Raw genomic sequence first — 273491 nt, 5'->3', positions numbered from 1 at the left:
GCAGGAAGAAAGAGCCAGAAAATAGCACATACAGAATTCAGACAAGGAGTTCCAAGTAGCGTTCTCACAGGCTGAATTTGGATTGCTCAGGGAAGCCCATGAGATCTCCTTTTCAGGAGAATTTTTAGAACAGGGGAAAACCATCTAGCACGACTTCTAAGAAGTCAAGGGGTAACTGGAACAGCAAAGCTTTCTCAAGCCTCTTCCATGTGTACGCACAGCAGCTGAGAAATAGAGCATTTCCAGGGCGGAGTCGGTGTAACGTACTAGCCACATGTCAAGCCTTCCAGTAGGCCAGCTCTGTATTGGATTCCTGTTCCTTTTCACTGTGTAGATTTATTACAGGCAGGTTCCCCAGACACAGAAGCTCAGTGTTCCTCTTGCCACCCCCTCAACGTGCACCTGTGTTGGTTTGATGAATCACTTTACTATACACTAAAGGGTTGAAAAATAAAAATCAATGTAGGCCAATCAATAGACCTTTAGAAAGAATCCTGATTTCTCAGCTTCATGTGACTATAAAGGGAAACACCCTTGCAGCCTAAAAATGTACTAAGGAGAAATACTAATAATGTAGAAGTTTTGATTAAACCAAAGTCACTGCCAACTAGTCTTATCTCAAAGCAGAGTGAGTCAGGTGTCTTCCCAGAGTTTTGTGTTTTCTAATTCCACACAATCAAGTGCCACAGAAGGGGCAGCCAGAGAGTGGACCCAGCACACAACAATGCCCACCGCTGGAAGAAATGTTGGAACTCAGATCTGATGGCCTTTGTCCCTTCCATCTACCTTATTCCTATTCTGGGCTATCCCAAGGGGCTTTTGGATCAGAAGGAGCAGCTTGGGAGGGAGTCCCCATGTTGTTCTGATTTGACGGGCATGGCTAATAGATGGCCTGACCAGAAACATCTTCTACTCTGATCACCACAAAAATGGAAGGCCTTATTTTGATCCTTTTATGGAGAGGAGTCCTAGAAGAATTTTTCTGAAAACAAGAAGTGGGTGGAGTATGTTATACATCATTCACAGGTACTGACGATTAGCAAGGTCACATGAATCAGTTACGTGGTCTCTATACCTAAGAACATTCTGCAATGGAAGGATAAAGATTGATCTGGGGAGGGGAACAGGATTGTTAAAACAGTCAAGAGCCTCAAAGCTAAACAGTTCACCTTGGATCATCCCTGCATTCATCTCTTGGGAATGAGAATCCCAAATTAAGCCAGCTTTGAGCTTCCTTGACAGCCATTGCCTCCCTCTAGGCATTTGGCTACACATGGAAGGAAGAAAACTGACAAGTCTTCATTCTGTTAATTATGTTATGAGAAGTTTTTATCAACAGTGCTACACTCCCAGAGGGAAACACTGGTGAAAGTTGAGATCTACAGTGTCTCTATAGGCTGACCATGGCAAGAACCATTTTGCTTAGCAAAGCCAAAGAATTCTGTTCCCATTCTTAAGAGTCAAAATTTTCTAAAGCAAAAAAGATACTCTTAGCACTCATTCCTAAGAACCTAGGTTTCCTCAATTTGCATAGTTACCTGGCCCACTAACGTCTCCTCTCTAAACGTGCAAGTGCCACCTGTCTCACAAAGTTTTGCATCTTCCAAGATTGGTACAAAGGATTTTGACCCACCTGTATGCACCCGAAACTCTCACTCGCTCTGCTACTCTCTCCTTCCTCCTCCTCCATGAGTCCGCTCCTTCCCCTCTCCAACTCTCTAAAACATTTATTTTTCATTCCATCCAGCAGTTTTCTAAAAATACTTCTCTACCTAGAAAATGGATCATTGGTACACATGAATGTCTCCCACAAACAAAATGCCATCACCTTTCCTGAATCCAGTTATACTCTTGCCATCCCATCTGGACTTCATGAAGCCTGCAACCCTGTCACCCCAGACACTCTCACCATCCTAGTCTGCTCTCACTTTCTCATGATGACGGGAGAGTTCCAGACCTCAGGCAGGCATTGCCTATCCTTGTCCTCCTTGGTCTCGACAGCACTGCCCAAAAGAAACATGACATGAACCACATCAGTAAATTTAAATTTTCTGATAGTCACATTCCAAACGTAGAAAGAAATGGGTAAGATTAACATAAGTAACACATCTCATTTAGCTCAAGGTATCCCAATTTAGGGGTCAACATGAATCAACAGAAGGAAATTGGGGCGCCTGTGGCTCAGTCAGTTAAGCATCAAACTCTGGTTTCTTCTCAGATCATGATCTCACAGTTTTGTGAGTTGGAGCCCCATGTAGGGCTCTGCACTTGAAGTACAGATCTTGCTTGGGATTCTTTCTTTCTGCCTCAACCCCCCCCACCCCCCCCCAACTTGCACTGTCTCTTTCACAAATAAATAAACTTAAAAAAATTTTTTAAAAGGAGAGAGAGAAGAAAATCATTAGTGAGACGTTTTACGTTCTTTCCCCACTTACTCCTCAGAGTCTGGTGTGTATTTTACCTTTACAGCATATTTGTTTGGATGTTTATGTTTTCGTAGGAATGCCTTGGCCTTTAGCTAGGTTTCATATAATCTACAATGGAAAAGTAGATTCACACATCCAAGGTGTTCGAAACAGACAAAAGGTTTGCCAGTGACTGAATCAGTGTCAATTGTAAAATTTCAATTATTCAAAATTGAAAATTTAGACCTACCTTCAAGCATCCTCATTGCAGAGAACTTCAGGATCAAACGGTAGTGTGGCATTTTTCCTTGTTCACTGACGACACTTCCAAATATCAAATGCCCTCTTCTTGGAACTCATACCACCTTCTCCCCTCATGTTGCTTAGCACACCCTAGACGTCCCCCCACATCTGTCAGATGCTGAGAGCTGGCTCCCACTCTCTCTCTCCACCTCCATCCCTTCCACACAGGATCATCTCAGGGGTGTGTGATGTCCCAGCCAACACCTGCCCTCAGACTGTGCTGACCTCTGAATTCCAGTGACCTTCAGTTCTTTCCCATTTCTGCCGCTCACATCCAGGGCTACCTTTGAGACTTTGTCATAACCCCAAACTAGTCCACATCTCAAGTCAAACACCCCACTCCATGTCTCCACTCTAATTTTCTCGTCTACTCATTCCTCTGACTTTATAAAAACCCTCAGTCCCCAGAGGCTTCCCTTCCCTCCCAGTCCACCGCTGTTATTTACTCCTGTCCTCAAAGGACATGGTGGGGGGTAAGAAACAGAATTCTGGAAAGCAGACTCCCTGAGGTTACTCCTAACCTCTGCCCCTTAAACGCTATGTGCCCTTGGGCAAATTATTCAACCTCTGCACCTCCACCCTGCCCCTGCCTAAACTGAGGGCAACAACTCTGTCAAACTGGTTGTGTGACAACCAGTTTGATAACTGCTTTATCAACTATAAAGCACTTAGCACCGTGTGGTCATTATATACATTTGTTAAATAAATGTTTTCTTCCAAAAACAGTACCTTCCCCAGCACGCCCTTTGTCCTTCTGCCCCAGCTGCTGGGCTAAACCACACCCAGATCAACATGCTGTCTGCCTTCTTACTATCTATACTGTGGCAACTAAGTCCTACTGGGGAAACCGATAGTCTACTGCAAACTGGCGCCCCTACAAACGCTCTCTCAGACACCAACATTACTGCTAGAGCAATTTACTTGTCTTAGGTCAGCCCCTGCTACCATCCCACAAGCCTAACAGGCTTTTCTCCACTAAGAACTAGAGGCTATGAAGGCCAGGGTAAGCACCAGCAAATCTCTAATGAGAAGCTTCTGGAAAACTGAACACTAGCCAGAAACTAATGGGTTTTTCTATTACTATGTTGCTTGACTTCAAACTGTAGTAGTAGTTATGTTATAGAAAGATGTAAATGGCCTCTGCCCAGCCTAACTCCTATCTAGAGGGTCAAATTTGTCCCCTAGACTCAAGGAACTGGGATTTTAAAATCAAAAGGGAGAAGTGGGGGAGCAAAACCAACTTGAAGAAGACTTGGAAATGAAGATGAAGGAAGAAAGGAATGTTCTTACAAAGAAAGAGAGGCACTTAGAGGCCAGACTGGGAAAATCCACTTTTAAACCAGCAGTGGGTAGGCTGAGTAACGGCCCTCAAGGATATCCGCGTGCAGAGCCCAAAAACCTGAAAGTATTCCTTAAAAAAATCTGCAGGGAGATTGAGGATTAAGGATATTGAAATGGGGAGAATATCCTGCATCATCTGGTGGGCCCCAAACATAATCAAAAGTGTCCGAAGAAGAGGGAGGTAAGATGGAGATTTGATGTTGAAGGAGTTGTCACAATAGAAACCAGAGATGAGAATTATGGGGAAAAGGGTATGCCAGCCAGGGAATGTCAAGGCAGCTTCCAGAAGCTAGAAAAGACAAGGAAATAGACCTTCCCTAGGGCCCGTAGAAGGAACCAGCCCTGCCACACCTTGACTTTAGCTCAGGGACACTGATTTTGGGCTTCCAAACTACAGAACTCCAGCAGGAAAAAAATTCTGTTGTTTTAAGCCATCAACTTTGTAGTAACCTGTTATAGCAGCAGTAAGAACCTAACACACACGAGGCAGTGAAGAAAACCTCATATGCTCTAGGAGCATTTCGAGGGGACAGGCATGGCATGTTCCATGAAGGGAACACACTCAGACTTGGTCAGGAGGGCCTGTGCCCTGCTGCTCAGACCAGCGTACATAGGAGACTCCTCAGGACAGCCCTTGCTCAGTGCGGCCCTGGGTTCATCAGTGCTTTGGAAGGAATCAGCCTGCTCAGAGGGGTGGTGAGTAGGATTTGTTTGAAAAAAAGATGCTCTGGGTTTTCCCAGAATTCGTGGACTTTTCACAAATCTCTAAGTATTGGAGACCCCACAGAACCAAAATGGATGGGGTATGTTAGGAAAAAAAATCTCTGTATAGATCTGTTATGGGTTGAATTATGTTCCCCCAAAATTCACATGCAGTCCTAACACCAATACTTCAGAATGTGACCTTATTTGGAAACAGGGTTGCTCCAGTTGTCATCGGTTCAGGTGTCACTGGAGTAGAATAAACCCCTACTCCCGTATGACTGGTGTCCTCATAAAAAAGGGAAAATCGGACACAGCAACTCACAAGAGAACACCATGTGAAGACTGGCATTCTGTCACGAGCCCAGGAACTACCAGAAACAAAGCGAGTGGCCTGGAACAGATCCTTTCCCCATCGCCCGCAGAGGGAGCATGGCCCTGCCCACACCCTGATCTTGGCTTTCTGACCTCCAGACTCATGAGACAATACATGTCTGTTACTTAAGCCACTCAGTTTGAGGTACTTTGTTATGGCAGCCATGATGCGCTCATACAGAATCCTGAAGGGACGAAAGCATACTAAAGCTGCCTGCCAACGCTGGCCTGATGCAGAGCAAAGAAAAAACAGGCCGAAAGGAAGGAACTGGATGCAAATGGTAAAGCTCAGCTGGGTCGGCTTCCAAGGGAGGAGCAACAAATTTATTTTTATGCCTGTCTTCTAAAACCGGAAGGTTACTTGTTTTCCACATAGAATAGTGCTATAAAGTTTCCTGTTAAAATAAATGTCTCTAAGTCAAAAGGTTCAGTGATGTAAACAAAAATATTAAGTATAACCATACAGGCAATACTTCGAATGTTTCTTTCTTTACTGCCTGTCTCTTTCAACAAGAATGTAAGCTTTTTAGAGGCAGGACTCTTGTCTTAGTTACTACTGTATTCCCAGTTCCCAGAGCAATGCTTGGCATGCGGTAGTTGCTCAATAAACATTGTTGAATTAAGTCTAAAAACAAAAATAAAAACAAAAACAAAAAACAGGGGCACCTGGGTGGCTCAGTCAGTGAAGCATCTGACTTTGGCTCAGGTCATAATCTCACGGTTTGTGGGTCTGAGCCCCGCATCAGGCTTTGTGTTGACAGCTCAGAGCCTGGAACCTGCTTCAGATTCTGTGTCTCCGTCTTCTCTCTGCCCTTCTCTGCTCTCGCTCAGTCTCTCTTTCAAAAAAATAAATGGTTAAAAAAAAAATTTAAAAAAAAAAAAAAGAATGCCTGGGATCTCCTGAGCATGAAGACATTCAGTAAGGCTGGGACAGAGGACACCATGAGTAAATCATTCACATCTGTGCTTTATTGAAACGTTCCTGGCAAAATACCTCACTTCCTATCATAGCACTTCTGTGTTCTTTGCCCACCTCCACTGAGAAAATGCTCTTACAAATTGCAGCATATCTGCTTCCACAAATTACTTATAGGTTTATAACCATTGCTCTAAGAATGAGAAAAAGAACAGTTTATACTAATAATCAGAAAAGAATTTTAACTGAATGAGACAAAAGTGACTTCCTAACCAGATGAGAGGCTTCTTGAAGAAGGAAGAGACTTTGAACATGTAGAACCCCACTCAGTTTTCACCCCAGATTCGTTCAAGTGGTTGTGGGTGCAAGCCTGGTGGACCGTTGAATCACGGATCAGCCCCAGGCCATCTGTGCTTACCGCCAGGCCTTCCCTTAGCTTGTGGGCTCACAGGGCAGGAGTCATCTTCTCTTGTATCTAGAACGGTCTCCACATCTTCCTTATCACTTATTTACAAAAACAGAAGCACTAAGTCATACCAACTCATCATCATTAGCCCAGAGGTACCATCCTTTAAAGGATCAGAGACAAGGAAAAACTCTTCATTACTGTCACCTTGATTTCTTAACAAAAGTATCATCAGACCAATCTTTGATGGGACAAAGCTGAGGAAACTCAGGGAAACGGAAGTTTGATCGAGAGAAAATTTTAATATTGTCTTTGTTCCCTTCACTGTCTAACTCACTAGAAAATACTGTCTTGTCCTTTGGTATTTAAAACACGTTAATTCAGGTCCCTTTTCCCACACAGCCCACCCTCCAGGGGCTATATTCCCAAGGTCACCACCAGCCCTCAAGTTCTTTTCCTTAGAGACCCTCCACCTCTTGCAGACATCCCTGTGATGGCTGTTTTCTTGGAAATTACTCATTTCCCCTTCAATTCCCCTGCAACTTTGACATTGCTACCACCAATACAAAACAAATACGAAACACCCACTCACCCAAGTCATTAGCACATACAGCGCAAGGCTCCAAGAATTCCAAGGGGTTTGCAATGTGACAAAACAAACAAAAAATAACGTTAAAGTGAATATAAAAAATCCCTGCTCTTAAAAGGGCTACTCCTCTGGTGGGAAGACCTCTTGGTCCACCCCTTCCAAGGCTCCAAGCTCCTACACTGTGGCCTCACCATCCACCCCAACACAAGGTATGTGTCCTACAATGATCGATGATCCTACTTCTCCCAGCTCACAATTCCAGGGAATCACCTTCCTCCCCTAATGGCTCACAAAGGTTTTCCCAGATTGAGACAATGCCCTCCCTAAGATGCCTTCTGGTGCCAATTACTAAGATGGTAAGTTTTCCACCCCAATACTATTCAGATCTGGCTAAAACTGGCTCCTTATTTTTTTGTTTAATTCTGCCTGGTTTTCCTTATTTTTAAGAACCAATTAATGTGATTTGTTCCATTTTTTTTTAGTTTACTGCTGCATTTGGCTCGAGTTCCTGCTTATAAATAAACCTACTCTGGTTCACCTACTCCATGCATTTTTGCTTTATATCATGTTTTGACAAATTCTGACAAAGTTAAAAAGGAATACAAAGCAACCAACTGCCTTTACTTCAAGCTTAAGAAGTTCAATTTTATTCTTGCTAATAACAACCCAGGAAATGGATGCTTACATGAATTTGAAAATCTTGTTTTTCTAAATACAATAAAAAATTTTCATTCCTATTCAGAAGTAATTGTAGTGACAGAGTATATGAAGAATTTATATTGAGTTATTAAATGAGTAACAAAGGTATTTTCTTCCAATCCAGGAATAACCTATAAAGGATTTTACACATACTTAGACCCCCACAGCACCTTTAAATTCATTTTGCCTCATGGAAAATTTTAAAAAGCAGGAAAGAGAGAAGAAATATATATTTGCTAATATGTTTCGCTAATTTAACTCTTCCCTGATCTGTCCCACACCCCTCCAAGACCAGGAGCTCCTTGTATAAACTCTAGTCATCTAGAGTCATCTACTCATCTAGCCATGTGTGGGCATTTGAATTCTGGCTCTTCCATCTCTAGCCATACAACTCTGCTCAAGTTATTTAGCTCCCGTGAGACTCAGTTTCCCTATTCATACCTTGAAGTTCTTGGAAAATTTATCCAAAATCTCAAAATAGGCAAAGGGATTACTAGATGTTCTTTCAGTGTGGTACTGGATTGGCCTTTGTATTGTCTGGAATATTTTTCAACTCTGTAGGAGCAGAGTTTAACCTGCAAATTTTTATCTATTTATTTTTATTTTTTAATGTTTATTTATTTTTGAAAGAGAGAGAGTGAGTGAGGTAGGGGCAGAGAGATAGGTAGACACAGAATCCAAAGCAGCTGTCAGCACAGAGCCTGACATGGGACGGGAATTCAGGAGCTATGAGATCATGACCTAAGCTGAAGTAGGACACTTAACTGACTGAGCTACCCAGGCTCCCCCAAGTGATTACTTCTGTTAAGGCATAATTTCACATACATAATCTCATGAGTTTCATGCAAATGTAAAATGAACACATATCAAAGATTGTAGTTAGCTCATTAATTAATGAAAGGACCATTAAGATGTTAACACTAGTTCAGAGAACAGTTGAGAAGCTGGGTATTCTGTAGCTGGGTATTTTGTATGGGTTAAAACCCATAATATTGGTCGTTTTATCTTCCACTATATAGAAATTATTCGTGTCTTGTTGGGAAAGAAAGTTTTCCTTGACCCTCTTAAAGTCCTGGCTGGGTCTGAAAATTAAACTGACAAAGGAGATTGATTAACAGGAGAAAAGTAGACAAATTTTATCAAAATATAAAAAAAAAAACATGTATTTATTTAGAGAGAGCGTGCAAGCAAGGAGGGAGAGAGAGAGAAGAAAGAATGCCAAGAAGACTCTGGGCCGCCAGGGCACAGCCTGACGTGGGGCTCGAATTCATGAAATGAACTGTGAAATCATGATTTGAGCCAAAACCAAGAGTCAAACACTTAACTGAGTGAGCCATCCATGCATGTCTTACTAAATGTTTACTAAAGGAAGCATCGGACTTTGGCTCAGGTCATGATTTCACAGTATGTGGGTTCGAGCCCCACATTGGGCTCTGTGCTGACAGCTTAGAGCCTGGAGCCTGCTTCAGATTCTGTGTCTCCCTCTCTCTCTGCCCTCCCCCTACTCATGTGCTCTCTTGTGCCCTCTCTCTCGCGCTCTCTTTCCCTCTCAAAAATCAATAAACACTAAAAATATATATATATATAGAAAGTAATCACTTCTATCTATTTTGGTTACAAGAGGATTCAATGAAATGAAATTAATAACAGTTTACATTTTATTGATCACTTATTCTGGCCAGTACTGTTCCTAAACATGCACTTTACATGTACTAACCCATTTAATCCTCACCCTCCTGTACGGTAAGCATAATTTCAATTTATACACGAAAATGTAACATAAAATAGTAGAGAAAGTCACCCAAGGTCAGGGGGCTAGTAAATGTTAGAACTGATGTACAAAGCCTTTACAGAAGGTAAGGGACCTGAGTACCTTCTACATGGTGATAGACTTCCTCTTCCTTTTCTAGGACCTAAGAAGCACCAGGACCTTAACATATAGCCTGTAAAGAGACTATGGTAGTCTGCAATCCCTTGCCAGCCAAGCATTTGCTGAGGACTCAGTAGATTATTTGAGTGGGACCATTTTCCCCCCAGTCTCACAGCCAGACTATTCCCACCAATCGTCCTTCCTTCATATTCAGAACCACATCACCACCTCCAGGTGTCCCCCTAGTGTTCAGGAATACTCCTTCCTCTTGAACTCTGACACAGGTCTTTCAGATACTAAACAGACTGATGCTCATGGTTAAATTATTTTGGCCAGTGCCAGGATCCCTCTTGAAACAGTCTGGTCCTTTGAGGCTTGCAAGTAACTTATAAGAAGAAATGAGAAGTCTGGAGATTGATCTTTAGGTCACGGTTCTTGTATAAGAAGATTCCCTCACAGCTCAAAAACCAGGTTATTTTGAACCAAGCTAACATGAAGGAAAGGGAGATAGAAAGACAAGACAAAAATCTCTTTCCCAAGTGCAGGACACCATCATAAGCACCCACACCAGGGGAAAGAAGAAATACAACATTACCCAAAGATACAGAGGAAAAGGCTGGTTCTAGTAACCTTCACTTAGAATGTTCTAGAGATCCTTTGCATTTTCTCATTGGTACCACATAGCATCTGTGCCTTGTCCCTAAGCACTGAAAGATCCTGACTTTTCTAGATATCTTGGTATCTGGTTCCTCAACTGTGCTCAGCATCAAAAGGCCTGAAGGAAAACCATGATTCCACGACTTTTGCACATCATCTGAGGCAATTAAAATACTCCAAGTCTCAGTTCTCAGAGTCTAGCGCACAAAGCACCCAGGGTCCCTGAGACCCTGAGGTGGTCAGGGTCAGGTGGTCCATGAGGCTGAAATTTCTTAATTATATTAAGACATCATTTGCTTTCTTCATGGTTTCTGACATTTACAAATGCAGTGATGATTAAAACTGCTGGCATTTTAACACAAACCGAGGCAGGCAGCAGCCCCAACGTGCACTAAAGTTCACTGTATTCTTCAGGAGCATATATTTGCAGTTAATCCAAACCAAAACAAAACAAAACAAAAGTCTGTTGGGGACGACTGGTGGCTCAGTCGGTTGAGCATCCGATTTTGGCTCAGATCATGATCCCACAGTTCATGAGTTGGAGCCCGACATCGGGCTCTGTGCTGACAGCTCAGAGCCTGGAGCCTGCTTTAGATTCTGTACCTCCCTCTCTCTTTGCCCCTCCCCTGCTCACATTCTGTCTCTCTCTCTCTCTTAAAAATAAATAAAACATTAAAAAAAATTTGTTAAAGTCTGTTTCACTTAAAAATCTCGATGAATCAGTTAAAGAAATACAAATTTTATTCATCTCAACCTTGAGTACACATCTTTTTAATAAGCTCGTGTCAAAATAGGAAGTGCACATACAGCACTTCAGCTATCTTGGAGTGGTCTCTAGGAGAAGCAATGGTAGGATTGTTCGAGTTTAGAACTGAACTGCTTGGTTCAAGGAACATCTTACTTGAAGGAATGACTGACAAACTGGTTGGTGGACATTTTTCCAACAACAAATCAAGTATGCCTGTCATTTCAAGAAAAAGTAACAGTATTTGTTAGCAACAATACAGATACGAGCTCTCAAGCAAGAATTAGAATTTTAGGGGGTGCCTGCTGGCTCAGTTGGTTGAGTGTCTGACTCTTGATTCCGGCTCAGGTCAGGAACTCATGAAATCAAGCTTAGTTCTGTGCTGAGCATGGAACTTGCTTAAGGTTCTCTCTCCCCCACCCCTGCTCACTACATGCTCTCTAAAAAAAATAATAATAGAATTTTGAAAAATTTCTATCTACAACTATGATATGAACAGTTTCCAAATGCTTAAAAACTTCTGTGATAAGATGGATGGTGACATAAACATCTGTGATTTTCTGATACCATATAACAAAATGTGTCAGCATTGGGAAGACCTGCATAACTTAGTGACCTAATATTTTCCAAATGACCAATGCATCATGCTATAAAATCATGTATGGAAAAATGATCCATCCAAAGTGCAAGATACAAATAACAATAATAAAAAATAAAAAGGTAAAATAAGAAAAAACAAAGTGCAATCTAGACCGATGGATTTTAATGTACGGTGGAAAAAAAAATCATTGATGTGTTCTCAGATTCTCCACTGCAACTCAATGTGAAGACACTACCTCTTACTATGGTTGAGTTGTGAGTGAACATCAAAGAAGAATATTCACAATTATCTGAAAAGACTAACAAAATAGTTGTCCTTTTTCCAACCAGATATTCAGGTAAGTTCAAATTTTCTTCATACGCTTCAACCAACACAACAGATTGCAACAAAGTGCCATTCAGTTATCTCTCTTCAAGCCAGACATTATAGAGATTTGTAAAAATATAGAACAATGTCACTCTTCTCACTCAATTTTTTGTTTTGGATAAAAGAGTTACTTTTCATAAAACACCTGTTATTTATGTTAACATGCAATGGATTTATTATTGTCATTCTTAAATAAATATGGCAAGTATTTTAATTTCTATTATGATAAAGATGGATAGATAAAATGAAAGTTCTTTAAAATCCTCAGTAATATTTAATAGTGTAAAGGGACTGAGATGCAAATGTGGGAGAACTGCTCTCTAAGCAGGGGGTTTAGGTTAGCCATAGATGGCTCTGTTTGTTATGTAAGAGAGGACCTTCGCAGATGGAAGCCTGACATGGTCATATCCTGGAGCCTGCCTGTCGGCAGGGTCCTGTCCTTAAGTGAGGGAGTAAGAATACTTCCCATTCATATCATATCATATCATATCATAACACAATGTCCTTATGTATCTACACCACGTGCTTCTCTACCAGGAAGTGTATGCATCCTAGTGAATAAGAGCCATAACTTCAGAGGAGCCAAGCATGGAAGCTTTTTGTGGGTCTCGCATCCATGAAATATAGCCTGACCAACACTCAACCATCCTACACACCTAGAAAACCGATTGGAAGATTAACACAACAATCTGCACAACCTGAACCACAGAATTCAGCAGGTACATGACATGAAGAACTGAACTTGGGGAGCAAGAAGCCCCAAAAGGTAGGGAACCCCACAAAAGGGTGGAGAGAGGACAGAGACTGGGGAGGGGGGGAGCATACGGGAAAAGCACCCCTCCCCAAAAGCAGCTGGAGAGAAAGTGAAAAATTGGAAGCAGCCGCAGGGACTAAACTAAAAAGGGAGAAAGGAGAAAGGAGAGGGTTTAAATCCCATTAAGACTGTAAACAAGGGGGAGCTCAAAGGCTGCAAATCCGCAGCTCGATACCTGGCGGTGCTCTGGTGGGAAAGGCGAATCCCCAGGAACAGAGTGGGGTCCAGGAGGTTCTCGGGCCACACAGGGAAAAGCGGTTCCACTTCTGGAAGGACATTTGGTAGAGACTGTTGAAGCCACCTGGTCCCAGCAGACCCCGGAAGGCAGCCACATTCGCTGGTGCTGGGGCAAGGTTGTTGAGGGTGAAGCCTGGTGCCAGATGTGGGTTGCGATTTTCCATGGTCCCTAAAACGCTGAGGCTACACTGTCTCGCGATCTTTTTTGGGGGCAGGCTGGCACCTGGCCGCAGTCTCAGGGCACGGGCAACAGCAGGGTCCAGCGGGCGTTCCTGGGTGCAGCTGACATCAGGCCGTTGTTCATTCGGCCATCGCTTGGTGAGACCCTCCCGCAGAGGGGCGGACCGGGTCAAAGCCGAAGTCCTTCGGAAGTAAGGGGCCGGGGAAAACAGCCGCATCTGAGACAAAACTTGGGAGAGAGGTACTGCCTGGGGCCTGGTCAGGGAGAGTGAAAAGCGGGGAGTGGATGAGAGCTGAAGACGGAGGACCGGTGTGCAACTGCTGATCTGGGAGAAAAGACTGGGTGGCTGAGTGACGCCATTTTTCACTGCTCCCGCGCATGCACACCAACAAGCACGGCAACAATCCACCTCAGTAGGCTAGCAGCGCCCTCTAGGGGAGAGCGGAGCTGTTACACCGAGCCCCACCCAACTGGGCCAACTTCGCTCTTCAAGAACACAAACCTCACCACCGGCTTAATCTATGCACTATAAAGAGCTACATGGACTGACCTCTAGGGGAAACAAAGCAATTTCAGTCCTACTTCAATCTGTTAGCAGGCTCATCACTTCAATTTTTTTTTCCTCTCTTCCTCCTTTTTCTCTTTTACAATTCTTTTATTTTCTTGAATACAGAAAGAGAAAAAACTCATTTTTATTTTCAATTTTTATTAAAAATATTTGTCTTTAATTTTTATTACTATATTTTTTACTTTTGTGTATTTTTTTTCAAATTCTACTTTACTGCCATCATTTTATTTTAGTCTACTTCAATGTACTCACCTTTTCAAATTTTCAAACAATTTCCTGTTTTTTTTCTGTTTCTTTTTTCTCTTTTTCATTTCTTTTCATGTTCTTGAATGCAGAAAGAGAAAAACTTCATTTTTACTCTCAATTTCTTTTAAAAATATTTTTATTTAATTTTTATTACTATATTTTTTGCTTTCATGTAAATTTTTTCAAATTCTATCTTAGTCCCATCATTTTATTTCAGTCTACTACAGTGTATTCACTTTTTCAAACTCTCAAACGATTTCTTTTTTTGTCTTTGCCTTTTTTTTCTTTTTTTATCTTTTTTCTCTTTTTCGTTTCATTTCTTTTTTCTTAAATACAGAAAATGAAAAAATTCATATTTCTTTTTAATTTTTATTAAAATATTTTTCTATAATTTTTTTCTACTATATTCTCTACTTTTGTGTATTTTAGTTTACTTTAGTGTATTCATTTTTTCAAATTCTCAAACGATTTCCTTTTTTTTTCTCTCCCCCCCCCGCTTTTTTCGTTTGTTTGTTTCTCTAATCTGTCAAACCACTTTCTACACCCAGACCAAAACACACCTGGGATCTAGCATCATCTATTCGATTTCTGTGTGGGTGTGTTTTTAATTTTTAAATTTAATATTTTTTTATTTTTTTAATTTCAATTTTTCTACCTCATTAATTCCTTTTCTCCCTTCAAAATGACAAAATGAAGGAATTCACCCCAAAAGAAAGAGCACGAAGAAACGACAGCCAGGGATTTAACCAACACAGACACAAGCAAGATGTCTGAACCAGAATTTAGAATCACGACAATAAGAATACCAGCTACAGTCGAAAATAGATTAGAATCCCTTTCTGCAGAGATAAAAGTAAAAAATAGCCAGAATGAAATTAAAAATGCTATAACTGAGCTGCATTCACGGATGGATGCAGCGGTGGCAAGGATGGACGAGGCAGAACAGAGAATCAGCCATATAGAGGACAAACTTATAGAGAGTAACAAAGCAGAAAAAAAGAGGGAGATTAAGGCAAAAGAGCACGAGTTAAGAATTAGAGAAATCAGTGACTCATTAAAAAGGAACAACATGAAAATCATAGGGGTCCCAGAGGAGGAAGAGAGAGAAATAGGGGTAGAAGGTTTATGTGAGCAAATCATAGCAGAAAACTTTCCTAACCTGGGGAAAAACACAGACATCAAAATCCAGGAAGCACAGAGGACCCCCATTAGATTCAACAAAAACCAACCATCAACAAGGCATATCATAGTCAAATTCACAAAATACTCAGGCAAGGAGAGAATCATGAAAGCAGCAAGGAAAAAAGCCCCTAATCTGCAAGGGTAGACAGATCAGGTTTGCAGCAGACCTATTCACAGAAACCTGGCAGGCCAGAAAGGAATGGCGGGATATATTGAGTGTGCTGAATCAGAAAAATATGCAGCCAACAATCCTTTATCCAGCAAGGCTGTCATTCAAAATAGAAGGAGAGATAAAAAGTTTCCCAGACAAACAAAACTTAAAGGAGTTTGTGACCACTAAACCAGCCCTGCAAGAAATATTAAGGGGGACTCTCTGAGGGGAAAAAGATGAAATTATATACATATATAAATAAATAAATACCAAAAGCAACAAAAGATTAGAAAGGACCAGAGAACACCACCAGAAACTCCAACTCTACAAGCATCATAATGGCAATAAATTCATATCTTTCAGTACTCACTCTAAACATCAATGGACTCCATGCTCCAATCAAAATACATAGGGTAACAGAATGGATAAGAAAACAAGACCCATCTATATGCTGTTTACAAGAGACCCACTTTAGACCTAAAGACACCTACAGATTGAAAATAAGGGGATGGAGAAACATCAATCATGCTAATGGTCAACAAAAGAAAGCCAGAGTAGCCATACTGATATCAGACAATCTAGACTTTAAAATAAAGACCGTATCGGGGCGCCTGGGTGGCTCAGTCGGTTAAGTGTCCGACTTCGGCTCAGGTCACGATCTCGTGGTCCGTGAGTTCGAGCCCCGCGTCAGGCTCTGGGCTGGTGGCTCAGAGCCTGGAGCCTGCTTCCGATTCTGTGTCTCACTCTCTCTCTGCCCCTCCCCCATTCATGCTCTGTCTCTCTCTGTCTCAAAAATAAAAATAAAGGTTAAAAAAAATTTTTTTAAATAAAATAAAATAAAATAAAGACTGTATCAATTGATGCAGAAGGGCATTATATCATAATCAAGGGTTCTATAGACCAAGAAGACCTAACAATTGTAAACATTTATGCACCAAATGTTGAACACCCAAATATTAATCAATTAATCACAAACATCAAGAAACTCATCGATAGTAATACCATAATAGTAGGAGACTTCAACATACCACTCACAGCAATGGACAGATCATCTAATCAAAAAATCAACAAGGAAACAATGGCTTTGAATGACACATTGGACCAGATGGACTTAACAGATACATTTAGAACATTTCATCCTAAAGCAGCAGAATATACATTCTTCTCCAGTGCACATGGAACGTTCTCCAGAATAGACCATATACTAGGACACAAATCAGCCCTAAGTAAGTACAAAAAGATTGAGATCATACCATGCACATTTTCAGACCACAATGCTATGAAACTTGAAATCAGCCACAAGAAAAAATTTGGAAAGGTAATAAATACTTGGAGACTGAAGAACATCCTATTAAAGAATGAATGTGCTAACCAAGCAGTTAAAGAAGAAATTAAAAAGTATATGGAAGTCAATGAAAATGATAGCACCACAACCCAAAACCTCTGGGACACAGCAAAGGCGGTCATAAAAGGAAAGTATATAGCAATCCAGGCCTTCCTAAAGAAGGAAGAAAGATCTCAGATATGCAACTTAACCTTATGCCTTAATGAGCTGGAAAAAGAACAGCAAAACCCAAAACCAGCAGAAGACAGGAAATAATAAAGATTAGGGCAGAAATTAATGCTATCAAAACCAAAAAAACAGTAGAACAGATCAATGAAACCGGAAGTTGGTTCTTTGAAAGAAGTGACAAAATTTATAAACCACTAGCCAGTTTGATCCAGAAGAAAAAGGAAAGGACCCAAATAAGTAAAATCAAGAATGAAAGAGGAGAGATCACAACCAACACAACAGAAATAAAAACAATAATAAGAAAATATTATGAGCAATTATATGCTAACAACATGGGCAATCTGGAAGAAATGGACAAATTCCTAGAAACATATATATTACCAAAACTGAAACAGGAAGAAATAGAAAATTTGAACAGACCCATAACCAGTGAGGAAATCAAATTAGTAATCAAAAATCTTCCAAAAAACAAGAGTCCAGGGCCAGATGGCTTTCCAGAGGAATTCTACCAAACATTTAAGGAAGAGTTAACACCTATTCTCTTGAAACTGTTCCAAAAAATAGAAATGGAAGGAAAACCTCCAAACTCTTTCTATGAAGCCAGCATTACCCTGATTCCAAAACCAGACAGAGACCCCACTAAAAAGGAGAACTATAGACCACTTTCCCTGATGAACATGGATGTAAAAATCCTCAACAAGATATTAGCCAACCAGCTAATTATTCACAATTTAAAAAATTATTAAATACATTAAAAAAATTATTCACCACGACCAAGCGGGATTTATACCTGGGATGCAGGGCTGGTTCAATATCCGCAAAACAATTAACGTGATTCATCACATCAATAAGAGAAAGGACAAGAACCATATAATCCTCTCAATAGTTGCAGAGAAAGCATTTGACAAAACACAGCATCCTTTCTTGATAAAAACCCTCAAGAAAGTAGGGATAGAATGAGCATACCTTGAGATCATAAAAGCCATATACGAGTGACCCAATGCTAATATCATCCTCAATGGGGAAAAACTGAGAGCTTTCCCCCTAACATCAGGAACAAGACAGGGATGTCCACTCTCACCACTGTTATTCAACATAGTATTGGAAGTCTTAGCCTCAGCAATGAGACAACACAAAGAAATAAAAGGCATCCAAATTGGCCAGGAAGAGGTCAAACTTTCACTCTTTGCAGATGACATGATACTCTATATGGAAAACCCAAAAGATTCCACCAAAAAACCCGCTAGAACTGATTCATGAATTCAGCAAAGTCACAAGATATAAAATCAATGCACAGAAATCAGTTGCATTCCTATACACCAACAATGAAGCAACAGAAGGAGAAATCAAGGAATCGATCCCATTTACAATTGCACAAAAAACCATAAAATACCTAGGAATAAATCTAACTGGGGGCGCCTGGGTGGCGCAGTCGGTTAAGCGTCCGACTTCAGCCAGGTCACGATCTCACGGTCCGTGAGTTCGAGCCCCGCGTCAGGCTCTGGGCTGATGGCTCAGAGCCTGGAGCCTGTTTCCGATTCTGTGTCTCCCTCTCTCTCTGCCCCTCCCCCATTCATGCTCTGTCTCTCTCTGTCCCACAAATAAATAAACGTTGAAAAAAAAAAGGAATAAATCTAACTGAAGAGGTGAATAATCTATACATTGAAAACTATAGAAAGTTGATGAAAGAAATAGAAGAAGACACAAAGAAATGGAAAAAGATTCCATGCTCCTGGAGAGGAAGAAGAAATATTGTTAAAAGGTCGATACTACCCAAAGCAATCTACATATTCAATGCAATCCCTATCAAAGTAACACCAGAATTCTTCACAGAGCTAGAACAAATAATCCTAAAATCTGTATGGAACCAGCAAAGACCCCGAATAGCCAAAGCAATCTTGAAAAAGAAAACGAAAGCTGGAGGCATCACAATCCCAGACTTTAAGCTATACTACAAAGCTGTAATCATCAAGACAGTATGGTACTGGCACACAAACAGACGCTCAGATCAATGGAACAGAATAGATAACCCAGAAATGGACCCACAAACATATGGCCAATTAATCTTTGACAAAACAGGAAAGAATATCCAATGGAATGAAGACAGTCTCTTCAGCAAGTGGTGCTAGGAAAACTGGACAGCGACATGCAGAAGAAAGAACCTGGACCACTTTCTTACACCATACACAAAAATAAACTCAAAGTGGATGAAAGACCTCAATGTAAGACAGGAAGCCATCAAAGTCCTCGAGGAGAAAGCAGGCAAAAACCTCTTTGATCTTGCCTGCAGCAACTTCTTACTCAACACGTCTCTGGAGGCAAGTGAATCAAAAGCAAAACTGAACTACTGGGACCTCATCAAAATAAAAAGTGTCTGCACAGCGAAGGAAACAATCAGCAAAACTAAAAGGCAACTGACAGAATGGGAGAAGATATTTGCAAATGATATATCAGATAAAGGGTTAGTATCCAAAATCTACAAGGAACTTATCAAACTTAACACCCAAAAAACAAATACTCTAGTGAAGAAATGGGCAAAAGACATGAATAGACACTTCTCCAAAGAAGACATCCAGATGGACAACTGACACATGAAACAATGCTCAACGTCACTCATCATCAGGGAAATACAAATCAAAACCACAATGAGATACCACCTTACACCTGTCAGAATTTCTAACATTAACAACTCAGACCACAACAGATGTTGGCAAGGATGCGGAGAAAGAGGATCTCTTTTTCATTGTTGGTGGCAATGCAAGCTGGTGCAGCCACTCTGGAAAACAGTATGGAGGTTTCTCAAAAAACTAAAAATAGAACTACCCTACAACCCATCAATTGCACTACTAGGCATTTATCCAAGGGATACAGGTGTGCTGTTTTGAAGGGACACATGCACCCCTATGTTTATACCAGCACTATCAACAATAGCCAAAGTATGGAAAGAGCCCAAATGTCCATTCATGGATGAATGGATAAAGAAGATGTGGTATATATACAATGGAGTATTACTCAGCAATCAAAAAGAATGAAATCTTGCCATTTGCAACTATGTGGATGGAACTGGAGGGTATTATGCTAAGTGAAATTAGTCAGTCAGAGAAAGACAAAAAGCATATGACTTCACTCATATGAAGACCTTAAGAGACAAAACAGATGAACATAAGGGAAGGGAAACAAAAATAATATAAGAACAGGAAGGGGGGAAAACAAAAGATACTCATAAATATGGAGAACAAACTGAGGGTTGCTGGAGGGGTTGTGGGAGGGGGGATGGGCCAAATGGGTAAGGGGCATTAAGGAATCTACTGAAATCATTGCTTCACTATATACTAACTAATTTGGATGTAAATGTTAACAAATAAAAAATAAAGTTAAAAAAAAAAAAGAACTTGTTCCGCAACCTCACTGATCCCATGGTGATACATTGTCAAGACATTATAACAAATGAGTGGACTGTACTGAACAGCCTTTTCATTTAGGACCCATTCAAGTACCCATTATGGAGCTGCCATAGGCATCACCACGCGTGTTTGATTTCCTAGGTTTATCAGGAGCTATGAGAATAAAATCTGAGTTTCTGCTTTGATTTTACCACAGCTGGATATCATATCCTCATTTGTCTTTTATCTGGACAAATAAAATCAGTTCCATTCCTTAGTGCCAAACTCTCTCCCATAACATAATGGCCCTCATTTTTCTGACAGGACATAGAATCCCTGGCTACTAGTCTAAGGGAAACTTCCCCTAGAAGCATTCTCTTTCCTACCTGAAAGCCTGTAAATACTTCATTAAAAAATCCGATCTGGGGGCGCCTGGGTGGCGCAGTCGGTTAAGCGTCCGACTTCAGCCAGGTCACGATCTCGCGGTCCATGAGTTCGAGCCCCGCGTCAGGCTCTGGGCTGATGGCTCAGAGCCTGGAGCCTGTTTCCGATTCTGTGTCTCCCTCTCTCTCTGCCCCTTGCCCGTTCATGCTCTGTCTCTCTCTGTCCCAAAAAAAATAAATAAATAAACGTTGAAAAAAAAATTAAAAAAAAAAATCCGATCTGTTGGACTAAATGGGTAAGGGACGTTAAGGAATCTACTCCTGAAATCATTGTTGCACTGTATGCTAACTAATTTCGATGTAAACTAAAAAAAATAAATTAATTAAGAAAAAAAAAAGACCCATAACTTCTACCCTTTAGTAGAGGGTGCCAAGGGGGACAGTCTGATATCCAAGCTAAGGGGATGGGGAGAAGGGGGAGGGCACCAAGGGGGATGTGGGAAGAAACAGCTGAAAGAATAAGAGCCCACTAGGGAAGATTTTTCCAGACAGCCACAGCATAGTTTATGCTGCTAGAGCCCTGGCTGGAACACCATCACCTGGTCAAGAAGTGAGGGAGCTCCAGGTGGGAGAATGTCCTGACTTTTCCTCCACTTTCCTCAAGGTATCCTAGTTATAGGAAAATAGCTGGTGGCTGACTTCTAGTGTGTGCTGCCACCTTCTGGAAAAGGCATGAATTTCACCTCCACATTACCCCTTAGTGGAGCATAGATCACAACCCAACTTAGACGTGAGTAAACTGAGCTTCTGAGAGGCAGGTCACTTAATCGGAACCAAGATCAACCTCTAATCTGTGTCTTCCAAGTCCAGTGTCACTTCCAGGCCCCTCACACATGATTAATATATTTTTTTTTTCTTGAAAGCACAAATCTCATTCACAGTAGAATCACAGTAAAAGTAAATTAATATACCCGCTCTGAAATCACAGTCGGAGGCTGGCCCAGCATCCTTGGCTGGATTTCAGGGTCTGGCTGAGTTCTCTGAGTGGCTGACAGCTTTAGCTAATCCAACTAGCTTTCATGGACTTGTTTCCTACCTCAGTGAAAAATATTCATTATTTGGATTCAGACACAGTCATGTGTCTGACTTGCCATGTGGGCCTCTTTTCCCTTCAGGCCCACCTTAAATCTCTTACTCTCAGACTCAAACCCCCTTCCATCTCGATCTGGAAGCATCTAGGCCCCTGTTCACAATTTATCCTTTTTTTCTGGATTTTCCCTTCTCTGGCCTGAGATAGCACCCTTCTTCTCAAGATAGGAGGGCAATGCTGCCTCATCCTGGCAGACGTGGGAAGTGCACCCACTGCTCCACATCTGAGGAAGATGAGAAGGCCCCTGGAGAGCCACCCAGGTCCAACGAGCCTTCAGGGAAGTCACAGCACCAAGTCATGAGTACTGAGTTCACCGACATTGATGAAGAGAGTCAAGGAAAGAGAAGGCTCCATCACACCACCACCAAAGCCTCCGCCTCCGGGACTTTATAATCTAACAGGGTAGGAGAGAGGATCAAGACTGGTAGTTTTGGGCCCTCACCATGCATCAGAATCACTAGGCCCCACTGCCAGAGATGCTCATTCCATTACTGTGGATGGGACTCAGCCATCAGTACCTGTTTAAAGATGCTGGGTGTTTGTTTCTTTTTTTTTTTTTCCAATATATGAAGTTTATTGTCAAATTGGTTTCCATACAACACCCAGTGCTCATCCCAAAAGGTGCCCTCCTCAATACCCATCACCCACCCTCCCCTCCCTTCCACCCCCCATCAGCCCTCAGTTTGTTCTCAGTTTTTAAGAGTCTCTTATGCTTTGGCTCTCTCCCACTCTAACCTCTTTTTTTTTTTTCTTTCCCCTCCCCCATGGGTTTCTGTTAAGTTTCTCAGGATCCACATAAGAGTGAAACCATATGGTATCTGTCTTTCTCTGTATGGCTTATTTCACTTAGCATCACACTCTCCAGTTCCATCCACATTGCTACAAAGGGCCATATTTCCTTCTTTCTCATTGCCACGTAGTACTCCACTGTGTATATAAACCACAATTTCTTTATCCATTCATCAGTTGATGGACATTTAGGCTCTTTCCATAATTTGGCTATTGTTGAGAGTGCTGCTATAAACATTGGCGTACAAGTGCCCCTATGATGCTGGGTGTTTCTAATGCAAAGCCAGGCCTCAGATCCATTGAACCAGACAAATGCAACCAGAATAAGAGAACATGATACTCACACCTAAGAAGGCGTCACTGCATGGCTGCCACAAGAAGATGCTAGACTGGTCAGGGAGGCTGGAACAGCTGGGGTTTACATTCCAGGAGAGCTTTTGTGAGGCCAGGGGGCAAAACCTTCTTCGAGGAGCTCTGAGGGTGTCCAGAGGGGGAAATAAGTCATGTGCCGGGGAAAGAAGAGACACAGCCAGGAGTCAGCGGGGTGCTGGTGGTCTCCCTGAGACCTCTTATTTGCAGTTGTTACAAGCTGACTGAAAAGATGACTGTGACAGAGGAAGACAAATACCATATGATTTTGCTCATATGTGGAATTTAACAAACACAACAGATTAACATAGGGGAAGGGAAGGAAAAATAAGGTAAAAACAGAGAGGGACCTAAGAGACTCTTAAGACCCTAAGAGACTCTTAAATACAGAGAACAAACTGTGGGTGGCTGGAGAGGGGAGTGGGTAGGGGGATGGGATAAATGGGTGATGGGCAGTAAGGAGGGCAATGTCGGGATGAGCACTGGTTTAAGTGATGAATCACTAAATTCTACTCCTGAAACCATGACTACACTATATGTTAAGTAACTTGGACCTAAATACAATTTTAAATATAATAAAATAAATAAATTAATTAATTAAAAGACGACTATGAGCTATTTATCCCAGGGGAGCTCTTCTTTACCCTTCCTTTATTGATCTAAGGCTTTTCTAGAGTTCCAACTATAGCAACCCTCCCTAACTTGTTCACATCACAGTAGGTGGGGGAAGCCATTTTTCCACCTTCTGTCTTACCATTTTGTTCAAACTTGTTAGGTGTGGCGACTCAGTTGTTTGGAAATCAGTATCCCTGAGCCCTTAAGTGGGCTTCTCTTGTGGCTTTTGCTCCAAAGCTCAATAGAGCCTCCCTGTACGTAAGGTAGACTGAACGGGGTAGAGTTGGACCGCTACAAGTGGAAGCAGACCTAAGACCCACACCAGCTTTCAAATCAGCCTATGGCTATCCAAAGCCTTCCAACCTCTTGTTTCTCTGTCTGTCTTCCCTGCTGGGCTGCAAACACCTTGGGAAGTAGAACAGCCTTCCATTTCTTTCTTCTTTTGTGTCCCTGCTGCTTAGTGTCTAGACCTCCCAACTTCCAGTTCCCTGACTGGCCCAGGTCTTCAGCCTGTGGACCCCTGAAGGAAGGTGAGGCTTTCTCCAGCCTCCTTCATGCCAACCTCTGCATACTTCATCCTCAGACCCACCTCCTAAGTCTTTCATGGTGCTGAGTCTGATCCTGGCCTCATGGGGTAACCCCCAGAGATTAATGAAGTCCTCCAGGGAAAACTGTTCCTGGTCCTAAACATTAAATTATAGAAAATGTTGGTCCCTGATCCATTTTCAAGAGAATTACAAATTTAAAATATGCAAATAAAATCATGTCCTTGCTACATACATAAAGCTTGGTACTGTGAGTTTGTCAAAGAAGAGATTCTATAAAAATTTAACAGTCTCCTTCAAAGAAGTGAGAAATGCCTTTCCATGACAGGTGACTCTGAGAGATACTAAAGCAATTCTCTGAATTTTTTCTGAGATTTCCCCCTGAGCCTCAAAATCGGTAGAACCTGGTTTTCTCTTTGTATGAAACAGCAAGCTGAACATCTAACGGGCTGGAGTTATTTCAGACACGGAAATAAATAACCATCTCTCATCAGTTGTCTTTCCATTTCACATGGGTCTCAGTGGGCCAGTCTTTATTGAGCACCTACTGTGTACACATGATACGTCTCTTTACCCACAATTCAGCACTTACTCAGCTCCTATTATCTCCAGACAGAATTGAATTCTTTGAGAAGACCTGAGTTGTTCTCATAGTTCTTTTTGACTTTCCAAAGCTCAAAGCTAGCCTTGAGTAGTCCCCCAACACATGTTGATGAAGTCTAAGGCCTCCCTAAGACAGAATAAAAAAACACCCATTTCCCATTTGGTAATTTACATGCAAAATAACAAAATGAGAGGATATTAATCATATGTGCTCGCAGGTATCATTAAAGCATCTCTGTGAGGCCAGATCTACCACAAGCAGTCATATGAGACAAAACCTTTATAACAGAAGTCAGGAAAAGCAGAACGATGCCAGCCCACTCTTGGTTATGCTTCAAATCAGTAACCTCTCACTGGAACATACTGATGCCAGGTACACAGCTCCAGGTCTGGAGTGGGAGACATAAAAAAAAATCATTTTTAAAACAACATGGAAAGGACTGTCGAAGAGGCGTGTGCAAGGGCTGTAGAAGCCGAAAGGGAGACTCATGGATCCTGAAAGAGCCAAGGAAGTCTTCACGGTGAGTTGACATCCGAGCTGTGGTGTGGAATGCATCAGGACTTACTAGGCAAGAAGCAGGGGAGAAGGCAACATATGTCAACAGAAGAACGTGGGGGCTCTCTCAAGAACAGGATGCATTCAGAGCAGCTGGAGTAGGGTACATGGTGAGAAGTGAGGCATCCTCTAGCAAGCAGGGGAGGAAGCCAGCCCATGGAGGCTTTCAGACAAGATATCCTAGAACGAGCTTTGGTGCCCAGAAAGACCTCCCTGGCAGGAGTGTGGGGGATGAGCTGAAGAGAGAAGAATGTGGAGAAAAGGAGCAGGTACAGCTCTGTTCCTTCCTTCCTCTAGAAGACATGCGAACAGTGTCGTGAGGTGTCATGTTGTCATGGGGAAGCAGTGTGGACACAGCCTGGGGAAGTCAGACCTTCCTCATAAAGTCTGCACTTCAGCAGCCACCACATAGAACTCGATTCAAGACAAGGGACACTGCAGAGGCATTTGTCTCATTTCCATCTTGGCCATTCCTTGCGCACCAAATACGGTAAGACAAAATGTGATGGATCTATTGGCAAATATCCTGTAGAGAAGACTCTAGTTTCTCAACACCCCGAAGTGCCAATACCTCCCTTGATGGTTTTGAAGTACAAGTGTCTGTAGCAGCTATTGTCACATTGTCTGACAAGGTGAGAATTTAACTCCTTCCAACGACAGAAAGATATCTAAAGGCATTTGTCTCTGATCCTATAACCTGTGGCTACACAGTTGGGGCTCAAGTTTTGCAGCTCTGGTGATCAAGCCTGCATTGGAGGGAGATGAAAAACAGGGAGCAGAGCTGTTTCCTTGAAAGGAATTTCGGAAGAAGCAGCACTCTGCTCCCTATTCCCTTGCAGGTCTATGGAATTCCTTCCTTATCTTGTTTCTTTTTCTCCAGGGAAGAATGATCAAATTGGTCTGCAGTTTCTCCTTACTCCCTAAGGAACAACCCATTGTTGGGGCACCTGGGTGGATCATTCAGTTGATTGTGTCAGACTTCAGCTCAGGTCATGATCTCGCGGTTCACGACTTCAAGGCCCACAATGGGCTCACTGCTGTCAGCCTGTCAATGCAGAGCCCACTTCAGATCCTCTTTTCCCTTCTCTCTGCCCCTCCCCCAGCTACACTGTCCCCAAAGTAAATATTAAAAAAGAGAAAAAAGAAAAACCAATTGCTCTGAAAGCAATTTTGAACCCTTCCCTATTTTAAATGATATTTCCTGTGAAACCCAAATAGACTTACCTGGTCTTTCAGCTTAATACCTTAGGGGTACAAAACTGAGTCAAGCCACCTCTTTTTGGAGAAAGGACTGCTGTTTTCTACTCATAGAGGCTGGAAAAAAAAGAGGCATCTGCTGTCAGACAATGAGAACACACACAAGAAATCAGGGAGTCCCCTTGTCTCCTGGCAGTGGGGATCCCCTGTGCTGGGGGCTGGTTCCTCATGGACCCATCAGGCCTGCTGTCATTCCTGGTTTCTTGTCTGTCTTCCCCTCCGCATCTCAGGCAGTCTGAGTCTTACTCATCTCCCCACCAGCACTGCCTATCACCGTGAACGGCATGCCATCATAGGGATAACTTCAATCAAATGAGGGCTCACTCCATCCTGGAAATTGTGCCAATTGCTTCAGATACATACAAAGTTGTTTAATTTACTCAATATCCCATTTTACATATGTAAAACTAAAGTTCACAAGGTTTATTCAACTCACTCAAAGTCACATGTCCAAGAAGGGTCAGCAGAAATTTGAGCTCGGTCCCTATGCCTCTTCCATTCACCATGCTACCTTGAAAGGGGAGAAATGCGTCATGCGACAGCTTCAGCTCTTCCATGAATTCTCCAAAGTCCAATTTGTGTGTATGGACTGATGGACTTGCCAAATTACATTTTAAAGCAAACCCAAATGTCCATTTGACCTGCACTATAAATCAAAAATATATATATTTCCATTGGAAAAAGTTCCTCCATAAGACCAAAGTGGACAGTTTTTAGTACAACTGTAATAGACTATTAGAACATGTTACTATTCAGAAGGAATAGAACAGAACTACCTTGACTGTTGAGTAATGGCCCCAGTACTTGGTCCCTCAGGTAAAGAGAGATGTGAAGATGTGAAATAGTTACAGCTGGAGCACCAGAACTAAAAATGCCACATTCAAAAGTGGGTGGGAGACTATCATCATGTAGGATTTACATTAGTGGGTGATCAAAGTCTGTTTTTCTGCCTTTTAACCATGAACCCCTCTTCTGTCTCACATCCAGCCTTCTCAAACAAAAGACTAATGTTAGATTTAGGGGAAACATTTATGAGACAGTTATTGCTACTCTGAGTCCAGACATCCTGTCAGGGGTCTCTCACTTCAAGCCTAAGGAAAGAGATCACAATAAGACCACTTGGAGAGCCTGATATGTGTCTTCTAGTTTAGCGGACATTGTGACTCCCACATGGAAAATCTGGCTGACTGCTTCAATGGCAGAGCAAAGGATGAGGGTGTTAGGCCACTGCACATTTGCCTGAACACATTCTTTTGGACTAGATGCAGGTGACTCACGTGAGGGAACCAATGGAAGGCTTCTTAGATTCTCTCCAAGATGGCTGCCTACAGAGGCAAGTTGTCCTGCGCAGAAAGATGCCAGGGGTCCCACCAAATGCCTCGGGCTGAGCAAGAGGAAGCAACCAACCACAGTGAGAACATCATCCTCACTAAAAGAAACTGCAGGTGAGAGATCACCAGCAGAAGCGGGAGAGGAAGTGGAGGTCTCTAAAGAGCCTAAAAAGTATAGCTAAGGAAAGCGTCCACCTTAAACACCCACCAGACCCGAGAACAAAATGCCAGTTCCTGACTGTTAGTCAAGTGTGAATTTCCCTGGCCTTTTCTTTTCACCCACCCCCTGCTACTGCCCTTGAGGGTCAGAAATGGAGGTGAGCAATTTGGAGGAGAGGCAAAACTATGAGGCTGGGGAGAAGTGAAAGGGCAGCCATAGCAAGCAACCCAGCTTCAGTGGGTCTTCGCAGGAGGAGAAAACCAAAATTTATTCTCTCACCATTGTGGAGGCCAGAAGTCCAAAACCAGTTTCACTGGACTGACATCAAGGTATGAAGAAGGCCACGGTCCCACTGGAGGATTTGGAGAGATTCTGTTCCTGCCTCTTCCAGCTCCTGGTGGCTCTCAGTCTTCCTTGCCCCATGGCCACATCACCACTGTCTCTGTCTTCACGGTCACACTCCCTCTTCTCTTCTGTATAATAAAATCTCCCTCTGATTCTTTCTTACAAGGATACATGTGACTGCATTTTTGGCCCACCCTGATTATCCACGATAATTTCTCCATCTCAGAATCCTTACTTTAATCACATCTTTTGCCATATAAGGTGATATTCAACCTTTTGTCATACAAGGTAGTGTTCACAGGTTCAGGGGATTAAAAAATCTCTTGAGGGAACATTATTCAGTCTACCATAGAGGGTCAAGGAAATTAATGTGTTTAGGGGTTAACACCTAATGAATAATGAAACAGAGTGTTTAAGTAACTTTCTTAGAATCACACAGCTGAATAGTGGGTGAGTTAGGTCTTAAAGAAGCAAAGTCTCCTGACTTCTGGTCAAAAGCTTTACCTTCTACAATACACAGTGACAAATGCCATTGGAATCCTTTATATGCTATAGCTATTTTAAAGTTTTATTCAAGCATCTGATAACAGTTTTTTTTGATGGAATTAATTTTTTTTATTTTATTTGTATTTTTACTTTTTTAATTTTATTTCAATCCAAGTTAGTTAACATACAGTGTAGTATTGGTTTCAGGAATAGAACTGAGTGATTCATCACTTCCATATAACACCCAGTACTCATCCCAACAAGGGTCCTCCTTAATGCCCATCACCCATTTAGCCCATCCCCCCACCCTCCTCTCCTCCAGCAACCTTCTTCAGTTTGTTCTCTGTATTTAAGAGTCTCTTATGGTTTGCCTCCCTCTCTGTTTTTACCTTATTTTTCCTCCCCTTCCCCTATGTTTATCTGTTAGGTTTCTTAAATTCCACATATGAGAGAAATCATATGATATCTGTCTTTCTCTGACTGACTTATTTTGCTTAGCATTACACATTCGAGTTCCATCCATGTTGTTCCAAATGGCAAGACTTCATTCTTTTTGATCACTGAGTAATATTCCATTGTATAACAGTTTCCTTAAAGAAAATCTCCATTTGGAGGCTTCTAAGTAAAGATGAAAGAAAAAAGATGGCATCAGTCAGCTTACTCTCACCCATTCTCACTCCGGGATTGTTTAGGGACCTCACAGAGCAAACATGAGGTTTCTTTTCTGGGAGGAGAAGTGTTGGAGCCATGATAGATCACCACCTGACAGTGGTCATGAAGTCTAACTGTGCAGAAAGTGCTCAATGAGCACCTATTTTGAGCAGAAACACGTCTAATTACTTACCATGAAATTACAGAGTAGAAGGGCCAGCATGCGATTGCTTCCAACCTTTTTCATCATTTCAGTGTAGCCAAGGCACTACAGGCACACCTCTGGGTGTGGCACTTGACTTTATTGCGCTTCACAGATAACTGCATTTTTTACAAAGTGAAGGTTTGCAGCAACCCTGCATCAAGCAAATCTACCGGCGCCATTTTTCCTAGCGAATTTGCTCTCTCTGTGTCACACGTTGTAAATTCTCACAACATTTCAAACTTTTTCATTATTATTATTATATTTGTTATCCGTGATCAATGATTATGACTCACTGAAAACTCAGATGATGGTTAGCTTTTTATTAGCAGTAAAGTATTTTTAAATTAAGGAATGTGCATTTTTGTAGACAAAACGGTATTACACACTTAATGGACTACATAAGATAGTGTAAACATAAATTTTATATGCTCTGGGAAGCCAACAAATTCATTTGACTTGCTTGATGGCAATATTCGCTTTGTTGCAGTGGCCTGGGACAAAATCCGCAATATCTCCAGAGTATTCCTGTACTTGTTACGAGTCCTTGTGCCTTAAATGTGTGAGCTATAGTCTGGACTGAAAGAAGGGAGGACTAGCCCAGTTTGGTGAAGGATGAGGGCAATCACCAACATTTGGAGAAGTCCCCAAAATAACAGCTCGCTAAAACCTCTACCGGGCAGAATCTGTCCACCTCCATGTGTCCACAAGCCCAGGGTTGACATGGAGCCATGCTCTAGAGGTGGAACACAGCAAGCCATCAGTGGTGTCACAGAAATCCAAGAACCCAAGAAAATGGAGCATAGGCATCAGGTAGGTGGTGACAATAGAGGGGCTGGAGAGAGAACACATGGGAAAGAAAAGAGGTAGGACCACAGAGGAACCATGAGGTGAGAGCGGGTTACTGGTGATAATGGGAGAAAACAGATGACCTGGAATAGAACAAGATTCATAGAATGTTGCAGGGCTTGGCACATCATAAACGAGTAGGAAGCTTCACTTCCCTTACAGTTTTTCATAGAGAAGCGCTGAGGAAAAGCCAAAGGCTGTTTAGATAACTTGAAAAGCTCTTGTCTTAGACATCAAGAGACCAGTGGGACTCGCAATCTGTACTTATTTTAAAATCAGTAGCTGTCAACATGCTAAGTGCTAAAAATATGTTCATTCCCCCTTCGCCATATTACAGACCTGAAAATATTGAAGCTATAAGGGTGTTTCCACCTCTGCCACCCACTTAGTGTCAATTCAAAGGTGAAGCTGTTATAATTAGTCCTTTTCAAACGATCTTGACTTTCTTCTGCCATCTTCTAAAATCAGGAATACAAAATCTGTTGAAGGGGAACTTGCCTCTCTCAAGAAAACTTGTCAGCTAATTATATCCTTGATTTGAGCAAATCTTCGTTGCTTTCCTCTTTGTGAAATCAGCAAACTCACGCCTTCCCTTCCTGAGGGGCACATGGGGTGGTTACACTTCCTGGATTTCCTGCTCAACCCTGACCTCTGAGGTCTCCAGGCTGACTGTCTAACAAAAAAAAGAGAAAACTTTGCTTTTACCGATTTTGCACAGCTTCAGCCCAACATGAAAGCTGGCACAAGGGACTTGACCCTCACACACAACCCAAAGTGTTTGACAATGGCAATAGAAAATGTCTGAGCTCACTTGAACCAGTGGGGGTAACTCCCACTTCAATCCTGACCTCACTCATTTTATAGGAGCTACAAAGTCCTGCTTAATCTGGTTCCCCTGGCAATCTGCCCCATATCATTCTATTTTCCATGACAGTTTCCAGCAAGGTTTCAGGTCAGAATGATGTTACCTTTCAAGAGCCACGCGGGGATTGTGATGCAGAGCCACTTCAGGCAAAAGACAATACCTGCTAACATTTTAGCCCAACCTCTGGATCATACATGGCAATCCTATCTGCTGCAAACACTGATGGAATTCATGGCTTGGCCGGCACTGCTGGGGAAGATTCTGAGGCTACAAAGTGCCTTAATGTGAAAGAACACCATGACAGATCAGCAGAGGCACAGCAGCACCCGGAGCCATATATTTGCCAACCTCATTCAAGGTGGAGACATCAGCGACAAAGTGTTTATTGGCCTGGTACGCAGACTTCTGGAAGCTCATCCCGGAACTGTGGTTGACCTCCTGTGATTTCAGACAATATCTCTTTGTTTCACTTCCTCCTGCAGGAAAACATTCTGTTGACAGTAATCCCTCTCAGGGGTGTTTGAAGGTGAACAGGTCTACTTAAAAGCACTTAGGGCTTTTTGAAAGAAAAGCACTACATAAATCTCAAGCAATAGTACCATCATTGTCTGGATTACTTATAAAAGAAATAAGTCTCTTAGGTCATTGAATTTCTTTGACTAGATTTCAGGCTGTGTGAGGTGGAAAAAATTGCTATCATATGTGGCTAAAACTAACTGAGCAAAAAGAATACTATATATAGGTTGCATTTATAGTTGAAGAGTTTGACGTGCTCTGCCAATAGCATTTGGTCCAATCTCTGGCGTGCTGACAAACAGAAGACAGTAATACTGGACATGACTGCCTCAAGCACAAACAAGACATGGCTTTTTACTTTCATGCTGTGAGGCTAGTGGAACCTGGTGCTCCATCATACGCCTCACTGGACCATCACTGTGGTCATCATCACTATTTCCAGCCACCCGGGTTAGCCCTGCACCCAAGGGATGGAGTCATGGGATTCACCAAAAAGGTAATCCCATGGCTTAGCATTAGCCTCAAAGCCACAGATTTAGTAACTTCTGTCGCGGGCACCCGGGGCAGAAAACAAGTATATCTGTAATGGCCTACAACGTGTGTCCCACAGGCTTTGGGCAGAATAAGAAGTAGGAACAATCTGCCTAAAAAATTCTATGTTATTAACACAGTGACAACAATGGAAAGTGAACACAAATAATGCAGCATTGATGGCACAGTGAGCGGGAACCCCAGAATTAGACCGATGAAACCCGGATTCCTGTCCTTGCTCTGCTCTCTGCTGCTAGGCACCCCCGACCCATCACTTTACCTCTCTGTCTCCTCACTGGTATGAGAGGAAATTGGACTAGATGACCTCCAAGGCTCTTCCAATTCTAGGTTTCCAGTGAATCCATGATTCTAGTTGTAGGTACCCCACTAGCACAACAGTTAGCCTTCTGAAATCCACGTGATGCCTTTTCACCTTGACCGTATTCAGACATAACAGGTGCACATTTCTGAGTGTCAAGGCCACCTGGGGGAAGAAAGTATCAACACAACCTCCAGGGCCTTCAGCCTTCATGGGGCAGGAGGTCACCCTGTCCTCTCTCCAGACACTGGAGCCAGTAAGACAGGAGCATTGTTCAGACATGTCAAGGATGCCGATGAACAGGTGGGTCCACCTCTGCACCTTCCAGTGACATCCCAAACCAAAGAGACCCATGATACCAAGAGTTTCATGAACAAAAATAAGAAATTCAGAGACTCAGTACACCAGAGCCCCTTGGAAGTGAGAGGGCCCCTCTGTATACACTTTCTGTTCTTAAAAGGAATTCAATAGCAGGAGATCCCCCTGACCATTCCCCCAATGGACTTCCACTCTCAAGGCTTAGAACTTCCGTTAGGAAGAGAGCAGCCTCCATAAGTGGGCAGAGGCTCTCTGGCCTTCTGCTGAGGGAACAGCACAGGCACAGACACAGACATCATATCATGAATCTTGGAGATACCAGGGAAGACTTCTTTTGAAGCAAGGATCCACTTTGGCCACATTTAGTGTCAGGACACTGGGCCCAGAAGACAGCACCAGCCTTGGCATTGCACAGGTTAGGCTTCCTAAATAATAGCAGTGTAAATAAATTGAGATATCACTTAATTAAGCCTTTGTGCAGTGCTTCAGCAGGAGGGGTCTCCAAAAAGTGAAACAACTATTTTGTAAACACCTTGTAACAAATGCCCCAAGTCAGCTGATCTACTTCCAACGTTAGAGAAGTTCGGTGGCTTTTCACCATTCTTTCTCATTCTGAAGAGCTCTCCTGAACTTTTATTTTCAATCAAGAACCAAAGCTCTTTTCAACTGCTCCACCTTTGATATGTTTTTTAATTTTGTTTTATGGGTTTTCACATTTGATTCTGAAAAAATATTTTCCTGTGATCTTCCAAAGAACTTTCATCCAATAACATGACTGCAGGTAGATGTGGATACAGGGCCATATAGTTAAAAATTTTTTTTTAATCTTTATTTATTTTTGAGAGAGAGACAGAGTGTGAGCTGGGGAGGAGCAGAGAGGGAGACACAGAATCCAAAGCAGACTCTAGGCCCTGAGCCATCAGCACAGAGGCCGACATGGAGCTCGAACTCACGAACTATGAGATCATGACCTGAGCCAAAGTCGGACGCTCAACTGACAGAGCCACTCAGGCGCCCCATAGGGCCAAATGGTTTAAAGGGCACTCCCCAATGACTAGCTCATACCCACACTCCAAAGTAGCAGACTCTGCTACAAATGCAGAATGACCCTCTGTGAGGCTTGGTGGCCTCACCCAGCCAAGCTGGATGCTTACTTTGCTCTAAGGTTACCTTCTGAGAACTTCAACTCTCTTCCTGTCCCCTAAGGAAATCCTGGAATGGCTTTGCCAAAAAAGTCCCATACCAGCATTTATTTATACTTATTTCTGGAAGCTACAGGCTGAGAAGGAAGAGCTGTGCTCACGACCAATTTCCCTTTTGAAATAAGCGCATGATAATAACATAGACCTGGGGGGTCTGGCTGGCTCAGTGGGTACAGCCTGCGATTCTTAATCTCTGGGTTGTAAATTCAAGCCCAGGTTAGGTGTAGAGATTACTTAAAAAAAAAATCTTGAAAAAAATAACATAGACTTGACTGGCCATAGATATCACTATAACTGTTTTTTGAAGAAGGATGGGAAAAAAATGTGAGTCAGCAAAACTACCTGAAACTTCTGTGTTATGGATTGGGTGGGCCAACTCTCAACCAAACTGCCGGGTGTTGTTGATGCCTCCATTCAGTTTTCTTGTGTCTTTCAACTCTCATATCTCCAGATAATGGGGGCCCTTCCTGCCCACTGAGGCCTCCACAGAGCTACCCATATTTTATCAAAATCTGAAAAAGAACCCAAATAATCCAAGCCCAGTGGGATGGCTTTTCTGATGTGTCAACTTGGCTGTCAAACTTTAATCTAGGTGTTGCTGGGAAAGCATTTTTTGGATATAACTGAAGTCTCTAATCAATTGATCTTCCTATAAGGAAGATTATCCTCAAGAATCCAGGTGGACCTGACCAATCAGTTGAAAGGCCTTCAAAGCAGGACTAAGTCTTTCCCAAAAAGAGAAGAAAGCTTCCTGTGTATAGTAGCCTCAGCTCATGCTGTGGGTTCCAGCTTGTCCAGGATCTTCCAGGCCCTGGGGTCCCACCCGATGGATTTCAGACTTGTTCTGCCAGTTCCAATTACACTGGTTCATTTCTTGTAATAAGAAGATGAATAGATAGATAATTAGGTAATTGATAGATGATAGATACATAGATACATAGATAGATAGATAGATAATAGAGATGAATGAATGATAGATGAATAGATATACAGATATGAAGAATATAGATACAAATATAGGGATAAACAGATATACAGGTGCATAAACAAATATAGGGATAAACAGATATACAGATGCATAAATATATAGTTGTAAATCTCCTACATGTGGTTCTGCTTCCCTGGCTGAACTCTGACTAATACAGATTTTGGTACCAGGAGTGAGGTTTGTACACAGGAAGTCACGGTTCAACCCTGCCTTATATACTCAGGGCTCCCTGAGGTCCACAAATCTAAAACTTGCAACAAAATGAAACAAAAACAAAAGTGAGAATAAAGGAGAGGAGAACAGCCTCACATCATCATTTCTGGGGCTTTGAAGCAAGATTGCAGTGATTTATATCAAGGCTAAATGATACTGTAAAGAGAAAGCAATTACAAATCCAGTAGCTATTTTTCTCTAAGCCTCTAAATCCTAGAAATGTAGCACGCTCTCCTCCCAGGGGAGGAAAAAAATAGGCTACTTTCATTACAATGCCAGTGAATCCCGTAATAATCGGCTGAATCCTGACAATTGAATCATTCCTCAGTTGAAGGAAAAGACACAGTCACAATCTGGAAGTTTCTATCGTCCAGCAAAGAAAAAGATCCGATGACTGAGTTTCCCTGGCTTCTGCTCATGCCTTTCTCCCAAACCTCCATCCCCAGAGCCCTCCTGCCTTTAGGTCTCAGGGCAGGAGTTTGGTTTATGTGTTCATGGTTCTGCCTCTCCATTCCCATAAAGGTAGCCAAATCCACTGTCCTGGAAGTGTTTCAGCTAACAGACATTTATTGACTCTTACTCAGTCCAGGTACTTCTCTGGGGGCTGAAGATAAGCTATTGCCATTAAGAGCTTGCTTTGTGGTTGGAGAAACGTTATTTTTTGTTTACTTTTAAATATATTTTTGGGTGCCTGGGTGGCACAGTCAGTCAGTTAAGCATCCAACTTCAGCTCAGGTCATGATCTCACAGTTCGGGAGTTCGAGCCCCACGCTGGGCTGTGTGCTCACAGCTCAGAGTTGAGAGCCCAGAGCCTGCTTCGGATTCTGTGTCTCCTTCTCTCTGTGCCCCTCCCCGACTTGTGCTCTGTCTCTCTCTCTCTCAAAAATAAATAAACACTAAAAACTTTAAACGTATTTTTACCTTATTTCCTCATCTTACTTTAGTATATGCCTGCTTTGGCCATAAGACCTGATTTTCTTAATGGGGTGTTAGCAAACATCATACAGAGACTTGAAAAGCATGGGCCTGTCAGGACTCACTCTCTTGCTACTCCTGAGGACCTGGGACTTCCAGCATGTGAAGACACCCAGACCCACCTACTGGATGACACAAGACACTTAGCTAGTTGCCCCCGTGGTCCTGTCCAACAGTCTAACAACCACCGCTTCCACCAGCTGAGGCCAGCTGAGCCAGCTGAGTCAGGCCCAGAAGAACCACTCAGTCAATCCACAGACTCCTGAGCTAAATACGTGGTTGTTTTAAAGCACTAAGCTGTTGGGGCATTTGTTAGATAGAAATGTTCACTGATACGTGGGGGCAGTGGGTACTCACTTGTTACACTGGAGATGGGTCCTAGAAAATGTCATAAAGCCCGTGGTCTCCCTCAGCGTTCAGCTTTATCCACACCTCCAGGACAAATCCCTGTTATTACTGACGTACTCCGGGGGTTCTGGCAATATCTTACAGGTGGCTCACCTGTCTTCCAATCAGCAGTACTGGAATCACCTGACTTCCAATCAGTCTTTGTTCTGGAATATCTTTTCAAGGACTTTTATTTAGTGCACAGCCTTGGGAGAGGCCCTTCAGAGCACAGTGTAAAAGATCCCTAAGCTCAGAGGTCCTCTCCTGTGACACATCCCACTGCATGGGCAGGCATCACCGGGTCCTGTTTGTGTCACCCGTGAAGGCTGGGGCTTGGGGGTGCAAAAACTTGCCCACATGGCCACGTGTAATAAAGGCCTTTGTCTCCCCCTCGGGAGTCTCTGGTCTTTGCCAGCATCCACGACGCTGTGGCAGACTAACTTGTTAAATTACAAGAGGCCCAAATCTCAGACCTTTCTCAGTTCCTGAGAACCAACTAACCAAAATTCCCGTATATAAAACTATCAGCCAAACTCATATAGGGGATGCTGCTTAGTGCCTATAAAAGTCCATTTCTCTGCAAATGACCCGGGAAAAGCACATGATGTCCCTGTTCACAGAAACTCCAGGGTAGGGACATCTGTACACATCCTTCTTGTTCTTTTAAGGGACATGGGATAGAAGTATGGGGCCAAATCCATTTTTCGAATCATTGGAGAAACAGGAAATGGTGGGCTAGATACAAATATAGTAAGAACATAGAGCTTTCAAGGCACAAGAAAATATAGCTGGTCTGCCCTCTTTCTGCTTTTGCTACCCACAGCACCCAGCCCAGCCCAAGCACCCATCAGAAAGGAAGTTAACCTGAGCAGCCCTGTGCACACACTCCATCACTGGGGCACAGGGATTGAGAAATCAATGAAGTCAGGGGTGCCTGGGTGGCTCAGTCAGTTGAATGACTTCGGCTCAGGTCATGATCTTGCGATTGGTGAGTTTGATCTCCAAACTGGACTCTAGCTCAGAGCCTAGAGCCTGCTTCGAATTCTGTCTCCCTCTCTCTGCCCCTCCCCCGCTCGCTCACGCACACTCTCACGCACTCTCTCTCTCAAAAATAAACACTAAAAAAAAAAAAATCTAACAACAACAAAAATAAATCAATGAAGCCAAAATACTTTTTAAAGCCTTTGACATGACAGCCCGAGAAAAACAATTACAATTCTTGCTCCATTGGCTACCTACACAGAACTTTCCAGACATCCTAGCATTTTAACACCATTCAAAATTCCATTTTCGAGGCAAGAAAGATTATATTTGTTTCTAATCCCTCTGTCTTCAATGCAGCACTTCCACCAGGAAGCTGCATCTGCACATTTAACTCATTCTCAGGTTTATCAGATAAGCCACTGACCTTACTAGAATATGGGAAGGAGAAAGCTGATGTAGGAAAGATGCTGAAGCTCCTGCATAAGGAGCATAAGCTCCTGCATAACTTACACTTCCAGCATAAGTTAAGTGCCCACTGAGACGTCCTACAGATGAGCAGTTACCTAACCAGAGCACCTTAGCAGAGCTGAGCCCCTGAGATGAGCTTCCAGAGAATGTCCTCGTCTTTTGTTTCTGGGTAAATGGTTTGGGGAGCCATTATCTTTTCCCCCACAAGTCTCAGATTCTGCCGGACATGAGCCATCCACGTGCTCCAGCAGCTGTAGGGTACTACTCCTCCAGGTACGTGGAATGGTGGTTTTCTACCCTGACTGTTCAAGAGAAGCACCTGAGGACTTTTAAAAATAATACTAGTTTCTGTAGGCCCACCCCAGGCCAATTAAGTTAGAATCACAGGGAGAGCCAGGAATTAAAACCTTATTAGAACATAACACGAAGGTACAGTTCTAGGCATTTAAATATCAACTCCAATGACCTTACTCCCAGATTTGTTCCACTCTCGAAGGGAAGATAAAGTTTAGTTTTGAGATATTTATTTATTTACTTATTTAGCCTGAATTGGAGATCAGAACCCTCATTCATTCATTCATTCATTCAGTATTTGTTGAGTACCTGGTAAATGGCAGGTACCATTTACCTCACAAGGGGTCACAATCCACAGGGGAAGACAAGAGAACCAGCAACTTTAATGCCTCAGAAGGGGAAATGCAGAATACTACAAGAATACAGCAGAGGGTCTCCCACTCTTCATTTGGGGGGCACATGTCTTTCTTTCTTCTGCCCACCTCAGTCCTTGTCCTCCTCACTTTCACGTCTGTAACTCCCAGTCATCACTCACTTGTGGCTAATGGGTCTGGGTCCTAAGGGAACCTTTAACCTTCATTTGCAATCCTTTTCCAAAGCTAGATGGCGCTTTTAATGAATCTTGTGAACACCTGGATGGCATTTTCCTCTCTGATTTGGAACAGAGGCTTCCAGAAAGAACAGGAAAAAACAAGTGACATTCCTAAACCCCAAGGTTACATGGAAATTCAGAAATGACACATTCCAAGTGGGTTTGAAGATAGTGAATGAGCTGACATAATGGGTGCCTGGTACCATCTACGTGGAGGAAGCAAATGCCACGGCAGAAACTTCTTTGGAAAAGTATCTTCCCAGAGCAGAGATGGATGCCAAGGAGCACACTGCAAAATCAGAGGTGGAGAAAACAAGACCATGCTCAGATCTTGAACTACAAAATATTACTTATTCTTAGGAAATGGGTAGTAATGGAAAGTAACTATCTTCTTTCAGATTATCAGCGAGTATAATTTGCCTTTTTTTTTTTTTTTTCCATGCACTACCAAGCATCCTCCACAAAATGAGCCATACAGACCAACCTCTTTTCTGGGAAGGCCGAATCCTGTAGTGCACCTTTTTCGGTTTTCTAGAATAAACACTACTGTGTGGGTCGTTCACGCTGTGCTGTGACTAAGACAGGAAAACTGAAACTTGAATATCAGTTCCGTAGCTTGAAAGCTGGATGATTTCAGGAAAGTCATTCAACAGCTCTGGAAATGTACATCCCTGGTCTGTAGACTAAGGATGACGAGCACAGGATTGCGGCAGAGAATGAAGGAAATGATATGAGCAGAACCTTTAGTTCACCATCTGGCACACAGTAGGTATTCAGGAAGAGGAGCTACCGGTCCCTCCACGATCCAAACCCACCCTGGGAAGGGGACATAACATAGCAACTTGGAATTTCTGGCTTCCTGCAAGCATGCCCTGTTGTTTCTCCTTATCTAACAAGTGAGAAAGCAAAAATCCTGCATTTAATAAACAGTATCTCACAGATCAGCACCGTGTGACTGGTTCTGAGCAGATACGGGACACTATCAGGAAGCTGACACGCCAAAGCCCAGCTCTCTCACACATTGTCGAATTGAAAGTGTCTGTAATATCCTGTTGCTACGCATCTATCTGGACTCTTCAACGTTAGCACTTTTAAGCCAAGTTTTCAGAAAACTCTGGTAGGCAAACGAAGAAAAATGCGACTTCCTCTCAAGTTCCACAAGGTTCTTCTAGTTCAAAGCCCTTTTCCAGAGTCAGGCGGGCCACTGTGAGCTGATAGAGAAGAGCAGGGAGGTGAGATGATGAGGCTAAGAACCCTTTAAGAAGCATCCAAGTCAAAGAGAAGAAGGGTCTGATGTGGACACCCAAACGAGGGTGCATCTGGGGCCCGGGTCTGCTGGGCTTGGGGACGAGCAGGGACAGCTGCGTCAGACTGCAGGAGTTTTAAATGGCAAACACTCACCTCCAGGGCCAGCATCCACTTCCTCAGTTCATCAGAATGGCTCTTCCTGATGCAGAAGGACCAACTAGGACCATTTGCTGAGAGCCACTCTGACAGGGACTTCCAGTGGCTCACCGGGTTGCCAGAATTCTAGCTCCTTTGTGCTGAGTCTCCAGGTAAAATGGAGTCATCTGGACTTGTGTAGCAGGCATTGTGTGGAAGCAAAACTGGCCCTGGGAAGCACCTTCTCATCATCTTTAATCTTAGCCTTTTCTTCTTTTGGCACCGGATAGGGAGTAGGTAAATGTAGATATTACTGTCTTCCTGACTTACCTCAATCAGTTGGCCACATCTGAAGCACTGAGCTAACTCTACATTTTCTTTTAAATTGGGACAGTACCTCAGAAATACATATGTAACGTCAAAATGATTTGCGGGCACTCAAATAGTCTGCCATATTCTTGAGTCCCAAAAGTGAATATAAAAGGAAAATGAGGGATATTGAAGAACCTAGAAAAGGAAAGAATGCAAAGTCCTCATGTCTAATTGGTCAATTAATTTTAAGGAATGAAGGCTATAAGTCATGAAAACAGATACATCATACCATAAACATGTTATTTTAACTTAAAATACAGACATGCACAACACCTCACTAAGGCCTTCCCACTGGATATAGGTCTATTAATTAAAGCTTCCCATTGTCCTTTCTGCAAAAAAAATAAATAAAATAAAATAAAATAAAATAAAATAAAATAAAATAAAATAAAATAAAAAAGACATATCACTCTGGTGGAGATTGCTGGCTCTTTACCCAAATTTATTTTCTCTCACTCCATAAGAAAGGGATTGGAGTTCACTGTGTTTCTGGCCCCAAACCATACATTTCCTGTTCTCTCTTGCAGTTAGGCATGACCACGTGACTGAGTTTGTATCAATAGAGTGTCTGCAGAGACATCGAGGCTTTTCTCCATGCTCTCTTGCCTCTTCCAATTCCAGAACCTGTAACACGTTTGCAACCACTTAGATAACAACAGACCTTAAGGGCACACAGGTCAAAATGATGAAAAAACTGGACTCCTGAATGCCTTCACAGACTTCCGTAGAATGCTAGGAAATGATTTAGAATGCTCGCCATGGATTACTAGGTAAAAAAGCAAACAAGCACATAAAACTTGATCTTCTGTGAACCATGGAATTATTATGAAGCATCTTTGTTCACCAGCCTTAGTGTTGCCTCCACAGTTCAATCATCTGTGGTGTCCATTTTCAATTTGTTAAGTTGGACTAAAAACGCAAAAAATATATATATACAGGAAACACTCTGAGGGTAGAAACCATCATATTTTAATGGCTCTCCCTCCATTTTTTACAAATGTCTCACCACATCTTACTTGGCCTTTTTTAAAGTACTTGTTTTTACCAAGTTTAGTTTTCAATTTAGTTTTCACAGGAACAGTTTGCTTCATTTTCATGCTTATATTTCAGCCTTTTAAAGTAATATTGGACTAAATTCTTTTTTTAAGTTTATTTGTTTCTGAGAGAGAGAGGGCAAGCAGGGGAGGGAGGGAGAGAGAGAGAGAGAGAGAGAGAGAGAGAGAGAGAGAGAGAGAGAATCCCAAGCAGGCTCCATGCTGTCAGCACAGAGCCCAATGTGAAGCTCGAACTCACCAACTGTGAGATCATGACCTGAGCCAAAATCAAGAGTCTGATGCTTCACTGACTGAGCCACCCAGGTGCCCCTTGACTAAATTCTTAATCACAAAACAACACAGCCGGCAGACACATGTTGTGACCCATGCTGACCTTTGGTGTATCTGCCACTGCTTGAGTGCAAACCATCCTCCAACTCACATGTCTTGCCACCAGCCTTTCAGGCTGGGTTCTGCTCAGTGCCTTCCAGGCTCAGCTATAAGTCAGCCAAGCAGCTCTGTTTCTGGGAACAGTACAGTGTTGCCTGAGGCGAAAGGCGTCACTGGGCCATCATCCAGCAGACTACCTGGGCTTGTTCTAAGATCCCCAGTGTACAAACCCTCTTGAGGGCACGTGTCACATCGTTTGCATCCTGTGGTCCAAAGCAAGTCCCAAGGCCAGCCAAACTTCAAGGGCAGGGGAATGGAGGTCACCTCTGGATGGAAGAAACTGCAGAGTCACGTTGCAAAGAGGCACAGATCCAAGAAGGGAGTTTATCGTGAACATGTTTTCTCAACAGTCTTTCACACTCAGTAAATGTACACAGAGGGGTGGGAACAGAAGTGAACAAGAATACCTCCAGAGGACCCCACTAGCCAAGACTGTGCCAGTGGGTGCCAAGCATGTCAGTCAACATGATCTGCAGTCGGAATGAAGATCACTTGCTGTTCTAGGAAAACCACGACGGGGACACCATTAAAGAGACCTCCTGCTATTCTCAAAACTTGAGAAGCTTTCCGAGCAAGATGAACAGCTTTTGCCTTGCAAGTTACAAACATTCTAGGATAAGAATGATGTGGCAGAGAAAGCTGGTCGGTGCTCATTAAATGTCCCATGTGCATACTACATTTCCACACCTCCCTGCAGTTATAGTGGGGCCATGGGATTAGTTCCGGCTATGGACTATATCACTTCTGGGCTGAAACACTAAAAGCCAGTATGCCTCCTCAATTCCTCTTTTGCCTTTTAGCAGTGACCTTGAAATACACATAGACCAGATGGTAGAGCTGTAAGATTAAGGAGGGCCATCCAGTCTAGACTAAACTTTACCTGAGTAACAGCACTGTGCTGAGTCACACCACTGAGACTTCAGGATTTATCTTTAACATATGCAGGTCCATCCCGATTTATTCAAAGGGTAATGCTTGCTTGAAAATGCACAAGAACTCTTGGGAGGCCAAAATCATCAGTGGAGTGCATCCATGCTCCAGAATCAGAATTCAATGATTAGATCATGGAGTTCTTAAAAGAGTGCCCCGGGAACATGGAATTACTATAGTGTTAGGTTAGTTATATTCCCAGAAAGGAACTCATTGTTTTTAAGAGAGAGTTCTTTGACAAGATCCACATTTTCCAAGCGTCAGGAAAAAAACCCTCAAAGACCATTGTATGAATGCCCAATGTCACCCCCAACTCTGGAGCCTTGGTGGGAGGAAAGGAGGTCAAATCCCATGGTAGGTGTAAGATATTCAGTGTGCCTATTTTTATTTTACTTGGAATAAAACTCATTACTCAGGACCACTGGACACTGACCCAATCTGTAGACCACCCACCATTCCCCCAAACAGAAAAGCAGGGAGGAGCCTCCTTTCACATGAAGAGACTGAGAGTAGGAAATACTCTAATTGTACCACAGACCCTCTGACTAGGAACCTGACTCCACTCCAACCATCCCCTGAAGGGCATGCTATTCTCACATCCAGAGCTCTCTATAAGTGGGAAACACCTTGATCAAACCCTGGAAACCAAAGTTCCAGATGCCACGTTCTGTGGAGAGTCTCAGGGAGGCAGACACTTCATTTGAGTCTAAGTGGGCTCTACTCCCTGGGATGCCTTTTGTCTCCTTGTAGGTGGAGAGAGATGGGGAGTGTCAGCCTCAATATCACGATAATTAGAATTGTAAAGAGCAGCAGATAAATGTGTTTGTTCATACTGTATCATAACAGTACGACAGTTACAAGTGTTCTGAACACTGAAACTAAACACACATTTAGAAACATGTGTAAGTCCTCAGGGGTTTGAGCTTCTTCCTCTGACACGACATCACTTGGGGTAACATCCCTCTAAATCTGTAATACCCTCTCAGCCTGACAAATCTGATGAAAATGGGGAAAAGGTCAACCATAACGTACACAGGTGAGGTGCATGGGTGGCTCAAGCATCCGACTTTGGCTCAGGTCATGAGCTCACGGTTCATGGGTTCGAGCCCCACATCAGGCTCTCTGCTGGCATCTCAGAGCCTGGAGCCTGCTTCGGGTTCTGTGTCTCCCTCTCTCTCTCTGCCTCTCCCCCACTCATGCTCTCTCTCTCTCTCTCTCTCTCTCTCTCTCTCTCTCTCTCCCTCTCTCTCTCTCAAAAATAAATGAACATTAAAAAATTTTTTTTATAATGTACATAGGTTGACAGAGCTGTGCAATGAAAAAAAAGGGAACTAGTTGAGGAGGCTTGGCTTGGCTTGGAGGACGATTAAGCAGAGAAGATAATAACAAGCAAGTGAGGAGGCAAATGATCCAATTTTCATATGCTGAGAATCCACAGCCTAGACTCTTCTCTGACATGAGGCTCCATGATTGGCTCTAGAGCCCAACATCACAAATTGCACCTCAATTCTCCTTAGATTATAAGAAATGCCAGTGTCCCTTCTCCCAGGGATCCATGACTGAAAATCCTAACTGGTCAAGCACAGGCAGTGGTGAATAAAACACAATCGAAGACCAGTAAGGCGCAGGCATGGATCAGTCCAGAGCCCTGCCAGCCTCAACCTCCAGGCGGCCCCCAATCAGCTGTCTTCCTTCACATATCTGGGCTCCACACTGGTGGCCCTTGACCTGCTTCATCCAGCTCAAGCACATTCACTTTTTAAAAAATTTGTCTCATGCCCCTAGAAAAGGAAGTATCAAAACCATCTTTCAAATTGGAAGGGAAATAGGCCAGGTATGTTTTACCCTTTGGCATCCCCCTTGGTATGTCCAGCTCTCTGAGTATGTGGATTAGTGACTGGAGCCCTAAGGATCTGGAGGAAACAGAGGACCCTGAGAAGCCGGGGGACATTATCAGATTCCCCTGTCCAAATCCTTTCCACTCCTGAGAATCCAGTCTCAGTACGAATTCTGTAAAGTTGCCTCAAACACCTTGCCTCAAACAAAGGACCAAGGGACCAAAGGACCTCATCGGAAGCTTTCTTTGGGCATTCATGATGTCTTGCCTCTTAAAAACGGTTTCTCGCGGGGCGCCTGGGTGGCTCAGTCGGTTAAGCGTCCGACTTCGGCTCAGGTCATGATCTCGCGGTCCATGAGTTCAAGCCCCACGTTGGGCTCTGTGCTGACCACTCAGAACCTGGAAACTGTGTCATATTCTGTGTCTCCCTCTCTCTCTGCTCCTCCTCTCTCTGGATCTGTGCTCTATCTCTCTCTGTCTCTCAAAAAAAATTTTTAAATGGTTTCTCTCTCTTCTCAGACTTCAAACTCTGGGAAGGCAGGGCTCACACCTGTGTACTCTTTGGGTTCCTGGAAAAGCTGAGGATGGTGCCCTACACCTCACCAAGTAGGTCAGTGCAGGTAGCACAGGCCAGCCTGGAGGACAAGGGATGGAAGGGAAGGTGACACAGGAGAGATGCTGGGAGGAGGAAAGGGAAGGAGATCCACATTTAGAGCCCAGGAGTACACATGGCCAGACTCTATAATGCCAAGTGCACTACTGGGCAGGATTCTGACCCTGCCTCTGGGGACGTGCTGCTCTCCTGGGAAATTTGATAACATCTCCTCCACATTTTCTCACTTAACCACCCCGTTTACTTTCCTTTTTCCTACTGTAGGGTACTATGGCCTCTGTATAGGACGAATAGTACTACTGCTACAGGTCACAAAATTAAATGAGTAAGTTACTGGATACCCACTCTGGGAGGCATTCTATGAAACTACAGGTCATGGTGCTTCTAGGTTTTACCAACTGAGTGTGAAATAAAACAGGGAAATTCTGCAACCCAGGAAATGATCAAGTTCATTCACATTATACTCAGAGATGATTTGTCATCACTCAAGTGAACATTGTCCTGGGACAAGCGCTCTTGTTTGTGAGTAAAAGCCATCAGATACTCAATGTTGACAGGGGTACAGGGAAGACAGTAGATCTGAACACCGATGGGGGCACTGCCACTAGAAAAAAACATTCATTTGATCATGTAATTCCAATCCTGAGGCTACATTCTTCGGCAAGAAATCAAAGAAGAAAAAATACATACATATTGTCGAACCATGTTCAATATCCTAAAACGGAAGCAACCTAAATGTCAATAACAGAAAAATTATTTCAGAGCTTTGTGATGAGTTTGATTACAATGTATTATACATCCATAAAAAATTGTAGATATACAAAATATTTGTACATAATATTAGCTGAGAAAAGCAGACCTCAAAGTTTTAGGAGTAGTAGGGATAGGACTATGCAAAAATCTATGTGCATCTGAACAGGAACAGAAAGATAATACTCAAAGACAAAAGCAGATGTGTTAGGGCAATAGATTATTTTTAACTTAATACCATTGAAAACAGGGGTGCTACTTGGCGGCATTCCATAACCAAGAGGAGAGGAGGAGTGAGAAGACTAAAGGCAGAAGAAAGACTGACTAGCCCAAGACAAGATTCACCAACAACATAGTTCGTATTCTCAGAGCTGCACTTCATATTTGCCATCAAGTACTTTCACTAAGGGTAACAATTATATCAGCTGTAATTTGAAAGCATGCTCATGAATAGAAACTATTTATTCAGAAAGATGCTCGTTCATGAATTCTTTCCTCTAACTCAATCCCATGCATGCTTGGCTGCATTAGATCTTTATGGAGGGGGGGAAAGGAATTTCAACTTAATGTAAAAATGTGTCTGGAGTGGGCCATCGGGCTGTGGCCCTGCCAGTTGACCAGCTGGGTGGAGCTGAGGGATGATTAAGGTTCCCCCGGGGCCCAGATTCTCAACACACAACATGAAGGGGCTGAACCACAGCTCCGAGGACCACTGGGCTGTGACATCCCATGAAACTGGGAACTCTTATCCCATCTTGGGGAACTTGATGCAGTGTATGGGTGCAGCTCTACGCTCGATTTAGCAAGGGCCACATGCTCCCCAAAGGAGAATTAGGCAGAGGATCTGCCTTTGGAGATCCATACCTCACTAGGGTAGCAGTTATCACCACCTATAGTCATTTGCTTTTGACTCATTTAATCTTCACCCTAGGATGTAGAAAATACAGTAAAACCTTGGTTTGCGAGCATAACTCATTCCAGAAACATGCATGCAATCCAAAGCACTTGTATATCAAAGCAAATTTCAAGAACCACCGGCGCAGTTGTGATCATGTGATATTCAGCACCACGTACTACTCATATTGCAAGACATCGCTTGCTTATCAAGTTAAAATTTATTAGAAATGTTTGCTCGTCGTATGGAACACTCACAGAACAAGTTACTCACAATCCACGGTTTTACTGTGTTATATATTCATTTTACAGATTATGAAGCTGAGGCAGTGAGAGGTTAATAATTCCACAAGGCCACTCAGCTGACAAATGGCAGAGTCGGGACCCAATATCAGACAGTGTAGCTCCAAGTTGATTGCGATGGTCTAGACTATTCATCTGACACTCCCTTCACCAACTCTTCAACCAAGAGCTGAGAATTTTATAGGAGGGAAAAAAGTCTCAGACGTAGAATTTTCAAAGTATCCTGCCTAAGAATGGCTCAGAATCCTTCAGCCATTATCATCAGCCCACGTGTTACATAAGCCCTGATGGATCCTTGTGGATTAAGCAGATTTACAACTGTCTTCTGTGAGTCCAGCATTGAGAACATACCCCAGGAGATTTGGAATGAGACGAAAGGGCAGGTGGACAAGGTCAAATACCATCCAGGGTGGGCCATCTCAGAACACACGCTTAAACAATTCGGTCCTCCTTAGCATCCAAGGGCCAGGCCTGGTCTTGCCAGGGTCCCAAATTTTCCCCTACCATTCCTAGTTCTTAAGAATCCTTCCTTCCTCTGAACCCAGAGGGAGGGATTCTGCAAATACTTGTATGTATAAACAATATGATCTGTGAAATAATAGATTCTATGAAGGGAGAATTTGGTAAAGTACCTATTTGCTGGGTTTTGCTCATTTAAGCAACAGATCTTTTTGAAATATAATCTTTCCTTCCCTGATTATAGTGGTAATACATGTTCTTTATAGATATTTTAAATGATATGGTAAAATATAGAGAGAAGAAAATAGGTAGCCACAATAGAACCACCCACAGTTAAGCTTATTGTGAATATCTGCTCATCTTTTTTTCAATGTATCTTTGTAAATTTTTAATACAAAATTAACAGATTATTCAATAGCCTGCTTTTATTCACTTAATAACACAGTGTCATATATAATGGCTATCTGAAATCGTAAAGGAGTAGCATGATAAAAAATAAATATACAAAAAACCACAACTGACAGGGGATGCTTCTGCCTTTTAAGTAGGGGAGATTACATAATTTTTGGAGAAAATTATACCTTTTGCAGACACTGGTTGGAGAACTAGAAGGTCATGTCAAACCCTCCCAATCCCTTCTGCATTACGAAAGAGCTTGAACCCAGAGGAGACAGATCCTTTGTGAGTCTTTGGATCTACAAGCAGAGGACTAGAGTCACAGAAGGGGAAAGAGGTAGAACAATAATGTGGGGGTCTGGAGTGAGTTAAAGAAATTTTCAGGAGTCTACAGTGCTGCTAACATAACAGGAATACCCATCCCCAACCTTGAGTGCAGGCTGTTATATATCCAGCTGCCTTACCAGCATGGTTTGAGGACACTCCAAGAAAATGGTGCCTGGGCTGCCACGCAGCCTGAGTTTTGATAGAGCCAGAACTCACCACTGAGAACGTCCATAAGAATTGAACCATGGAAATTCATGAATCCCAGAGAGGATGTTGACATCTCCACTGCCTGTCAGAAAGCTTAAGCCAAATTCACCTCCATCCCAATGGATCAGGAAGCCTCAGATGCCATGTAGGTTATATTGATATCTCATAATTTATTTATCCAATCTCCAAGTACTGTTCATTTAGACTACTTATGTTTTTTCACTTTTACCAATGAAATAATGATAAGCACTGTAGCAGAGACTGCTAGCTAGTCACTAAAATCCACATCCTCCTCCTCTTCCTGGGCACACAACTTGACTACGCTTCCTAGCTCCATGACAATTAATTGTGGTCATGTGACAGAGTTATAGCAAATGGAACATGAGTGGAGGTGATATGGCATCTGTAGGCCAAGGCTTTTCAGTAATGGTGTCTTCATGCTTTCCCTTTCTCCTTCTTCCCACTAGTTGTAAAACATGACAAGGTCCTAGGGAACAAAGGAGCCACAAGATGAAAGGATGTTGGATCCCCAAAATACTTCATGGAGGGGAGCCTTCTGACAGCTTGGAATCCCACTCCAAACTGTTTCATGAGCAGGAAGGAGCCATTCTACATTTTGTGGCTTATCTGACACTAGATTATTAGCCTATCCTAACTATACAAACATCTATAAATAGAAATGCTTGTACATCTATCTGATATTAGTTAAGATAGTCGCTAACTCATGTTCAAGTTTAGAACATGTGAAGGTATTTGATAAAACATTGCTAAATTGAACCTAGAATTCTGACTCTGATAAAATCATTTAAAGTCTGTCCAATTCCTATAACAATGTATCAAATGATTCTTCAACTCACCCCTTTATAAGGAAATTAAAATGTTGAGAATGACTGGACTTTCCCCCTGTATTAAGCACACTGCCTATTTACTTTACTACACACATTTAACTACAAAGAATAACATTTCATATTAGTTTCAATTCCTCCTCATTAGGAAACCACTTGGCACTCTTACTCTACATGGCACATCTCCATCCTCTTGTGCCCGTACATTGCTGTGATCCAGCACCATCGTGTCTGACCTGGAATGCATGCCTCTGACTTGAGAGCCTTTGATATCCAGCCATAATTTTTTATGCATGTTTGTTCCAAGTAATTTTTTAAGTGCTTTTATGTATTGTCTGTATAGGAACTCCTTTAGAGAAAAATAATTTTTAGTGGCTTAACTCATATGGGTAATTAGGTTCTAAAATCAGCCCTTAAAAGAAAAATCTTCAGGGGTGCCTGCGTGGCTCAGTTGCTTAGACGTCTGACTTCGGCTCAAGTAATGATCTCACGGCTCATGGGTTCGAGCCCCGCGTTGGGCTCTGTGCTGACAGCTTGGAACCTGAAGCCTGCTTTGGATTCTATGCCTCCCTCTCTCTCTGCTCCTGCCCCACTCGCTCTCTCTCTCTCTCTCTCTTTCAAAAATGAATAAACATTAAAATATATTTTTTAAAAAAAGAAAAGAGGAGAAAAGAAGAAAAAAGAGAAAAGAAGAAAAGAAAAGAAAAGAAAAACCTGCATGTCCTAATCCTTGCAAATCTCACTGAATCACCTACAAATAAAAATGTAAGATTTGACATACTCAACCCTGTACAGAATGAGTATGTAAAACAAAGGGTATATTGTATATAAGAATACATGGCATACAATATGGACTACCTGAGTCACATCTTTCTCAATTTTTGTTATTTTATTTTCCTTCTATACTTAAAGTATTGACAGTTAAGGGTTTATTTTTTTCACGACTGCTTCTGAAGGCTGACCTCCCAGAAAAAGAGCTGCTGTTCTGCAGAGCCTCGAGAAAACTGGCTCAGGCCCACTGCTGACCAGTATATCCTGGTCAAGCACAAGGTTTGGACTTCGGTTCACCATCTTGCCAGGATGGAGCTGAGGTGCCTCATCCTGCTGTTAGCTGGCCACAAACATTCCAAGAGGTTTGGCCCATGGCCCCTCTCCCTACAACATCAGTGAAGAGCTAGTGATTCCCTGATTATGGAACTTAAAAGCCCACAGCTTTTTTTCCTCTCTGGAGCCTAATCCTGCCAGATCACCAGGCCCAACCTAGATGGTCAAGAGTAGACAGACACATTTTCTACTACTCCTGTCTGCGTGTGTTTTCCCCTATGAACACAGCTCCAGAAAATCTAGCATGTGTTGCTTGACCATTTGCTTTTGTTGGCATGAAAAGCATATACTTGAATTTGTAGAAGTTAAGATATGACTCTACTGTACTAGATTTCCTCTCTCACCTTGTCTTCATTTTTGTTAATGTGACGAATGACATTTCTAAAATTTTTTTTAACATTTATTTACTTTTGAGAGAGAGAGACAGAGAGTGAGTCGGGGAGGGGCAGAGAGAGAGGGAGACATAAAATCCGAAGCAGGCTCCAGGCTCCGAGCTGTCAGCATAGAGCCCGACACGGGGCTTGAACTCGTGAACCGTGAGATCACGACCTGAGCCTAAGTTGGACACTCAACAAACTGAGCCACCTGCGTGCCCTATTATGATGAATGAACAACATTAATAGCTGTTCTAGTATTCAACCATCTTTGCATTTTTACGTTAAATGAAATCAGGTCATTAAAGCTCTAGCTACATATATAGGTATACATACATCATAAACTGTTGGATTTTCATTCATATCTGACTTCTTTAGTTTGGATCCCAAGAGTATACTAATTTTATAAGGTGAATTGAGGAACATTTACATTTTTGCGCTCTTAAAGAATTGGTTCAAGCTTAGAATTATGTTCCACAAATATTTGGCAGAATTCACCTATAACAAAGGTGGTTTATGAGGACTGTAGAACTTTTGCTACTGATTCCATTTCTGTAAGACTGTAGTCACTGCCACGGCATTCCCAGAAGCCTTAGGTGACAAGTTCTGTTCTCATCATTACCTGTCTTTGTAGATTTCCCTATCAGACTGTAAGCTCATAAAGGAAGCAACCGTGTCAGTCACATTACCCACTGTGTTTCCACTTCCTAGTACCAACTTGAAATATATTTGGTGAATGAATACACTGTTAAATAAAACACCAAGAGGATCTACCAAAAAGCTATTAGAAATACTAAAAATATTTAATAATATTAAGTTAGCCCACTACAAAACAATTATGTAAAGCCTTCTTAAGTATCAGTATTTACTAGTTTAAAAATATTTTGGCATCCAAATTTCCACTTGCATTCGCAACAACTACAAAGGGCCTAGGAACAAAATTAGGGAGAAGTATGAAGAAATTATAATAAAACTAAAAACATGTCTGAAGGACACAGAATATTTAAATAAATGAGCAGACATACACATTCTGAAAGCGGAGGGCCGTATCTTGTAAAGAGATCAGTGCTCTCCAAATTAATCCACATGTTTAAGTTAACTTCAAGCGAAACATCCTAAAGAAGAAGAGACAAATTATAGAGGCTTACGAGCTTTAAAAAAGTATGATAAAGGCTGAGAATAGAAAAACGGATAAACGGGACAAAAAGAGAAAGCTCAGTGGAGGCAACAACGATAGCAGATATGTACACAGCGCTTACTAGGTGCCAGATACTGTTCAACATGTTTTATGTATTTTATCCTTAAAACAACACTGGACGGTAAAGTACTATTATTACCTTAACCCCAGTAAGATGGAAAATCTGAAGCCAAGAAGTGGAACGGTGGAAGGGGCCAGGGGCCATATGTAGACCTTCATGTAATCTCTGTGTTTATATATCATGCTCGTGTCCTCCGCCCAGGCCAATATCCCCACGTCGCCATCCGCTGTGAGATTAAAGCTCCCATCTCCTGGATCATAGTGGTCACCTGGGATGGTGGCGGTCAGACTTCTTACACAGACTTCCAAGCAATCCTGCTCTCAGCCCCCACACTCCTCTAAGACACGGGACACCTCCAATCCCTAAAGTTTGCAGGGCTTCCATGGTTTACCGGCCTCCTCCTCTGCAGACAACTTAGGTTTCGATGTTCTTCCCTTTGATTGATCTGTTAACATTTACCTTAATATTTTTCCATCTTCTAAAATGTCCATGAAAGTCTCATTCATTGTTGCCTCTAGGATTAAGTTTGTAGCTTTTGACTTTGTTGGTCTCTGCATTTTTTACTGAGGTGAAAAACTTGTATTTGCAATGTACCATGTGCATCCAGAAGTCTGCATATTAATTAATTGCAAGGAAGTTATCATGAAGAACACAAAGACTTATGTCGAATAACGTTTATTGTTTCATAATGTATAACGGCAACAAATGAGAATGGTCAAAATAGCTAACAATAAAGGGTTAATTCAAGAATTTTTGCTACCTCTGCAGTGACAGTGAACTGTTCCATTCAGATCTTCTTCAACACAATCTCCTGTGGGGGTAGCATAATTGACCAGAAGCCTCCAGCTGACATCCCTTTGGATCCACATCAGCATTCATGTGGACGCCATGCTTCCTGCCCATTGCCCCCAGCCACTGAGTGAACATGGTGGGTGTGCTAGATCCAAACCATGCTGGCCCAATACAAGAATGGCCCAACGGGCAACCTTTGCCCAGGTACGACTCCCCACCAGTCCGGGCAAGACCTTCTCAGAACTATGCTGTTCTTCCTACGCAAACCTTCCTTCCACTCTCCGTTCACACCCAGCCTTTCCTGCTCCTTCTCCCTTTGTCCTTCACAGGGACTGCTCTTGATACGCTCCCATACAGTGAGTCCTCCCTTGGCATCTGCTTCTTGGAGGGCCTGAACTGACAACATTCATCCGACAAATATTAGGGCAACTGTCAAATACTGTATTTGTAAGAAATACATAAGGATAGGAAAAAATAGGATATGATGCTGTCAAAAAATCCCAGTATCCCAAATGTATATACAACATAATCCTAGTTTTTTTAAGTTTATTTATTTATTTATTTAGAGAGAGACAGAGACAGCACAAGTGGGGGAGAGGCAGGGAGAGAGGGAGAGAGAGAGAATCCCAAGCAGGCTCCACTCTGCCAGCACAGAGCCCGATGCGAGGCTTGAACTCATGAAAGCATGAGATCATGACCTGAACTGAAACCAAGAGTTGGAAGCTTAACCGAGTGAGCCACCCAGGTGCCCCAATCCTAGTTTGGCTTTCATTAAAAAAAAGAAAAAAAAAGGATATACAGATATAGAGCAATAGGGGTGTGTGTGTGTGTGTGTGTGTGTGTGTGTAAAAATAAAATCTTTTACACATACACAACACTGAGAACGGTTACTTCCAGTTGAATGGATTATACATGTTTGTTGCTGCTTCTACACCCTTTTCCTTTTATTTTCCAATGGTTCAATAATAATCATTATTACCTTTATAACCAGAAACAAAAATAAAGTGTGCACGTGCGCGCGCGCACACACACACACACACACACACACACACACACAGAAAGTGCCCATACGCATTGTCAAGTCCCCCCGAAGTTGGACACCATCTGAACGGAGTGCAGTGGCTGGTGTCCTCTCTGGAGGTTGATGCACGGTAGCCAGGCACAGCTGAGTAGCAAGAAATACAGATTATAATGTCACTGCTAAACAGCTTCAAAACTGTGCTTGGCTGATTACAGATGTTTTGAAAATCCAGACTGCATTTAGGAGTCTTGATGGAGCATCAGAAGAGAACAAAGCAGATGGAGTGCCAATCCTACCGGGCATTGCTTGCTTTAGCTTCATTATGTTTTAAAAGAATTTTCTACCAAGGCTGTATTTAACCAAGCTCCTTTATTTTTTATTTTATTGCTTATTCTGTGAGCAAGAGTGGTGTCTTACCGTCTTTGAAGGACAGATAACTTTCCTCCCCAGTCTGCAAAAAGTACATCACGGAACAATAAGCTGACATGGCACACACACGCTATGCCTCCACCTGGCCACCATCCAACTTGCCCTCTGTCCCTCCACCATGGAGCCACCTCTGCATTTGCCGTTCTTGAGGAACTCCAGGGAATCAAAATGTGAGAACAATGTGACGGCCACCAACACAACAGCATGAACTGACACTTATCAGACGACTCTTGGGCTCTAGTCAATGTTCTAAACACCTTCCATATATTAAATAGCTCATTTCAATCTTCATAGGAATCTTACAAAGAAGTATGGATAACATCCTTGTCTAACAGAAGAGGACGCACGGGGGTAGAGAGGTAAAGCAACTCTGCCAGAGCCACAGTGTCAGTATTTAGTGGAGCTGAAGTTTGAACACAGGAAGTCACAAAGGAGAAATAAAAGACCAAAATCCAAGTATGCAGCTCAGGTACACAGTGGCTGTCCTTGACGGAAATGAAAGTTGGACAATGCTAGATAAGCAGCACGGAAAGTGCGATTTCACTGGGGAGCAAATCAGTCAAAACAGACAAGAGGATATAAAAAAAAAAAAAAGAAGAACAAAAAAACAAGTGAGGATGTCACGCAAAGGCCACTAAATGTGCACTGAAAGACAAACAGATAAAGTGATGCAGATGTGCACGAAGTGAATGGGCTGGGGGACAGCGGAACAAGTCAAAGCAGCCTTTCCATGACGGAAAGGGCCACTGCAGAGGAAGGGAGTGAGCATGTGAAGACTGGGTAAAAGGGATACGAAATAAACAGAAATCAGTGACAGAGAGAGGGAATGTCAGCCAAGAGGAAGGAATGCAAATGCAGGGGTTCAGATATCTCCACTCTGGACAAGCAAGAGGCAAGTAAGGGGGAAGGAAGGGATTTGAGAGGGTTTTGCATCATTTCCTGTTATTTTAACCCTTGCATGATGTCTTCCTCAGCTGCCCTGCCAAACAGGGAACGATGAACTCCTCCCTCAAGGCTGCTTCCATTAATGAAAGGACACCACGCCAGCCGCTCATGTCCCACGGTGCACTGAGTTAGGTTGGATGGTTGGTTTTCTGTATGTCCTTTATGTTTTTAGGGATTCCTGCCAGGAATAAGGTGTGCTTTCAGGTGAGGAGGTGCCATTTGAGAAGGGGATTCTCCTCTCACAGAATTATTGCAGCCATAAAATAGAATCACATATGTAAAGGAGATATGTATGGGCTGGACACTTAGAATGTGTTCAATGCACGGTGGTCATGAGGAGGGGGTGTCTCCCTCCTATTCAGAAATAGTCGGGGTGCCTGGCGGGCTCAATTGGTGGAGCATGCAACTCTTGATCTCAGGACTGTAAGTTTGAGCCGTATGTTGGATGTAGAGATTACTTAAAAATAAAATCTGAAAAAAGAAAGTCAAGGGCTCCCCAGTGGGACCCAAGTCCAGGCACGCTGGCCTGGCTGTGACAGCTCTCCATTGGCTAGCCCTTCACTTATCTGTTTGTATACCATTTTGTAACATTTATAACAGAATTAATTCACAGCACTTACATCGTGGCAGTTTTAGTCCTCCTTAGAAATGCCCAAACGCCTCTGCAAGATTTACGAATTAAATGACACAGGTCCCCTTCATCACAGAGCTTATTCATAGATCACGGAAGTTTATCTACCAGTTCAGCCTTCCAGCTCCAGGTAGGCCAAATGAGGAAATATCTTAAAGCTGTATCCTCAAACATCAGTCAAGTTGGGATAAGACGAGATGACAGGCCTGGGTCATTGGAGAACAGCTTTCTGTTCAGCCAGTAGCACAATAGGAGGGAGACACTGGAGAATGCAAGGTCAAAGGAACAAGAAAGGAGAGTAAATGCCACATAATTTCAATTAGAAAAATGAAGCGGGCATACCGTGTTTTAAGATTGAGGGCCATAAGTGGTCGGGCTTAAAAATACGCTAACTGCAGCGTGAGCAGGGCCCGCTTGGCAAAGTCTCAGGAATGCTAGAGCAAGTAAGAAGAAAGCTGTTCCCATATAACTAAGACTAAACATCACTTGGGTCTGTATTCCAGACACACAAATCTCATTTTTACCAATCACTTTGTTGGCTCAGTACAAAGAAGCTACTTTCATTTGTTTTTTGTTGTTTTTGCCCTTCTTCTGGCAATTTCCTCCCCTGCATTCAGTCCACATCCTCATGATTTTAGCCCCAGTTCTAAACGGAGGCTTGAAGACTCAGAACACAACGTTCATTGGCCCCAGTGGCTGGTTCGGGGTTGAGTCTGTGACCTAATAAGAATCAATGAGATATGACAAGACCTCTGCTGGGCAGCAAGGAAAAAGGATCTTGTGTCTTTTCTACTGGAATTGCCATAAGTAAGATAACACATACATGGGGCTGCCCTGGAAGCCAACACTACAGAAAACAGTCAAGAAGTGGCAAGAAAGCAGATCCTCACAACACTGTCTGAGCCCTTGGATCAGACTATACCTGAAGCCAACATCTCCTAACAAAGTTAAACTAATCAATGAACTCCCATTTTCTTAAGCCAGGTTGAATTGCGTTGAATCTTCAAAACCAAGAGAGTCTCAACCAATGGAGAAACTGAGGCTGGTCTGGGCACAAAGAAACTTATCTCAGCCAGGGAGGTGGGATGGCCCCCAGACGGGGAGGGACTCTCGGATTCTCTGTACCTGTCCAGCATGCAAGAGCCTTAATTCAAAGGCTGTGCATCACCAAAGGGAGAGCTGGCATGGACTCCCAAAGCCCCAGGCAGCCCTTTGCTCACCTTCTGGGAAAATATCCAAACATTTTTGGATATAGAGAGGCATCAGGCAGCCAGGAGGGAAAGCTAGTTGTAGGAGGCCCTCTCTGTGGTTTCTGTCCCATAATCCTCACCATAGGATGCCCTCTTGCCCACTGTCCTCCAGCTCAATCCACCATCTCCAGTGGAACTGGTCTCACGGCTGTGCCCAGACCACATCAAGCAACCTCCTGACTCCACGGACGGACTCTTCCCCGCCTGGCTTCCTTTAGCTCCTCCTGTTCAGCCATCTACCTTGGCCCATATTCCATGACCCGGCTCAGATCTTTTCCATTTTCTCTGGCCACAACAACCCACGCTTGCACTCAGACTCCCTATCCCTGACGGAGGACAATAATGTTAGAGATTTAGCTCTTAAAACATGTTATTAACATGTTTTTAACATGTTATTAACATGTTAGTAATTGTAAGAGCCAATATTTGTGGAGCATTTTTAAAATTTATTTTCAGAGAGAGAGAGAGCACAAGTAGGGGAGGGGCAGAGACAGGGGGAGAAAGGGAGAATCCCAAGCGGGATCTGCATTGTCAGTACGGAGTCCAATGCAGGGCTCGAACTCAACGAACTGTGAAACATGACCTGAGCCGAAATCAAGTCAGATGCTTAACCAACTGAGCCACCCAGGAACCCCTGGAGTTCAATATATGTCAGGCGCTGCATAAGTCCTGTCCATGGATGGCTTCATTTAACTTTTGTGCACCCTTACGAGGAAGATAGTGTTCTAAAATATGTTTAGGCAACAAAGGCACAGGAAGTTCAGTAACTTGCCCAATGTCATACAACTAGAAGGTGACAGAGCCGTGTTTCCAACCTGAGCAGTTTGGTGGCCGAGCTGTCATTCTTTTTTTTTTTTTAATTTTTTTTTAATGTTTATTTTTGAGACAGAGAGAGACAGAGTGCGAGTGGGGGAGGGGCAGAGATAGAGGGAGACAAAGAATCCAAAGCAGGCTCCAGGCTCTCAGCTGTCAGCACAGAGCCCGATGCGGAGCTCGAACCCACGGACTGTGAAATCATGACCTGAGCCGAAGTCAGACGCTTAACCGACTGAGCCACCCAGGTGCCCCTGAGCTGTCATTCTTTTTCTTTTTTTTAACATTTATTTATTTTTGAGACAGAGAGAGAGCATGAACAGGGGAGGTTCAGAGAAAGAGGGAGACATAGAATCTGAAGCAGGCTCCAGGCTGTGAGCTGTCAGCACAGAGCCCGACGCGGGGCTCGAACCCACGGACTGCGAGATCATGACCTGAGCCAAAGTCGGACGCTTAACCGACTGAGCCACCCAGGCGCCCCTGAGCTGTCATTCTTAACAGCTACACTCCAGTGCTCTGAATGGTATCAAGATGAAGTAAAAGCATGGGTTGTGGGAATGTGAGGACCCTGCCCCAAAACTCTTCCACCCTGAACTGTAAATCCCCTCAGAGAAGTACATCTACAAGTAACAAAGGCAAAATACCTTTTGTTCCAAATTATCATTTTATCACTTGACTTCTAGGAATGAGGCCTAAGAAAGACTGTGCTTTCCCCTAAACCTAAATACAGGCCTTACCTATCGCCAGCCTGCCGCCCAAGTCTGAAGCAATGGTAACTTTGCCCCTGGGGAACTCGTGACAGAAGAGCCAGGGCTGGATTAGGACCATCTTTCATGGAACCAGGAACTATAAACTAGCATAGCCAGAATTCCAATTTTCCCCAACAGTCCTGGCTCCTAGCTGTCCCCCTGGCATAGATATGAATAATTTCATAATCTCCGTAATCTTCGTAATTTGCTTTGGCCTATAGTGAGTTGGTCGCTGCAGATGGTCAGTGGCCTACCTATATGCCAAGTAAGGGAGGGAGGGCATCGTATACTTCGTACCTTTCCCCATATGACTGCCTCTCTGACTCATGTCCCGGCTACCATCTATCTTCCTGGAGCTAGGGAGATGGCCTTCCAGACCTGTAGGGATAATTTCTCGAGCTTATCTCCAACAAGTTCTGAAATGAGTAAGAGCAGACATTAACTCAACAAGACAAAAGTCAAACTATATTAGTGAGCTTGGGTTGCTGTAACAAAATACTACAGACTGGGTGGCTTGAACAACACATATTTCTCACTGTCTGGAGGCTGGGAAGTCCCAGATCAAAATGCCAGCAGATTCAGTTCCAGTGAGAGACCTCATCCTGGCCTGTAGACAACTGCCTCCTTGTCTCCTCACAAGAGAGAGCAAGAAAGAGCTCTGGGTCTCTTCTTATAAAGGCACGACTTCCCTCCTGAGGTTCTCCCGCATTCAACCTCATCTAAACCTAATTATGTCCCAAAGGCTCCACCTCCAAATACCCTGCATTGTGGGGGGCGGGGCTCCAACACCCAGATTGGGGGAGAACACAAGCATTCAGTCCATAACACAAAAAATTCACCCCAATTTCATTACCCATTTCAAACAGTATTTAGCCGTGCCTCCCTTCACTCAGATATTTGCTTAAATATCACCAGCTGTCCCTGACCAACCTTTCTAAAACACAAGCCACCAGCTTCAGCCTTTTTAATCCTCATACACAGCTTAGTCTTTCTTTTTAGCAATCCTGCGTGTGTGTGTGTGTGTGTAAAAACTATTTCTGATGGTCTCCCCTTGTGAATATGTTCCGTAACAAGTGGTCCCCAGAGAAACCTACCTGAAATTTCAAGAGGTAAGCTACCCCACCTACTCTTGTCTCCCACCACATGGCCCTCCCTCCCTGGGCCGTGGAGACAAATGTGTTAAAGCACGTGTGGTGCATATAAACTGACATTGTCAAATCTTCCATGGGCCAACATGAAACTTCTTTTATTTAACTGTGCGGTCTTTCTTTAAAAAGGGAGCCCTGCGCCCACTCAGCAAGGGGAAAATGAAATTTGTCCCAATCCAGGAAATTCAAACACAATGCTATTTTTTTTAGTGACTGTTTGAAAATGTAGTCCTTCTTGGGTAAATATTCAAATTGGGGTACTTTTGCTATGGCTGCATTTCCAGCCGAAAGTGCTCCCTTGGGTCAAACTCTACATTACCACCTCCCTCCTCTGTCCACCTCAAATCACCAGAAGGTCCTGCCTCTGCCCATCACTGGGCAGCAATGGCTGCTGGGGGAAGGTGAGAGTCACTTATTTGACCAGTGGTTCAAGTGTGCTCCTGGCCTCACCCGACCTCCAACAGAAGACAGTTAGCCCCCTTGCTTCCAGAATCACCCGAGCCTCAGGAGAGAATTCCCCAGGCTCTGCTCTTGGTGGGGGGTGGGAAAGAGCCCCTCCCACACACTCGACCTCTGTCCTCCAGGAAGCTCACTTCTCTTTCTAGGAGAGGCTGCGACAGGAGGGGACCCACGGGCCACCCACAAACTCGGGCACCTTCTCCAGGCTGCTCCCTGGTTTGATCCACTGTTGTCCTCACCTAATCATCTGTGGGGTCTTTGATCTCAGAGATTTGAAGGAGCCGGTCATGAAGGAAGGAGGGCACACTTCATACTCTGTCTCAAGTACAGCCACAAAAAAATACCTTGTATGCAACACCATTTTCCTTACGTAACACGCAAAGCCCCACCACCTGTGAGGGAGTGTCGGTGCCTGGTTCCAATCATTCCTGATTTCCTCCCGCCTTGCTTCGATAATATTTTATCGTGTGGTGTTTGCTGTCTGCAGCGATGAGAAGACAGGAAGCATACGGATCCTGATTTATCCTTCTCTGCGTGGATGCTGGAGTTGGAAGCCTGGCTTCAGAGCTTTGCTTTGGCACTTGCAGTGTGACCTTGAGCAAATCACTTAACTAGTTGTATGTCTTCTCTACAGAGGGGGTAGTCTCATGAAAAGTAAGTTAATACATACAAAGCACTTCAGGATTGTCTCTGGCACAGAGGCACACATTAAGTGCCGGGCCATAATTACTCATTGAACAAGGCTAGTCTCTGGACGTGAGGGCTGCTGCTGTGTCTGCAGAGGGTCCAACTGATTCAACCAATGTGCCACTCATCATCACTGCACCTCACCTGCAGGCTGTCCCCGCGTGGTCCAGGGGGATGACATTAGCGGCCTTTAGCAGGACAGGAGGCCCAGCGATCTCAGAAGAGACTACCTGACTTGGGTCCCGAGATGATTGCTTTTCAGAAATTTGGCTTGACTGTTTTTAATTGCTCAGTCTTATTTTTTTCCCGTCAAAGAACAGACCTTCCTGGCTCGACAAGGAAGGTCACTGCTCACGAGGGGTTTTTCTGCATATGCGAACATCTGCTTCCAACAAACTCAGATCAGGCCATCTGCATAAATCACACAGACCTGGCAAGTGCAAAGGGAATGTGGGGCGACCTGAGCAGGATCCTTTACCTGTTGGAAAGAAGCACAGTTCTGGCATCGTGCCCTGCTGGGCATGGGCCTGGACAGTGGTGAAATGCAGACAGTCTCGGCCGGCAGAGACAAGCCGGGCAGCCGGAGCTGGCGGCCCTCCAGAGCCCAGGCCTGGCGGGCCACGTGTACCCCCGCACACCGTGGTGTGAACGCCGGCAAGGGTGGGCTCAGCAGCTGGAGAAAGAAGCGCCTCTCCGTTGCTGGGAGTTTCTAACTTACAGACCCATGAAGCAGCCAGGGCGGGCTCTGGTGGGCCAGACTTTGTTTCAGACAACCCGTGATCACGCACAACCTTATAGAGAGACTGCACATGTGCATCCTGGGAGAGGATGTGTGGGAAGGCCGGGGGAAGGACAGCTCAGGGCAGAGTTTGAGAAGGCTGCGTGGCGGAGGAAGGAAGGCAGGGATGGTGGCCTGGTGGGTCTGGGGAGGCAGGGGAAAGAGACCGTGGATGGAGAGCAAAGGGGGTGTGCGACATGGTGAAGGGCACGTCAGATGTCGGGCAGCCTGGTTAACACCACGGACAACAGTGACCATGTGACCCGGGGCAGACTGCTTGGCCTTTGTAAGTCTATCTTCTCACCCAGAAAATGGAGGAAACTGCACTCTTCAGGGTATTATGAGAATCAAATTAAATAGTGCCACCATCATAATTATTTTTGTTGTTGTTCATTGCTGGGTTATAATCATGGATCTAGAGTGAAGAAAGGTATTCTTTAAGAGGACCACCTAGGCAGTGGCTCTCAAACTTAAGAGTCTAACTTTTATATAGTTTGTGCTCCAACAAGGGACAGGCTCCGAAAATGGGTTCTAGGGTAATGAGAGCCCTGTTGTGTTGGCCCAAGGTTCTCTCCCCTGGACCCCATTGCACTGACAACCCCCACCTCTGGGGCGCCTGGTGTTCTGGTAGCACCTGTTGGAATTGTACAGGAAGTTACACAGGGGGTGGTGTGTAATTTGATATGATTTACAGGTATTAGACAAGAGTGACTTTGGACTCGGCATGTAAGACTGAAGAGACAGGGGAAGGGGCAGTAGAAATGAGAGACAAGGGAAAGGAAAGAGAGGAATAGCAGAAATATCCCAAACCTGCGTCATGAGGAGACTTTGAGTTGACTAGCCATGAGCCACAGCCAGCCAGTAGCACAGAATAAAACTCAGTCAAGTGTCCAGTCAGCCCCTGCAGCCTGTGGTAAAACCAGATTATATCTTCATTTTCATACCACATGGGGTTTCTTACAGGTCATTGTAAGTGGCTTATTGAGGGAAACGGCAACCCTAATGAAAGAATAGGTATCATATACATACGTCAGGACTCTGAAAGAAGTGTGGAAGGAGGTATGTCTTGTTACTTTTCTTCTAACAAAAATGGAAAATTGTCATTTCTGATCATAAAAAGGCTGTCACAGGGTTTTATGTTCACGGAGGAGGCCACCCCAGAAAGGCTCGCCCAGGCCTGCATTACCAGACTCTCCCACAGATGCTTGCCCGGGGGCACAGCTGTTACGCTCCTGGTGAGCTGGGCCTGGGGGGACCCCACAGGACCACTTCCAGAGCAGGGACATCCTCGAGGGAGCGTGGTTGTCAGAAGCTCTTGTAGCCAGCGCGCTGGGTTGCGGAGCCCTCGCTGGCTACGGTGGTGAGTTTTCTCTTGAGGCCCCCATTGGCTGGACGTAGGTCCCAGTTCATTCTGCTTCTCATGGTGGAAGCTCGAATTCCCCAGAGCTATTTGTGGCAATTGTGTGGGCAGCTTGTCACTGTCTTCCTACCCCACAGCCCTTGTGTCCTGGTTTGTGCTCAGCTCCTCATTCTCGATTTTGACCCTTGTCTATAGCCCTCATCCAGATGTTTGGATTGGGAGCTCGCGGGTAAGAGTCTGAATCTGAACGCTGTCTCTGGTTCTTCTGCCCTGGGTGTGCTGGAGAGAAGCCATGCTGGTTTTGGTTCTTGGAAAGCAACTCTGTGCTCGGGGTCATGGCCACCTGCAAGTGTGGCTGGGCTGCTCTAATGGAACTGCTTCCTCCTTATGCTTTTGTCTATGGAGGAAGGGGTGCATGTGCTCCTACGATGAAGAAAGCTCGCCAAATACATTTGCTTGTCTTCTGATAATAGTAAGAAGTCTTTAGATCTCTCTTGCTAAAGAGAAAACAGCCAAGAGTTTTTAAATGCCAAAGTTGCACAGTCATAGAGTTATCTAAGAAATACTCCCTCTAAGTGAAGCAAAGTTGGATGAGTCTTACGGAAGAAGTCTAATTAAGTGCACACGATAAAGTTAGAATAGGCATCAGGACAGTGAGAAAGTGTCTCTGCTGTTCTGTGATGTTTTCTCTTTTACATATCTTTTTAAAATGTAGCACTCAGCAATACTTACATAGCGTGGCTGTTTGCCTCAGAGAAAAAGGTATTAATTCAAAATTTTACAGTTCCGATTTGAATCTCACATATTAAAGTGCATTTCGAAGTAAGTATTCCAGTAGTCATAACCTTCCGTGCATTAGAAATAACTGGAAAGCATATTAAAAATACAGACAGTGAAGCACCACCCCCATAAATTCTGGGCCCAGGCATGTGTTCTGTTGGCATCTAGGACGTTTGAGAACCACCAGTCTGGTATCCCTCAAACTTTAAAGTGCATATGAATCACCTGGGGATCTTGTTAAAAAATACAGATTCTGGGGCGCCTGGGTGGCACAGTCGGTTAAGCGTCCGACTTCAGCCAGGTCATGATCTCGCGGCCCGTGGGTTCGAGCCCTGCGTCAGGCTCTCGGAGCCTGGAGCCTGTTTCCGATTCTGTGTCTCCCTCTCTCTCTGCTCCTCCCCCATTCATGCTCTGTCTCTCTCTGTCCCAAAAATAAATAAACGTTGAAAAAAAAATTTTTTTAAAAATACAGATTCTGACCCCATGGATCTGGTGTGAGGCCTGAAGTTCAGTAATTCTAACAAGCTCCCAGATGACGCTGATGCTCCTGAACCACACATCACCTTGTGGTGATGTGCACAGACCATGGAATATGATACAGCCACTCACGTGATGGCAGCTGGGCCCAAACTGGAGTTAAGTAGAAAAAGAGAAAATTGTCAGACTCCTCAGGACTGGACTCCTAAGTCATGAAGTGATTAACAATGGATTTGATCATATATCACCTCAGCAGATCTACAAATAAACCACACAGGATTAGTATTATTATATTATCGTTTATGGATGAGAAAACCAAGACTCAGAAAGTCATACAGTAAGTGGGTGTATTGATTTCCTATGGCTGCTTTACAAAACACCACATGATCTTTAGGTTCTAGAAGTCAGAAGTACTGAAATCAAGGCATTGGCCCTAGGGGACTCAAGGACAGAATCTGTTCCTTCTAAGGGGCTCTAGGACAGAATGGATTTTCTTTCATGTGCAGCTTCCAGAGGCCACCTGCATTCCTCAGTACACGATCCCATTTTCCAACTTTATTTATTTTTTTTTAATTTTTTTTAACGTTTTTATTTATTTTTGCGACAGAGAGAGACAGAGCATGAATGGGGGAGGGGCAGAGAGAGAGGGAGACACAGAATCGGAAGCAGGGTCCAGGCTCTGAGCCATCAGCCCAGAGCCCGACGCGGGGCTCGAACTCAAGGACCGCGAGATCATGACCTGAGCTGAAGTCGGACGCTTAACCGACTGAGCCACCCAGGCACCCCCCTTTTCCAACTTCAAAGCCAACATCTCTGACTCTTTTTCCTTCATTACATCTCCAACCACAGCTGGGAAAGCACCTCTGCTTTTAAGGACTCACTAACTATTGTGGGCCTATCTGAATACTACATGGCACTCTCAGGTCTCAAGGTGTGAAACTTCCATCACATCTGCAAAATCTCTCTTACTATGTAAATTAACACATGCGCAGTTTCCAGGGATTAGGGGACAGACATGTTTTGGGGGCCACTATTCTCCCTGTCATGGTAGGAAAACCAACATTTGGAACCTGGAATCCAATTCAGATCTGATTCCAAAGTCCACGTTTCTTCCAGTACACGACTCAAAAAGCAGCCAAATTGAATGTTGTTGTTGTGTTTCCTGGAGACCAGATGAAGAATGGAGCACAGCCTGAATTCCATTATCATCTTAAAGTGAACTAAAATAGGGCTGAAGTGGATTTTGTTTATTGCACTTCATTTTGCATTCTCCTTAGACTCACTGAAGCCCAGTCCTTCTGTGCAACAGCAGTACCCTGGGAAAAGGCACAAATATCTATCGTTCCTACTCGTTATTTAACCTAACTAAAAAATAAGATGGAAACCAAGGGATATCTTTAAGATTTGGCAGTGAATTACGTATACTTCCAAGCAAGCACTTTGAAGCAAGATTAGTAAATGAGCCTCGAACACTCAACTCCCTGGCACAAAGCTTGATGACTACCGAGGGGCTCTGATCACCTCATCACTTAGACTCCCCACTGCCACAGCAGCCAGGCACTCCTGCCTACAGAGATTTAGCTCTGAAAACGAGCCAGAACTCACTCTACGCTTCGTGAGAGCATTCAGAACTTGGCTTTATTTTGCGAGTAGCAATTCCACGCACTGAAGTAGGGCTTATAGTTTCTAGACACATCATCAGGACAGTATGAACACGGGAATATTTAAAGTGAGTTCTTTTCCACTCATCCGTTACAGGTTGAATTATGTCTCCCCGCCGAAAAAGGAACTGAAGTTCTAACCCCAAGTACCTCAGAATATAGTCTTATTTGAAAACGGGGTCATTGCAGATGACTGGTTTCCTCCTCAGAGGAAAGAGGCACAGGGGGAGGAGGCACCCAGGTGATGACAGAGGCAGAGATTGGAGTGACCCATGTATAAGACAAGGAACACCAAGCATGCAGCAAACAGAAGGTAGAGGAGGCAGGGAAGGACTCCTCCCTACAGGCTTCAGAAGGAAACCTACCGCACCAACTCTTCAGTTTTGGACCTCTAGCTTCCAGAACTGTGAGAGAATCACCTGCTATCGACTGAAGTCCCCCAGTTCTGGGGTTTTGCTCTGGCAGCGCTGACAAAGTGATATATACCATCTCTTGGGATGTTACAACTTCTTCGTCTCACTTGACAGAATGGCTGTATTTCAGAACAGGTGGATGGATATAGACCAAACAGTGATCAGGATAGGACTTAAACACAAGAGATGGGGTCCCAGAGAAGGACTTTAATTACAGCATGTTATCTAAACCACACCACAGAAATCTTGCCAGAACACTATACATCATGAAGTTCACAGGCGTTTCTAAGCTTGGTTTCAGGAAGCTCGAAAGTAACTTGAGAGCACGGGCCCAGGAGACAGTTCAGCGATGGGAGCCCACAGTCCGAAGAGGACCCGCTTGCGTGTAGAGCACCCACCATGCACCAAGCACAAACTTTTCCAGAATACTACTCCTCCCTTTTGTGAAGTGAAAACAAGCAAACAAACAAACAAACGTTTTTCTCTGACCTCCTGCAGAGGGTAGGAGGAGAGGAATGCCTAACACAAGCAGGTACAACTGTCCTCCCTGGTCCCACAAAGATGCTTGTCATCCCTAACATGCTCCTCCTTCTGAAGCAGGAATCTCAGTGCCTCTCTCACTGCCTCCACCTGCCCGTCCTTCCGAGTTGCTTATTGACCTCTCCAGCCGCCACTGTTTTCACTGCAGTCCGTCGAATCCCCTCTTCACTTCTCCCTGGCCTTCCCCTATCTTCACTTCCTTCTTATCCATCTTAGGATCCACTGTGCATCACGTGGCCCGAAATCAGGGCATCCTTGTGCCAAACTCGCCTCAGTGGCTGCAGGGAAGCCGCGCGACATCGCTGGGGAGAGCCGCGCACCAGAGAGCTTAGTCTCCATCTGAGTTCATCAATTCCTACTCATATCAGCCCTTACATATTTATCTAATTACTCACTTCCCTCTCCTTTGACCATTACCATTGTGAAAAATGATTAAAGAAGACAATTTAGGTGACAGAGAAAAACTTTATTTAATATGAAGCATTCAAGTTCCAGAAGGGGGCACTCTCCCTTTCCAGGTACAGAGAACTGCAAAATGGGGTGGAAGGCAGGAAGCGTTTACAGGATAATAAATAAGGAACATGGAAGAGAAAAAAACAGAAATTGAAGAAGGAACAAGGAAGTAGGCACAGAGCCCCGAGTTGGCTTGGTGTCTGGGCACTGGCTGAGTTAATACACTGTGTCTGGTCAAGCAGAGCATGTACAGGAACATTCATGAAAGCTTGCTGATTAAGCACCGCAGGCAGAAGCGCCTCCATCTTGGGGCTAGAAACTTATTTCAGTACCACTTTCATTCAAGCCACCATCATCTCTCCCCTAGACTAGCCATAATTTCTGCAGTCACTTGTCAACTCCCTCCGACCCCACCGCCCCCCATGTGTTGCACTCTGGCAACGTTCAGGATTCTGGACTTGAAAATTGCAAATCTGTTCTTGTTACCCTTCCACTCTCCCTGGAATTCCTATTGTTCTTAGAATAATGACAGAATCTGAACTTGACCAACAAGACCAAAAGGGAGACAGATCCACTCCTGCCACGTGGGCCTTTCCATGCACTCCCTCCTTCATGCTGCCAAGGAACCTTTTCCTATGTTGCTCCTCTGACAAGAACACTCACTGTCATCCTACATGCCATGCCACACAACCTCCACATTCTTCACGCCGCCCCTTCATCATCACCTTCACAGAGTGGCCCAGCCTTCCGTAACTCCTGAGGTCGGATCCACCTATCGGATGCTCTTAGAGTTCAAGGCCACAGTTCCACTATTACATTTATTTGCGGGCTTATGTGATAGATGTCTTCCCAGTAGACTGATAATTCAAAACAAGACCAGGCTTATGTGTTTTTATCATTGTATCCTTAGCACCCAGCATACGTCATATGCAGGCACTCAATTATTTGTTCAATGAAAGCTGGATGCATATTTAATTTTCACGACCACCTGGAAAGGAAGCAATTATTCCCATTTTACAAATGAGAGAAACTAAGAAGCTCAGGGGAGTTAAATTACTTAAGTTGTAGATAATCAGAGACTCACCCAGGCTGTCTGATTTTTGGAAAGCTCATCTTCTTCCCTGTGTACTCTATTTCTCGTAATATCATACTTAAATGTCAGAAGATATTCTGTGCTGACACCGTCAGAGGAGCGATCAAAGGTAGCATCCCAGTGGTGCTAACTGCAGGTGAGAAAACCTTTACCACCCAAGAGCAATCGGCCTATATCAAAAGTGCAAGAATATTAGTATTTCCTCCATGTCAATAGTTCTTCCTCTAGTAATTCTGTTTTTTCATAATTGTAAGGAAATTTTAAGACATGTACACAAGAATTTGTGAATGATACTCACCACAGTACTATGTTCAGATAATCAAATTGTGATACATCCTTATAGCGAATTTTTTATGCAGACACTAAATATGTATTTTTAAAGAATATTTAAATGAGGAGAAAATGGTTAAATAGAGCACTTCCTAATTAAAAGGGCAGCAGATTAACAAAAGGACACTGATATGATCCCAATTTGGGGGGCATGTGTTTCTATCCACACATAGCGAAGAAAAAATACAGCAAAATGACAACTGCTTATCTCTAGGGAGTAAGATGATAGGCAATTGCTATTTCCTTCCATATACCTCAGTGTATTTTCAACTGTTTACCATGAGCACACATTGCTTTTATGACGAGGAAGAAAGTTGCTTTATTAAAAAGCAACGGACATGTAATTTGCTCAAAGCTTTCTCTGGTGTTTTACCAGCTTTTCAACTGCTATTTCTGAATTATTTCAGGGACAAAGTTGCTAGTCTTCTGGGGAATTTTGCTTGTCCTAACGTTCGTCCTTTATATTTATATAACAGAAGGGTGTATGGTGAGTACACTGGACCAAGTGCTCCAGCCCCACCACATAAAGGGCTCAGAAGTCATCACTCAGGTCCTTACAGTGAGACACTAGACAAACTGAAAAGCAGTGACTTTTCTTGGACTCAGCAGAGTCTACTCCTGCAGGGGGGTGAGGGGGTGGGGGAGAGACTTTACAACAAGGCTTCGCCCTGAGGTCCTGAGAGAATGGCATTCCTCTCACTCCAGCACCTTCTCACCTTCCTGTCTGTCACCTCAGAGGGATGGGGAAGCTATAGAAGAAGAAACACAAGCACAGGTCGCAGGCCAGAGACTCAAGCTCACTAAGAGACTTGAGGTTTAATCCTAAGATTAGAGAAACTCTCTCCACACACCTGAGAACCACACACACCAAGAGGGCTCCAGTATAATGGCGGATTGCTGCAAGACACAGGCTCTCTGTACGGAGGAGTACTTAGGGAAGTCCGAATGAAGGAAATAAGAACCCCAGAATGTGAAGCCTTGGACATCAAGAGCTACAGCACACAGCAATCATAGCCTAACTCCTAGATGAACACAGATGGTCACACTAGACAAATGTTTATCTTAGTTCCTATTACCTAATACAGTATGTCCAGCTTTCAGTAAAAAATCACAAAGCGTGCTAAAAAGCAAACAAAACCCACAGATCAAGTTCTGTGATCCAGTAAAAAATTAGAGAACATCTCAAGCAAGCATCAAAATGAGACTCATATGTGACACAGAATTCTCAGACAAGAAACTTAAAATGACAATCATTAACATGTTGAAGGCTCCAAAGGAAAAAGCAGCCAAAAACTATATGGGTAATTTAAGCAGACAGATGGAAATTCTAAGAAAGAATAAAAAATGGGGCACCTGGGTGGCTGGCTCAGTTGGTTAAGTATCCAACTCTTGATTTCAGCTCAGGTCACGATCTCATGGTTCGTGGATTTGAGCCTCGCTCTGGGATCTGCCCTGTCAGCATGGAGCCTACCTGGGATTCTCTCTCTCTCCCTCTCTCTGTCCCTCCCCCACTCTCTTTCTCTCAAAAATAAACAAACTTTCTTAAAAAAAGAGAAAGAATCAAAAGTAAATGCTAGAAACTAAAAAGACATCCAGGAGTATCATATTCAACCTACAGAAAACTAAAGACAAAAATATCTTGAAGTCAGAGGGAAGGAGGGAGGGGAAACCATTTCACTTATAGAAGAATCCCCATAAAAAGAATAAGGAGAACAGTGGGATTCTCTTCAGAAACCATGGAAGCAAGGTGGCAATGAAGTGAAATATTTAAAAAATTGAAAGAAAAACCCCCACCAACTTAGAATCCTACATGCAGCAGAATATCCTTCAAAATTTAAAGATGCTAAGACAAGCAAAAACTTGTCTGAGGGACAAACTGAGGGAATTCATCGCCTAAAGACCTATACCCTGCAAAAAAAAAAAATGTTAAAAGAAAAATCACATACGTCAGAAATTTGGGTCTACATGAAGAAAGGATGGGGGCTGGAGAAGAAACAAAGATAAAATCAAATCTCTGATTTTTAAAATTCTTAATTGACCTATAAGGTAACTAATAATATCAGTGTATGGGTGATTAAAGCATCTGGATTGAGTTAAACAAGTAATAGCAACATCGGAAGGGATGGGGGAGGGGTTGGGAATACTTTGCTCCAAGGCATCTATACATGAAGAATAGTGTTATATGAAGGTAGGCTTAGGTTACAAATGTACAGCGTAAACCTGGGCAACCACTTATTATTATTTAAATATATAATTGAAAGTACATTGGAAGAGACACCAGGGACCCAAGGCTGTATGCCTCAACTTCTGGGCCCATTTCTTCATCTGTGAAATAGTAAGGTTAAGATAGGTCATGTCTTCCTGATTCCCTTCCAGCTCTAAATTCTGTGACTAAAGGAAAAAAAAATTAAAAAAAAATAATAAATAGCCCACCTGCTTCCTATAAATCTATCTATGAGGAGTGGTATCTGCAAAGAGGAGCTTTTGTAAGTATAAAAGCCTGTTAAAATAATCAGTTCCCTAATCTATTCAGTAAGTTTGGGTTTCCCTATTTCCATACTGTGAGTTGCCTTCAGCAGGCTTATCTCGTAAGTATTATAAAATATGTCACAGATGTTAGAAACTACTAGAATTAGCAGACAGGAAACTTACTATTGCTCACCTGGTTCAGCATTTCTCAATGCGTTGTGCCAGAAGTAAAGAACCCACCAGGCTGAAAGGAAAAGGCCATTTCACGGTATTGATTTCACTGCCTGAGATGGCACGAGGTATGTGCCTTTCAATCCAAAAAAGAAATAAACCAAGCTGCCTGCCTTGCCTAAACAGAGCTCATGCTTCATTTGTGATTATGTCTAGATCTGTCAATAGACTTTCTTGCTCTGGCTGGCTGTCAATACACTTCTGCGCTCGGTGTATGTGGTTATGAGCTACAACTTCCTGTCCATCAAAAAGTGTTGCTCTTCTGGATTACTGCTTAAATTGCAGAGTTCACTAAAAAGGAGGGGTGGGGAGGGGAGTCACTCTGGGCCAGCCTGGAGAGCCCTGGGAAAATGGCCTGCCCCTTCTGAAATGAGACAGTGATCTTGCTTCCGGTTCAAGCTACTGAGAAAAATGAAGAGCTCACTTCAAGGTCTACTCACAGTCTCATCTCCAGCCTTTTCTTCTCTAACCCCTGGCAATAAAAATCCCCAACTGGCAGACTTCTCGTCCTAAAGCCAATTTCCAAATTTAAAACCATGTGCCCGGTGCCAGACAGATATAAAGGTGCCAAGCCTCACTGGACTCATACCTGTTCCGGCAGTTTACTTCCATTCCTTTTCTGCCCTACTGGGAAATTAAAGTGGCATGAAAATCAATACTTCATTTTGAAGGGAAAGAGGGCCGGATGACCAGACATCGATACATTCCTCCCTGGATTAGACAGTTCTTCAAAGCACACTGGACTGAATCAATTCCAGCGGCCCAAATGAGTTGGCTGCAAGCATTAGCTAGAACCAGGAGCAAATCTTGCTTGTTAAGATCTTTGGCTAATTGGGGACTCTACTTGTTACGGTAAGAAAGAATTCAAGAGAAAATGTAGCCAATGCGTCTCAGTTTTGAATTTTATCCAAGTGCTTCAGACCATAAGGAGTCCCTCAGGCCAGGAATTCAACTGCCCCAAAGTAAAGATGGAGAAATTCAGACTAGTAGCTACAGCCCTGGGTATTAGGGTATTCACCCAAGGCCTCTAACACTCAACTCAGAAAACAGCACTGGCTGTGGATTAAGTTCAAACTTCCAGGGCTAGATGGATCAGTTTGTACACCCCTTCACGGGACGTCAGGATCTGTACAATTTGGATGTGATCAGGACAGAGTGCATTTCTTAAGGAGAAAAAGGTGACCTTAAACTGCTCTTTCAGATGTCAGTGTCTTATAGAGGTACCAAGATCAAAGCCTCACATTTCCAGAAATGATTGTTACATTTCCTTTCCCCATTTTGCCAGCTGATAATGTACAAGTGCTTCTCATCCTAAACCAAACTAAAAGAAAACTCCCTAAAGTCTGGAATGGTTCTGCCTTTTAGGCCTAGAGCAAACATGATAAAGCATTTGTAAAGTAAAAAAAAAAAATTTTTTTTTTTTTTTTTTTTTGTCTCTTGGCAAACAGCTTACAAACTCAAATGAGAAATAGGAAGGCAGTGCTTGTCTTGGTTTCTTCCTGTTCAGTGGTGTGTGAGTTCAGGTTATACTGGCATTCACTAAGATCTACATACCTCTCAAAAACAGGAGGAAGTGGAGGGGAAGAAAGAGAGAAAAAAAAAAAAGGAAAGAGAAATAGAAAAGGCAAGCTGGTAGTGGGTTAAGGACTCCAGGGTAAAAACAAAAACCAACAAAAGAAGCAAAACCACCACTGGAAATTTCTAGGACTGTACAGTTCTCTTTGAAAACTTATCCTTATAATGGGGAAGCCTGGCTATGACCACCTTAACTGTTATAATACGAACGGAGAGACAACCTGACGTTACATACCTCAGAATGTGATGTCAGGGCAGGTATACAACATTAATGATGGAGTTTCATTGCCAACAAATGTTAATCTGAATTGAACTATGAGGAAACAATTAGAACATTAGACCATAATGGACATTCTACTAGACAACTGTTTGGGATTCTTCAAAAAAGTCAATGGTATGTTAAAAGGAGTATTCTAGATTTAAAAATTGAACAGCCAAATGCAATGAATAAACATTCAATGGATCCTGGATCATAAAATGAATGGGCAGCATATAAAAGACATCTTTGGGGCATTAGGGAAAACTGGAATATGAACTGCTTAATATTATTCCATGACCCTTCTAATGTATTGGTGGATATGTAGAGAAATGCCCTTCTTAGAGGTACACTGGAGTATGGGGGAATGGAGTGTCTTTGACTTACTTTCAGAAGGTTCAGCATAAGTATATATATGCTATACATATGTGGGGGTGTGTATGGAGAGAATACATGTGTTAAAATTAAACAATTTAGTGAATCCAGATAAAGGATATACTACTGGTCATTATACTAGTCTCTCAATGCTTCTGTATATTAAAACGTTTTTCCTAAAGTTGAGGGAAGAAAGTATTTTTGTTTTTCATGAGAGACAACTCTGGTCTTTCTTTTATCAGTTCTCCAAAAGCTTATAAATTTCTCTTTGTGTGGGATTTATAAGGTTTGTAGAACAGAAGACCACTACCCCCAATACGTGAGCCTTACGTTTCAATTCATGGAATGAGGGATCAGTTGTGAGGCTGTCGAGCTCCAACATTTCCAAAATTTCAGGGATGATAGCACGTCAGAGTCATTTCAAGTGCTTCTGAGTTTGACATCACAGGGTCCCGAGTCCAGCCTAGTGGCAGTGACTTCTCCATAACCTCACCAACTACACTGTTTAAGAGTTTTTAAATAACTATCAAATTATACAGTGCCAGAATAATTCTTCTGTATCTGATCTCCCTGCCGGGCACTCCTGCTGCTCTAGGACATATGTTTCCATTAGATCCACTATTTTTTTTTTATGTCATGTTGGCAGGTATGTGTTCCCACTGATTTATAAAATTTTAGTAAGGTAAATACCCTGTTCTAACTCCAGAATTCAATGTAGCACCATGGCACAAAACAGGAACTCAACAAATACTAGTTGAATAAAGGAATCGGTAAATAAGGATCTACGGTGAAGCTTTTTCCAGGGAAACAATGTGTGTTTAACATGTAATGATGTGGTTTCTCTAAAATGACTGGTAGGAGACAGATGGACAAGGGACCACTTATCATGAAAACTTGAAAATGTCCTTGTTGGCCACACGGGCCTTTGTGAGAGGAATGGGAGAAGTGTCTGGAACATAAAATAAATAGAAAAGAAGCTATGTTTATGGATGAGAGATGATCAGGAGCCACAGTTCAACCAGAGGCCTAGCTGAGAGGACTCATTTTGTCCAAATGTGTGCCATAGGCTGCATTAATGAATATACTTCTGTAAATTAACACGTGTATTTTATGTCTAATCGAACACCTAAAATTTCAAGATACATGATTTTTTTCTGACCTATTTTAAACATTTCCTACTTAATATTCCTTAAGTAATGTTACTTAGTGTTCCTACTTAAAGCCTATTTTAAACATTCCAGTTTTTTAAAAAAAATGAACCAAACTCTTTCCCTGAGGTTAAGTTTTTTACTGTTTCTGCAAGGTAGCTATTTTAGTAAAATTTGCTGTAACGCTATAATGAAATCTGTCAGGAATTGGAAAGAGAAGTTATTTTACTATAAGTGAAAAGCTGGGGCACGTTTACAATTTCTGGTAACGATGGGAATAATGCCTTAAATGAAAATAATTATGTCAACAAAAAGAAATTCTTCTTCTTAGATCAGTCCTGAGAACTGACTAATAATGGTTAAGAATGATGACATTAAAGAAGCTTTCGGTCTTTAAATGAAAAGAGAAAGTGAAACAGTAGCTAGGATTTACTACACACAGCACCACCACCTACTAGGACAGGACCAACACCAGGGTCTGGAAGAAAACATCCCTTTCAAATCCACGGGGCAATTTTTACCAACTCATTTTTCATGGAGCAGGAAAAATAGTCAGACAAATCAAAGGTAGGTATCTTTGGAAAATTTAATTTGGACCATATTTTGTTTCTCTTGCTCAAAACACCAAGTAGTTCCGTACATTTTGGGTTCCACAGCTTACAAAGGGGCAGTGGGCTTCCTGCAGTTACATATACTGTACCCAACTTTCTATAGAAAGATCAGACATTTCCCAACCTTGCTTTGAGTATTTCCTAAAAAATGCTTTAAAGGTTTCTTACAATAAATGGCAAGTGAAACGGTAAGGCTTTATTTTCTCCTTTTTCCCCTTTTTTGGTACTGCGTGTTGGAGGAATAAGGAAGGAAGACTTGTCCTAACAGTGTGGTGCCCCGGGGGATCCTGACTGTGTGGAGGCGCGCGGGACACACTGCGGCCCTGACGGGAGCCCTGCGGTGGGTAAGGACCTTGGGACCCGGTAGGGCAGGTAGGGCTGGGGGGGGGGGGGGGCAGCACAGAACGGCGTGTGTGGTGGCCGGCTGCTGTCGGTGCTCCCGGCCTCCGGGAGGAACAGAGGGGCAAGAGGTCTCCCCCGGGGCCGCAGTACCACAGGTTGCCTTCCGCGGGCCTTACGAGATGCATTTAAACACTAAAGGTAATTTCTGAAAATAAAACGAGGAAAAAAATCCCTTCACTAATTTTTGTATCCAATTACTAAAATGAAAATAAAAGCATTTGATAAAACACATTTTCTACGTCAGATGAAAGCAACTCCCTTGCAAGATAACCTTAGTAATATATATTTGCACTATTTATATATTTTTGCCCGGTGCACACCCTTCTTTAATTGCATCATCTGAACAGCTTTGCCATTTTTCAAACTTGCAGTTTCATTAGCTTAAAAAAGGGATACAGCAGCCAAATTAATACTTCTGGTTGCAGAAAAACAGAGCAGACATTAACCTTCATCTTCTCAAGCGTTAAGAGCACATGATTAAAAGGTAATCAAACGGTGTCTTCTCTTAACAGAAAACTAAGCAGCTAGTGTCATCAAATCTATATCTAGTAAACACGGGGCCCCTCTTAAATATAAAATTAAATTCTTTTGAGGAATAGGTTTGTGATTTTAGTTGTGCGGGATTTACATTTATTCACTCATTTTGGTAGTAAAAATGTATGGTCTTCACTTCTTTACAGGCATACACGAGGGAGTTCTTCATCCTCTCAGCAGGCTGGCACACACCAATGGCAGGCTGGGGTCCTTGGCTTGTTTCAGAAAGGGGAGGCAGCCACACGCCACTTGCTCTCAGAAGCCCTGCAAAAACTCCTGCAGCTGGGTGACAATCTCCGTGTCCACCGTCTCCATGAGGGACTGGAAGCCTTGCTCTCCCAGGAGCTCCTGCTGCGCCTTCAGCTTCTCGTAGATAAACTGCTGCAGCGACACTGTGTGCACCGGGTCCTTCAGAGCCAGCTATGGGACAGAGAGGAGCCACACTGCGTCAACGAGGCAAACACAACTCCCCCTTACACGGGACTACAAATCTCCGTAATCTCTTCCGCAGCCGCACGACTGCTTCTGCCTCCCTTCTCACAAGAGATCCTCAAATAGTAACACTGTGCAAAAGTCTGCCGAAGGAAATTTCACTGTTTGTCTATCCTCGGTTCCCTAGGGCCTCTGAGCCTAAATTGCCCGATTAGCCCAACTCTTCAACAGCTCAGGCTTCATCCATGTAAAGAACTGAAACCTGGTACAAAGTATTCTAGACAGAACATGCCGAAGAGCATTTCAACACAACTGTCCAGGTGCTACTGAGGCAGCTCAGGGAGGCCCTCGGGGCTGACAGAGGAAAGCGCCCTATCCTGGACGGCTCTGCTACTTACGTACGCGCTTCTGGTAACAGAGAGAGAGAGAGAGAGAGAGAGAGAGAGAGAGAGACAGAGACAGAGACAGAGACAGAGACAGAAATAATAAAGAAAAACATTTATAAAACCCAAACAAACACATACCCCTCCTCTCCCACTGGGATATTTGTAAAACAAAAGAAATACAATTAAAAATAACCCATCATTCTACTTCCTAACAATAACAATCACAACAGAAAACACTGTGGCCTCCTTTGCTTTTCTGTGCACGTGATCCACAAATACACAATATCACAATATATACAATTAGTGCTGCTCTTTGCATTTGTATATCACATGAAAATTCTACTCTAACACATTTTAAGAATTCTAAATCTATATATGTTATCATCTTTTTGGTTATAGGTGTGTTGAAATGATCATGGTATAGTTAAAATACAATTTTAACTAATTTTCCTGAATAACCTATCACAAGCACTGTTCCTCTACATATCAGATTACTCCCTTATGCCTTTTTCTATTTTAGAAGAATTACTAAAGGACACAGATGATTTTATGACTCCTGATACACATTATCAAGTTGTTTTTCCGACAGTTAGTACAAATGTAAAAGGTATGAGAGTTTTCAGCTTGTGACATTGTCTTTACCACTGGTATTAATTACCATTATTTAAATGCTTTATAATTTACGAAGTGAAAAATAATACACTCTACTTTAAGCTGTACATTTCTCTCATTATCAATAAAGGTGAACATCTGCAAGGTGTCAGTAAAATACATGAATGTGTGTGCCCACTATGGCTGCACAGAAACTCTTGTCCTTCCTTACGGATATTCAGTTTCAGGTAGATAAAACAGTTGAATCACATGTGCTGTTTGAGCAATTTAAAGAAATTTTAAAATAATGACCACAAATGGAAAATCTAACTGAGAGGCAGAGACATACATGGCATGAATTTGAAATGAGACCCCTTAGGTGACCATTCCAGAGCTACATGATAAATCCAAGGCAAGGATACATTCAGTATTCATTGCAGGTGAACAGGAGAAAAGAACTCTCAACACAAACCCCTGCCTTCACAAGCCTGAAGATATCACTGTACAAAAAGCACAGAAATTGAAGACGAACATTTAAAAGTAAATGTTCTCTTAAGCAAAATGCAGTAATGTTCGATATTATTTTCATTACTATGAAATAGATTTTTTGCTAAAGAGGATGTGCACTTTGTTGAAATATCATGAACTATCTGTAACTAAAACCATCTGCTACAATATGAGGGAAACAGAGCTGAGCTGGAAATTGATGTTCAAATAAGTTACCCCAACTACTGAAATGAGCTTAGAAGAGCCGTTTAAATGCTGTTTCAATCTGCTATAGAAAACTGCAAACAGTTAACGTATCAAATCTCCACCCTTTAACTTTCAACTGACTAATAAAAAGGAAAACTACTGCCATACTAAATCCCACCAAGGCATCACTATAGTATTTTTTAAAGTATATTGACCAGTCATGCAAAGATAAAAAAAAACCATTAGTCTCTTTTGAAAGAAAAGTTGTTGAAGGGAGAAGGAAGGGAAAACAAAACACACAAGATCTCCAAATGCACATCTTTAAAAAATCTTAAAACAACCACCACAACAACTATTTTCTTCAGTTAAAAATATCATGTTAGCAAATAAATGTGTATTTTGGCTTGTGGTAGATAGTCATAAATCACAGCTATTAATACTTTCTTTTTTTGTTTTAATTTGTTTAATGCTTATTTATTTTTGAGAGAGACAGAAGAGAGTATGAGCAGGGAAGGGGCAGAAAGAGAGGGGGACACAAAATCTGAAGCAGGCTCCAGGCTCCAAGCTGTCAGCACACAGCCAAATGAGGGGTTCGAACTCAAGAACCATGAGATCATGACCTGAGCCGAAGTCAGACGCTTAACTGACTGAGTCACCCAGATGCCCCAATACTTTCTTTTGAATAAGTTTTTTGAAATACATTAATAAAATGATTCTCTCGAGAAAAATCACTGCTGCATACCCACTAAAACTCCAGATATCATTTCTTTGAATGTTATAGTGCCATCAATAGAATTAAAAAACACTAAAGTCACTAATATCATTTTCATAACTGTTGCTTTTATACAGTATATACATATATACTATATAAATAATGCCCACATTACATAATAAACTCAATTATATGATTTAACGTGAAAAAATACAGAAAGCTTACATGTTTATCAGGTGGTATGCTCCTGAGAAAATAGTTTTATAATGTAATAAGCAAATTATAATTAGGAAGATAACTCTGCTGTTGGAAAACCACACTGCAAAAGTAGATGTGAAGTAGACTTCTTTTTTTTTTTTTTTTAAACGTTTATTTATTTTTGGGACAGAGAGAGACAGAGCATGAACAGGGGAGGGGCAGAGAGAGGGAGACACAGAATCGGAAACAGGCTCCAGGCTCTGAGCCATCAGCCCAGAGCCTGACGCGGGGCTCGAACTCACAGACCGCGAGATCGTGACCTGGCTGAAGTCGGACGCTTAACCGACTGCGCCACCCAGGCGCCCCAAAGTGAAGTAGACTTCTAATTCCAAAATAATAGAGTAAAATATTCTTCTAATTCTTTCAGCTAAGTACAACTAAAACTCCTGGACATTACGTGTGTGTGTGTGTGTGTGTGTGTGTGTGTGTGTGTGTGTGTGTGTGTGTAGAGACACCCAGAACTGAAGGAATGACACAGTACTGAGTCCCAGGCTTTCTTCTTGCATCATATACCCCAAATTTGGGCCTGAAGAAGCCAGCAACCTGGACATGGTAACAAACGTAGACCAAAAAAAGGCTCCAACAAAAAGCCTGCTCTCTACCCAAGGGACCACAAAGCAAGACAGAAAACTTTAGATGATAACTAGTTTATTTCACTCAGCCCAACACCAAGACTAAACTATGGCCCCACCTCTACTCACACCAGGCTGTTAAAAGGATTCGAACCACCCATCCCCCAATAGCGTGTGTGTGGCGACACTTGGGGAGCTTGAACTATCAGTTCCTCTCACGGGGAGAGGGGCCGAGTGGAGAACTTGGCTTTCTGCACCCACCTGACAGTAACAAAGTGGCACAGCCACTTCTGCCACAGCACTGTCAAAAGAAGGTGGCTAAAACAGAATTTGCAGTAAGATTCAGTCTAATAAAACCAAAAATATCCGGGTTTCAATAAAAAAAAAGTCATTCATAACTAAAGGAGGTATCAGAGGCAGAAGGGAAGTGGGTTTAATTATAAAAGGGCAAAATGAGGAGTCTTTGCAGCCACGGAAATGTTCCATATCCTCACTACTTTGGTTGTGATGTTATAGTTTTGCAAGATGTTATCACTGAGGGGTCATGGACAACAACACATCACAAACCAGAGTGAGCTTAGTATCTGGCAACCTCAGACACCAAGAATATATTGGGAGGCATGGAATTAATTTCCCGGAGGTGAAAGACCCAAACAGTTTGGTAATCCACATTCCCAAATTCAAACAAATTAATCACAGAAGAATCTTACAAATTCAGAAATTATTTATTCTTCTTTGGAACACATCTAACAAGTGTGGTTATCTTTGCTCAGATGTACAAATATGAGAAGGTAAAAACCCTCTACAGAAAAAACAAAGCCAACAGTACTGAGGCCCAGCTGACAATACAGAAATACTGGGAGTAATGGGAAGAGACACAAAACTATTAAAAACGGACCCAGATGAGACGCAATTTTTGGTACTCTGGACCACATCTTGCAACTAAGAGCATTAGTGGAAAACCAGCGATATCTCAATAAAACCTGAAGTTTAGTTAGCAATAATATACCAATGTTGGTTTCCTAACTTTGACAAATGCACTCTGATGTAAGATGCTGTCACTACGGAAAAGGAGTGAGGGGCACATGAGAAGGAAAGGTCTGTACTATCTCTGCTACTTTTCTGAAAACCTAAAACTCTTCCAAAATAAAAAGGGTGTCTGTCTTTATGCCAGTACCATACTGTTTTATTTACTTTGTGATAGATTTTGAAATCAGAAAGTGTGATGCCTCCAGCTTTATTCTTTTTCAAGACTGTTTTGGCCACTCAAGCTCTTTCATGGTTCCTATGAATTTTAGAATTGTGTTTTCTATTCCTGTAAGACATGCCATTGGAATTTTTGACAGAGTGCACAGACTCTGAAAATTGCCTTGCGTAGTATGGAAATCTTAATATCTAGTGTTCCAAACCATGAATATGAGTATCTACTTGTGTCTTTAATGTCTTTCATCAACGTTTTGTAGTTTTCAAGGTATAAGTCTCTCACCTCCTTGAAGTGTATTATGTATGCTCAATTATTGTATTTATGTTAAATTTATGCTCAGCTATTGTATTCTTTCTGATGCAGTTCTAAGTGGGATGTGTTTTCTTAAGTTCCTTTTCAGATCGTTCATTTAGTACAGAAAATACAACTGAAGTTTGCATACTGACTTTGTATCCTGCAACCTTACTTAATTTATTACCTCCAGCAATTTTTTTTAAATAGGTCTTTAGTGGTTTCTATACATAAGATCACATCATCCGCAAAAAGGGACAGTTTTACTTCTACCTTAACATCTGGATTCTTTTTATTTCTTTTCCTTGCCTAATTGCTCTGACTAGGATTTCAGGTACCGTGTTGGGTATACAGAGCAATAGACAGAACAGGAAGTTCAGAAATAATTCCACACATATATAGTCAACTGATCTTCAACAAGGGCACCCAAAAGTAAACAGTGATGAAAGGACAGTCTCTTCAACAAATGGTGTTGAGAAAAGTGGATATCCAAATGAAAAAGAATGAAATCCTTCTCTTTCACCACACAAAAAATCAACTCAAAATGAGTGAGACTTAAACATAAGACCTCGGACTCCTAGGAAAAAAAGCCAAAATTTCAGGAAAAGCTTCATGCCACTGGGCATAACAACGATTTCAAAAATATGACACTAAACGCACAGGCAACAAAAGGAAAACTGACAAGAGAGACTACAATAAACAAATTTTATAATATATTTAAAAAGAGGTACTAAAAGGGGCGCCTGGGTGGCTCAGTCAGTTAAGCGTTTGACTTCAGCTCAGGTCATGATCTCATGGTTCGTGGGTTTGAGCCCCGCATCGGGCTCTGTGCTGACAGCTCAGAGCCTGGAGCCTGCTTCGGATTCTGTGTCTCCCTCTCTCTCTGACCCTCCCCTGCTCACACTCTGTCTCTCTCTCAAAAATAAAAAAATAAAAAAATAAAACATTAAAAAAAAAATTAAAAAATACAAATAAAATTTAAAAAGAGGTACTAAGAAGCTAAAAAAGTACATCCCTCTGTGGCCATCTGGTACGAGGACAACCTGCTCTGGATGCCTCAATTAACTTACCCAAGTGATGAATTATAGAGCATCTAAATAGCAAGGCTGGCAAGTTCATTTCTGATATGAGGAAAAAATGATGTCCCTAGGCCGTGAGTGACATTCAAAGTTGATTTTTCTGAAGTTAATGACAACAGGAGAACTGGCATACAGACTTCCAAATTCCTGGTTTTGTTCTCTTTCCATTACATCCATATGCCTAACCGCTCTCTCACCCTCCAAGGAAGGACATAATATTTAAATATTTCCATTAAAATGGTTAAGATAAAATTAGAACCCTTATAATAGATTTGTGATATTGGAAGATAATTACCCAGAATTCCTGACTCCAAGACAATGCCAAATAAATTAAGTGCTAATATTCTGACTCACTTCAAAAGTCCATACATTGGATTTTAATAAGCAAGTAGTTTGGTATTCCTTGACTTTGAAATTATTACTTTAAGAAAGAATGGTTCTGGATGAACTGTGTATCAGATTCCTCTGTTGGTAATTACAGCTTTCTGACGTTTGCTTCAAACCGTAAGGTGGTTAGTCTTTAGAGTTGGTACAAGATTTCAGCTCCTGTGGTGCCACTTACCAGAATGTCCATTTCTTATTCTTTGAGATTTTGATTCCTTAAAACGAAAAAACATTTCACTGCATTAATCAGCAATTTCAGCCAGCAGGAATTTGACAGCTGAATCCTTTCTTTTTCTTAGGTCATGTGGCCTTTCACATTATTGTTCAGTTTATAAGCCTCCATAGACCCACGATAATTTTTTGCAAATTATTTACTGTAAAGTTATTTCGGTTGGAATTTTGTTGGAGAGAAAAAGTTTCCTACCCTAGAAAATTACAGAAGATTTTTGTAAGAATAGTGATATACTTTCCATGAAACCTGGTAGATTATGTATAACCACCCTAGCAACGCAACAGACCAAAAATCTTAAAGGAAAATTTGCCTATGACAATGTATTTAACCCTGTGGTCTTCAAATGTTCTTAGTTCGACTGAAATATCTTTGGTTTGAAATTCCCTTCTTTGACCTCTGTTTCATATAGGGAATTGTCAATTTCTGAAATACATCTACATGTAAATTTTTAGAATCTGTTGGATATAAACTCTCCTAACCAGTGGCTTACCAAGGAGTTTGAGTGCTGTAGATGCCAACCAGAGCCCATCTCATCAATAAGGCTCAACAATGCAAATTCAGTCACTAATTAAACCCAGTGTGCAATCCAAATTCCAAGGCAGCGAGTGAGATTTTATCATCCCTGCTGTAGCTGTCCATCGAGGAATTTAGACTACAATTTCTATTTGACGAACCTGTAAATAAAGGAGCTATTTTACATTGCTATGTCTAGAATGACTGAAACCCAGACGTCATGAGATAAAAGTAACAATGCATACATACGTGTCTCAGGGACAAAAATGCAATTGCAATTTAGCAATTAGCTTATTACTGAGGTTTTCTGATATAATTATTTTTTCTCTCCATCAGTCCCAGACCATTACTAATTGGGTATTTTTACTCTAGTTTCAGTCTTATTTTGGTTATGGCTTCCAAGGTGCTTTAAATCTACAAAGTAAGCGTGAGCAAAACACACAATTTAATCAATGAGCCAAAGTAAATATGCCAAGCCCAGATATGAGCAACATAACATCTTATTTCTTCACATTTGTTTCCGTAGGGAATGTTCCTCATCAGAGTGATTAAACAGCAATCAAAATATTCTATCTACATTTACTAAACTCCAACCACAAACAGGACATGTACTAGGCACAGACTAAACCTTTTATGTACATTTTTTTGTTAGTTTATGTTGAGAGAAAGAGAAAGTATGTATGCAAGCGGGGGAAGGGCAAAGAGAGAGAGAGGGAGAGAGAGAATCTGAAGTAGGCTCTGCACTTTCATCCCCCAATGCGGGGCTCGACCCCATGAAGCCTGAGATCATGACATCAGCCAAAATCAAGAGTTGGATCCTTAAAAGACTAAGCCAGCCAGGTGCCCCTTTACATAAGATTGTTTCATTTAAAACTCAAAATAAGAAATTCTAAAGAGAAAAGGAAACCCACAGCAATATAACTAAATATGTTTACAGAGTGTTCTTCACCCTTAGCAGCATACTGGGAGCCATTTGTAGAATATTAAAAAATGCTGATGTCTAAGTCCCACTTCTAGAGATTCTGATGTAACTGGTTTCAGGCACTCGAATTTTTAAAAGCTCATAAGAATCTGATACATATTTGAGTGAGGAAGAGTGCTAAAGAAAAATTTGGAAAAAACAGTTTTAAGGAGTAAGATTTCAAGTAAACCCAACAAAAATCTCTATAGATATCTTCATATTCATTAAAATAAATGTAAGTAAGACTCAATAAAATACATGACACTTAAAAACTCTTCGACTGGTACTTCCAAGCCCTACAGACTTGATTCCCATAGACCACCACCTACTTCTACATGCTCTTCAGGGCTTTCTTTCTCCTTTGGTTTCAATGAGACATTTTTGGGTTCCTTTTGCTTTAGCGTATGTAAAACAGAGAATGTCAGGATCCTTTTTTTTTTTTTTTAAACTGTCTGACTCCTTCACCATCCAAAAGTTTAATGCTCTTTTGAGCCTTACTTTTGACTCTAGAATTCCAAAGGATTCCCCAAATCACACGACATATAAAATCCACACTATAAGGATTTGGACTTTGCCTGCTTTTCCTAACTGGTTTGCTAGTAACAGCAACATACATTGACATGTTTATCATTTAATTGGTTACCTTGTTAAACTCTCTTCATAGCTGGTTTGTTGATTTTCCTGGACTTTTCTGGCATAAACATTCATTTAAATGACTAATGACTTGCCTTTTCTTTGCCAGTACTTAATACCTACACTCACTCAAATACTTGCTTGTTCTTCTCACTACATTGGCTAAAAATTCTATGTGACAGACTATCACCAAAAATTTTTATCCTGCTTCCTAGGTACCCAGATAGACCACAACTCCCAGTCAAAAGAATGTGAACAAAAAAGATGTGTCATAACCCATTCTTTTTCTCTCCAACTAGACAGAAGAATCATCAATATATCTGGGTCACCCCTGAATGACTCTATGAATTACACACCCACTCACTCATAATCTTCTTTTTTCACTTTCCCTGAGTAGGAAAAAAAAAAAAAAAAAAACTATTATATTGAGATTCCAGGGGTCTGTTCTAGAAGGTGGCACTCTCATTTAGATCATTCTCAACAGTGGTATGTTTGTGCTTAGCTTCAAACAGTCATTTAAAACATCACGTTAAAGTCTTATTTTTTTTAGGGACCCCTGGGTGGCTCAGTCCATTAAGCATCCAACTCCTGGTTTGGCTCAGGTCATGATCTCACGTTTTGGGAGTTCGGGCCTGCTTGGGATTCTCTCTCTCCCTCTCTCTGCCCTTCCACTTGCTCTCTTTTGCTCTTTCTCAAAATAAATAAACATTAAAAAATTGTTTTTAAAGAGTCCTATTACTCTATTGCTAATTCAGTAAGAGTTTTTACAGGAATAAATGGTGAATTTAATGCTGGGTTAAATTTGCTAATGGTAACTTACTTCTCTGCATCTATCTTCATAAATACAAAAACTTACTATTTTCTTTTTTCTGTTTATTATTTCCTGACAGTTCCCACAGTTTTCTAAGTTCTATCTTTTCCTTAAAATGTGATAGCCCAAAAATAAGAAAAAAAAGGACTGAAGGAAAAATGGGGAGAAAGAAAAAGGAAAAAGGGGAGAGGAGAGAGAGAGAGAAGACAAGCTGCTGATGAAAGGATGTCATTAGCAATATTAAATACATTAAACTACACATTTTTTTCATTAATAGTACATTCCAGTAAAACCATTTAGAAAACGAGCAAATAAGAAACACTGTTAATGGAAAATTTTTTGCTTGTTTTTAGAAAAATGGGGAATCCATTTAAAACTTTTCTTCCATGATTTTTAATCGTAAATTTTTTTGGCAATTACATTTTATGAAAAACTTGTCAATTCTGACAAGATTTTCCACTGACTACCCAGGAAGTGCATGTATAATCCCTGAAGTTATACGTGACTTTTTACCTAATATTTTATATTTATGTTCACCCCCCCCCACATACCTCCTCTTTATTCATATTTCATGAACATTTTAAAAAGGCATATTCTAATTATAGGATAGAATTTTTATTTACAGGAACTAAATTAAGCTTATTGGTAGTATTGTTCAGTTCTGTCATTATATACCCAGTAGGAGACCATCTTAGGTTCAACTAAACCTAGAGATCACAAGACCACCACTGGCTATCCTTAGCACCAGTTTACTCAGAAGGCCAGAGGGATGATAAGATACCACAAAATGGTAATGTGTAGGAGACTGAGTTTTGCACCAATAAAAAAGTTATGACCATAGGTGTGTTTTTAGAATCCTATAAAAATATGCTGCCTTTTGAAATGAACCTTTACCTATTTTATAAAAGCATTTCTCCTATAAACCAATCATAGCAATAAATTAAGGACTATCTTCATGGACTTATCTCTAACATTAAAAAAGATCAATTCTAATATATAACTAAATTAATAATAAATTCTATGGAAACAATAGAAATAAATAATAAATAAATAGAAACATGTCCTCCTTCCGTTCATGTTATCATCAAAGTAAAAATGATTGTATAACAAAGTGTAACAGAATGTTTAGGGGTGTGTGATCAGTATTCCAAAATTAGGAAACAGCAGCCTCCTAGACATATCTAAATGTGTTAGTGCTCAGCACTGCCTTTGATTCTTCTTCCTTTCCAGAAATGTCATCAATACTCATGTTTGCCGGTTCTGTGAGACAACAGACTATAAAACCAAACATATTCCATAATACATTGAGCCAATTATATGTAGTTTCCAGGTGATACAGAAAATGGAAAGAGGACAAAGAGAAATAGAAAAACCAGATGAGATTTCTAGTTAACAATTTAAATGTCACCTTGGATTAAGTTTTTTGAGTATCACTTATTTTTGCCTACACTGTCATTAAAGGTATTGAGAGATGCGAACATCACAAGTGTAAGCCAACCTAACACAGGACACACCTGCTTCCATAAGGAAGGTCTCCTTATTGTTCCAACTGACTATTTGGTTCCAAGAAGTGAGATCACTGAACACATCTTAGGAGAATCTCAAGTCTTTTGATAAAATGCTTCACAAGATCAAGCTATCAAATGAAAGGTTAAAAAGTTAAGTGCTATAAATAAGAAATGCTAAGAGGGAACCTGTAAAGGCAATAAAGTTTAATAACGAGTCAGTGCTCTCAATCTATTTCAAAAACTGGGATGATCACTTCATCAAATTATAAACCATCAATAATTTATAAAAATGACAGAATATGATGGGAATGAATGAGGGAACAAAACTTTCCATCATGACCATCTGCTGATATAGCAAAATCATTCAAGAAATTGCAGTATTTTAAGACCTGCATTAACCCACTAGCTCTGGAAAGGGAAATACTGTTCTCTATGGCTATTTAGCCTAAATTGACTAGAGTGCTTGAAATGATTTCATGCATGATTTAAATAAACTATGTTGTGTATTTATTTGTGGAAGGAGGCCTGGTGCAAAACAAGGAACTCACAGCCGGTGCCTGTACTACTGAGTGATACATAAAAGCCAAATGGAAAACTCAACAAAACACCACCCTTGCACGAACAAAGATGTAACACACTGTTAGCAACACCACAATTCAAGCATTTCAAAATATCTGCCCCACTTTCACCAGTATAGTTTACTTAAATCTCAGAGAACTAAACCTATTAACGTTTAGATCACAAAAAATGAAATTACGACAATCAGAACATCTCCAACACCCATGAGATTTAGAACTATAAATGAACATGTACCAATCTCTGAGGGTTACCTTTGGTTTTTGTTCAAGGAATACATCCATAGTGAATTAAGTACACATAGAGCTTTAGAACCAATTACAAAGCAGTGAGTTAACATGGAGGTAACCAAATGCCAGATCTTTCCTGAACGAAGGTCACCCAAATCTCCAGTAGATAGCTCATGTTAACTGCTGACCTAAGGATTTAAGAAATTTGCTACCACTAACATCTAATTTGACAAAAAGTTAGTGAGAACCCATTCTGTACCATTCTAAGTGCAGGGATTCAAAGATAAAATAAATCATGGTCCTTGTAATGCTAAACGCAATGAAAGGAGGAGGTTAAGGTAAGATGAAAATTAGTGGTGTAACACTATTTTTTATATTAAATGGTAAAAGGGCTGCTGCATCAACTGCTTTTTGGAATGGGGTAGTTAGTGTGTGTGTGTGTGTGTATGTGTGTGTGTGTGAGAGAGAGAGAGACAGACAGACAGACAGAGAGACAGGGGGAGACAAAGGGAGAATGTGTGGAGAGGAAAAGAGGACAGACAAGAAACAGAAGATACTTCTCTCAGTTACTCAGGTTTAAGGAAAGCTAGCTGGACATGTGGACATATCAAATGGCATCAGTAATCACTGAGTAGAAGCAGTTAATTTGTAGTGAAGTGAATGGGGAAGGGGGCTAAGATCCTGGAAATGGAAAATGCTATAAAATTCTCTTAAGTAGCAGCAAGCCCAGCAACACTGAAAGCTTGCCTCTTTCCCACCATATCAGCGTGGCTACGCATGCTCACCAGCACTTGTCATTTCTTGTCTATTCTAGCCACCCTGACAGGTGATGTCTTACTGTGGTTTTGCTTTGGTGACAACTTTCTGATGGCTCCCTATTCCTACCAAACAAAATCCAAATTCCTAGCTTTCTATGGTTGCCCTAACTACCACACATTTATTATTTTATAGTTCTATTCATGAGGAGTCCAGAACAATCTCACAGGGCTAAAATCAAGGTGCGTCAGCAGGGCAGCTTTCCTTCCCGAAGGCTCTAGGGGAGAATCTGTTATTTTGCTTTTTCCAGCTTCTAGGGGCTGTCTTCCTCTGTTTTCAAAGCAACAGCACCACCTAGATAATCTCCTTTACAATCACCTGATGAGCAATCTTAATTCTACTTTGCAAAGTAACCAAACATATCCATAAGGGGATGTAACCTATTCATAGGACCTAGGGATTAGGACGTGGAATTCTTTGGGGGATGAAAGGGATTATAGTTCCCACCACACTTATCTGGCATATCGGGCCCTATACAACTTGGCCGCTATTTGGTACACAGTAGGCAACTACATCAATGTTTCTGAAGAGACACTTCTCCAACTACCCAATGTTCAGTGGAATAAAATGAATTATTACTCAGTTCTGAGTACTGTAGGATGCTTAGCAGCATTCTTGGCTCCCACCCACTAAATTACAGTAGTACTTCTCAGCCTTGTGACAATAAAATATATCTTTAGACAATGCTGTAAGTCCCCTGGGGGGTGGGGGAATAAAATAACAATCACTTGAGAATCACTATTCTACAAGGACCCACTGTTTGCATTAGAAACAAATGTAACTGCATAACTCGCACAAGGACATAAAGTAATTTTCACTGTAATGGGTTAATAAAGAAACTCATTAGTCTCTTCAGTGCAGTTTCTTCCAGGTCAGAAAAAAAGTGGTGGGGAAGAAATTAATTGAGCTTTAAGTTGAAAGAAAGTCTCAACACTTAAATAGTTTCTGTAACAAAAGCCTTCTCCCTTTCTATTTGTTTTACTTTAAAGTGCTTTATTTCAAGGGGACAATCCAAGAAAAATTGGATGACTTATTCATATGATATTCACATAGACTATCACATGTGAGATACAAAATAAGTATCAACTGATTTGTGCAAAAGCACTATTAAGGTCTGTCACAGATCATTTCACCTTGCTTGGGTTCATGTAAAAATGAATGACAGTGGCTAGGAGAGGGGTGCCTAGGTTGCTCAGCTCAGGTCACGATCCCACAGTTCTTGAGATCGAGCCCAGTGTTGGGTTCTGCGCTGACAGTGTGGAGAAGTCTGTTTGGGATTCTCTCGCTCTCCCTCGCTTTCACCCTCCCCCCCTCCCAGGTTGTGCTCTTTCTTTCTCTCTCTCTCAAAATAAATAAAACAAAACAAAACAAAAAATTGGCTAGGATATAGTGACATCCAAACCATTTAATAAGTAAATTCCTTAGTTTAATAAATCCCCTTTCAGCAGAAGTAATGTTTCATTTTTGAACATATCACTGTATACGGGAGAATTAAACTATTTTTAGATAGTTTTAAATTAATGGAACTAGACACATTCTTTGATTTTCTTCATTTGACCCTGAATTACGGTAGTACACCCTAGCTTTTGATACAAGGTATGTCTTTTATTTCAGTTAGGCTGAGACCACAAAGAAGCAATTGTTTTCAATGTATGCTTGAAAGAACAAGATGGAGTATTATGAGATTGATCTACAAAATATCCTAGAAGGAAAATAAACCTGCAATTCTTAGCGTTAAAATAGCCAAAGTCTTAAGTCTCTGACTTTCAAACAATATGGTTTTTGGTGTTTTCTAATTAGCATTAACTCCCATTTTCAATTGACGTTTTTAAACAATTCTTTAATAAAAGTGTTCAGTTTATTTTAAAAATTATATAATGATAAATTTCCAAGTAAAATAACCTCAGAAACATCAGTAATGTGTAAAAAATACACTGTTAAACTGAGGTAATTAAAATAGTAAGGTCAAGGGACTACAAATTTGGATTTCTGAAATAAATCTAGGCAAATCTGGCATTGTACTATCTGACAAAGGTGGTATTTCAAAACAGCAGAAAAAAGATACGCTTTTGATTAGTTTTGTGGCACAGGAGAGCTGTATCGAAGAACAATGGACACTCTCCTCCACTCCTTTATCAAAAACATTTCCACTTGGATTAAAGATTTAAATGAAATCAATAACACGAAATAAAACATGAGAAACGATGTTCTTGAGCGTGGGGTAGCGTTGCCATAAAACCAGATAAAACAAAAGCAAAGTGAGAAAACAAAGTCTAAAGTAAACAAACTGCTGACGATTAAAGAAGATGACAACTACCACCACTGAAAACTCACTCACACAATGAAGCCCTCTCAAAGGGCAGTGCGAATCTACACTGTTTACGCCCAAAAGCTAACAGCTCATCTTTCCAAAAATGAGTCTGATGAAGTAGCTGTGGGGGTACGCGTGGGAGTGAGAAGCCCCCTGATAGCTCTAAGGGAATATCTGTGAAATGCAGGAGAGACCACAATGTGCAGAACTTTACCACGACTCAGAAAACAGAAAAACTTCCCTAAACCATGATACACAAGATAAGCAATGTTTATCTTGCTCAGTCTTTTCAGACCGCTCATTTAGGTTCATGCATTCCAAGCGAAGACAAGTGAGGAACTGACCCGACGGTCAGTTGGGACTTAAGGACTTAAAATTAAGACCACTGACTGTCCCCGTAACACGAATGGTTTGCAAATTCTGACCAATCCCTGACAAGACCATTCTAAGACTAACTCCAGCACTCTCAATCTGATAAAACCCCTCCATGATTTACCCACTGAGACACAACTCGTGGTGCCACCAAGTGTGCACTCACCCCTGCAACAACAAGCTCATCAGTTTAATTCTGCTCCTGGTTTAAAAAACAAAAAGCAAAAACCAAACTGAATGAAACACGGATGAAGAATGAAGGGCTGATTTCTGCATCTCTAAAGAGGTTCTGCAGGTTTCTGATTATACTCCAAACTAGGTGGCATAAAACAACAACTAATTTTTAAATTTTGAGGAATTCTGTGGAGAAGAGTAAGGACAGATGGTCTCTTCTCCACAATCTATGGGCTTCACATGAGAAGACTTGAAGGCTGGAGGGGACTGACACTCTCCTGGGGAATCATCTATAGCGTTACTCATTTGTGTGCCTAGCAGTTAATGTTCACTGTTGTCTGGGACCTCAGCTGCGTAAAACAAGACTCACATTCTCTTTGTGGACACTTGGTACCTGGGTTCCAAGAACAAATGTTTCTTGGGAAAAAGGCAGAAGATAGATCTTATGATTTGACTTGGAGGGCAGAAAGCATCAGCAAGACTGACCAACTTCAAGGAAAGGAAATAGAGACCCAGAGAGCGTGCAAGTCACCCTGCCAAAACAGCATGTGGAATGGGACATACTATTATGGCCATTCTTGGAAAATACAATGTATCACAGAACTCTTACTTTAAAGCAAAAAACGAACAATCAAATAAAATTTCTAATAGAAAAACTGGGGTGAAGAAGGTAAGAAAGGAACATAAACGAACTATAAACATCTGGAAAATGCTCAGCCTTGCTCATAATTAGAAAAAGTACATTAAAAAACAAGTTACTGCTTTCTAGCATATTGTCCAGGGTATTGAATAACTCATACCACCAATGGGCACATACTTTTAAATTCTTAGTTTTTCCTTAAAGTGAGAGCCTGGCTTTTGAGAAAATGTATGTCAAATACCCAAGTCTAAATCACCAAGTTTCCCTGTCAGCCATTCTTCAATGTTCAAATGGTATTGCATGACAAAGACAGATGATTTAACTCACAACTCTATTGCAAAAGTACTTTTCCTCATGACAACCGATGTCACAGAGAACATTCCCCTCGTGACACAGAAAGTATTTAAAAATGCATACTTGAGAGTGGTGATGTAATGAAACTGGTCATTTGTACTACTTCATCAAGAACATTCCTCAATGAAAATGGCTTTAAAAAACAAAATGTGTGGGGCTCCTGGGTGGCTCAGTCGTTAAGCGTCCGACTTCAGCTCAGGTCACGATCTCGCAGTCTGTGAGTTCGAGCCCCGCGTCAGGCTCTGGGCTGATGGCTCAGAGCCTGGAGCCTGCTTCCGATTCTGTGTCTCCCTCTCTCTCTGCCCCTCCCCCGTTCATGCTCTGTCTCTCTCTGTCTCAAAAATAAATAAAAACGTTAAAAAAAAAATTAAAAAAAAAATAAAAAACAAAATGTGAGTATACGGTAGTAAAAAAGAGGCTGATTACTAGCATAGTTTGCTGCCATCGCCTTTACTGATGCTCAAGGGCCAGCTGTTATACCTGCCTTTGGGTGGGGAATGCTGTTTTTGCACGACCAGTGCAAATGCCCACACGATGACAAGAAAAATACTATCTTAGAATGGCAAATACTGTCATCACTCATAGTACTGATACATAATATCACTTATGAAATAAGAATACTCTTGAGCCCCTAGTTGTTTGCAAACTACCTTTGGAAGTGCTGCTCAAGAACTAGGTACTGTATGCAAGCGATGAATCACTTAATTTTACACCTGAAACTAGTATTACACTGTATGGTAACTGGAATTTAAATTAAAAACTTGATAAAGAAAATAAAAAAAAAGTGCTGCTCAAGAAATGCATATGATGGAGATCCATTCAATGGAATGTGATCAAATACAGCTATTCAAAGAAATGATGCAAATCTAAATGTATGCATATGGAAATAGGCTCATGCATTTACCACATTTAAAAATAATCAAGGGGCGCCTGGGTGGCTCAGTCGGTTGAGCGTCCGACCTCGGCTCAGGTCATGATCTCACAGTTTTTGAGTTTGAGCCTCACGTCGGGCTCTATGTCGCCAGCTCGGAGCCTGCTTCTGATTCCATGTCTCCTATCTCTCTGCTCCTCCCCTGTTCACGCTCTGTCTCTCTCTCTCTCTCTCTCAAAAATAAACATTAAAAATATTTTTTTTAAATAATCAAGCAGCATAATCTTTAAAAAAAAAAAAAAAGATTTTATTTTTAAGTAATCTCCACACCCAACATGGGGCTTGAACTCACAACCCCAAGATCAAGAGTTGTGCAATCCACTGACTGAGCCAGCCAGGCACCCCTGTAGTGTTTACTTATGAACTACATACAGATGTTTATATATGCAAATGTTTGAAAGAAATATGTCAGTAAAAGGCTGTCTTGGGGAAAGGTATTTCATATCATATAATTAATTTTGTGGTTTTTAAAAGAGTTTAGGTTATTGTTACAATTAAGAACAAAATCTTCAGGGCGCCTGGGTGGCTTAGTCTGTTGAGTGCTTGACTCTTGATTTTTGGCTCAGGTCATGATCCCATAGTTGTGGGAACGAGACCCGCATGGGGCTCTGCGCTGAGTGTGGAGGCTACTTGAGATATTCTCTCTTCCTCCGCCCCTCTCCACTACTCTCACTCTCTCTAAAATTAAAACAAAACAAAACAAAACAAAACAAAAAAACACAAAACTTCAAAATAGGGACTTGCTACGCAAAAGGATTCTTTGTAAAGGCTCTTTAATTTCCCCTCCCTCAAAAGACAGGCTCCTTCTAAAAACACAATTAGCATTACTGATAATTTATTAATAAAAAGAAGAAGGAAAAAGGGGGAATAAAAGAAAGAAAATAGTCTCATGTTCACTGGAATGTTACCTAAGTTATTGAAAATGCATTCTCCAAAAGGAGGCCATATTCTTCATGGATAAACACGAAGAATTTACTTAGCGTTGAGTCTAATACCACACTGCCAAAATTTCCAAATGCACACTGGCAAAGTTACTTAACTATTTTTGATTAAGGTTTTTAGCAATAATTCAGGTAAATAAATTCAATTCAAGAAGCAATGAGGTTGCCTATTTTCTAAAACTCAAGAACAATATTGAGGTCAGCAAGCAATTAATCTGAAGTCTCATCTAAAAACAAAAACTCAGAAGCCATTACTTTATTTAGTTTCAAGGGCATTTTCAATGGCACTTTCTTTTCCAGCATCTTATGATTGTGATTATGTAGCCTACTGTGAAAGATCTCAACCTCTGTATCTCAAACTATTTTTTGATTAACATTTTAGTTTGATCACAGAAAGAACTGCTTTCTCAGGAGGATGCCTGGTTATCAATTTGTGTCTTTATTACATCTCTGTTGGATTATTTCAATTCATTCTTGCCCATCCTCTTGAACTGTTTTAATGTCATTTTCAAGCATACACTTTGTAAGAGCTGAATTAACTATTAAAACAGTGTATTACTAAGATTTGGGTAAGTTTAACGTTGATTTTGAGCATCTCACTTATCAGGAAAGCTATGTTTTTACTGGATGCCAGGCATTATAAATTCTGCCCTGTTAGATACTCGAAATTTTTCTAGATGACAGTCATGAGTTTTGTTCTAGGATGTGACTACATTGCTTGGTAACAGTTCAATCTTTTCAGATTTTGCTTTTACCTTTGTTTGGCAGGATCAGAACAATACCTAATACGGGGATAATTCTGTACCAACACGGACACACACTTGTGAACCCTCTACCTAATGCCCTATCATTCCTGAGGGTTTGCACTCTGACAACACGATCTAGTCCTGGCTGTGTCAGCTCAGAATACCGTTCCCCTCAAAATCCTTCCTAGAGGCTCTTTCCCTGGCCATGGGTAACTTCTGCACTTCTATGTGCTGATCAGTACTCAGCTAAAGACTCAGAAGGAACCCTCCCAAGATCCCCCAAGTTCTAAGCGGGCTACTCCCTCTTCTTTGGTAATTCAAGCCACTCTGGTGTCTTCCAGCTTCATCTCCTCAAATCAGAGAGACCAGCAGGCTCCCTGTGCCCTCCCCCTACCCCAAGCGGGCTCCCTGTGCCTCTCCTCTCCCTCCAGGTAGCAAACTGTGGCAACCAGAGGGTTTGTTTTCTTTTTCTCAGAGATCATTATGCTTCATATTCTGATTTGCAGTATCTTAAAAAAAAAAGCTGTTTCACGTAATTTTGTCTTGTTTTCAGTGATTTTAGGTAGAAGGATCATTTCAAAGCCTGTATCTCCATCTTTGTAAGAAACAACCCCAATTTGGGGCGCCTGGGTGGCGCAGTCGGTTAGGCGTCCGACTTCAGCCAGGTCACGATCTCGCGGTCCGGGAGTTCGAGCCCCGCGTCAGGCTCTGGGCTGATGGCTCAGAGCCTGGAGCCTGTTTCCGATTCTGTGTCTCCCTCTCTCTCTGGCCCTCCCCCGTTCATGCTCTGTCTCTCTCTCTGTCCCAAAAATAAATAAACGCTGGAAAAAAAAAAAAAAAAACAAAAAAAAGAAACAACCCCAATTTAACAAATTTACAGTCTCAAAAAAACAAAGGAAATTATATCTCTTGTCTAAAGCATCCATGATGCGGGGCAAGGCATCTCTCCTAAATCTGCCCTTCAGACCTCATCTTCGACTCTCTGTCATCTTCCGACACATAACACTCAGTTCACACCAGCACTGTACCTGATGCATGCTCAATGATTTGTTCAAGAAAACAGATAAAATGTGTATTAACCTGAAAGTCATCCTCTTACTTTTAGGACACAGAAAGCAAACTGGAAAGGAATCTTTGGAAACATTGGCTTGTGAAAAACATACTCCTGCTAGGGAAACCATGAGTGATATATAAGAACAATTCTCAAGTGAATTGGAAAAAAAAAAAAAAAAAAAAAGGCAACAAGAATAATCCCAAGGTTCTCTTACTTTTGGGCACTGTCTCCCTGGCCCCCTAAGCCCAACTTTATTTACTATTTCTCTCGGCAGCCTACATTTCATTTGGCTCATGGCATGGAAACACTATGCATAATCAACTAGCCAGACTTAAAAACAATTTGGTTCTAAGTGCTTCAATGTTCGCTCACTATTCAAGACAAAGAAAGCCTGTGGGCCAAGTGAAGGAAAATTAGGATGGGAAGACAACACATACTGTGTATCTGAAAAAAATCAAAGATGTATATCTAAATCCTACAGGGAAAAGTAGTAGAAACAGTCAAGAGGTTATCTTCAATTGATCTTTTATTAGCCCCTAAACAAATCTTATAAAAGGTATACATCACCTCTTCCCCATAATGTACATCCTCACCCAAATCTGTGTACAATCTCAAGGTGTTTCTAAAAGTCCCCAGGAAATCAAAAGACAGGCTGAAATTTAGGTTAAGGTTTTCCGCCTAAATAAATACAACACTGATCCTAAAATTTACCTCGTCATCCAGCTTCTGAATTAATAGTTGTGAAACTAGGGTCTTTGGATGTTCCCAAAGCCAAATGTACGTTTGGCATTTTCCCAAGTCTTTATTTATATGTTGTTATTGGAACATTGTTTTTAGGGACTGATACTCGTATACCCTGAAACGTTCCCCCCACCCCGAGGAAAGGTAGGGTATAAATGCACATAAGGTCTTAAAAATCTCCAGTTTCTATTTATCACATAATTTTTGGCACTAACTACTCATAACAAATAATATTAAATACTGTCATTCCCTCAAAATATTACTTACAGATTACAAAGTAGCTTTTTACAAGATGTCCTGTAGGGCACATTGTTAAAGCAATAAAAAGCTTGAAAAGACTAAAAGCCACATGAGCAACAACTTTGGATGAGGATCAGGTTAACGGCTAATAGTATTCTGGAGTGTTTCCTGGATTTTATGTAAAGACCACCGATATGATGGACCACAACACACAGGATACACAGTTCTTGCCAGGATTAATTAGCTATAAAGTCAGTTAGGAAAATTATGCCTGCATGGTATTGCTGCTACTTTCCCAATGGTGCCAATAAGCTTCAAGAAGAGAAAGGAGACAGTAGGTTATGGATCTAGATTTGTTTTGGGAATGAAAAGAGGAGAGATTTCTGTCATCTTAAGGCAGAGGGAAACAGATCCAATGACACTACCCTCACTAACTTGAATAGTTGTCCAAGGACCCAAAGAAAACAGGGGTATATTTTAGAGTCAACCTCTTCAAATGAAAGGGAAAAAAGGGGGTAAAAAGTTCTAGTAGTATATTATACATAGTATGTTAAGGTGCTTTAAATATTACAGAGAATGCCTTAGTTTAAGAAACTTTAATATGTAATATAAAAAATGCTTACTCAACAAAGCTTTACAGAAATATACAAAGATATAAGCACATACACACACAAACATAAGTGACACATGTTTCCTAATCTCAAGGAGATCACAGATGTGAGTTGCTAGGTTACATGAAGCAGAAGATGGTATAAGCAGTTGACATGTACAGAGAAGATGCTAGGTAAATCCAGGAGAGGGAGAGATTACTTCTATACCTGGGCATGGGTGAGAAGGATGATCAGTGAGTAGAGACAGCGTCTCATGAGGAAAACAGTAAATGAGTAAGCTGAGGGAAGGGAAACAGGATTAAGGGGCTACTCCACACGTAAGGACAAGTCTGAGAGCTCTGTAACAGACGCCAAGAAAACCTCTGATACTCATGGAGACAAGGTGTCTGCTTTAGGAGACAGAGCAGGGTGAAGAAAACAAGGCGCAAAAGGCTGGGTGGAATCACGATGTCTATAAAAGACGGTCAGGGAATTTCATTCCTATTATAATGGTTCTCAACCCTGGCTGGACACCAAAATAACATGTGAAGCTTTTAAGAAATACGTAAGCCTGATTTCTAGGCCCACAAACTTAGTAGGTCTAAAGTGGGGAGGCAAAGATTATGACTATGGCTTGTCCAAAGTTAGCAGCAGCAGAAAAACAAGAACATTTAAGTTAAAAGGAGGGAAAGTTAGTGAAAATAAGAGAAAGTTTATAAAAAGAGTGTGAAAGTGAGAACAAATTACAGGACTCCAGATATAGGTACACCACAGAATTTTCAGGAGACATGGTATGGTGAAGAAGAAGAGGTTGTGATGAGAGAGGAATGTCAGAGTTCAGGATTTTGGATAAGGATCAGTTTCTAATTAGGATGAGGTCAAGAGGTAGCAAGAAAGCAGGGGTGAAAAGTGTAATGGAACTGGCATGGTAAGAAAAAGCAAAAAGAGGGCTCTCTAAAGTCATAACCAGCCTGACAATGCAGGCAAGTTGAATAAGAGTATTTTCAACAATCCTATATTTACCTTGATTACTCAATGTGATAGGGCTAGGAATGTCAAAAGACAGTTCAGAAATACCAGTAAAATGATGCCTTAATTTCATATTACTTGCAAAATAAAGTATTTTGTTTATAAATCATGAACTTCAAGATTACTATTAGTTAACTAAGAAAAAAAAAATCACAGTACCTTATCAGTGACAGCCAAATACAATTCTTTTACTAGGTCTGTTGAGTTTTTCTAGAGGTAAATAAATGAGAGCAGGAAACAATCATCTGACTGATTCTTAGTGGTTAAAATCACACTAGGAGGGTTTACAACCTGCCAACTCAATCACTAGCCTAGGATGCCCTTCCAACATTCTATTTTGACTGAACATTTATGAAACAACATCACAGAGTATTTTCAAATGAAAATAAGGTAACTTTCCTTCTGGCAATGTGCTCCAAATTCTACTAAGTAAAAGTCTAAAGGAAAGCTGATGGATTTAATAGGCAAAGAGAAGTTCTGGGGGAAGAGGTGATGACAGGAGGAGCTGGAGGAAGAGACAGGAGGGCAGGAAGGCAGAGGGGTAGTGCAGGCTGAGGTGGTCTGGTCTATCTACTCTGAGAAAGGGGAAAAACATGTTAGCTACCTATAAGGCTCTGATTTTCAGACAATTTAATTCCCATACTGCAGCACTTCTGTCCCTTTCTGATCCAGTGCTATATTTGACAACAGCAGCACAGGAGACAATACTCACTGGAAGGCAATATACAAGGCCTATTCAGGATTTATGGTATTTGCCAGGAGACTTAGGGTCTGGTTATGAATTTAGCAAATAAAATGCAACCCAACCTAAAATACAATCAACTTGCTTAGATGTGCTACAGTCAAAGCGGAAAACTGTGATGCCAAGTTTGCCAATGTCATTCAGCCCAGACACCTGGTTGTATCCAAAATTTAGTTCGGTGAGACTGCAGATTCTGCTTGATCTATATAAGGTACAAGTTAAAATTTATTTAAAAAAAAATTTTTTTTTAATGTTTATTTATTTTAGAAACAGAAAGACAGAGCACAAGCAAGGGGGAGGGGCAGAGAGAACTGGAGACAGAATCCGAAGCATGCTCCAGGCTCTGAGCTGTCAGCACAGAGCCCAACGCAGGGCTCGAACCCATGAACCATGAGATCATGACCTGAGCCGAAGTCGAACACTTAACCAACTGAGCCACCCAGGTGCCCCAAGATACAAGTTAAAATTTAAAACTCTGATAGTCACATAAAAATTTGAGGCTATCAAAAGCTAAAGACTTGATTACAAACCAGTAAAAAAGTCACGTGCAGAGCTCATTCAGCAAACAGCAATTTAAAAGTACAATGTGTTAAAATGATATTTTCACTGGTTTGTAATATGGCATAAATGTTTTCAATTCTAATATACTTCTTGAGACAAATAATGGAAAAACAATAGTTCATATTTTTGGACTAGAGGGAAGATAGTTCTAAATATTTCTTCTAAAATACATTAAGATATAAGATATATTCCCATATAGGGGGCACCTGGGTAGCTCAGTTGGTTAAGTGTCCAATTCTTGATTTCAGCACAGGTCATGATCTCATGGTTCATGAGACTGAGCCTTGCATCGGCTCTGAGCTGACAGTGTGGAGCTTGCTTGGGATTCTTGATCTCCCTCTCTCTCTGCCCCTCCTCTGCTCTCTCCCTCTCTCAAAATAATATACTTAAAAAAAAAAAAAAGACATATTCCCATAAGTGTACCTAAAAGATGAAAAACAGATCAAACTCACTGCAAGTATAAATGATCTTAAAAAGTGTTGGTCAAGAGAAATGGTATTTCTCTTGAAAAAATTAATCAAATAGGAGGCCTGCAAACATCTATTAACACTAGGAAAAGAGAAAAAAGTTATTGTCAAAGAAGTAAGGGGGACAAAACCCCAGCTACATTCTTTAACTCATTTTTTAAAACAGGGTAAAAAATACTTCTTAGGAACACTATATATACAGAACTTCCAAGTTTCATGAACATACTACAAATTTAGAAAACTGTGATATTTATTACTTAATCTAATAAACCCTCATAAACTTGACATTGTTAATATACATAAATAATTTCTTAAGACTATAAGCTCCATTACCCTTAGGGTTTATATATTTTGTTCACTCCAATATCCTCAATTTCAAGAATAGTGTATTATGTAGTGGGCACTCAACAAGTACATAAAGATTTAATACTTAAATATAATAAATACTCACTGTTACAAAATAATTACCATCTGTGTGAATTATCATTAATGTCCTCCCTGAAATTGGGCATTCCTCACAGTCATTTCTTTAGCTCTTGGTTACAGTTGTGTCAATAACTGCAAACTACATTTAATTGTCAAAGTAAAGCAAATGTACAAATTAATTAACTACCTGTTTCCTAGCCATGCTACCACAAGACATGACAAACTATACTAACTCTACAGATCTAATTCCAATTCCAGTGACTTATGGTAGCTGAGCTGTATTTGAAGCTGGTAAATTTCCCCTCAAACGTGCAGTTCTCATGAATTCTGCAATTTTAGCAAAATGGTATGTGCGATTTCTGAAAACATTTAGAAAACCTACAGAAATTTTAGAAATCAAAATCATAAAGAATGCCTCAGGCTAGGAGTCAAGAAAGCTCAGTTCTAATTTCAGGCTTTACCTAAATTTGTAACTCGTGAGTAAGAGGTTACTTCTCTGTGGCCTGGTTTCCTCATCAGTATCTGGTCATTAAACTATTTTAAGGGTAAGTAAGATGAGATTCTAAAACATTCCTTTGGAAAAAAAGGATAATGTTATGTAGATACGGTATTACTATTATTACTTCAAAGTCACGTGAAACAATGATGTTTGGATAGACTGTTATTTGTGCTACCACACTATCAGCACAGGTAAATGAGAAATTAGTGCAGTTTTAATAACATTCAAACTTATTTATATCAACTAAAGCATTTAGTAAGCATGTATAAAATTAGATTATTACATACAGAAGCAGATCACCAAAGTATTTCTGGGGCTTGACTCAGTAATACTTAACATGAAAGAGTGATCAGAAATACCTCATTAACACAGGCTACTTACTATATATCAAATGCTTCCTTAATGCTTTCTTAGCCAGTTCCATCAAGTTGCCAGAAAACATTAATATGCTCAAAAACTTCAATTTGGGGGGCGCCTGGGTGGCGCAGTCGGTTAAGCGTCCGACTTCAGCCAGGTCACGATCTCACGGTCCGTGAGTTCGAGCCCCGCGTCAGGCTCTGGGCTGATGGCTCAGAGCCTGCAGCCTGTTTCCGATTCTGTGTCTCCCTCTCTCTCTGCCCCTCCCCCGTTCATGCTCTGTGTCTCTCTGTCCCAAAAATAAATAAACGTTGAAAAAAAAAAAATTTAAAAAAAAAAAAACTTCAATTTGGGAAGTACACCTTACAAATGCCTAGTAAGTCACACATCACAGAAAAGAAATTATAAGCAACTTAAATTAAAATGCTAACGAACTAGCTTAATTTTTTTAACTTTTTTTTTTTAATGTTTACTTATTTTTGAGAGAGACAGAGAGAAAGAGCTCAAGCAGGGGAGGGGCAGAGAGAGACAGAGATACAGAATCTGAAGCAGGCTCCAGGCTATAACTGTCAGCACAGAGCCCAGGGCAGGGCTGGAACCCACAAACGGCGAGATCATGACCAGAGCTGAAGTTGGACACTTAACCAACAGAGCCACCCAGGCACCCCTGTACTAGCTTAATTCTTTATGGAAGAGGTCACAAAATTGTCATTCTACTCCTAGAGCACAGCAGATAGGGAGAGACCTTAGAAATTAAATGAAATGCTTTGAGCTGCATTTGATCTTCTGTTAATTCCCCCCAAACAGGTAGTAGAGACAGGAGATGAATGAAAGTGGACAAAATCAAAAAGTCTGGACAGCTTCATAGCTTTCCTGAATGGCAATTCCATCCTTATTTAAAACGAACCATGAGAATGATCATAATTTGATGTAAGCTGATCAACCACTTTCCCGAATTTCCATCACTGCTGGCTATCCTCTGCCAAAGCAGCTACTGAAATGCAGACACCACATTTTAGGGACCACTTGAAGACAACAATGACAGTAAGTAAATCAAACGTTCAATCATGCAGTCTTGGAACCAAGCAGCTGGACTTTTTCTTCCTTTTAAGTAAATATTTTCACTTAATATGAAAATCCTTTGACACTAGACTGGTTTTTCTTTTAAATAATAACTCAGAATCATTTACCAGCAAACACCTCCACTTTTTAAAATTATAACCAAGGGACATCTAGCTAGTTCTTAAAAAATTTCTAATGATAAACATAACACAGTCGAACAATATAATTACTGAAAGAAAATGCATTATTTATACTTGTAACCCTGAAGATACAGTGCGACTAATATTGTTACTGAAAAGTTACTGAAAAATTCTCATGGTATTCACAATTAGACTTATTCAAGGCTAAGATATGTGATCCCAGCATTAACCATCAATGCTGTGGTATCCTCAGCATTAAGATTAAGATATAGCTTAGTCCACCTTAGTAGAGATGACAATATAAATCTACACCGAAAAGCTACTGTGACGACTGATTTCAAACAAAATCAAACATTTGAAAAAATAATGATTTTTGTGTAAATTATTACTGCCTATGATTAGAACAATAATGGTAAAATAATCAGCTCTCAAATAGTATTTAAAATCACAAAACTGAATCAAGGAACTTAAAGTGCTATTTCTGAAACTATGCTCTTACACTGCTCTTTAAGATAATGTTTCACTTGCCTTCAAAATCAAGTTAGGATTACAATTAGTACTATATGATGTTACTGAGGATTCCTACAGGATGAAAAACAGATCTGAGTAGATTAATGTGCTAAGAGTAGATCTACCAGACTACAGGATGTGAATAGAGGGTGCACAAAAGCTGACAAATGAACAGAAGCAGAATACCCATTACTCATTACAAGTTTAGAATCCTACGAAGGAAGACGTTATATTTTTCTGTAACACCAATTATATTTTTAATGCTTAAAATAGCGGAGGTGAGAAAAGAGAAAAGACAAACTGTTAGATGATACTGAAAGGCTATCGTCACCCTAATGAAAACGCCAAGTAAAACGGATTAAACTGTAGCACAGTTTAAAAGCAGGCTGTCAGAGCAGCGCAGCACCAGCTATACACTGAAGATGAAGCCCCTGAGGGTTAGTACGGCGTAAGTAATTCGAGGAGGGAACATCGCAAGCAGCCTGAAATAATGACAGCTAAAATAATGAGACACCCCTAATTACTAGCTGTTCGGCATCATCCCATGTCCATTTCATATATTAATTTAGTTACTCTACTTTCGAGGGATATTAGCGTCGTTCTCAAGTACAAATGAGGGAAGAAGGCACAACAAGATTAATATTGGTGAGGCCAGGAGACTAGAATGGATTCCAAGAGGAAATGGGAAGAAGTTTACTTGTGTAGCAATTTTTATATTCATGGGTCACAGTAAATATTTAGAAGTTCAAGATTATAAATAATTTTAAAGGCAAAATATTTTAGGTGTTTCTGATTTATTTTCCTACCTAGCAGTTAATTTAAGGTAATTTTTATAAAGGCCTGTGATTATCTGAGAAAAAATTCATTGCGAAAATTCATGAAGCAATTTCAGTAATTCTCCTAAAAACAGAAAAACATGCATCACAAATGTGGTGAGGGTCACAGGTTTTCGGTAAGTGAAAGAGTAAATCTTCTGTTCTCTTAAGACAAGAAAAAGTGATTTCAGATTAACAGTTAAACTCTACTTCATGTACGAGGAGCAAAATTCATCTGTGTTAGGAGTACACTCCAAATTTCAAAGCTCAGCTTACATTAATTCTACAGTAAGGGATGGAAAAAGAGATCGAAAGGTGGATGAATGGACCAACAGACAGTTTCTTTCAGACCTAAAGAATGTGATAATATATAGCTCTCCCAAATTTTAAAAGCAGCTTTGGTAACTTACCATTTTTTTTCTCTTATCCTGTTCTGTGGGTGGTTCTTCATCTTCTGTTACTTTTGGTTCTTCAAGATGAGACATTAACATACAGCTACATTAAAAAAAATGTTTTAATTAAATCAAAAATGTCCATAACATGTTAAAACAAACCCTGAAAATCACTCAGAACATTGTTTCTATGTCCGAAATGTGAGGAATAGCTAGATAAGTTAGATTCATAATTTTAAAAAATATTTAACTGCACACAAAGATTTAACTACAAAAATACACCTCACTTTTAAAAAAAAGGGTCACACCAAAATACCGTAGAACATTTTACTTGAGAATTTAAGGTAGCAAGTTGCAAGGAATTTATGTATACATGATTTTTAAATCATACGTCACTTGTCATAATAGCAGTAATTTAAACAAATACCATCATTAAAACAATACTAATTATGCAATAAGCTACTTTGTTCTTCAAGTGACATTACTATGCTATAAGGAACTTGTCCTTGATAGCACTTGTACATGCAGGACAGTTATAAATCATTTCATTTTGATTATCTGCACGACTGCTCTTCACCATTAACAGAGATAATAGAAATATAGCTTCCTATTCAGTCAATAGTTTCTCTCTTCCAGGGAGATAAGAAATAAATATTGTCTAGTGAATCAAACTGATGGAATAAACCTCACTGCTTCCTAATTTAGAAAAGTACAATTCAGTAATTTATCAGTCATAGGTTTCTAACTAATAAACTGGGGCAAAGAAAGCTTGGTTTCTCTTCTTTCTTGTAGTATGTACAGAAGAAACCTAATTCTTAACTCAGTTGTGTAAATAGCTTTTAATTCAAGGTTAAAGACAAGTGCTGACACCAGAAACTTGATCAGGCTCACTCTTGCAGGGGACATGAGTCTCGCTTCCCATTCCTCACCACTAAAGAAAACAATTTTTGCAACAACCACCTATGACCCAGTCAGTGCACACTGGTACAATAAAATGGTAAGAACCTTAAACTGCAATCAGGAACAGCAAGAGCTTAATCTCTAACTCACTGACTGCATGGTCTTAACCTCTCGAAGCTGCAATGCTTTCATCCACCATGATATACTATGATGTAACACAACTAGTTGGCCAAGGAACCCTAGCACAAAGTGAGAAATTATGAATTATCCCAGCCCAAACACGATTCAGTAAAGTGAAATGTGTAGTAAACAATCTCAATCCCAGTTTGTATTTTAGAACTGAATAAAAAGGAGTTCCTATACGAGCTATTTTATGTCTGCTGCAGATCTGAATTCTAACTGCAATGAATGTGGATCTCCTTCCTTCATCATATTCCAAAATCTGTTCATTCACTTGTAGAGTAAAAAAAATCTCAGGATGTCTGGGTGGCTCAGTTGCTTAAGCATCAGACTCTTGAGTTAGGCTCAGGTCATGATCTCACAGTTCTTGAGTTAGAGCCTGCATCAGACTCTGCACGGACAGTGAGACCCTGCTTGGGATTCTCTCTCTCTCTCTCTGCCCCTCTTCCGCTGTCGAAATAAATGAACTTAAAGAAAAAAATCTCTGCTCTCTCTTCTCTAAGTTAAATGATTTATTACATAAATAATGGAGTATATTCTGAATATAAATATACATTTACACATATATGTTCTCTCCACTGACTAAAAATTACTGAGAGGGCAGAATATTTTTCCTTTGCAATTCTGCAAACTGTATTCATTTGCGTCTCTGGAAGGTGTAAAGTGGGGGAAAAAAGTGAATTTGAAAAACCCAAAGATGAAACTCTCTCCTGCAGGAAAATTTCTAATTAAAAGTCAAATCTTATTTTTTTGACAAAGATTAAGGATAAGGAATCATGATTTATATAAAAGGCATGTGGGCCAAGAATGTAATAATAGTAATAAAATAGTAACAGTCTAAAATAGGGAAGACTAATAATGAGAACACAGGCAGCCAGCCACCTCTCAAAGTGCCCACCCGCTCACTGAACAGATTCAGGCACTGTAGACCCCTAAATCAGAAACTCTCCCGGTAAGAAATGCCAACCAATGAAACACAACCAATTATGTTAGCATGCAACATGGAACCCTTTAAATCATTTCTAATTTAAAAGGTACATGCAATAAAACAAACTCACTTAATCTAAACAAACTCACTTCTAAAAAGTCACAATGAAACTCAAACTGACAATATTATTCAAGTGGTCTCTGGAGTAGACACTTTGTTGATTATGTCTCCTTCCTAAAACCCTGAATTTGTCCAGTATCTTCTTCTTCCATGCCACTAAATGCTTCGACATCACCATTTGCTTCAGTAAAAGCTGATCCCAGAGCCAGTGCCTCCAGAAGCAATCACAGCAGTCCTATTCCCCTGGTCTTTCAATAGAAGCATGTTTAAAAAATTCTAGCCAACTCTACATGAAAATGCTGGCTGAATCCTGTCGTTCTTTTTACTTCCTAACTTTGGCAAGGGGTTGTCAATTTCTTTTCCCAATGTGCCTAAAAATGAAATCTTTTTTTCAGGAACAAAAGGGAAAGCACTCTCACCAAAGACAAGTAGAAGGCAAATCTCAAGCCTCAGTAACATATTTTCCTGGTTTAATGAATTATTTCTATTTCTACTAAAATACAAACGTATAAAGAAATGCAAAAGAATGAAACTGAACCACTATCTTATGCCAGACACAAAAATTAACCCAAAATGGATAAAAGACTTGAATGTTAAGACCGGAAGCCAAAACTCCTAGAAGAAAACGTAAGTGGTAAGTAAGCTCCTTGACATCAGTCTTCGGATGATGACTCTTTTTGGATCTAACTCCAAAACAAAGACAACAAAAGCAAAAACACACAATTGGAAGTATACATCAAACTAAAAACAACATTCAGAGAGAGAACAGACTGGTGGTTGCCAGAGTTGGGAAAGCAGTGAGGGGTGGACCAAAACGGGTCACGGGGGTCAAATAACACAAACTTACAGTTACAAAATACCTGTCATCATTTCTTCCCAGTCCTTCCTCTACAATCTACCTCAAATTCATATCAACAGTGCTCACCAGGAGTAGTACAACAGTTACCTGAAGGGCTTCCCCATCTCCCAGGCAGCATATTCACAATTTTTACAGGGCATATGACTCTCCTGGGTTCCTGTTTACCATGCAGGTTCTACTGCCTTAGCCCTAGGAATTTGGATATAATGGGTCTGGACTGGGGAAGGGAAGTGTGCTATCTTAACAAGCATCCCAGGATGTTTCACTGATCTAAGACCACTCACTGTGAGTCTTTCCATCCCTCCCAGTCATCCTCTACACTGCACTCAAGTGACCATTCTGAAGTATACATCTGTTCTCAGCACTGCCAATGAACCTCCACTAACTACACAAGCTACTCTGAAATCCTTTTCAAGTTACTTTATTAGTTGGTTCTAATCCACTACATTTTCTCTGGAGTTATTCGCAGTTTCCCCAGAACCCTTCTTCACCTGTAGCTGGTACTGCTCCACAGGTCCCCATTTCCCCTTCTAGGCAGGGAACGCTCTCAGGACAGAGCCTCAGTGCTTCCTCACACAGTACACTGCCTGCCATAAACAAGTCTGAATAAAGAGATGATGTGTCAACCAGGCTTCTTTACTGTGGACCAAAAGGCACCCAGGTATTTGGTTAAATATTATTCTGGGTGTTTCTAGATGAGATTAACACATGAATGTGGACACTGAGTAAAGCAGATTGCCCTCCCCAGTGTGGGTGGGCCTCAATCCATCACTTGAAGGCTTGAACAAAAAAAAAAGGTCTAATTAAAAGAGAATTCAAACTCTCTTTTAGTTGGAACATCAGTCTTCTCTGGTTTTCTGACTTAGACTAGAACTTACAACACTCTCCTGCTTTTCAGGACTTTGGACTTGGACTGAAACTGTACCATTAGCCCTCCTGGGTCTCTAGTTTGCCAAATGAGGATCTTGGGACTTCTCAGCCTCCAAAATCACATGAACCAATGCTTTATAATATTGATATTTATGTGATTCTAAGCATAGAACAATAAATATAAGTCTCTCAGGCATTCTCTCTCTCCCTTTAATATATATTGGTTCTGTCTATATGGAAAACCCTGACAAACATACTACTTACAGAGGTGAAAAAAACAGGGTTTTCTTTCTTTCTTCTACTTTACTCTATACTCAGACTACAACGGGAATTCAACAGAACTAAAAATATTTAATAAAGTTGAATAAACTGTTCTGATAAACTGTTCCAATAAACAGGAAGGGAAGCTGGAAGCTAAGTTAGCTACAGAAGTAAATATTTCATGTTTCTCACGTGCCATTTTCTGAAAGTCTACTTATACCCTGCAGTTGAATGAACTGTAATTTCTAGAACTCTATTTAATTCACAGAATTACAGAATAGGAAGATTATCAGAGATCTTGTCTAAGCTCTCTTAAAACTTAGAAAAGTTAGGAAAACAGTTTTTACACTGTGCTTCCACATGCCAAATACCAGTCCCAAGGAAAAAGCAACGACCAAACCATTCTGGGGAACAAAACAGGGGTTTTACATCCCAGCTACCCAGGCACCCCAGCCCTCAAGTCTAGGCCTTTCTAGTCTGGATCCCCATAACAGTGTCCTAGTCAGTCTGCTTTCCTTACGTTCACCACTTTCCTCTTCCAAACCAAAACCTTCTCCCTGGCTGAGTGGACATCTTGAGTCAGAACAGCATGATTCTAGTTTTGACGACTCCACTAAACTGCTGGGTCACTGCATTTTCTGAGTCTCTGTAACCTAATCTTTAAAATAATGAAATTACACCAATTTCTAAACTTTATTCCTAACAACTTCCTGACCCTCATCCTTTGCATTTGCACCATTCTATCATAATGTCCACTTCCTATACCCTAAGTCCTATCCTTTCCTGAAGACTCTAACATACAGTGCCTTTTCCTTGTCTTCCTATGAAACCACAACCCAGAATTCTACTATTTTGTGTGCTTTATTCAAAACAGATATAATGGTCTTTACTCATTACCAGTGTTCCATTTTACACCCTCCCCCTAACTAAATTATATATTCCAAAGAGGACAAGGAACATTTGTTTATATCCTGAACACTTCATAAACAGTTGCAAACTTTGTCATGTGTGTATGTTGTGTATATTATGTACATACATGTATGTATGTTATATATATTATGCATAAATATACAATATTTATAGTCATGTGGCAATAAACCCTATGTTAACTTTAAAAAAACCTGCCTACATGCATGGTTTCTTATTTTGGTTGTGATCACAAAAGTTTGAACGCTCCACTTCATCTGAACTCCTACATTCTTGAAAGCAAGTTTACATGCCAAACCCATTATGTCTATGTATGTTGAATAAGATTCAACAATGTATATTTGCTTTCCATGTTTTTCAACAAAATGTTCAATGGCAACTGTTCCCATTTCCTATAGATTGTTTATAAAGAACAAAGAAAACTGACTCAGTATATTACTGACATAAAGTCTAGCGGTCTTAAAGCTCATTAAGTATTGCTTATCATAAAACACATGCCCTTTATTAATAATAACAAGAAAAGGTATAGCAATTCTATTAACTTCAAAGGATACAATGAAATGAAATTTCAAATTTGTAGTTACATGAGAGTGTCAGCATTTCTGATAGAATGATTTTAACTATTCTCATAAAACATTAATTTTAACCGTTCTCTTTTAAAACTGGTCAAGTACCAGATGACTCTAATATTTAAAGATGCCAGGGGCACTTCTACCAGACAAATACAACAAATACAGAATGCTTTTCAATCATCTTTTCCCCATAACTTGCCTAATGGACAGGGGAACTTTGTTAGTTAAAAAAAAGGACATATTGAAAACATCTTAAAAAAAGGAATTTATACACTAACATACACATAGATTATTTTTTAAAAACTTCATGTCATATCATGAACTGATTATTGGACCAAAGAAATCCAATCTATCATTTCACTTTAACAAAGTAAAGCTGATCTCAAGATCAAACTAATTATAAGCAAAAGAAATCTACTTTTTCTTTTTATTTATTTATTTTTTTTAACATTTATTCATTTTTTGACAGACAGAGAGAGACAGAGCATGAGTCGGGGAGGGGCAGAGAGAGAGGGAGACACAGAATCTGAAGCAGGCTCCAGGCTCCGAACTGCAAGCACAGAGCCTGATGCGGAGCTTGAACTCACAGACGTGAGATCATGACCTGAGCCGAAGTCGGACACTTAACTGATGGAGCCACCCAAGTAACCCCCCCACTTTTTCTTTATGAAAGAGAAAATTAAAAAGCCACCACACTGTGCTTATATAGTAGTAGTGAACAAAAATGATTCAGGATATAATTAATTACCACCCTCCCCAAGTTCAAGTACAATTAAATGATCCACCTACTCTTTGTAAGTTCCTGTTTCAGGATCTTCTGTCATGACATCATGTAAGCCTTCCACTGAGATGTTTATAATCCCACAGAATTTATCTTGGATGACACTAAAATAAAAGAAGAGCAAAACAAATTAACTGGAGTATTTTAACCAGTAGTTATTTTTTCTTTTCTTTTCTTTTTCTAATTATCCCTTTAAACATCAAGAGAAATATTAGTAGTAAAATAAAAAAGGAAAGCAAACTTCCAAAATATTTCTTATAACAGAAAGAGATAGGAAAAGATATACTTTAAAAAAGTATATATAAAAGAGATTTTTATTTATAAAAAGTATTTATAAAAGTATTTATAAGAAGTATAAGTTATAAAAAGTATTTACAAAAGTATTATAAGAAGTATTTATAAAAGAGATAGGAAAGATATACTTTAATATTTTCTTATTACAATAGTCCTGTGCTGATTTTATAACTAAAAAGATAAAGATAACAAAAAGGTTTAAGATTAAAAATCTCTTTTCTTCCGAAGACAATGCCAAGAAAAGACAAGCCATCGACTGGGAAAAAAGTATTTGTAAAACATATGTATGACAAAGGATTTGAATCCAGAACATATAAAGGCCTCTAAAAGCTCAAGAAGACAACCACTCAATTTAAAAATTGGCAAAGACTTTCACAGACACTTCACTAGAGATATAAAGATGGCATACGAATACTTGAAAATATGTTCAGTGTTATTAGTCATCAGAGAAACGCAAATTAAAACCTCAAAGACATTTTGATTAAAAGTTAAATTAAGAAGAGCGACAATACCAAGTGCTGACAAAGATGAAAAACAATGTCATATACACACTGCTGCAAAGAATGAAAAAACGGTATCCATTTTAGAAACCACAATGGCAGTTTTTATAAAGTTAGCACACTCCATGCAAATCAGCAATCCATTCTTATGTATTTACCCAAGACCAAAACAAGTACCTTCAGATGTGAATGTAAACATTTATGGTAGGTTTATTCATAATAATTCACAATTACAAATGACCCAAATATCCATCAACTAGTGAATGGATAAACTGTAGGAAGCTTATTCAAAGAAAGTTGTCAGCAATAAAAAATGAACTAAAGATACATGCCACAACTTGGATAAATCTCAAAAACATTATGCTAAGAGAATAAAAGACTCAAAATGCTACATATTGTAGGACTCCATTTATGTGACTTTCTTGAAAGGCAAAATTATTTGTTCAGTGGTTGCTAGAGAAAGAGACACAAGGGAACTTTTTGGGGTGACAGGGGTGTTCTATATACAGCGTGTACATCTGTGAACACTTTAAAGCTTAAAGGAGTTTTACTCTGATACTGTATTTTTTTTTTTTAACATTTTCTTGGTTTTTGTTTGTTTGTTTGTTTGAAAGGGAAAGTGTGAGCGAGCATGGAGAGGTGAAGCAGGCTCTACGCCTAGCAAACAGCCAAGATGGGGCTTGATCTCACAACCCATGAGATCATGACCTGATCCGAAAACAAGAATCAGATGCCCAACAGAATGAGCCACCCAGGTGCACCATATGCAACTATACTTTCTTTAATGATTCTGACTTTTAAATTTTTTTTAATGTTTATTTATTTTGAAGGAGAGAGAGAGCATGAGCAGGGGAGGGGCAAAGAGAGAGAGGGAGACATAGAATCTGAAGCTCCAGGCTCTAAGGTGTTAGCACAGAGCCTGACACAGGGCTCGAACTTGCCGTGAGATTGTGATTTGAGCCAAAGTTAGATGCTTAACCGACTGAGCCACCAGGCGTCCCTAATGAATCCAACTTTTAAAAGGTAGAAGTCCATAACCATCCACTCAAACACTAAATTATACTATTTGAATTTAAAACTAACTGAATAAATTCTAATGTTTATCACCAGGGAACTTCTCGTATCATTTCTATAAGAGATATACCGTGTTTCTAGTATCATTCCTATAAGAGATATACCGTGTTTCTCATTCTGTATTAACACGAATGATTGTTTTAAATGTTCAGTAGATACCAAGTAACCATATTTTGAGTCATATTCCTGCCTTTGTAAAGTCAAATGTTTTATCTGTACATTCAAATGGGATCAGATTTTAGACAAGTCAGCAGTCAAGCAAAAGTAATAACTAGCTGATGTCATTCTAAGAAATTTTTTTTTAATGTTTATTTATTTTTGAGAGAGACAGAGACAGAATGCGAGTGGGTTGGGGCAGAGAGAGAGAGGGAGGCACAGAATATGAAGCAGGCTCCAGGCTCCGAACTGTAAACACAGAGCCCAACGCGGGGCTCGAACTGATGAGCTGTGAGATCATGACCCGAGCCAAAGTCAGACGCTCAACCTACTGTGACACCCAGGCGCCCCCTGATGTCATTCTAATACATTTTAGTGTACATATTAACACCCTATTACAGGAGTATGTATTTTTTTAAGTCACTCTATTTCCTTCATAGAAGAACTAAAAAAAATCTCTCAAGAAAGACACATATAATCTACCTTATTCAGTTCAGGGAACAACCCCTAGGGGAAAAAAAACAAAACAAAACTAGAAAACAAAAATTGTGCCTAAAGTTTCACCCACTAACTGTGTGATCCGACTGCAGTTAATTCATTTCTCTAAGTATTGGTCTCCTTGTTTGCAAATGGAAGGCTGAACTCAAGTATGGCAGATACATGGAGGGAATTTTCACTTCTGACTGCAGAGTAAATCACCCCTGATCCAATACAGAATGCTAATAAGGCAGGCAGGTTCTGAGATTCCTTTTTAACACAGGAGCATTCCAGAAAGCTAGCAACAACTGATTAGTTGAAAAAGACAAAAATCCTCCAGACTACAGCTTTCAAGCTTGTTTACCAGGCCTTTATGTCAGCATTATTGAGGGACAATCCATGCAAGCAGCTGCCTTCTCTACCCATATCACCTACAAGCATCAACCCCAACACGTTCTAGGAAAACTGGTAATTTTGCCAGAAAATGAAATGTAATTCTGAGTACTGTGTACTTTCTCAAAAGACTTAACATGAATTTTCCTAACAGATATCTGGCAATCTGAATGTGAACATGATCTACTGGTGGGTGAAGGTTAAGTAGGAGGGAGGGAATTGTAGAAGGAAAAGAAAAAAATGGTATATATTTGACAACCAGCTCATATCATTATAGGTTTTACTGCAAATTATCATATTGATCAGTGATGATGTTACCAGCACAGGCGCATGTTTCTGAGAAGAAGGCAGGAAGTTCCATATCTGCCATAATTAGAAAAAAAGTAATTAGCAATAGAGTGAATAAACTATATAGTTCTAGAGTACTAAGCCTCTGTGGACATGCACATTCACTACACGAGAGCATTCAAGGCTGAGGACAGAGCCTTCAAGACTGATAATCACACTGCTGCATGAATAGGGTCAACTTCTGACTGTACAATTCTTGCCAAAAGGCATCACTTCACCTCTTTCTCATGAATGTTGAGTTTGTTTAGATGACACTCCTGGACCCAAAATGAAGCTTGAAAAGTTCTGAGAGAAATCTACAGAGTTCAGGAACCTGAGATTTAAGTGAAGCCAGGAGCGAGAAATAATCAATGACTGAGATAAAGAAGAAAATTAGAATAAAGAATGGAAAATGATACCCATAGAAGAAGACTGGACAGAGATCAGAAGTACAGGTCCAAACTCCGCTCAGCTTGCACATGCTTATTCAGGCTTGGAGGAGAAGCCAGTCTGGCAATCAGTGGTGTTCACCCTCCCTATTCCCTCCACTGTCCCCACCTGGATATCCAGCTCTACCAGCAGACTGTCTAGTAGGGGTAAGTGAAGTGAGGCAACCTCAGTCAGGGGGCAGTCACTTTTTTTTTCCACTGGAACGTGACTCGTTCTGCACAAAAAGGACACAAGAGGCAGAGACCTACGAATGGGAGGGGGATTAAATTCCAACACAGCAGGAAAACCATACTTGCACTGGAGTACCCATTAGGTGCCAAGATGGGGTGACCAGAGACTACAAGTTCAGAAAAGAGAAAAATGACTAAAGCCCAGAGTAGAAAGGTACATGGGCTGGCTCTGAATGGGAAGAGAGGACTCTCAAAAAGGTCTCTGCTGACTCTTAAAAACTGAGAACTGAGGGTTGATGGGGGGTGGGAGGGAGGGGCGGGTGGGTGATGGGTATTGAGGAGGGCACCTTTTGGGATGAGCACTGGGTGTTGTATGGAAACAAATTTGACAATAAACTTCATATATTGAAAAAAATAAAAATGAAAAAAGGTCTCTGCTGTCAGTGGAGAGCCCACTTCAGATCCCCTGCTCCCTCTGCAATATCCCCACTCAAAAATAAACATTAAAAAAAAGAGAGAGAGAAGGAAGGACTGAAGAATGGAAATGGAAGTATCCATGCCGTGTCCTGGGGTCAGGAACAGAAATTATTTTACACAAAAATTGTTTTCAAAGCATTCAAGTTAAGAAACAAACAAACACATAAGATGTACTGCAGTTACCACTCATGAGTCAGTTTGGGAAAAGTACCCCCAAATATTAGGGATAACAAAGAGCCAAAAGAGGCTTCCACTTACTGGCACACAGAAGACCTATTTATTTAAAAAAAAAATAAGCATTAAGAAGTTATTTTTTTTCTCCTTTGTAATAAGCTGTTATAAAAACATGACCTCCAAATGCGTAAATGTAACATGTTAAAACAAAGCCTCTAAAATAGATTTCTTGGGATGCCTGGGTGGCTCAGTCGGTTAAGCATCGACTTCAGCTCAGGTTATGATCTGGTGGTTCATGGGTTCAAACCCCGTGTCAGACTCTGTGCTGACAGCTCAGAGCCTGGAGCCTGCTCCAGATTCTGTGTCTCCCTCTTTCTGTACCCCTCCCCCTGCTCGTGCTCTGTCTCTCAAAAATGAATAAACATTAAAAAAGATATTTTTAATTAAAATATTTATTTTACCTACAGTATTTTTAAAAATCTTTGAATATTCATCAAATTGTCACTTTGCTTCGCTTTTTACTCACACAATACTCTCTCAGCCCTTGTCATTTACAAATTAAGAATCAATCTTATTTTTCCATACTAGACAACCTTTCTGAATTAAATGTTTTAAAATGTGATTAGACATTTAAAATGGAAACAAATCAAATGAGAGCTATAAACCAGGAATGAAAGAAAAATAGGTTTGGAGGAGGAAAAGAAGGGAGAAAAAGGCATTGTACTCACTTAATCTTATACATATAACCTCTCTAGCAAAGGACAACAATTAGTTGGGTTTTTTTTCTCCCCCGGTGAAAAACAGCTGAGTTTTTTCTTTCCTCTGAGCTACACATTTAGTTATATTTAGCACTTCATAAGTATTCTTCTCAGTGTGCCATCGTCTAATGTCCTTTTTGAGCACATCATTCAAATGTAGTATCAAACCTAGCATATAATGTGGAAGAAGTGAAGGTAGCTAGAGTGAACCAGGTGCGTTTATTTATTTAAACATTTACTCATATTTGAGGGAGAGAGAGAGAGCAAGTGGGGGAGGGGCAGAGATAGGGAGACAGACAGAGGATCTGCTGTGAGCACAGAGCCTGATACGGGGCTCGAAGTCATGAACCACGAGACTGTGACCAGAGCCAAAATCAAGAGTAGGCCAGTGAGTCACCCAGGAGCCTCACCATGTAATTTTAGATCTCACCCTGTTCTTAATCTCTTAAACCCGTGCTTACCAAGAAGGGACAGTTCACATGAACAACGATGCAACAATCTAGACTCTTAAAAGAATAGCTAAACTCCATGCTAGTCTGTATACAGCTTCCACAGCACAGCAGAAGAGCAGAAAAAACAATACTTAAGAGATTTTAAAAAATTAAAATGCTGACTCCGGACAAAACTTGACATCTTGCTATTATCACTAGGGCAGATATGAGAAGATTGGCTCAGTGAGTATTAATAAATAAAAGGTAGGCTTATACCAAGATACCAATTTATTTTCAAAACAAAATTAAAAAAAAAAAAAAATAAGGACTCGAGTAAGTAATTTTACCTTAGCCGACCTTTCCTGGTGAATGGATCACCACAGTTAAGTAAACATTTTATGAGTCCCTAATTTATTTTATTAAACATTCATTTTAGTAAATGAATTCGTTTTAGTAAACATTTTACAAGTCCCTAATATGTGTTAGACATCATGATAAGCACTGGAGATCAAAAAAATGGCTACCTGCAAGACTACGTAACATGGAAAAAAAACAGTCTCCTCAAAAAGCGGAATTGGAAAATTGGACAACTACATGCAAAAGAATGAAACCGGGCCACTTCCTCACACCATGCACAAAGATAAACTCAAAAGAGATTAAGGACCTAAATTTAAGACCTAAATCCATAAAAATCCTAGAGGAGAGCACAGGCAGTAATATCTCTGACACCAACCAAAGCAACATTTTTCTAGATAAGTCTCCTGAGACAAGGGAAGCAAAAGCAAAAATAAACTAGTGGGACTACATCAAAATAAAAAGCTTCTGCAGAGTGAAGGAAACAATCAACAAAACTAAAAGACAACCTACTCAATGGGAGAAGATATTTGCAAATAACATATCCAATAGAGGGTTAGTATACAAAATATATTAAGAACTTACATAACTCAACACCCAAAAACAATCCAATTAAAAATGGGCAGAAAATGCGAACAGGCATTTCTCCAAAGAAGACATCCAGATGGCTAACAGATACATGAAAAGATGCTCAACATCAGTAATCATCAGGGAAATGCAAATCACAACCATAATGACATCATCACCTCATACCTGTCGGAATGGCTATAAAAAAAACAACAACACATGAAACAACAAGTGTTAGTAAGAATGTGGAGAAAAAGGAACCCCTGTACACTGTTCATGGGAATGCAAACTGGCCCAGCCATGTGGCAAACAGTCTAGAGCTACCTCAAAAAATTAAAAACAGAATTACCTTATGATCTGGTAATTACACTATTTACCCAAAGAATGTGAAACACTAATTCAGAATGATATATGCACCCAAATGTTGACTGTAGCATTATTTACAATAGCCAAATTATGAAGGCAACCCAAGTGTCCATCCATAGATGAATGGATAAAGAAGATGTGGCATATATACACAAAGGATTATTACCGAGCCATGAAAAAGAATGAAATCTTGCCTTTGGAAAAAAAATGGATGGATCTACAGAATATAATACTGAGTGAAATCAGTCCAAGACAGATACCATATGATTTTACTTATGTGAAATTTAAGAAGCAAAACAAAACAAAGGAAAAATGAAAGAAACAACCCCCAAACCGGATTCTTAACTATAGAAAACTGGTGGTTACCAGAGGGGAGGTAGGTGGGTGGATGGGTGATATACGTGAAGGAGATCAGAGTATACTATCAAGATGAGCACTGAGTAATCTCTAAAATTGCTGAATCACTATAATGCACACTGGAGCCTATATGACAGTATATGTTAACTATACTGGAATTAAAATTAAAAAAGAAAAAAAAGCTTTTGATATTGGGGGGGAAAAGATGGCTACTACAAGGGACTCAGAAACTAAAGGAAGCTTTTAACTTTAAAGGAAGCAGATAACTTTGAATGCTCACAGGGTCATGTGTTGCACATCTGAATGTTACCTGTCCTCTAATTCAGAGGAAAAGACTGAGAAAGGCTGTGCTATAAGTGCAAAAGCTCATTATTGACTAACAGTCTACAGGAAGGACAAAGAAATCAAGCAACAAATGAGATTTTTTTTTTTTAATGTTTATTTATTTTGAGAAAAAGTGCATGTGCATGCGGGGGGGGGGGGGGAGGAGAGAGAGAGAGAGAGAGAGAGAGAGAGAGAGAGAGAGAGAGAGAGAGAGAAACCCAAGCAGGCTCCCCTGTGTCAGCTTGGAGCCCAATAGGGGCTCAAACTCACGAACCCATGAGATCATGACCTGAGCAGAAATCAAGTCAGAAGTTTAACTGAGCCCCCAGGTGCCCACCCTTTTTTCTTTTTAATCAAATTATGATATCCTCAGTGTCTTTCTCCATTTTACAGGTATCTCTGATTTATTAAGTCGCATTTATCTGAAGTGAGAGCATCCTGTCACATGGACAGACAGTGCTAAAGAAGCAGTGGCGAATTATTCCTCTCCAATTCTCATCACTGACCCTCAGAATCCTTATCACTCCCATCACTTGAGATCTTAGCATTTTCAAGTTAACTCATTTTGCACTGATATCATTAGGATAGTTGCACCTCGTCAATAGAAAAACCGTAATTTTGATATAAATTTATTATCATTTCACAACGTTAAGTGGGATCCAACTGACGTAACTCATTTATTATGATGACTTCAAGGAGGCAAATGCGCGCCTGCTATCACAGTCTCTTACATTTCATTCTTTCTCCTTAAGAACTTCAAGTTCTAATAAACCCGCCTTTCCCAAGTTATATTGCATTACTCCTTCTTCCATGGCTTTCAGGCAGTTAAGTCATCATCTCCTGAATAGAAAAGCTGCTCAGAGACCTGCTTACTCCCTTCCTGCTCCTCACAAGGCTCTTCCTCCCTTTTCTATTCACCTTAACTTACACTTCCTTCTTCAGGTCTTCCCTGGCCACTCTAACTCACTGTAAGTAAGCGCTTTGTCCTTGGAATTTCCAGTAGCATAAAACGTCTGGACATCTCATTTACACACAACTCCTGTGCCATCTATTACTTTCTCCCAATGTCCTTTAATTTTTCATGCCTACATGTCTGCTCTAAGTTAACTGTAAGCAGAGCCCATGTGTTATATTTTTCTACGTCCCACAGGACATTATGCATAATGTGAACACTCAATAAATAATCATGGGAATTGATGATCCCCCAAAGCTCAAGAACTGCTCTCCCTCATTTTCTTGTGGCAATATTATTTTTACTTATCTTTTTTGGAAATTACAAGTATGGATAGTTGAGTTACAGATAACACATTACAATTAATTACACTAAACATGAAGCAGAAAAGAGAATAGACGGAGCTGTGTTGGAATCTATTTCTGAAACACTCATTTCAGAAAATGCAAAGAAAGGTTAACATCATGGGTGAAAGAGGAGAATGAAAGTAAAACCAAAGGGGATAAAGTATTAGTAACCTGAACGTTTTCTTCCTTTTTATTTGTCACAAATACTCTTCCTTTTCTTCTTTCACATACTTGGTAGATACATTAATTTATTCACACAGACACAAGCTACAAATATACTACAGAAAAGAAAACAGGCTTTTTTAAACATCCACTTGTTTTGTTCTTTAAATGCGTTATAAATGACGTTACACACATATAAACATTAAATAGAGGAGAGCATGAAAAACAGTACTAAATATTATTTGACTGTTTAAAACAATTCCACATAGCTTTCAATAAACTCAACTTTTTCAGTTAAAGACACGAGTAAAACTATAGTTCTTAATCTTGTCTTAGTATTTTCTAAAGCTATGGCATCTTAAGGCATTTTCTGGGTATATAAAAGTACCTGTAGAATATGTGAATTGCAGGAACTTCATGCAGACTGATCTTTCTTTGCCTTTGAAAACTAATTGGTAACAACAAAAAAAAATCAATCCATCTTTTTATGTGTTTACTATGCTGGTTTAAGATTATTTCTATACTTTTGTGTTATTATGAACCCAACTACACGGGTTCAAAACAGTCTTTGAAAAATAAAAGTTTTAATCCCCAAAGGTACAAAAGAAATTTGTAATATTCATTTGATTACCCTAAACAATATTAGACTTAATGAACACTTTCTTTCTAATGAGCCAATTTTTATTAGCATTTTTGTATTGAGTATTTTATAGTTCTATTTTTCATTGAAATGATCTATTCATCATGGGCCATGTGTTTCAAACTCTGTTAAGTGATGGACTCCTGTATCTATATCATATCTTCATCCCCTTGGACCTTGCAAGAAAACAGGCATGCAGAAACACAAAATTATCAGGTACTTTTTCTGAATAGTTTTATAATCAAAATTTGATGATTTAACAGTTTTTCATAGAACACCCAAGAAAAAAATAAACCAGAATCTTAGTCATTCTAGCATTTTCTCTGATCTAACCAGACCACAATTACACTATTTAGCACACACAAATAATTAATATTTGAAGTAAGTCTTGCATTCTTATACCTTAAATACAGGGGGTCAAAGAAGCTATTAGGGTAATTTAAGAAACTCATAAACTTTAAGCTTTCAATAAGCCACAACTAAATAAAAAATTCTCCTAACTATACTTCTCTGGTAATAGTTTAATAGGATTAAGCAAAGAACAGCAGTTTATTGAAAGAAAAAGGCAAAAGAAGAAAGCCCTGACTCATCAGTCTTGTCTCAGAATTTCTACCACACTAGAGGATACAAAACTGGTGACTTTTATACTAAGGTTTTTTTCCTCTCTAGATATTTTCCAGGACCTAGCTGCAAATACTTTTGTCACTTAAATGGAAACATATATCCTTTCTACACAGCAATTCTCTACATGATCATGGAAAACAGTGTTAATAAATCTAGTTCCCTTGACAAATACTGGCAAGGAAATAGGATAAAAATTCTTGGTGGAAATTCACAAAGTTATTTTAAAATGAAAGTTGGATTTTTACATCCAACAATAATCTTTACAAAAGCTTTTTATATTATAAATTATTCCCTCAATTAATTTTTTGAGTGCACATATAGAAGCAAAACAAAGAGGCCCATTATCTTTAAGACAGTAAGAAATAACTATAATGATCTACATATGATGACATGAGAAGAAACTGCCACCTTCTGTGATTTTTCAAGAGAAAGACTATGCTTTGAAAAACAATATGCAATGACAACACTAAGTTTCCATAAAAAGATGATGACTGATGGTACAGAACTGTGTGGGAAAAACATCAGGCTAAAAACTCCCAGCAGTGCTTCTTTTGGATGCTTATATGAGTCACTTGACAGAGCAGTTTTGGATTTTAAAAAAGGGGTATAAAATAATTTAATAGAGATTTCAGAATTATGTGCTTGGGGATATGACCTCCTATTGTAAATGCTAGACACTGTTGATGATAAAGCTATACAATATAATCATGAACACACACACACACACACACCTTCCAGACATATGAAAAAAGCCAATGTGCTGTCATTAAAGTTATAAGAAAAGATATTTGTGGCTTGTAGTTAAATTCCTGCAAAAGTGCTGTATACCACACAGCTCAAACCAAAATGAAGATAAGGTGCACCAGAAAACTGATACATGATCAAAAGATGGCTTTGGTAACAAAAAGCAAGTAAAGGGATCCTTCTAACAAGGAACAAGAAGTCCAACAGGGCATGGTTAAGTGTCTGGGGGACCAATTTGGTAGGAAGGCCTAGCATTAAAGCTGTTTTTCAGAACATTGTAAAAGGTTCCTCAGGGTTTTTTTTCTCCCATTTTTGCACCCCTTAAAAACAAATATAGCGTATTTTATTGTTATTGTTGTGATGCAGGAAAGATAACGGAGTAAAAATGCCCTAAGTACATGTGGGTCCTCCTCCATCTCAAAGCTTAAATACTTTGGTGTTTATGTAATTGAGAAGTTCAAGAAATGTCCACATATACGTCATGTTTCAAGGTTCTATTTCTTGACGTGAGTGGTGGCTACACAAGCGTGTCTACTCCTGTAGGTGCTTTATGTATCAATAAAAGTCTTAAAAAATGGGTGTGGGTAGTTTAAGGGCAAATATTTGTCACGTATTAACATTAGTGTCGGTGAGATATAATTAAGTTCTATGCTACTGAGAGCACCCCTAAAATAAAATATAAGACAATTGGAAAGAGAATAAAAATCTGTCCAACTTTTTCTGACTCAAGACACAGGTATGAGGAAGAATGGATCAATAACATAACCCCAGAACTTCATGTATGAGAAAGTCGAGGACTCTACTGAGAGAAAAAAGGTGATGGAGAACAAAGAGGTATCCAAAAATCCTCTTTCCCAACTACCACTGAATTCTGCCCAATTCCTTCATTCCCTCACAATGTCCACCCTTACCCCGCCCCACCACTTAGTCTCCAGGTATCAACACTGGCCGCCCCTCACCTGCAGAAACCCATGAGATACCTCAGTCTTCCTTGACTCCAGGCTCCCACTCCAACAGTGACCTTGATTTCCTGCCTACTCTTGAAGTGTCTTGTACTTACTGATCAAGTCCTCAAAGACAATCTAACACCAAATCTCTCTACTCTGATGCTAGGAGGGAATTGGGGGTAAGTTCCCAATTAAGTTCCTAGAAATGAGATTCATATTTTTGAACACACTGGAATTTTCAATGTATTCTCAAAGTATAGTACCATAAAAAATTGTAGTTGAGTTCTCTACTTCTCATTTGTTATGGGAGAGGGTTGGGGGGGGGGGGAGCTTTTTTGGTATGCCTTACAACCTTGACCAACTTTTACAAAAGTCAATGGAAAAAATGGATCTGTACCTAAAACTATCCTTCTGAAACACAACAATTTTATTCTTGAGTGCTCTATTCAAAGCACTTTAGTCAATGGTAGAGAAATACAGAAATCTTAAGAAAAGTTCCTTTAGCTATATTAATTTAGAATATTACTTAGCTTTAACTTTGCTGTTTTGCTCCAGGTAGAGCTGCTTAAAATGTGAAATAATCAAATGCACAAATTATAGTGCTAAAAGTTTCTGTGCATGTATCACTTTGAATCAATTTTACATTAAATAAGTTTTTAAACAGTGTAAGAGTGTCATACAAGCTAACATCTTTAAAAGGAAAAGCTGCTGACAGAAAGTAGAACTAGTACTTAATACATACCACTGTGCACAATTACAGTTCTATATATAAATTGATATTAACAATTTCTAGTTAAGCCTACATCAATTAGAAATTACACATAAAAACATAAACAAATTCTTGATAAAATTACTAAATTAGTTTCTTTGATTTCGGGGAAATTTTGTTGTGAGGTCAAGAAAAATACTGTTTACGGATATTTCCTCACTTCAAATAGCTACGTATGCTGCTTCTAACATCTTCAAGAGGATGTGGTTTAGGTGGTGGGGAAGGGGAACATGGAAAGGTTTTTACCTTTAACTTTGAATATTCCATTAAAAGATTTTTTTAATGTTTGAGAGAGAATGACTGAGCACAAGCAGGGGAGGGGCAGCGAGAGAGGGAGACAGAGGATCCGAAGTAGACTCTGCAACTGACAGCACACACCATGGGACCATGACGGGAGCCAGAGTCGGAAGCTCAACCAACTGAGCCACCCAGGCACCCCTAGCTTTACTTATTTCCCTATTGTTTGAATTCTTCTTGTTTCCAAAGAGTATGTACTTTTAGTAATTAGTGAAAACACTTAATCGGAGTTGTGGGAGTTGGGAGGACACAAACGCAACAAAAGTGTATTAAAAACATTTTCAGGATGAAACATACCACACGCTCTTCTATAATGAAACAATTTATGTAAGAATAGATTTATTTAAAATGTATTCAGGTTTTCTGCTAAAATCACAGTCAAGGACAAAACTTTATGCTAGGCAGGGAAAAGCAGAAGAGTGAAAACTCTTGGGGTGGCAGGGCCAGGGGAGGTGTGGCTGTAATTTCTCTGCAATCTCTAGTGCATCTCAAAAACCATTCCTTAGATCCTTTTCTGCTTTTCAAGTATTTTACATCAGCAGCTCTCCAGTCTCGGTCTCCAGACCAGCAGTATCAGCAAACCTGTTCAACTGCACACTCAACAGGCCCCACTCCAGACCTACTGCATCAGAAACTCTGGGAAGGGGGTGGGGGGCAGGGTGGGGGACAACAATCTGTGCTTTAACAGCAGAGTTGATTCTGAGTTTGAGAAGCACCATGTGCAAGTACATTGGACAACCTAACACATTCTTATAGTTACTTCAGTTTCACAACACAAACTCAGTAATTATCACTTGATTTATACACTCCTGGATTGCTTCAAGCTAATTTCATATGCAAAGTATTAAATACTAAAAAATAGAAATCTGAGGGAAGAGGAAGGACAGCACAAACATGAAATACATAATGCTCAAGAGAAAAATTTTAAGATATATTTGTGGTTCAGGTCCCTGTTAAAAGATCAAGCATGGGCACTTAATATATGCCCAACATTCTGCAGAGTTACACAAGTAGAAATTCAGCTAATAAAGAAAAACATGACATAGTTTCCATGGCTTGAATTACCATCTATGCTACACTAAAGGTTCTCAGTCAAGGCTACTAATGTCTCCTGGGAGCTCTTTCATCTTATTCTTCCTCACTTACCTGTCTCCCAAAATCATGGCCCAAATGGTTGATGTTACTGTTAAGAAAGTATCATATACTTCCGGTGTACGAGACAGATGGAAGGTTACAAATTACTGACCTTTACCAGACAGATCTCTCCTAATCTTCTACTTGCTGGATATTTCCACTTGGGAGACCAGATATGAACCTCAAATTCAATGTACCTAAAATTGACCTCATTAATCTGTCCCTGCCCATATCCCCACTCCTTTTCCTTCCTTTGCTCAGTAAATGTAACACAAAGATAGCTAAGCCAAAAACTACCATCTTTGACATACCCATCGCTTACCACCCCATAGCCAATCACCAAGGCAGTTCATCTTACTTCCAAAGTAGCTCCAGAACCCATCCATCCTGTTTGCCACTATCCTGGCCCAGGCCTCTAGTGCCTCTCCTCTGGATTGGTGATTCATATTCCTGCCCCATTAACCCTGCCTCTCGTCTCGTTGCTCCTTCCAGAAAGAACGTATTCTCCAAACAGTAAATCTGGTTATGTCACTCCACTGTTTAAAATCCTTCCATGGCTTCCTGCTGCCTTAAGGAAAAACATGAAATTACAACATCCTTCATCATCTGATCTCTCTCTCCAACTGTAAATCTCACATCACCACTCACAACTCTGGCTATACTGAATACAGTTAGTTGATGAAACGCAGGATTCTTTCTTCACCTCCTATGATATGATGTAACCTTTAGCTATTATTAAACTTTCTTCATTTCTATTTACCCTTCACGATCCAGTCGCAACGTCACTTCTCTCATAAAGCTATCTCTCACCTCCACTTATGTTGTATCCAACAGTACCCTGCAAGTACAATACTTACCATCCTGTACAGAAACCATGTGTCTCCTCTAGATTTCAAGCTTTACCAAGAAGACAAACCATGCCTATGTCATTCACAATTAGCACCAGGCAGCAGTATAGCATGAAATTAAAAGCATGGGCTCTGGAATCAGACAGATCTAAAATGTGTCAAAAGCAGTGAGAGTTTGGACCGTTTCTTAAACTCAATCTCCCTAGGTTTCCTTACCTATAAAATGTACAACTACTTTACAAGGATTATAAGTGATATGTGAAGTATTTGTTAGCATAGTGCTTGGTACACAGAAATATTAGCTATTATTATTATTTCATATGGCAACTATCAAGGGAGATGTATGCTGAATGAATACAATATTCACAAATTATTAAAAACATGTATTTATTAATGCTAAGCTCATATAACTCATTATATTTCCAAGTAAAGTTTATATTCTATAAGGAGGCTTTAGTTTAATTCATGTCCACGGCACCGAAGTTTTCTTACAGCTAATATTAGGTTGAATTATAGAGCAGAATGTTCAAAGAGAATCACCTGTGCCTCACTTTCAGGAACAATTTGTTTGTTAAGTCGAATCTGCTCCAAACCAGGGCTCTCTAAAGAATTTGGGGAAGTGTTACCAATCGGGGCAGTTACATTATACCTTGCTGACTGATAAAAGCTGTAGTATTCAAGTCTGTTCTCCCCTGAGTTTTCTGGTGCCTTTACTTTTTGTTTAACTTGAACAACTTTGTAAATCAAAAAAATGATTAAAACACAAGCTAAGATGAAAAATGCTAGCAAAATGTCAAAAGCCTCATTCAACTTTTCAATTTCTTGTGCACAAATAAGAGATGTTCTCCCTGACACAGAAGCAGCATCAATCGGTAGAGCACTGTTTTTTTCCGAGTTCAAGTTAACAGAAGTAGTAAGCTGTATTTGCACAGGCAGCACTGCAGTAGCCTCTAATGGATTACCAAAGGTATTCTCTTGAAAGAATCTACTGGCAGGAGAAGTACGACTTCGTTCCCAGAGAGTAACACTCTCAGTATTTTCCAAATGTTTCTCATTTGTGGTTATTTTATGCCAGGCCATCATTAACGTTGTAGTCTTGTGATGAATATGAAGAGATTTTACAGCCCAAGCTCTGGATACATTTGTCGAAGATGTAACACAATTTGTAAACTCAGTCCATTTAATGGAGTGCAGTGCTCTGCCGCGCAGGGATAGGGGATTCTGACACGAGATGTTCAGCGTAATGGCTGAAGACGCTAGCCAGTCCCGAAGGCCCAAGAGTTTGCAGTTACATTCCCAAGGATTAGAATTTGCCTGCAGATGAGTCAGTGAAGACAATGGCTTAAGGACCCTTGGATGTAAGTCTGTAAGATTATTAAATGACAGATTAAGGATCTTCAGAGACGCTCCCATGTTTTCAAAAGTATCATTATCAATACTGATTATTCTGTTTCTATCTAACTTCAGGTAAATTAAATTCTTTAACAAGCTAAATGTGTCGGAATTTAAATTTTCTAAATTATTATGACTTAAGATCAAATGTTTAAGATTATTAATTCCACTAAACCCATCCCTAGTAACATTTTTAATTCTTGAATTTTTCAGGAGGAGATACTCCAAGTTGACAAGTCCTTTAAATGCAAAGGGCTGTATGGCTTCAATGTGGTTATGAGACAAAGAAAGTCTTTTAAGGCTTTTAAGTACTTCAAAAGCATTTGATGGTACTCTTGTTAAATTATTACCTCCTAGATACAAACAATCCAGGTTTCCAAGATGCTGAAAGCCTAAGTCTGATATCCTCAAAATTTTATTGTTTGATAAATCAAGTATCCGAAGAGCAATCATACCAACAAAGGTACCACGCCCCAGGACAGTGATGCGATTCCTTTGCAGATTTAAGTACTGAACTGAAACTAAGTCATTAAATACTCCTCTTGGAACAAAAGATATTTGATTAGACTGTAAATATAAATTACGAAGACTGGAAAGTCCCTCAAATATTCCAGGATCCAAGCGTTTCATAAAATTATTATTTAGATATAGAAAATATAGATGCCTCAAATGAACAAAGGCTTTTGGATATACATACACAATGCCAGAGTTATCCAAATACAATGCTACAAGAGAATGAAGTCCTGTTAAATCACTCTCATTTACATGAGATATATTGTTTCCACTCAGGTACAGAAAAACTGTACTTTCAGGAAAATTCTTAGGAATACTTGAAAGGCCTAAGTTACGGCAGTTAATCTGTCTCCCAGTGCAGAGCTGGCAAATGGACGAACATCCAAGAATCTCTTTATGGAATAATAACACAAGATAACAGGTAACAAGTAGAATAAGTCGTAGGCAAGGCAGAGAAAAATGTAATCCACACATAGCCCTGTTCTTGGTTTTTCTGTTCATATCAGAATTGGCTATAAAAAAAGAAGGTAAAACTTTAAATCATCAAAAAGTTCTCCAAATCAAAGTTTTACAATACTAAAAAGTCTGTATCTCGCTTATTTTTATTAACATCAGCCAATAATACTAGGTATCATAAATACTACTATGGTGATAGCATAAAATAATGAGTTTGGAGTGGGTTCTAGAATTAATACCTCCAGGCCATTAACCCACTGCTTGACAAAATGGTAATTCAAACTGAACGAACTGCAAAATGTTTGCTAAGCCAATTTAAAATATTATAATTAACAATAACAAAAATAACAAATGATGACGTAAGGATAATGGTCTTTGAAAAGAATATGCCCCTTTTCAAATTAAGGTAATATCAATTAAATAACATTATAATTTACGAAAATACAAATTCATTACAAAACAACAAAACTACAGCTTTTCACAAAATCAAATTACTTTTCGTTTCAGCTAAAAGTTCATATTTAAATAAATAATCTTACCAAGAACAGGAAATTCATATTATTGACACCCGGCTGATTCAAGTAAAGGTTTGCTTTCTAAATCTGAAGAGCGACATTTCTAAGCTCCATCTCTTTCTGTGGCACTGTTGACCTCCCCCCACTCCACTTTTTTTTTTTTTTTTTTTTTTAGTCACAGTTTGCTCAGGAAACACCACTCTTCACATGGGTTCCTCCAGAGTCAGTGAGTAAAACAAGTTACCATGGATACAGGAAACTGAGAGACAGGAAGTAATTTTATCTATGTTTCAAAGGTATTGTTGAAAGAAAATCTCAGGAACTTATTTTTTTCAGAAACCATTAATTTGAGATTTACTAATGCACATACCTAAACATCTTAGAATTTAAAAAATGTTTTTTAAAAAGATATCTGAAAATTGTAAATATTCAAAATGAACAAACTTCGGGCATCAGCAACAGATAGCTACTGAGTAGGAAAAGTGAGTTAAGATGTAAACAGACTAACATAATTTTGGTGAATTTAGCATAAAATATTTACATTGTTTTGAATACATATTACAGACTTCAACTTTGTTTTATTCCTTTAAAAAAAACAGGTAGCAAAAACAATTAAGCAATTTAGAATGGTGAACACAAATGTCCTTACACTAACCTCTGTGCTCTTCCTTTTTAATTTTTCAAAGAGATTTTTGGGTGTAAAGAATACTGAATACCACCAACTAGCATCTTAATTTATTAAGGTATATGCCTTGCATTGAAAAATGATATAAAGTTGCATACCAAATTACTGGCAAAGATTACCTGTGGCAAGAAAAGTTGGGGAAAGTAAAAGAAGCCATTTAATGACTTTTCAACTACACACACACACACACACACACACACACACACACACACGCCTGAAATAGTGTGAATCTTTTACAGTAAAAATCTATGTATACTGTAATATTTTAAGGTAATGATTTAAAGAGTTAACTATAGGAGCACCTCGGTGGCTCAGTCAGTTCAGTGTACGACTTCAGCTCAGGTCATGATCTTGCTGTTTGTGAGTTGGAGCCCTGGGTCTGGCTCTGTGCTGACAGCTTACAGCCTGAAGCCTGCTTCAGATTTTGTTTCCCTCTCTCTCTGCCCATCCCCGGCTTGCACTCTGTCTCTTTCTTTCTCTCTCTCTCTCAAAAATAAATAAACATTTAAAAAAAATTAAATATAAAGAATTAAGTATAAATTGTTTATATTAATTGTTTAGTCATTAATTTTCCATAAAGCTCGTTGTTTAGATTTTCTAATTCTGTCATTAATATTACCAATGCTCTGACAATAAAGTTCAAAAATCAGTAGTAATAGTTGTCAACTCTAACTCCCTTTTGATACTAGACCATTTTTCAGATCAAGACAATTACTTCATATAATAATATGAATTATTTCCATATTAAATATATACCTAATAGTGTGGATAGATAGTATATACTATAATAGGGAATATAAATATATACTATAATAGGGAAAGATAGGATAAAATAGGCAGAGAGGGAAAGGTTAGGACCTGAGGTCCCTGGGTGGGGAAAAACATATTTTGGAACAATGCTGGGAGCGGTTTACCACAGCAAACCCCTAAGGGTGTAAGGTCCCTCTTAAGAATATAACCTGGTCCCCTCAGGTTCCCCTCAGGAATTTGACAATAAAAATACCTAGCTAAACCATAAAACTTACGTTATACATGGGACAATATGACCAGTCTAACTCCTTACACAATGGAGCCGAGCCAATCAGGAATGGACATCCCAGCGCCTAGAGTTATCCAGCTAGCACGGACAGAATCTGAGAATGAACGAGGTGGAAGAAAACAGGGTGCTGACCAGAACCTTATAAAACAAGGACCCTTGCCTGTAGATGTGGGTTATTCACCTTTGAGTGTCTCCTCCCTGTAGAGAGAACTTTCCAATTATTCTTCCTTTCTGAGCTTATACTCTAATAAACTTTTGCCTGCTGCTCATCTTGTGTCCACCTCTTCATTCTTTGAAGTGACAAAACAATGGACGCCGGGGATTGAGGTAAAAAATCCTGTAACAATACAGGGTAACAGATTTTTTCTCAAAATGATTTACATTTCTCACAAGTATCTTTTGTGGCTGGCTATTGTTATTGCTATTGAGTGGATAAAGCAATTAGAAAACCACCACCAAAAATTCCAAATGACAGAGAGATGACACGAATTAGAGGTAAAGATGGAATAAGAGCTAGATTTCTCAAGTCTGCTTCGTGTTTAGTATTTTCCAAAACACACAAAGTACAATGAGGTACATCTATCTCATGGAGTTTTCAATTGCGTCATACAACTTAAAGAGTTAGGATGGGATTCAGGACACCCTACCCCAAAATACAGCACCCTGACATACTGAATATTCTAAACTGAAGGAGTATGAGAAAAAGGGAGAAGCAAGAAGGACTCTCTGTGACCTTCCCTACACCCAGTCACACCCCATTATCATCTGTCCCTCACTCTTGGATGAGGTCACAAAAACTTCATGTGAGAGGTGCCCTCCACTATGGTGGGAGAAAAGCAGCATCCTTATCTCCAAAGACAAAGAGAACTGTGAGAAGAATCCAAACAAACAGGCCTTGCAAAATTTCCAGTTTGCTACACTTACTTCATACCCGGTGCCCTATCATTATCTTTCCACAACTTTCCACTGTGCATCAAATCTAGCATAAAAACACATAGGTTTAACAAATCCCTCGGGATCTTCATTTCCTTTTGAAGGCTTCCGTGTCATGAAAAACTTAAATTTGTATGCTTTTCTCCTGTTATCTTGTCTTTGTCAGTTTAATTTTCAAATGCAGCCACAGAGTATGAGACAATGGAGGAAAACTTCTTCCTCTCCTACAGTTTGGAAGAAGTCAGAGAAATGGTCCATCGACATCAAAGAAAAATTTAGAGGAAAAATTACAAGGTAATAAGATCAGAACATTAATTAATTTTTGTCCTCCATTCCAGAAATATCCAAAGCAGACAAAACTATTTATTATTACTAAGTCTTAGAAATGCAAATTACACACTAAATAAAAGTGACAAAATAAAATACATTTTGTATTTCTCATATTGTACAAACTGAGGTAAACTTAAAGTGACTACAACCAACAATAACTCTAAACAATACATCATAGGTCTCAGGATGATATCCAGCAAAAATCTAATATCCAGAAAAACAAAGTTTAGCCTTTCTGTTCATAGGGGCTGCAGCTGTTAGAAACAAGTGATCACACCTACAGAAGAACACAGAAATCAAAACCTCACAAAAGGGTGATAGAGTTACAGAATTCAGAGACCTCCTCATCTTACTTGGTATTGAGCACATCACTAAATAATGGCAAAACTGGCCACTAAAGTTTTAGATTAGAACTCAACTTTCCCAGCTTCCCACTGCACTTATTGGAAGGTATATTCCCCCTGCTTTAATTAGTATTATTTCACAGCCCATTCATATTGTTAAGGTAATTTAAAATCTTCTCATTAGCTGTCAATCCTCTGGTGAAATCTTCATATCATCTCCAAGGGATAATAATCCTCCCCAATTTGAACTGCGACATTTGATTTTGCTCTAGAATAATACATCAAAATGGGTCCTCATATTCCTTTTCTGATTCCTAGTGATTTTCATTAGAACTATTGCTGAAGAGGACACTCAGCCTCCTAAAAGGGGTTCCTCCTTTTTCCCCCAGGAAATTGACTCAATGAATGATTTTTCCTCTCACACCTCTTGTAGAACCTTCATTAATACTGCCTTCAAATAACCTCCTACTTCAGGTATCAGTACAAATCTATTTTCTTTTCCCTTTAGAAATTCCATTACAAGTACAAGAAGGCATAAATAAAAGAACAATTATTCTATTACCATCTTTTCAATATATAACCACCTATGTTATGTAGCTACTGATCTTACAGATCTTAAAAGTTCTGGTCTTATAGATCGTATAGATCTTAAAAGTTACTGCTTTGGTGACAGATTAAATGAGGATGCTGAGAGGTAATGTTATCAAAGACAATTTCCAAGTTTCTGACAGGAGTAACTGGGTGTTCAGAAGTATCCAATATTGAGCAGAGCATAGTGAACTGGTTACATTATCCCCATCAAATATATCCAATTCAGTAAATTACTGAGAGCCCACTAATGTGTCAAACATTGTGCTAGATTATAAGGGTACTAAAGATAAACAACATCTGGTCCCTGATCTGAAGGAGCTCAAAGGGGTCCTATAAGACAATGAACGTTCAGTTGACATACTCATTATAATAATACCATGTAGGCTATTCTGTAAGCAAGTACCCTATGTCTGGTGTTAAGCAGAGGAAAAAAAAAAACAATAACAACAAAAACGTGTACACCATTATCATCACCATAGGCAGAATTGATTTACTGAGTATATACCACTTCCTAGGCATTGGTCTAAGTATTTTACATGTATTAGGTCACTTAACACACAAAACAATCCAACAGTTTAGCTCTATTTTATAGATTAGGATAGAAATGTGTTAAATACCTTGTTCAAGGTCACACAGCGAACCCAAAAGCCAGGATTCACATCCACCCAGTGTGGTCCCAGGGCCTGGACCTTAAGTCTTTCACTGTATGTTCTCACTCAACACATGGGCCTAATCTCCAAAAAGCCCAGGAGGTGAGATATGTAAAACGCAAGCATAGAAGCAGAGCAAGCGCTACACAACAATGAATGTATGATTCAGTAAAAACATTTCAAGAAGGCAGAAATCACCTGTAGGCAGAGAAAGTGGAAGGAGTTTCACAAATAAAAAAAATGGAAGACAAATAAAACATGTCAAAGGATGGCAAAGATTTCAGGTAAAGCAACCAAACTGGAGCCCTTTCACCACCTATAATTCTACCCTCTTTCTCTAGTTTCCCTTCAACCTATAGCCTCTACTCTAAACCTTTTTCCATGACTTGTAATAAATATGGGGGTTTAAGGGCTCCATCACCAGTGAGTGCTAACTGAAGTAGCACATGCTGCTGTCTGGCTGCACATTCAACGATTATTGTAAATGTCTGGCAGATACAAACTGAGGATCAACTCTATACAACCACTGCATAAAGATGGGCCAATGAAAGCTTCTTCCTGGGCTGAAAGCCTGCCAATTTCTGAAAGGTGAAATGGAGGCAACAGCAATGACGAATGAACAAGAAAAATGAAGAGTGTCGGCAGGCATCACATGGAAACAATATGAATGGGAGAAAGCCTCACAGTAAATGATGGACAGCTTCAGGAAAGCCTAAATTGCTACCTTCACACACTTGGTCAAAGTGACTGATAGTAATAAAATTAGTATTAGCAGTATTAATAGATAAGATTAGAGCAATGATTGAAAGACTAATATTTCACCACTTACCATTTAACACTCCTATGCCTTCAACATTTTAATGGGAATGGTATATACAATGTCCAATTTAGCCTCCAAATAACCCAGAGCTGCTGGTTAGTACTACTGCCTCACAGGAGACATGAAAAAAATTAAGAACCAGAAAGCAAAAACGGGTCCGACGTCACATCAACAGTAGGTGGAGCAAACACCTAACCCAAATTTAGCTTTCCTCTCCATCACACCATGTCTTTTTCTCTCTGAAACTGCTGTATGGAGTGAAAGCAGTTCAAGGAAAGAATCCGCCAAAGTACGATGCTCCCCAAGCGACAGAGGTATACTGGCTGCACAAGAAACACCAGGAAGTACACAGGACTCGTGACTGTACTCCTTTTGTCCCCTTGCTGGAGCTAGCTGCTCTGGGACAATTATTTTCCTTTACGGCTTCAGCCACTTTGAGGGCGTGCACCCAATAGCTCATTCTCATTCACAAACTTCTCTTAATCTCATTCTAAAACAGTTTGAGATCCTGCACCTTTAGAGTCCTCTTATTTGACTATAGTTTGGTCTCTTGCGCGAGATGTTTAAAATAAGTTAACTGCTATACAATGGTTGCTGATCAGTTAAGAGGATTGAGTGTGAGATGAGGGTCACCTTATGAAACCGGTTTGTCAGAAACCTTTAATTTGTAGACAGGGCACTGGTCCTAGATACAGAAGATATGAAGAGTGTAGTCCCATATTCACAAGCATTCAAGAGCTTTCCCTAGTAGTTAGGACAGGAGACAGAAGACACAAAGAGTCGTTCTAAGGTGCAAGGGTACACTGACCAGTATGCCCACCAGCACCCTCAAGGTGCAGTGGCACCTATCACCACTGCACAGCAGGGTGCTCCAGCACATAATGAGAATTTTAAAAATACTGCTGAATGTTTGTTTTATCAGTACTGCAGGCTTTATATCAGGAAAGGAAGGTGGGGGCATTTTAGTTCTGCTACGTTTTAAGAGTAAAGTGGATTTTTACTGGAAACAAAAACCAAAATGGACTATTTCCATTCAAATTCTAAGGTAAGGTGGGGCGCCTGGGTGGCGCAGTCGGTTAAGCGTCCGACTTCAGCCAGGTCACGATCTCGTGGTCCGTGAGTTTGAGCCCCGCGTCGGGCTCTGGGCTGATGGCTCAGAGCCTGGAGCCTGTTTCCGATTCTGTGTCTCCCTCTCTCTCTGCCCCTCCCCCGTTCATGCTCTGTCTCTCTCTGTCCCAAAAATAAATAAACGTTGGAAAAAAAAAAAATTTAAAAAAAAAAAAAATTCTAAGGTAAGGGGACAAAAACACTTCAAAATACTTTACAAAGGGTTGACATTTTGGGGGTAAGAAGGGAGGGACAAAGGGATTTCGAAGCACTGACAGAAAAACAAATTCACGTTCAGCTTTAAAAAAGAAGTTTTTAAAAGGATTATAACCCTTCAACAATAACAACAAAATCAGCAAGCCCAGGAATAAGTCATTTACCTCAAAACTGCTTTGTATACAGATAAAGGCAGTGAACCTGTGATTATGGCATCCATCGTTCATCTTCCTAAACCACCTTGTCTACATCCTCCAACTTCTGCTAGATTACAGCTAACAAAATTCAGTTTATGAATATTAATCAGCTCAAAAGTAGATATCTTATTCAATTTATGTCTGCAAAGAAGACCAGCCTATAAATTCACAGCAAGACCCCAAAAAATACATATGCACAGCCTAGTCGAATGACAAAATCATTAAAAGCTGCATCACAGAGGGGTTTTCCCAGATGAAATGAAATGATCAAAACCAGTCATTACTACAAACTATACTGGATTGCATACAAAGGAAAACATTCATAAGCCAAAGATTATTTTTTGAAAAGCCAAGGGTATATATCCCATTTGTAAACCATATAGTCAAAGGGAAGACAGGGAGTAGAACCTCACCAGGCAAGGTCCTGAAATTCCCAAGTACTCTTACACATGTTTTATTTTCCTTATCTAACAATGAGAGAGAAGTAAAGAGTCACCATTCAATACATCCTATAACGATTGCTCATTTTATGTTCGACTCTGACAATATAAAATTTCTAAACAACTTTCCCAGTGACACCTTACTGCCCTTTGCACAAACCTCTATATATTGAGATAATACACACTACATTAGAAATCAGTTCAAGCAAATCTTGACGAAAAAATTAGTAATAAGAGCAACCATCACTCGCACACACACACAAAATGAAAGCCCTACACTTTAAGTTCCACAAGGGTAAGGACTGCATCTGTTTTCCTCCTCACGGTAACCTCACCATCTAGCATTGCAGAGATGTTCAGTTAAATTTCATGGAAAGGGAGGGAGAATGATCAACTCTAAGGGGTAGAGTTATCACTAAGGGTGCTTTCAGCCACTCCCACTCTAAACTTAGTAGAATATGCACACCTGAAATACCACGACTTGATCATCTTATCAATTTCACACAAGAAGTAGAGGAAAAGTATGTTTCCCATCAGTCTTCTCAAATTGGCCTCTCTTATCTGGACTGTAGAGTTTGATACAGAAACTTACGCAGCTTTTCTGTCGCAACAGAGACAATGTAACTTTAATTGGTAACTTGACTTCCCATAATAGCTCAACCTACTATCAGGAACCCATTTATAAAATCAGACCTATACAATGTATAGGAATCTGGTGTTTTAATTACCTATCACTCAAAATAAATACATAAATAAATAAGTAAAATTACCCATCACTCTAATCCAGCCCAATAGAATGAGCAATCCACTAGCAACTGAGATTTTGATTAATCAACTTTAGAAACAATCAATCTTGAAGACTCTCATCTTTTTGAAATTGACACAGATAATTAGTATAAACAAACATGTCCACGAATAGCTTTTCATTTCAAAATTAACTAGCGTTACAATGAAAACAATTAACGATGCACAAAGATTTTCAGCATTTATTTAATGTTTGTTAAATGGCTTAGAATTTAATTATACTCTTTGTATATCATATGCATATTTTAATTGTAGCACTACAGAACAGTACAAATTATCTTATTCATTATATAAACTGGTTTTCAGAGAGACTCACTTTTCCCAAGTGTTAAAATGAAACCTTAATTCCAAATCCCACAATCTCACACTACCTCTTTTCTGAATTTATAAAAACATATTTAATGCTCAAATGACTAATTTAAATGTTAAATATACATCCTTTTCAAAGTAAATACATCTAGATTCATTTTATACTCTTGGAAAGGGTATTGACAGGCAGATAACAAAATTTATATATACAATTAATTTAACACATTAAAATATTCCTAAGTAGTTGCATTCAAAGAACCCCTAATTTGCAACAACACAACAAATCTACAAATCTACAAACTTTCCTTTTTAAGTTTGCTAAATTAGGTGTGCTAATACGGCAAAAGTGAAGAATGATCTATCTACCTCAAATAGTACTTTATACAGTGACCAAAAAGTATGCTACACTTCCTACCAGGACTGACAAACTGAGAAATCAAATTGACTCAATTTTTCAGGCACAAACATTCTTTGGAAGTTCAGAAAAATGTATTTAGTTGGGAGAAAAAATGGCCCATGACTGTAGTCTAAGTATTACATTCATTCTTCATTCATTCAATAAACTTACTGTGTACCCCCTAAGGTGTTAAGCGTGGTGTTAAGAACAAAAGTTGATTAATACTCAGTGTATTAATCATGGGTTATTTTCTGTATGCTGATGGTTTGACGGATGCGATCTTGATGACCCTGGAAAGAATGCCCCTCCCAGGGCTAGCCAATTCCTAGAGATAGTAAATGACTGCCTTCCGACATACATTCCATATGCAAACCATCTGATCCAGAGCCCATACTCCACTACTTCTTTCATCAGGCTCTTACACTTAGAGCCACTATCCCCCTGCTCTAATCACCAAAGGGCCAGGTAACACACAAGTGGCAAAAGTGCCTGCACCCTAGAGCCTACTGAAATTATTTAAACTAGCCCAGCCTAAACTTCCCATCCTAAACCTCCTCGCCCTCGCTTTCCCATTCCTTCCCATGGAAACCACAAGAAAGGTTCGTGCCCACATTGTCCCCCGACTCCCTGTGCCTCCAGACCAACCTGGTGCTTCCCTGTGGTTCTCTGTGGTGTGGAGTGCATCCTCCCCTTGGGAACTGCTAAAGACAAACCATCTTTCAATGGCCATTTCCCCTGATCTGATGGCCTCGCCATATCTAAATAAAAATAAAACCTGCACTTTACTTAAAGCACTCAGGACCTACTAACGATGCACTCATATTTAGTAATGTATCCTGAACCAATAAATGACTGAATAAGCAAAGCATGAATGCTGGCAACAAACAGGCAAGCAAACACTAGATCGCAATTTCAAGACCTGAATCCTAGCATTTTCAGCATGTGACAAGTTGGGCAGGAGTGAAATGGATTTTTAAAAAATCCCCACATGACAATTAGTAGCTTATCTTTAACAGTATTGTTTAGCAATACTGTTAGATGGAAACTATTAACTGCATGATACATTGCAGAGAAGAAAAGTGAACGGTATCTTGCAGGCCTGTCTTTCGAGGATGTATGTTCTACTCTCCACACAGCTCTGTCCCTAATACCCTCACCGCCCTTGCTCTAAGGCCTTGAGCTGGGGGGATGACAGAATCAAGACTGCAAAAGAATACAGGCTTCCTTATGAGAGTGATGAAAATGTTCTAAAACCAACTATGGTGATGGTTGCAAGACTCCGTGAAAAATTCTAAAAACGACCGAGTTGTACCCTTTATGTGGGTGAATTGTATGGTCTATGGATTACATGTCAATAAAGTTGTTACACCCCTCCCCCCACACACACACACACACGTTTCTAAGACATTTTTCTTGGGAAAGACAAAAAATTGAGAACTGATTTTCACTATAGAAAAGCTACTGAGATCTTAGGCCAACAATTTGCAAATAAAAGAAAATACTATAAAATATTAAAAAAATATATGACCTGGAAGTAAAAAAGAAAAACACATCCTATTTTAAGGGATGAAAATAAAATTCTATAAAGTTAAATACTCATTTAGAAATGGTCAGTTTAAGCCAAGTATAACTCAGGTGAAGCAACATGTCTACAACTTAAAAACTGTAAATTGCCTTTAATTTAAATATGTTTAAACTATACCAAAATAGTACTCTTTGGAAACTGTTACCTTGATTCAACTAGTCTAACATTTTAAAAGTCGTAAAATGACTTACCTTAGAAACCGTATTAAAGTTTTCTTAAATAATAATTAATGTTCAAGTGTAGATATTATATATACTATTTTTGAGATAAACGAGAATTATGGAGAGGTACCAAGTATCAAATCCAAGCAGATTTAGTAAATCTGATACTCAGAGGAGTATATTATAAAGGCAATTTCTCCCGGAAAGCAAGCTATCATACCTAAAAACCATGCAGCTTTGCCAATCTCTTTAATTATTCAACTAGCTTATGTTAAATATTCCCCATTGGTGACTTCCTTAAATCTAAAAATAAAAGTCAAAATTCTGGCAATACTTGCTCTCAAAGAACACTTACATCTGAAATGCTTAGAATCGCATTATAAAAAATGTGTCTTTGAAGGTGGCAGATGAATTGCTATTTTAGAGAAGACAATCAAAGTGAAGTTTGATTATTCTCATCTCCAAGTAGTAGTTTTGTTTAATCTATGACTTTGGAAGAAAATTTTTTTGGAAAATATTAAAGGAGATATATGTAAATAATGTTATGGTCATATAAAAATGAAATGAAGAAAATACTGCTTCCTCTACATATAAATATGACCCTAAGAAAGGCAGGATATTCAAACCTGGAATTATTCCAGCTAAAGAACGGAAGAGGGAAACAAAAATGACTCAAGACAACTGCACTGCATAAGTTTAAAAAAAAAAAAAAAAGATTGCACTATGTTAAGAAGGTGATCAAGACAATAGAACAAGAATGTACACAGCAGATATCCTTAAGCTGGGGATAAGGCAGAGTACTATAAAACATCATGAAGCAGAAAGTAACATTCCTTAGAACATATGTCACTGATACACATTTTAAAAATGAATTAATGAACAGGAATACAGACACTCAATAGACCTGAAAACGTATTTAATTAAAAATGAGTGCACGTACACAAAGAGACTTAGGCTTCTTGAACTCTTTCCTGCAGTAAATGGATGAATAAGTGAGAAAAGAAGAGAGAAAGAAAGGAAAGAAATAAGAACAGCTAACCTCATCTATCCAAATAGTCTGACCTTACATATATAAACTCATTTAATCTTTACAATACTCTCACTAGGAACGTATCTGCATTTTAAAAACAAGGAAATGTAGGCACAGGTAAGTCAAGTAAGATGGTCATGGTCATCAGCAAGTCACTACTAGCAATGAGATTTCAATGTAGTTCCGAAGTCTATAGTTTTTACCAAATTTCTCAACCAGAACTAGATTAGGGTAAAGGAGAGTTTAACAGTTTCCCAAATGGTCATTCTTGAAAGCAGTGATTCTAAACTGGAGGTTAGAGGTTCACTGGTATCTTTCTGCATTTAACGTGTGTTATCTCTAATTTACCCTCAAGAATTTCAGTACTTGGTTAGAGACAACTCTAACATGCTTTATTAACCTTAATATTTTTTCCATTCATTAATTTATTCAACAAATGTTTACAGTGTTGGCTACTGTCCAAGACGAGGTTCTTTAACACTTCCATGTTAAATGCCTAAATACTCTCAAGTCACTGTTTCTCCAGTAAGAAAGGAAAACAGAAGTAGAAACACAGGTAGCTGGAATTTGGTCTTCAGAAATCAGTAAGATCCCACTCAATTTCAGAGTGAGGAAATATGTTGGTCTTGTGCACGTCCACCTAAGAAAGAGCACCACCCTGTATTTAAAGGAACAAGTCCTGGCATCCAGTGGGGCCAGCTCAAAATATGCCTTATGTTATGCCACATGCCACACACAAGGAAAGTTAGTTTACATCTTCAAGTTATTTCTTTACTCTATAAAAAGAAAATATTCATGCCTATACCTCAGGACTGTATTAAAAATTGAATGAGATGTAAATGTTAAACATGTGGCAGTATATAAAGACATACAGCATTACAGTATGTGTTCAATAATTATCTATTGCTATGGTGTTAGGACAAAACAACTACCTGTGGGCTTATTTCAAACTACCATATCAGAAATAAACAACACCTGCTAAATGGATTTATTTCAGTTATTTATAGGATTTAGTTTACCCTGACTTATCATTAGGATACAAGTGTTCTTAAAGTTCCCTAAGACATAATGATGTAGTTTATTATTCTCACACAAAATCAATTTTAAGGCCTGCTTTACACCTTTAAAATTAAAAGTATAAAAAAAACAGGGGTGCCTGGGCATTTCAGTCAGTTAAGGGTCCAACTCTTGATTTCGGCCCAGGTCATAATCTCCCAGTTTGTGACTTTGAGCCCCGCATTGGGCGCTGCGCTGACAGTGTGGAGCCTGCTTGGGATTCTCTCTCTCCCTCTCTCCCTCTTTCTCTGTCCCTCCCCTGCTGTGCTCTCCCTCCCTCTCTCTCTAAATAAAAAAATTTTCAAATAAATAAGTAAAGAGAGTGAGAGAGAGAGAGAGAGAGAGAACGAAAGAACGAAAGAAAGAGGTAATGCCAAACTCCACAGTGACAAGGGGTAAAAACAAAAAAAACTGATAGTGTTGTTTAACGTCCAAATCAAAGGATTTTAAATTTGCTTTATGGAAATGAAAGTTTTAACAAAGTGTGTAAACTATAACAAAATGACTTTAGCTATGCAAAGAGAAAAAAGAAATTGCAAGCTTCTTTAGAGATAATACACAATAAGTAACAACAAATTATGTAACATTCTTTTGAATTACCAGGAGGATACTTTATAAAGTGCTACTGACATAATTTTACACGTTGACCTTATACAAAAAAGAGGACCTAAAATAAGTAATAAAATCTGATTATAAAAAAATGAAAATTCAGACAAAAGTGACATAAATTATGAAATGAACATGACCAAGTTGAAGTGAAGTGCCCACCGCTCCCATTCACATCTTTTTTAGATCTAGACCAACACTTATCCCATCACGGTCTACTAACAAAATTAGCACACATATATATATAATACAACACTGCCCAGCAACATTCAGCAATACCAACGGCCAAAGATAGTGCTAATATTTTGATGCTTTAAAGAAACAAAAGTATTAAAAAGCATTTCCTCACCTATTATCAGATGGCAGAAGAGAAAGCAAAGCCAAAGCTGAAAGTTTTCTTCTTTCAGGCTGCGTAATGTTGTCCATTCGATCAACCCACATTTCAATCATATTTCCCAAAAGCTGATCCATCTGAAAAAAAGAGCAGGAGGCATCTTAAAATAGATGAAATGCTATTTACTTGCGGAGCACTACTGTTAAAGGCTAAGACCTCACAAGGTGTGGTTAAAGTTCAATTCCAGCAAATGACAGAACTGAAATACAAGAATTTGGGGCAAGCCTGGAGCTGGAAAGGAATAATTTGAGCAAACCGGAAAATGACTCTCATTAATCTTGAGAGCCAACTTATTCCGAGATCTAAATAGATTTAGATTTTAGTAATTTCATTTAATAAATCACCAATCCAATACACTCCTGACGCACTAAAAAAGTACACTCATTTTTCAAAATTGTCAACTTGTACTTAGGTTATAGTTACTCACTTGGGTGATTAGATGTTTAAATATTTAAAGCGTAATTTGCTGGACTGATTTGTTGCTACTTTTAGAGGAAAGGATAGGTTGTAACCTCAACCTGCAGTATTTCAAAGAAAAATCAGTTTCCAGGACATTTATATGCTACATTAAAAATAATCAACATAATACAGAATTGCTAAGTGTGCTGGTTAACTGTACCTTTCAACTCCGCCAGGCTAAGGTGTCCAATTGTCTGGTCAAATACTAGTCTAGATGTTACTGTCAAAGCAGTTTACAGATATGATTAACATGTACCAAGAGTTGACTTTAAAGAAAAGAGAGATTACCCTAGATAATGTGGATTGGGCCTCATTCAATCAGGGGAATTTCCCCTTAAGAGCAAAACTTAAGGTTTCCCAGAAAAGAAGAAATCCTGCCTCAAGACTATAACCCAGAAATCCTATTTCAATTTTCAACCTTTCCTAAAAAATTAGGACTCGCCAGCGCCTACAATCAAGTGAGCCAATTCCTTAGAATCACTCCCTCCCTGCCTCCTCCCCCTCCATTCTCTCATATTCTCTCTCATCCTTGTGTGTGTGATGTGTATACATGCACACACATCTCTCTCCACACAAAAGATTCTCTTTTTTCTGGAGAACGTTGACTCAAAGTGTTAGAACCTATCAAGGAAAACACAACCAACTGTACTGATCATAGTGACTGAAAGTCAATCTCAGGGTTTGCTTATAAACACCTGTCCACTTATAGTACTTCTGAAAAAATGCAATTACTATCAACATCTCTACTTCATGGATTTGGGGAATATAAAGTCAACCTTAAGTTCCCACACTGTTCTTCTTATATGCCTCTACATGTTTTCCTAGAAATACTTCAACTTTGTACAAGTAATAAACAGTCAAGGAAACACATGTTCAAGACAATTACTTATATGAGTTCTGCTAACTGTGTGCTGCATCCTAGGATGCAATGAAGTCACAAAAGGCTTATAATTATTCAGAGACACAGAGAAATATCTGTCAGATACCACAAGAATTCTTCTTTATGATGACTTTCTATCTTTGGGAAGTACTACTCAGAAATCCAGGTAAAACAAAACGAAGTTGCAGGTGTCCAATCTGACTCCAAAGTTTGAGAATCTGAGTGGTGCCCAATAAGCATACATATTCCATTAGTAAGTAATTGTGGCAATTTAAGAATGAAATAAATATATTATCCTTTCTTTAGACTTATATATTGTTTTTCAGTTAACTACTAAATTATTAGGACTAAAGTACATATTAAGCCGCATGGAGCCAACCAGTTAATAAAAGAAACCATGAGATATTTTTATTTCTTCTGGCTTATGAGCACGTGAAAATATTATAGACACGCTAAGGGCACCATGAACCATGACTATTTGGTAACTTCTAATATATATCACTTGTCTTCAAGTCACATTTAATTTGGAAACAAATGGTAGAGAGGCTCTCTAGACTTCCTACAATTAATACCTAGTAAGCAAGACTTAAAAAATAAACCATAACCATTGTAAAAGCAAATATCAAGTTAACATTGAATGTAATGTATACAACTAAAACTACAATAAAGTATCTGGTTGGAATAAGGATGCAATCAGCAAAGACAGATGTCTCCATAGTCTATACATTTATTTCCTTGATTACAAAAATAATAACAGCACAAAACAGTGAATGTGTGGGGACTTAAATAAACAATTCAAACACAGGGGCTCAGCAAGCTTTTTCTGTAAAGGGACAGTTAGTAAATATTTAAGGCTTTGTGGGCCTTATTGTCTCAGTCATAAATATTCAACTCTCAACATTAGTCATAAACAATATGTAAAGAAATGCACATGGATGTATTCCTGTACAAAATTTTGGAAAACTTTCATGTGTCAGTAAACACTACTATTCTTTTTTCAACCATTAAGAAATATAAAGCCCATTCTTTTTCTTTGTTTATTTGTTTATTTTCAGAGAGAAAGAGAGACAGTGTAAGCAGGAGAAAGACAGAAAGGCAGAAAGAATCCCAAGCAGGCTTTGAGCTGTCAGCACAGAGCCTGACATGTGGCTCAATCCCACGAACTGTGAGATCATGACCTGAATCGAATCCAAGAGTTGGATGCTTAACCAACTAAGCCACCCAGTTCATAGACATCCCTATAAAAACCATCCTTAACTCATAGACTTTACAATAACAAGCAGCAGACTGAATCTGGGCCATAGGCCATACACAGTCTGCTGACCCTGTGAACACATGAATAGAGCCAAAACAAGGATGAAGCAAAAAAAGTGTGTGAGGTCAAAATTTAAGGAGGTGCTCACTCTCAGCACCTCACTTGCCTCACCCAAACCTGGCCCTGATGATAAATGCATAGTTCCCAAAACTATAGGAATACCTAAGAAAGACCCAACTAAAGCTTAGGAGACTAAGGCAAAGTTACCTACAGGAGCTTAGTTGTTTGTTTTTTTTTTTTTTTAAGTTTATTTATTTTGAGATAGAGAGAGAGTGTGAGCTGGGAAAGGGCAGAGAGAGAGAGAGAGAGAGAGAGAGAGAGAGAGAGAGAGAAAATCCCAAGCAGGTTCCACAATGTTAACACAGACCTCAGCGTGGAGCTCAAACCCATGAACTGTGAGATCAGAATCTAAGCTCAAACCAAGAGGTGAATGCTGAACCAAATGAACCACCCAGGAACCCCTAGAAGATTTTAGTTTTAAGGCAGAAGGAAACAAGATGAAGAATCAAGCTTAAGGAAGGTGAGAGACTGGGACGGGGTGTTTGAGGGAGAGGGAATGAAGAGCCTGTAGGCAAGTACTCTGGAGCAAGAGGAAGGTAAGTGCTCTCAAGAAAGTGAAAAGTGATCTGCGCAGTGAATAGCTGATCATGAAGTTCCAAAATGAGGCTAAGGGATGAGGCTAAAGGAGTCAAGAACTAGATTATGGTAAGCTTTTGTAGGCAAACCTATCCTGGAAGCATATGGACATTTTGTTTTCATAATGCAGTATTATCAATTAGTACTGAACGTAGGCATTTGTTGGACTCCCTCCTCCCCTAAATCCCACAATGAAAGTAAAGAAATATAAAAAGCAAAGGATTAATCCCATAGAGTCCAAGAGGAGAAACTACACTGGGTAAAGACAGCAACAGTGTTTTGAGGATGGCCGGTGCATGAAACAATCTTAAGTGACTGGGCAGAACAGCAAAGCCTGAAACCAAGCTGCCCGCCAAGGAAATAACAATAATGTAAGCAGATGTGGTCCTCAGAATCCTGCAATCATCATGCCTCAAAGAAGGCAGAGGTGACGCACAGAGCTCAAAACAGGAAAACTGGCTGAGAATCTGTATAAGAAACAATCAGAACCTTGTAGATCCCCTTTCCCACTCCTGAAATAATTCAGAGACACAAAATCTGAACAATTAAAATCAGAGAAGCTCCAACTCAAGAAACCAAGAACAGAGGAAGGCAAGGTGAGGTATAAATTAAAGTCAGAGAATTTAAATGAAAATCTAGATGCTGAATGGTGAAACATTCTCACCTGCAAAGCCCTTCCCCCACCCTGACTTCCTCAACAGTTGTTCATACTAAAAGAGAGGCTATGCCTCAGGAGGGGAAAAGAAAAAAAAAAAAAAAAACCCACCTACAAATACTGTGACTTTCTAGTAAATTTCCCTAGACCACGCAATATCCCCAAAGTTCTAAGCTCTAAATTAGGTGATTAGTCTAAAAAGTTTTCATCATTCATTCAATATAAACAAGTAACCCTGAGAGACTTCGCACAACAAATGCTTACAAGAAAAAGTACTCTAATGGTGGCTTCTGCAATAAACCCAGCTCCTTTCCCAAAGATACGAAATCATTCTTAGTTTAACTTGGCCTACTCTACTATCTCATACTGTTCTCAAGTGTTGAGAAGAGATAACCTATCTCCAAAACCCTTGCTTGCTTCAAAGCTATCTGGATTTACTGGAATTCATTTGCCTAGCCCTAATTAATTCCTGCATGTATTTTTGATGTTCTTCAAAACTGTGCTTAGAGTCAAAAGCAGCCATCTGAACTGGAATACTATTTTATTCACTTCCATTCCCTTCGTCTCTACGCTCAAACATGATGGCTTGACATGTTTTTGTTGAATTCTTTGAGGAAAAACAAATGTCCTCTTCGTCATGAAAAATGAAAAGAGAAAAGTAAGAAGTGTTCCATAAAAGGCTTACGCTCTAAATACCAGGAATGAAAGAAGTCTGAACCAATAATAACAGCTCTTTCCTCAATCTTTCACACTGTCAACGGGCTCCAACAGTCCCAGCAATAGCCACTGTTTGTGATTTCTCTTTAATATGAAATTTAACACCGTGGAGGTGGCCTTTTCTTCTCATCTATTTTTTTTAAATGATGATTATTTAAGATAACATGGAAACATAGATAGGAAATTACAGAAAATTTTCTGTATGACTTTTTAATGCACCACGTTAAAAACAAAACAAAACAAAACAAAAACACAGTAAAAAAGCTTCCCCACGTTGGATTTGACAATGATTTCTCGAATATGGCACAAAGGCATAGGCAATAAAAGGAAAAGAAAGGCAAACTGGACTTCTTGAAAACTAAAAAATTTTGTGTAACAAAAGTATCAGCAAAGTAACAAGGCAACCCACAGAACAGGATAAAATATTTGCAAATCATTTATCTGGAATTATCTAGAACACATAATATCTAGGAATTAATATCTAGAACATATAAATAATTCCTCAAACTCAACAACAAAACACAATCTGATTGAATGAAGGGCAAAGAACTTGACTTGACATTTCTTCAAAGAAGAAAAACACAAATGGGCAATGAGCATATGAAGAGATAGTCTACATCACTATTCATCAGTCTACATCACTATTCATTCACAAACACACGGAGATACCACCTCACACACATTAAGGTGAACACTCTCAAAACAACAACAACAACAAAACAGAAACAACAAGTGTTGGCAAACACTGGAACCCTTGTGCACGGTGGGCAGGAATTTGAAATGGCACAGCTGCTGGGGAAAAGAGTATGGTGGTTCCTCACAAAATTAAAAACAGAATTACCATATGACCCGGGGATTCCACTTCAGGATACCAATCCAAAAGAAGTGAAAACAGTGACTTCGAGAGGTAAGTGTAAAGCCATGTTCATAGTAGCTTTATTCACAGTAGCTAAATTGTGGAAGTAACCCAAGTATGAACAGATAAGCAAAATGTGGCATATACATACATTGGAATATCTTTCAGCCTTAAAAAGAAAGTAAAATCTGACCTATGTTACAACAAGGAAATTATGTCAGTGATGTAAGTTAGTCACAAAAAGGCAAATACTTTATGATTCCATTTACATGAGGTACTTAAGAGTAGTCAAAATCACAGGCATAGAAAGTGTAATGGTGGTTGCCAGCAGCTAGGAGAGTTATGGTTTAACGGGTGTAGAGGTTCAAGTTTTATAAGACTGGAAGAGTTATAAAGATGGATGGTGCTGATGACTGTACAACATTATGAATATATTTAATACCACTGAACGATACACTTAAAAATCACTGAAGGTAAATTTTATATGTGTTTTATCACACACAAAAAAGGAAAAAAATGTAACATAGTAGACAGCTCTCTTCTCACAGCACAATGAACACATCTCTAACATAGTGCTCATACGATTACTGTGAAATTACCCATTTAAGTATTCTCTCCCTTAAGATTACTCTAAGCTTGTCAAAACAAATGTCTCCAGTGTGTAGTGTACAAGTGTCTGATCCAGGATGGATAGGAGGCAGTGTAGAGTGTTCACTGAGAGATGAGGCTCCAAAGATAGGTTAGCTGGAATATACACAGAAACTCCATCACTTACTAGCTGTGTAAAATTAGGCAAGCTTGTAAATTTATGGAAGCCTTGGATTTCTTATATGAGAGATGGAAATAAAAATACTATTATTTCAACAGGTTGTTGTAAGGATTTAATATAATACATGACACTTATATTGTTGTTAAATATACTGTTATTTTAAAAATCACTCAACAAATTTTGCTAAACTGAACTAAATAAACTCCTTTAACTGTTTTAATATTATCCCATCACAGCTAAATTTAATGAAGGTAATGAAAAATCTTACATATCTATTCATCTAAACAAAGGCTAGGAGTTCTAACGATATTTAGATATTATCTAGTGATAATATCTAAATGAAGTTCTAGAAAAGCCATATACATTCTCAAATTTGCACTTCCTTGATCTAGATTTCCTTTAAGTGGAAATAACACATCTGTTATTCTTTGTTTTATTTCACAGAGATTTTACAAATTGCCTCCATTCTAAATACATCGTTCAAGTACTTTTCCACCTTCTGGATCTTACAAATGTGAAAAGATTAAGGACCTAAAACACAAAAACCATATTTTAACATAATGTATATAGTCTCACGTAACCAACTCACTTAAGAACCTTATTCCATACTTGCCCTGGTGGCTGGTTTCAGTTACAGTATTTTTTTAGTAAGCTTTTGCTGATAACCTTATTTCCCACAATAATTACGAAGGAAACTCACTGCATGACATTGCAAGACAGCAAATAATTTTATGTCAAGTATTTCTGCTTCAAGTATGAATAAATAAAAACTGCAACCATAAACAAACCAAAATTCCATCCTATGGCTAAGCAGAATACAAGTGCCTATTATGAAGAGAACAAGGGTAAATTTCAGTTGCCATTCACAGATTCCCTTTTCTTTCTTCAAAATTACAGGTATAATGTAAGTTATTAAAAATTTTAAATATAAAATTTTAAATACTACAAGACTTTTATAGAATTATTTCACCAAATTATTTCCAATCCTTATTTGAATAAAGACTGAATTTCTTTAATTTAACTAAACTGATTCTTACCTCTTGATTAAATTTATGTGCCATCTCATTAAGAAGCGAAGAAAAAAAACTAGTATTTTGTAGCAGGACTCGACCCATAACACCAAGATATGTTGACATCACGACAGGATACCTCTGTAAAAATAAATGACAGCACACGTAAAATTATGTCAGGAGTATAGGTAGGACTCAAAATTAGGTAGGAGTATAAATAAGAACAATTACGGACACAGTAACAGTCAACAGGGATATACGATAACATTCTACATCAAAATCCCTTCTTTAGGATAAAGTGCCAGTATTATCTGAGTTTGAAGTAACTTACTAAATATATGTCATACAAGGTCAAATAAATGTGTTACATATATGTTATATGGACTATAAACAGATACACAGAAAGAATATTTACCGATGGCTTATTTATTCCTACTACTGTGAATACTCCAAAAGTACATAGTTACATGGATCAACTTAAAAGAGTGACTTCAAAAAAAGAAGCATTATTTGCATATATTTAATAAGTGCTACAACTAGCACTGTTCTTTTCCATTCCTCTATTTCAAATCTTTGTGGATGAATACACATGCATATGAATAAGAGACATACGTTTAAAAAAAAAAAGCTATACTTTGTGGAGAAGGAAAATGCAAAGTTGGATAACTACCCTGAAAATTAGTTGATATACTTCAAAACACTCCAATTATAAGAAAAGGTCTCTGTGTATCTGTAATAATAAAGAAAAAGTATTTTTCCAACAAAGAAGGAAAATAAAAGTAGATGGCTCAGGCAGTTAAGCATCCGACTCTTGGTTTTGGCTCAGATCATGATCTTGCAGCTCCGTGGGCTTGAGCCCCACGTCAGGCTCTGTGCTGGCAGTGTGGAGCCTGCTGGAGAGTCTCTTTCTCTCCCTCTGTCTCTGCCCCTCCCCCACTCATGCGCGCGCGCGCGCTCTCTCTCTCTCTCTCTCTCTCTCACACACACACACACATAAATGCATACATACATACATACATAAAACTTAAAGAAAAAAAGTAGAATCCTAGAGTCCAATACTACTACTCTTAGAAGCTTAAGGAAAATCTTACCTCTCCTTCTATAATACCTCTGAAAACACAGGGTAGAATTGGTTGAAACATCTGTGGACCTAATACTGGGTTCACTTTAAGGGCGTTTTCCACAACCTAAAAATCAGAAAGACATACTGGTAATACTTAATAATGCAAGTAACTGCTTCATGCAAATACAGGTAAAGAAAACAATGAATTAAAGAACACACACTAAATCTCAGAATACACAAACACATGACATATTCAATATTCCAACACTAGATGCACTTTTACAATCCATTAAAAATCGATTTGATAAAAAAAGTGATATAAGGTGTATAATATATAGACATAGCTATACATACCACATAGAATAATTAATCACATTCTAATAACAGGTATCATTCTGTTAATGTATCACATTTGCATTATAAAAAACCCTTACAACCAACAGAGGCAGCAAAAGGCATTTCATAAGTGTTTGCTTTTTTGTAGTAATTAAGACAGTATGGCACTGGCACAACAACAGACACATAAATCAGTGGAACAGAACAGAGAGCACAGAAATAAACCCATAATTATATGGTCAATTAATCTTCAACAAAGGAGGCAAGAGTATGCAATGGGAAAAAGACTGTCTCTTCAACAAATGGTACTGGGAAAACTCAACAGCTACATGCAAAAGAATGAAACTGGATCATTTTCTTATACCATATACAGAAACAAACTCAAAATGGATTAAAGACCTAAATGTGAGATCCAAAACGATAAAATTCCTGGAAGAAACATACGCAGTAATGTCTTAGACGTCTGCTGTAGAAACACTTGAGTCTCCTTTGGTGAGGGAAACAAAAGCAAAATGCAAGCACTGGAACTACACCAAAATAAAAAGGTTTTGCACAGCAAAGGAAACCATCAACAACAAAAAGACAATCTACCAAGCGTAAGAAGATAATTGCAAATAATGTATCTGAAACGGGATTAATATCCAAGACATATAAAGAACTTAGACAATGCAATACCACCACCCCCAAAAAACAAATAATCTGATTAAAATGGGATGACAAATAGGTATTTTTCCAAAGAAGATATATACATTGCCAACAGACACATGAAAAGATGTTCAGTATCACTCATCATCAGGGAAATAAAAATTAAAACCAAAATGAGGCATCATGTCACACCCAAAAAATGGCTAAAATAACTGAGGATGTGGGGAAAAAGGAACCCTGTTGCACTGTTGGTGGGATTGCAAACAGGTGCAGCCGTGTGGAAAACAGTATGGAGCGACCTCAAACAATTATAACTAGAAGTACCTTATGATTCAGTAACCCATTACTAGCTATTTACCCAAAGAAAATGAAAACACTAATTCAAAAAGACATACGCTTTATTCTATGTTTATTCTAGCATTATCTCCAGTAGCCAAGATACGGAAGCAACTCAAGTGGCCATCCACAGATGAAAAGATAAAAAGGATGTGGTACAGATATACAACAGAATATTACTCAGCCATAAAAAAGAATGAACTCTTGCCATTTGCAACAACACAGATGGATCTAGAGGGTATTATGCTATATGACATAAGTCAGTGAGAGAAAGACAAATACCATATGATTGCACTCGTGTGGAATTTATGCAACAAAATAGTTTACAAAGAAAAAAAGAGACAAGCCAAAAAAACAGTCTTAAATACAGAGAACTGGTGGTTACCAGAGGTGGTAGGTGGGAAGGTGTGTGATATAGAGTGAAGGGGATTAAGAGTACACTTTTCATGCTGAGAACGGAGTCATGTGCAGAACTACTAGATCATTATATTACATACCTAAATAATGTATGTTAATTATTTTTAAAAGTATTGGCTTTTAAGCGAGAAAAGGGAAGTTAATAAAAACTATACTCACTCTCCAAAGGTGAATCCACCTTCCAAGTTTATCAATAAATTAGACAAAAAAGGCTTGTTGCATACATACTGTACATTTATTAAGTGAGAAATAATCTTATTTCATTTATAATATAATTATGTAAGTTACCAATCATCAACACTGATTGTTACAGGTGAAAATTTTGAAGTGTGAGTGAAATGGGTTCCCTCTATAACAAAGATAGGTAGCATGAAATTCAAAGTAGAGTGAGATTTTTTGTTTATTTTTGTTATATTTTTTAGGGAGCAAGAAGGGCAATAGTCAGGAAGCAGCAATGAGGACCAAGAAGGAATTTCCCATGCTTATAGCACCACTGCTGGAGAGGTAAGAATGAAACCAGACACCATTTAAGAGGTTTGTGGGCAGGTACTAGACTCAAGGCAGAGCCAAGCTGCCCTTAAAACTTGTAGCATTATTTCTCAAGCGTGATGACTGACATTCTGAGTGGGATAAGGATTTACTGTTCAGGACTACTCCATGCATTGAGGGGCTTTTAGCATCTCTGGTTTCTGTTCATTATCTGCCAAGAGCATACTCCAAACACGATCACAATCAAATATATCTCCATGCATTTTGAAACACTGTCAGGATAAGCAAATAATACCCATGGATGCTCTAATTTTGAGCAAGAAGTAAAGGGAATGTCCAAAGAAAAGTTTAAAAATACAAAAACTCTGTGGGCCAAGCAATATTCTATCTACTAAGAGATATAGGATAAAAGATATCACAGCTCCTGATTAAAAGCAACCAGAGATGAAATTCTGAAGATAATTCAATCTAACCACAATAAAGTGTATTTAAAAAAAGAGAGAGAGATTTGGAATAAGATGGGGAAATATGTAGATAAACTAGTAAACTGAGAGAATCTCAGAGGTAGATGCTACCACCAAGTCTCTACTTTAGCTATGAATGGAAAATAAATCATCTGCTGATGTTAGACAAACATTTAACTTCATTCCCTCCTGATACTCTGCTATAATTACAGTACAAGGATTTTAAAGGGAAGGGGCATTATTGTAAAAGGACCACAGGATGAGAGATGAACACTGGAAGACACAAAGAAGAAATTAAAAAAGTAACTGACTTATCAGGTCACAAAGAGCTAAAAACCTAAGGTTGCAATGGACAGAGTGGAGAAGCAACTTAATTTACACCATCTATCTTCTGCTACCTTTCATCAAAACCCACAGAAATTAGCAGAATCTCCTTTGGAAAATAGAGTATAGAAAAAGCTATAACTAAGACTGACTGAAAGTCTATTTATGGAACAGATTGCCCAATATTCCCAAATCTGCACATCTGGGCAACTGACCATCTCTCTCCCCAGGGAAGATAGTGTATTATCTTGAAAGGCTCTAAAAGAGTTTCCAGACTAGGAGACCCCAGTAGTGCCTAGTACAATAAATTAAAATCAACTGACATCAAGGCACATCATTGTAAAATTTCGGGATACCGGGAACAAGAAGCAGCTACAAGCCTGGGGCAGAAGAGGAAGGCCGGGGAGTGAGGATAGCTCTGGAAGAGACTTCATCAAGAAAATTAAAGTAATAAAATACCTGATGGGTCAAAGCATCTGAATGTATTGAGCAGAAACTACTGGCAAAGAAAGTAGTGCATATAAAATATTACACCAAAAAAATTATTAACTCCAAAGATTATAGAAGCGTGTGCAGAAAAGGAGTAATCATCACACATTTAGATCGTTATGATTTTCAAAGTATAAATTCACTTAAATCTATCATTCAGTACAAACCAGCCGTCAGTATGCATTTTCTTTATATATAAAGACAGTTACTATTGTATAAAGGACCCACAAATATTTCAGGACTAAAATGGAATTATTGTATTCAAAAAGGTTAGGAACCATAGCTATGGAAGATGAGGTTGTTTCTGAAAAATTATGTACCAAAATGCTATTATGAGACTTGGAGCAGGGATTGTGAAACAGAATCAAAGAGAAAATTTAAAAAAATAGAACTGATAAGATTTAGAAAACCAATTGAACAGTTAACCAAAGGTGAAAAAGTCTGGAATTAATCCTAGTTTTCATGTTTGACCAATGGTACAACTGTGGTCCTGCTAATAATAATGAGGTTTTATTGTGGACATGATGAACCTCAGAAGTGAAAATCCATGGAACGGTCCTTTTTAACTTCCACGCATGACATTTCACAGTCCACTTTCCAAGTAAGATAAAGCAGTTTTGACTTAAAAGCCACAGAGCTAAAATTATGACTATTTCCACTGAAGAAGGCACCTCTATAAACCTACGATCAAAATCCTTCCGAACATTTTGATCAGCAGCACTGCCTTCCATTCTAAAAAAAATTTGAAAAATCCATCTAATGATTTCAGGGGTAATAAACAATTCTGTATATATCAAGTGAAATGCAGGTACACACGGATGGCCAAAGAGAAGAAAATAACTCTAAAGACAACTAAAGTAATCAAAGATACTTTAAAATAAGGTAATATACAGATATTAATAGAATTTAAATCATAACTTACTCTTCGTAGGAGGGGAATCATTATGTTCTTAGGAGGAGAATCATTATGTTCTCAGGAATTCTAGCTTGTGTGATGTGTTTTAATCAGTGCAGTTTTATTCTGATGCTCAAACTGTCCCATCATTAGCCAAGTAGGAGCTCCTTCAAATTGATTCCTGTATCCTTTTCATAGACTCCCACCTTCTCTTCCTTCTGACACAAAGAGATCTCTCCATTTTATCTTGAGTATCTCTTGTCTCAACTCTGGAGCCAACCAGCAGGAAACAACATTTACAGGCCACAATCTATGTTCTAGGATTCTATGCCACAATCTATGCCACTGGATTAACACTGCTTCTAGGTCTTTCCCTTAGACAGCTTTAAGAAATCTGTTTTCTCTTCCCGAAAAGTATACACCATAAATTCACCAACTCCAGCTAACATTACAGCGTTTGACATAAATTCTTTGATTTTGTATTTCCATCTTTCTCTTACAGTGAAAAATCTCAGATTGTAATAACAGTAACTTGTTTCTTACTAATAAATACAAGATTCTACATATATACTTACAGGTTTCAAAATAACCATACTAATAATTACTAATGACAATAACACTGTTGAACGCAATTTATAATTTCCGAGTGTTTCTTTCTGGTCTAATATTGTATCCCACCAGGGATACACATGTAAAATACTATGTACTAAAGTTACTTGAAATATTCTTCTCAGATGGCTATGGCACCAACATAATAATAGATGCAAATGTTTTACCTGTTTTTGATCTTTAGGAACTACTTCTGCTTTATTATTTTAAATCCTGTAAAGCATCTATTTGACTCCAAAACCTAAAGCAAACAACAGGCATACAACCTGAAAGATCTACCTTTTACCCTCTCTCCCTCTTCCCACTCCATAACCACCTTTATTAATTTATTTGTCCATTGCTCTGTATGCTGTACTCTTGAAACAAGAAAATTACAGACACTAGTCGTCGCCTATAATCTCAAAATCATTCGAACACTATTATACAGAGGTCATCTTCATTCCTTTTTAAGCTGCACAGTACTTTTCCATGTGGTTTAATAAGCTGGGGTACCTCCAATCATCTAATTACCTATTACTAATTATTTTTTATCATTCTGCTATTATAAATTAAACTTCTACACTTTGGTTTTAATCCATCCCTTTTCTGAATATACTTGGAACAGACTATATTTTTTAAATCTGTCAAAAAAAACGCAGGCTTTTAGCTGGTATCTTCCACTCAAACCATTTTCTTGTTTTAGGCTTACACTGCAAACACAGTGGTTAAAGGCATGGATCCTGAAGTCAGAATGCCTATGTTTATATTACAGATCCAATACTTAGTAGGTGTGTGACCTTGGACAAAGTATTTACCTCTTTGTGATTTAATTTCTCATCTGTAAAATGGGGAAAAAAAACAGTACTATCATCATAAGTTTATGTGAGGACTGTTATGTGCTTAGCAATGTGCAGTATTTATGTTAATATTAGATCTATTATTATTATTACAGAATAAATTATACCTTAAAAATATTTGTGCCATCTTAAGTCTTACTACAGTGAATGAAAGCAACATGACTCATTACTGGTTGATAAGACCATGACAAGAGAGTTTCTAAACTCAAAATGATATGTATTCATACAGACAAATTTCAAATTAAAGAGAGGTTAGTAATTCAAATTTGAGTATTTTTAGAATATAATTGTATTCACCTAGATAACTTGTTCTGAGTCACAAATATAATAAAGTCTATTTTGCTCTTAACCATTTGCTTCTAAAGCAGGTATACTTGTCTCTTGATCCATTTTTGTAACATAATTTTCTGCTTCAAAGAATAAAGCAGTTACTTCTAGATAGTGTCAGATATTAGTGTAACAGTGACATTTAGCCAAAAATGTATTAAAAATGTTATATGGCTTACTATATTAAGAAACAGTATGTTAGAGGTATTAAAAATGAAAATAATGAGCTAATATTAAATATTATAGCTTTACTGGAACTCTGAGAATAGGAAAATGACAAAAATTTTGAGAATTCTCTCAGTTTTCAAGTACAGGCATAAAAGCACCATTGTCCTAAAATATTCCTTCATTTAAAAAACACAAATAATTTATTCATAGTTGCCAAACTCCTAGTATTTACCATCAATTAAATGATAAGATCTAGCCTCTGAGATTTCAAATAAAATACACAGGTTTAGTTATAGCAATGTTTACCCAAAAATAGTGTTAAATGTTGTATGAGATGGCCAATTTTTAATTCAAGTACTCATATCCTATCAAGGAACTCATGTCGCCATATGTCCGAAGAAACTGGTTTAATCTTTAACTTTTGTTAAATGGTACAAATATTTTAACGTACACTTGCATGATAACTGATTTGTGCTGAATTACTAAATCAAATATTATTAGGTACAATTAAGAAACAATGATATCAGGGGCACACGGATGGCTCAGTCAATTGCTGAGCGTCCAACTTCAGCTCAGGTCATGATCTCACAGTTCCTGAGTTCCGGCTCCGTGTCGGGCTCTGTGCTGACAGCTCAGAGCCTGGATCCTGCTTCAGATTCTGTGTCTCCCTCTCTCTTTGCTCTTGTCCCACTTGCGCGCTCTCTCTCAAAAATGAACATTAAAAACTTTTTTTTAATAAAAAAAAACCAACAGTGATATCACCTTTCACATGAAAGGAAAAAGGAGAGGCAAAGAAACTTTTTTCTAGTAAATTTGGTAATTTCACAATAAAAATTTTTTAAAAGACTATGCTACTATTTTGGAAAGCCAGAAAGAATTAAATAAATTAATTTCAAAGAGCCAGCTGAGATATATAATTCTTTTTTTTTTTTAAACGTTTATTTATTTTTGAGACAGAGAGAGACAGAGCATGAATGGGGGAGGGTCAGAGAGAGAGGGAGACACAGAATCTGAAACAGGCTCCAGGCTCTGAGCTGTCAGCACAGAGCCCCACGCGGGGCTCGAACGCACGGACCGCGAGATCATGACCTGAGCCAAAGTCGGCTGCTTAACCGACTGAGCCACCCAGGCGCCCCTGAGATATATAATTCTTGATCAAAAAAAAGAAACTTTATCATTGTGTAAATAGCCTTAGTTTTGAAGTTTTAAGTAATGTATTTTTTACTTTAAACACTTATTTAGAAGAAATGTTCAATAGAAGAGGTGGAATAACTTGATTTGTTTTGGTTTTCTTACAGCCAAAAATCTTAACCAAATGAATTATATGGCCTACAAGTTTGGTAGCCTAACTTTCTCCGAAGGGAGATAGCGGACAAGTACTTAATTATATAATTAGGTAAAAATAGCCAACACTTATACTACCTGATTACATGGTAGGCACTGTGGTGAGTACTTCACACATGTAAGCTCATGTGATCCTCCTCTCAACTCTAGGATACAGGTAGTTTTCCTGCCCATTTTCAAGATGGAAAGTGAGGAACACAGTAATCTGCTCACCTTCCACAGCTGTGAAGGAGCAGGACCAATATTCCAACCCTGGCAAGTTTCACTTCAATCTGTAGTCTCACCCACCATGCTAGAGCGCTTTAATTATATTATTTCGTTAAGAATAGAATTAAAAATAGTCAACATTCCCCTTCTGACACATCCTAAAAATCTGCATCATTTTTCAAATGAATTTCACAATGCCCATTCCATATGCCTCAGAAAAATTTGTCCTTCAGAAATTATTAATACCATGACAAAGCAGGAAAAAGCAAAAACATCTCAATTCAAATTTTTTGGGAGATGTTTAAAACTAAGAAACAACCTCTTAATCACTTAAAATATATCCATTAAAATTTAGCACAGAGGACTTCAGATAATGCAGTTACGAATTATTAAAATTTCATGTGGCACAACTCCTTACATTAACAAATGAGAGAAGTTAGGCCCAGAATATACTCCAGATGGATGTGCAAAGCACAGGCCAAGAGGGAATAACACTGCAAATGTACAGTTGGTATGTTTTAGTTGGTATTTCTGCTGGACGTAGGGATAATCACTGTGCAATCCTTAACGTAAGAATTATGGATTCCCTCGCTTCCAAAACATTTACACTGTATGCATTCAGAGAAAAGAAAATACATAATTTATTGAAGTTAGGACCATGGAAAAGCTTAGTCTCCTAGAAGAGAAATATAGATATAGATACACACACACACACACACACACACACACTCCGAGAGAGAAAGAGAAAGAGAGAGAAAGAGAGAGAGAGAGAGAGAGAAATCTATAAAGATACCATCAAAATGAGAAGGCAATTTCCTTTCAAATTTCTTTCACTCCTATATTGCCAGTCATTTTTTCCTCAGGTAGAATTAAGGCCCAGTGTTGACTTTTTTTTTTTTTTTTTTTTTAAATATCTTCTAGTTCTGGGGAAGAAATTATCACCCAGGCAAAAGATGAGGCTAGGATTACCTAAGACAAATGAAGTTTCTCAGTAAAATTATATATTGCTGCTACATCAGTTTGGTAAGGGCATAAATGCATTAAAAATTCGCAAGAACATTTTTGTACACAACATGTCCAGTGTTACTTAAAATCTTTGCAGCTGAGAGAATCCTTTGAAAGTAGTGGGAGTGAGGACTGAGAAAACACATAGCAGCAGACCAGGCCTTAGGCATCCAGGGTCTCTATAAGCCACAGATTCCTATAATTACCCCTTCAGAGCCCAATGCTTCTTTTCCAACTGTGGCTCACATTCTCACCCTGTAACCCTATACTAAGAAAGAAAATAAATATGAAATTAAAACCAGAGTTTTGCCATATTTTGTTGGCCGCGCCAACATCTTGATTTTAGACTTCTGGTACGTAGAACCCTATGAGAAACGTAATTACTATTATACGTTGACTTCTATTATTGTAAGTCACCCACACTGTGGTACTTTGGTATAGTGGCCCTGGGAAATATATATAGTCCTTAATGATATGATCCGGTACCTCCCTTGTCTGATCATCTGATAAGTGAAAACCTCAGTACTACGGCATAGGATACCTTCCAATTTATAGTTACTATATGTTTTAAATACCACCATTATCTTCACCTTCAATAGACAATCATCACAGTATTTTCTCTGCTCTTAGTCTTTCTCACTTCTTTGTGTTATTTAACTTGGTATTTGTCTAATTCATCCTAACCTAGGTTGCCATAATTTGCAAATTAAAAACCTGTGTTTTATCTGGAAACCATAAACCCCTACTAAACCTCTAATGCAAAACCACTATTTAAATAACACTGAATAGGGACTGTTTTGTTTACTTGCCACTCCCCTCCAACAAAATGAGTTAAAAGCAGAAACTGGGGGCACCTGGGTGGCTCAGTCGGTTAAGCCTCCGACTTCAGCTCAGGTCATGACCTCACAGTCTGCGAGTTCGAGCCCCGCGTCCGGCTCCGGGCTGACAGCTCGGAGCCTGGAGCCTGCATCCAGTTCTGTGTCTCCCTCTCTCTCTGCCCCTCCCCTGCTCACACTCTGTTTCTCTCTCTCAAAAATAAATAAACATTAAAAAAAAATTAAAAAAAAAAAAAGCAGAAACTGTTTTCCTATCACCTATGCCTAGTAGAAGAAAGCAATAAATACCAATACCAAGGGTTGGCACACTATGTCCATGAACCATAACCCTATCAATAAAGCATTACTGGAATACAGCCACACTTATTCAATTACATATCATTTATAACTGCTTTCAATTCTATAATGGCAGATACAAATAGCTGAGACAAAGACTCTATGGGCCCACAAACCCTAAAACATTTACTATCTGGTACTTTACAGAAAGTTTGCTGACCCACTTGGTGAATAAATGAATAATCACCAAAGATATCAAATGCAACCAATATGAAAGTAAAATCAATAAGCATATTAACATGGATATCTGGAGTTTTACAAGTGCGTGTATACAATAAATGTCTGAAGAACACTTTAAATATTATGATGCTTCAGTAAGTTCACACTGATAATTACTCTTATTCGAAGCATAGCAGCTATCACAGTGGTTAATACAGAGGATTTTACCATCTGCACATTTACCCGCTTAGTAACCCCCCCCCATTTACACTGTGGATTAGTATGACAATTACTTTCATTAGTTACATACAGCTGACTCTCGAACAACATGGGTTTGAAGTGTGCAATTCCACTTTTATGCAGATTCTTTCAGTATAGTACAGTAAATGCATTTTCTCATTTCTTTTCATTTTATCTCATATGATTCCCATAATAACATTTTTTCTGCCTTACTTTAAGAATACAGTATATAATACAGATAAACTTAAAACACACGTGTTAATGGATTATTTACATAAGCGTTTGGTCAACAGCAGGGTTTATTAGAAGTTTATGGGGATTCAGAAGTTAAACCTGGATTTTCAAATGTGCAGAGCGTCACCAACTTAAGCCTCTGACTTATTCAAGGGTCAATTGTACCTTTCTTAAAATGGACCTCTTTGAGCAAACACTTTTTATTTCACTGGGGGGAAATCATATAGTTTTTCGGACCTAAATAAATGCCATGGTTTCCATACAATAAATCATACTTTGTTATGATAATTAACACTTCACCTAACCATCTTGCATATCTGACCATATCTGATCTAGAACACAGCTAAGAAATGAGGGGGATAAAAAGGGGATGTACATTCTTGTGAAGTACAAACAGAGCACATGTGAACATTATGTATATACACACACATACGTGTACATGTAAAGATATATTTCACTATATATTTATAAACACCTATGTGTTTATAAATATATATATTTCACTATATTTATAAACACCTATGTGTTTATAAATATATATATTTGATACTAGTTATATCTTAAGTACATAAATATATACAACTCGGAGCCTGTTCTTAATTATACACAATTATATGCAACATATAAAGATCTTTAACCTGGAAAGATATAAGGCATAAAGATTAACTCAGTTTATTTTTAAAGTTTTTTTTTTAATTGAGGTATAACTGACATAGAACATACATTACTTTCAGGTATACAACACAATGATTTGATATTCATTCTAAATTATACACAATCTATACAAGTTAGTAGTGTAACTATGATAGCCAACACAAATTAAAAGTTCTAAATTATAATAAAATTTCTTCCTAAAAGTAGGCTAACCAACTGGAGCAGTGAGATGTATCACATGCTACCAATATATGTTTACAATTCATAAACATTTTAAAGCCTTGCTACACAAAGTAAGGTTTCAGAATGGGGGAGGAGGAATGGGCCTTGATTAGGGTCCCATCAGCAGGGACCTTGTCAGAAACGTGGAATCTGCATTTTAATAACATCCTCAAGAGATCTGTATGCACATTCAAGTTTGAGATCCCTGGTTCAGAGGTGTCAGAGAAATTAAATAACTTTAAAAGAAAAAACTGTCTAGTACTTTTCTTGCCAATCATCCAAACCCAAATGAAGGTCCAATTTTGCAAAATACAGATGGAAAAATTACAATATTCATTTAACATAGGACAATACCTTGAGCACTTGAACTTGACCTTCTGTAGTAATTTCCTTTAGCAGCTCACAAAAGGACTGACATAGACCTACTGCATATGTCTGAAATTCAATCAGAAGTCAAAATATACATATGAATACATTTGCAGTATTAAAAAAGGCAAAAATTCAATGTGGAACTATCACCTATTTGTGCATTATATACTTAAGTTCTAAGCATATAAAGTTTCAATTAGAACTCTTAAAAAGGAAAAGCTTAGAAAAGAAAAATACAGTTCACTGCTTTACTGATTTTTACAGAAATATAAGGATACATTTATCTGCATCCTATCTGCCTTACAGTGCTTACAAAGTTTTTTTCTCTCTTTAAAGTAATAGAGCGATCTTTAAAATTTGTAAAAGGTACCTCTTGATTTCAAATGAGCAACAATCAAATAACTACATAAATTTTTACAACGCAGAAACTACTAAACCATACCTGTAGAAATTCTGTTGATGATAAAAAGATATAACCATTGATGATCTTAAAGCAGGTTCTGAGGTTTTCTGAACTTAGTTCTGCCAATAAATTTATTTGAAAAAGAACAAATTAATTCAATGTTCACAATCAGTTTAAATGAAACAATTTATTTAGAACTAAGTTATATACCCTTCTTTACAAATCTTTTCTGAGTGCTATTCAGACTACTAAGATATAGATAGCTATCTAAAAACTGACATCAACCTATACGTGAGTACTTTCCCATACACCTCCACTAGTTAAAACAATTCAGAAAAAAATATTAAGGACCAGGCTTTTTTTTCCCTTCAGAAAAGAATTATGTAACCAAATGAACCAACCTTTTGTTTTAACCTACATTTCTAGTGCTAGTGCCCTACTTATGGAAAGAGTCCCTGTTACACTCCAAAAACTTAAACCATTTAGATAATTCTCAATCCTTGATCATCTTCAAATCTCCTCCCCTGTAAGAACTTACACATAAAAGATGTTCTTAAAATGAAACTACCAGGGGCACCTGGGTGACTTAGTCCATTAAGCGTCTAACTCTTGATTTCAGTTCAGGTCATGATCTCAGTTAATGGGTTCAAGCCCCACATTGGGCTCCACACTGATGGCATGGAGGCTGCTTGGATTCTCTCTCTCCCCTGCTCTCAGTCCCTACCCTGCTCATCCAAGCTCTCTCAAAATAAATAAATTTAAAAAACTGTAACTACCAGAATAGCACAAAGATATTGTGTTTTAGCTATTCGAGTAGAAAGCTATTTTATTAAAACTGTATATCATCAAATGTTCATAGTGTTATTTTACATCTTAACACGTATAATACAATAGACTACAGATCTTATGTATATAATTATACAGATCAAAACATGTCCCCAAAACCTACATTAAACATCTGCCATTCTTTATTGCTAATATTTTCAAAATTCTACTTACAATACGATTAAAAAAGATTTTTTTTCTGACAAAATATTGGCCTAGGCTCTGGCACTCAATTAATTCCCATCCTAGCAAAGTGAGAAGACATTCTATTTGGATGAGAACTTCCCATGTACTTTCAAAAGTATCAGACCATCTTACTTCCAGCTCAAAACGTCTTTTAAAGGCACATTCAGTACATACTTTAGGATTCAACAGACCAGTTTAAAATGAAAAAAGTGGAAGGGACAGAGATGGATGAAATTGTTACCATACTAATGAAAAAACATAGAAATAATAAAAGCTATCATCTAAATATTTTTCATGTAAGATGACAAAAACTCTGGATAAAGGAGCAGACCTTTATATTGGATAAAGCTGTTGTTGTTGTTGTTTTTTTAAAGTTTATTTATTTTGAGAGAGAGAATGTGGGAGCAGAGGAGGGGCATAGAGAGAGGGAGAGAGAGAACCCCAAGCTGTCTCTGAGCTATCAACACAGAGCCCAACATGGGGCTCGAACTCACAAACGGTGAGATTATGAACTGAGCTAAAACCTAGAGTAGGACACTTAAGCGACTGAGCCACTCAAGGCACCCCTGGATAAAATAATTCTTACAAGAAATTGTCTTTTTCTCCTCAAGGAGAAAGCCAAGTCTGGACTTGGGTACACTGTTTAGCAGACCAACAGTGAAAAAGAGATGGGCAATGATTACAAGTAAGGCAGAAAGGTCTTGCTTAAATAAGAGCTTAAAAAGGCCACAATACAGGCACATCAGGGAATGTAATTTCTAAATCACTGACGTCTAAAATCTTATCAATATATACGATGAAGGGAACAATATTTAAGAAGGATTAATTTCCAAAACCACAGTGTCCATCTCTTCTTGCAGACACTTTAAACACTATTCCTGGGTGCATCTAGAGAGGCAAACACTCAAGTGACTAGTTCACTTCATACTGTTTTCCATGCCTCTATCATGCCAAGGTTAGCTTTGACTGAATTTTCTAGGACATGCTATTATCAGCAAGTATTAAATACTGACACTAAAAATACACTTAAAATTAATAAATTTATCTAGTTTAAAGTATAATGAATGTTATTCATTATATCCATGAGTTCCTACGGACACTCTGAAGAAAAATTACTGTCCAGTCTAATATCAAAAGGAGCTATGCTTTAAGGCACCTGGGTGGCTCAGTCGGTTAAGCATCCAACTCTTGCTTTCAGCTCAGGTCACAATCTCATGGTTTGTGAGTTCGAGCCTCGCGTCAGGCTCTGTGCTCACCATGTCAGAGCCGATTCCAGATCCTCCGTCTCCCCCTTTCTAGCCCTCTCCCACTGCTCTTTCCCTCCCTCACTCTCAAAAATAAAGGTTAAAAAAAATTTTTTTAATAAAAAAAAAAGAGCCATACTTCAACCATGCAAGAGATTGTATTTATTTTATTTGTTTTATTTTTATATATATAGAGAGAGAGCACACCCGAGCAGGAAAGAGGAGCAAATGGAGAGAGAGAATCCCAAGCAGGGCTCAATCCCAAAACCTTGGGATTATGACCTGAGCTGAAATCAAGAGTTGGAAACTCAACCGACTGAGTCACCCAGGTGCCCTGTATTTACTTTCAGACCCTGTGAATAACTTAAATCAAATGCTATCAAGCAGGGGCTACTGCCCTCCCAGGAGATACATGGCAAGGGCTGGAAACTCTGGTTGTTACAACTGTCTAGTGGAATGAGGTTAAGGAGGCAATTAAGCTTCCTACAATGCACACGACAGCACCTCAAAGCAAAAAATGACCTGACCCAAAATGTCAACAGTGTCCACAATGAAAACGCCTAACTTAAGTGGTCAAATGTTTCTTTCATAGCTTGTGAATGAAATCAGAGGGCAAATCTCTGACCCATAGTATCTAATTGTACTATCCATGTACGATTTGTATCTATTAGTCTAATTATAATTTATACTCTGCAAATCCTTTTTTTTACCCCCATTCTTTTGCCCCTGTAATCTGCACCTTCATGTATGTTTTATTTTCTTAAAGTCTCTGTAATAGGACAAAGAGAACAAATTATTGAATAATGTTTAAAAAATTGAGTAGAAAACTCTATTTAACCATACTACTTAATGTTTATGTTTGGAAATGTGACTATCACAATTTCTTTTTATTTCAAGTTCTGATAATATATGAGGGCTAAAATGTGTAATAGAGCCTACCTACATTATCATGAAGTTAGAGAGGGAAAAGTCCATTCCAAATTAGAGAGCAAGTTACCAGCAGAAAAATTTGATGGGTCAACGAACATTAGTTTGACATTTATGGTAACATGGACAAAAGCCAGTCAGATATGTATCTTGTAAGTAACGAGAATACTAAGTAAGTTAACACTATAAAATAGATTTAAAGGATTTTAAAAACAAGCCTTTAGAACTACATTATCTGAATTACTTTTAATTATAGCCTCTGGTTCTACTTTAAATTCCTCTGATTCTACATATATTTAGGAAAAAGGATATAAAATGAATTTTAGCCCTGGATTTATTCACACTTAATTAACATATCTTAAAAACCATTAACTTAAACATCTAATAATAGTCAATATTGTTGGTTTTATGGATTTTAAACGAAAATGAGAAAATTCCTGCCAATAGCTTTATTTCTACTTATAAAAATGTAATAGCTATCATATTGACTAAGTAACTTTTTAAAAATCACAGACATTGGAGCGCTTGGGTGGCTCAGTCAGTTGAGCGTCCGACTTTGGCTCAGGTCATGATCTCGCAGTTTGTGAGTTCGAACCCCGCAGTGAGCTCTGTGCTGACAGCTCAGAGACTGGAGCCTGCTTCGGATTCTGTGTCTCCCTCTCTCTGCCCCTTCCCCGCTCATGCTCTGTCTCACTCTGTCTCTCAAAGATGAATAAACGTTAAAAAAAATTTTTTTTTTAAATAAAAATCACAGATATAAAAAGAATGTGTTTTCACTGATAAGATAAGCAAGTTTTCTTTTGATCTGTATTCTTAAATGATTAAAATTAATACTCTGGTTGGACTTCAAAGTAAATTTTAAACCTCATATAAAAGAATGTATACGCAAAATGCTGTATGTGGAAATTAGTTTTACAATACTCAAAAAAAAAGTTAACACTGATGTCAAGGTTACTAAACGTGTAAACATGATTTCTTCATATTACCAAACCAAATATACATACCATAATACATAAAACAAATTACACATAATGTTTGCTTTCAAAGAGAAAAGCAGGGAATAAACTAATTCAAAAGCATCTATATCATCTATATTCACTGCTACTATCTGTAAAATACAGAATTTTTAAAACTTTTGAAAATTAAAAAAGTTTACATCAAATATCAGTATCACAAGGATGAAATCTCACTAGTTCTTTTTTAAACAATGTTTACCTCATTTTCAGAGAGAGGGCATGCGTTTGTGGGGGAGGAACAGAGAGTGCATGTATGAGTACTCGTGGTGGGTGGGGGAGAGCAACAGACAGGGAGAGGGGGAGGGGGAGGGGGAGGGGGAGGGGGAGGGGGAGGGGGAGGGGGAGAGGGTCTTTTACTTTTCTTCTGGGCGAGGTTCTTTTTTTCTCTTTCTCTTTCTCTTTCTCTCTTTCTCTTTCTCTTTCTCTTTCTCTTCTCTCTTTCTCTTTCTCCTTCTCTGTCTCTTTCTCTTTCTCTTTCTCATCTTCTCTCTCTCTCCTTTCCCTCCTTCTCAGTGCTGACAGCACTGAGCTCAAGGCAGGGCTTGATCTCACCAATAGTGAGATCATGATCTGAGCTGAAATCAGGAGTCAGATGCTTAACCGCCTAAGCCACCCAGGTGCTCTACAATTGCACTAGTTTTTGATCCAGTTAAGTAACAAATCCTAAAAAGGTTGGTTAGCTTTTCTTTTAAAATAACAGTAATATTAACAGTAACACATATAATTGCAAAATACTTAACTAATCTTTAGTATGTGCCAGAGAATGTTCTTAACACACAGAAGTCCTTACTGATTTGGAAAGACTATGCATCAACTACAAAGCTTTCTATGGTAAACTGTACCATCGTGTTTACCTAAATCTACACTCAAAATACTGTCATAAAATCACAGTAGGGTTAGTCAATGCTTTTATGTCTCTTTTTCCAGTGTACCAACCCTTCTCCTGCTATACTGTAAAGGTCAGGTATGCTGAATTTGGGGTCAAAGAACACATGTAAAGTGAAATCACTGTGACTATCCACTCTGTCATGAACAGGAGTCAGCCATTTTTACTTAGGAAGATATCCATAAAGGAAAATTGTCTGAATCCTGTTCATGACAACGTTGATAATGGCTCCAGTTGAGGTTTCTATTCCTCGGTCAAATATAAAGAACTGTGGATTACCCAGAATGGCACTGCATGTGGTCTCCAAGTTAGGTAGAATAGAACTAAAAGGCCTCTGCCAGAGTTAAGGGAAATGAAAAGCTATTTCCCACTCTATTTCTCTGTGGTGTCTTAAAGACAGACACAACTTTTCTTACAAGACTAGCAATAAGTGGTCTATTGGCACAGTCTTCATCTTTGGGAATTTTTTTCAACATTTTTATAAGGACACTTTATGATAAATGGCAAGTGGCTCTTTAATGGAAAACAATGGGTATTTTGGTATTATTTGAGATTTATATGAAGAACAGGATAACAGAAGATCTCAGAAAAAACACAAAGGACTAGTTATATCATCTGCCCACTAATACCACCCAGCAAATGAGATGTTTTCTAATCAGTTTTAATAGTGTTTTAATCCACATTTGTTGATACTTTCAAAAAGTTTATCTACTTTTCCAGTGCATCACTGTACCTCAATAATATTTCTGCCTCTAATAAAACTGCTCACTACAAATAAGTTCCCAGAAAAAAGTCTTCAGATATTGCCATAAATGCCCTCTCCTGACAATATTCAGTTAGTGTATACAAAGTTCCAATGAAGGAATTAAAGATGCTTGAAGAATACTATGAATGGAAAAAAATTTTTACATTTTATAAATAAATGATACTATTTTACAGACTGGAAAAGAATCAGAAAGGCGACTAAATAGCACTGTATACAATCCTTGTATTACTCCATGAGTTGATGTGGATGAAACTCGACTGTATTATGCTAACTGAAGTCAGTCAGTCAGAGAAAGACAAATATCCTATGATTTCACTCACATGTGGAATTTAAGAAAAAATACAGATGATATGTGGGGAAGGGAAGGAAAAATAAAATAAGATAAAAACAGAGAGGCAAACCCTAAAAGACTCTTAAATACAGAAAACTGAGGGTTGCTGGAGGGGAGATGGGTGGGCAGATGGTCTAGATGGGTGATGGGCATTAAGGTCGGCAGTTGTGACAAGCACCGAGCGTCATATGTAAGTGATGAATCACTAAATTCTACTCCTGAAACCAATACTACACCGAATGTTAACTAACCTGATTTTAAATGAAATCTTGGAAAGAAAAAAAAATGTGAATCTCCAATGATAAAATCCCTCATGAAGTAAAATCTCCATAAACAATTATTCATTTTTTCAATGTAAAATACTACATACTTGTGAATGGTAGTGATATCTAACAGAAAAGTATTTATTTCCTTGAGAATTATCATCATAATCCATGTTTAGATTGAAAAACAAAACAATTAGATCTCATCCAAGGTGGCTGAAAGAAACTAAGGCCCCATTCCTTGCAGAGTGTCCAGTTCCCCTCTCCCATGTGCCACAAGTGATGCTCCAGGAACATCAAGCTTCGGGATAGGGTGCCTGGGTGCTTAGTTAGTTAAGCATCCAACTCTTGATTTGGACTCAGGTCATGATCTCACTGTTTGTGAGCTAGAGCCCCACGTCTGGCTCTGCACCGACAGCTCAGAGCCTGCTCAGGATTCTCTCTCTCCCTCTCGTTCTGCCCCTCCCCTGCTCACATGCTCTCTCTCTCACAAAATAAACTTTAAAAGACAAAAAGAACACTAAGCTTCATGATGTCACATCTCTATACATAAGTAACACATCAACAAACAATAAATATGATTTGCCAGTAGTTAACAGTCTTCACATTGTTGCTTCCTTAGGCTAAAAGAGAAACACGTATGGGAGCACCTGGGTGGCTCAGTCAGTTAAGCATCCAACTCTTGGTTTCAGCTCAGGTCATGATCTCACAGTTCATGAGTTCAAGCCCCACAGTGGGCTCTGTGCTGGAAGCTGGGAGCCTGCTTGAGATTCTCTTTCTCCCTGTCTCTGCCCTCCCCAACTCACACTGTCTCTCTCTCAAAATAATTTAAAAATTAAAAAAAAGAAAAAAAAAATATGTACAGAGCTCATTTGTGATAGCGTAAATCTGATAGCATAAAATCACTTTGTAAAACAAACTGGATGAAACCACGGTATACAGAAGCAGTTTTATAATATTGTCTTTTAAATACTTTATAGAATCTGCTATGAAACACAGAAATTTTAACAAAGTTAAAACTAAACACAGAATTAGATTTCCAAGAAGACTTTTTTTAGTGATTTAGTAAATTTAGCGTTCACTCTTCACAAAGTAAAAATGGTTTTACAAAGTTATATAGGAAAAAAAATCCACAAACTATTAAAACACTATTAAACTTGTGAGTATCAGGGACTTGTGTAAAATGGAAGGTATAATTTAAAGTCACCCAATAAGGCCCCAAAGGAGGGCTGCATTCAAAAACAGTATTAAGTTTACATTTTAATACATACCAAGAAGGGGGGACATATTCTGAAATATGCGAAGCAACTCCGGTGTAACACATGGGCTGTTTTCCAAAGTCACTAACCTAGGAAGAAAAAACAAATAGCTGAATCTCTTTCTATAGCCATTAAGCTCTTAACAATACAACTTACTAAAAAATTGTCCCATCTAAAGGAAGAAAGAAAAATGAACAATACAGCAAGTTACAAAAGTTATCTTTCTATATCGAATGAAAAAGTACACATCGCACATTATTATTTTCTATATACACAGCAAAAATCGTAAGGGAAGTAACTACATATTAAAATATTTACAACTACAAAACGTCCTTACAATAAAATTTTAATGATACAGCAAAAGCATGATTATTATGGAATGGTCAAGGAAACATAAAATTGTCTTGTTCTTTTTATGTTGTTCTGTCACATGTAACTGATGTGCCCTTTCAACAAGACACTGGGCAATATGAAAGAATAAATCTATAAAAAATAAAATATATATGGGTTGTGGTTTATCACAGAAGTATGCATTTGGTTTACCTCCTCACCCCTCACCCAAAGAAGTTAAAGGAGAAAAAAAAAACCATGATTGTCACAATAGTTGCAAGAAAGGAGTAGGAGGGGATCCTATTCAAAATCTAACATTCATTATAAAAACGCTTATCCTATTACAAACAGAAAGTAAATCCTTAATCTGGTAAGAGAGGACCTATCCAACACTCAAAGAAAACACACCTAATGATATGTTGAAGCCATTCTCTGGAAAAACAGAATCACATCTCAAACAATTTCTTCTATTACCTTGCCTGCCTTCCCATCTACTGAGTGTATATATGGATGGTTCCTCACATGATATGCCAACTAAGTTAATAAGACACAAGGGTGAGAGGAGAAAGTTAAATAGGCTTTATTTACAACAGGTGTGACAGACAGAAAAGAGATGCAGAAAGAATTCATAAAGTATTTTAACCACTAAGAGACTTCAACAAGGCTGCTGTAAATATCAATACACTGCATGCAAAAATGAACTCAGTTTCTACACTCAAAACAAATAAAGATTTAAATAGATGTTGGGGCACCTGGGTGCCTTAGTTGGTTGAGTGTCCGACTCTTGCTTTCAGCTGGGGTCATGATCTCCCAGTTTTGTGAGTTTGAGCCCTCTGTCAGGCTCTGTGCTGGCAGCTCAGAGCCTGCTTGGGATTCTCTCTCTCCCTCTCTCTAACTCTCCCCCACTTGCAAGGTCTCTGTCTCTCTCAAATAAAGTAAAACTTAAAAACAAAATAAAAATATTTAAATAGATGTTATTATAAGAAACACTAATACAAAAATCTAACATCATAATGATGTCAATTCTCTCCCCCATTTACAATGTTTCTCTCTCAAATAAAACTTAGAAACAAAGTATTTAAACAGATGTTATTTTAAGAATCACTGATACAAAAATCTAGCATCATAATGATGTCAATTCTCTCTAAACTGTTATAGAGAATCAATAAAACTTCAACCTTCCATAGACTTTCCCCTAGAAATTAGGAAAGTGGATTCTAAAATGATTTAGAAGGCAAATGACCAAGAATAAACAAGAAATTTATCAAGAAAAAAAACATATGGCGGGGGGGGGACTTGCTTTATGACTCACTCTAAAACTAATGTATTTAATATCATAAAAAGAATACCACAAGAAACAGACCCACTCATTTAGGACAGAGGTGGTTCCTAGGTTAAGAAAGGTTGGAAAACTCAGGCATTGGTGGGAAGCCACTGGGCCTCTACCTCACACGAAATACAGAAATTAATTCCAGTATTTATATGAGAAGTGTTAAGTCTTTATTTTATGTTAGCAGTACATACTTACAGCTTTAGGTTTAAGAAAGACTACAGAAAAGGATGAATAGGACTACATTAAAGTTAACAATTACTCTATGTCAGAAGATGTCTCAAAATTGTCAAAATCTAAGTCACATGCTGGGAGAAGATTGTTTCTAATATATATAACTGAAAAGGGAACAGTATTCAAAGGAATATACAAAAGAGGTTAGGAAGAGAAAAACATATAGAACAAACGAACAAGCAATCCAGAGGATACAAAAATTGGCAATAAACTTGACTATTAAAAGTATAAAAAGATATTGAACCCAACCAGTAATCAAATCACAGCCAAAATTACAAACGCAAATTATAAGCAAAACAAGGTAAAATTTTACCCCTACCATATTACCAGGATTTTCAGTCTGACCTAATAAATACTGGCAAAGCTATAAAAAAGTGAAAACTCTTGCACACTGCTGACAGGAAGAAGTTGGTATCAAGACTTGGAAAGTATTATTATCTGAACTAGTGAAATATGTCTATGTGCACACACCTATGACCTCATGAATAAGGTCTCATACATTTGCACACTTATTCATGTACAAAAATGTTCAAGTTGCATTATCTGAACATCCGACAAAATGGCATATGAGTAAATGAACTGTTACATTCACACCATTAAATTCAGCAATATGGATGAATCTTAGAACAGAGAGCTAAAAAAATAAGTTAGAACACCTATTGTAAAATTTATATGAAGGTAAGATACATTGTGTAGAGTCACATACAAACGTGATTGTAAAAACAGCAAGCCACAAGAAAATAAACTAAGGAATGAAAACAAAAAATACTGGTATACCGGCTCATCCCTGCAATGAAAACAGGAGAATCCAACAAATATCCCACACCATGGGCTTCACAGACATTCTTACTCTCCCACAGCTTCACCAGGGTACAGAAAATGGATTTTCATTTTATGTAAGTTATAAATAATTACAAACAATATGACTTCCCTATTACTTTGTATCTATGAATTATTTCACAAATCTTAAATGTCAAAATTAGGAAGAAGAAGGGGGACATAGAAGAAAGCAGCCACCCACAAAATGAAGTACGGGCCACACACACAAGCAGTGGTACCTTTAGATACTTTGATCAACAAGAAGAGGATTTGATTCCATGATTACATTTCTCAAGAATACAATGAAAGAAAAGATTTTTAAAATCTTTCCTATTCCCCTTTAAAATAAAAATGAAACCGAAAGAAAAACCATAATCCAGTCATGATATTTCAGTGAGAAAACAATTGATGGGCATCTTCTAAATCTCAGAATACATTTGAAGCTCTGTCACTGGGCCCAAATTAAGACTCCATGTGACTCTTTCCCTCCCACTGTCATTATCTTAGTAAAAAGAGCATTCAGGTCATTGTCACTCTCACTACCTACCTATGCTAGCTTCCCAAATACAAGCCATACTATTTTAAAAAGGAAGAAATCTTGGGGCGCCTAGGTGGCTCACTTGGTTGAGCGTACAATTCTTGGTTTTGGCTCAAGTCATGATCTCACGGTTTGTGGGTTACAGCCCCATGTGGAGCGTGCTTGGGATTCTCTCTTTCTCCCTCTCTTTCTGGCTATCCCCCGCTCATACTCTCTCAAAATAAATAAACTTAAAAACAAAAAGGCAAAAAAATCTTGCAGAGTTTAAAGTACTTAAAAGTACTATGACATGGCAACCACTCCAGATTAAACAAGTGAATGCTTAGAAAGGAAAGAAAGAGAAACAAAGTCAAGGCACTAATGGAAAGTTAAGGGACAAGTTATGCTGATGAATAATTAGACAAAGTTGTATATACCAACATCTTTAGAGAAATGTAAATTTTAATGTTACCCCTCTAAATAAAATACAGAAAACAAAGAGCATGAAGTAAAAACACAGGCATAGCAATTCAACAAATAAATATAAGAGCATGAAAATTCTTTTGAGGCAAACCCTCTCTGGTTAAGTGAAATACAAAATATAAAAATTTTCTCTGTATAGGAGATACAATTAAAGTTCTAATAGAAAAGCTAAAATGTAAAAGTTGAACAAAAAAAGTTAAGTCAAATCTAAACAAAATAAACCATATAACAATATTAGCATCAAATAAAATTTAAATGCAAAAGAATTAAAAGGTGAAAAATTAATCAATACATACATATATCAAATGACACTTCATGATAATATTTTAAATTTTAAATACTGTGTTTTATTTGTTAAATTCTTTAAAACAATATAGAAAAATACCAAAACTCTGTGCTGTAAATAATAATTTTATTTCTAGCATTCAAGTATAAAATGAAATAGAAATAAAAAGGGACACTGACACAAAGCAAACTAAATAGATATTTTAATTAATCACTGTCAAGATTAAGAAGTGAACCACTGATTTGAACTATACAACCTATTAGAAAGAATAGATATATATAAAGTCTGCATCTTTAATATCATCACTATTTGAGACTGTTACAAAAAGACAGCCTCGAGTCATTAAAATTCTTATTAACTTTTTAAAAATTGTACAAGTGACAGGTTGTATTTACAATGCAATAAATCCAGACCTGAATCATGTACTTTAATATCAGCAAAAAATAAATGAGGTTGTGTCAAAGAAGACATTAAAAAACTCTAATGCTACTACCAAAATAACAAGACTTAAAGGAAATAGGCCATTACAATGGAAGGCAAATTCATAGCTTTAAATGTTTTAGCACTTAAGAAAAGGTAATGAAGTAACTATTTTTTTATAGCTTTAAAAAAATACACCCAGTTAAGGGTAGGAAGTAGAAAATATGAAGCAGAAGTAAAGTAACAAAGGGCAGAAACAGAGAACTCATAAAATGCAACATGTAGTTCTTTCATATTAATAAAAAGAAAAAATCTCTAATATACTTTTTTTTTTTACATCTCCAATTTTTATTGGCAAAGAGAGTAGCCATTTTCATAACAAAGCCTAACAGAAACATCCACCAGCTTTGCCCGATGTATTTTCATTACATTCAGAGTATGCAATACCTGATGCATACTCTATTCTAGTTGGTAAGGCATGTGTTGAACCTCATTATGGTACTGGGCCCAAAGCACAGAATGTTTCTCTTGGTTACCTTTTAATTATCTTGCCAGTTACCTTTTAATTATGAATCCGTACTAGCATATAAAGTGCTGGTTCTACATATTTGCCTGACTAATAAATGTACTTTAAAAGAGATAATAAATATACTTTAAAAAGAGATAAATCAAAAATAAGACTACAAGTAACAGAGATAAAGCACATGCTTGTATGGTTTTTTTTTATTCGTATCTTAAGGGAGGAAGTACCAAAATTAACAGACATGGAAAATCAAAACTAAAGTATGTACAAACTAACAACTAAGAAACAACCTGAAAATATCACCAAACTGTGAATAACTTCCCAGCCACTGCCATGAGTCCATTTCCAGTTCCCTTTTCTACTCAATTTTCAAATCATCCAAAGAATAGTTACCATATCACAGAGATCATTCCAGTATGGAAAAAAACACATTTTTTAAAATAGTGAATTGGTAAAACACACATGACACTGATATGAAATCAGACAGTATCACAAAATATGGACAAGAGATCTTAAGAGTTCAGGAAAAAATAAAATCTGATAAAATACCATAGAACAATAGAAAAGACTTGTATAACATATCAAAAGTAGAATTCACCCTAGCAAGAAAAGTTTATCTCAGAAGTCAGCTCTTTAAAAAGAGATTTTGAGGTTTTAAGATTCTAATCTCCTGAGTAGATGGCAAAAGGCAGTCACATCAGTTGTTGTTGTTGTTGTTTTTAATGATGAAGACCATATTACATTTAATGGCATATAGCCCATGCTTATTGTGGACCAGTATCCATTACGTGATCCTACTTCCTTTAACAAAGCACAAAACAAAAACAAAAAAAACTATTAATGCAAGGTTTGTTCAAATTCTATTTAAAAATATTTTATAGTAATAGGTTTATATTAGTAAACAAGATCAAAAATTATTGAGCCAAATCTCAGAATATTAAGTCAAATGACAAAAACAAACTTTAAGTAGAAAAAGAGGAAATGATAAATATAAGACCAGAAACTAACAAATAGGTAACAAAAATACAACAAAGAGAAAGCCAAAGGGTGGTTCTTTGAGAAGACTAGTAACACTGGCAAATCTCTAGCAAGCTGCATCAAGGGGGATGGGGGGAGGGGAACATGGGGGGAAAAAACACATAATCACTCTAAAAACTTTTCCTTTGTGTATGGGGCCTCAAATATCTCCTACTACTAATTATCCCCTAGTAAGTTCAAATTCCCATTCTCCAAGGTAACTATTTAAATCTTTTTTCTCCACAAATCCCTCTATCTTCTATGTACTTCCACTTCAGCCAATATTAAAGTGATGACTATGCTTCATATTTGAGAAAACAGAATCTATTAGACCCAACACCTTCCTATCACATCCCACTATAATACAAAAATCCATCTTCCTGCCTCCAGTTAAAATGGATGAAGTATCACTGATGTTACTTAAAACCAAAACCAACAAACAGCTAAATATGCTAAATCGCATCCCTTCTTGCCTCCAATTATGTCGTTCTCTGGAGCCTCATCCATCCCTCTAGACTCTGCATTCCCCACACCAGCCAACTGCTGCCCTATTTCGACATTCCTCTTCATTGTCAAGTGCTCCCAATGTTGCCAAGGCTCACAGTCTGTAATTACTTAATTTCAATTCTAGTCAGTTCTTACTACTTTACTGAAACCCTTGCTATCATCTCCACGTGGCCAAATTCACTTTTTTGTACGATTCTACCTAGAATAATCAGCAACATATGACGTAGCTGACCACCCTTTCAGGAAATATTCTTTCTTGGCTTGGTTTTCCTCCTCTTATCAACAGACAGCTCTACTCTGTCACCCTTGATGGCGCCCCTCATGTGACCTCACGAATGCCGTAAGTTCCTTGGGATTCTGCTAGGAGCAGAATGTTCCACATCTGCCCTTCCTTCTTAGGCAACTTTACAGACTCTCATATGCAAAGAGCTAACCATTTAACACACATTATCTCATCCTCACAACCATGTGGGGTAGGAATTATACTTCCTAATTTTACAGATTAAGAAAGTGAGGCTCACAAATGATGATTACATACCTCATGCAGTGGCATAATTGGGACTGGCACCTATATCTGATTCTAAAAATGAGTTCTAACTCAGTATACTCTAGTTTAATTTAAAGAATCTAAGCTATTAAGCATTTGAGCTAAAAAAAAAAAAAAAAAAAAAAAGAGAGAAAAGAAAGAAAAAAGGTATTCTAACAATTTCATTTTGTTTACATATAACTAAAGGCTAAGAAAACAAGAGATAACAACAGAGCAATGTACATTTATTACTGCCTGTTCATGTAATCCTTAAAAAATTTATATACCTTTAATAAACACATTAATATGCTAAGTCTATAATACTGTTAAGTATCGGAGTCTATCTCTTTACTGTAAGTAATACTTTTAATTTTTCTAATAGTCAACATCATATATTGTCTACATATTTATAGAAAAGTATGTGTCTGACACTAGTCAGAGACTAGTGTCTTAATTTGTAATCTAGAGTAGGCGTTGGACAGCTAGGGTTCATGGGTCAAATTCAACCCACACTCAATTTCTATAAATGATGTTTTACTGCAACACAACCATTTTACATATTGTCTGTGACCACTCTCGTGCTAAAACAGCAGAGGTCAATAGTCAAGAGATCACACAGCCTGGAAAGCCTAAAATATCTACTATCTGCCCCTTTACAGAAAAAATTTACCAACATCTGATCTCGAGTAATCCATCCTGTACAAACAAAAATACATGAATATATATTTTCAACACATGCTAATTTACAATAAAACCACCCAAAGTCATTTAGGTTCCAACAACACAACCTAGAAAATATGAGAAAGTTAACTTGTAAATCGAGTATCTACCTAACATTTTAAAATCATTCACGTAGTATTCTGCTACAGATCATTAATTTGTAATTTGCACCAAAGACAGTTTCTAAAAAATAAAAAAAAATGTTCATTCCTAAACATCTAAGAAAAACTAAGGCAGGAAGGAAAGGAAGGAGAGAAGGAAGAAAAAAGGAAACCAGAAATGTTCATTTTTTCCATGCTTAATTTCTGTGATTTTCTTTTTTAATTCCAATAGTCAGTTTATATATGACAACGTTGGAGCCTTTCCTGTATTATAATTGACCTGCAGAAATTTGCTGTCATCAGTAAGATAAGCTTAGTAAAGCCGAAGGATTTTCTAGCACAGTTCCTTACACAGTGGGCAGTCAATAAAGGTCTGCAGCAGTGAGCTGCCTCAGAAACAGAGTTTTTCGTTTTTAACTTTTAACACGACACACTACTCACTTGGCAAAATAATTAGTCAAGACCAAGAAGCCTCAGCATTTGGGGCTGAGATATATTATCTGAGTATGTAATAGGTGAAGTAGCAAGAGGCTGAAAAATGACTCAACATCCCCCAAAACATCTCATTTAACAGGCTGCAAGTTTTAAGTCATTTTTAGTTTTGAAGTTTTATTGAACTCTCCCCATTTTACATTTCAAATTCCAAAGGTTAAAGGCAGCTGAGTCATTACTGAAATTTCCCCTTTCAACTTTGACTACTATGAGCCTATACTGAGCGACAGCTGCCAAGAATAGATGGAACTATGATGTTACCCAATTCAGGGAAAATGGTTTTATGTTTCTGTTTTTAAATACTGGGTTTTTAAGGCCTGTTACATGACCTTTGCTTTATTGGCATGAGAGTAGGGAAGGCCAGGAAAAAAAAAAAAAATCCAGGGAATCAAATTTTTCCTCTTACCATAATTCTAAACCATCTTCCAGAAGATAAACATGTGGAGGCTGGGAAACATCTGTACTCAGTTGGATAACTGGGAGCAGGAAAGGGTACAGGTTCTTGCTGTCTGCTCCTAATCCCTAAGGGAAGTATAAATAAAACTTAACATAAGACACTCTAAGATCCCACCCCCACCAAAAAATAACCTATCGTATAAAAATGTCCTAAAATGAGCTGATAAAAAATAAATCCATCAGATTTTCTGGGATGGTCCTAACTATAAGCACTACTAAAACAAGGTTAGTTCTGTTTACAATTGAACAGCAAGTAGCAAAAAATTACTATTCAATTGCCCAGGGGTAGTAGAATCATATACACCAATGGTATAAACATCTGTTTTAAGAGGTTCCATATGTATCTTCCCCTCTGACTACTAAAGTGGTACTAACACTGCTATATTAAATTCCATAAATTATCTCACCTAAGTAATCTAAAATGAACCCAATCAAAATGTTCATTAGTAAGATAATTACATCATAGTACATTCATATTCCAGAATAGTGACTAGCCAATGAAAAAGTATTAGGCATGGAATAAAAACAATCTCAAAAATAATTACAAACTGGATTTAAAAGATGAAGAAGTGTGTATATAACAACTGCAAAAACCCAAGAATTTTTAAACATACCTACCACATGCAAAGAGATACACACATAAAAATGTTTCTTTGGAGTATACAGAAAAAATTAACACTAATTAAATACAGGAAGGGGGAAAGGATGCTGAAAGAATGTAAAAATTATTTTTTTCTTAAGCTTTGTTTTAAAAAAATGCACAAAATTTTTTTAATGAACAATTTTTGCTAATATTTTTAATGACCCAAAAAATGGAGGAAGAAGAGGGGGGTTTATCTAAAATTCTAGTTTACCTAATTATTGTTTTATGGAGATTGACTCAGTGTCTCACACTAAGTCCAAGCACTCTGAAAGGAAACATAAAGGATAAGAAGCCAATTTTTAATCCATAATAATCTCTGTAATCTGACAAACACAGAAAGGAAACCAATAAATATCAAACATCTCCTCATTTAGGAAGTAATTCAAATATCAATAGCTAAACAAAATCTGTTAAGCAAAACAAAATCTGTATGTATACATCTTCTGTTAAGCAAAACAAAATCTTTATGTATACATCTTCTGATGCCATATATATACTGAGTTCAACCTTTATTAGTGGGACAGATACCTAAATGGAAATGCATAAATCTTATCCTTAAGTAAGTTTGGTTCTTTCTGAAACTAAAAATCAGTTGAAAGACCTTATTAAAGATCTTTTTAAAGGAAGATAGTTATTAAAATGTCACACTTAATAAAGTAGTACACTGTGTCTTAAAATGAAGTTCAATTTCGCTCTCTGTAGTTCAATCTTTAATACAACAACAAAAGAAAAGGCACATTAAGATAAACTAGTCAAGTTCGTTTTGATTAAGCAGACTTAAAATTTCCTAGAAAAATTAAAATCTATCTACTTACTTAGTGCACATCCCAAGAAGCATGAGATGCTAGCTTTCGCAAAACTAAAGCCTCTGCTAAACATGTAAGACTCTCGGTCAAAGCCTGAAGACATTTACCTTTGTAGTCTAATGGCCTGAAGAATGTGTGCAATCCCAGATATACAACTTTAAATAAATGTGAACATTCTCTCGGCCCATAGTCATAACTACAAGACATTGTCTACAACATTATGAAAAAATCACAATAACACATTTTCTACAACAGTATGAAAGCTCAAAATTAAATTCATTAGTTATTAAAATGATCAGAAATGCTTCAAGAGGCAGAAATCTTATTGTATAACAATTACATAAGACAGAAGGGAAAATGAGGTGAAGGGTACTCTGTACTATCTTTGCAACAGTCGGTGAATTTATAAGGTTATTATTATTTTTTAGGTTAAGGGAAAAAAAGAATAAAACCCCCTAAATATTGGCATTTCACAGGATAATGTATTTGACTGCCTTCTCCTGTGTCATGTGCATGCGGAAAATGTCCCAAAATATTATCTCCAAACACAGATCTCTGAACTGCAGACACTGAATAAGTACAGGACATCATCACCCAGAAGTCATCTCAAACTCTTAAGGTGACCACTGAACCAATTCACTGTCTTCCTAAAAAAAAGCTCCTGTCCGGCCTTTCCAAACTCAAGTGACCTGTACGACTACCTATTTAGTGGTAAACAGTCTCACATCCTCCTCCTAGTTCCTGTTCCTACTCACCCCACATCTCAACAATCCTTTATTCTACTATTTTTCAAATCTTTTCCCTTCTTTCCATGCATTTTACTTCAGATCTGCATCATCTATTTTCATGGTTAACAGAAAACGTACCAACCACTTTCCCTGACCTTAGTTTTACTCCATTCCAAACCCTGTCTCCACTGGCACCCTGATTACCTTACTAAAATAAAAATGTTAACACTTCTTGCTCTGAACTTGAAGAGATGTTCTTGTGGCCTTCCTGACCAGGCCCCTATAACCATGTTCTGTACTATGCTCCGGCCACACCATACAACTCAGTATTATCAATCACAATGTTAAAATCTGGAGGAAGCGGACAGATTTAACGCATGCATTTACTACTCTTCTCTGCCAGGATCCACTTAAAGAATATAGGAGGATGTGTTTAAAAGATCCATAACCATAAGTACAAAGATAACGTAAGAAAAGATAAGGACTGAAAAGACAAGCAGTAACTTAGCAAACTTAGAAAACCAAGCTCAAAGCCAGCTGTAAGAAAAGGTCAAGAAGCAACTTGATTTACATCACAGAAACTCCAAAAGACACAGGAACTGGTAGCACCAGGTACTTTGGGAAGAGTGACGTTCAAGGTCAGGTATTAAAACTAAGAGGGCCTCTAGAGTTTTACAAAGCAGCATGATGCCAAGATCTCATCCAAGTCCACAAACAAGTGGTCCCATTTGATTCTCTGATAACGTAAAACAAATTATCTCAAGACAAGGAGATACCCGGTAATGAAAAGCAGGGATACATTAAAAAAAAGGGAGATGTAACATGCAAGAGACAGGAAAATGAAAGATCGTTTACTAAGAAAAGACATCAAAAACAAGGATGGTTCCCCTACAAAACTACCCAGCTAGATTATATCCAAAAGGAAAAATGCGCAATTTACTACTGTAAATGTAAGTTCCCCATACATTTTCAACTCTCTCCATTAGCGTTTTTGGTTTTTTTGTTTGTTTTTTTAAGTAGGCTTCTGGTCCAGCCTGGAGCCCAGTGCAGGGCATGAACTCATGACCCGGAGATCAAGACCTGAGCTGAGATCGAGAGTCAGACACTTAACCAACTGAGCCACACAGGAACCCCCCAATTAGCTTTTTAGTGCCCTAAATTTATATTGACAAAATGTTGATGATTCTTGAAGTTGGGTGATAGTTACCTAAAGACTGATTATATTGTTCTTCCTTTTGTGTATGCTTCAAATTTTTCACAACTTAAAAAATAATAACAAAAGCAGGCAATCAAGGTTCAAGAGATGATCTCTTCAATCAGAGACTACTAGTCTGGGTTCCCAGAGCTTAAAAAAGGAAAACAAAAACATACAAATAAACTATTATCTCCCTCTCAAATCTGAAAAGCCCAAAGATGGCAGTGTTTTCTATAAAATGAACCTTAACAATAACCCTTAGTATAATTTTCTCAAATGACTGAAAAACACATCTTAAGCTATAGTCTCAACTTTATATTAAACGTTGTATGCTTTCTCCAAGAAGGCGATGAGCACTTGGCTGGAACCCTGCACCTCTGGCCTAAACAAATACAGAGGGCAGAAGGGTCACAAAGGAAGGAAAAGGCCCTATCCTCTCCAAACATTCCGAGCAGGTTACTGTGGCTTCCTCAGACTTCCTGAGGTAATCCTACCTAAGGAGACAGAGAAGCTGGGTTTTTTCACACCTCCCTCACAAAACTCTCAAAAGGAGTCTAATAAGAACACATTTTGGCAAAGATGTAACACAAAAGAGGTGGGATCACAGTTTGTTCTATTATTTCTGAGGGCAATCTCAGGACAGTCAGTAACCTTATCCTAACCTTTGTACCCTTTTCTATAAAAGGGACATAATCTTCGCAAGAGATCACAACAATTAAATAGTAGATAAGAAGAGATGCTACATGAGACACTTATTAAAAAGAAGGTGCTTTTACAGGAATTTTGTATCACTATTCATTTATTTGAAACTGCCTTAGGTAGGATTTTTTAACTATAAAACTCATCCGTAAGGTTTACTGAAAGAAAAAAAATTGCATTTCAAAAAAAGGATGTCTGAGAAAGGTTTTTTAAAAACTTGTGTTCACGTGTTTTTTCCCCCCTATTTTTAACTTATTCAAAAAAATGGAGAGTGGTAACTATCAACTCAGAGCTCTCTCCATTGGACAATCTATCACAATTTGGGGCAAGGCCAGTAAAATTCAGTTGAGCATACCTGGATGCAGATATTAGATTTGGCATTAAAATCTTACCTTTCTGTCCTCTCGCCGTCAGACTGTAAGTCACTGTAATAGTTCAAATGACAACTACAGCCTGTTCATCACTCTCTGAAATCTGAGATTCCTCTCTACCTGCTGCACAACCCTGACACTCAAAGTCACGAGGACGAAAACCATATTCACTCCTTCCCTCAAAAGTAACTCACCTGATTGTCTACCTTCTCAATTTATGAAAGAGTAAAATTTTGATGTTAGATCACAAAAAAAGGGTGAAAATGAAGAGCAAATTTATGCAGAAAAGCTCTGGATACCAAGCAAAGTGCATGGAAAGTATAACAGACTGCACAAATCATGAGTCTATCACCATGAGAGACCACTTCATCTAATGAATGAAATGTCTTTAAAAAGGAGAGAGTATTTCCTACATGTCAAAAAATGTCCAAAGCCAACACACAAAAGTAGTTTTTAAAACTGTTTAAGATAATTCATGAAAAAGACATAACTGGGAGGCCTTTCACTACCATTAAAATAAAGCACATGAAAACAATGAAAAATTTGTAAAAAGAAAAAAAAAAGCAAAAACCCAGAATCTTAAGCACAGAGAACTGGTGATGGCCAGAGGGGAGGTGAGGGAGAGGATCGGTGAAATATAAAAAAGGGATTAACGGGTACAAAACCCCATTTATATAATAAATAGGCCTCAGAGATGAGAAGTACAGCACAGGGAATACAGTCAATAATACTCTAATAACATTGTATGGTGACAAGGGGCATCTACACCCCTTGTGGTGAACACTGAGTAACGTACAGGACGGTGCGATCAAATGTTGTACACATGGAGCTAACAGAACACTGTATATTAATCAGACTTCAATAAAAAAAAGAAATATACTAAATTCAGAAACTGGAAAGTAACTTACCTGAACAAGATGAATAAGTGTTGTCAGAATAGCACATCTCAACATATTGTGTTCTTCGCTCTGCTTCCAAAGAAGGGGCAAATACTGTACCAAACATCCTACATACGGTCGTATCTATCACAACAGAAGGAAGGGAAGCAAAAAGACTGTATTAGGAAAGAAGGCAATTTCCTTCAAGACACAATGACAGAACATTATTAAGTCCCAGGAAGGAAATATTTAATATTTTCTAGATGAAATATATTATGTATCTTTTTAAAAATAAATCAGAGACATAAAGCTCTACGGTTATTATTTTTCAAGAATTTAAAATAAGTACCAAATTTACTGCATGAAATAAAATTTAGGAAAGCAACATAATGTAACCAGTTATCGAGAGCTTAACAGAAAACGTTATTATACCCTAGTTCTTTTTTAATAAAACAGCTTACCTAACTGGAAATTACACTGTTTTAAAAAGTCAGCATTTACTCATACATTCAACAATTATCTGATGGCATCCTCCAGTAACAGGCCCTGAGGACAAGGCACCAGAAAGAAAAGAATGTAAAGGTACACTTACAAACCCTTACAACGAAAAAAGATAAGTATAATGATAAAGGTGTACAGGAGGTATAATGAAAACACAGAAGAAAATCCTTTAAAAAAAATTTTTTTTAATGTTTATTTATTTTTGAGAGAGAGAAAGAGACAAAGATCAGAGTGTGAGTGAGCAGGGCGGGGGCAAAGAGAGAGGGAGACACAGAGTGTGAAGCAGGCTCCAGGCTCTGAGCTGTGAGTACAGAGCCTGATTCGGGGCTCAAACTCACAAACCATGAGATCATGATCTGAGCTGAAGCCAGACGCTTAACTGACTGAGCCACCCAGGCATCCCAAGAAAATCCTTCTTAAAAGATATGATTCTTAAAACCACGTGGATTAAGCTAACCAGTTTTAAAAATTAAAAATAAAAATATTTCTTTAAAAATAAGCCCTGAGAGACAGCACAGCTTGACAGTGAGTTTCTTAAAAAATAAAAGGGATCTACACTGAAGCTGGACCGCACTCCAGTGTCTCGGTTGGTTTATGGTCATCGTATTGGGAATTGCTCTGATGAAGAGTAGGCTTCATAACAAACAGAAATACTAGACCTTCACAACTTCAGCAATAGCTATTTCAATCCCACGTATTAAAACTAAAAATTACTCCCAGAAAAATGAGATTCCCATTTTTGCTTACAAAATGCCACACACTAAACAGGGAGCAAAAAAGGTGTAGAATCTGTTGCCCTTGAGGATGCGAGGAAGGTTACAAAAGACAAGTTAAGTATTTGCCCAAATATTTAAGCGAAATAAAACTGAAAAAACATTACAAGCCTATTTATTATATATCACCTTATCTTCAAATTTTTAATTACACTATTATTTATTGAGCACTTAATCTTGCTAAGTGTTCTTTATCTCAGAGATCACTCCAATTAGCTTATAAAACAGACCAACTAGTACGTAAAAACACAGGTTTTAAAGTACCTAGCTCATTCATACTTAACTGAAAACAATGTATAACAGCATGTTCTACTGACATGGAAAATAAACCAATTTTGGTTTTAATATTCAAGTGAGAACACTTTCCAAGGAGGGGCACAAAGGGAGTACATTCGAAAGTCAGAAAATATTTACATCCCAAACATAGCTGTACACTGGAATTGATGATATTCTAAATTTAAATTATTGCTTCAAAAATGAATTTCAATAATCACCCAGAGTTACTGTTGCAAAAGATAGCCCCCCAAAACAAGGATGCAGAGCGGGGGATCAAAAAACAGTGAGGGGGCGCCTGGGTGGCTCAGTAGGTTAGGCATCCCACTCTTGATTTCAGCTCAGGCATGATCTCACAATTCATCCCATGTTCTGGGCACTGACAGCACAGAACCTGCTTGGGATTCTCTTGCTGTCCCCCCCTCCCCCCCCCCCCCCCGCTCACACTCTCTTTCTCTCTCAAAATAAAAAAAATAAATAAACTTTAAGAAAAGAGAGGGAGAACATGAGAGCCAAATATGTTCCCTGAAGCTGAAAGGGAGGAGGTTAAAAAGTATGCTATTGGGAAAACTGAGAAAATCTTATATGGACTTGATATTAGATAACAATATTACATTAATGTAAGTTTCCTGAGTCTAATCATGGTTATGTTAAGAAGAGAAGTCTAATATTCTGGGACAAAGTGCCATGATGCTTGACACTAAAGTTCAAAGAGTTTAACAACAAGAATTTGTATATGCACACAGATTAAAAAAAGAGAAAATTCAGTAAAAATTAAAACCTGAAAGAACTAGGTGAAGGATATATGGGTATGGATGTCTTGTAACTTTTCTGTACATTCAGAATATTTCAATGAAAAGATTTAAGGAAGAATATTGTTCATATACAATCCTGAAAATGATTACCATCTATGGGCTATTTCGGTAGGCCAATATCAATTATTTGGTCAACACCTAAAAAATCACATGGAATTAGCAATGTTTACTAGACACTGGGCTAAATAACAACCCTATAAAACATTAAACTATCAGCTTAACACAAATGAGATGAAAAAGTACACCAAATACACTCATCTTCTGGCACCTTTACTCAAAAAGAAAAGAAAATAGAATATGAGTTAAGTCATCATATACAGGGAGGTATCCACTTTCCTTCATAACACATTACTGAAAATCAAGTATGTGACAGCCTAAGAAATGTTCTAAGAAGGTTTTCCATACATGGGGACTTTAAAAAGTAAGTACCAATGACACGTCTTTTAGATATAATTTTCATAAAATATTTAATATTTCACACAGGCCCTTTAATTTTGTTCTTTTTCTTCAGAAATGCAGAAGTTCAAAGACTATCTGCCTGACATCCAAACCTGATGATTACCTATTTCTTCTATGTATTTACTGGATTGCCGCAATGGAATAATTAATCAACTACTTTTTCAAAAAGTAGAGAAAACACAATCTTTAAATAATTGTACATTATATTATAAAAATGGTGACACTTCACTGAATCTTCAAAATTAAACCATTATGTGTTATCTTACTGTTTGTTGTAAGATGGCTCAAACTGTCTGTAACCCAAGGGGCAAAAATCAAATTTAGCCTATGAAAGACAGGAGAATGATATATAAGCAGTAGGACTGTTCAAAGGTTAACATAGGAAATTTAAAGAATCAGACGCCTGAAAACACTTTTCATGATGATTTCCTGATTTCTGAAAACACAAAATACTACTGGATTAACTCTATCTTACTATTTATTGGTGACACAGCCTCACCTGAGTTGCTTAGGCTATCTGTGTTCTAAAAAGTGCATATGGATAAAAACACAAAAGCACTTTTAAAATTACTAAGCATGAGGGGACACCTGGGTAGCTCAGTCAGTTTAGTGTCCAACTCTTGGTTTCATCTCAGGTCATAATCTCACGGTTCACAGGTTCAAGCCCCGCGTGAGGCTCAGCAGTAACAGTACAGAGCCTGACAGGGATTCTCTCTCTCTCCTACCCTCTGCCATTCCCCCACACTTGCGCACACACAAGCACACACTCTCTGTCTCAAAAAAAAAAAAATTTTTTTATTTATAAATATAAATAAATATTTATATTTTAATAAATTATAAATATTTATAATTTATTTATAAATAAATTAATTAAATTTAAATAAACTTTAAATTTTACTAAGCATGAGGAATTTCAACCTAGGATTAAAAAGATTTAGAGATTCGGGAGGATGTAGGTAAGAAAATTCATTTCCACAGAAAGAAATCTTTAATACGTTTCCATTAGCCAGATGGTATCTAAATAAGATTACAAAAAATGGTCACATCTTGTTTCTACAATTTTTTAATGAACAATAATTTACTGCATTTGTATAATGATCTAAAGCATACTGCACATGTGTAATAATTTCATACTTAAGACACCTGTGAGTCAAGTGATTTCAGAATTATCTTTATTATTTTAGACACAATGGAGCACCTGGGTGGCTCGACTAGTTAAGCATCTGACTTCAGCTCAGATTATTATCTCACCACTCCATGAGTTATTATCTCACCATTCCGTGAATTCAGGCCCCACATCAGACTCTGCGCTGACAGCTCAGAGCCTGGAGCCTGCTTCAGATTCTGTGTTTCCCTCTCTCTCTACCCCTCCCCTGCGCGCACGTGCGCGCGCGCTCTCTCTCTCTCTCTCAGTAATAAACATTAAATATATATATATATATATATATACACACACACACACACACACACACACACACACACATAAGGACACAAACTTAAAGACCTTACCCAAACGACACAGGAGACACAAGCACTTGAAAGGAGTTTAAAAGAGTCTCAATTAACTATCTGGATGATCAAAATCTCTCAATATTCTTCATAAACGATTATCAAAATGAAATAACGTAACTAACGTAATAAGAATCCCAAACACTAAGGAAATTGTAAGGTAACACTATTTTTAGACACTTGAACCCAGATCTGCTCAAAGTGATTAACAGTGACTCAAAACTGCTGCTGGAGCTGCATGCTGACTGTGAAGGCTGGTAATACCACCAAGATGTATGTACTTTGTCAAGTTCCTTAAAATCTCAAACTGTTCTAGATGATAAATTCCAACCCTCACCCAAAGGTTCTTGTGAGGATTAAATGAGAAATATATGCAAATTATTTAGCACGGAAGTTGGTAACTTAGTATTATTCAGTAATTGATAGCAATTCTCATCAATTACTTTAGAACAAGCTCAAGCAATCAGAACTCACTAAAAGACACAGGAACAAACTCCAAATCTGGGGACATGAATTCAGTTATCTTTCCCTAGTAACTCACAGATTTACTTCAGTACTTTTCGAACAAGGATATGGAGTGGTGAACTAGGATATGAGAAACCACAAGGGTAATTAATTATAAGGTAGTTTCTTGGATTATTAGTTTTTCACACAAATTAGGAGACATAGGGAAGCTGAATAACTAACATTTAATATCTGTTGAGAACTTTACATATCATTTTTATATTAAGCTAAACATGGACATAATGTGGACCAAACTGCAAAACACATTTAATTTTGAAGGTAAATATAACCGACCTCTGAAAATAGCTGCATTTGCTGACACACTTGTGGCTATGTCCTCAAACACACTGAATTTTAAGAAGTATTATTAAATATAAACTGGTTCTACTAAGACAGATAAAATTCTGCATTCTGAACCCCTCTACATTACTGATCCCATTTTAAAATTTTTTAATTTTAGATTTTAATATTCTCAAGTCATTTTTTTAAAATGCAAGTACACATGTCAATATAAGCGAAATCACAACCGTATAGGTTATAAGCATTTTAATGTGTTAACTTTTAAACAATGTAGATAAAGCAAAGCTATTACTGCAATCCTACATATACTCCACTCACCTGACATTGAATGTTTTACAACAAAATTACCTGTATGTTTACTCTTTCAATCACACAGGAAAGGACATGCAAAACATGCATCTTTGTGTCACATTCTGTAACTTGCTGCAGCAGCTGAAAAAGTAGTGTGAACATGGTTTCCAAATACTGCAGGTAAACAGAAAAAAAACAAAGGGGTCATAAGAGAAATAGAAATATCTTCACAAACTGAAATAACAAAATTAAATCATAATGTCAAAGCAATAAATAAGAGATCAGCAACCAGAGCTCCAGCATTACCTAAAGAAAGCTGAAATTGTTCAAGTTGCCAACGTTTAGGAATCGCATTCTTTTTTTTTTTGGGGGGGGGGGGGTCTTTTTTTTATTGTTCCTTAATTGGTCCATTTTAGAATTAAACTCATCCACAAAGTGAATCATGTTTTCAGTGGAAAACCGTGTCTAAATTTTGCGTTTAAATTTTATACCGCTAAACTAAGCTGCTAACGTTGTCTGGTCAGTGTCCTTGTGTGCCTGTTGCCAATCACAAGATACTTTGTTTTGCAAAGTCTACTCATTAAAACAAAAGAAATACCAATTAAGTATACTCGCATACCAGCTCTCTGATGTGGCCCTTAAGATATGCTGCATGGAGATCTCACTTTCCATAGATATATATCTGTTATTCAAAGAATGACCAAATATTTATTTTTAGGAAATAGGAAACAAATATCCATGTCTGGCTGTTAACGCCTAGATTACAAAATGACAGTAGGGATTAATACGTCACAGAATGCCAGATACTTAAATAAAACACACATCTGATCTTTCAGATAGTTCATTTTTAAGCAGATTTCTAAAACATTTATTTCATCCCAAAATATCTAATGATTCTTTTCCTAATGAAAATCCTCTCTACAAGTTTGTCCATGTACGACCTCCACAAGAAGTACACACAGACACTTTATCATGTAACTTTCTTCTTGCCTAGTCTTCCTAAGAATAAATACTACTGCCATAGTCTTATTAACATATTTAACAAGTGCTTACTGAGTAACTGTTAAGTGAAACACCATGTGGGCTTCTGGGAATTAAATGAAGAATAAAAAGATGACCCAATAGGACTTGGTGTTCTACTATTCAAGTAATTTACAATCTAATGCAGGATACAGGCATATATACACAAAGAAATAGTTGAGGACTATAAGTAACAGACACAGATAAAACGAAGTTACTAGATGTTTTGTAATTGGAAAAAAGGTAAAAAAATAAAATAAAAATAAAAAAGTTTAACAGTCACCTCCAAAACAGTTAAGATAGCTTAAAAAAAAAAAAGCAGAATATAAGTAAACAGTTATGAATTAAAAAATTACCAATAAAGGTAGTAAACTTCCAAAATCATCTTAATGTACTTTTAAATTTGGCTTCAATAAGTATCACATACACATAATTTCATTTATAAAATAACACTTAATTTGCAAAAGACATAGCAGATTGTGATCAATCTTAAAAATATTCTCACCGGCAGAAACTGATCTGTTCTAAATTCAAAATCATCAACAGGTAAAGAGCAGTTAAGGAATACTGAGAATGTATGAGGTTAATCAGAATAAAATAGATCTAAAACCCAAATATAATAATCAAAAACTATATTTTAAGCGATCTAACAAATTTCGCAAAAAAAGTTACTTAAAAGTGTTAAAATTCTTCACAATGAAGTATTTTTTATTTTGAAGATTTTATTTTTAAGTAATCTCTACACCCAACATGGGACTGGAACTCACAACCCTGAGATCAAAAGTCACACACTGCACTGTCTGAGCCAGCCAGGCACCCCATCACAATGAAGTATTTTTAAATTCTTTAAAGGATATTTAACTTCAGTGTTGTCGCTGTTTCGATACGGACCTAAAAGAAAGTACATCATGAGATTTTAATAATTCTGAAACTACTAAATATCATTAATATCAAATGGCAGGAAATTTATTCCAAATCACTTTTACTTTTTGCTAATATTAAAGTCACAGAGGTTATTAACATCTGGAAATAAAAGAATATTCCTCTTATTTTGCAACAAGACTTGAAAAAGTCAACTAGTGTCCATTCCCACCCTTCTCAGTTTCTCATAATTTGTTTCAACAGTCTTTAATCCAGGGGGTGCTTCCAGGAAAATGGATAATTTGCCCTAAGTGTGAGACAAGGGTGGGACTAAGAGAAGAATACAAAGGTGCTGCCACACAGGGAGAGAAAGCTGAGATCACAGATGAGAGACAGGCAAATGGGTGAGGATGGTGAAGCTGGCAGATGTTTGGTGAAGAGGGAGGGAGGAGAAAATGGAAAGAGGAGGGAGAAGGAAGAACACACATTCCCATCTGCAACCACAATTACAGGAAATCCATGAAATATCCAAAGATCTATTTTGAGATTTTCTAAATTCCAAAGTTCACAAATACACAAAGATTTGTACAGGTTCCTGACACTTCCAAATCTTAATTTATGTGTCAGCATGTTATCCGGGCAAATCATACCACAACAGCATCATCCCTATCGCTCTCTTTCAAGGGTTATCTGGGATTTGGTCAGCTAAACTGGCACAGGCTACGATACCCAGAGTTTCCACAAAACATAACATGAACTCAAGCCATGACTAAATTCTATATCTAGTTAAATGTTTCAACTAAAGGAAAGAAATTCACTCAATATGCATTATACTCCCCCAGATCAAATGACAATGTCAAAATGTCAGGCAACTATCAGAGATAGAGATGTACTCCACCCAGTGGCCTTGGATACTATAAAATTTATGGAGTCCTATTTGAGAAGTTGCTTTCTCCAGTAACTGCATTATATATTTTTTTAAAGATTTAGCCTTTTTAAAACTCAGTTATTCATTCATTTATTTATTAATTTTGGGGCAGGGGCACAACTAAACAAGGGGCAGAGAGAGAGAGAGAGAGAGAGAGAGAGAGGGAGGGAGGGAGGGAGGGAGGGAGGGAGAGGATTCCATACAGGTTCCACATTGTCCACGCAGAACTCGAAGTGGCTCGAGCTTGCCCGAAATGTGGCTTGACTGAACTCATGGACCGTGAGATCATGACCGGAGCCAAAGTCAGATGCTTAATTGACTGAGCCACCCAGGTGCCCCCGGTGCACCTGCACTATCTCTACTCTGTTGCAGCCAGTCTTGTGACGACGTGGTTATAAGATTAGGAAGCCACATAGATAACCATACTTGCTCAGGATTAAATCTATCCCAACCCTGTAAAAGCACTCAAGCAAGATAATGTAGATTATGAAAGCCAGAGAACGTTTAGATTCAGCAGTATCTATATAAGCACATGCATATATACACACATGAACACATCTATACATATGTACATACTACGTGTTTGTATACTGCCGTGTACATAAATATGTGTATAAAGTATCCTCCCACATTAGCCAGAATTTCTCACAAGTTGAAATTAAAGATCTTATATACACTAGAAGGCCAAAGTGTGCAACCTTAACTTGGTACCTTACTAAACAAAGTCTTAAGAAGTATCAACAAAATATCGGTGGCAGGATCAAACAAGTGTAGAAGGTGTAAAACTGAGATGAAATCACCAGAAGATACACAGGAAAAGGGCAAAAGCTGAACCTACAGCAGCATTCCAAGAGTATTCCTTAGATAATAGTGTATGTGTCATCTTGGATAGTGACTATTCAAATGTATGTTTCAAAGGTTCTCCTCAGTCCTAAAGCAAAGAGGACTACTGGAATATTTAGCCCAGTGTTTTCCAAACTTATCCAGCCATGAAACCCTTTTTCTCCAGTAATACTTATTGGGATGTAATTAATGTTCCACTCTTAAAGTGCAGAATTAAATTTCTCTTATTTCTTTCTGAACAGATACCTCAAAAATGAGTAAATGATTCAAAAAATTTCTTGATTTCCCTAAGAAAACTTAAGTGAAATTTAATCCTTTTGTAACACTTTCATAAAACATTTAATGTCTTCTGTCTGATACCTCTGAGAAAAGAGCAAATGTTTCCAACTGGGCAAAGAAAAACTTAAACCTATAAATACTTTAAAGGTATTACAAAAGTAAACTCATTCCAGCAAACAGTAATCTAAACAGTTTTATTAATAAACTTTTAAGAATTTAGACATGGTAAAATAAAACTGGATTCCCTTGTAACTTCCCATGTTTAAACTATTTAATAGTTACAGCATTATATTTAGAGTAAATTCCCAACTATTTACACAAAGTAGATAATGGCCAAGTGACAAATCCAAATAACAGTTCTATCTGCCTTTGGAATACATTGAGCTTCTACAATGGGTTTATTTATTTATTTATTTTTAATTGGGAGAGCAATAGAGAAAGAGAGAATCTTAAGCAGGCTCCACACACAGTACAGAGCCCAATCCGGGGCTTGATCCCACAACACTGGGTTCATGGCCTGAGCTGAAACCAAGATGGATGCTCACCCGACTGAGCCACCCAGGAGCACCGACAGGTTTACCTTTCTAATTATGTTTTCCTTCACAGAACATTATTTTTCTGACCCTCTCTGACTCTTCAAAAAAAAATATATATATATTATGTCAACACTTATTATAAAGGAAACAATTCCAATGGCTAAAACACACACACACACACACACACACACACACACACACCACAGAAAGTAGCTTATGTACACACGTGGAAATGAGAAAAGGATGGCCCAAGCTTTTGCTGAAAAACAGGCTGATAGAATGGGTTCAAAAAATTTTTTAAAGGAGTATACTGAGAAATGATTAAACAAGACCTCAGCCTAATTCGGGGGCAGAAAAAAAAATCACGTATTTTTACATAAAAATAACTTGAAACTGAGGAAAAGACAACTAGACTCCATCTTTTCAAGACTATGCTAGGGTCCAGTCTAAGCCCAACACAAGGAATATGTACAGTAAGTCACGAATATATTCACTCGGGCATAAAATAAAGCCTCGCTTTGAGTGAGCCTCTCTTCTCTCCCTCTCTCTTCCTCTCTCTCTGACCCTCATGGGATTCTCTCTCTCCCTCTCTACCCTTTGCCCACTTGTGCCCTCTCTGACTCTACCAAAAAAAGAATATTATGTCAACACTTATTATAAAGGAAACAATTCCAAAGGCTAAAACACACACACACACACACACACACACACACACACACACACACCAAAAATCCCTTCAAAAATGAGAGACAAAGAAAAAATTAACAGTCAAGATGAACTAGATGGTGGTACCTCAAGTATGAGAATGACAAAATCCATACTGAATAAGAAAAAAAAATATGTAAGCTAAAAAAGAATCTTTAAAAAAAATGTCATCTGACTCTACAAAACTAGAGTTTAGTTAAATGTCTTTTCACTGACTCTTCGTGATAAGGGTAAATAATAATCAAAGAACTTCCCTCCCTTAAATCAAACTGCTTGCCAAGGAATAACTACAAGAGTGAAAGGTTACCAACATACTAAATCTATAAACTATTCCTGAATATGAAGCTTAACATAAATTAAACTTATAAAAAATAGTCTTAAAACATTTAAGGAACATACCACTAAGTCTTGATCTTGAAGCAAGTTACAAATTGCCTCATATAACATGGGTCTTAAGTCAGACTTGAATTTCACAGAAATCCACTGACCGATGAGCCAAATCACCCTGCGTCGCAATGGCTTATATCTGAATAGAGAAAAATCATGAAATTAAAATGGTAAATATTCTACAAAGTATACTTCATTTAGTGTATTTTATCATTTAAATTTAAAATATAGTAAGGAAGCAATCTGTATTGTTTATATAAAAACTTAAAAGCCACTTCTAAATGTACCACAGTACACATACTACAAAACCACCTAAGCTCTCAAATTTAAGTATCCTATCATAGAATGTGACTCATTATCAAAAATGATATTTTTAAAGTTGTAAAACATTTTCAGTAACAATATACCCATTTCTTTCTCTATGATCGTCTTTTCTAAAGGAAATGAAGGCTCTTTAAAGCAAGAAAAAAAGACCCACAAAGCTATAAACAATTATGTTTAAGAATTCTACCCATAAAGTCTCTTACTGATACTATATAAATTTTAGTGGTGAGATGATAACTGTTTTGTGCATAAATGGAATAAGCTAATGAAGATTCCACATTTTTTAGAAAATTATAAAATTTTAAGATGACCAAGCACATAGAAAGAACTGCTCATTAAAGTTGAAAAATAGTTGTTTAAGTATTCCCTGCCCTCAAAACGTTTACAACTCACCTAAAAGAATTAAAGAATGTAAAGCTATATACTAGGATTTCAGAAAAGGAAGAGAAAGGAGTGGGTGGGGGAAATGGGATTTGAATAGCCTTTAAGCTAAATAATACTTGGGTAGAAAATCGAAAAGATGCTATTTGAAGGGACGGGGACTGTTTAAACGAAGTCACAGAGGTGGAAGTAAACAAGACTTGTATACAGTGTAATGGAGGAACCAATGAACCATCAATTTTGAACTGAGATCTCTGAGACTGCTACAGTCAACATTCTATTCCGGATACAGAGAAGGAAGCTCAGTAAGTTCAAATTCTAAGTTCACTTAGATCACAGTCACTTCTGGGCAGAGTTAAAATTAGAAGTTAGTTTATTCCCCAAAATATGGTCCCTGGACCAGCAGCATCATTATCCTGGAAGCGTGACAGAATCATACAATCTGACCCAGACCCTAAAATATAACCTATATCAGGATGTGCATCTCAACAAGATCACCAACAGATTCATACGCATGTTTGAGAAATACTGGTCTAGATCAGCTCAGTCCAGAAGAAATATAATGTAAGCAAATATGTGATTTTTTATTACCCATATTAAAATAAGTAAAAAGTAAAATTTTCATATTTTTATTTATCTCAATATATCCAAAATACTATCATTTCAACATCAATACATATTTTACACTCCCCAGGTTTTCAATTTAAAGTCATTTCATCACTTTTATTAAATTCATTTCAACTACTCATTAGCCATATGTAGCAGGTACTGTACCTGACAACACAGATCTAGAGTAAATAGCCTCTAGGCTTTAAGGAAAATCAAAGCACACATGTGTCTTTCTACTGAAGGCTTTCTCTAGATCAAAGGTTCACTAACTTTCTGTGGTCAGAGTCACAATACATCTTACTCACCACACACTTTACGGGGCATAGCAAATTCATGGCAAACTGAAAATATTCAATGACTGAATAAATGATTAACTCAACCAATAAATAGCAACTTATTGGGCAAAATTACTTTTTTAAAAAAATGTTTATTTCTAGAGAAAGAGAAAGCGAAAGCAGGAAAGGAGCAGAGAGAGAGGACAGACAGAATCCCAAGCAGGCTCCACGCTGCCAGCACAGAGCCTGACTTGGGGCTTGGCTCGATCTCATGAACTGTGAGATCATGAGCTGAGCCAAAATCAACATGGAAGCCTTAACCGACTGAGCCACCCAGCCACCCATTGTCAAAATTACTTTTAAAGCATCTCCAACTCTACAGTTCTATGGCTCTCAAGATTTATAAAATGAGCCATATGTGGATATCTTCTATTCATTCATTATTGTAGTTAAAAAACGCTATCTAAGACTACATGCGACACATTCTGATAGGCACCACATCTACAGAAATAAATCAGCAGAAGAAAAAAATTACAGAAACTATGAGAGTCCTTTTCCCTTACATTTTGGTCACTCGGTACCTAAAATCAAGTAGTCAAGTACTTAAATGCATATGAAACCTAAGAACTGGGAAAAGTCCTACTAAGTGTCAGAAAGGTCTGTCATACTCAATGAGGCAACACAACACAGCCCTAAAGTGTGTCCAAATTCTTTCCGCCATGGTGTCCCTTCATCCTATCTACCCTCTTCCAGACTTGCAGCATGCTGTGTGGTCCCAAGACAGTCAGTCACTTTTCAGGGCTACCCCGTGTGCTAGACTACTACTCACACCAGGCTCAGCTCATGCTAAGTATCCCACTGGCTTTCTTTTGTACACGTTTTCTTCCTACATTTCAGCGACCTCCATCTTCCCTTACCTTTGCATAAAATTTCCTCCTGCAAAGTATCTTATCTAACAACAAACATTTCATACTTGTGACAATTCACATGTGAAGTAAAATAACATAAGTGTCTTTATTTTTCTTAGCTGTAAACAGCACATCTTTTTTTTACACTTGATACTACCAGCTAAGTCATACTATAACTTTTTAAAAATTTTATGCAATTTTAACGTCTTCATCAGAAAATTAAAAAGTAAAATAAGTATATCATAAACACCAAATTTTATACTTGCCTATTGTGAATGACTTGTAATTCTGGAAGAAGTTGGTTTTTAAACCACTGATCAAAATCAACACTGTCAAACAGCTCATAAGCTGCTAATCCAACAGCATTATACACTACAAAGAAGATTTGAGAAAAAAAAATTTAATTTCAGATGCTGGGCCAAATGTTAAGTATCCTATGTAAGAAACTAATCCTTAGGAACTACTTTAAAACATGTAATATACTAATAAGGGAAAATTTACAATGTTAGTCAGACAAATCACTTAAATAGCAATTTCAGAAAGATTAAAGTTTCTTTAGACACTTTTTCCTAAACAGCCCTTAGTGCTTTCAAACAGAAAATTGCATTCAATTAAAACTATTCAAATCAAATTATAAAAATTAAAAAGCAACATCTGCTTCCAAAGGGTCACAGTATTTTATGATCTGGTCCCTACATACCTACCTCTCTCCATCCTCATCTCTCAGCACAAACCGTTAAGGCTTTATGTTCCATTCTGTTTAAACCAAAATACTCCCAGTTCAAAACTTAACTGCATTTGCTCCCTTTCTCTTCAAGTTTTTGTACATACTGCTCCTTCTGCCTGGAACTCTCTTCTCATACAGGCCCCCTCCCCTTGCTAACTCCCACTGATCCTGGTGTTCTCACATTACACTTCTTTAGGAACCTTTCCCTAGGCATACCAAAACTCCTTTTGGTTTTCCAATGTACTACTTAAAACTGCCACCTATTTTAGAATTAATCAACTCGTACTATGTTATAATCAACGGTCTGCTTATCTCCCCCACCACACAGTTCCTAAATTGTAGGTACCCCTGTATCCCAACCTCCCAGAGTAACACCTGCCACAAACTAGACATACCAAATATTACTCAAGAAATCAATGTTTTAAAATCACTTTAGTTTAACATACCAGCATCTTTGATTAATAGTGCATTCATATCTTCCACATTAGTGGGCCCTGTAAAAATAAGTTTTAACAAGGGTAAATCAAACTAATTTTTAAAAGATATTTGATTTCAACTCAATTTGTTAGTTTCCCATTTCAGTTAAGTACAAAAAATTTCATGATATTAAATATACATGGACATGTAAATGGAAAGCCTAAGTTTTGTAATCATCATGGAGAACACAGGTATAAGATGTAAAACCTTATTACAATTTTAAAAATCATTATAACATATTTGAAAAATGTTATGTCAGCAACATCCTAGCAAAGTATATGCCACAAATTGCTAACTAGCACATAATACCTTATTATACCCTGATTAAGAAAAAAAAAACCTCTTAAAAGAAAGAATAAAAAGATGAATCCCACAAAAGAAAAATTTTTAAAAAGAACAAGCACAAGGGTACCTGGGTGGCTCAGTGGTTAAGCATCTGACTTCAGCTTAGGTCATGATCTCGCGGTTTGTGGATTCGAGCCCCCTATCGGGCTCTGTTCACAGCTCAGACAGAACCTGGAGCCTGCTTCAGATTCTGTGACTCCCTCTCTCTCTGTCCCTCCCCCACCCATACTCTATGTGTCTCTCTCTCAAAAAAAAAAAAAACATTGGGGCGCCTGGGTGGCGCAGTCGGTTGGGCGTCCGACTTCAGCCAGGTCACGATCTCGCGGTCCGTGAGTTCGAGCCCCGCGTCGGGCTCTGGGCTGATGGCTCAGAGCCTGGAGCCTGTTTCCGATTCTGTGTCTCCCTCTCTCTCTGCCCCTCCCCCGTTCATGCTCTCTCTCTGTCCCAAAAATAAATAAACGTTGAAAAAAAAAAAAAATTAAAAAAAAAAAAAACATAAAAAAAAAACCAAGCACAGGCTATTCACACAAGCATCTCGAAATATAAAAAGTCAGATCATTACAGTGTATTAAAGGACGACAACACAACGAAAAGTGCCAACAGAAAAGGGAGCCATCATGTAAAGTGGAACCTTCAGAATAAAAAGGTGGCAGTCTCTGGGGCACCTGGGTGGCTCAGTCTTAAGATTAAGCATCCAACTCGATTTCACCTCAGGTCATGATCTCATGGTTTGTGAGCTGAAGCCCCACACTGAGCTCTGCACTGACAGCATGGCGCCCGCTTGGAATTCTCTCTCTTCCCCTCGCTCTCCCTGCCCCTCCCCCACTCTCTCAAAATAAAAAAATAAGCATTAAAAAAATTTTTTAAAAGTTGGCAGTCTCACACTACTGTCCAGAAAGGAGTGTGTGATGGTTAAGCCATGAAAAGCAGTTTACTTAGTAAGTCTATTGCTCTAGGATATAAAGATTTTGAACAAGTTTATCAAAGCACTCTTCTGCTGTTAAGTATGAATTCTTAAGCTCACCAGGCTAATACGCTGGAATAAATACAGCCCTAAATAAGCAAACTGCTCCACAACTAGGAAGAAAACTAAACTTCGTAATCACTGAAAACCTTATAAGCACCCATCAACTTATCAGAGGGTAACCTAAATAACTTATCCACTTTACTACAGTGGTTTAAACAAATAATAATAAATGCATGGGTGAAAATGGAAATGACATTCTCAACTCAACAAAAAAAAGTAACTTAAGCAGTCTAAATACCATCAAATTTAAGAATTTAGTTCATAACTATTCCTTAGAAATCAATCCATACGAAAATATAGTAACACTCAAATTCAAAACCTGACTGATAGTGTTCTTGCTTAAATTATAAACCAAGGGAAAAAAACTATCTATTAGGTTTCTGAGAGAACAAAAGCATGAAAAGTGAGCTACTCTCGCACAACTACAAACAAGATCAGGCATCTCCTTCCCTATGGCAGCTTCTCTTGCTGTTATTTCCTTGTATCATCATCTACTCAATCCTTCATCCCTTACTATGTGATTCCTGCCCCAACAATTCAAATAATCTTTTGTCTCAGGGGATTTTACTGCCTTCTGCCTCTTCCATCACTGGACACTTCTAGTAACATGCTCTTCTATCCAGGATTCACCCCCATACCGTTTCTTACATCTTTGCATTAGTTTTTTACCTGGCTTTTTTTGTAGGACCTTCACCTCTTCCTATGCTTAAAGGTGAAAATCTCAGCGTTCAGTCTTTGAACTTGTTTTTCTTCCCCCAAGCCTCCTTATACACACACTCCAAAAGGAAAACTCTATCTCCAACCACTACTAACAACTGTCTCCCTGTCATTAAGATTCTAAAGTTCAGGATCATGTCTGATCACTTTCCCTTGTTCAGTAGTCAATTAGGTGCCAAAAGTCAATCAACAAACAGTTACTGAGTGTACTAGGCACTGGGAATTATGTGTGAACAAGACAGATATGATCAGTGCCCTCGTCCCAGAATTTACTATATAGCAGAGAAGTCAAAAATGATAAATCGCAGTAACAAAGTAATTAATTACTTGTGTAGCTGCAAACAAAGATCAAATAACAAAATTTTCGCATCATCATTCTCTCTTAAATCTGTTACCTTCTTTCCATTCCCACTACCACCATTCTGAGCCTAACATTTGTTACTCTCATCTTTTTTCCCCACTGCTTTCCACAGCATGCTCCAGGTAGACTATTTCCCCATCCAATATACTTGACCATGTAAAGCACTATTTCGCTTCTGAGGCTAGTGTGTTTATGAGAACAAAATCCAACTATCACATTCAATGCCTGTCTCAAGGTTGCCTTCATCAGTTGCCCATTCTTGTTCTCTGTCCTGAAAGCCATCCAACAGAAAAGAACACATTGCAGGAGACATGGATGGCTCAATTGGTGAAGTGTCTGACTCCTGACTTCGGCTCAGGCCATGATCTCATGGTTTGTGGATTAGAGCCCCACAGATTCTCCCTCTCCCTCTCTGCCTCTCCCCTATTCTCTCTCTCTCTCTCAAAATGAATAAACTTAAAAAAAAAAAAAAAAAGAAAAAACAAAAGAACACATTCGGGTCTTTCTCAGATTTCTATTATATGGTGTAGGAAATAGTGCATTGCACATAGGCATTCAAACTATTTTAAGTCAACATGCATTAATAGATAAAGTATCATAAAATATACCTCACCTTGAAGTGTTTGCATCATTTCTAGAAGTACAGGAGTAAGAGTCTGATTATATTCATGGAATATATCTATAAATAGTACTTCAGTGCAAGGCTAGAGAGGAAAAAAACCAAATTTCCAGTGACAACAATGGTATATTGTACTGATTAATTCTACAATAAAGAAAAGAATACCCATTCTTAAAATCCTAAAACTCCAAAAATGTTTCCAATTTCTGGTATCTTTACATAAAGTAGATTACAATGTTTATAAATATACTGCGGGGGGGGGGGGGGGAATCAAAATTTAATTTGATTCCTAACATAGAAAAAGTTTATTTCGCTATTTGAATCATTTAGCATTATGTATTCAAAAAGTAAAACTACAAAGAGAAAATAACATTTTTAATTAACAACTCCTTAAATTAAAAAAGCAATCTGAAGCCACATTCATTTGCAGATTCAGTGCTGTAACGGACTACCCGGAATTAATACATTAAAAATTATAAATTTTCTTAGCAATGACATAACAAGTAACAACCACAACTCATGAGTTCAATTCACTACACAGAATAGTATTCCTTTTAACAGACACAAACAGTAACAGAAGTCAATGTTAAGTATATAAAAAGAATGATTCTTTCTGGTTCTTAAAAGTACTGAATCACTACATGTTTCATGATATAAAAGAATTACACATTTTGAAGGTACTATGCTTTATGTTTTAAAAGAAATCTTCTATACATACTGAAGCATGTACAGATGAAATGATATGTCACCTCAAATACTTGCTTTAAAATAATCCAACTGGGGTTGGGGGTTTACTTATATGAAACAAGACTAGCCATGAGTTGACGAATAAATGAAGTTTGCGATACAAAGTTTAAAAAAATTAAAGTGGTTAATTTTTTTTTAATTTTAAAGCACTAACAATTTTTTTATTAATAATCTCTCTGGTTTTCCATGTAACCTTATATAACTAAAAACATTTACATTTTTAGAAAAATTAAAAAATCATGTAAATTATATAAATACAAGTTTTCATTAAAAAAATAGTTCAAAGACTACATTTGATAAAATTTTCTCAAATGTTGCCATACCAATAATGCATGCTTAGAAAGCATTCTAAAATTAAAAACTGTGGGCTGGTCTCTGAGAATCACACCAGGTGGTATAAGAAATAATGTATCAAAAAAAGCTTTAGAATTACTGAAATACTTAGGAGAGGAAAAAAATCATTCCAGCCAAAAAGACAGTTTTCATTTTCAAAAACATTTGTTTCTTCAATGACAATTATTTTCCAATCAGTATGACTGTAAAATAAAACTTCCGTTTCCAACCTCCAACTTAACAACAAAAAAAATTCAGGTTAAAATTCATAATTTAATTACTTTCCTCTCAATTTGTCTAGTTTAATGCTTGGAATCATCAATAGAATATTATTCTCTACTAAGACTTACAGAAATATTAAGCATATTTTGCACAATATTTTAAGCATGAAATTGACAATATTTTCCTGTCAATTTTTCTTTCCATCAATACTTACCCTCAAACTGTATTTCCAAGAATCTCCCCCTGTTTCTTCCACTGCTGTAATTAAAAATATGACCAATGATGCTCTCCAGAAATGCAATAATGATGTTTCCAAAATCAAGGTTTGGAATATCAAGATTTTAAATAACCAGTCTATTTCCATGAGTGGTTTTAAACATTTTACTGAAAGCAAATCCTTGGGAACACAACACCTTACACATATTTATTATACACTACAGATCATATCTGTGAATATCAGTGTCCTATCAAGTGCTGACATAGCATTTGCACTTTCATTAAAAATTCTGTATGCAGGAAAGCTCAAAATGTTTGTCACTTTCAAAGTATCTGATATCATCTGATTGTACATAGTATAAGCATTCAAAAACAGCTATAATCCTGGTATTATTTCATCTCAATAATTTTTTTCAATATGTTTTATAAATTAAAATAGTCACATTTTCCAAAAATTCCCAATATTTAAAGAAAAATTTTCAAAAAATAAAATACTTTAGGGTACTTTTACAGATAGAGGAATTCAGTGATTCATATTACATTACTATATATACTACCCAAAGAAAGCAATATGAAACAGAAGATTTTAGCTAAGAGAAAAAGCAAAAACACAAAAGGATACACTGTAATGCTGTATTTTCTAAATGAAATAAATTTATTTTTACATAACAAAAAGAGGGAGAGGTCTTCCAAAATGTTTAAGGCATTCTTAAATTATTAGGGAACATGAACAGAACTACATAAAGTCACCCAAAGGGATGAAAAAAGGTTAAAATTTAGCCTATGTTTGACCATGGCCGAAGTAATTTGCACATAGGCACTTTACAGACACACACCAGGTACTTTATTTATTAGGCAGACGATTTCTTGATTTTCTGTAGGAATGACTCAGATACATTTATTCTATTACTAAAATTCAAACAGATAAAAAAGATCTCCTGGAAAAATATTTTAATCATCAAAAGACTCATTTTAAATTAAAATTTAAATAGGTGATCCATTCAGCAATTCAGAAATTTTCCAAATTTATTTTTGAAATAAAAATTTCTACAAATAAAGTATAAGACGGGATGAATCACACACCTGATAATACAGACAGGAGGTGTTTTCGATTTAAACTATATGATATGTTCATAGGAACATCTAAAAATTTTAAAAGGTCTATCTCTGGAGAAAACTCCACATATTTGAAAAAATCATTTTCTGCTTTTGTTCCAATGGATAATAAAGACAGGATATATTAATTTTTAAAAGCCATGACTCTCAGAACAAAAGTTTTCTATTAAAAATACAGTGTTACATATATCACTCAAAGAGACTGATATGTATTTAGGAAAGGGGGAGAAAAGCCATGGGAAAACTGAAAAACTGATTCTTACTAAAGCCTTCTGGGTCTTCTTCCCACATTGTCAGTTCTTCCTCAGTTAACAGAAAATAATGAGAGACTAATCTTCTACATATCTCTGTCAAAGTGGGATATGTAAAGAATGCCATCTTGATCTTATGTGCTTCTAAAGTTTCAGGACTGCTGTCTAGAAAACATAAAATTTCCAACTTAATCATACAAACATTTTACCAAAATTGGATTATGTAACTTAAATGAATTAAAAATATACCCTTGGGGGGAAAGAGCAAGTGGTGTACGGATTTTCATTTTTATCAAGGGCAAATTTCAAAGACAATTCTTATTTGCCCCACACACACATCAATCTTATAGCCATCTTCTCACTATAGCCTGTACATTACCATGCTGTATTAACACACCACAGTGCAGTGACTTATATACATACATCTCTAAGATAATTTCTCATTCATCTTGTATATACACACACAAATGAATTCCGTGTCTAGAAGTGAACTCACTTCATATCAAGTCAGAGGAAAAATTTAATTGTGCAAATAAGTACAACATTAACTGCAATGGTTACTGGAGTAATTAATCCTAAACCGGCAGGCTTCAACTGCTCTTTGTGCTACAAAAGATAGTTACTAAGTGCATTATATGGCCTTTAAAGCTAGCACTCACATATTAAAGTCTCTAACACTTATCTCTAGTTCATGTACCAGCAACATTTTGTTTTTCAGACTTAAATAAGATTTCAAAAAAATGCATAAAAATACCAATTATTTCACATATAAAATAAAGAAATAATAATCATTAAAAAAAAAAAAAAACTACCAGTAAGGCATTACCTTCAAAATTTTTGGATGGCTTATAAGCGTAATTTTTTACAATCATCTTAATAAGATTCATGCATTGAACAATGAATCGCTCAAATGTAACACCTTCACCAACTTCTGTAAATACATAGCTTACAGAAAATTCCAGTGATCTCTGAATTAGAGGAGTAAATGAAAACGGATGCTGATCCAAGAAGTCCAAAAGCTATAAAGAAAAAAATTAAAGTGTATTTACCCCAAATTCATATAGGAATATAATTATCCATAAGTACATCTTATAACTTGCTAATATACATTTGTAAAGTTTTGAACCTTGGTCACGAGTCCACATACATGCAGTTTTGCACGTAATACACATGTAATTGATTTCTTTGGGTATATCATATAATGTGGATTATGTCAAATTATATCTCATGACAGGTATTTCTACTACTTCTACTAGAGGGTCCAAAACAGACCCACTTCATAGTTAATTCAGTAAGAATGGGTAAATATGAAACAAAAATTCTAAGTATATAAAAGATAAGACTTTAAAAAGTAGTAAGAGGGGCGCCTGGGTGGCTCAGTCGGTTAAACGTCCGACTTCGGCTCAGGTCATGATCTCATGGTCCGTGGGTTCGAGCCCCGCGTTGGGCTCTGTGCTGACAGGTCAGAGCCTGGAGCCTGTTTCAGATTCTGTGTCTCCCTCTTTCTCTGACCCTCCCCTGTTCATGCTCTCTCTGTGTCTCAAAAATAAATAAATATTAAAAAATAAAATAAAAAAAAAGTAGTAAGAGCAAGAAAATAAAAAATTATCCTGCCTTTCCTGCATCAATTGTATTTTTGATTCAACTTATCAAATAAGTTGATGAGTCAGATCTCTTCTTCAAAGAATTTCTGCTAATAAATGCAAATACAATAGAATGTCATCATTCTGTAATCCCTTACCAAAAAACAGATCTAGGCCATGATCATGAACAGCTTCTAAAATAATAGGGGAAAAGCTGCTGGGGAACTTTAAAGAGCTCCCTCATCATTTTAAACAACTCAACATTGTACCTCCTGATGTGATGCAATACAAGATATACAAAGCACCACCCATGGAGTATTCTTGCTGTCCTCACCCTCCTCCATGAAATAAAGCTCAATATGATCAAGCCTCTACAAATTTACAAGAAATATTGGAGGAGGAGGGGTAGAGAGACAAAGGAACATGTTAAGTAACATATCAGGATGCAAGAAGCCAAATTCAAAACATGAAAATCCTACAAGGAAATTACCTATTACCTCAACAAATAAATAGCAACGAAAAAAAAAATGGAAAGAGAACTTGGACACTATCAAATCCTGATTCAAACAAAAGAACTATAAAAATTTTGAGAAAAACCAAAATAATGACTAAATATTTACATGATAACAAAAAGTCATTCCTACTTCTTACATTGTGTTACATTCTTTTTTTAAACCCCTTATCACTTAAAGACAAATATTCAAGTATTTACAGATAATACTAATATGATATCTGAGATCTGCTTTTAAGAAACCAGCAAGGAGGGGAGAGAGAAGTATAGAGATAAAACAGAACTAATCTTCAACAGAAGTTCATAATTCCTGAAGCTAAGTGATGACTTCATGGAGACTCAAAGTCACTCAATTCTACTTGGATGTATGTTTGAAAGTTCCAATTTTTAAAGTTTTAATCAAGTCAGAGATTATAAATATGAAAACTTTATAAATAAAATTATTCATCAACACCACACAGCCTCACTAATCACATGATGTCATTTTACTTCGCTTTGTATTTTTTTGTTTTTAACTTAAAATACCTGAGTCAATTTTATACTGGATCTTGGAAGATTAGGTAGACTTTTGCTGTTGAGGCTAGTTAGAACATAACTTGGAAACAAGGAGAACTGAAACCAAAGGTAACTGCTACTTAACCACAGCAATAAGAACAGCTCATTTCTACTTCTTTTCTCCCCTCCCAGGGAACAGACAACTTAACCCTATTAACAAAACTTAATGAAAGAGGAAAAACAGGCTACAAATTTACATACTGCTGTCTTCAACAACCTGTTTTAGTTCAATGCAGTTCTCAAACCAGGTCTTCCTGATTGCTACAACCCAACTATATATACTTCTCCCAACCATCCTCAGCCCAAAATTTCAGAAACATCAGTTTCTATAAAACTTAGTTTTATCAGAAATTTAGACACATTGCCTAGCACAGTGTACTCATATAATCCTATTCAAAAGGTGTTTGATATTAATGACAATGTCTTTATGAATATAATAACTTCCTGATAATATACTGCCTGCTATATATGATCTATTTCCTGATTAGCTACACTGTTATCTTCTTTATCTCTGCTTTCATCCAGTAGGCTTGAGAATAATAAGCTTCAGAAGACTCAACCTCTCTACTATTTATTAGGTTTGTGTTTTTGTTTTATTATTTTTTTTCATCAAAGTGACTTATACTGATATAACATATAAAACTTAATTATTACATTCATTCTAAATACTTCAAGATACCATTTTTTTTAGCTTTGCTGTAGTCAGAAAATAAGGTACTTTACACTAAAGTGAGAATGCATGCTTATGTCATTTTCCTTATCAAATCTGAGTTATGTATATTTTATGTAAGAAAACATACTTAAGGTAAAAAGAAAACTTACCACTTTAGTAAAAAGAATGATGGTCTTTTCCAGTCTGTCTCTACATACATTATCTGTACCTATACTTCTACCTATTAAAAATACAATCCAAATATTAGTACAAGTTTATAATACTCCATAAATTCACAATCAAAACAATGGCAAAACTTGCTGGAAAAATACGGTCAGGCATGTTTTCACCTATTTTGCATCTTAAATCCTGTACTGTGCTTAACCATTACCAATATTTATAGTTTTCACACACAGTAATTCGTAGGGCCATGTTCACAAAATTAATCCTAAAATACAAACTAAGTCTGTGTTAAAGGAAAAGGATAGTAGCAATTTTAATCTGTGAATAGCTTATCATATTCTCAAAATTTAAATTAGTTATAGTTGAAATATTTTTCAAGCAAAGTAAAAACGAAGTACTGAAAGATTAAAATACTCATTATTTTTCTTAGATCTTCTGACAATTTTCTTTGGATAATTTGCCTGGCATAATTAATTTTGTACATTCAGAACACTGTCCACTAGCCCATTAACTGCTCTATAAACAAATTCTTTCTATTCATCTCATCATTTACATTAGTCTCTCCTGGGAAGACTCCTACTCTTCCCTCTGCATCTCTACAAGGTAACCAAAGAAAATGACCACTTTTTATTAAAATGAATTACTTTATGTAAGTTGTCTTAATCATCTTCGCATGCACAATACCCAAAACAGTGTCTAGAAATAGACTCAACAATGCTTTTACTGAAAATGACATCAAATAATCAACAACTCCCTAAAAGTGAGTACACTAAAATATCTTCTCAGCCTATTAAGTCTCCAAATACATACACATATACAGGATGTACACATGTGTATGTGGGCGTGCAAGCACATGGGTGTGTATTTTGTGTCTGTAGGTGTGTTTATCAACAAAGGTGTTCACAACCACAAGGAGGAGAAAAGGTTAACAATAAGACCACAGTATAACACAACACAAATATAGATGTTAAATTCTCTTGTGTGGGGTAGTGAATTAGAGAGGGTCCTAAAGAGAAGCCAAAGAAAATTCTGAACCAGAGATCTGCAAAATTAAAGTATCACTTAAGGTAGTAATTTATATAATACATATATGTAAAATGTACTGAAAGAAACAAAACTGGGTGACTCACTCGGTTTAGCGTCTAACTTCAGTTCAGGTCATTATGTAGCAGTTTGTGAGTTTGAGCCCCATATTGAACTCAATGCTGTTAGCACGGAGCCCACTTCAGATCCTCTGTCCCGCTCTCTCTGCCCCTCCCCAGCTCACACTCACTCACTCTCTCTCAAAAATAATTGAACATTAAGAAAAAATTAAAAAAAAAAAAAAAGAATCTATACAAAGTCTAAACAGCATGTGGCAGAGGAGCTACATTTAATAAATATTTGTTAAATATATGACTGTTGTCCATGTTTGCATGGAAAAGAGCAATAGCAGTAAAAGCATCTACAAAGAATGGACACAAAACAGAATTTTAAAAAAGTTTCCTCAATACTCAGGACAAGACAGATGTATCAAGACAAAGATGAGCTCCAATTTAACTTCAGAGAATTAACCATCAAGACACAAGATTTTAGCCTCTCTCCAGATTTCCTAGCGCAGAGCAGAAGCAATCCATGAATAAAGATTCTACAAGTAAAATCTACTGTCAAAGAAGTACTTACTGCATTCCAGAAATTGTTTCAGACGGTCAAATATTCCATGTAAAAAACCCTAGGAAAGATTTTTTTAATGTCTCAATTTATTGTTGTAAACATCTCCCTTATACTTTTTACAAGACTATTAAGATTTATCATATCATTTTAATAAGTTAAAATTATATAAAGTAAAAAACATTCTATTATTATAAACAAACCTTTCAAAGAAAATAGAACATTTCATCTCTCAAAGTCTCATTTCAGTTACCTAAATCACTTTACAATAAAACATTATTTATTGAGTATTTTATTTCTAAGTAATCTCTATTCTCCTGTTTTTCCATCTTCACAGCTCATATAATCCCGACATACTGTTTGTGTAATATGTGCCTCCTCCCACTACAATGTTCACTCTCTGAGAACTGGAACTTGTCTGTGTTATTGCTCTACCCCAGAAACCAGAAGCAGTATTCAGGAACAGTAAGTACGCAGTATGTGGATAAATGGTACCAATTACTGAAAGGAGAGGTTCTGAAGTTCAAGTATTAAATATTATATTTAATATATAGTTAAATTATAAATTAAATATAATTATATAATAATTAAATATATTAGCTTTCAGATATAAGACAAGTATCACCATTTGTCATCTGGTAAAAATCTAAACAACCCTTATTTGTTAATAGGTATTTAAGAAATATAAAAATTTTACAGATATAAAGGGATAGTAAAAAACAACTTCATTAAAATTTTTAAGGGGCGCCGGGGTGGCTCAGTCGATTAAGCAACTGACTTCAGCTCAGGTCATGATCTCGCAGACTATGAGTTTGAGCCCCACGTAGGGTTCTGTGCTGACAGCCTGGAGCCTGCTTCAGATTCTATGTCTCCCTCTCCCTATACCCCCCTCTCCCACCCGACTCTCTCAAAAATGAATAAACAGGTTTTTTTTTTTTTTTTAATTTTTAAGAATTTAAAAATCTCAGACTTTCTGGCTCCATAGATTTTGGTGTATAAACATCATACAAGATGTCACATGTTCTTTCAACAAACAGGATGGTCCACCTTTTTGTCACAAAATAACCACATGATAAATGCCTTAATAACAAATGACTAGAATAGAATGTTATTTCCTCTTTGTTCTTAGAGATATATTCTTCATTCACTCATTCTTGAGTTTGAGACCATTTAACTAGGATATCATCATCTGAAGACTGAGAAAGAGATTTCACTTGGAGAATTTCACCGTCACACTTAGGGTCTAGAATGCTGCTCTCAGTCTGTCTGAAAGCATCCATCTTCTGACTCATGTAAAAATTATGAAACTTCTTTCTCTTGTCAATTTTCTTCTCTGCCACATGGACAGGAAATGAATTTTGAATTCTCAATGTGTTACACAAAAGCTGAAGGTACAATAAAAAGACAGTGCTTCCAGTCTTCTTTTATTCCTTCTTGAAAGATGGAATGCAATGCACAACACAGTAAGAAAACTACAGGATGACAATTTCACTACCGCTCCATCCTCTGGCAATTTCATCATTCTTCCACTTTCACAGTATTTCAATCTTTTTAACCACAATGGAGAGTAATTGAAAAATATTAGGTAAAAAATAATAATAATAAATCCTAAGATGATAAAAGAGCAAAAGGTTTCATTATAGGAAGAATAAGATCATTGAGATTCCATACAAATTTTAAATTTATACAGTAGTCCAATGGTCCCTTAAAGTAATGACAACATAGAAGGAATTTTATTCTATTACTTTTAAATAAAATTAGTTTATCAATAGGGGTACTCCGAAGAAAGTAGAAAACTGTAAAAGCCATCAATTTTAGTGAGCTGAAGAAGAGAAAGAGGAATTTACAAAATCATAGAGAGCTAATTTGTAGTACAAATAAGTTTATGATTTATTCTGTTTATATAATAACAGAATAAGAACTCAAGTTAATCATTAAATGGTAATTTACAGAGTGCTTTAATTAGCTGAAACTAGTTACAAAAATCATTACCTCTATTACTCCTCACAACATTCAGTAAGGTAGGTAGTATATTTCATTTCCATATTACAAAAGAAGAAACGGAGTACCAGGTAAGATAAGGAAATAGCTGGAGGCCATGCTACCAGGAAAAGGCCAAGTCAAGATTCAAATCCAAGTTTATCTGCCTCCAGAAACCAAAATCTCACCACTATCATACAGTGCTTCTAAAGCATCTTTTAAGTTCCATCTTATTTTTAAGATGTTTATGTTCCATCTTACTTTTAAGATGTTTATGTTATTTGAAAAACCATCCTTAACCTGTTAAAATTCTATCTTGTTTCCAACTACTCAGTATAACCTTAACTGCTACAAGACAACATTTATAACAGAGTAAAAGTTAATACAGTTTCAGCAGACAGAAGACTCTTAAGAGAAAGCCAAAGGCTCACAAAACACTGATAGTTTTCAATGAAAACCACTATTCCAATTTATGGTAATGTGTTTCAAATCAACAATTCATTTTTACTAAAAAACAAAAAGAACCCTGATGAAATCATCAATATTTTAGTTAACATAATTTTATGACACTCCGAATATTACATACAAAAATAATTACTGAGCCATGTGACCTAATGTTTCTACTATATAATATATTCATTGATTTTAAAAATAGCTATTGAGTTTTATTACTAGCAGAGACTGTTCCAAGCTCTGGGATGAACAGTGAGTGAAATATATATGTACACATACCCATATCCATCCAAGTGTTCATTCCAGCATCATTTACCAACAATTAAAAACTGGAAACAACCTACATATCCATCAACAGATAAGTGGGCAAGTAATTTACAGGAATCCTATATTAATGTTATAATTTAAAGAAAAAATTAGCTCGCTGATAGTAAATGCATGGATTCACCAAAGAATCATTAAAAACATAACATATAATATTACTGACATAAGAAAACTATCATACTAAGTGTAGGAAAAAGCAAGGGAAGAAACAGCATATGGGTACCTTTTACAGAATACTGAGGAAGAGAGAAAAGCATAAAATGTCTTAACATATACTTACAAATTTTACCAAGATCTCTGATAGCAAGTTTTCAAATGATTATTTCCTTACTTTTTAACTTTAAAAAAAGCATGTAAACCCTTTTACAGAACAAAATAGCACACTGAATGATTCAAATTACCAGCTTTTAAATTCTTTTAACAGTAAAATCATTATTGCAATCTAAATCTGACATACAAAACATACTAAAGATTTAAAACAAACAAACAAGTAACTCGGGTCAAATAGGGTAGGTCAGACCCAAAGACCAATTCCATGTACTTTTTTCAAACTTCCTGTTCAGTACCCCCAAAGCAATCCACAGAAAGCAACATTTTAGCGAACTTGAACTTTCCTGAGAAAACTAACATAGATCTGGGTAAATATATAATATAGTATCATTTTGTTTTGGGATAAACATATACAGCTATATATTTTTGTATACAGAAAAGCAGATGATGCTATACCAACCATGAATATAATCACAAATGTTGGCTTATCAAGGGCTTTCCCTTCTTGGATATATTTTTCAGTTGACTGCAAAGAGCACGGATGTATGTTATGATTTAAGAAAAAAATTCATTTTAAATATATAACATCAGACGAAGAGAAATATCAAGGATATAAATATCCACAATGGAACTGGAAATTTGTTAATAGCATTCAAATCAAGAGGTTCACCCAAATTCAAATTGAAATGAACACTCTCAACGTATCATCATGGCCCTTGAGAACTGTCCTAGGCCTATTTCCTTCTCTTCACAAAGCAGCTGCTTTGATATACTGAAAAAAGGCCACAAGTCAAAAAAGGTATAGTGTAACATATACAAATGGTAAACGGTCACTTTATAAAAACTTACAAATCAATGCCAAGTAAAAAGAATAAGCTTTAAAACACTGAGGAAAATACCAAGCACTTTCCCAAAGCCACAATCAGCAACTTCTTTCACTTACCATCACCTCCATATTCTTATGAGGTTCCACAAATCCATTAACGGTTAATTTACGCAGCACTGAAAAGTAAAATTGAGCTTTACTGCATCTGATTTTCTCACATTTTATCCTATTAAAATCATAATCATAATAAAGACTCAGAATCACAAAGCCTCATTAAGACTGGGGGTTAATCTAACTTAATCCTTTCATATAATAAAGAAAAATAATCCCTGGTCATGGGTTCATCTCCAGGTAGGCAAGCTGGAATGACAGCCAAGTTTTTTTTACCTCAAAAGCTGAGTTCTTCTCACTTATCTTAACTACTTAAGTTTCTAAAACTATATTGCAACATTTAACTTCTCTAATTGTAAGTATTTCTCACCTGAAATAAGCCCTAGAGGTTGAAACTGAGATGGTCATCTCTATTCCGTAACCTTGAAAATAGGTCTCAACAGTGACCAAAATGCTTCATTTAGTTTTAGGCTACATTAATGAAAATACCGTATCACCTAAAAGCGATATAAAAACTCAACTATTTCTGGGGCGCCTGGGTGGCGCAGTCGGTTAAGCGTCCGACTTCAGCCAGGTCACGATCTCGCGGTCCGTGAGTTCGAGCCCCGCGTCGGGCTCTGGGCTGATGGCTCGGAGCCTGGAGCCTGTTTCCGATTCTGTGTCTCCCTCTCTCTCTGCCCCTACCCCGTTCATGCTCTGTCTCTCTCTGTCCCAAAAATAAAATAAACGTTGAAAAAAAAAAAAATTTGAAAAAAAAAACTCAACTATTTCTAAATCCGCAATAGACTACAGTGCTCAAGTATAAGCATCACATTTTATGTGTAACTGGTGTACACAAGGAGACGAGCAGGATAAACAAATGGAAGTCAGATCTAGATGTAAAAAGCTAGCTCCAAGGTCTACCACTACATTCTTTTGAACAACTTTTCTAGATCTCACATTGCTGGTCTGTAAACTGGTTAACAAGTCCTACTTCACAGCGTTATTAAAGGATTCAAGAGTAAAACACTCAGCACAAATCAGTAACACAAAGATGATGGCAGCATGAGACTACAAAATTCTAAACCACATCATTTTAGGAAAACACAGACACCACTGTGATCTTTACAACTCAGAGTTAGTGTTCATGAGGTGCAGCCTAAAGGCAGTATATTAAAAATAGGTTTAGAATTCAACTCTCTATAGAATCATCAGTTTCACACATCCAATTATATACGACTCAAAAGTTACATCACAAAAGGAGAAAATAGAATTCAAAATGAGTCCCTTATTCTGCATTCACTCGTTCCCACAAAAGAACTTGGTCCACATCACCTGAGAAGGTCCTCTCTTCTCCAGTCATCACCTCGTTAACTTCAATTTGCCCTAGGATGATTCTTTCTCAAGGAAGTCCTTTCTGACCATGTTGCCAGTTATCATGACATTGTAAGACCACTGTCGCGAGTGACTTTACACGTATTTGTATGACCATTTTATTATGCCTGTCTACCCAGTGTCAAACACCTAACTTATTTATTGAATGAAATAATGAATATATGCATGTCTAAAAGATACTAAATGCACACAGGTATAAATTCAGATTATATATAACAAAAACTGTAGTCTTAAGCATTGCTCAAGGCACAGAAATTTACAGCTAGGCAGAACAAATATTTTAAAGGAAAATACTATGGGATTGTAACAGGTTAGGATACCTTAAAAATGCTAAGGTGTATATCTAAGACCCTGAGATAGGGAAGTAATGAAAAGGTAAAAAGCAGGCTAATAGAGAGTAGGGCTGCATCCCTTTTGTCAGGAAGTACACTTTGAAATCACTAAGGCAAGGAAATCAACTGAAAGCACTCATGAAAATTCCTTAATCATCAAACACAAAACTGACACAAGTTTTGTATTTATGACCTTATACCAGTTTCTCTAGTTCTTTCTGGATAAATGTTTCTCTCTAGATCCTTTTAATTTCTTCTCCAGAATGGTCACAAAACCATCTCCACTCACTTGTGTAATGAACCACCAGTACAATGAATTGTACTTGTCAATAGTCCCTTAAAATATTCCCACTTTTGTCTACAAAGTTCACCAGAATGTGCCGACAGCCTGAAGTCTGTACATCCACTGTCTAGTTAACATACGTGATGGAGGAGAACAGTACCAAGAGTGTACAACAGCATCCTAAGGTACTAAGGGAGTAGGATAAAAGGGTTTACAAGTAAAGCAAAAGGATTCGAAATGAGCCACAGTAGGAGAACTAAAGGCAGCCTGTAATCAAACTAAAAGAAGAGCTCAAACTAAAAGAGCGTAAGCAGAAGAGGAGAGACTGGAAGACAGACAAAGAGCCAAAACAGTGTTTTACCAAGGAAAGGAATCTCAGAAAACCTTCATCAAGATACATAGCTCAAGGGCAAGTAAAATGAAGATTTATGCTAAGAGAATACCTACAAGCAAAGCACAGGATAACCGAGGATAACTGATGACACACCGTCAAGCACCGTTGAAAACCCAGGTGGGCCTGAGATCAAACAAGAAAGACAGAAGCTGAGTTCTCAGGGCAAACAGAGCTGGGAGATAGCACTCAACTAATGCTTGAAGTTTAGTGAAGTTAACATGACAATGATAAGGGCAGAATGGGTTTCTACCCAGAAAGAGAAGTTTAAAGTAGAAGCAAAAAGAAGTACAATTATTTGGAAGGTATGTGTCCAGAGCCCTGAGACCTCAATAATGTGAATATAATAGAAAACTATCCCACACTTTTACAAATTAGAGAGAAAGCTATTCTCACAAAAGAAAAACCAACTACAAATAACACCTTGTCTGTGAGGGAGAAATTAACCCCTCATTCTCCCAGGGCAAATGGGAGCAGAAAATCCACCAGAGGAACTATTGGTGACTCTTTTGAGATAGGTCATTTCCGAAATGAACATGTCAAATTGAACAGTACCTTTCAATGACAGCAGAGTTCGTTCTAATGAACTTAGAACTGCAGCTTCATTCCCAGAAGAAACTTGTTGAAGGAATGTGTCTGTATGGTGATTCCACAGAGAGCAGGCAAAATTATAAATTCCAGAAGCTAACTGCAAAGAAATATCAACAAATTCACAAAAAACATTGATTTCAGTAACCAATTAGCTCTATATAGTAATACATTTCAGTTTTAACCCTGAACACACATTTTCAGTAAGATGTGAAACAGTTAAGTCATTTATCACATTTCAAACGGTATTAAGCCAAACACACAGCAGCAAGGACCATTTGCTGGCTGCTGGTATGAACACACATACACACACCTTAACAGACTCGTTCTTCTCAAACCACTAGTCTCATGCCTGCATTGCAGCCTGACATTTTCTTTTTTTCTGGCTGGCTCGGTTGGAAGAGCATGCAACTCTGATCTCAGGGCCATGAGTTCAAGCCCCACAATGGGTATCCAGATTAGTTAAATAATTTAAAAAAAACTTTAAAACACTGACAGACTATCAGTGGGAACAGCAGATAAAACAATATACTAAGAAATACAAAAGATTTCGGTGTCCTGCCAGTTCTACCCACGTGGTTTGGGGGCATTTAAAAGCCAGGAACATACAAGCCACAATGCTTGTCATGCTGCTTTCTGATTTTGTACTGGTATTTAAAACATCTGACTCACAGTGGGATGCAGTTGGCCTCTGCCTCCCAAGTTAAGGCAGAACCATTTCTAATGGTATCCTGTATTATTTTTTTTTTTTCCAGAAGGTCTAAGAGTAATCCAACTGAGTCTACATGGCCATTTACTTTAAACAAAAGTGAGATGAAAGTACTTATGACTAGTTATCATTAGCACACTTCGGAAAAGTTTTTCTTAATCCAGACAAGTCTATCATTTCCACTCAATACTGGATTTGTGATAAGATTAGGCATCAAAAACCAGTCAGGAATGTAATCCTGCAAACAACATAATACTTCCATGAAAAAAACAAATTCCATTTCTGTTATTTTAATTCAGTAATTTTTTTATTTTATTTATTTATTTTTGGAGAGCGAGCGAGCATGTGGGCATGCAAGCAGGGGAGGGGCAGAAAGAGGAGAGACAGAATCCCAAGCAGGCTCCACACTAAGCACAGAGCACAACATGGGGCTTGATCCACAACCCTGAGATCACGATCAGAGCTGATTCAGAGTTGGACACTTAACCAAGTGAGCCACCCAGGTACCCCTTAATTCAGTCATTTTAATGACCTGCGTGTGCTTACAGGTATAGGCAAAGAGCTCTGTCAAATCTCCCTAGTGATTTTGCATGTACCAACAAAGGCCACACAAAGGCTTGAACCCCAAAGAGGATTATCAGCACAACATATCACAATCCTCCTGAAAAACAAGAAATGGAAGGCTTATAAGGAACTGCTACAAGAGCATCTCCTGCTCACCTCCCTATCTCCTCAGTTAAGCTGTCATAAAACAGCTTCTCACCTCCTAGGTTGTGGTAAGATGTAAAGTTTTCTAACCCATTTCCCTCAAACAGAGCTGTAGAAAATGAAACTAGTTATGGTCTAGAACTGGCTCCTCAGCAATGGTGCATCCCACAATTTGCACCTGAGTCATTCACCCCATATTGCTTTGGTCATTCTTTTTGGTGTGTATCAAAAGCCACAGGGAGTTGGTGGTACCAATCGCTGACTCCTTTTCTCTAAGTAACAAACTGACTGAATCTAAAAGAGGTCCTATCTTCACCAACTGATCAGTCAGGGCTAGCAGCTGGCCCACCCTTGCCTTGTGCACATGCTCGACAACAGGTACGACGACTACTTATTAAGTAACTTCAACATATTCTCAAGTAATCAAAATATTTAATCCCAATATTTCTTGATCGCCAAAATATAGTAATGATAATTACCTCACCGTATTACAGCACAAGCAGCAGTATCATAAAAAATTAAGGATCTAAAACTGACATCATCTCATGAAACACTGCTATGACAGAGAAGTAAATAATCAGAAGGGATATAAGCTGAAAACCAAAATCAAAAATTTGTAAGATTTTCTAACTATAATGAACTTCAGTATTTTTCTCAGTAAATCGAATCCTTTCTGAAAATATGAGGCTAAAATATATGCCTAAGAATCAGAAAATACATCTTTTTGATTTTTATTACACTTGCTGTGTAATTGTAGGTTAGAGCATCGTATACTTTTCCAAACATATAAATCATCAAAGTATTTATCTGCCAGAATAAAGTGAAAGAAAACAAAGAGATTTAGAGATAGGAAAAGGGTAGAAATTGTACATAGATCTGAAAGTAAAGCTTTAAGGTAAATTTCTTATGGTAGCAAATATTTCAACCAGGTTAACTGAAGTCTATAGCCTTGTCTATAATTTTTACATCCGTTTTATACTCTCTTTAGTAAATAAAATCTAAGGGGTGCCTTACCCAAATTCCACATATGAAAACAGTAGCATTCTAAACCAACCTCTTGCTTACAAATTATTTTCTAGTCTCCTTCACATCTCTATTTTTTTTGTTTGTTTAACATTTATTTATTTTTGAGAGAGAGAGACAGAGCATGAATGGGGAAGGGGCACAGAGTGAGGGAGACACAGCATCTGAAGCAGGCTGGCTCCAGATGCTGTGTCTCCCTATCTGTTCCTCCCCTGCTCACACTGCCTCTTTCCCTCCCAAAAATAGGGATTAAAACAAAAAAAAATGTTTAATGTGCAGGACTGTCTGTACAAAAAAAATTTTCTATCACTGTTATGTGAGGTCACTTGAACTCTTTTCTGTTTCATAAAAAACAAGTATTTATGCAGATCATGTTAACTATACGATAAAAATAACAAAGCTAACATTATAACTTAGACATTCAGACATTTACTGAACCCTACTCTGCACTAGGCAATGCTCTTGGTTTACCTTCATCACCTTATTTAACCATCACCTCCTACAAAGTAGGTATTATCCCCATTTTACAATAAGAAAACTGAGGTACAAAAAGATGAAGTAAACTTGCACAAGAGCAAAGAGCATAAATAATTAAGAGGAAGAGGAAGGAAGGAAACCAAAGAAGGTGCTCAGAGCTTACCTTTTTAATAGCTATGTTCTAATATCTCTTAATACCCATATAGGCAGAGTCAATAGAGTAAATCCTATTTTCCAAAAGTTATATAACAATTCAATAATGGTAGAATTTTATTTTCATAACAAAAAGGAAAAATTCCCCAAATTCACTAAGATCAATAATGCTCTTAATATGGATACAATAAATTGTGTGAATCAGAATCTCACCTAAGGTTCTTCTACAAATCTCACCCTTTCTACACCACTCAACAGAAAAACATGTACTTTTGTTCCATTATTTACATGGAATACCTAATACAAACTGAACATTCTTCTTATATAATTTTTATATAACATATAAAATTTGGAGGAAGTTCCATTCATTAATCCTAAGAGTCATGGGGCCTTCTAATTCTCAATGCCCTCCTCAAACAGTACATGCCAGACTCCAGAAAGAAAATAGTAATGAACCATTCCCTAGTTCCTTAAAAATAAGCTTAAGCTTGAGCAAAAAAGTTGACCAAATGGAATCTGACACCAGCTCAAGAAAAAAATATATAACGAAAGGCACCTGGGTGGCTCAGTCATTTGGGTTCAGGTCATGATCTCAGTTCATGGGATCAGGCCCTGCATCAGGTTCTGTGATAACAGCAAGGAGCTGGCTTGAGATCCTCTCTCCCTCTCTCTCTGCCCCTTCCTGGCTCAAACGCTTGTGCTGTCCCTTTGTCTCAAAATAAACAAACATGTATCATATATATATGATAACCTGTCAGCCTAAACCATCAGCATATTTTCAAACTGTGACCCTATTCGAGAGGTCCACTGCTTGGGAGTGCATCAAATGGAACACAACCCAAGGAAGTGTTGAAAGTAACGAATTCTGTATTACTTGTTACAAGTAAGGAGACAGGGAGACGGCTCTCAAAGAACTCTGTCCCTGTGGGGTTAGTGCAGGAAGCCTTTATTCAGTGTATCAAGGGCAGTGGCAGGGAGCTCCCATACGCACCTTGGTTCAAGTACACATGCACAGCATGTCAACATGCTTGCTAGTGCATATATCCCATGTTCAAAAAATGGGAGAAAACTCTGCCCATAGGAGACCTTAGTATTATAATGAACTAAATGTAACTTCAAGACAACTCCGAAGGGCTTCCGTGCAGGTCCTCAGCTCCAACCCAGCTCAAACTGACTCATGTAAGGGGCTATCAGGGGAGATACACAAAGCAAGGAGCTCTCAGATGCAACACCTAGTTGGGAGTCTCCTTGGCTAGAACTGCTGGTTTGGCAAAACAAAACACATTTCTTCCCTGCTTTTGTCCCTTCCCCTCCTTCCTTCTACTGTTAACTTTTAGCCCTCTTTGAGTAACTTCTCCTTGCATCTTAGCTAACAAAAACACGTCAGATTTATTTTTAAAGGTGTTTTATAAGAGCAATAGCAAAATGGCATAACTATTTTACTGTTATAATTTTTCAGGCACTACTTCTTATTACCAGGAGAATATCCCTTTACAGAATGCTACCACCTGCATATGCACAATGTAAATTACAATATACATACCAAACATAAAATCCTCCCCACTCACACCCAACACAAAAAACAAAATATACCACAGAACAACTGTGAATACTGAACCAAAGGTTCTCAATGTCAGAAAAGTAAACAAAAGGAAGTATTTCATCATGGTAGAATCAAACTCATCCTAATAAAATTCTATGTTGCTCCATAAAATCGTCCTCTTTTCCTTTTTTAAACATGTGTAAGAAAGTTGCATAACTCAGAATATCCAAAGTTCTACCATTCTGCCTTAAGAAACTTTCAACAACGTTTGGAATTTGCATCCCCATTTCTTAAAAAAACAATGCCATAAGGTTTTTAGATATTAAGGACACAGATCTTTATTTATTAATTCTTCCTTCTTTCTAGCCCTGAAAAGTTAATAGTATGAAAGTGCCCCTTTAATTAGTCATAAAATATGAAAAGCACCTAAGCAGCTTTGGCACACAGCGCGTATTGCTGAATGAAGCCATACAGCATTTAAGGCACAAATCAAGAAAAAACCAGCAGTATATGGGGAAAACTTTTAATCAATATTCTCCTTTGTCTTATGTTCCAGGTCTGGAGTTAAGCACGTAGTTAAGGGCATTAGGCATCTATCAAAGCTCTATTCAAGATTCTTTTTAACTAGCCTACAAAAAAAAAGGTCTCTACACAGAGATGGCTGAAATGAAGAGGCAGCAATGGCACTACCCTTTCAGCCCAACAGTAAAAGGACAAAGACAGATAATGAAGAAAGAGACCAAAAGAACTTGGGAAGAAACACTGTCAGCTATCCTACACACTCAAGCTTCTACCTGCTCCAGAAAACACCAACTGATGTATGCTTATAGAAGGCTCAGTGGGAAAAGGGGAAAAAATGAAATAGGTGAAATAAAAAATATTTCTTCTACATTTTCTTCTCAAAAATACAGAGGCAGAAGGGAGACAATTCAGTAAGACAATATGAAAATAAGCTATTTAATGAAACATTTTAGGTACTGGTTTACAAGATCCATCAATACTTGCATTTTCTTTTCCTAAACCACAAGAAACAGCGCCACCCACTGGCTGCTGAGTGATTTTAACTGATAAGTCCCAAGACTTGATTCCTTGAATGTCAAAAGGGAACCATTACAGGACGTTTGATTTCTTCTGGCATTTAAAATATTCTAATGCTTTTTTACCCTCAAGACCACTGTTCTAACAACTTTCCCCTAAGAAAAATTAGCCTGAAAAACTTTAAAAATCAATGTCTTGTAATTAATCACCAATAGTGGGGCACAAAATATTACCCATAATCTAATAGTGGTAAAACCTGCTTAACCTCATTCTAATCAATAAGGCGTAAAATCAACAGATACATAATGTACAACATCCTGTAAGACATTTGAACGAAATCTTTTACCAAGTGAGTGGCATGGAAAAAAAAAGGGGGGGGGGGGAAGGAAATGAATATTATTCTAAATTAAAACACACTTAGGAGACAACCAAATGTATCCACCTTAGTCATTCTTCTGGCTCAAACCAACCATTTGTTAAACTATATTTGAGAACAATGTAGAAAAAGTGCTGAAAGTATCAAATGGTATTAAATCACTATTTTTGCTTTTCTTAGGTTGGTAAAAGTTAAATGATAATAAACAAAATAATCTTTTTACAGATGAATACTCAACTATTTCATAATAAAATCTCATGAAATCTTTAAATTACTTTAAAATACCTTAGGATAAAAGTGATAAAACAAAAATGACACAATGCAAACTGCTAAATCTTGATGATGGGTATATGGCAATTTATATTAAGTATTTCATAACAAGAAATTTTAAAAACACCTGTATGTTCTTAATGACAAAAAAGGTAGTTATTTTGGTAGTCATCATTTTTTTCTTTAATTTAAGGCTTAAATATAAATTTGCTTCCATTTACTCATGATATAGATATATATATATATATATATCAAATTACCAAAATGTTTCACGACAGAAACTCTGGTGGGTACGAGATCTATCTACCTCAATAACAATTTCCAATCAAACTGCCAATGTCTCAACTGATATCTATTCACTTTCACTGAAGGACATTCCTAAAGACCAGTAACACATGTTACCTACATATCTTTTAGCAAACTCTCATTTTCCTTTTGTTCTCAAACACGCCACCGGTATAACTGAGGCCCACAAGGGTCGCCGTGACCCATCTTACAGATCCCTAAAGTCCTCTAATCCTAACACAGCCACAAACCTGTCTTCTGCCACTGGTGCCTACATGATGCTCTCATGTATCCAAAGGATCACAATTCGTTAGGAGTGAAGAAAAGGTGAAACTACCCTCCCTCCCCATTTGGGACCTTATCTTTGTTCACAGCTGTGTCTCAGGCATCCAATACAATGGATTTGTCAGATGGACAAAGCAAAGAACATTACTTCAAGAGCAACTTATAAAGACTTCAGCCATAAATTTTTTGAGTTTTTATTCTTTTTATGAGCCCCTTTTCCTAGGAGTCAGGTAAGAGATTGTGTACTACAGAAAGGATAAGCACCATGCTATACTAAAATTCTCCCTGGAGCGCCTGGGTGGCTCAGTCTGTTAAGCGGCTGACTCCACTTCAGCTCAGGTCACAATCTGATCGTGCATGAGTTTAAGTCCAGCATTGGGCTCTGCACCGTCAGGGCAAAGCCTACTTGGGATTCCCTCTCTCTGTCTCTCTCTCGCTCATTTTCTCCCTCTCTCCCCCTCACTCCTCAAAATATATAAAATAAAATTCTCCTGTTCAGTGTTCAGCACACAGTTTTTTGTTTTTTTTGTTTTGTTTTGTTTTTGATCAAGCTAGTCCTGTTGAGTCTCTCCTCCCTTAAAAGTTCCCACCAAAAGGAGCACCTGGGTGCTCAGTCCTTTAAGCATCCAACTCTTGATTTCTGTTCAAGTCATTTCACAGTTCATGACTTTGAGTTTCAAGTTGGGCTCCGTGCTGACAGCACAGAGCCTGCTTGGGATTCTCTCTCCCTCTCTCTTCCTGATCCTCCCCTGCTTGCACTCTCTCTCAAAAATGAATAAACTTAAAAAAAAAAAATAAGTTCCCACCAATAGGTTCTTTCCCTCCCATTACTGTAACAATAGACAGAGACATAACATTCTCAAATCCTCATACAAGTTCATAGCAGCAGAAATGACCCTTTATAAAAGTTGGAGCCATTCTTTAAATAATATGTTTTTAAAAGCCAATATAAAATTTGGCAGAGCAAGAGACAAGATCTAGAATTAACATGGCATTTGGTGGGACAATTAAAATTACCCAAAACAAAACTAAAAACAAGCTATTTCACCTATCCGAGGACTTAAAAACACACATTTATATTTTAAGTAAATTTTACTACAGTATAATATCCTAAAGGCTATACCATGTTAAGTGGCACCCAGGTAGTCTCACATTGGACATTCATAATTTCCACTGTTTGGAAATTTCCCCCAGGGATCACATCATGAAGTTAGCGGTTTCTAAGGAGTAAGTGTGAAAGACTGTGACACTTGGCTGAGCATTCTTATACTAATCAATCCATCTCATCCATCTCAAAAGTAGTCACGTGGTTCCATTTTGTTAACTTAATTTAGAAAACACAGTAACTCATCAAGAAGACTATTCTTTTTTATTTTCCTTCCAGAACAGTCTTTTATTCCTTACTCTTGCTTCAGCTTGTTTTTCACACTTTTTACGAGCATACTTACTCATTTTCTTTTACTCTCACATTCATGGGATCAGTCAATTGTAAACACATAGCATAAGCACATACACAGTCATGTGATCTTCTCCTGACGCAACATAGACCACAATTCTGAGGAAGCACCTTTTTTAAATTTTTTTTTCAAGAACAGAATTTAGTGATTCATCGCTCACATATATCATCCAAGTGCTCATCCCAACAAGTGAGGGAAGACTATTCTGAAGCACAACTGACCTATGAACAACATGACGGTTAGGGCCAACTCCCACCACCACACTCAGTCAAAATTTTATGAGTAACTTTTGACTCCCCCCAAACCTAACTACTAACAGCCTATTGTTGGCCAGAAGCCTTATCAGCAACATGAACAGTTGAGTAACATGCGTATTTTGTACTTTATATGTATTATATACTACTCTTACAATAAATTAAGTTAGAAAAAAGAGAATGTTACTACGAAAGCCATAGGGAAAATACATTTATAAAACTTTACTGTAAAAATTCATCTGTATAAACAGATCCACACAATCCAAACCTGTGTTGTTGGAGAATCAACTATATTTGGTAACCCGGTTTCACTTCGTCTCAGTTCTGTTTTACCCTCATCATGCAAACAATACACATGCTGTTTAGTGGGAATTTATTTATCATTAACCCTTGAGTTTTTAAAAAGTCTAAGTTTTAGCTTTGACCACATAAACAACCTAACAGAGTGTTTAGTTTTCTTCTGTAGCAGATTTTAATAGCTTACTAAGTGACTTTTAAGAGTTTGTATATTAGGACTTTCCCAATGAACACCACAAGACTATCCATGTCTTTCATCTCCCTCAGTACTGCACGTATCTCTTGTACATGATAAGCAATCAATTATCTGTTCAATGACCCTTAAGCAGAAAAATTTTAAGATTAATTCCTAACTTCCAGCCTAGAAAGATTCCTAACAAAAACAAATTATGGAAAACGTCCTTTTTAGAGATTCATGCAGAAGTACTTTTGAATGGAAGGACAGGTCAGGATTTGCTCCAGCAAATTAAACTACTGGGGCACCTGGGTGGCTCAGTCAGCTGGGTGTCCCAACTTTGGCTCTGGTCACGACCTCACGGTCCAAGCCCCACATCGGGCTCCATGATGACAGTGCAGAGCCTGCTTGGGACGAAAGTAAGTGTACAAAGGTCTTGGCTTCTAGACCAAAACAGTGATTAAAAACACTAACATCTGTATTTAAATCAGGCTGTAACTCAGATTTTCATCTCAAAACTTTCATGGTGCTTATACAGATTAACCTAGAGTAATAGAGATAATAAATTCATGGAATTACACAACTTTAGAACTGAAAGGGTTTTAAAGAATCACCAAGTTTAAGTATCTTGCTCAAATCCCAAAGCTGTTCAGTACAGAAAAGCATTCTACACTGGAAAACATTTCTTCTCACACCTGTCAACCTGTTTACTTGTTTTCTAACAACAAGTACAATATATTGCTGCTTTCAAAAAATCTTTTCCTCTTTTTAAGTTTGGATTGCTTCCTTTACCACAGCATATAATTTTACAAGTTACACATCATGTCTACAAAATATTATTTGGTTAAAACATTTATAATTACATTAGAATAACTATTTGTACCTTAAGTTTCCTTGTTTTCATAGACTCCAGATTTTGATTTTAACAGTACTTTATATCAACATTTTTATATTCAAGTTTCTGTGAAAAGCATACTGTTTATTAAAAACAAAACCTTGTGTGTGTCAAATCAAGCTCAATTTTGCTACTGCAAAACAATTTTCTCTCAACTGCTGATTTTCTAATATGTCACCCCTGAAAAGAGCATAAATTATTTTAATGTGAAAGAAAAATAGAATATAGAAATTGTTGGCACACAAAGAGTAGCAGGCTGCACTTTTAAGTGCACACTGCAATACTGTGCTATAGCAACTAGCTCAGCTATGAGCTTACATTTTATTTATTTCTGTAGGAAACTAATATAGTACATGAAGACCATCTTAGCATTACAGTAAAAGTATTATTAAAGAAAACTTTCCTACCTTTTAGATTACCTAAAAAACAGGGGCTACACATTATTAACTAGCAAAGTTCCTTTTTTTTCTTAAATTTTTTTAATGTTTAATTATTTTTAAGAGAAAGAAAGAGCATGAATGCAGGAGGGGCAGAGAGAGGGAGACACAATCTGAAGCAGGCTCCAGCTTCTGAGCTGTCAGCACAGACCCCCCCCCCCCCCCACACACACACACATGGGGCCCAAACTCACTCATGCTCCATGTTTCCAGGTTTGGCTACTTCAATCTAAATTGAAGGCGTTAAGCTGAATTTTTTTCCAGGTATCTTAAGTTTTTGCATATTTTCCCAAAACTCCTGCTCTTTTAAGTTTTGCACTATGCCACTTTGAAACCTAGAAGGTATGTATGTAGAACAAGTCTCCTCTTCTATATATTCATCTAACATTTATTGAGCACCACCCACTCATATGCATTCTTCTGAACTTGACAGTAAGACTGTAACAATAAAGGCTTACATTCCTCTCTCATGAAACTCATAGTGTAGGGGATCTAAGAAAGATAAGTCAACAACTGAAAGTCAGCACTATGGAACTGATACTATGCTCAAAGTACACACAAGATGCTAGGTAGACCTATACTTTACTGCATATACAGAAGAAACAGCCTCATACTACAAGTAAATGAGCCAAGAAAGTTGAAAGGGTGAGAAAGCTAAGTCAAACAGGCTATTCAGAATACAGCCTCTGATTAGGCACAATTTGTAAAATAAATGAGCATGACTTTAGGGGAAAAAAAATAAAATTTGTAGAGACTGCTTAAGCTGAATATAAATTATACCTAAAACTAAAACAACACGTTATGAGAGTACAACTCGGGAAAGTTGAACTATGAATTGAGACTTTACAGAAGGGTACTCTTTGACAAAATAACTTTGACAATCTTTAGACACTTGATTTCGGAAAACAGCAAATATGAAAGTTAAGTGGAAAGGTGTAAGATGAGGATAAAGGTGAGAAAAATCAGCAAGAAATTCACAGAAAAACCTAAGAGGATAAACAGTCCAGTTTTTAAATCCTAGTTGGCTTTTGGGGCACCTGGGGGGCTCAGTTGGTTAAGTGTTCAACTCCTGATTTCAGCCCAGGTCACGATCTCATGGTTCATGGGATCTAGCACTGCCTTGGGTTCTGCACAGACAGCACAGAGCCTGCTTGGGATTCTCTTTCTCTCTCTCTGTCTGCCCATCCCCAAATAGTGTGTGTGTGTGTGTGTGTGTGTGTGTGTGTGCGCGCGCGCGCGCGCTCTCTCAAAATAAATGAAAATAAACTTTTTTTAAAAAATCCTAGTTGGCTATCAAGCAAAAGCAACAATGATCTAAAAAGCAATCTTCAACAAACACAATTTCTCTTATATTCAACATCCTTGAATACATCTAAGATTGGCTATTTAAAACCACTAGGTTAAAAGTAAAGAGAACCAGGGCACCTGGGTGGCTCAGTCTCTTAAGCATGTGACTTCAGCTCAGGTCATGATCTCTCAGTTTGGGAGTTCAAGCACCACATCAGGCTCTGTGCTGACAGCTTAGAGACAGGAGCCTGCTTCAGAATCTTTGCCTCTCTCTCTGCCCCCCGACTCTCAAAAATAAATAAACACTAAAAAAAAAAAAAATTTTTTTAAAGAAAGTATAGGGAACCTAATGGAATTCTGGCTTAAACTTTGATGTATATAAGAATCACCTGGGGAGCCTGTTAAAAATGCAGATTCCCAAATTATATGGTCAAAGTGAGGCTTACAAAAGGCAAAAATACTATGACAGTTACCAGTGTTACAAGGTGCAGTCCAAAACAGGTTGAACAGCATGAAAATCACTACTTTAGTAAGGTGAAAACAGTCAAATACAAAAATGTCAAAGTAAGTGAATGAAAAAAGCAAAGTCTTTTCAACAAATGGTGTTAAAACAACCAATAAAGGGCTCTCACCCACCAGTTATGTCAAACTCCCTCCCTACATTGACCTACATCCATCAATTACCCAAGCAAGTCAAAATTTTAACCTTCTGAATTTCAGCTCTATCCCTCATAAATGCTCCCTTTTACCGCAGCTTCTTTTTCCCATGTAAACTTCAATACCCTCAAAACAGTCTCTGCCTTCAGACCGTTCTCTACCAACCAATACCCCGCTTCTGGCAACCTAGCCATCTTATGGGTCGCATCACTATCCAGTTTAAAATCTTTCAGATGTTATCTATTATTCTAAACTTTCTAAGCTCAAATGGAAAGAATTCATAATCTTTCGATACAACAGAGGAGTAAAATTACAAACATTTCTATACAAGTAGCAGTTTTCATAATCAAAATTAACTATGTTAAATCACTTACATCATAAAACAATTTCCTATCAGCAGCCAGACGTTTGGAAGCCAGAGTCTTGGTAACATGATAGAAGGTAAGTAATGCTCTGTGCTGTCGAAGATCATCTTGGACTTTCACAGATTCTATAAGAGTGGGAATGAGTTCAGGCCACTGTCTAGGACAGTCCAATCTAGCAACTTTTGCAATCAGCACTGCAATCTGAGTTGCAATCTAAAGAGAAACAAAGTAGTCATCAGAAACACACATATATAATCAAAGCAACAGATAAGGAATGCATTCACAGTTGAAAATTACCTTCTGGTCAGTTATACATTTGACAAAAGTGACTACAATTTCACTGAAAACTTCTTACTTAAGACAGTGGTTCACCAAGTATGGTCTATGAATCCCTTGAAGAGGGGAAGGGGGCTAAGACCCTTTCAGGGATCTGCAAGGTCTCTCTTTAATTTATCACTGTGATGCTAGATGTTCTTCATGTAACTTTTCCTAAAATAATACTTGGCAACAGAGTATAGGAAGCAGCAGATATGAAAATCTAGATGTTTTCTTTTAAATATCCAGACACTATGGAAATAAACAATAATGCAAAACAATGCCACTCTTCTCCTTAAATATGTATGTGTTGGGGGAACCAACTATGGTTCATTTTTTTAAATTCTATTTATGTTAACAAGTAATGGTTTTATTAATGTTAAAAAATTTGTTTCAATTGATAACACAGTAAATATCAAAATATAATGTGCCGTTTTATTTTAGCAGAATAAAGAAGTTATAAGATCACAAAGTTTGAGAATCACTGACCTAAGAGTAGAAATGAACATCAAATATTATGTTTGTAAATAATGACATTTGTACAGATCGTGTTTCCCAAATGCTGGCTGACAGAGCATATTAAGCAATGGTTTATCACAAACCCCTCCCAACCATATCCTGCCCCAGTGAGAAATACTTCTTTAATCCCAATCTTCCCTCACCTCCTTCAAGGGACTACAAAGCAGAGAACTAAGATCACTGTAGAACAGATTGAGATAAAACTGGATTAGATACATCACAAAATCCAGTGAGGCTAAATATTCAAATTAAAATAATTAAGTGTAATAAATAGTAACTTGTAAAAATTTAAGAATTTTTTTTTTTTTTTTTTTTAAATTTTTTTTTTTAACGTTTATTTATTTTTGAGACAGAGAGAGACAGAGCATGAACGGAGGGAGGGGCAGAGAGAGAGGGAGACACAGAATCGGAAACAGGCTCCAGGCTCTGAGCCATCAGCCCAGAGCCTGACGTGGGGCTCGAACTCACGGACCGCGAGATCGTGACCTGGCTGAAGTCGGACGCTTAACCGACTGCGCCACCCAGGCGCCCCAATTTAAGAATTTTTGAATCCATATGCAAAACATTCTTACACGCAAAATCTCACTGTAAAGGAAAGAAAGAAATGGAACTGAATAATCTATTACAGTATATAGGGAGAAGTGAAAATGTCATGGGTGTCGGGAATAGACAAGATATACTGTAGTTTAAAAAAAGGAGGGGAATGGGGTGCCTGGGTGGTCTGAGCATCCATCCAATTTCCCCTCAGGTCATGATCTTATGGGTTCAGGTTTGTGAGTTTAGACCCTGCACTGAGCTTGCTGCTGAGAGCACAGAGCCCGCTTCAGATCCTCTGTCCCTTGCTTTCTCTGCCCCTACCCTGCTCGCTCACTCTCTCAAAAATGAATAAACATTCAAATAAAATTTTAAAAAGGAGGTAGAGAATAACAAATCATTAAAATTAATTTCTATGCAATAAGACCAGAAATATATAGAAACTTGCTTTCAATACTGTATTTCTTAAAATGACTTCTGAATTTTAAAACAGCCAAATATAACAAAAATTCTTGACAGCTAGAAATTAACCTCAAAATTTAAAACCCACAAATATTACGAATAGACATGATAAAACTTCATTTTTCCTTCCAAAAAACAAAATTAGTTTGGAAACGAAATAGAAAGTAGGGGAACAGAAAGCATACTTAGCATTCATTTTCTCACTAACCTGGTTTACTGGTTCGTTGAAGTTGGTGATTAGCCCTGCACGCAACGTAGATTTCTCCTCCTCTGAGAGAGCACTGTAAAAAGATTAATTCATTATGCAAGAGGATGCTACCTAACAATAAACATAGGTAAGCACTACTTTGAATTTTAAGAATAAAAAGCCTTTCAAAAGAGGCCACTCATTAGTTTTGGTAAATAAATAGAATTATTGCCATTACTTGTATATTGACACATCAAGTAATTCCTAAGTGTAAAGCTCCTTCACAAGTGAATACAAAGTACAAAATAGTAAGCAACAGGAAATAAGACAAATCCAGAATGACAAATGTGGTACTGTGACATCTGCTTTATTAATATAAAAATAGTTGCCTAAAAAAATTAGTGGTTTCTAAAAAAAAAAAAAAAAAAAAGTGTGTATGAATAAGTATTAGCCTTCCACTGACTTCTTTTATAAAATCTGAGTGAGGTTATTCTATAGGGGAAGGGATCAGGAATCAGAGGATATTTGCAATTAAAGACTTATTAGAAATCAGCTAGTTTAGGGGGCCTTGGAGGCCCCCTGCTGTATCAGCACAGAGCCTGCTTAAGAGCCTCTGTCCACCTCTCTCTGCCCCTCCCACGCCTGCACATGTTCTCTCTCTCAAAAATAAACATTAAAAAAAAAAAAATCAACTAATTTATAATTTTTCATTTTACATCTCCAGGAAGGATAAAAACAATACTAACAATTCTGCCTGCAAATGAGTTAGTAAACTACAAGAGCAAAAGACCAGGATGGAGAATATTCACTATTAGAGTATACGCATTTTGATTTTTGAAATATATGAATGTTGGGGCGACTGGGTGGCTCAGTCGGTTGGGCGTCCGACTTCAGCTTGGGTCACGATCTCACAGTCCGTGAGTTCGAGCCCCGCGTCGGGCTCTGTGCTGACAGCTCAGAGCCTGGGGCCTGTTTCAGATTCTGTGTCTCCCTCTCTCTCTGACCCTCCCCCGTTCATGCTCTGTCTCTCTCTGTCTCAAAAATAAATAAAACGTTAAAAAAAAAAATTAACGGGGCGCCTGGGTGGCGCAGTCGGTTGAGCGTCCGACTTCAGCCAGGTCACGATCTCGCGGTCCGTGAGTTCGAGCCCCGCGTCGGGCTCTGGGCTGATGGCTCAGAGCCTGGAGCCTGTTTCCGATTCTGTGTCTCCCTCTCTCTCTGCCCCTCCCCCGTTCATGCTCTGTCTCTCTCTGTCCCAAAAATAAATAAACGTTGAAAAAAAAAATTAAAAAAAAAAATTAAAAAAAAAAAAAGAAATATATGAATGTATTGTTTATTTAAAAATTACATTTTAAAGCCCCACATTAAGGTTTTCCATTATGGCTATGATAGAGTAGATGGTATCAGATAAATCATCCCAGTAAGATCAGCTATAAAAGTGCTACACAACTTTTTGTTTTTTAAGTGTTAAGGCATCTCTCTGTTGAGTAGAACTGTGTCCCTCCAAAAAGATATGTTCAAGCCTTAACCCCAAGTATCTCTGAATGTGACCTTATTTTAAAACTGGACACTTGCTGATGTAATCAAGTCAGAATGAGGTCATAACAAATTAGGGTGGGCCCTGATCCAATGACTGGTGGTGCCCTTTACAAGGAGAGGAAAACGTGGACAGACACAGAAGAAACACGTGAAAAGGCGGCCATGTGATGATGGAGGCAGACACTGGGATTACAACTGCAAGCCAAAAATCCCTAACGATTGCAGACCACAAACAGAGACTAAAAAGAGACAAGGAAAGATTTTTCCCTAGGATCTTCAGAATAAGCAAAGCCTTGACAAGCATCTTCACCTTAGACTTCTAGCCTCCTGAACTGCGGGACAACACAATTCTGTTGTTGTAAGCTACCCAGTTTCTGGTAGTTAGTTATGGCAGACTGAAGAAACTAATGCAGCATCTAAAACAATGTAGGCAGCCATGACTTGAAAGATGAAGGTCTAGAAAAAAGGGAGAGGAACTGTGATGAACCAGAACATTTCCCCTGGAGCTATCTGCCCATAAAAAATCAAAGCAGGAACTACAGGACTAATGAGCTAAGAGATTTCACTAGGTCTCAAGTGCTGAAAAGGCAAAAACTGACGCTCAGGGCGAACCAGTAAGGCAATACTTTGGTAAACACCCAAAGATTGCAGCTGAAACCCGAAGAAGGCTAAAAATTAGGATTAAGAGTAAACCAGAAAGATGGGGTGCCTGGGAGGCTCAGGTGGTTAAGGGTTTAACTTCGGCTCAGGTCATGATCTCGTGGTTCATTGATTTGAGCCCCGAATGGGGCTCTGTGTTGACAGCTCAGAGCCTGGAGCCTTCTTCAGATTCTGTGTCTCCCTCTCTCTCTCTCTGACCCTCCCCTGCTGGCTCTCAAAATAAATAAAAACATATTAAAAAAATAAAAAAAAAAAAAAAAGGTAAACCAGAAAGAGACCACCCTCAACTAAGTCAAGGTTGAAGTCATATTCTATTTGCCTGCCTGGAAAAAATTAAAATTTTCTCTAAAGAAAAATAACAAAATTCCAAGCCTCTCCAATTTTCCCTCAACAATGCTTAGCATTCAGTCAAAAACTGACTATGTATACTACAAACCAGGTAAAAGTTATTAAAATCAAAACACAAATAAAAATAGGAGACACAAGGGTGCCTGGGTGGCTCAGTCAGTTAAGCATCCGACTTCGGCTCAGGTCATGATCTCACAATCCATGAATTTGAGCCCCGCGTCGGACTCTGTGCTGACAGCTCAGAGTCTGGAGCCTGCTTCCGATTCTGTGTCTCCCTCTCTCTCTGCCCCTCCCATACTTGTGCTCTGTCTCTGTCTCTCTCAAAAAATAAATAAAATGTAAAAAAAAAAAAAAAAAAAAAAAATTTTTTTTTAAATAGGAGACACACAGGGCACATGGGTGGTTCAGTTAAGCATGCAACTCTTGATCTCAGCTCAGGTCTTGACCTCAGGGTACTGAGTTCAGGTCCCACAGTGGGCGCCATGCCAAAACAAACAAACAAAAAAAAACAAGAAAAGAAAAAGAAAAAACAAATAAAAACACCACACACACAGGAAATACAGACATTGTAATTATCAAAATCACACTTTAAAAAAATTATGAATTTGTTGATCAAAATAGGTGAAAACTGTACTATTTCACCACAGAGCTGGAATTCATTTAAAAACAAAAAACAAAAATAGGGGTGCCTGGGGGGCTCAGTAGGTTAAGTGTCTAACTCGGTTTCAGCTTAGGTCATGATCTCAGTCTGTGGGTTTGAGGCCCAGAGCCTGCTTGAGATTTTCTCTCTCTCTCTCCCTCTGTCTCTGCCCCTCCCCTGCCCATGCTCTCTCTCTCTCTCTCTCAAAATAAATAAACTTCAAAAACAATGTTTTAAAAAATACCAAAGGAAAATCCTAGAATTGACTTTTTAAAAAATAGCAAAATAAAGGTAACAAACTTAAGGAGAAGTCAGTAGAAAATATACAGATTAAAATATAATGAGGAAAAATGGACTTCTAGAGGCACCTAACTGGCTCTGTCTGTAGAGCATGCAACTCTTCATCTCTGGGCCATAAGTTCAATCCCTACCATGGGTGGAGAGCTTACTTTAAAAAAAAAAAAGGGGGCGCCTGGGTGGCTCAGTCGGTTGAGCGTCCGACTTCGGCTCAGGTCACGATCTCGCGGTCCGTGAGTTCGAGCCCCACGTCGGGCTCTGGGCTGACGGCTCAGAGCCTGGAGCCTGCTTCCGATTCTGTGTCTCCCTCTCTCTCTGCCCCTCCCCCGTTCATGCTCTGTCTCTCTCTGTCTCAAAAATAAATAAATGTTAAAAAAAAATTTTTTTAAATAAAAAATAAAACATAAAAAAAATTTTAAAAAGAACAAAGAAATTGAAAGAAAAAAGCAGAACAAGATGTACCATGCAACCATAAGACGGTTGATGTGCCTCTATTAAAATCAGACAAACTATGCTGGATGCCACACACATTACTAGAAACAAAGAGGAACATTTCATGATTAGGACAAGGTCAATTCAACAAAAATGTAAAAACATTTAACTTGTATGATCCTAATAATATAGTCCCTGTACATATACAGCAAAAACAGAATGTAAAGAAGAAATGGCCAAATACTTAATCCTATTTGGAGATAACATATCTGTCTCAGAAAATGATGAAAAAAGCAACAACAAAATCAATAAGGATATAGAAGATGTGAATAGCATAAGTGACCAATTATGGCAAAACACACATATAACAGGCACACATATAACATTTCAGGCACACATATAACATTTAACACAGAACAATATACTGAGATTGTAACACAAGACAGCACATTTCCAAGGATGAAATCGGTAACAAAAGAATAACTAAAAAGCCCCACATGCTGGAAATTAGGAAATATACTTCTAATTAACCCATGGGTATAAAAAGAAATCACAAGAGTAATTCTAAAATCTTATCAACTGAGTGGTAATAAAACTGAATTAAAGCTAAGATTACAAGAAAACACCTAATGTTTTAAATGCATATATAAGGAAAACTAAAAGTGAATTATCTATGCTTCCATTTCAAAAAGCTAGAAACCAGCAAGTTAAATCCGAAAAAATAAAGAAAGTAGTAACAACTAAAGCAAAGACAGAAAGGCCACAGGACAAAGAATCCAAAAACAGATCCTTATATATGAACAGCACATACAAGGGAACCACTGAAATGTGTTAGAGAAGGAATACCGGCTGCAGCCTCACTCCGCATACACACCTAACAAAGAAATCACTTCCAGACAGATAATCCACCTAAGTGTAAAACAGAAAACAACGCTTCTAGCAGAAAGTGCAGAATATTTTCATAATCTTGGACTAAGCAAAAATTTTATAATAGGCTCCAAAAATATATAAAAATAGCTAAGTTGAACCTCATTAAAATTAAGAACTTCTCCTCAAAAAACACAAGAAAGTGAAAAGGCACGTGACAGAGAGAAAATATTTCCAATGTGTATTTTCTTTTTTTTAATTTTTTTATTTTTTAACATTTATTTATTTTTGAGACAGAAAGACAGAGCATGAACGGGGGAGGGTCAGAGAGAGAGGGAGACACAGAATCCGAAACAGGCTCCAGGCTCTGAGCAGTCAGCACAGAGCCCGATGCAGGGCTTGAACTCACGGACCAGACGGTGAGATCATGACCTGAGCTGAAGTCGGACGCTTAACCGACTGAGCCACCCAGGCACCCCTCCAATGTGTATTTTCAACAAAAGACCTAAGTCCAAAACCTATAAAGTCCCAGAAATCAGTAAGATAACCCATTTTTTTGTACAATGGCAGCCCTTTATAAAAGCAGGATATTCAAATGGCTAATAAGTATATGAAAAAGATATTCATTGTTGATCAGAAAAATGAAAAATTTACCAAAATGACAGATAAGACCAAATGTGCTAATGAGCAGCAAATGTCAACAGTGATATGCCCCTGTGGAAGTGTAAATTAGTATGAACCCTTTGAAAACAAATTGATGGTATTTACTACAGCTGAACACACATTTGACTACACATGACCAAAAAATGCACTTATGTGCAATAAGATATGCAGAAGAGTTTTCAAGAAGCATTACTATTAATAGACAAAAACTAGGAACAACCTTAACGCCCAACAGCAGCAGAACAAATAGATATGCTATGTTCCTAACATGGAATATTTTCCTTCTACATATGAGAAAACTTTTCAGGCAATTACATGGGTAAATCTCACAAATCTAAAAATGAATGAAAGACACACAAAACAACATAGTATAAGATTTCCATTTGTGGAACTTCAGAAACAGGTAAGGTTAATGTATGGTTAAGAGATGTCAAATGTTGCTGGGGAGGGGTGCACAGGTGACCGCGAGGCAGGAGGAAGGCTTCTGGGAGCTACTAATGTTCCACCTACTTGCAAGTGCTAGTTACATGGATGTGGTCACATTATAAATATTAAAACTGTACCCTTCATTTGTGCACTCAGTTATGTTGTATATTGTACTTCAATAACAGTCTCTATAAACCTTAACTATGACCAGTTGAGTAAACAAATGAGAAAACAAGATTAAGATAAACATTCAGGTGAAAAAGAGTCAAAGCCTAATGCAAGTCTAGGCTTTCCCATGAGAAATGATCTCTTTAATCCTTTTATGATTGTGTTGTACTTCCAACCTAGATATTAACCTGGAGAAAACTCATGTCTTTAGCAATTCTCCACTAATGGTTAACACTGCACCTTTAATTTCATGCACATGCTATCATTAGATGAATTCAGATTAGTTTCCAAGCACAAACTGCATAGTATTTAATTAATTAGGACCCAGTTAAAGTTGAATTATATACAGTAATGATCTGTAAGTTCAAATTGATGCTCATTCCGTGAAAATAGCGGTAGGGGCAGGAACTATATAAGATGAAACTTAGATAAGAACACACACAAGCAGATGTTTTAAGTGTGTTAAATTTAAATGAGTTCTATAACTGAGTGTTGCTCCCTTGCTGCGTTTCTGAGTACATTCTTACCATCCTTGCTCCCTCCCCACATTCATCTCCATTCCAGGGTATATCTCAATATATACTAAAAGAAAAAGCTTCGGATTTAACTACCTAATACCATATATCCCCTTTAACTTTTCATATTTAAACTAAATTCCCATTTTTAATTCTTTATGTGAATGTATGATCTGAAATATTGAATCTACCTTTAATTCTACCTTCCAAAATTGTCATTGGTAACCATATTCTTCATATTAACTGGTAAAACAGAATGAATTTTCAGAGCTATCTAAAATTCAATTGGACAGAGCAATAGAAAGGTGTGCAGTGCTGCAATGGTTCCAGTAAATCAATAATACACAATTCCTCATCACTGCTTCATTTCTCTCAAAATTATGAATTCTAAAGTAAGAGAAATGTTTATTTTATATTACAGTACCCTTAGTGCAGCCTTACAATACTCTAGTTGTTTTGGAGTGCCTGGGTGCCTCAGTCGGTTAAGTGTCTGACTTCGGCTCAGGTTATGATCTCATGGCTCATGAGTTTGAGCCCAGCACTGGGCTCTGGGCTGACAGCTCAGAGCCTGGGGCCTGCTTCAGATTCTGTGTCTCCCTATCTCTCTGTCCCTCCCCTGCTCATGCTCTCCCTTTCTCTCTCAAAAATAAACAAACATCAAAAAAAATTTCTTTAAATATTCTAATTGCTTCTAATATTATTCAAGAACATATTCTATACGCACCTTGAAGTACTGTGACAAGTTTATTTTTTTAAGGACTTATGAATATAAAGAACATAAAGAGCTATAGTGCCATCTACTGGGGAACAAAGACCAAGTTACTTCTTTAGCAAAGTTCACTCTATTTTATCAAATGAATTCAAGGGCCATGTCTATACTTAATTTCCATCTATTACATAACATGTAATTAACTATCAAGAGATATCTGTTCACTTAACCATCTATAGAGCAGTTACAACTCAATCTGAGGGGATGACAAATGGCTACGACCCTATTCCCACCACAAAGGCAATTATGCAGAAGACTTGGAAGGTAAAATGACCTGGGATTTCCTTCTCAGTAACTTTTTTTCAAAATCCTAACCTCATACTTCTCTTAAAAAAAAAAAAAAAAACCAGCAAAAAAACAAAAACTTTGCAACCTAATTCATTCACTTAGCATTTTTGTGCCCATAAAATTAGATACCCTCAAAAGCAAAAGACAGCAAGAAAGCCACAGCCTTCCTCTTAAATAAAAATAACTCGGGGAGAAAGGCAGTAATAGGAATACTGACATATAGAACCCTTTACTTCTTCAGTAGTTAACACATTTTTCTTTTAAATATCAAATGCTTTAAGAAAGTGAATGTCATCCTACACAGGGACCATGCTGACCTTCCTTGCACTGTTCTAACTTAATGTGTGTGCTGAAGCAAGCACAAATGCACTCTTCCACATAAAGAATAAAGATTAAGAGGAACATCTGTATACCCCCCCGAATTTGGAAACGATTACATGTGCCAGGGAGAGTGACAGAACTTACTGAGGTGCTACACGTCTCCAATAACGATCAATTCCATTCTTAAAATATAGCACAGCAAGCCACCTTACATTTATATCCAGAGTGTGGTTTGTAAAAATATTCTGTAAAAAAAAAAAAAACAAAGCATTAAAATGAACATGTCATAAGTTAAAGTATAATTACTTTACCCATAGTGAAATATGGATAACACTTTAAATGTTTCACTTAAGTGTTATCGCTACAGAGAACATGTTTTCTAAATCTCTATGAGCTCCAGAGTTCATGTAAGAAAGCACACGTGGTAGAAGTATGTTCATTTTTAAGCTGAGTAATAAATATTTGGGATCCATTTAACTAGTCTACTTTTAGATGTCTGAAAATTTTCCTAATAAAAAATTAAACTCAGAAAAAAAGAAACCTAATTATATATCACAACCTACATACAAAACACTGAAATAAGTATCTTCTCAATTAAAAAAAAAAGTAGACCCACCAAAGCATACATTCAAAGATTCTAAGGAGTCAAAGCCCCTGCATTATCAGCACATGCTATGAAAGGAGTTATTTTAAAGTATTCTCTTATCAAAATAATCAAGCTTACAAATAAATGTGACAGAACATTAATTCAAGTACAGACAGTCCTTGCTTTGCAGAGCTGCAGGAGATCATAAAAACGACTGTGCAAATAAACCATGCAACAAGGTCTTAATGATCAAGGAGAAAATTATAACTGTTCTGTGACCTTTATACATTTTTATCAAAAAAATTACTAAAATTAACAAAAATTCATAACTAACACTTGTATATGGAAATAAAAATACAACAAATGTTAACACTAATTTAAGACATCACAAACACAGAATTAAAGTGTTTTATTTCTTTTTTTTTAATGTTTATTTATTTTTGAGAGAGAGATGGAGAAAGAGCAAGCAGGGGAGGGGCAGACAGAGAGGGAGACAGAGAATCCAAAGCAGGCCCCCACTACTGTCAGCATAGAGCCCGATGCAGGGCTTGAACTCACAAACCATGAAGAGTATGACCTGAGCTGAATGCTCAGGATGCTCAACTGACTGAGCCACCCAGGTGCCCATAAAGTGTTTTGTTTCTTTATAAAAAACTTATCTAGGTTAGTGGTTACATAGGGGAAATGAGGAGTATCTTAACTGACTGAAACTGCACTATACTTCAGACCATAAACTACTCAAATTCCCAAAGTTGAACTCCTAAACACAACCTTGTGTGGGAAAACCTCAAAACCAAAAGCAATGATGCGGACATATGTTCCTTACTACAGAAAAACATCACATGTAAACTATAAAAAACAGGTATGTTTTTAGAAATATCCCATTTTTAGAAAACCACGTACATACCAGAAATAAAAAAAATTTACAAAGAGAGTTGTGTAATGTCCATTTATTCCTTAATACCCCTGACAACTAAGACAGAGACCCTCTTTTGGGTCTCCTTTGCAAAAGAAAGAATGGACTTCTCCACCACATTAATCGCATTCGATTTTAACACTTTACATGTCTGCCTTCCACAAAAGACGGAGTCATAAATACCTGAGGAGCAAATGAACAAATGGATGGAAATAATGTGGAAAGTTGGTGGCTATCTGCCTGTCTCGCCTAAACTTTGCGAACCAAGAAAAGTCAAGCTGCAGGTGTCAATCCAAGTAAAAATATTCCTGAAGTACTTTGAAGAACAAGACAGGAACACAAGTCTGAAGATCAGGAATGCAAATTTTCCACCTCCAAACTAGAAAGAACAGCTAAGGCAACAAGAGATTAAAAGTACCAAGACAGTGAGTTCAGGGAAAAGTAAAAAATTCCTGCCTCTAACTTAATTTCTCCATCTGTTATAATCTATCCCATCTAAAAGAAATTTTACTATCCCTCTAAGAAGAAAAGTAGAGCTAGTGAATATAAAAACAAAAGGCTTAGGCACTTAAAAGTAACAATTCATAACTGCACAAAAAGCAAACAGTTAATCAGCAAGCTACTGTTTTTTTTAAGGTCTGGGAGTAACCCAAATAAGAAATACCACAAGTGTTTTATATTTTAGCCTGAAAAAACACAAGGCTAATTATCCAGTATATTCATTTAAATAAACATATGAAGAATAAAGATACTCAGAAATATTCTGTACCCAAATTTTACAAACGTGACAGTAGGGTTGTCCAAAAAAGGATAGAATATTCTCTTTAGTATCTTTATTTTTTTTTTTTTTTTTCAACGTTTATTTTATTTTTGGGACAGAGAGAGACAGAGCATGAACGGGGGAGGGGCAGAGAGAGAGGGAGACACAGAATCAGAAACAGGCTCCAGGCTCTGAGCCATCAGCCCAGAGCCCGACGCGGGGCTCGAACTCCCGGACCGCGAGATCGTGACCTGGCTGAAGTCGGACGCTTAACCGACTGCGCCACCCAGGCGCCCCTCTCTTTAGTATCTTTAAAAAGCAATCTGTTTTTATTTTTTAATCAATGTTTTTTACCTTTTTTCCATTGGGCCAAACACCCAACTTTCACTTATATTCAGAATATCAAGTATGATTCTAGGTATGACTAGTATCTTCCTAAGTTTAACAAGTAACTCAAGCATTTTAGCCATGAAATCAAGAATATGTATGTCAACTTTCATAATCTTCTATTTTTATAAGATATAGTAAACAAGGGGTGCTTGGGTGGCTCAGCCGGTTGAGTATCCGACTCTTGATTCTGGGCTCAGGTCATGATTCCAGGGTCATGGGATCAAGCCCCATGTCTGGTTCTACACTGAGCATGGAGCCTGCTTAAGATTCTCCTTTCTTTCCTTTTCCTTTTCTTCCTTCTTTTCTTTCTTTCCTTCCCTTTTCTTGTCCTTTTCTTTTTTTTTTTTTTTTTCAACGTTTATTTTTTTTATTTTTGGGACAGAGAGAGACAGAGCATGAACGGGGGAGGGGCAGAGAGAGAAGGAGACACAGAATCGGAAACAGGCTCCAGGCTCTGAGCCATCAGCCCAGAGCCTGACGCGGGGCTCGAACTCACGGACCGCGAGATCGTGACCTGGCTGAAGTCGGACGCTTAACCGACTGCGCCACCCAGGCGCCCCTCTTGTCCTTTTCTTCCTTCTTTCCTTTCTTTCTCTGTTCTCTCTCTCTCTTTCCCCCCACCCACTCCACCTTTCTCCCCACCCTACCTGTTCATGCTCTCAAAAAAAAAAAAAAAAAAAAGATATGGTGAAGAGTTTGTTCGGCATTTGCAACCAAGTCTCAAAACTGGATCAAATTGTGATCCAACTGGCAGCCTTACTGCCCTTGCCAAATGCAAAAACAAACTCATCAGAGTTGCGAAATTTTCATAAGAAGGAAAAGAATAAAGAAGACTGTCAATACAAAAAAGGCATTCTTTTATTCTGGCATTCAGAAAATAATTTTTATAAACCAAAGCTTTGAACTCCTAGAAAAGTTTAGTTAAAGCATAAAGGGCCCCCAGGTGGCTCAGCCAGTAGAGCATCCTACTCTTGATCTTGGTTCAGGTCATGATCTCACAGTCCCTGAGATCGAGCCCCACAGCCAGCTCTGCACTAACAGCATGGAGCCTGCTTGGGATTCTCTCTCTCCCTCTCTCTCTCTCTCTCTGCCCCTCCCCCAAGCTTTCTGTCAAAATAAATAAATAAGCAATAAAAAAATAATAATAATAAAGCAACCCACTGAGCAAAGGGAGATCAGACTTATGCTGCAGTAGAGAGACTGAACAACTGTGACAACATAAATTAACTGGGGCAAGAATAAAGACAAAACATGAAAGTGTACTGTCTACAGTCCTGAAGTCAGCATTAACATGCTAAAACAGAGTATCAGCAGTGTCCTGCCTTCTGAGAAGACATTACCAATACCCTGTTCAGTTATCTATTCAACAATCAACAAACATTTCAACACTCTCAAGTGCCATGCCCTGAATTAATAAATGGCAGTGGCAATGACAGGCAAACATCTGGATCAGTTTCACTAAAGTAAACCACCAGTACAAGTAGATTCTGAGAACAATTAAATGAATGGTGTCTCGTTTTATTAAAAATAGTAATCAACTATTTTACAACTTACCAATAACACTGAATAGAAACCTGGCTGTGTCTCCCACTGTTTCAATTGCTCCTCTGCTGGTTTTAATACAGCAGTATCCTGACTGGTGGCCTGTGTTAAGACCTGAAGAACAACAGTGCTGGCACTATTGAGATCCATGGACACCTGGTAAAGATAAGTTAACATATGTGAATCAACATTATACATAAAAAATCAACAGTAACGTAAGTGGAGAAAAAGGTTCAAAGATCTGAATTATTCCTGTACTTCATTCACCTACCCTCGCATGTTTCTGCTGGATTTCTAACTTAGAATTTTGGTAATTCAACTAACTTCTGGTTAAATCAACTTATTTCTGATGGAAACTGTCTTCAATGTCCCATTAGTAGAAGGTAATAGTAAACTGCAAATAAGAAACCCACGCACAAAAACCAAAGAACTAAATTCTGATTAAATATCATGGTCTGCCTAAGGCCAAGTATAATACCTTCCTAGTTTTTAAAAGAAGAATATTAAGTGTTATAAGAATTTACCACTTTATCCCTACTAAGACCAAAGGAAGAAAAAGGAAAAAGAAATTTATTCTTTGACTTATTGCTAAGTACCTCATAACATCATCTTATATTCCATCAATAACACGTGTTCAAAGTATTTTCTAAAATTTAAAAGACAAAGGTCTATTCAAGAAATACTGTGGGGAAAAAATGAACTAAATCAATAAACATAAAATATAATATAAAAATATAAACCTTAAGGACTGGATCATCTAATCCTATACCAAATATCTGAAGCCATTCCAAAAATACATTTAGCAATTTATTGATAGTTTTCTACGCATTGTTTCTAATCACCCCCGAAACAGTGTACAATTGTATACTGACCCAAGTACGTATAATCGTGCACAAAATGCTTATATGAAGCATGTAAGATTAAAATTGAAAGCTAAAAACAGAAAATAAATCTCAAAGCAAAAGTGACTGAGAATCAGCCTTGTGATTGTAATTCTATCTAAAACTGAAGACTGTTCCAGATAGTAAAAGTATGAAGGTCATTAACCCATAAATACAGCCAAAGCAACCAATTCCTAAGAGTTGTAATTAAACTGCAAAGACTAACGAAAAGGAGGATCCAAATGCTGACTCAACAAGAAATGGCACAAAATATTAAACTTTTCAAGGAAAACTTACAATTTTTTAAATTTTTTTTAATGTTTATTTTTGACAGAGAGAGAGAGAGACTGAGACAGAGCATGAGTGGGGGAGGGGCAGAGAGAGAGAGAGAGAGAGAGAGAGAGAGAGAGAGAGAGAGACAGACAGACACAGAATCTGAAGCAGGCTTGAGGCTCAGGGCTGTCAGCACAGGGCCTGACTTGGGGCTCAAACTCACAGACTGAGATCATGACCTGAGCTGAAGTTGGATGCTCCACCGACTGAGCCACCCAGGCGCCCCAGGAAAACCAACAATTTTAAAGCCTGTGTGAGTAAAGCAGGGCTAGGATACGATAAGTGGAACACAAAATACTACCAATTAGCAACGGAAGTAAACTCAAATTTTAAATTAGTAGTCTGTTCTGGTCTGTATTTTAGAACTGACTAGGATGCCTTGTAAATATATATTGCCTCCCTCCCTAACCTGGAGTTCCTTGAACAATGTAAGTCTCTGTGTTCATTATCACCTGAAAACAAGTGAATGGATTTTCACTCAATTTAGAGGGTTTGTTGGTAATGTATGATTTCAAAAACAGGCTATCTCAGAGAAATTTACTTTATGGAGACCTTAGAAGATATTTTCAAGAGACGGGCAGTATGTTTTTCTAAGAGAAATATAATACAAGGCACAAAAGCAAGTCATGTACGCAATTTTACATTTTCTAGCAACCACATTAAGAAGTGAAAAGATGTGGAATTATTTTTACTATTATATTTAACTGGATATATCCCAAACATTACCATTTTAACATACACTCAATATTTTGAAAAAACTAATTTTGATATTTTACGCTTTTCTTAATACTAAGTCTACAAAGTCCTGTGTACTTTACACTTAAAGCACATCGTATTTTGAACTAGCCACCTTTCAAGTACTCAACAGCCGCATGTGGCTAGTGGCTACTGTATTCGGGTAACTTTGAAAAGCCCTACTTTAGAAATCCCAGCATCACCTCACAGAAATAAAAATTCTCAATTCTCTCTCCAAACCTCCATCCTGAAAATGGGGGCTGGGGATCAAAAATGAGTGCCTTAGTAGTAAGTTCTCTAGGTAAATCTTATCACTGCCAAAGTATGAGAAATACAACTTTTGAACATCTACAACTGAGGTACACCTGAAAATCCAGCTCTGCAGCAACTCAGTGGATGTCAAAATGTACAGTAGTTTTGATCATACATTCCTATAAAAGAAGAACAGACCAGCATTGATCTGTAGTTCTCACAAGGAATTGTCCAGGGTATGGAAAACACTAAATTCAGTGATTCTCCCTCAATTAATGGAAGAGCACCTGGCTAAAATAAACATTTTTCTTTCTTTAATTTTTTTTTAATGTTTATTTTTGAGACAGAGCCAGAGACAGAGCATGAGTAGGGCAGGGGCAGAGAGAGAGGGAGACACAGAATCTGAACTGAAGCAGGCTACAGGCTCTGAGATGTCAGCACACAGCCCGACATGGGACCCGAACTCATGAACCGCAAGAACACGACCTGAGCCAAAGTCAGGCACTCAACCAAAGGACCCACACAGGCATCTCAAAATAAAAAATTTTCTTAAAAAGAGCCAGTATCTGGGGCGCCTAGGTGACTCAGCTGATTAAAGTGTCCAACTCTTAGTTTCAGCGCAGGTCATGATTTCAGTTTGTGAGTTCAAGCTCTGCATTGGGCTCTGTACTAACAACATGGAGCCTGCTTGGGATTCTCTCTCCTTCTCTTTCTCTGCCCCTCCCCTGCTTGTGTGCACACACACACTCTCTCTCAAAAGAAGTAAATAAACTTAAACAAAAAAGGAAAAAAAAAAGCACCAATATCTGAGCATATACATATATATATACGCCAAGCATTGTACTAAATGCTTTCTTTATTCATTTATTTATTCCTAGTAATAAATCTATGTAGTAGATATCTTTATCCCCATTTTCTTTTAATTTTTTTAATGTTTCTTTTTGAGAGAGAAAGAGCGAGAGAGAGACAGAGCATGAGCGAGGGAAAGAGCAGAGAGAGAGGGAGGCACAGAATCTGAAGCAGGCTCCAAGCTCTGAGCTGTCAGCACAGAGCCCGATGCGGGGCTCGAACCCACGAACCGTGAGATCATGACCTGAGCTGAAGTCAGATGCTTAACCGACTAAGCCACCCAGGCTCCCCAATTATCCCCATATTTTAGGTAAAAAACTAAAGGATTAGAGACCTTACCTTTCCAAGGCCACAATCTACTAAACAGCAGTGCTTGAACTTGAACACCAAAGCCAATGGTCTTAATCAGTATCTAATACTGTCTACCTCCAGGGACAAAACTGACAACTTTGTAGTACCAGGAGCCCAACAAGATACAGGACATATGCTTTATTGGTATCTGGTGAATAAAGGTAAGTGATCAATTTTGAACAAAAGAGTACTTTACACTGTACCACATGACAGCTAATTAATGGATTTATTCAATAAAACTGCTGAAAGCCTGCTATGTACCAGGCACTGTTCTAGGTGCTGAGAATAAAATAGTGCAGCAAACAAAATAGTGTCCCTAACTTCAGGCTGCACACATTCCAATGGAAAAAGGTATTTCTGTGAAAGAAAGAGAGGGAGGGAGAGAGGGAGGAAGGAGTAATATGAAGAAAATACAATCATGTTAAATATCGACCGTAAATGAATGTGTTATTTTATATTTTTATTTTTTAGTGAGAGAGAGAGTGTGCACGTGCACAAGTGGGTGAGAGAGGGAGAGAGAAAGAATCTTAAGCAGGCTCCACGCTCAGCACAGAGTCCAATGCGGTCAATCCCACCACCCTGGGATCATGACCTGAGGTGATATTAAAAGTCGGACACTCAAACAACTGAGCCACCCAGGTGCCTCTGAATGTGTTACTTTAGATTGGGTCTTCAGGGAAGGCTTCTCTTAAGTGACATTTAAAAGAGATGTGAAAGACAAGAGACCCAGGCAGGCAAAGATCTGAAAGCAGGGCTCCAGACAGACAGGGAAAACAAATGAAAACAAGGCCTTAAGATCAGAAACAAACTTAAGGCCAATACCATTGACACTTAATGAGAAAAGGAGAAAATGGAACCAGATGAGGTTGAAGAAGCAGACAGGAACAGATCATGTGTGACCTTGCAGGAGAAAAAAAAAAAAAAAAAAGTCTGGACTTTTACATCTGTACCAACAAAGTCACTGGAAGAATATGTGAATATATGAATATAATAACAGAGAAAAACAGGGTGCCTAGGTGGCTCAGTTGGTTAAGCATCTGACTTAGGCCCAGGTCATGATCCCACAATTCTTGAGTTCAAGCCCCACATGAGGCTCTGTGCTAACAGCTCAGAGGTTGGAGCCTCTTCAGATTGCGTCTCCCTCTCTCTCTGCCCCTTCCCTGCTTACTCACACTCTCTTTCTCTCTCTCAAGAATAAACGTTAAAAAAAAATAAAAATTCAGGGGCGCCTGGGTGGCTCGGTCGGTTAGGCATCCGACTTCGGCTCAGGTCATGATCTCACGGTCCGTGAGTTCGAGCCCCGCGTCGGGCTCTGTGCTGACAGCTCAGAGCCTGGAGCCTGTTTCAGATTCTGTGTCTCCCTCTCTCTCTGCCCCTCCCCTGTTCATGCTCTGTCTCTGTCTCAAAATAAATAAATGTTAAAAAAAATAATAATAAAATAAACTTAAAAAAAAATAAAAATTCAAAAAATTCAAAAATAACAGAGAAAAGGTTCTGGCAGAACTCATCTCCACCCAACTCAAAAAAGAAAAAGGCCATGTCCCTAGGTGAGCTGGTGACTGACACACATCCTCACTCTAAAGGTCTGTTTGTTTCTACATTGTACTCAGCAAATTTTCTATGGCTGGAACTATTCTGTTTCTCAACAGTTGTTCTTTCACTTACTGGTTTGAGCATTTTGGGAACTACTACTTGAAAAATAAAATCACTGACTGTCAGCCTCCAGAGCAATTCTTACCTACAGCAAAGACAGTGCAGAGTGTTCACACACACATACACATCTTCACACTTGTCTGGACCTTCAGAGCAAGGCAATCCTTAAGCCTATGTACTTCTATCTTTTATGCTTCACTTTACCATCACCATTCACCTGTTCTGCTGGAAGCTGCTAGAGTTTCCACCCCTACCTCCCCCCAGTAGCTTGCTCCATCCAGGTCTTCAACAGAAGTATATACTCTGTCCTTCCTCCCCTGCTTTTGAACTTTGTTCCCAAGAAGTCCATAGAGTCTGGGACAAAGAGCTCAGTTCATATACTTCTGGAGAACCAATTTTGTGCCACTCACTATAATAGTTGTTAGGTTAAGAATCAAAAAGGGTCTCTTTCTCTACCCAAATTCTGGGAGATACTGAGGTGTGAAGCAGAGAGAACTATTCTAATCACTAAAACAAACTGTAAAGGGGCACCTGGGTGGCTCAGTAGGTTAAGTGTCAGACTTCAGCTCAGGTCATGATTTCGCAGTTCACGAGTTTGAGCCCCACATCCGGCTCTGTGCCAACAGCTCAGAGCCTGGAGCCTGCTTCAGATTCTGTGTCTCCCTCTCTCTCTGCCCCTCCCCCACTCATCCTCTGTCTCTCTCTCTCTCTCAAAAATGAATAAAAAAAATTTTTCAACTGTAAAAACTAAGATTCTAGAATACCAGTTGGAATCCAGTGTATTTCCTCCACACAAACAATATTATGAGTGGTTTATTTCATGGGCAAAAAGCTTTTAGGCCTGAGAAACCACCATTCAGAACTTCTGCTAGAAAGATTACCAAGTGCTAATTAACTTTTAAAGGAGTCTTTAAAAAGCAATCACTTCCTAAATTGCAGATTAAATGCATCATCAAAAATAATGACTCAGGAATGACGGACCTATAATGGATTATTTAAAATACCACAATGCTAAAGCCTATTAAATTTTTTTAAAGATGCCATAACAAGCCTATAAAAGCAAATCTGGCATGTGGATTAATATCACTGTTTTACAAGAGGAAGGACTTAGAGTTATCAACAGAGTTATCCAGGGTCAGGTAGCAAACTAGTATATGGCAGAGTGAGGCCTGATAACCAAGTCTTTAGAACACAAGCTCTTCCTACTGTAACATAAAATGGACTCACCACACCACCCTACTCCCGAACACCTACAAACACATCGTGTTCTCACCTAATAGGTTCCTGGAGAAACTGTCAAAAAGATTCCTGAATCCCTAATAATTTAAAAGGATCACGTTTTCTATGTAGGGAATATTAACAGAGTACTCAATTGTAGAATTCACTTGAAAGGATAGCAATGGTGACAAAGAACGGGGAAAAATGTAGTGAGACCTTCAAACATAACACTACAGAAATAAACTTTTATTTGAATAAAAGATAGGTGACTACCAGAGCACCTGGCCAGCTCAGTCAGTAGAGCATGCAACTCTTGATCGAAGGGTTGTGGAGTTTAAGCCCATGTTGGGTGCAGAGATTACATAAAAATAAAATCTTTAAAAAGATGACCACTGATGACTGGTGGTCAGGTTAGAGGGTGGTACACCCAGCAAACTACACTTCAATACCCTTTTTTGGAATTAGAATACAGAAATTAATAGGGTTGCTACTGTTACTACCACCTGGTAATGATCCAGACACACAGCTCATCTCCATTAAAAAAAAAAATAAAATAAAAATCTGAAGACTTGACAGTAAATAGCAAAAGATGAAAAGGGAAGAAGGGGAGGGAGGGGGGAGGGGGGAGGGAGGGAGGGAGGGAGGCAGGTGGAAGGAATAGGGAGAGACAAATACTACGTTGTGGGAAGAGCTAAAGGCATGTCTCCAAGAACTTGAAAGAATCTTCCTGGAGACCATCACCAGATAAGCCTGAAAGCCCGGGAAGCAAGTCCCTCCCTCACAGTGGAAGCACAGGTGTGTCTCTGCTGTACAGATATCCATACAGAGTGAAAGAAATCTTCTAACCGTATTAAAAGAATGGATGCCTCGGTTTCCTAATTAATAACGTACACAATACGGAGTGGCTGGATGACTCAGTCAACTAAGCGTCCAACTCTTGATTTCAGCTCAGGTCTGGAGTTCAAGCCCCACACTGGGCTCCACAATGGGTGCAAAGCCTACTTAAAAAAATAAAAACATAATGCACACAATGAGGCTGCTCTGATTTTCGTTACTGCACATAACTTCAAATTCATAAGCAAGAAAGATAGTGCTTATGAGTACTGTATTAGCTCTGAACTATAGAAGAGAATTATTAAAAATCTAAACGCAAATTCTTTTTCCCTAAGAACAATAGGAAAAGAGAAGGTGCAAATTAAAAGGGGAGGCATTTCAATCTTCTCACTATTTTACAATTTAGTCAATTCAATTCATTCATCACTGAACTTGTTGTAGTCTTTGATACTTTTAAGTCTAAATAACCTGGAAATAAGTGACCAAGAGCCTAAAAATACTCATACCCTATAAATGGACTTCCTAGGCCCATTCCTGGAAGTTACTTTCCAAATCCTGGAAAAACCCAAAATCCAAAGACATACAGATGTGCCTACAGTTGGAAACTTTCTAGTTTTCATTAAAAGAAACAATTAGATAAGGGAAAACTCAGCACCTCTGCCTGCCAACAACAGATTTCCCTGGCCTGCAGTGACCTTCACTGTAGCCATAACCATTTTCTATAGGCTGTCCCATTATCTGTATCTGTCCTTAGTTTGAAAATATGCCACACAAACAATAACTCCACGCCACTATTAAATATTAAAGCTGTAAGTGAAATGACTTAGAAAAAAAATACAATAAAAATTGAAGAAGAATTTCAAAAACAAAAAAGCCTCCCTCAATGAAATAATTTACTAAGGCATGGTTCAACAAAGGATGCTAAAACCATTACATGAAAGAACGACAAATTAAGAACAGAATATTCCCAGTATGTTCAAATACCACCCACCAATGACTTGCTAAATTCAGTGAACAAACAGACCTTTAAAATGAAGAGATCTGTCAGTCACCAGCTCAACCAAAAGAACAAACTTAGTATCAACAACAGCTGCACAACTTGACCTTAAGTGCCTCCTGATGTGATGCAATAAGTATACAACCTTACCTCTAAAATACCAAATATCATCAGCCTTAATTAACCAAGACTCTAGACCCAACTTCCAGTTGGAAAGAGCCAAAAGAGAGAGAAATGGTGAAAGGGTGACACTACCCAACTTCAAGACTTAGTGTTAATGCTACAGTAATCAAGACAGCGTGGTATTAGCAAAAAACAAAGAGATCACCCCAACAGCTCAGAGTGCCCAGAAATAGACCCCTCAACTGACCTTTAACAAAGAAGCAAAGGCAATACAACGGAGCAAAGGCAGTGTCTTCAACAAATGGTGCCAGAACAACTCGATGGCCACATTCAAAAAAACTAATCCAGACAGACGTTAATTAAACCCCTTCACAAAAATTAACTCAAAATGCATCAGACTTAACCGTAAAACACAAAACTATAAAACTCCTGGAAGAGAACATAGAAGAAAATCTAAATGGGTTTTCTAAAGTACAGTGATGTCTTTTTAGATTCAACACCCAAGACATAATCCATGAAAGAAATAACTAAGAAGCTCGACTTCATTAAAATTAAAAACTTCTGCTCTGCAAAAGCCAATATCAAAAGAGTATGAAGACAAGCCAGAAACTGGGAGAAAATATTTCCAAAAGACATACCTGATTACAAAAAAAAAAACAACAAAAAAACTGTTATCCAAAATATACAAAGAATTCTTCAAACTCAACAATAAAAAAAGAATCCAATTTCGAGAACAAAGACCTTAACAGACACTTCACCAAAGAAGATAAACAGATAGCAAATAAGCATATGAAAAGATGTTCATCATGTGTCACCTGGGAAATGCAAACTGAAACAATAAGATACACATCATGTCACCTATGAAATGACAATTAAAACAACAGTAAGATAACACTACACACCTATTACAATGTCAAAATCTAGAACAATGATAATACCAAATGCCAAGCAAGGATGTGGAGCAATAGGAACTCTCAGACACTATTGGAAAGAATGCAAAATATCCTTGGGAGACAATTTAACAGTTTCTTACAAAAGTAAACATACTCTTACTACACAATGCAGTGATTGTGCTTTTTGGTATTTACCCAAAGAAGATCAAACTGTGCACAAGGGGCACCTTGGTGGCTCATTCGGTTAAACGTCACTTTGACTCAGGTCATGATCTCACAGTTCAAAGCCCCACATTGGGTTCTCTGCTGTCAGCGTGGAGTCTGGTCCAGATCCTCTGTCTCCCTCTCTCTGCCCCTCCCTTGCTTGCCTTCACGTGCGCACGCACACACCTTCTCAAAAATAAACATTAAAAAATAAAAGAAAACTATGTCCACAAAAACCTGCACATAAGCTTTATTCTAACTGCCAAAACTTAGAAGCAACAAAGACATCCTTCAGTAGGTGAACAGATAAACTATGGTACATCCAGACAACAGATTATTGAGTGCTAAAAAGAAATTATCAAGCCATGAAAAAATATGAAGGAAACTTAAATACACATAACTAAGTGCAAGAACCCAATCCAAGAAGGCTGCATACTATAAGACTTCAACTATATAACATTATGGTAAAGTCAAAACTGATATAAAAGATCAGTTGAGTGGGAGGAGAGATGAACAGGCAGATCACAGATTTTTCAGATGGCGAAAATACTCTATATTATAATGATGGATAGATGTCATTATAACATTTGTCCAAACACACTGAATGCACAACACCGAGAGTGAACCCTTAAGGGAACTACACGCTTTGAGTGATTATGATGTGTCAATGTAGGTTCATCCTGGTAAAAAAAAAAAAAAAAAACTGCACCATTATGGTGAATGATGTTTAAAAAAAAAAAAAAATTATGATGAGGAATGTTGGTAATGGAGATTGTGTACGTGTGTGGGCAGAGTCTATTGGAAATCTATGTACCTGCCTCTCAATTTAGTGTAAACCTAAAACTGTTCTAAAAAAAAAAAAATTATAAAAAAAGCAAAAGTTTTGAATATACAGTTCTACAAAGATGAACAGATGGTCAATAAGCATATGAAAAGATGCCTAAATTATTAGCCATTAGAGAAATGCAAATCAAAACCACTACTATGACTAAAAACAAAAATAATAAAAGATACTGGTGAAGATGTGGAAAAAGTGGAACACTCATTCTTTGCTAGTGAGAATGTAAAATGGTGCAGCCACTTCGGAAAAGTCTGTCAGGGTCTAAAAATGTTAAACACATACTATATGAAAAAAAATTCTACCTCTAGGTATATATACCCAAAAGAAATGAAGATTTAGGTCTACATTTGTTGTACACTACAAAAACGTGACCAGCAATATCGTAATAGCAAAAAGTGAAAACAACTCAATGTGGTATTCCATCCAATAGAATAGTATTTGGCAATTAATAAGAATGAAATCCTGCAACATGCTACGACACAAATGAACCCTGATTCATTTGACCTGCTAGGTCAAAGAAGCCAGTCACAAAGACTGCAAGGTGTCTCTTTTAATGACATGCCCAAAATAAGCAAATTTATAAAGATAAAAGGCATATAAGTGGTTGCCTAGGGCCAGAGGATTGGGGGAAAATGTGGAGCGATTGCTGATGGGGATATGGTTACTATTTGGGTTGATAAAAATGTCCTAAAATTGATTGTAGTGATAGTCACACGACTCTGTGAATACACTAAAAACAACTGAATTATACACTTCCAGTGGGTGAACTGTATGGTCTGTGCATTACACCTTAATAAAGCTGTTTCTTTTAAGTGCCCTATGTAAATGCCAAATCAGCAAGAAACAACGAAGTGACTAAATAAATGAAAAATATGTGGTGGCACTAACAACAACCATAACTGATGTTAATTCAGATCAGGGAACACCACTATTTCAAAAAATTAAAGCCAGATAAAAGGACCTAATATTTTTGACACAAACCAAGGAGGTACCAAAGACACTAGCCTCATTCAAATCCATACTGCACCATTTGGATTCATTTACACTTCTCAACAGAGGTCAGTTCAGTTTGAACAAGAAAAGTCTTCCCTGTGCACATGTTATAGGCTGTTTAGCATCCTTGTATACTGTATGTTAATAACACTTCCTAGAAATGGTTTTGACTAGATATGCTTCCATATATGTCCGAATACCATCAAGTTTAAACAATCACCAAGGCTATTAAAGCATTCCCCATAAGACCTCATGCCAGACTGTCAAAGATTGATCTATTTTGGAATAAGAGATATGCAACAGAACATACATAACAAGGAAAAGAGAAGATATTTGTCTGCTTTCTCTTCTCTGATAAAATATCTCATGTAATTAAGAGTTTTAAAGGACCTACAAATTCCTGCTTGGTGACAGACACTACAAGTAAGCTTAAACCCTTCTAAACCAGTCAGGACTTAAAAATACTCTCTTTTAGGGGTGCCTGAGGGTCTCAGTAGGTTAAGTGTCCTACTGTTGGTTTCAGCTCAGGTCATGATCTCACGGTTTGTGAGTTCGATGCCCCCGCTGGGCTCTGTGTTAACAGCGCGGAGACTGCTTGGGGTTCTCCCTCTCCCCCTCTCTCTGTCCCTCCCCCACTCATGTGGTCTCTATCTCAAAATAAATAAATAAACTTAAAAAACAAATACTCTCTTTTAGTCTTGGGGCACCTGGGTTGCTCAGTCAGTTAAGCATTGGACTTTGGCTCAACTCATGATTTCGTGTTTCCCGAGTTCAAGCCCCGTGTTGGGCTCTGGGCTGACAGCTCAGAGCCTGGAGCCTGCTTTGGATTCTGTGTCTCCCTCTATCTCTGCGTGCCCCCCCCCCATTTGTCTTTCTCTCTCTCAAAAATAAACATTTAAAAAATACTCTATTTTACTGTTTTGTAATTAGACAAATATCTATGATGCCAAATAATATATACTATATAAAATACATATATAAGAGGGGCGCTTGGGTGGCTCAGTCAAGTTAGGCGTCCAACTTCAGCTCAGGTCATGATCTCACGGTTCGTGAGTTCAAACCCCACATCAGGCTCCCAGCTATCAGCACGGAGCCCACTTCAGATCCTCTGACCATCCCCCCTCTCTGCTCCTCCCCGGCGCACTCTCTCACCTCTGTGTTAGGGTAGTCCTGGCGTTTATGTGGATTCTTATAATGTAAAAATGTAATCTTAGTGATGAAAAAGTACTTTTTTAAAAGATCAAGACTTTTCCCTTTATACCTGCTCTAAATTTCCATGGGAATATTTGCTTGATTTCTCTTCCCCACTCTTAAAAAAGCACTATTTCTCAACCGCTACAAATCATTTATTTCTCTTGTCAAGTACGTACCAAGAAATCATGGCAATATATTAAGTATACCACATTTAAGTTGGTAATGTGGTCAGTAATTGCACTCTCATCCTAACAGTTCATAAAAGAAAACTTAAAAACTTTGTCTGTCAGTAGCAAGAACAGATAAGCAAGGGTGCTACCATATTACCTGCATTTGTGATGGCAATGTTTACCAAAAGGCAATCTCCCTTTCTCAGGGAACTCTCTGAGTCTTATATTCAAATGCCAGTTTTAACTGCAGTCATCTCTACAAGGCATTTCACATTCTTACTATTTGGTGTTTCTAAAGACAGTATCTTAAAATATGTAACAGCCGAAGAAAAATGAACCTAATCCAAAATTCACAATTATTTCCTTTCCTTTAAGCTTATTATATTTTTATAAATATTATATACAACATAGCATTTACAATAAGTGCCCATCACATAAAAGGAAAACAAACTTCTATTTGTTAGCACAAGTGTCTTTAATTTCAATTCTAATTATGCTCCGTCACAGTTTCCATATCAACTTGTTTCTTTACCAGGTAACACACTACTACATCTACTAGTCCTAAAGATACAAAAAGAAATCAAGTAACCTGCAGGGCCACCTGATGGTAAGAAGTCCATACCACATCCCAAAGAATACGTTCCAAGCATCCTGTTCCCCTAAAGGAAGGCCAGGGGAAGAGGAAGACACTGGAATTCTCAGTGACCACTTGGCCAACACAATCATCTGGAAATAGAACAAGGGTTTTCAGGGTTCAAAAAGTTAAGACAAAGAATGCTAAGAGGAGAGAACCTGAGGGAAAGAACACAACAGGAGCATAAATAACAGAATGCAAGAAGGAGGGAATTAAAATATGAAAATGAGGGGCCCCTAGGATGGCTCAGTGAGTTGAGCATCTAACTCCTGATCTCGGCTCAGGTCATGGTCTCAGGATCGTGGGATAGAGGCTGGTGTCAAATCCACGTAGACCCTGCTTAAGACTGTCTCCCTCAGGGAGCCTGGGTGGCACAGTTGGTTAAGTATCGGACTTTGGCTCAGATCATTATCTCAGTTCATGAGTTCGAGCCCCACATGGGGCTCTGCGCTGACAGCTGGGAACCTGGAGCGTGCTTCAGATTCTGTGTCTCCCTTCCTTTCTGATCCTCCCCTGTTCACACTCTGTCTCTCTCAAAAATAAATATTAATTTAATCAATTATGTTATATACATTAAATTATTAATGTTTATAAAGAAACATTAAAATTTTTTTAAATTAAAAAAAAAGATTCTCTCTCTCCCTCTGCCCCTCTCCCCTGACCCCACTCACACTGTTTCTAAATAAACAAACAAATGAAAATGAAAACCTTGCCTTGAGGCAAAACACGACAACCACAGAGCTTCCTTACAGCACAGTCTCTACTTCTATAGCTAAATAGTGCATTATTAAAAATACTCTCTACCAAAAGAAAATGTGCGATGAGGACATGAATGTGTTCTGAGCTTTATACAAAGTAAGTATGACAGAACTTAAGAAAAAGTAATAGTGTAAGCTACTGTTCTAGCAAACAGTGACTGAGAAACTATGGAACAAGAACAGAGGGATACAAGCAGGAGACAAAAATCAGCCAGTGAGAAAACCCTTGCAGAATCCACACTGAAGAAAAATATAAACATTTAGAAAGACAGAAAATAAAGGCCAGATATAAGCCACTGAGAAAATGGAATTAATAACTCAACAGCCCTAATTCTCCTCCTGAAAGAAGCAGTAGCGGGCAAATAAATAAAAACTTCAATGGAGAGTAGCCTTTTGATGAAAAGTATAAGCAATATAGTATTTACCATGTATTACTGGAGTACTTCCTAAAGAGAGATGAGAGAAAGATGTCATTTTTTTTTTAAAGATAGTTAAATTCTTGCAAGTTGAATCATGATCTATAGTTCCAGTCTACAAACTTATAGGAGAGAGAAACACATTCTTGGAGAATTAGGGATAGGAAACATTAGAAAACTGCTGGAGTAAAAAGCAAACTAGAAAAAGCCAAGAAAGAAATGAATTTCTGTGAAGACCAGGGAAAAATTCAAAGATGATACAAACAGAAAAGTTATATTAGAAAACTTAGAGACACTTTATTATTTTGAGAAACCAAAGTCTTAAATTAGAAGAAAATAGCTTGCTAAACGAAAAAAAAAAGTAGTTAAATACGAGTTGAACCAAGCTCCTAGATCTTGCTAACAACATATTCAGAAGGGCAGTTAGGTGGAAGTAAAAAAAAAAAAAAAAAAAAAAAAAAAAAAAAAAAAAAAAAAAAAAAAAAAAAAAAGACTGACCTCATGAGTTGATCTTCGTTACAGGTCGGTGATAGGTAGAAAGGTTCATGACATGATTCTACTTTCAGGTTTTTTGGGGTTTTTTTTTAGTGGTATCTAACAGACCATGACACAGATCACCAAAGCTGTTCCCAGCAAACATCACCTGGAAAAGTACAACTACACTGGAGTGTAAAGTACTCCTTCTCCCACACCATTGTTCTACATAGCATGTACTTCTATTACTACACCTATTCCTTACTTACTTGCATCCCATCTACAAAATCATGAGCTGCTTAAAGGCAAAAACTGCTGATTCATCTATATATGCTAGCACCTACTACAATATAAGGGATACATACAGCAAATACTCAGTAAATATTTGATGAACTGAACAAAACAATACTGTGATGGTCACTTCCAAGAGTGGAAGGCAAACTTAGAAAAGGTCAAACAGAAAGAGTTCACAGACACAATAATCCTTCTCGAAGAACAGGGATTACATCACAGTAAAGAGTATCTACAAAACATATTACAAGTGGGCGCCTGGGTGGCTCAGTGGGTTAAGGGTCCAACTCTTGATTTCGGCTCAGGTCATGATCCCAGAGCCTTGGGATGGAGCCCAAGAGGCTCTGTGCTGAGCATGGAGCCTGCTTGGAATTATTTTTCTCTCTCCCTCTCTCACTGTCCCTTCCCCGCTTGCGCGCTCTCCCTCAAAATAAATAAATAAACATTTTTTAAAAATACTACAAGAGTAAACAGTATGCTTGCTAAATGAATGAAGGGAAAGAAGAGAAAAAACTAAAGTAATTGTTCTACTGAATGGGGCATATCAGGGCAACAAAATTCAGCAGTACCTTTCACTGGGAACATCTAACACCCTTTGTTCTAATCCTGTACTCTCTATACAACTTCCTGATATTTACTCAGTTTATCATTAGACTTTTCTACATTCGTTCATTCATCAAATATTTATGGAACACCTACAAGTTCCAGGTTATAATTCTAGTCACCTGAGATGTATCAATGAACTAATAAGACAAAAGAGTTCCTGCGCTTACAGGCAATATAGTCTAGTGGTGGGAGACAGGGAAATGAATGGGGAAACCATACAGTATTGAAGAAGGCAGTAAACGGCACCAGGAGGCAACTGTAAGAGATGTCTAGTCCAGTAAACCCAAATGTGTGCATCTCACTGGGAGTTTTTAGTAAAATGACATTGAGAAACTACAATAAATTTCTTGCCTGTTCATTGTACACAACACTTCCCCATGAATGAGTATTTCATAATAGGAAAAGTTAAAAAGCTTATCCTAAACAAGTGACAATAAATAAATAAAATCTATATAAAAACAGCAATTATAGTTATTGGCTTTATAGTTTCTTCTATGATATAAAACAAAGGAAGAAAAAGCAGTAAGCTAGATTTTGAGCTTTGAATCAAAGGAATAGCACAGCCCAAATTTAATAGACTATAACTGATTGGATTTAAGTTGAGTCAAAACCTTTCACTAAGTGCTAAGGGATCATCAGTCCTCTCCAAGTATACATATCTTTGGGGCGCCTGGGTGGCTCAGTCAAGCGAGCTTCCAACTCTTGGTTTCAGCTCAGGTCATAATCCCAGGGTAGTGGGATCGCGCCTGTTTTGGGCCCTGCATTGGGCTCCACAGTGACCATGGAGCCTGCTTAAGATTCTCTCTCTCTTCCTCTACCCCTCTCCCCTGTTGCACGGCTCATGCTCTCTCTATATATAAATATTTTTTTTAATTTAAAAAAAATGTAAAAACCGAAAAGCCAAATATACACATCTTTGATTGATAGTCTCCCATTACTGGTCCAGGACAACACTGTCTATAATGCTGTCTCAAAAGAATCTCATTCTTGTGAGAGTCTAGCCTAAAGAGTCACTGCATTTATAAAAATTCATTCATTAAAACATGTATGGAATTCATACCAGTAATGTCTCCACCGTTCGGAACTATGACACATTTTATCATTAAAATAATGTTTTCAAACATTAAAATAATTTTTTATCATCTTGGAGCTATGCATATCAGTTCTCTAAATAGTAAATATAGCTGATCCTCAAACAATGCATTTAAGTTTTGACTCCCCCAAAATTTAATAGTTTGCTGATGAGAAGCCTTAACAATAAACTGTTGAATAAAACATATTTTGTATGTCATATTGTATATATTATATGCTATATCCTTACAGTGAAATAAGCTAAAGAAAAATATTAAGATAAGGACAAGAAAATACATTTATAGTACTATAATGTATCAAAAAATACACACACACCTGAAAACAGACCCACAGATTTCAAGGCATTTGATCAAGGGTCAACTGTACATCTGATTTAAGCATTTTATTTTACTGACCAAGATATTGTGTCTCAAAGAGGTTAAGAAGATAAACTGTGACTTCTCTTAAGTCCCAGGTTCATTAGTGACATTTCTAGAACTAGAAAGAAGTCTACTACCCCAACCTAATACTCCACGGACTACCACATTTTCCTTTTGATCCGTGTTGTCCATTGATACCTCAAGTGAAATTAACAGATTTTTTTTTATAAAGTTCTAAACTTGAGAACCGGAATACATCAAAACTATCGCTCATTTTCCTGGTAAATTATACTACATCAAAAGTTGAAAACCAAAATTAATGGAGTTAACAAAAATATCATTGGCAATATTAACAAAATAAAAATTATAAGATATTTTAAATGAATAAACAACGATAGATTACATAGAACATACAGGAAACCTTTGTGAATCAACAAGAAATACAAAAGAAAACTGGACAAAGCATATAGACAATTCACAGAAAAAGCCAAATGGGTTATAAATACCAGAAAAGATGCTACCTCACTAGTTATCAGGAATTTTTATTTTTTTTATTTAAAAAAAAATTTTTTTTTAATGTTTATTTATTTTTGACAGAGACAGAGACAGGGACAGAATGCGAGTGGGTTAGGGGCAGAGAGAGAGGGAGACACAGAAGCAGAAGCAGGCTCCAGGCTCTGAGCTGTCAGCACAGAGCCCGACGCGGGGCTCGAACTCAAGAGCTGTGAGATCATGACCTGAGCTGAAGTCGGACGCTCAACCGACTGAGCCACCCAGGCACCCCAGGAATTTTTAAAAAAACAGATATATTACTTTACAATAATCAGACTGGTGGGGGCACCTGGCTGGCTCAGTCGGAAGAACATGCGACTGTGACTGCCAAAATTAGTCAGACTGGCAAAAATTAAAAAGTCCCCAAAATATTCAACATTAGCCTGTGGAAGAGAGACCCTTATGCTTGCTAAGAGTATATATACATTGGTACAACCACTCTGGAGAGCAATCCTGCCATCTCTAAAAAACCTAAATGTGTATGTGTATGCGTGTGTGTGTGTGTGTGTGTGTGTGTGCATCCTACAACCAAACAGGTTTTATCCATTGGCCCAGCAATCGCACACTTGGTGCTATAACCAAAGAAACTCCTACACAGGCTTATAAGAGCAGACAAGGATAAGGGCATTTATCCTGGGAGTTGTCTATAGTAAGAAAGAGACAACATGGGTCCATCTTCAGTGGAATAGACACATCAAATCTATCTTATAGATTTTGCTCCCTCTGACTAGAAAACTCTTGCCTCTAAGTACCTGCATGTTTTGCTCTTTAACTTCAATTCAGTCTTTGCTCAAGTTGTTGACTCATCAAGTTGGTTGTTGCTGACCACCCAATCTAAAGTATCTTACCCTCTTACGTTCAACGCAGAATCTCTCTTTTCTGGATATCTTTCTTAATTTCTCTGCATGACACTTTTTACTATTTGACATTCTAATATCTATGTGTTTATTGTACAGACTCCCTCAATTAAAACTTAAGGTCCAGACACCAGGAACTTCCTTTGTTCAAAGGTGTATCACCATAATCTAAAAATGCACCTGGCACATAGGAAAGTGAGTTATAAATATTTGTTAAATAAATGAATTCAATTACTAAATCCCAATCTCTGCATACAGTTATGTAAAGTCTCAAATCTGAACCCATCTCTGACTTTTCAAGCCCATTCAAACTAACCTCCAGAGTATGTAACATCCCACTTTGTTTCAACTCTCTGGTAATTCTTGTTTTTTTTCAATGTATATTTATTTTTGAAAGAGAGAGAGACCGAGCACAAGCAGAGAAGGGGCAGAGAAAAAGAGAGACACAGACTCTGAAGCAGGCTCCAGGCTGCTGTCAGCACAGAGCCCCACACAGCGCTCGAACTCACGAACCTTGAGATCATGACCTGAGCTGACGTCGGACGTCGGACGCTCCGCCGACTAAGCCACCCACCCTGGCTCCCGTAAACTCTCTGGTAGTTCAACTTGCATTCACGGTACTCAACAAGGAAGCAGCTTCTAATGGCCAGGCATTACTCTGAGAGATAAAGAATGAATAAAAGAGACGGGCACCTGGGTGGCTCAGTCAGTTAAGCGTCCGGCTTTGGCTCAGGTCATGATCTCACCACTCATGAATTCAAGTCCCCCATCAGGCTCTCTGCCGTCAGCACGGAGCTCCTTTCAGATCCTCTGTCCCCCTCTTTCTTTGCCTCTCCCCGCGTGTGCATGCACTCTCCTTCTCTCTCAAAAATAAAATTAAACATAATACATACATACATACAAACATAAATAGTCTTTGAGCTCCAGTTCAAAAATGATGACTGCAGCTGGGTCCCAGGTTTCAGGGTTGCTAGAACGATCCAGGGCACAGCTACAGCAATCCATGTCAAGTAGCACCCACAGCAGGGAGAGCTCCACTCACTACTTTACAGCACTCTCATACGTAAAAGTGAGCATGCTGAGCATCTTCCTGAAGTTGATCACAGAGAGCTCGAGAGATCCGAGTTCATCGCCTACCCACAACTCCGCATCAAGTCAAAGTCCTTTTCCAGGGGGAGTTCTTTTCCAAGTCCTACTCCAGGGGAGTATGATTACTCTATCCTTTAACCCTCATGTGAATCCACTCCCGACTGGCTATGAGGATGAATAAAGAGAACCTGGACCACTACCCAGCAGGGACCACAGCAGCGGTTTGGACCATGACTCTGCACATGGACCAGAAGTATACGGGACATTAAGTGCACCTTCCTTACTTGCCTCAAATGATGACCAGTATACTGATCTTCCATCCCTTTGGTTATGGCAGGATATAACTTAAATAAATAACTTAGATTAGTCCACAAACAAACAAACAAACAAAAGAGTCTTTGCTTTCCAGTCTTAAGAGAAAAAAAGACAACAAAGCTGTTTTGGAAACACCTAAGAGAAAGACCTAACTCAGCCTAAACAGGTTGGGGAAAGCTTGGTGAGGCAGGAAAGGGGGACAAGATAGCATTTGTGCTGGGTCATGAAAGCTGAGTAGGAGTTATCCAAATGAGTAGGTTGTATGTGTTGTCAAAAAGGTGATAGGTATATTCTAGGCAGAATACACACAACATACTGATGTCTCAACTTTAAAAAACATTCAAACACTTGAAGAATTGCAAATAGTTCAGCATGACAGAATCATGTGAGGCAGGAAACAGAAGATGAAAGCAAAAAGCAAGCAAGGTCCAAATCATTAAGGTCCTTATTTCCTAAATTTGGTAGTATGGATTTTAATCTGAAAGCCTGCATGGCAGAAGAACACTACAATCTGTCTACAAAACAAGAAAGGGTTTAGAGGGATTATATCCATTCTCAGATTCAAAGAAATTATTTACAATGCTTACACCAAAGTCCACATACTAACGATAATCCGAACCAAGGTAGTAGCTGGCAAGGAAAAATAGATGAAAGACGTAGAAGATTTGGTAAACGATTGGGGGCAGGGTGGTACATAAGGGTAATTAGAGGGTAGAGTTAAGACTTGGGGCATCTCCAACTGACTGGCAGGCATGGATCATAGGAGGCAGAGAAGCAACTTCGGAAAGAGTGATATATCTAATTTTTGACCTGAACTTTATATATCTTAAGACAACCACATAATGTGTCACAGTTGCAGGGTAATCTGTGCTAAAGAGACGGAGATCTGCTAGTTATCAAAATAAAGTCAATAGTTGAAGTCATCAGAGATAAGACCATTTAAGAGCAGGTAGAGACAGAAGAGAGAAGAAGACTGTGCGTCACTGTGATAGGAAAATTTGAATTGGTCAAAGACAGAAAACTGCACCAAGGAAAGACTGGCCAACATACATGGAAATAAGGAGACCACAGTGTCACAGAAGCATAAGAGAATTTCAAAGAGAAATGTCAACATGTCAAATGATGACACGGATTCCATTAGATTTCACCACAAAGAGATCAATGGTGGCCAAATTCAGGGACTTGGACTGCTAGACTTCAATATATTGGGGAGGGAGGGGGAGCGAATAATAAGGAGGTGGAGAAAATTAATATAGGTAACCTTTCCAGAAACTTAAAGGAAATAATTACAGATGAAACTGAAGAGGAATCTAGAGTGAGAGTGTATTTAAAGGAATTTTTTTTTTTAAATCCTAATAAGTTAGTGCCCATTCAAAGTAAAACAGGACGAACCAAATGTTATGGACTGAATGCATTCCCCCAAAATTCACATGTTGGAGCCCTCACTCTCAGGACCCTCAGAATTGGAGATAAGATTTTTGAAGAAGTGACTAAGTTAAAATGAGGTCATTAGAGTGGAGCCCTAATCTAATGCAAGTGGTGTGCTAATAAGAAAGAGATACCAGAGATTCTAGCGCACAAAGCAGGTGGTTACCTCTAAGTCAAGGAGAGAGCCTCAGAGGAAATCACTCCTGCTGGAACCCTGATCTTGGCCTTTCAGCTTCGAGAACTATGAGAAAATAATTTTCCATTGTTTAAGCCACCCAGCCTGTGGTATTGTTACAGCAGCCCTGGAAAAACAACATAAGACACCAAGGAAACACTGTCCCTGAGGAGAAAAAACTCAGAGCACAGGAGAGATGACCAGAAAGAAGTAGACATGTTTGCAAGTGCAAGAGGACAAAAAACGGTAACCAATGCCACCAATGTATTTCGTTTCCTCTGTCATGTAAATATTTTTTAGTGTTTATTCACTTTTTGAGAGACAGAGACAGAGTGTGAGCAGGGCAAGGGCAGAGAGAGAGGGAGTCGAGCAGGCTCCAGACTCCAAGCTGTCAGCACAGAGCCCGACGTGGGGCTTCAACTCACAGACCGCGAGATCATGACCTGAGCCAAAATCAGATGTGTAACCGAATGCGCCACCCAGGCGCCCCCCTCTGTCATGCAGAAGTGACATTATCCAGGAAAGAATAAGGAGGGAATGTGGTGGGTTCATAACCACCATAGGAAACAGCAGTTTCTAGAGAAACACAGAATTATTGGACTGCTTGCCCATCACTCAGTAAATGTTTGTTGTGGAATGGATTCCTAGCTCTCATTCACGAAAGCTTTAGTTCCATTTTAAAATGGCAATAAATAGCAAAAGAAAAGCGTTCGAATAAGTCTGAACCCGGATTATGAACATCAGGCAAGTTACTTACCACTGCCATGTCTGTTTCTTCAACCAGATGAATCAGACTCGATAAGCAGCAAAGGATTACCTCAGATCAAAATAAATGCTCTAATTTTACATAGCTTTACCCATGACCTCAGTCTTCCAACTCTTCCCAACCAAAGTAGGGTGTCTCAAGTTTTAACATAAATTCCTATCATCTGGAAAGCTTGTTAAGATCCAGGTTCTGATTTATTAGGTTTAGGGTTAAGCTTAAGCTTGGGCATTCTGAGCAAACACTGACGTGATGCCATACATCATACTCAGAGTAGGAACGGTGCAGAACACTGATCCAACTCAAGCTCTACAAAGCTTATAATTGTGGGCTTATCTGTAATCAGCCTGATATTTACAAAACAAAAACAAAGATGTTCCAGACTCACACCTGCACTAAGTATGTCTTGCCATTCCCTAAAACACTCTGAAATTAACTTGATGATAGTCATCATTTGGTACAGATAGGATTAGCACAGAAATGAATAATACTGGAATCAGTAACACCGTATTAGGAGAAGCAAGATTAAAATACCAATGCACAGAAAATGGGGAAGGGGATTAAGAGGTACAAATTCCCAGTTATAAAAGTAAGTCACAGAGTTGAAAAGTACATTGCAGGAAATATAATCAATAATACTGTACCAACACTGTATAGTGACAGTAACGACACTTATCATGGGGAGCACAGCATAAGGTATAGAATTGTTGAATCAGCATGAACTGATCAGAACACCACATGAACTAATGTAACACTGTATGTCAACGATACTTCAACAAGAATAATATAAATACACACCATGCACACATATATGCACATACACACAACACAATGGTTAAAATCCATCTAACCATGTTATCTTTCTCAAAACATGAATATTTTTATTTCTAGAAAAACATTTAGCTCTAGACAAGTCTGTATATTCTAACTGCCACATGCCTACAAGGGTTCTTTTGCATTCTGGATTCTGAATGCTATCATTCAATGTCATAAAATTTAAAGATTTTTATACTAATTACCAAATAATTTTCATGCATTTGTTTAGAACCTCCAATCCTATTACCACAACTAAATTCATCTGTAATGAGGATTTTCTTTTGCTTTGGGAAGCGTAACTAGGACAGAGACAGCCCAGCTGACCTAGGGCTATAATATATGGCCACAAACCATAGCTCTAATTAAACTGTTTCTACTATTCCCTGTACTAGGTTACAGGAGGGAAAAAATTCCACAATCGTATCACAACCAACAAGGATTTTCATTCTAATTTCATAGCAATCTTCAGTGATGCAAGATAGAAAAAAAGGTGTCATGCAATGGAAGCCTTACAGTCGCTCTACCCTTAACCTGAAGCCTCTATACTGAAAAGAGAAGTTTAAAATAACGTTAAAACGGAGGCATGAACTCTCTAACCAACACACACACCAAAAAAAGAAAGAAAGAAAGAAAGAAAGAAAGAAAGAAAGAAAGAAAGAAAGAAAGAAAGAAAGAAAGAAAGAAAAGAAAGAAAGAAATAATTAGGGCTGTAAACTGCTCTTTCTTACCCTATACTGAAGAATAACCAATTCTCAAAAGCACTATAGCACTACAAACGAGCTCGCTTACACTGGGGTGGGGAGAAGGTATGTCTATTGCAATCTTGGCACCTGCAGGCAATTTACCACTCCTACCTAATTTACTCAAATCACTTTCACCTAATAATACTTCCCTCATTCACCACTATGTAACAACAGAATAAAAAAGAATGACAAATGCAATGGGCCTCAAAATAGTTTTGCTGAATCACAAATACCCTCAATATAAAGCTGCAGAAGTCGCTGAGCTTGAGCATTGGCGGCCATACCTCAGCAAGCGGCTCCTCGGAAAATGTGTTAACTTCCTGCACCTGTTCATTAAAGGCAAGGGTCTAATGTTTAATTAGAGCGTTCACAGCATTGCTATTAGCAGCAATGTACTGTGTGCAATAACAATATACAGTGGCTTTCTACTAAAACTGACCACGTTCTCTCAAAATGGGCATCACCTATGCCCCAAGGGCAAATACACCACCCTGGCCCGCAACCGCAGCCACAATGGGCACCCTATGCTCTCCTCATCTTGGCACCCAGCCCGTCTTCCTGCACCCCCATTCCTCCTCGACCAAGCCTCCCCCTCCCAGGGCTGACTCGGCCAGGCCCCAGCTCCAAGTAGTTCCTAGGGTTACGCAGAGAGCCAAGCCTGCAGGCCGCTCTCGCCGCGTTTCTGCTCTCTCTCCTCTCCGACTAGCCCAACGTTCTTCCCTCGCCTCTCCCGTCTCCGCTGCCCAGCCCACTCCTCCCTTCCACTCGCGCGCTCTGTAGCTCTCAGGCCTCACCGTTTGGTTCGGTCCGGAATACCCCGGCTCTCCCGCTTCCAGTCCCCAACACGAAGCGAAGTCGGTTGGTCCCGCGCCTCACGCTTCCAGTCCACACGCCGCCGCCTACTGATGCCGAAAGCGGCTTCTAGGAACGCGCCATGTTCAGCGTCGCGGCTCCAAACGACGCGGACGCGGGAATACTGCGTCACAGACACCCGGAACGCGTGGAATTGGCAAAGTGAGAAGGCGATAGGAGAACTGCACAAGAGGAGGGAGGTGCTTCCCCTTCGAAACTGAAAGCGCCGGGGGGCTAAAGCAGCTATCTGCGCTTGCGCATTACAGAGCGTGGAGCCTGAAGTCAGCCGGATTTGTAACCATGGAAACGTTAACCCCGTGTAGCCCAATTCCCAGGACAAATCGTTGTCTCCTGGTTTGATTGAAGCCTGCTTGAATCGGAACCATTTTCCCTTCCCCGTTCCGGATATCGGTTCTAAACTGCATTGTTTTCCGAGTCCGTCTCAGCTTAAATGAGTTATTAAAATAATCTTACTCCCATTGGTCAACCCTCCCGTGAATATTTTTTTTCAAGTCCTAAATTTGCTGGGCGCTCTACTCCAGAACGATAGCAGGAAAAGTGTAGTTCTGCCTGCCTCTGCTACTAGCTAGTGACCTAAGTTTTCTTTACTTTTTTTTAAAGTTTTCATTTTTATTTATTTTTTGAGAGAAAGAGAGAGAGAGAGAGTGGGGAGGAGCAGAGAGAGGAAGACAGAATCCCAAGTAGGCTCCGCACTGTTCAGCACAGAGCCGGATCCCAGACTCCCAGCTCAGGGACCGTGAGCCAAAATCAAGAGTCTAAGGCTCAACAGACTTGAGCCACCTAGGCGCCCCCTCTAAGGTTTCCTTAGAAAGAGAAGTTGTAAAGACATGGTTGAGGGTTCATAAACATTAATAATAAAAAATAATAATAATAAACATTTACTGAACATTTAGAATATGCCAGATACAATTCTAAAATCTCAACATGATCGTGTATTTTAATCCTCAAAACAATCTGTGAGGTGCTATTATGCTACTGTTATAGGTGAAGAAACTGAAGCACAGAGAAGTCAGGTAATCTGCCTAAAGTCACACAGCTAGTAAGGGACACTGTTAGGATTTGAATCAATCATAAGACCTACATTACAAGGATGTTCACATTAGGGCTGTTTTTAAAGTAAAAATACAGTATTATAGGGGCGCCTGGGTGGCGCAGTCGGTTAAGCGTCCGACTTCAGCCAGGTCACGATCTCGCGGTCCGTGAGTTCGAGCCCCGCGTCGGGCTCTGGGCTGATGGCTCAGAGCCTGGAGCCTGTTTCCGATTCTGTGTCTCCCTCTCTCTCTGCCCCTCCCCTGTTCGTGCTCTGTCTCTCTCTGTCCCAAAAAATAAATAAACGTTGAAAAAAAAATTAAAAAAAAATACAGTATTATCTAAATAACCACCAAGAAAGGAATGCCTAATCATGATACATGCATATATAATAAATTACAAATTGGCCAATATAAATTATGTTGCCATGTTTTTGTTGCATGCTAACACATTCACAATGCATTGGGAAAAGAGTGGTTTACAAAAAATTAGGTTAAGTACAGCCCCATTTTTATATGGGGCCAAAAATGAAATAAATAAATATATGCCAAAATGTTAACAAGGTTTGTCACTAGTTGAATGGTAATGTGGACATGTTTCATTTATTTATTTGTTTTGCTTGATTGTATCTGCTGATTTTACTTAAGGTAATACTTGTCAAGTTTTAAATGTGCATAGAATCACATGGATCTTGTTAAAATACAGATCCTGATCCAGTTGGTTTGAGGTGAGTCTTCATTTCTAATGAGTTTTCAGTTAATGCCAATGCTACTGGTCCAAAGATCACACAATGAGTAACAAGTTTATTAGGAATATGCAATAAATATGTGTGTGTATGTGTATAAATATACATATGAAACCTAATTTGAATTAAAATGAAGAAATTGCTTTAGAAGAATAGATCTTTTCTGGGGAGCCTGGACAGCTCGGTCAGATAACCATTTGACTTCAGGTCATCATCTTGAAGTTTGTGAGTTCGAGTCCTGCATTGGGCTGTCTGCTGTCACCATAGAGCCCCCTCCCCCCCCACCCCACCAGCCCTTCCCCTAATCACGCCTTCTCTCAAAAATAAACATTTTTAAAAATTTTTAAAAATTATACATATATATATATGAAATGGGATAATGGATCCTTTGGAAATTTAATAAAAGGTATAACTTAGAAAAATGCACACATACAAATTTTGCCTACAACTCCCGGACTCCCAATAAAATGCACTTGGGAAGTCCTAGCTTCAGCTGTTATGAATGTAAAACCTACTCACATACTGTGTACAAGAGAAATATGTACACCTAGATAAATAACCTCATATTACTGCATTTCATTGCTATGTCCTTATATTCTCAGATTCTTTAGAGGAAAGGGCAAACAAATAATTAAATCATCATTGGGTCTGTTCAGAATATATTTGAAACATAAATATAAATTCAGTGTTTTCCCCCCTAAATACCTGAGAACTGAAGAGAAAGAAGAAA

General features: G+C 38.4%; 1 protein-coding gene and 1 long non-coding RNA gene across 3 annotated transcripts; one reads left to right on the top strand and one right to left on the bottom strand.

Moving 5' to 3' along the window:
• The first annotated feature begins 76025 nt into the window (after positions 1–76025).
• LOC115518373 lies at positions 76026–77375 on the top strand. The gene is made up of 3 exons (XR_003970247.1): positions 76026–76160; positions 76444–76548; positions 77287–77375. It is a non-coding gene; the product is annotated as an uncharacterized LOC115518373 (long non-coding RNA).
• On the bottom strand, positions 76159–271083 carry IPO11 (importin 11). 2 transcript variants are annotated; one of them, XM_030321825.1, is made up of 30 exons: positions 270909–271083; positions 246238–246381; positions 242176–242276; positions 234120–234192; positions 232091–232294; positions 219358–219490; positions 216429–216487; positions 212471–212519; positions 210796–210866; positions 208151–208343; positions 207337–207489; positions 205956–205999; positions 204434–204524; positions 201340–201387; positions 200433–200538; positions 197682–197808; positions 193988–194021; positions 193636–193676; positions 192168–192284; positions 186716–186829; positions 181316–181431; positions 172617–172693; positions 164941–165020; positions 164484–164564; positions 152586–152681; positions 151522–151635; positions 144153–144274; positions 112523–112618; positions 106135–106219; positions 76159–77560 (listed from the first exon to the last, which is right to left on the bottom strand). In XM_030321825.1, exons 2-30 carry the CDS (start codon positions 246373–246375, stop codon positions 77396–77398), a joined length of 2928 nt encoding a protein of 975 aa, XP_030177685.1. In that variant the 5' UTR covers positions 246376–246381; positions 270909–271083; the 3' UTR covers positions 76159–77395. The 2 variants fall into 2 exon arrangements, with proteins under 2 accessions (XP_030177685.1, XP_030177694.1); XM_030321834.2 differs by lacking the exons at positions 76159–77560; positions 106135–106219; positions 112523–112618 and adding an exon at positions 127998–128991.
• Positions 271084–273491: the final 2408 nt, after the last annotated feature.

The sequence above is a fragment of the Lynx canadensis genome, chromosome A1 (assembly GCF_007474595.2).
Source record: "Lynx canadensis isolate LIC74 chromosome A1, mLynCan4.pri.v2, whole genome shotgun sequence".
Classification (NCBI taxonomy): domain Eukaryota; kingdom Metazoa; phylum Chordata; class Mammalia; order Carnivora; family Felidae; genus Lynx; species Lynx canadensis.
Note: the sequence above shows the minus strand (reverse complement) of the source record. Positions and strands in the feature narration are given on the sequence as shown.

Excerpts from the sequence above, each read along its gene's own strand:
- IPO11 (XM_030321825.1), bottom strand. The coding sequence starts at position 246,375 with ATGGATCTCAATAGTGCCAGCACTGTTGTTCTTCAGGTCTTAACACAG. Across the intron at positions 232,295-234,119 it reads TCAACGAACCAGTAAACCAG|ATTGCAACTCAGATTGCAGT; the intron begins GTTAGTGAGAAA and ends GTTTCTCTTTAG. Across the intron at positions 210,867-212,470 it reads GAAACAATTTCTGGAATGCA|GTAGAAGTATAGGTACAGAT; the intron begins GTAAGTACTTCT and ends TATTTTTAATAG.